The 236,786-nt window shown below is 40.2% G+C and overlaps 4 protein-coding genes and 3 long non-coding RNA genes across 16 annotated transcripts; 4 read left to right on the top strand and 3 right to left on the bottom strand.

Moving 5' to 3' along the window:
* Positions 1-24,569: 24,569 nt before the first annotated feature.
* ATF3 (activating transcription factor 3) lies at positions 24,570-29,737 on the bottom strand. The gene is made up of 3 exons (XM_052805430.1): positions 29,498-29,737; positions 28,443-28,550; positions 24,570-27,496 (listed from the first exon to the last, which is right to left on the bottom strand). Exons 1-3 carry the CDS (start codon positions 29,735-29,737, stop codon positions 27,299-27,301), a joined length of 546 nt encoding a protein of 181 aa, XP_052661390.1. The 3' UTR covers positions 24,570-27,298.
* On the top strand, positions 29,534-51,611 carry LOC128149887 (uncharacterized). The gene is made up of 4 exons (XR_008237886.1): positions 29,534-29,748; positions 32,952-33,065; positions 48,691-48,864; positions 51,064-51,611. It is a non-coding gene; the product is annotated as an uncharacterized LOC128149887 (long non-coding RNA).
* Positions 51,612-56,234: 4,623 nt separating this feature from the next.
* On the top strand, positions 56,235-121,144 carry LOC128149886 (uncharacterized). Of its 2 annotated transcripts, none has more exons than XR_008237884.1 (6): positions 56,235-58,405; positions 101,448-101,579; positions 110,838-111,042; positions 113,147-113,901; positions 115,865-115,987; positions 120,890-121,144. It is a non-coding gene; the product is annotated as an uncharacterized LOC128149886 (long non-coding RNA). The 2 variants fall into 2 exon arrangements; XR_008237885.1 differs by lacking the exon at positions 120,890-121,144 and adding an exon at positions 118,769-118,989.
* On the bottom strand, positions 119,370-124,465 carry NENF (neudesin neurotrophic factor). 2 transcript variants are annotated; one of them, XM_052805433.1, is made up of 5 exons: positions 124,277-124,407; positions 123,862-124,052; positions 123,028-123,088; positions 121,743-121,846; positions 119,370-121,092 (listed from the first exon to the last, which is right to left on the bottom strand). In XM_052805433.1, exons 2-5 carry the CDS (start codon positions 123,943-123,945, stop codon positions 120,916-120,918), a joined length of 426 nt encoding a protein of 141 aa, XP_052661393.1. In that variant the 5' UTR covers positions 123,946-124,052; positions 124,277-124,407; the 3' UTR covers positions 119,370-120,915. The 2 variants fall into 2 exon arrangements, with proteins under 2 accessions (XP_052661393.1, XP_052661392.1); XM_052805432.1 differs by lacking the exon at positions 123,862-124,052 and having other exon boundaries at positions 124,277-124,465.
* A 2,539-nt stretch (positions 124,466-127,004) lies between these two features.
* Positions 127,005-149,332, top strand: PACC1 (proton activated chloride channel 1). 7 transcript variants are annotated; one of them, XM_052805423.1, is made up of 8 exons: positions 127,005-127,180; positions 131,152-131,248; positions 132,866-133,075; positions 135,144-135,298; positions 137,008-137,150; positions 143,468-143,612; positions 146,711-146,815; positions 148,616-149,332. In XM_052805423.1, the coding sequence occupies exons 1-8, from the start codon at positions 127,145-127,147 to the stop codon at positions 148,775-148,777; spliced, it is 1,053 nt and encodes a 350-aa protein (XP_052661383.1). In that variant the 5' UTR covers positions 127,005-127,144; the 3' UTR covers positions 148,778-149,332. The 7 variants fall into 7 exon arrangements, with proteins under 7 accessions (XP_052661383.1, XP_052661387.1, XP_052661386.1 ...); XM_052805427.1 differs by having other exon boundaries at positions 132,974-133,075; XM_052805428.1 differs by having other exon boundaries at positions 127,013-127,180; positions 131,089-131,248; positions 132,974-133,075.
* A 2,657-nt stretch (positions 149,333-151,989) lies between these two features.
* Positions 151,990-199,676, bottom strand: PPP2R5A (protein phosphatase 2 regulatory subunit B'alpha). Of its 2 annotated transcripts, XM_052805420.1 has the most exons (13): positions 198,619-199,676; positions 179,348-179,544; positions 174,049-174,150; positions 167,919-168,011; positions 165,811-165,941; positions 165,532-165,591; positions 164,199-164,307; positions 161,738-161,791; positions 157,567-157,617; positions 156,481-156,600; positions 156,268-156,395; positions 153,986-154,087; positions 151,990-153,223 (listed from the first exon to the last, which is right to left on the bottom strand). In XM_052805420.1, the coding sequence occupies exons 1-13, from the start codon at positions 198,767-198,769 to the stop codon at positions 153,091-153,093; spliced, it is 1,431 nt and encodes a 476-aa protein (XP_052661380.1). In that variant the 5' UTR covers positions 198,770-199,676; the 3' UTR covers positions 151,990-153,090. The 2 variants fall into 2 exon arrangements, with proteins under 2 accessions (XP_052661380.1, XP_052661382.1); XM_052805422.1 differs by lacking the exon at positions 161,738-161,791.
* Positions 158,170-161,333, top strand: LOC128149888 (uncharacterized). Its single transcript, XR_008237887.1, has 2 exons — positions 158,170-158,667; positions 161,045-161,333. It is a non-coding gene; the product is annotated as an uncharacterized LOC128149888 (long non-coding RNA).
* Positions 199,677-236,786: the final 37,110 nt, after the last annotated feature.

Genomic DNA, 236,786 nt, shown 5'->3' on the forward strand with positions numbered 1-236,786 from the left:
TGCAGTAGCCTTTGTATTCTCTCACCATTTTATTTCAAATGCCACTTTTTTTCCTTCTTCCTGTTTCCTTCTCTTTCTGTGTAGCTTGGTGACAACATCGCTTAATGTTATCGGTATTGGAGGAACAGGGCTAATCTGTAGGAGCATACAGAAATTGAACTTCACTAGTACACCCTGTATATGTACATGATTAAAGGCTTTTATGTGTGGCTAGTTTTGTCAGTTGAACATTAAGGAACATGTCTGTGCAGTCTTTTAAAAGGTACTTAAAAGTGACATAACCTTTACTCTAGCCTATAAAACCCATACTGTTTCCTGTCCATAGATGAACGCTTTGCTGCATGGCATTTGGGGTTTCCATCTGTGAATCAGTCTAGAATTTCTGCCTCAGTGAAAGTGATAGATAAAACAACCATTTAAAAAAAAATCCCTTTTCTCTTCTTCCCATCAGTGCAGTGATATAATTCCTGTCACAGGAAGGAAGCATGTCTGATAAGCAGGAGAAGTAGTGGGTTTATTTACTGTTACAAAGACTACTGTTATTCTCTTTGTAGGAGGGTAGGAGTTTTCTGTTTGTAAACCCTGGGTTACTGTCAAGTGGTCACTGGAGAAACATTTTACATGTACATAGAGCACGTGGTGTGGGCACACATCCATAAGGGAGTGAAAGAATTTGGATTAATCCTTTGCAGAAACGTGGGTTTTACACTGATTTCACTGGAAGCAGAAACAGTCTTAGAGCTGCCCCAGAGGACATGTGGCACTATGCTTACTAACTTGGGTAATATTTAACTCAAGAATAGCTACAGGCTAGCTTGAAGTGGGTAATTCTTAATAAGGAAACCATCCCTGGGATTGCGTGCTCCTTTTCTGGTACTCATTCAGGTTTTTTTCCTAGATAGTTCCTATGGAAAAAATCCATAAGAATAGAGTAGGAATTTTTTCTCCCACTGTAGAATTTTTAAACCATGACATCAAATGTAAGGGTTTGACTATTCTGGAAATAGCTGGCATAGCTTTTGCAAATACTCTGTTCTCTACTAGTTATGTGTTTGGTCTGCTGTAAGGGAATCATTATAGTTCTCTTTAGAAGTGGATAAGCTAAACCACAAAGGGCTGTCTTGGTATAGAATGAAAACATTCATTTGAGGAGTTAGTACCGCATGACTACTGTGCTTCAATTTCACAGCTTATCTCATCCTGAAGCAGCTTCTTCATGTAGCCAAATAGAAAATGATATCTCTAATAGGTGTGTTTGTTTTAAATCTGCATTAGAAGAGGTTTTATTGTATGTGTTTCGTAAGTTCTATAGACTGCCAGTATAGCTTGCTGCACTCATCCAGGTACTGTTCAATTAAGTCTACCACAGACTGTTCCCCTCAGAACTCAGTTCTGGATAGACGTCTCCAATTATCTGGAAGAACTTTCTCCTTTAGCTGTCTCATAATGAACTTGTTGTCATGTTTTCATTATTCTAAATTATTAAAATGTCAAAACTCTTGAGATTCCAAGCAAGGGTCATAAGTAATCTCTCTTTGTATAAGCAAACTATTAAGGTTTGTCTTCCCGTTGTAAAGTAAATGTTGAGAATACTAATTTGTTATCTGTCCTAGGTAAAATAATTGAGGATAAGGAATAAGCAACAAGACTCTGCTTAAATATTTGATGCAATGCTATACAAGATACAATTACTTCAGCTGGAGATGATGTGAAATAGTACAAGAATTGAAAAATAACCAGAGAACTAGTTGAGGGAAAATGGCAATAGTTTGTTTTGAAAAGGGAGCTATCAGGCTGAAGAATGGTTTATAAGTGGAGGTTCTCAAGGATTGACCACAGACCACTCTTGTTTGGTATCTTTGGTAAGGACTTTGGATACAAAAGAACCATTAGTACAGAAGAAGATTGAAATATTATGCAAAAGAAACTGCATGTCCTCGCAGAAGAGACTAGAAATGCCGTGATAATTCATCATAGAACAGCCCAGGTTGGAAGGGACCTCAAAAGATCATCTGGTCCAACCTTCTGTGGGAAAGGGAACCTAGATGAGATTATCTAGCTGCCCCATCATGATGCAAACTATACAGTCACAAACTTGAAGAACTATTAGCAAGAATTTCTGTCACAAGGTGGAGACTCATCAATTGGAAATGGCAATGGAATGAACAAGCAAAGGTGTATTAGTCAGTAACTGACGCTGAGGCACCAATGCAGTGGGGCAAAAAGTAAGTTAAATAGGAACTCAGATGTGTAGTAATGAGGTTATATCTTTATTCCTGTATTTGTGTTCTTAAAGAGAGAAATATCAATTTAATTATGCAAGGCTCTGGCAAAACCTCATCTGGAATTCTGCGTACATTTCTGCTCAACTGTGCTAAAGAAAGATGAACCAAAACTAGTACAGGTACATAGAAGGGCTGCTAGGAAGATTAAGAGAATGAGGAATCTGGGGTTTTGAGACTTTGTTTTAGACAAATAAAGTCTGAGAAATGGTAGGATCACTGTCTGTGTAATTACAGTAAAGACCATGTAAGGGAAAGAACTATCACAGATAAGAAGTAATGTTAGTAGAAGAATAAATAGGTATAATTTGTACATATTTTTGAGCTGTATATGTGAAGAAGTTTCTACCTGTCAGAAGAAAGATGTTCAGGAATAGCCTTCCAACAGAAATGGTGTATGTGAGCAATTTTGTGGGTAGGCACGTACGGATGCATCCTGCTTAGTTTTAGGATCAAGCTTAATTATTTGATGTGAGACCAACTGAGTACACTGGCGATCCAAAATATTTCCTCCTGTCCCATGTCCTTATTCTCTTTGGAGAAGGCCTGCAACTGATCTTAACAAAGCAAGAGGATCTTAAAATAAGACAAAACAAATAAAAACAACCCCCTGAGGTCCCTGAATCTCACATCATTATCCAGAAGCTTATTTTGACAGGAGAGCTAACACAGGTGTAAGGTTTTGTCAGAGGCAGAGTCTCTTATCAAACTGAAATCTTTGATAACATCCAGGTAAGGAAAGAGCAGAAAAGAAAGGGAATCTTCTTTTTCTAAATGCCTACCATTTAACCATGGTATGTTCCCAGAAAAATCAGAAAACTGTTCACAGAGAAACAGAAACAAGATGTAACAGGAATTTGGGGAATTTCCCAAACTGTTTAGTTGTTTACTTTAAAAGCTGAGTTACTCCAACTTTGCAAATATGCATTTGACAGAGGATTGCAGGCAATTTTTTTTTTCTCTTACATCCAGTTCATTGATTAAATATATAAACAGGATGTCTTTAAGATCTGAAGGTTTTAAAACAGGATTTGATACCAAGCAAGAGCTCTGCTAGTTCCCTTTTAGCTATTTGAGTTTCATCTTTGCTTATCAGAGCTGTTTTAGGGTACAGTAATTTCCAAGTGCACTATTGGGTTGCAAGGTAAATAATCTCTAGAGATGAATATTTTTTTCTTTCTTTTTTACTGTAAATGACAATAGTACATAGGCTAGAAATTTCCCTTGTAAATTCTGGTCATCCCATTTGTTTGCTAAGTTCCAGTATGGACTCAGGACCTATTCTGTCAGTGCACTGAGAGGTTATGCACCCTTGCTCATGCCTTTCTAGGCGTAGGTGATCCATCAGCTGTGTTTAAGGACTTGATTAATGGCCAAGAGCCATCAAATTTGAATGACACTTTTTGATCATACAGGTGAGGAAATTAATGACAACAACTTACGTGTTGTTTATATAAGAACGGAAGTCCCTTTTTCCATCTGAATAAAAATGCTGAGGGAGCCTGCCTGGGTTTGAACCTTTGTCCTGCTGGTAGTTCCACACTTCTCCTGTCTGGAGTTTCAGATAATTCAGGGAGTCTTGAACAGTCAGTGAGGTCAACCCATGCAGAACAACTTGCAGCAGGGACAGGATCTGATTGTGGATACAATCCAAGCAGAAGAGTATAAATGTGGATATGGGTGATTGAGAGCTGTAATATAAAGTTACATGACTACTCAGGCTTTTTATGATCAATTCTAAATGACACTCACATGTGAACACATCTCTATTTTTACCATCATGTTAAAAAACTATGTGATCAAAACATTTCCCCCCCAGATTATTAGATTATTAGCTTTTTATATAAATTTGATTGGTATTTTACAAAATTCAAAATATTCTACTTAACTTATATGAAAACCAATTTATACAATTCTTATTAATTGGTTTCCATCTCTATTTGTTTCCATTTATTTTCTTTACATTTCCAACTACAAATTCAGGAAACAAGGTACAATTGTAGATAATTAGTTTGAGTTCAAGTTATAGCTTTTATAATGGTTGGGGAAAATGAAATTATTTTACTTTTTAAATACCAGCTATATATATTCAAAAGAAAAAAAACGGATGATGCATTTTCAGTTTCACTTTTATCGCAATATGTGACATCAGATGCATATAGAGAGACTCTTAGCTGCTGTTTTCTTGGTTTGCTCTCACAAACTGGAAGAATATACTATTACAAATGATAACACGAGGATATTAAGCTGTTGCATGATTTTTTGATAAAAAATCCCATTATACAGTCTGCATATTTGTTTTATACCTAAACAGTAGTGTTTCAAGAGCAGTAATTCAGTTACTGAATGCATATTAAAAATAACAGCGAGAAAGCAATATCTATCTGAAGTCAATACACAGTCTCTACTTTGCCTAGAAACATTACAATTTCCCTAATAATAATGACTTCTTTTTTTTCTTTTTTTTTGCATTACGCTATACATTTTCAAAATGCGGTTTAAAGAACAACTGCTCTTCATTCAGGTCCATCATGCTTTGCAAGGTACACCGCTGTTGGTCATTTACCATGTAAAATGTTTCTCTTTCCAGCACTATCTGCCCATTTTACCTACTAAGGATATAAGTTCTTCAAGGCAGAGGATTTGTTGCAGCAAGTAGCCAATTCAGGGAAATGTTCCAGTACTTTCTTCATCTGTCCATGCACTGATACACTTGAAAAAAAGTCCTCTGCTGTTACTCATGGTTTGTCATGCAATAATGATGGCTGGGGAACATCAGGCTGTATCATGTGGCCTGAAATCGTCGATTCTGTGTTTCATGGGTTGAGGCTGCCTAATAATTCAGTGATGCTTTCCAAAGCCACTTATCTTTTTATCAGCCATATGCCCTGCCCTGTGACAGCTGATCCCCTGTACACTTTGCTTTTAGTTTTTCTTACCATCCCTTCAGAATACATAGTATCTGTTCATGCTTGGCTCAGGTTGGGATATTTCAACTGTAATAATTCAGTGTGATTTTGTTTTCACTTTACTGAAATATTTTCTTAACTACAACAGAGTTATGTAGCATTACGCACATGTATAGTGCATATTTCCTCAGTTTAACTCTGCTCTTACTTGGACCCCCTTCACCACTGAGTTCAGCAATACTGTCATCAAACACATGGCACCCAAAGGGCAGACCATGGAACTTCAGCATCTCACGTACAGTGATTACTACATGGTAAAAAAATGTGTCCAGACCTGCAGCACATTCAAGAAACTCGGCGCACCTGCATGGTGGTCTGTATTGGCAGAATCTACTGCTCTGTTAAAGCAGCGTAGCCTGAAAGGTTATGCCTTAATGTGAGAAATGAAAAACATAATTTTCTGCTTCAGGGTTCCTTTTTGTTGTTTAGCAGCTAGATTTCTACATCATATCTGTTCTCTCTAAAATGGTTTTATAGCATGCTATGTTTGCCAGCACAATATTAAAAGGTCCCCAGACACTGTTTTAACTCACTTGTCATGTTTTCTACACTATACCTCACTTTGTAATTACTGCCTCCCATTGCCAATAATTCATGCCCTCCAGAAGGCCCTGTTTAAGACTGTGTAATAAAATACTAAGAGATTAATATTCAGTTGATGACAGATCATTTAATGCAACTCTTACCAAAACTCTCCAGTGTCTAGGAAATTGGCAGAATACAGTTGGTGGCTGCTTTCTGATGTCATTCAATTAGCAACCAAGGGTTAGTTCTCTGAGGTTATTCTCTGGAGTTTAATGGAGCAGATTTCTTTTTAATCTTCAGTCCTCTTGGGGAATTGTATGAGGTGAGTTTAATTCATGTGTATTTGGCATGAAAGTGGATCTTCTTAGACTGCAAACCAAGGCTTGCATTACTGTTTCAGCACTGTAGTTTGTAAATGTAAATATTTTCATTTAATTGTGTGCTGATACTCCCAGTGAGAACACAAGAGCTTCACATGCATGGATCCATATTCAGGCTCTGAAGTTGCACATTGCAGTCTAGGTTTTCTCAAAATCTTATGGGAAATTGTAAACAGCTGCATATGTTGCCAAGCACTTGGATGATTTGCCTTACTGATTTCACAATTGTACTCCCAACAACTTAAATAATACAATAAAACATCACACCTGTTTCTTTCCCTATACCCTGCCTTTATGCCATCTCGGCAATACAAAGGAATTTTAAATAGGTTGTGGATGACATTTATCTAATTTACAAGCTGATTTCAGTAGGGGTGTTGATGTGGGTACATTCCAGCTGAGTAAAAGCATTGATAAATTGGCTCTGGTAAATTTAGCAGCCACAGTTTTTACTGCATGGATGTCAGTCTGCTCCTCTGCTATTGATTACCAGAACTGACAGAAGGGGACATACCCTGCTTAACCTATTTCAGTTCTCACTCAGATGCCTTGGTTCCTTTGAAATGGCACTGATGCTTTAAGGTAAGACATTGCAGTATGCTTATTTGTATTTTGTTACTGATGGAGTCAAAAAGCGAGAACTTTTGGTTTTAAACTTGTAAGAAGTGCTGGAGTGAAACCTGCTCCTCCCCACCCCCCAAGTCGGTGGGATTTGTCATCAGCGACTACCTTTCTGCCAGAGTTTCAACCAAGGTGTTTGGTTCCTAATCACCATGGGGAGAGAGAAAGGGAAAGGGCAGAGACTTCAGATATCTGGAGGAAAAAATGAGCTTGGTTGTCTCTGAAATCTACCTAGGCTAGAGTTTCATGCCATATTAGCATTGTTTGAGTATATTTTCAGGAGGTATGGTTGTAATGTATGAAAGCACTAATAGCAATCCTTTGTTTGAGAGAGTAGGTGCACATACAGTTTTCTGGGTGGCAATACTGTCTAAAGCAGGTTTTACCTGCTCACCTCCCACCCTTCTCCCATATCGCTGCCCTCCCTGTGGTGCCGGCACAATGCTTACAGGCTGCATAATAAACCTGGACAGTGAACTGTAGCTGGCTGAAAAGTCATCTTGCATGAAAAAAGCCCTTTTTTTTGAGGGTCAGTTGCCTGATCCTGTTCACAGAATGACTTGACAAGCAGCAGGAATGGCACAGCTGAAAGAGGGGAGCTTGTCATGAGAGATTAATACTCAGTTGATGACAGATCCTTTAGCGCAACTCTCACCAAAACCCTCTAGCATTTCTCTCTCTTTGGAGAGACAGCAGTAAAGGCAGGGAAATACCTTGAATTGGTAGGTCATGCTTGCTACTGAACACTTGTCATGAACCCTGTCACCCTCATTTGCTATCCAACATTTGTATATATAAACAAGACAGATTATCTGTCATTTGATAGCTGCATACATATCTCAGCTGGCTTGTTAACGTGCTTTAGTAGTAGATGAGCTCTTGGACATTAATAGGCAGTTGTGATGCTATCACTTGTTTCCTGAGTTGACCACTTTCATGCAGATGAAGACTACAAGTTGGTTACTCAGAACTATGTTCTTAATGGTCATCATTTCTCTGGAACTCTATTGATACAAATATAATAACCTGAAAAGATTCCTCTGCTTCTCCGCTTCCCTTTGGGAATAAACAAGGTAGAGAAATCATTGAAAGACTTCATGACTGATTTTGAAGTTTTTCTGTGATTGAAATGATGAGACTTTTTTATTTTGTATATGGAGATATTCTTTCTGGTAGTATTTTCTTTGGTATTTTGTGAACCTTTGAATGTCACACCTGTCTTTATTTTTAAAGAAATTCATGCCTTCAAGAGAAGGCAATAAGTGATAAATCATTTTCACCTCTATCTTGATACTTGCTCAAGAAGTACTGGTTTGACACTCAGTAAGAGATTACTCTTCATAATTGTTTTTAGAATTTCAAACCCCTAAACTAACCTTTGCAGCCTGAGCACAATATGCACAATGCATTTGAAACCCATGAATCAGGCAGGATAGGCAGTCCATCCATACATCAGTTGACTCTGTGGAAAGGTTTGCCATCACCAATAAAATGGAATAAGGTCATCTGGAACCGGGTGCTTCTTGTAGTTTCCTCATACAGCCTTTATTACAGAAGGAGTTGCATAATGTACAGTAGTGGAAAAATAATGTCTTGCACAGCATCTGATGTACAGACAGTGGTTCCCAAGCAATGAGGCAGATTTCCCAGGTGAGGAATATGCTCCATGGGACTCCCCTGGGAGCTGCAAAACATTAGCACTTTTCTCAGGTGAGGTTTAGCTCCCAAAAAGGCCACTCGGAATACTAGGTGTTCTTACTGAATCTCGTGTACTTTTCCCCTATGTACCCCATATTTCAGTTCTGATTTTTTTGAGTGATAATCATGTAAAAAAATCAAACCAACTGGCTAGTATCAATTCCTTTAAGACTTGCCATTCATAGTATTGGTTAAGGGTTTGGAACAATCACATGAAAAGCAATGCCCAGGGAATCCTTCCCGAGTTTACACCAAACTTACTGCCCTGAGGGAAAAGGCTTGGGGTGGTCAGCCCCTGAATGCATATTATTCTTGCTGAGTAGGTGTGATCAGTACAGTCCAAGATTTATGTACCTCTCTAAGAGGACTCCAAGCATTGACTGAAGGAGCAGTGAATGAAGTGTTGGCTACAGATTGGACAAGTAGCTGTAGAAGTAAAAGCCTTAAGATAGAGCTGTTTAAAAGAGAAATTGCACCTGATATAAAGTATGTTCTGCTTCCAGTTGAGAGAATGATTTGGGGTAATGTTTTTTCAAGAGTGCTTAACCATTGTGTTAGTGAGTTTACATGCCTGCTTTTTAAAAGATGTTACACATTCCTTTCCTCAGCGTTTCAAAGACAATGCGGCTTAAGTTGCGGGGGCCAATGCTCTCAAGATGACCTTGGAGATGTTTGTTACCACTTTCTTCCCAGAAGTTACCAGTTCTACTGCAGAGTCAGCAGAACAGATTATTCTTGTCTACAATCAATGACCAAGCTATTCCTTGAGCTGCCTCCAAATCTCTATACTGAAATGGCTACAGAGAGCTTACCTGATTTGTTATACATACTCTCTTCTGGGTTGCTTACTTTTTAAATCACCGTAACTGCTTGCTGAGTGCATATATAAACCTGAGAGCATATCTGTGTGGCACAATGCAGTGTGCAATAAATGAAATAACTTGGTATGGGAAGCAATGCAGATGAATTGGCAGGATGGGATAGTTAGCCTTGCTGAGCAGCAGAGCTGATTTTTCAGGTTCTTGCTATTCAGGACTAGAGCAGTGCTGATAGGGACACTGCACAAGTGTGCAGCATTCTCACCGTTATGTGACTTCAGCAAGATCCATGTGCCGCAATCCTCTTGTGCTATGAAAGTCAGTGCTTGCTAAAATGGCCATCCCGTCTGGGGACTTGAGTTAGTGCTTCTGCGTATGCTCCGAGGACACACGTTAAAAGTGTTGGCTCAGGGTTTTTTGACAGTTGCCTGTAACTCTGTGGTCCACTGCTTTCGTTCAGTGTTTGCATACAGCAATAGCCGTGCGGCTACGATTTGAAGTGCTAAGTGCAGCACAAGTGGCTACGGTATCTTATCCGTGCAGCGGAACGGGCTCAACGGACACAGACTTTTTCTCTGCCTGTCACCGCTGTCATCTTTGTGTTCCGCTCTCTTAAAGGCAGCTTGCCGGGCTACACCTGAAAGCCATCAGAAAAATCCCAATGCCCATATTTCGTTAGTCATGAAATACGGTCTATAAATTGCCTTCAGGGACTCTCCATCCAGATAACGAGCAGGGTCAGAATTTTCATTTACAGGATCTGGCCTTGCTGAGAGGAGGGGAAGTCCCTGCACGTACCATAATGCCGCGCGCCTTTGACATGCCTGGAAGTTACAGCCCGAGACGTGCAGCTCGTGTACGCGCCCCGTGTCCGCCCCGACACCAGCCCACTCACACCAGACCTACCCGGGCAGGACGAAGGGGGGGGGGGGGAGATACAAGCCTGACGCCCGGCCCCGGGAGGCCAGAGCCAAGCCCTGCCCCGAGGTACCGGGCTGCCCAGAGAAGCGGGCGAGCGGGCCGGCCGGCAGCACCGCGTCTCAAACGCGCTCTCTCCCCGCAGGGGCTTCTCGGCCCGGCCCGGCACCGCGCCTCTTCCAGGGGTCAGGGCGTGAGCTCCCTGAGGGCGGCGGAGGGGGACGCCGCCTCGCAGCCGCAGGGAGACGTCCGCGGCGCACGTACAGCCACGTACAACCCCCCCCCCACCCGTCTACGTGGAGGGCAGCGGCGAGGGAGAGCGCCCTTCCCGCCTGGCTGCACGGCCGCGGCCGGGCCGCGCCGCACCCCCGCCCCGTCTCCCCGCTCGCCCTTGCTCCGCCGCCGGAGGGGGCCCTCGGGAGGAGCCGCGCGGCCGAGGTAGCCGGGGCCACAGTGTCCTCTAGCGGCGACGAGCCCGTCGGGGCCCGGTGGCCAGCAGAAAGTGAAAGCCTTTCAATTAAAAGTGTAGAGTTTCGGGATTACGACGAAGAACCCGCTCCTTGCCCGGGCGCCTCTTTCTGGTGAGGCGCAGGAGGAGAGCGCAGGCAACGCCCCGGTCCTGCAGGCCGGCCCGGCCGGCCCTGTCAGCGGAGGGTCCCCTCACAGGCAGGGGCCTCGGCGCGTTCCTGAGCTGCTGCAAAGCAATCTGCTGCAGGATTTGGGCCAAAGTAACTAAGTTTTTATTGTTAGATAAAAATAGAAAAATGTATAAACCGCCTTCCAGCCCACCCGATTCAGTTTATGACTTTGGGGAGTGTGTTGAGCTTTAATGATCTGCTTCTGAAAATGTTGCCCAGCCTGCCGAAAGCAGCCAAAACCAGCACTGTTATAAGAGAATAATCATCATTCCGACAGAATTTCCAGCAGCCTTGGTGTGACTAGTCAGAGTATCTGCTTAGTGTTGGCATACCATTAAAGAGCCCAACTCCATACAGCGTATTACATGCAATGCTGTTTCAAATTAACTAAAATATAGGAATCGCATCAAGATGATGCAAGATAGACTCATAGTTTAATGCAAGAAATATGTAAAGGTCTTGCACAAGCCATGCATAATAGCTGCATCTTTTTGGCACCTGTACTTGTCGTTTGCTGACACAGTGCTGAGTTAATCTAAGAAGCGAAACACGTAATGTTTCAAAGAATTGTGCTTGTTGTTTGGAGGATGGGAGAGGAAACAGAAAGGCTAGTTATGCTTGGATATTAAGTGTTAATGCGCTGTCTTATCTTTAGTCAGTGGGGGAGAGGGAACGGAGCTGCTTTGAGTAAAGTGCATTTGAAAGCTTGTTTCACTTCTGCTTGGTGTTGCCTATCGTGGAGCCAGCAAGTATCTGGGTACTGCCTTTGAGCTGTTCACAGGAGCTGATCTGGGGACGGTTTGATTGAGAGACACGTACTGGAAATACCACATTTCATAGAAGGAGCCGGTGAATAGAAACCCTGCATTTGGGCTCTATCTGATTTCTCGCTATCTGTACTAGAAATGAAATACCCCACAGCTTTGTGATTCAGTGTTGCGCTACTCATAGCATGCTCACAGTTTGTGTTGAAGCAGTGGAAGTGCTATGCATATATGCGAGTTAAGAGGTCTCCATATGAGCGAGACATTTCTGGGTTTGAGCAATCAAATTACATACAAGAACCAAGCCGTTCATTAGAGGACTAGTAAAAGACTAGAGTGCAGGCATCGAATTTTGCCTTTTGTTGCATCTGTTGGAATCAGCCATCAGTTTCATTCGTGCTGAAGTCTGTGTTACTAGGAGCAGAAACCTTCATCATTGATGTAGCCTATGAAAAGAACTGATTCGAGGTTATGTTCTTCCCTTCTAATTGTCCACAGTCCCTAATATTTCCTTTTGTTATCTTCATTCCTGTGGATGGTGACTATTTTCCTTAGAGAAGTCAAGAGAGATATACAAGAAACTCTCTTCTTCCACAGGCTGCATATGCTGATCTATGATTTATCAGAAGTAAGGGTATTTCAGGGAAATCCTCTCTCAGAATCATCTTCTGGGAATGTTAACTTCTGAGGGGGCCCTGAAATAATTTTTCTCTTATATTTTTGTCTGTGGATTATGTTGCTGTTTATCTCTGTTCCTATTTAAAAAAACAGATGAATATATTTTCCTCTGCCTTAAATAGTCTCATAGCTTTTTGGCACAATCTGCTCATCTTTACCAACTCAGGATTGTAGGATATAAACCCCAGAGCCAAATTTCGGTTTCTTGTATCATTCCATGCAATAAGCATTTGCTGGCACGTCCCTGCAGGGGATATTTGCAATCATTTGCCTTGTTTTTTACTCTGGTAAAATAATGTTCTGTTTTACTCTACTAAGTAAATGGAGACTCATGACAGTAGAGCCGAAGAGAATCCTCTTACCTCTCTTTATGAAGAAATGTCTACCTCTGAGCTTTTTACGGAAAATGAATCCAGCTATCTGTGTAACCATCTAAAAACTTGCAGGCAGGAGAAAGTTTCTGATACATATTAGTGAGAAAATTATACCTACCGCTGGGAGATGAACGAAACCATGGACTCTCCAGATTAAAGTTCAGATTGGTCAGAATTTGTTTGAAAGGCTGAAGGGCATAACTTTGCCTTGGTTTGTTTCTTAGCAGATTGATGAAAGATGAGGTAATAGGAAGCTTTCTATCTGTTCCAAGGCTTAAGAAGCTGACCTCTATTTCCGTGTGCTGCTTGGTCCTTGTGAAGCCTTACATTACAGGGGTTTGTTTGCCCATGTCTGGTGGGAACAGTTATGTAGTGGTCAGAGTTTACTGAAAATTAAAACTGATATTGTAAAACAATAGCAATAGGGGGTTTTCGGTGCCAAAAGTCTGAAACAGACTCTTTTGCTTGTGACTTTTATTAAGGGATTTTTATTTTTTTCTATTTAAAAACAAAACAGTTTTCGCTCTTAGTAAGGCAATGTTCCACCTAAGGAGAATGCATGAAATACTATAGATCTCCCACTAAGTTTCATGGGCTGGGCTTCCCATCCGTTTAAAATAAGAAAACCACTTTGTGATCAAACCTCCCTAGTCCCCACTCATAAATTGGGAATTGAAACAACATTTTGTACCCTGCTTGTCTTTCTAGGCAGACTTTTAGCCCTTCAAAGAATTACTTTGTATTTGTCTGCTGTTTGGTGGCATAAGAAAGCCACAAATTCATGTGTGGTTTCTAAGCAGTGTTTATTAGGATGCATACTGAGACAAGTTTAACAATGACTTAAATCATGGTGTAAGTTTCTCATTGTATGTAAATTATTCCTAAAAGAGGAGTATGTGATAAAATGTGGTAACTTGAGCTAACTCAGCACTCGTCAAGCATGCAAAACAACTGTAATGGAGATGCTTAGGAGGAAGAAGTGCGGGAAGATAACCCATATATTTGGGGAGAACTGTTTAATTTTAAACCCTCCTGTTAGCTATTCATGTCACCACGGGCTGGGCATTAGGTGCTTTGGGAGTAATTGCCATTAACAATGCACTTGGCCTCTGCAGAAGCTATGGAGTGCACGCTGAGTGCAGCAGCACTGGGAAGTGTGGCTGAGTTTGAAGGAACTGGTTACATACTGGGTTGAGCTGCGAGTCTTGGGAGCTGCAGGAAAGAGAATCAGTTGATAGATGTGCCGGTGGCTTGTGTTTTGAGTAGGGAGGTGGGGGCCCAGAGTAGGAGGGGAGGCTAGGACTGAAAAAGAGCCAGAAAGGGAAAACTGTGGTTTTCTAACTTCTCTTATCCTTTACTGTAACATTTCCAAGTTGTGCTCATCCAGAAAGACAGAATGCAAGAGAAATGCTTTATTTCCCTCTTGACCTTCAGCTTTCTCTGCCAGACGGTTTTTGTGACACTCGTGGGATGAGAGAGTATTTGTTTTTCAGTTTAAAACTGTAGCTTACCAGCTGAGGAGGGTAGATACATATAATTGAGAGCTTGGAAGGAAAAACTTTAAAAACCACTGTCACAATGCTTGTTACCAAGGCTGCTACTGCCATCTATATTGTTGCTTTCTGCCTGTTGTGGTTTAACCTCAGCTGGCAACTAAGCCCCACACAGCTGCTTGCTCACTCCCCCCATGTTGGGATGGGGGAGAGAATTGGAAGAGTAAAAGTGAGAAAGCTTGTGTGTTGAGATAAAGACAGTTTAATAGGTAAAGCAAAAGCTGCATGCACAAGCAAAGCAAAACAAGGAATTCATTCACCACTTCCCATGGGCAGGGAGGTGTTCAGCCATCTCCAGGAAAGCAGGGCTCCAGCACATGTAACAGTGACTTGGGAAGACAAACACCATCACTCCGAACGTCCCCCCCTTCCTTCCCCCAGCTTTGTATGCTGAGCATGACATCCTATGGTCTGGAATATCCCTTGGGTCAGCTGGGGTCAGCTGTCCCAGCTGTATCTCCTCCCAACTCCTTGTGCCGCCCCAGCCTCCTCGCTGGTGGGGTGGGGTGAGAAGCAGAAAAGGCCTTGGCTCTGTGTAAGCACTGCTCAGCAGTAACAAAAACATCCCTGTGTTATCAACGCTGTTTTCAGCACAAATCCAAAACATAGCCCCATACCAGCTACTATGAAGAAAATTAACTTTATCCCAGCCAAAACCAGCACACTGCCATAAGGCAGATAATACTATATTCATTTTACAAGCCAGCACATGTTAAATTTGTGCAGGTCACTCTGCCCAGTACCTATCTGTGAACAGTTTATATTACCTGTAAGTTGATTCTCATCTTACCTACTCCGAAGCATAACCACTGAAGTCAATAATTTGCTTCCCTTAGACACCAGGATTATAGTTTTTACCACTATTTAGTTGCTGTTAAATTTGACCTATAAAGGTTTTTGGAGATGCATATGCCTATCCTGCTTCTGAATTTAGCTCGCTGCACTCTTACTAATTAAAAGTCTGGAAGGGACAAAAAGAGACCTCCCTCTGAAATTTAATCCATATCATATGCATGGTACAGTACAGAACAAGAACGACGGAGTCCTCTGCCAGTCCTAGATCTTATAAAATCTAAACATACCAGTAATTACTGAGGTTATTTTTAAATGTTTAACATGACTCTTGAAGGCACATACACATTTAACATCTGTATCTTTTTAAAGTGTTATTTATTCTAATATATCACAGCTCTGGCAGTAATTTTGTGCTAATTGCTCAGAACAGGCTGAACTTTGGGGGATTATAAATTTAAGTATGACACTTACTGTGGGGTTTTGGTCTTGGGGGGTTTTTTTTGGTTTTGTTTTTTTTTTCAAATTTACACATACTGAATAGTCAACTAACCTGACATCATTGGGAGCTCAGGATGGTTGGTGACAGTCCATTTCACTCCACAAGTGTGGATTTATTACCATGAGTCAGAGAAGTAGAATTACCTTTTCATGAGGTTGGAGTGATCTGTCTTTCCATATAAGCTGCTACCATGGTAATGTTGGTTGTGTTACTAGGGTGACCTAAAAACATTAACTGAGTGTTTTACACAGAATTTGTTTTAAAGGAAACTGGGCATTACCTTCTGTTCCCTTACTAATGCATATGCTTATCCATACTTAGAAATACTTTTTAGTGCTTGAATTTTAGTTCAAGAACTAAAGCACCTTAATGATTTAAGCATTAAGAACTAAACCACCTTAATGCATTAAGGTCACCATAATTCCAGCTCTCTGCTGCCTAACTCTAAATTTCTGTTCAGCTGGGCATGCACAAACATCAGGATTAATCATCTGCGTCTTCATTCTGTGTGGTTGCATAGACCCGTAACTCTAGCAATATGCTCTAAGTGGGAATTTGCCTGCCTGTCTGACCATCGGGATCTAATGTGGCATTTGTTCTGAGCACACACACATTTCATAGAATGGTTTGGGTTGGAAGGGACCTTAAAGACTATCTAGTTCCAACCCCCCTGCCATGGGCAGGGACACCTTCCACTAGACCAGGTTGCTCAAAGCCTCATCCAACCTGGCCTTGAACACTTCCAGGGAGGGGCATGGAGCTATGCTATGGGAGCTATGTGTGTATTTAGAAGGCTTGCTTAAGGAATTCACACTCAAATGTCTTTTTCCATGATGACTATGTAGATGGCACATGGCAGAGGCTGGGCTGTGGACATTGAAATCTCTCTTTAAAACCACAAGGTTCTTTATCAATGCTAGCAGGAATTTTTGGTAGGATGTCTTGTCCAGTCCTTGTGACATTCATATCCTTCTTTCATTCACATGGACAGGAGTAGTACGCTAATGCTTCACTACTCAAGGAGCGGTCTGAAATGCTAAACATAACTGGATAGCCTCTCAGCAGCTGATTATATGTCTGTGCGTAGCAGAACTGGAGACTTGGCAAAGAGAATGGGATCCCATAGTGCATTCAGTGTCCATGAATATTCAGAGTCAAGGGGTCCGTTATGAAAGAATTTAATTTTTTCTACTTTTGCTTGTGACAAATCAGCTTTTAGAAGGAATCCAGTTTCCAGGATATAATAATTGCATTGCTGTTTCTGAGCTAATAGTGTCCAGAATGAGCTTTTCTGTGCTTTAGAAAATTGTTGCTAAACAACTGTTCCAACAATCGTGAATGTTGGTAGGGTACTGTGCAAACAATTTGGATCATGAGAGAATTAAATGCATCTTAAAGTGCCTGGAAAAAAAAAAAAAAAGAAATACTCTGAATGTCTTTAAATGATGGCACTATATTTTTGGGAAGAGATAGAAAATGGCCCTCTGACCATGTTCTATGTCCTTCTTCTCTGACACACTTATTGCTGTCCATGGAAAGTATCGTCGTTAGTCTGGAATTTAAATATGTGTCATATGTGCCATAGTCATTAGGCTAGAGTCTCTAGGGAAGAGAAAGATGAGAAACCACAGAAGAGATTGATTAAAATCTATCCCCCTGCCTAGCCACTTACCATTTTCTTCACAATCATGCACACCTCTTACATGCTCTTTTCATTGCATAGGTGCTTCTGCTGCTTGGACATGCCCTTGGGTATACTGATGCCTTAGGCAAATGTAGGATTGTACCTACTTTCTCCTGTGTCCTTCTGTCCCAGAAAACACTTGTCCCTTGAGTCAGCTCTTCCTCCAAGTGGGCTCTGTGAGGCTTGATACCCATCTGTCTGAAATGAACACCTTTGGTTCCAAGGCACACCCCGGGAATTGTTGCCTGCAGCTCATACTGCCCCAGATTCACGGTCACAGTAAAAGGAATCTGCTGTTCCTGCCTCAGGGTGGAAGGGTGATGGGCTGATTGATTGACTGCATGTGAAGGTCTCCTGTATGGAGGTACTTGAAGTTAAGAGCTGACACTGCTCAGTAGTAGTTTTCTGTCTCATTTTAGTGATGGTCTTAGTAGTCATCATCTTAACTTTGGCTAGCTGCTTTTGCTGCTGTCGTCACAGTGTCCAGGAGGACCTGAGGAGCTAGAACTGCTTCTTTGGAAAGATGATGCCGTTCTTTGTTTAGTTTATTGTTACCTTTTTCTCATCTGTGGTTTCTGCCACAGTGACCTATTCTGGCCTAAGCAAGATTACTATATCCCCTCTCAAATGTTTTTATGGAATTCTTGCCTGTGCTGAAGAGGACTTGGACATGTCTTGCAAAAAAAGACATTAGCTCTCGCACTGATCAAAATAATTACCAGTCAAAGCATTCATTTTCCCAAAGGCAACCAAGACACCTTTTGTAATTTAGACATTTATTTACAATATAATTATCAATTATGTGATGCTTTTGTGCTGCACAGGCTTCTAGGTTTGTTGTAGTCCCTTGCAAATCTTTTGGAACTCTAGATGTGTGGATACCTGCTTATTTGAGTTTGTAACTGGTTTTCTTCAGTAAATAGCTCCTAAATGAGACTATCTGTGAACTTATGTGCATGAGAGTAAGAATCCTAAGTCTGTTGTGCATTATGTGTAGACATTTTCTTAAAATTCTGGGCGTGTTACATACAGAACTGTGCAAGTTACTGCACACACAGAGAAGGACAAATGTGATATCTTACTTGGAAATACTTAGTCACACAATTAGAAGATATTTCATCATTCATGTGAAAGATAGCAGAGTTGAACTTCTGCCTGCACTCTCAACAATGGCATTTCCTGCTTTTGAATACATATTTGTGCAATTTAATATTTGCTTTAGCTTCCTGTAGGATAGTTTCCCTTCTCTTTAAATGAACTATTATGCTGTGTGCTATAAACCAGCTTTGTAACATTCTGTTCATTTGAGTAATGACTTCTAGAAAGATGGGAAGGGAAGGGTCAGTGCACAGAGTAGGAGGGTCAAAAATGTTTTGAAGAAACTTAAATCTAAGTAACAATAGATAAATGTAAAACAGTGCTTCTTGCTGCTTTTTTCTAGATGCAGAGGGGCATGATATTACTTGAAAGACAGGTAACTTTTTTTAATTTGATCTCTCCTTTCTCTTGCTATTAATTTTGAGGATTTTTTTTTTTCTCTTTGAAACTAGTATTGGTAGCCTTTCAGAACTAGCACTGATAATTGGTTTCTCTAGTCTCCCTTTCCTCTGTCCATGGATGGTTTTGCTGTCAGCAGCGGAATGTGGTATGGCCAAATGCAGACATTCAAAAATCCTGTTTAAAAAAGACCCCCCATGCACAAACAAACAAACCAGAACACTTGTATCTAAACATGGAATGTTAACAGTCTAATGCATTAAATTTAATTTATTTTCTCTTGGTATCTGATCTTAGTATACAAAAGTAATATTTCTAAGGCTTTCCCTACAGTCATGAGGATCTCAGCCCATTGCAAGTATTTCAGAACTGGAGTTTCAAGAATGTGTGATAAAAGCACAGGGATTAGCTACAAATGTAGGAGTTATGAGCCCTGTGTGATTCAGTTTCAATGGTTGTAGCAGATTAAAACAAGAGGGGAAGTTCTCACCGTGCCAGCATCAGAGGGCTAGGCTTATCCAGGCCAGGCAAGAAAGGATCCCTGTTTTAGCCCATGAAAGGTAGCTGCACTCCATTCAGTGGAGGGATTATTGCACACTTAGTTTTGCCCAACCAATTTCTCTTGTTCTGATCTCAACTTTTAACCAAGCAATTGTCAATGGATTGAGAACTTTGACTGCAGTAGCTGTTTGGATAAAGGCAGCCAAGGCACACGTGATTTTCTGTCACAGAAAAGTGTGTCTTCTGGGTGACCAGGAAAACTCTGACTGAGCGATTCTAGTTCTACATGTGGGTAATTCTGCATATAAAATAAATCCTTTGGAGTCAGGTAGATTTGCCAAATGCTCTCTTTTCTGCTTATGTTCCAAAATAACCTGTTAGTGTAACCCAGGTAACTTAAGGTGTATTTGTTTTCTTCAGAGGATTTTTTATCTTTTAATGTATATTTGACTTGTGGATTATTTACACCCATGGTGTCACTATTGCTGTTAAAGGCAAAAAGTGTAAAACAAACAAACAAACTCCAACAAAACAAAAACACCCGAAAAACCAAACTCAAACAACAAAATGACCAAAAACCCAAAACTAAATGCATTCCTGGGTTTGAGTGGAGTCCCATTTATTACAGGTGTTTTGAATGATTTTACCTGAATGTAAGTGGTAATCACATGGCAATAAAATTTGCCTTTCTGTTCAGTAGCTTTCTGGTGACTCAGCACAGTTTTGAACAAGTCTTGCAAAGATCCACAAAGACTCAGTCTTCAAAAGTAAGGTATTTTACTTTGCTTGGGATGAAAGAATGGCACTGCTATAGCATTTTAATTGAGATGAAGTCTCCAAAGTAGGGTATTGTTAAATAACATAACACTGTACTACTTTATAATTGAGAAAAAAATGATGACACTTTTCCTTTCATGTCAAAACGCTTAGAAGGGAAGGTATCAGTTGTTATCCCTGTCTTTCAGATGGAGAAACTGAGGCATTGGGTGGTTTGTGTCTTTAAGTCACACAGCATGGCAGGGATTAAAATCTGGCAATTAGATGTGTACATGTGTTATGACTCTTTAATGCCACCAAAAAGCCTGGAGCAGCTGACAGACTCTGAAAGTTCCAAATGTGATTGAGGATGATGAAGACCCTGTTTTATGGGACATTCAGGAGATGGCACTTAGGGCAGAAGAAGCCTGTCAGAGGCAAGCTGAGGGAATAGAGTGGCTAAAGGAACTGACACAACTACTAAATCATCTTTCAGATATATTATTACTAATGAGCCTGTTAGAGAGTCTAGTGCCAACTGCTGATCAGGGTAAAAAGTGAACATTCAGAGAGCTGAGAAGCTGAAGAAATAGAGGTCATTCCCTGGCCAGAACCCTCTTCAGGACAGGGCAAAGGGAAGTAAACCAGCAGAGGATCTGTCTGAAACTGAAGTGACTGTGGGTGGAGTTTTAGAGAAGAATCAGCACTAACCCAATTGTGTTTTCACCAAAAAGCTCAAAGAAAATGGAAAGAGAAAATTGCTGAAATACTAAAAATAATGTGTAAGTCTCTCACTGTCACTTTGACTCAATCTTCCTTGGTATCTGAGGACTGGAGTGTGGCAAATGTGTCACCAACCTTTATGAAAGATTCCAGGAGACTCCAAGGAACTATAGGCCTGTAATCTGACAGGCAAGTTAATGGAAATTAAGATAAAGGAACTATGAATCAGTAGGTACCTAGATAAATACAGTCTACTTGAAGAGAGTCAGCATGGCTCTTGTAAAATGCAGTTCAGGCTTACAGACACATCTGGAGTTCTTTGAAAGGGTTGACAGATGTGTGGATCAGGGAAATTCAGTAGATGTAGTTTATGGAGGCTTCTAAAGAGATTTCAGTAAATTCCCTCACCAAAGATTTTTTTGAAGAAACCAAATAGCTGTGAATAGAAAAAACACATATGCATGCATAAAGACTTGATTAAAAGGTAGAAAAGAGAGTAGGAGTAAATGATGAACTGTCTTAGTGGGGCCAGGTTATCCAGTGGAGTTCCACAGGAACCTGTACTGGGACCTGCACAGATCAACATAAATGATCTGGTAAGAGGGTGAGTAGTGTAGGGAGAAAGTTGATGGTAAAAAATTACTCGGGATAGGAAGGAGAAGGGCAGCTTAAGAATATTTGCAGGAAGACTTTATATTTACAGTTTGGAAATTAAAATGGCAGATAAAATTCAATGCAAGTAAATACAAGGTTATGCATACAGGGAAAATCGATCCTGGCATCATATATAAAATGTTGGGCTTGAGTTTACTGCTACTACTTAGGAGGGAGATTTTGGGGTTATGACAGGTAGTTGCATTGCATCAGACTTCATGCTTGGCAGTCATCAAAAATGCAAAACTAATTTCTGGAGTTATTAGGAAAGGGATGGTGAACATCAAGATCCCGCTGTATTAACCTAGGGCTTGACCACACCTCGAATGCTGTGTGTAGTTATGGTCACTTTATCTTAAACTACTGGAAAAGCCACAGTTTTCCCAGAAAAACTGGGTAACAGGAATGATCAAGGATGTAAAATGGCTACCAAAAAAAAAGTCATTGGATAGGTTGGGACTTTTTATCCCGAAAAAGAAACAACACAGCAAAGTATAAAATCATGTGGCATGGAGAGGATGGATAGGTGTTCACTCTTCCAATTCAAGAATGAGGGGCTGTCAAGTAGAGTTACGGGGAACAGGGTCAAAAGAAAACGAACTGTTTTCTTCTTTTAAGTGGTGATAGGCCTATGGGAATTGCCACCAAAAGTTACTGTGGGTGAGAGACTGGTCAAATACTTGAGAGAAAGATCTATGGAAGGCCAAAAGGAATCATGTCAAGCTTGTGTGACTCTCGAGCTGAAAATAGTTGGAGTGTGGGAAAGTACCCAGAGGAAGCATACTTGCCCTGTTCTTATTCTTCCTTGGACAGATGCTTTTGATCACTGCTGTAGAAAGAAAACTGGGCTGAGTGGACCTTTGGTCTGAACTGGTGGAGCCGTTTAGTTGGGAATGCAGGCAGCTGCTCAACAGGCAGATACATGACATGTGCTAACCTGAGGAGCTGAACGATACCCGAGCTGGCTTTAAATGAGCTACCTCAGATGCCAGTAGGAGCCTGTCCTCTGGCTGCACAGAAAGCTCATCCTCTTGGTGGCATCAATTAGCCTGTGCTGAGTTTCTTGCTGTCGTCACTGGGATGTTCCCGGTACGAAGCTAGCTCATATAAAAATATTGCTATGCTACACTACTATTTGCTGTGTGGGCATACCCACTGTCTAAGCAGGCGTGGTGGTGCACCAGTTGTTTTGGTGGAGTCTACAAATATGAACTTGCTAAATTCTCAAAAGCAGAAAAAAAGGATTCTAGCTTCAACTCTCAGTTTCCATTTTCTATTTATTCATTTCACAGGTCTAATAATTTTCCTGAGTGTCAGCTTTAGTACACTTAGCTTGGGGTGAAGATCTAATAGCACTGAAAATTAGTAAATAACTACTTTTATCACTAAAGTCAGCATTTCTGACTCAGTGTGTCCACTAAGGAAATGAACTTTAAATAACAGGATTTTAAAAAATATTGTCACTCTTTATCTTAACTACACTTTAAAAAGAAATTATGTCTATTATAGAAATGAAAGTATTATATCGGTGTCATTTGCAAACTAATGAGGAATGTTACCAAGTACTTAACGTAAATTAGTATTATTGCACATTTTAATCATGTGATTCTCAGGGTCTCCAGTTGGGGGCACTGGGCAAACATAGAAATATGGCAATGGCCAGCACGAATGAGATTTATACCTAATCCAGTATTCTGCTGAAGGGGGGGGGGGAACCCCAAGAAAAATAGATGTGAGATAGAGTTGTCATTCTGGATTTAGAATTTTTTTAAGATTAAGTAGATCTCGTTTTCAAACTCTTTTGCTACTAACAAACAATTGTACTGTTTTGCTTTCATCACCCATAAATCTTCCAGTTTCTCTTGCAAAAAAGAATCAGTGATTTTAAAACCATCCCCTTAATCAATAACCTCAAATTCTAATGGGCCCAGGTAGAAAAGTTATTGTAAATTTAAATTTGTTACCATTCAGTTTCATTAAACGTGTACAGCCTAGCATAAATCATTGGCTCTACCTTCAATATTGCTATTTATTGATTTACATCAAGGGAAGAGCTAGAAAAAAGTAGAAGACGCTCCTTATTAATGTACAGTGTAAAGCCCAGCATGCTTTAAAGTCTGCATGGGCCTGTACTCACACAGATTTAGCATCTAAAACAAGACCTAAGGAGAATATACAGCCTATTGTTTTGGTCAAGGAATATCAGTTATGCTATTAGGAATACGTCATAGAGACCAATGGTGGTTTCATGGTTTCAACTCATACCATTTAAAGAAAATATAAAATATCTGTTCAGGAATTCATAGCCCTAATTTTGTTAAGGTTTTCTAAAACGGGTCAGGCAGATGATTTATAAATTTACCAAATTAGAAATGAACTGGGTATTCAAAAGTAAAATTTGATAGCAGCTATAGGAGAATGCATGAAAGGGTGAATACATGTATTGGGACTGCACATCTGTAAATGGATGTACCAATAAGGAAAGTAAGCATTCAACATTGCCAAGCTCATAGTAGCCTTAGGTCTTCCTTGCAGCTGATAAAATTTTTAACTAGATTTTGCAATAGTGCAATGGATTTCCTGGTCCCTGGAGCTCCTAGCCTTCTATCTGACCTCTGTATTGCAAGTTATGACTGCTTGTAAAGGATTGAAGCCGAAGGATTTCATCCACATCACCGGCTGTCAAAACACAGGGACTTCTGTCTGAGTGTAGATACTTACTTTAGGAAAGGCAGGATAGAACATCTTGTTCATCTTTCCTCATGCTTCTCCACACACACACCCGCACACACACCCACCCCCCAACGCACAGAGGAAAAAAACCAAAGCCCTAATCATGCTATGCTTCTTTAGTACCTTCCATATAACCATAGAAAGCAATCTATGAATATTAAAGCTTCACAGCAGCAAAAGCATTAAACCCATTTGGTAATCAGATAGCTGAAATAACTATCAGCTGGTTGGTTGCAAGGTTAGGAAAAGTTCAGGAGTTCTAATTTCCAGTCCTTTAATCTAAGCCCTAGGCCACAAATAAGAAATTAGCCTGGAATTCATCATCAACCTTGTAATAACAAAACTTTGTTTATACCTTGACAAGCAGTGAACAGTACCAATTTCACTTTATAAGACGCTTACTGTTGCAAACCTATAAATTTTTTGCTTTTTAATATCTCAGTGTTGTTTTAAGAAAATTAAGTTGCTTCTGGGCCTTGAAACTTAGAATGAATTAAATGACACATGAATAAATATATATTAATTCTTTTTTATTAAAGTATCAAAACAAACTTGAATAGAAAACAAACTGCTTTTAATGCATTTTAAGGGTTCTCCTGAATAAAGTATACTTTTTAGAAAACTCATGCAACATACTGTTCCTTTCTAGGTGTTTAAACACTCTTTTCCTGGGCGCAGTCAAATGAACTTGAGTACCATCATTTCTAGCGTAGCGTGCAGGAGCACGCATGCACACACACATACAAAAGCAGTAGAAAGCAGCTATATAAAGAAATAAAAATAGATTTTCTTCTGACAATAGTAGTGGTACCATATTAACATTTGGCATGCTAAGTAAATAACATCAAGCAAGAAAAGCATGACGCCTGCGTCACCAGTGATATGGTTAAAAGCAACCATACAAATTCCCTAAGGGAGACACATGTATTCTGTCATTATATTCTAATCTCTGTGGTAACACTTTATAACAGTATAGGAGGCAAACAGTTTTGTCTGCTGGTATTTGATGTGCAAAAGGCAGAGCCAAGGTGTACGATACCCAGATGATGCCTTAGTTTTGTATTTCCACATTACAGAAGTCAAATACCAATGAACATTGTTTGACAAGTTTGTTGTAATATACTTCATGTGTATCTGTTGTCTGATAAACAGCTGGTCCAATTCCCTGCAGAACTTGCCCTCTAAGCCAGAGAAGTTGGAGCAGAGGCTCCAAACTCTGCATACAGGACATGAATAAAACTCACGGAAGTGAATGGAACTCCTTCCAACATACAGAAAGAGTGGATTCTCAGGACAGAATTGGACCTAGTATGTCATCTTTGTAATACATTCACTTTTCAGATACATGAAGCACATATCTTTAAAATGTGATATAGGACATTACAATATATCCAGATCTCAGGAAAATGTACTAAGAAGTTCTGTTGCAGAATATAATGATCGTATAAAGATCAGGTATGATATCTGATAGACTCATCTTGGACTTGCAGGGTAAGAAGCTTATGGCTGAGGTATCTTTAAGTTTAGCCTTTAGAACAAATCCACAATTTCAACACTGTGTAACTGGTGTAAAATATTATGTACTGTAAGCTTCATTCTTATTGTCTGCTTTGTTTAAATTGTGACATTGAACAGCTAGACACCACTGATGGAGGTACAGAATTTTGGAAGGTATAATGTCTGCACTCAGTTGTTGAAGATACTCAGTGCCTCATCTGTGGAAAAGATGAAGGATAAGTGTTTTCAACAGTAGTGTCTCAAATACAACTGGTGAAGTTTAGGAATATATAATATTAAACACCAAGAGATAAAAGTAAAAAGACAGCACAACACTTGTGTTTTCAGTTTTAACTTGCTCACAGTATTTATTAACTCTACTCATGATGATATTAGTGATAAATAAGGATATTTTCTTTTACAAAAAATTGTAAGGATATATTTTATAGGATTAAACAATCTGAGAATTTCACAGAAACATCAGAATTTAAACACTCATAGCTCCAACTGTTTTGTCCAGCAGCTCTTCTACCAGTTCAAAAACATCTAAGGTTAGTATTTAATAAAAACAACTATTCACTACATCAAAACTCTTGCCTCCTTTAGATTCTAAGTAACTGTAGTTGTCACTCAAATGTAAAATAAAAGTAGCTGCAATCATAATTTTTCCCTCTGAATCACCTGGCAAAAGGAAGTAATCCTGGCCAGGATGGAAAAAGGTTTGTCAAGCTCTTAATGCCTATAAGAGCTATCTGCATAAGCAGACCTGCTGAAGTCCGTGGAACCTCTTATGTGAGTAAGGGTTAATAGCATGAATTAAGGCTTGTAGGATTAGATCTTAGATGGTTTTGTTTTGTTGGTTTTTTTTTTAAAAACTTCTCATGATTTATGAGCCTGGGATTCAGTCCTGTGGTTCTTTACTCAGGCAAAACCTGTATCAATATCCCTCCATAATTAGTTTCCTCCTTCCAGTGGGTCCAATTCACCGAGTCACCAAGTGGTGGAACAAGCTGCTCTTCAGCAATTCAAGGAAAAATTGTAGTCCCCAAAGGATAGTAGGTGGGGTTCCAGCTCATAAAATACAAACTTAGCTACATGGACATTTTGCAAGAAACATTTCTTTGTCACACCTACTAGGCTCTTCAAATTCAGTCTCTTGAGATGAGTCATAGAAAAAACCCACACAAGTGTTGTGAAAAAAATGACAAAGCTTGGTTGGAACTAAAGGCTTTTTGTGTGTGTGTGTTAGGTTAGAATGCAACATTACGTATCAGTACATTCTGCCAGAAACCATGCTCCTGGAAACTTCAAAACTTTAAAAATACTCTCAGTCTGCTTTCCCTACCAGCAACAAGGAAAAGTAGTGTCCATCCAGCACAGCTGTCTGTACCATGTGCATCATTGGAAGTCATAGTGTTCTAGCACAAACATCGTGAGTGCAGGTACTGTATACTAGCAGAGAGCTAAAACTTCTGAAGCTGTTGTCTGTAGCTCCTAGGAACAGCAAGTATGACAGGTGCAAAACCTATGTTTGAGGCAGAAGACTCTTCAATTTGATTGAGACCAGATCTTCCAAGGGGAAGAATCGCTGTCAAGCCAAAATGATTCTTTCTGCTTAAGAAAGCAATCTGCCCTTCCTAAAGGCTCTTGACTAATAGAATCCTACACATTATGTCAGATCCTCCGTGGATTCTGGTAGCTGTTAAAAACACTATAAATATTTCCACGTTTGCTATGTCACTTAACCTTGTAATGTGCCTTCTTTGATCTGTTGAATAAAAAGATTCCTTTCATCTTCAGGTGTCCTTCCGTTTTGTGCCCTAACTATACACGTGGGCCTGTGAAGGTTTAGCATGTATATCAAATGCTGCTTCTCGTTCTTTAGCTCTTCGATCTGGGCTTTTAATTCTGCATTGATAGTTTCCAGCTTTTCTGATTCCTAGTCACAAAGGACAGACACAACTATTAGACTGAGTAGTTCAAATAGTTAATGGCAATGTTCATCTAACAGTTGCAGTCTTTTTTATTGCTGGGAAAGCATATGGCTAGCAGGGAAAGAAATTGCATGTTCTTAGTGTCCCGTAATGATGAAACTATACATCCCCCAGTTGATAATAGCCTAAAAACCAGATTGACAGTTACCTTCTTTGGCCTGTAGAGAAGTATAATGGAAGTTGAAAAGCCAAATTCAGACTTGTATTCACTTACAATGATAGGTGTCCAAAGCATTATTACTATCTTCTGCAAGATTATTCTGAACTTTTGGGGTCAAAAATTGACCCAAAATTATCTAAACTTATTAACTCCCTGGAACATCATGTCACATATCTGTAAACCTATGTTCACCTAACAAAGTAAGGACATAGCTTTTTTTTTTTCCCCTACCCCTAGATATAGGAATAAAGACAGGCCTGATGCTGCTGTAATATAGTTGTATATCATGGCAGAGCAGGTGAAGACAAAATTGGGGTCTTAGGACAGAGAATTTTGGGGTAAGCTACTATGCCACTCATTTCATAAAGAAGTCAGAAAGTACTTGTTGGTGTTTTTGGGCTCTTGGTCTCCACAATGAATGTTACATGAAATGAGTTTTTACTTCTTTTTGTGTTCAGTGTACACATTCAAATTAATATTATCCCCATAGACAAGATCAGTCACTGAAACAGTATCTCTTTTTGCTCCTACTATGCTTTCACTTTAGTCCAGTTTTAACCAGGTTTGGCTTTAATATATAGCATGTTAATTATTTTATAACTAATGTTTTGAAGGGTTTACAGAGTTTTGGGTGACATCTTTCTGTATTTCCTACTGTGACAGTACCCCATGCTATCTGTTTGGATCCTGGCAGGATGACAGATTAAGAACAATTCAAGCCAGTCACTTACTTTCTGCAAACATTCTGTTTTTTCCTTCTTTTTGTTTCGGCACTTTGCAGCAGCAATTTTGTTCCTTTCCCTTCTTCGCTTTTTTCTTTCATCCTCTTCAGGAGAAAACTATCCCATAAAAACAGATACACACAATCCGTAAGATGTTGTAAATACATGACCTGTATTTTAATAACTTCTGCATTTTTAAAAGCAATATGGATAGTGTTGTCAGTGCTTATCATGAGTTACATAAGAATGTGATTCTGACCTTGCTTGCCATGCCAGTAAAATGGTAGTAACTCCATTAGAATCGCCAATAAAACCTGACTGGAGTTTGGGTGGTTGTAATCCATGTGATGGCTCATTTTAAATCAATGGTACTCAAAAAAACTTGCCGAGTGTCCCCCCAGGCTGACTCCCACCCCTCCATCTTGCCTCTATTTCCCAAGGAGGAAAAGGAGCGAGGGGCACAGGGAGCAGAGCAGAGGTGTCATGAACGAGGCAGTGAGAGTGCAGCAAACTAAAGGCAGCACTGAAAAGGGGATAGTAACGCATTCCTTCAAGCTTTGGCTTGTTTCCTGGGGAGGCTCAGACCAAGGTGTAGCTGTTTCCCTAACTTAAGCTATTTTTCCACTTCATGAGAGAAATGTCTTTCACAGAGACTATTATCTTCAAGTAAAAACCTAGTGTGGACATAGCATGGCCATGTCTATCTTAGTCTAGCCCATGTGGGTCCTACTGGACTCTCCTCAGTGAAATACAACTTCAGCAGTGACTTATCTCAAGTTCAGCCACAAGTAGGCAGGGAAACCAGATTAGCACTTGCTCTAATCACTGTAAAACACTGTCCTTAGTCCATAATAAAAAATAAAATATCCAACTATAGACCTCAATGGAAATGAGAAATACCAGAGGGTTTCTCAGAAGCACTTAACAGAAAGCCAAGCAGCAGGCTTAAAAGGATCAAGTATGGTGGAGAGGGTTGTCTGTAGCTGATATAATTACTGGTCTTGTGGTGAAACTTTATTAGAGTATTAATCATTCATGCTGAAATGCTATTTAAAGAGCCATACCTCTGTTTTCATGATTGATGTTTCAATTGGCCTTTCAGAAACTGTCATCGTGTCCAGTGTAGAAGACATCCTGTGGGACTGACGCTTATTCTGAATGGCAAACCTCAGTTCCTCTTTCACCAGTGGGGTTAAATTTGTGAAATCATCGAACCCCAGTGACCCTGCAGGGGACAAAGTGGGAACAATTGCGGAGGCGCTGACTTCTAATGCAGATACCTGGCCTGAGTGTTGGACCATCATTTTGCTGAAAGGTAAAAAGAGATAATAATAATAGTCTTTCAACAACTTTAGAAAGGCAAATAATATTTCCTAGAGGTATGTTTCATACTGCGAATAATACTGTATTTCTTGCATTGCTTCAGTCCCCATTCCGCGTCTACCCCAATCTCTCACTAGAGACAAGCAGTTAAGAATTTGGTCGCTAGTAAAAACTTCTACTTTATGTTAACTTAAAATTAGTATTTAAAAAAAATAACAGTATTAGCACATCACACAATTTCTAGGTCTTTCTGAAACTTAATATTAAAAAAAATTGTGTGTATGTATACTGTGAAGTTTTAAACTGGTAATGTGTGGCAAATGAGAATCGAGTGAACAGGAAGAGAAAGAGGATAAGGAAGAAAAATCAGAAAGCAAAAAAATATTATTATTTAAAGCACAGAAAGAGCTTAAAAGTATCTCCATCCTCAGAGCTATACTACCACAGATTCCAGCTTCAAATGGCCAGAGCACACCTTGATCTCAGCTACATTTAGGCAAAGCTCAATGAGTTCTACTAGAAGCTGAAGTTTGCTAACCAAGACAGGATCCGTCACAAAATTATCATGCTCAATTTTACGCAGAGTTGTAGATCTGGTTATAAATGCCTGAAAAATGGTTAACAATAAGAGCTGGCACAAAGGTAAAAGTCTATACATGCTCTGGGGCTTTAAAGCACAGGCTGAGTTGGAGGAATTGAGTGATGAAAAACGTGAAGCTGTTTCTTTCATTCCTTTGCTCTTGTAAAATCTGAAACTGTCCTCATGTGCCCTCAACAAGAGGTCTGAAATTTTTAAATATTTATGGTCAGATCTCCTGCTGATATAAAACAGTGTGACTGAAGAGACTTTAGGGGAATTATGCAAATGGACACCCATGGAAGAACCTCATTTCTAGTAGTTTTCCTAAGAAAATGAACCTACCCAACAGTGGGCTCTACTTTCCTCTTTTTAATCATTCTTATTACTTTTTTAGCCAATTTTGGAGGGCCCCCTGTGTGCTTTGTGAAAACTGGTGACCCCACTGAGGGAGAAAGAGGCAAAACTCAGCAGTCAGCCATCCAAACATCGTGGGCAACCTAGCTAGCTGATGCACACAGTTCTGCATGACACAAACCACCTCTCACCCAGAAGAGGCGAGATACAAGGTCTGGAAGAAAGCTGAGCACTTTTTGTGTGGGGCCCAAGGGACGAAAGGTGCAAATCCATAGAAAACCAGATTGTATTACTTCCCTTATTTATAAAGCAACTTGTGTTACATAGGATTTTACCACGTTGCTTTTCTAGTTTTCTTTGGTGTGTAGGTTGGGGGGGGGGCGGTTATAGCTGTACGGGTAATTACAGTATGTGTTATCTACTCTTGATTAGAACTGTAATAATTACAGCAAAGTCAATTGTAATTAACGTAGTGCAGGTAAGCAAATAGTTGCCTCGGGATAGCAGTGTGGGTGAGTTAAATTTCCACATGGTCAACACAGAACTGCACAGTTCCCCATACGCTACGTCTGTAACCCAGCAATAAATGTTTGGGGTCACGTGCTTTGACAAGAAGATAGATTTTGCTCAGAGATATCTAAAAATACACTGTAAGTCCACACTGGTGCAAATGAGAATAGAATCTGGTTCATCGCTAAGTGAGGTAAATATAAAAATCTGAGGACAGTGAATTGCCAGTTGGTAGAAAATACCATGACCAGCTGCAGAGTCTTCCTCACTTCTTCCTCACCCGGTCACCACAGAAGAGCTGAACATTTCCCAGAGTCTGGGGGTGAAATCCTGAACCCACTGAAATCAAGAGGACTTTTTCTGTTGACCTCAATGGGGTGAGGATTTCACCCATAGTTACTAAAGATGAGGAAATTATTTGGAACAATTTGTTATTCAGAAAGACCTTGGGAAATTTATGTAATTCTCTTCAGAAAGCCCCTGCTCATGAGTCACATTTAAAGTACTGATACGGTTTAATCCTATAATCTCAGAAAGCTAGCAGTTACTCTTTTTCAACAAGTCAGAAACAGCCCTACAATTTCCAGCTGAAGTCTTCCCAGCATTATTTACCATTTAGCAACATTCAACCATTCAACTCATTTAAACAGGCTAATTCCAGATGACACTGAACCCCTCATTGCTAGCAGAAATTTCAGCTATTTTCACTGAATCAGTCTCCTTGGCTGCTGGTGATGGCTTCATTCAACAAAGTTAATTCTGTATAATTCAATAAAACCAGGAGTCTTAAATTAACAGTAAAACTGTTTCTCCAGCCTAGAAAATAATTAATTGGGCTAATAATTTTTGAGCTCTGGTGGTTTATTCAATTATTTGTCAGTTTAGGTGAACTTTTAATTAAGGTCAGCAGCAGCACCAGAAGAAACCAAGAATGTTTGTGCCCAAGAGACTGTGTTAATTGTGGATTTCTACCTGTTAGTGCTAAGTGTACCATAAGCACCACCAAAACCCTACTATAATGTCTCCAGGTACTATCATCCATCTGTCATTAGTGTGGGGAAAAAAAAAAAAAAGAGCGGTAGGGTGCCCACGGGGAGGGGAAGCACAGAGCAGGAAGTGTCCTTGACCATAGAAACTTGCTGCTCTCCTGCCTGAACAGCTCACTGACCTTCCAGACATCCTCAAAGGCATCTCTATTTACTCAGACTTTAGGGAAGGGAGGGCCTACCGGGGGGCTGAGGCTTGTGTAAGGATTTCCGCCGTGAGCAGAGTCCCATTTTGCAGAGCTGTTTGCCACTGGTTTGCTTTCCTGGGGCTCTTTCTTGGGGCAGGGCTTCTGGACAGTGCCTGATAGGGTAGGCTTCCAATCTACCACTGGGATTGTTAGGAGCCACCGTGATACAAATAACAAAAATAATCAGCCTTATGTCAAAGCTACTCGGTAAGCTGAATAGATTCCCTTTTCATAACAACAAGGTAGATGTTTTCCAACTTCTGAGGAACAAATCTTCTTTCAGAAATGTTTTGCAAGAAGGAAAATTAGGTTTTGCTATTTTAAAAAACGCAACAAGTTGCCCTTCCTTTTTCTCAATTTTTGTACAGATTGTACCTCTGTCTATAAGCCATCAAGAGCACAACCTCATTTTCTCTGGGTTTGTAAAGGCTGGGGAAACAGTAGGAATAAGAATATCAAGCCTTAAAGTGTGATTACATCCGGGCCTTTCTGATACAATCTTTGTTTACTTTGTTAGACCATGCACATGGACCTGGGCTCCAGGCTGCTTTGAGTACTTCTGGAGTTAGTGACATTGAAGGTGCTGAACATTTCACAGACCTGCACCGTAAAGGCCCAGCTTATTCCCAGTGTGAGTTAATGCTTCGTTACTTTATCCTTAGTTTTGGAATTCTCCAAAGAGAACAGCTTTTCTATTAATGGTACCCTCCCAATTCAGGTAGATTCAACCAACTTCGTTCATTTGTTTGTCCCCTACTTTTTGTTTGTTCTTTTGCTGATGATTCTTTCCATCTACAGTGAACTTTTACATCCCCTCTGCCAGTATTTTAATTTCAGGACATACTTCCTAGCTGTGCATTTCTATTATTTAAGGGTATTCTTGTTTAGTGTTAGTATTAAAAGTGAGTAATTTCAGTCTTGTCTATTTTTGCTTAACTACAGATGGCTGACTGTGCCTTTTGGTTTTATTTCTTCATATGAATTCCTTTTCCTCTGGTGCTGATGCAATAAACCCCGATAACCATTGAGGTTAATCTTAAACAGCATTAAGAGCAATTACGGTTCACAACCTCTGTGCACGCTGGTTGACCTTAAGCTTTCTGACATCCCACATCATTCCCAAAACATTTTCTGTTGCCTTCCAGCTTCTCAGATGCTGTTACTAGGAGGAAAATCGACTTCCAACAGGAAACTCGTTCTCTGAAACACGTTTGCTGTTGGGTCACGCCTGACTCGATTAGGCAACAGTTTAGCAAACCTTCTTCGTGTCAAGACACGGGGACAGAAAGAAAAGCGAACGGCCCTGGCTCACGCCGAGAGCTCCCGCTCATTTTAAGTACATACAGTCGAGCCACCTCTACGCGGCCGAGCGGGGTTGCCCTTCGCCTGGCCGGTCCCGCTACAACTCCTCTGTCCCTGCCCCTGAGGACCCGCCGGGCTCGCGGTGCCGCCGCCGGCTGCCGCCCCCGCCGCCGGCTGCCGCCGCCGCCCGGCCGCTCTCCGGCATCCCCGCCGGTCCCGGGGCCGGCGCCGTCCCTCCGCCGCGGCCGCCACCGCGCGGTGCCGAGCGGCTCTGCCGGTCCCGGGGAGAGCCGGGGCTCGGCGGGTTCCCTCTGTCCCTCCGTCCCGGCGCTCACATCTGGCGGCGGCACGGGCAGGGGCTTCCCCCAGATGGGAGCGCCGGGAGGGAGCCTCAAGCCGCCGCCGGCGGAGGACGGCCGGGGCGGGGGGGGGGGCCTCCGGCGGCAGGGCCGGGGGCTTTCCCGGGGCTCACGGGAGGCGGCGGCACCGCCGCCCCCGACTTCGCTCCGGCGGCGAAACTTTTCCCCGCCGCGGACCCCCCTCCCCGCCCCCGCGGCGGGCATCTCTCCGTGGCGGGACAACCTCCCACGGAGCTCAACCCCGCGACCCGCCGGCACGGAGAACCTCGGCGTCTCCCCCCTCCCGCTTCCACCTACCTTCCTCCCGTTGCTGCTGCTGCTGTTTTCCCGGCCGGAGGGAAGGGGGTCCGTACCCAGCCCGCAACGCTGCCGTCCCCGCTCCGCCGGGAGAGCAGCTCTCGCCGCTCCCCGCTCCTCTGCTTCTCGCTTGGGTTGCATCACCCCCCTTATATAGCCGAGCGGGCAGCTCTGGTATTTACTCTGGCGGCGAGTCCCGGGCTGATGTCATGCTATTAATAGCCTCTCCGAAAGAGAGGGAGGAGGGAAGCAGAGACCGCGGCGGTGATGCAAGGCTTCCCCGCCCGGCACGGCTCGGCACGGCCGCGGCACGGCGCGATCCGCGCCGTGCCGCGGCCGTGCCGAGCCGTGCCGGGCGGCATCGCAGGTTCCCCGGCACCGAGGAGCATCCATCGGCACCCGGAGAGACCCCGTCCTCTTGCCCCCCCCGCCTTGTTTCTTTCTTTCTTTCTTTTTTTTTTTTTTTAATTGAAGCTCCGGGGGTTTCTTTCTCCGGGCCGTTTTGCTGAGAAGAAATCAATGTCCCTCTCACGACCAAAAAAAAAAAAAAAAAAAAAAGTGGAGATTGTGATTGTGTAGGTTTCGAAAGGACTGAAAAATGTGGTCTTGTTCTACAGGAAAAAAAATTGTTTAACGCCCCCCCCCCCCCCGCTGCTTTAGATGATAGCTAAAAGTCCATTTTACATGAAGAGGAAGGCTTCAGTTTTTACTCTGAGGAGGAAAGACCCGTTTAATGAAATGATAGAAAGCTAAAAATAATGCCAGTTGGTTTGGGGGCTTTTTTTGTTGTTGTTTTTTTTTTTAAATCTTTTCTTAAAACACAACAGCACATGATTTCCTTATGATTTCAGGGAAAACCAGGGAGTCCCTATAGAAGAGAGGGAAATACAGCAGTGGCTGTGGTGAAGGGGGTTTTGTTTTGTTCTTTTTTTGTTTCCGTAGCTTCCTGGTTTGTTAAACAACAGACATTGCCTTCTAACAGCCCCCAAAAGTGTTAGAGAATAAGATGTGTCAAAAAAGCATTTACCCAGGAGAGACACAAAAGCCTTACAAAGAGAGATGCACAGTGTTATCCAGTATGATAATATTCCATATATGATACATACAAACTTGTCATTAAGACAGTCTTCAAGTCTCTGTACTAGGTATGGAAAGATCAGGATAGTTCATGGTTGAGGGTATTCTAACTAAACCAATACAAAATGTATACCTTCATATATAAAATGTATACCCTGATCAAGTGTTCTGACTGGTTAATTAATTTCATAATGTTCAATGTGGCTGTATTTTGATAAAAGGTAATATGTCTCAAGTGATATATTCTGGGATATATTAATTGCTCGGAGCATTTTATCAAGGATATCGATTTCTAATACTACTTTGAAAGTCCCTCTGTATCGCCGCTCTATGTGCGTGTGGCTGCCTGGGTATGTACGTGTATATACATAAATGTACACATTGGCCACACAGACAGGAGTAGTAACCTTAGCTTTTTAAATGTCCCACTGCTAGCATGCTCAACTTTGCAAACTTAAAGCTCCTATTTTACATTGAATTTTCTGCTTTCGGAAAAAAAAAAAAAAAAGCTGGGGAAGGGAAGGAGTCTGGAGTAGTGACGTTGGCTTTCCTCCTGTGGAAGGTGCAGTTGCTCCCTGTTCTCCTCAAACAATGAAGTGCACTTCGCAGAGGGCAGGAGTGAGCTCCTCTGACCTACCTGGCAGCTCTCAGTTTACAGCTCGTGCAAGGTGCAAGCTTTTCTCTTTCACTCACCTATAGATAAATCATCCTCAGCTCTTTCAAAACATGTTTATTGCCTTATCTTTATTAATCTAGGTAAATCAACGTCAAGAATAATGCCAGGCAAAAACTTTGCTCTTCAGAAGGGTCTAGAGTAAGCTTTACATTTCAGCTCAGTGCAGCCTGTGAAGTTCTTTTCACTTCAGAGGCATAATTTTATAATTCATGCTGTGTTCAGGAACAGCTGGCATCGTTTTTCTCAAGCCTAGAAGAAAAAAAAACAAATCCCTCTCAAGCAGAGGCCAAATGTGGAAAATTTCTTCCCAACAGATAATTGGTTGGAAAGTTCTCAGCATGAAGTTATTGTGGAAACGTGTTAGCAACATCGGTTTTAGTGGCCATGAACAGGTGCCTGCTGTAATTTTGACAGAGATTTAGCAACTGTCCATTCTTATTTAGCTAGCTGTACCAGAAGCGGGAATTTATTTAGAGTATTTTCAGCTAAGCAGAGCAATGTCACAGAATAATGAAGGGGGGAAAAAAAGCAGCTCCCTCCTTCAATGTGGGTAGAAGTACCTTGGAAATCCAAGTGTTGTTATCCTGTTGTTAAGGGTCACTGACATCTACTCAACAATTGCAATGCTTTACCAAGCAGGCAGATGATTATTTTGTTTTGAAATCATACTATATTATACAAAAGTAAAGCCAAGAGATTTGTTTGCTATACAATGCTGTGTCACCACTGCTGGTACCATTATTGCCTAGGAGCTACAGCCTGTACTAAAAACTGACAGCAAACCAGTTGTGTTCATTCTTGAACTACTCCTGAAGTGAGCCAGCTCCACCCTGCAAAGCAAACAAAAAGACCGTTCCTCTGCGCATTTAAGATTAGGCCTCTGAAACATGTCCTGGCTTGAAATTCTTCAGTGAAAAAAGAAAATGAAACCACAGTGAAAAATAAACCCAGTTCCACTGTGTCACATAGGTTTTATCCTGCTACCCTTTAAAACCAAAGCTAACCTGATTGCAGTGAAGATGTAGGATCACACTCCAGTTAAAAAAAAAAAAAATTAATAATTAAGACTCTCAAGAAGTTAAAGTAAAACCCACTCCAGCCACCAGATGCTCTGATGTTCTTTGCCAGTTTCATTTTCCATCTCATAAAATATCTTCCATTTGCCTCCCTCTGAACATTTACTGGTCCTTTTCCATTTCGGTTCTCTTTCATCACAAGCTTCAGGGGACAGTGGCCCTGAAACAGCACTCATTTCACAGAGGTGACATTCATGTACATTATTTCTACTTTCCTGTAGGCCAGGTACAGCAGCTCATGACCAGAAGACCAACACATATTGGGTCCTTCTCCCTCTGCAGAGACATTAGGCTGACTACCACCCCATGGTGTGGTCCTTGCAGCCCTCCAGGAGTCTCCAGTGTAGAGGAAAGAATTCTTTCCTTTACCTTTTCCTGACCAAATCCTGTCTCCACATCCCTTGAGACTACTTCATACACTGTGGGTATTTGCTTAAAACTAAAATATGGCTGTCTCCTTGCTAAACAGAGCTATAGACATCATTATACAGAGGAACAGACTCCCATCCTTTCAGCAAAAGCTTTCTGCTGTCTTCTGTCTTAACGCAACTATAGGATGTCAGTAAGAGTAACACAATTAAAATCCCTGCATCCCATCCAGATCCCATGTTGGCTTATGGTCATGTAGTTCCATTAAACCTATTTGGTCTGGTGAAAATATAATGAGATGTAAATAAATAAGATGTGTAGTGATATCTTGAGTAAAACCTGTCTCTCTGTGTGCTTTGTGGTTTTAATTGTATTAACTTTTGAAATTACTGTAACAGTCCTGTAACTGACAGGTCCAATTTTTCCCTGCATGGCACATACACGAGAAAGAGGTTTCCAGAACTCAGAATTATCATGTGGTAAAATCAGGACCGAATCAGGTTTTTTGACTATGCCTAAAAAGTATTCCCTATTTCTGTGATGGAATTAACCTTCACCATGATTTTTGCTATGATGTGGTACATTCAGGTCTCAGTCTCTGTGGTAAGACTCCCTTCTTCCCCCAAACATGTACTAATTTGAGACAATTTTCCCATCTGACTGGACTAACACCAGAGTTGAAACTTGGGACTATTTTTGCCAAGGTTTAGATTGCTACTGCTTGGACTGTGGGAGTAATCTGCAGTAGAAGTAGCATCAGCCATCCCCACCCAGCCCAGGGCTTTTCAGCTGCCGTCTGGGGACCCCTTGGGCATCTGTGGGCTACTTCCAAGAGTTTCTCCAAAAAGTGACTAAAAAAACCCCCAAGCCTACAGTAGTGAGGGTCAAATTCACTCTGGGAGCTTTGGATCTCTACAAGGCTAAGAGATCAAAAAATTGAAGGGAGTTAAAAACCAGAGTTAGAGGACAGACTCTCACAGAGGCTGTATGGCAGACCCTGCTACCATCTTACATTTAATACCACTCAAGCGGATGAGTATATGTCTTGTGGAGGGAAATAAGTGCACTACTTTAATTTCTTTTATTCTTTAACACTGAAGACGAAATTCATTTGCTCCTTGCTTTTCTTTCCTCAGCTGACCTTTCTTTCCTTACTGCCTGTTTCCATCACTATCCCTCTAAATCCATTTATTCTCCATTTATTACCTCCTTTTGGACATCCCATTTCCTACTCTTTTGCTTTGTTTCAGTAATAGCCACCTTTCCCATTTCCTTAAAACAGCAGCTTCTCCTTTTCTTTTGCCATTTCCCTGTTTCTCCTCTTCTCACTTCTCTCTTTTCCCTCCCTGTATCCCTGGATACCATCATCCCTCTTTCTGTTCCCTTTTTCCAGCAATTTTTCTCCCATTGGTCCTTCTGCTCCTGCCCAGCAGCTTCCCAAGCTTAAATGAGTCGTTTTAATTTTCTCTTTCGCTTTCTGTCATTTTACTTTTTGTTTCTCCCCTAATAAGATGGAGGCACTGATAACAAAATTACCAGTGGGTGCAACAGGACGTACATCTCAGGCCCAGATTCCAGTGCCCAAAATTACCACGAATTTTAGTGGAACTTTACTAAATTAAACATTTTGCAAGCTTGTCAGTCATTATTATATGCAGTGCTTTGGGAGTGTGGGGTGGAGGGGCAAGTTATACAAACATCCCTCTTCTCTAGCTGAGAGACAGCCCTGACACTGGTCCAGTCAAGTATATCTTTAGTTCCCTTTTGTTGAAGCCTTTCAAGGTGTTTTTTTTATCAGATGGACTTTGTGCTCCAGCATAGAAGCTGGCTAAGCACAATAACCTGTAATTACAATTTCAGATCTCTTTAGATGCATCCAGATAGTAACCAACAAGGAAAAGAGATCCCACATATGAAAGAATCGCATCTTAAACTAGACTGAATAAAGCAAACTCACTGATTCCACTGAACAAGAATAATGATAGGCCAGATATATTAATTGCCCTCAGGCATGTGTAAATTATATCTCCTTTACGGTGCCTTTATAGTCCCATCTATTTAATGGCAAGAAAAGCTCCATCTTCACAGATCCTCCCTTTCACCTCCCCCTCCCCATCCTTTCCACCTTGTAAAAAGCATGCCAGATTTTGAGAGCATTTAGAGATTCATACTGAACTTCATCAATGGCTTTATGTGTAAAAAAATGATCACCGATTAATGTACTAAGACCTGATCCAACTATTACTGAAGTCAATGGAAAGATTCCCATCGACTTCAATGAGAGATAAATTTAGCCCCCAGGGGCTATGAAAAACCAGCGTTTACTCACACTAGTTCTCAGCATACAAAACTCTCCTCTTGAAATTACTTGAAAGAAATGCTAGAAATTATTTGTTGAAGGTGTATGTTTCCCTTAGGTGGACTAATGTAGTTATGGTTTGTATGCCAGGTAAACACAGAGGGTGAGAGGAAGAGAGTGAAAGAGTATGTCTATTTTTACTGTGATAAGTTACAAATATTTTGGATACATTATAAAATCATCATGCTGCTACACACAGATACACACACACATACACGCGCACACAAATGGATACCCCCTTTAAAATTACCTGTTCCCATTGATTGCACTTGGAACTGTGAGTGTATAAAGAATACTCTAGGACTTGATACCATTAATGATACTTTAAACAGCTCTTCCCATCTGCCTGGTAAATATGTAAATTACAATTTGCCATAATAATTACAAATTAACATTTCTAATTATTAAACATTGATTTCTACATAAATACCATTTCAAATACCAACAATGTATGACACAGATTTGCAATCTACAGAAGATTCAAAACCAAGGCTGCCATTGCAGCTTTCACTCTGCTTATCATTTGTCCTCTCACCTACTTCACATGTGCCTTGCCATGAAAGGAGCGCATGAATGATTTTAACTTGCAACCTCTTATCTTCCCTGGTTTATTTTTTTGGCTTTAACTGTACAGTAACTTGCCCAGATAATAAGAACAAAGTGTAAGTAAAATGAAACCAATAGAGCTGCACGCAGATTTAAAATAGACTGCCTTAATTGCAGTCACAGAAGCATTCCCTGAGCCCAAATCCTGACTGCTCTGTGGGCACGGGAGGCTGCCAATGAGGCCACCTCAGCAACGGGGGAAGATGCAGGGTGTCACTGCACCCACCTGGGGCTCCCAAGTGATGTCAGTCCGGTGGGGAACGCCACCCGCTGTGGGGTAGGGTCCATCTTCTGTCCGGTGACTCTTCGAAGCTGAACGGTTACAGAGAGAGAAAAGTGGACTGCAGGATGCCCCTTGTCCAGGGCATATCCTCACCACAAGGCTGTAAAGTCAGGCACCATCTGGTTTACTGTCTAACTGGCTTGTAACTTCATGATAGGACAGGTTGAGCAGGAGAAGTCTATCTAGAGTAAGATTCCCCAAAGAGCACAGCCGATCAGTTTGTGGTTAGATCACTTCTCCTCAGACAGAGGGGCCATGAGTTTCATCCTTCTCAGCCAGAGGTGAGAACCCAACTCGGGTCTTTCCCCCCAGACCAAGTGCTCTCGCTGATGGTGTTTTATTAAGAGACCAGCTCAATCCCTAGTCCAAGTTTAGAAGGGACATCTGGGGCCATGAATGCCCCAATCACAGTGATGCTTAACTCTAACCTGCATTGCAGGTTAGATGGTAAGTGGGAGAGATGGGGACATTCATTTTCACCATGCCCAGCCTCCTTCTGTGGAGCTGGGCTTTAGTCCTTCTACACTGAAATAATTATTAACAAGGCAGATGAGGACAGTGCTGCTCACTGGACTGGGAATCAGAAAATCGGAGGGCTCCTTATTCAACGTCTTTGTGATTTTGGATAACCTGATGGTCTTCCTTTGGTTCTGTTTCTCAGTCTGTTGAAAAGGCTAACAGTATTTTACATTCTAGGGTGAAGTAGCTGAGATTCCCAAATGGAAATCATGGATAAGGCTGGTGTACTTTATTTTCATGTCTAATTTTAATTAGCACACTAATGGGCCATCAGACCTGAGCCTTTTGTTGCTGGATGCTCTCTAGATGCATTATTATCTGTTCTTACTATTCAATGTCTGTGTCATAGTAGTATTTAGCAGCCCCAGTAGGGATTCTGGGTGTTACATGCAAGAGTTTTATATTGAGCTCTAAAAGGGATGACAATCTGTCAACTGTCAAATAGAAGCTCAGATTCAGCACAGCTATTAAATACATGGCTGAACAGGCCCTGCCCAAAAGCCTTGTCTGACCTAAGACTTGCTGTTAATGAAGACCTAAAATAGCCTTTATAAATATTGTAACTTATTCCTGTGGAATTATATTTCTTCTAACACATTTGGGATGAAAGCACCTGACAAGGTATGATATTGTGGTCTTTTGTCAAGGTCCCCATTTTGGCAGTTTTCTTATATGTATGGGCTGATCAATTAATTTATTAGAGACCTTTGAAGTACAGTAATTACTGTTATTTTTCTAAAATGACAAAGGTTTAGAATTCAAGTAGATGCTGAATTATTAAAATAAACCAAAACCTAAGAACTTTAAAGAGACCTAGAGCACAAAAGCAAAGTCTCCATTAATAGTGGATGTTAGAGGAGTGTCTAGTTAGTAAAAAATAAGTTACACTATATCTTATAACCATCTCTAAGGTAAATTGTCTCTTTATTATTTTTCACTCTAATTCTAATGTTTGTGACTTATCAAATCATTCAAGCCTACTTTTTCAGAAGGTTGTTCAGAGGTAAACATTTCCTGCACTGAACTAGGAATGCACAGGATTAATATCTGGCCATTTGCACACACCATCCCACATGCCCAGATGAACTCCCGTGCATTTGAGGCCATAGGCTTTGCTGGCTGAAGCGTTCTTGGAAGCCTTCCACTCTGAAGTGAGTGTCCTTGCAGTAGCAGGAATAGCTAATGTGTGTTGTGTATAAGCAACGATGACTGGTCAGAAAAGCATTTTCTGGGAGTTTAACAATCAGTTGGAAGTGTTTTCATCCCCGTATCTGTGCTCAGCTTGTCATTTACTGACAGGAAAAGCCTTTTCCATCAGGGATTTTTACTGTTATACTTTGTGAAAATGTAAAACATAAAGAAGAAAAAAAGATCAGCTCTGCTTTACTAGTAAAAATTAAACTCCAAATGTTGCAAATAAGAAATAGTAGTAAAAGTAGAAATAGGACTGGACCCAAGGCCCTGGGGACTGCAGCAACCAGAACTGGGAGGTAGGAGAGCTGTTGTATATAAAGAGATTTTGCAAGCTAAAGAAAAAGAGGAGAGAAGCAAGAAACTTCATCAGGGCAGCTGCAGGACAAAAAGACTTTTTCGTTGGTTGATTCTGATCAGTTTTGTATGCATTGCTATTTGTTATTAATGGGTTATTTTGTCCCATGTTCTACAGAACCATCTCAGGCTCTTCACAGCGTACGAGCAAATGTAAGAGTAAAGCAGACTTAGAAATATGATGGAGTTATTAAACTACTCTAAAGAAACAAGATGAAATGGATGGTTTTCTAAGTTAGGTATCCTTCTAAACTAGCAAGTCTATACCTTATAACTTCCCTATATTTTTTGGCACTGCTTCCTGGGACTAATAAAATCATAATTTGTACAAGCATCTGTAAGATCTTGCTTATGCTACAGCTTTAAGGACCAGGAAAACCAGAGGAAATCCTGCCAACCAGAGGGAATCAGTGAGGGGAAGCAGAATATTGGTTAGTGCAGAAGAGGGCACTTTGGTGGTTGTTTCTAGAGACAGAAAGCTGTCCTGTGAAAGCAATCTCCAACAGGTACAGATGGAGCTAGTTAGAGTAGGCACTCTCTTATTGTCAGGACTTATCAAGACATTTAAGAACCGATGTGGGAGTTTCTCCTCAGATACCACTCCTGTCAAGTTCAGTGCAAGGTCAGCCCCAATTAATTTCCCAGGGCTGTACACATAATGAGAGAGGACTGCTGCTCCAGAATTGCTGATTATCATTTCAAGAGTCTGCTTGCTTTTGCAGATAAATATTGAAGGATTTTTAGCGGTACTTCACACATAAACATACACTCTACTTTAAAACTGCAAGGACCTTGTTAACTGAAGACACTATTCTCCCCTTATATACAGAAAAGAGACTGTGACACACAATCAGCCATCAGTCAGCATGAGAGAGAAAGTAAAGATATAAAAATAAAATACTCCTGTAAAGGGCTGTTAGGAGTATTCAGCAGATTTCACTGTGACTTCATGGTGCTCTGTACAGGAATTCAATACTGTATTGCTCCACATTAAGGGAGGGATTTACCATTTTTAAGGGCTCAGTTTCCCATAAAGGGAAAGTGTAGTTCAAGTCTATTTAAAGTTATCATTTTTTCCTATAAATGAAAGCAGATCAAAGTAAAATGTACTTTACCATTCCATTTTAAAGAGACAGATGCCTGTCATTTTCTGGAGGGGAAGGTAGTTTCCTTGCTAATGCAGAAGTATTTCTTGCCTTTGCATAAGCCAAGATGTTCCCCATTGTTATCAGAAAAATTGTGAAATGTTTAGTTAAGTCTGCTTCCAAATGACATCTGTGTTGTGGCACACCTAGGTATCAGGCAGCCCCCAGCCCAGCCTGGCACTCCATTTTGAATTTATAGCCGTGCCCAGTGCTTCAGAAGGAGTTTTGCTCAAGTTGGGATTGCAGGATCAGTCCTACAACTTGTTTGGAAACCATAAATTAGGCTCAATGTTATGCTTCCTGGCTTTAGTGAGGCTGTATCTGTTAGTACCATTTATACATTACTTCACTTTTTAACCAGTCAGATAAATGCTCAGCTTTGTGGCTGGAGCAGAAACTACAGATATGACAAAGTACCCAAAATAAGCCATGAACTCCCCACAGATATAAATTGGCATAAGTGCTTTCATTTCATCACCCAAGGATTTGGCTTGGGATGGTTTAGCTTGACATTTTTTGTTGATTTATTTTGTGTTCAAAGCACCTGTATAAAGCAGAGAGAATATGCAACCTAGCAGGCAACATTTAAACTCAGCAGGTCTTTTTTTTTTACAGGTGATTTGTGCTTTGTGCAAAAGTGGGTGTTTAGGCTCCAAAGTTTTCTCAACAATTTCCATACCGGTCAGTACAATCTCTTGAACTCAGGCTGTAAATCAGCCATGTGTTAGGCTGAGAGTGCTTGCAGCGAAAAAAGGCTCTCACAGCAAGTGTGATGTGCACACTGTTTTCTTTGCAGAGTGTGGGGATTAAACATGTACTCAAGTTGTTGGGGTCTGGTTTACAATTATTAAAGGTCACTATAATTTTTATAAAAAATAATAAAATATAATATAATATAAAATTCCTTTTTCCACAAATGCTCTGTATCCTTAAAATATCCATGCAGATGTCTAAGCATTTGTAGGTTTCATCACCAAGTTGAAAATATGTTTAAACACTACCCTTTTCCCTTTTTAAAATGCCCATTGTACATATTTTTACAAGAGGTGTTGTAAAAGCAGCATTCCTGGCCGCAGCCTGGCTCCTCAGGAGGTCACCAGCACACTCATGCAGCTTCTCCCCCATCATGGGTGTTCCTACCACAGTGTATTGCTAGGACAGAGCCATGGGCCTCCTCTCTAAACTCATTCCTGTAAACTGTGTAACAAGGGAGCTTCAGCATCCATTGGCTTCCTGACATAATCTGTTCATTGAATCTTACTTACCTGTGAATGTGCCTGCCCTAAATGGACTGCTTACAAAACCTGGGGGGGGGGGGTGGGGGGGTGGTTATAATCACCCTTCTATTACCCTAGTCCAAGACCTGTCCTGGTCTCTCACGGCACCTGCTGCATATCTCCCAGAGCTCAACAGAAGGGTTATTGGGTGAAATTTAGTGGCCACAAGAGATGAGATGAATGCACTAACAGTCATCAACTATTATCATCATGGTGACTGTTAGCACCATGATCACCTACCAGCATAGTCATCACCTGTTTTCCAAATCCCCTCTTTGCTTGATACAAGAACCTTTGCCCTCAACTCTTGATCTCGGTTCATTTTGGTCACAATTCTCCTTTCACTTCCCCGTGTGACTTCACAGACCCAAGTTCAGCTGCACGTCATTTGCGCTAATGAAAAGAGAGTTGAGCTTTGAGTCCAAGTTCTCAAAGACCTTTGGCCTAACATCCATTTACACTTATGTGATAAGACACCTAAATATCTTGCAAGGTAGGAGGGGTAAGCGTTCTCTCTTGGCTATCCTTCCTTCTAATATGGCATCGATTATTTTAGACTTTACATGTATACCTTATTCTCACTGCAGTCTGCGAGGCCACATTTCCATTGATGTAAGCATTAAACCAGTGGCAGGGTTAGAGCAGGCCCTAATTATATTACAGTTTAATAGGGAAACAGATTATGTCAAGTGGGAGGTCAGCAACATATTTTTGGAGCACATCTCAAAGTTCACCCGGTATGCATCCCTTCCTTTTACTGGAATATTTATAGTTTGTTTGTTTTAAACTGGTAATATCCTTTCTGTGAGCTTCTTCTGAGAGCCGTTCGGGACAAAGACAGCGTGCAGAACCTCAACCACAGCCGTCGGCTGCAGGAGATCTGGATCCTCCTCCTTTTCAAACTCTCCTGTGATGGATTAGGATGGCAGCTTTAGAGTGAACAAGCTGTAGTAACCTAAAGCAAGCAAATCCCAAGCTCCTTTAGAGAAAACCCTTGCCCAGTGTTTAGAGAAAACCCTGGCACCCATATGTGCTGCAGTCAGCACCCTTCATGTTCCCATGCACCTCAAAGTTTCATTTCTGCATGGGTGCTCAAATACATCTGCTACCCAGCTAGGGGCCTTCCTCAGGACTATGTCCAGTGGGTTCCTGATACTAAATCTTCCCCTAGATCCTCCAAGGTATGTGTTTTCTGATCATGCCTATCCTATGCAGTGGGAGTGAGTGCCTGCACAGGGTCGTTGTGCCTTTCTTTCAGGTGCCTTTTAGGGCACTTGCTTCAAAGAAGTGAGAAGAGGGCTCCATTTCTGCTCTAAAAAAAATGCTTGTGTAAAATCTTCGAGCAGCCCTCGGAGCGAGGACCAGAAACAGGCTCTCCTCCTGGGCCAGCTGTCCTCTCTTTATATTCTGCATAGCCTCAGCAAGGAGCCTGGAGGGTGCTCCTCTCCCCATCTTTAGCCTGATAGCTCAGGCAACCTCCCAGATCAAAAGAAATACAAGATTAAACCTCTTTAGGCAGTCAGTGGAACTGAACCCAGCTCTTACATATGCCTACTGAATGCTTAAAGGAAGCACCATTACCTCATCCTTCCACCAGCATTTGCAAGAAAGGAGTGATGCCTTGCTAAATGAAAAATAAGGGACCAAAGCACAAGCAGAGATCTCAGGTTTGTGGCTCTCGAGAGGACAGAGGTGCCTCCCTACAGCCTGGGGGGCAAGCAGTCCCCCATCTCCCACTGGGGAGGCTGAGCTGCTCCCTGCACAGCTTGGTGGCTGATGTGGGAGCCACTTCCAGGGGCTGAAGTCTTCCAGCTGAGGATCAAAACATGTAAGACAGGGGACCTAGAAGTCAGGTATTGCTGTGCCTAGATTTTGGGTGGCTGAGGTTTTATGGGAACTCCGTTGGCTCCTGAGCCTCTTCAGTAAGTTTACAATACATGGTAAGGACAGCAATTATTAACAAGGCCTGAGAAACCACTTTGTTTCTCCTGTGATGATCCAAGTGCACCACCACCAGGGACAACTCCCTTTTAGAAAGCAGTGGGAAAATGTTTAGATGGGAGAAAGTCTCAACGCCTCCATAACCATCTAATTTGAACTTGGAATGTGACAGAACTATCGTGTGAACATTTTTATGAATGATTTAGCAAAGTTCAGTACACCTTGTAAACAAAAAGCATATTTCCATCCCAAAGTAAAATACTGCTTAGTTTTCAATTTTTCTGGAAACATCAAACTTGTGTTAGTAGAAAAATGAAATGAACACATTAAAAAAAGTTCATCTCTTCTTTGAAACATGCCACCTTATTCTAAAACAACCATATTCATCCCAGCTGATACTGAAGATGTTAAAGTAAGAATTTCTCTTTCCTACTAGAAAATACAGCCACTCGGGCAGGTAATCACGGCATTGGAGTGTTTCATTTTGTTAAGTTTGATATAAACTTGTTTTATAAGATACTTTGCCTATCGAAAGACAGTAAGTTCCTTAACATAAACACCACTGCCATTTTATTACATGAATGAGCGGTTACTAGTTTTTTTTTTTTTACTCTAAACAAGCGAAAGAATTTGGAAATCCTAACTCTGAAACACTTTCACACATGCTTAATTTTAATCGTGCACGTAATCCCAATGAGTCCAGTACTACTCATACATTTAAATTTAAGCACATGCATAGGTGTTAGCAGGACCAGGCTTTAATATAGCACAAAATCTAATGTCTAGTTTTTCAGCGTTAATACCTTGCCAAATTCAGTTTTCTAAGAGAAGTCATTCTACGAAACAAATTATAAAAATGAATCTGTATCTAACAAATATTGTAACTGATGTGTATATATATTACAATATATAATATTTCTAAATATATCTATTACAACATATAATATTTCTAAAAAGTACTGAGTCATCTGGGGGACCTGACACACAATCTTCTGGAAGAAACCCTTAGAGAGAGGTCTACTGAGCGAGGAAAAATTTGGAAAACTCTGTTTTCTGGCAACATCTCCTCTGGTGCAGGAGCTTCCCCTCACTTAGCAGAACAAAGTCCCAGCTTCAGTATTTGTTGTTTTCGGTGAGTTCCCTGCAGAGCACATCTCTCCACGGAGGCATTTAACCTCCCCATGCTGCCCCGTGGGGAAAAGCCAGAAGCCCTCCCCGACCAGCTCTTCTCTTTCTAGCCCACAGACATGAAAAGTCTGGGTCGCCCCATGCTGAAGCTGCCCGTCTGTCTTCACGCTAACTCAGCCCTTCTCAGGCCATAAGCATGTGCTGGGGAGCCATTGCCACCCCAAACAGCAACATTTGCCGTTCATCTGAGGGTTTCCCTGAGTATTTCCCTAACAGAGCTCATGTTCCTGGCAGGTGTGCTTGCCTTTACGGTGGTGGTGGTCTGACATTAACTTCCACGCTCCCAAATCCCTTGGCAGCCATGGAGGTTGCTTGTGGTCTCCTGCCTGTCCTGCGGTGGGATACGGCAGCAGCCCCTGCTGCTCCATCCAGACCGACGGAAGACAACGTCATTTTGGCCTCATCCAGGTAAGGAATGGGATTAAATTATTTTCATTGCTGTTGGCATGGGCATGCACTCCCAATTCTGTTTTCTGCTGCTAATTCAGAGTAACATGTTATCAGTTATCACCAAGATAGCTATTTTTATTATAGAAACATGGGGTCTTGTTACAAGATATATATACTCTGAAAACTCAAAAAATTAGTATCAGCCAACTTTTCTCTAATTCAGAAAATAAGCTAAATCTTGATGGATCTGTTTATTTTTATTTGGTTTCTAAAATCATAATGATTTTCTACACTGAATAATTGTATGTGAACATTTTGTTTTGGGAGCTCAGCTTGAAAAACAAGCTAACAACAACAAAACCCAACCAACCAGTAAGGGCAAGCAGTACTCTGCAAGATTTTATCAGTTACTTCCAGCAAACACCCCTCGGTGCCTATTTCACTCTGCTATTTTAAGTTAATTTGCAAAGCTTCGGCAAGGAACAAAGGTTAAATACTTGGAATTTGCACAGGTTGTATGTCACCGCAGAATGCTAAATAAAAGTTACAAATAAATGGTAGTTCCTCCAAGAAGGAAAGAGGGGGTCGGGGCATGGTGTGCAGCTGCCCTGAAAATCACTATAAGAAGAAAATTCCTTGCGAGCCAAGTGGGTAAGCAGGAGGTGAAAATGCAGAGCATTGCAGAGGTACTGCTTTCAAGACCGTTTCATTAGCAGACTCCAGGTAGGTATGGAGATGAGCAGAACTATTTTACAAACATCCCCTGTTATGTATTGCTATAAGGAATAACACAATATACAGCTGTAGTACAAGAACCTGCTCTGGTAATAGAGTACATTTTAGCAACCTGAGCCGAGAGTTGAGCTTTGGTAGTTAGAGATATTGGCGATTAAAAGCAGTGAAAATAGATGTAAACCCAGCAGCACAGCATGCTACAGAAGTGGATATTTGTAGTTATAAAACTGCAGTCTTGGATGAGCTTATAGCAAATCAGATTAAATTTAAGACTGCTAAGTTGTGCTATGGAAGTTCATTTCTGTTGATGGGGCTTGGATTGTTCTGTTTATGTTTGGTTTGGGTTCTGCTGGGTGATTTTATCAACACATGTTATACACTTTCATGCTGACTGTTGTAGTAGCAGTTGCCATCCAAAGCCATCTCCGCACAGCAGGTACATTACATCTCCTACTAAGTAAGAGATGGGCAAACTGAAGGAAACAGGTCTAGAGTTTGCCCGTGGTCATGCAGCATGAAAACCATAGCAGAGAAAATAGAAAACCTCCAAGCCTTGACTCTCCTGTCAAATGGGGACTGTTGTCAATGCAAGGTACCATGGCAAACATTTCCTCCTCCAGCCTTCCTCAGCCACAAACAACTTTTTTACCAGTTCTGGTCCTCATCCAGCTCTGAGAGCCAGTGATGATAATTCGAGCATGCCAAGTGTCTGGCCTCAGCAGATTTTCTTGTGAAATAAAGAATGGGGTGTGACGTGGAATTTTTTTCTGAATTCTTTGAATATGTCTCCTGGAAAACATGCTTTCTGCTAACAGTTCTGCTATCAGCACATATTTTCTGCATTTGACCCTCTTTCCCACTTGTATTACTGTTGTACTTTATAGGAAAGACGTTAACTGGTTATTTTCAGTTATAGTACTCTAGCAAATTGTAGTTAGTTTGTGTTGGTATTTCAAAATTAGATTTCTACCTTCACGGGCTAATCCTAGGAGAAACTAAGTGTCCTCAGCTCTTATGAAACCAGTGATGTTCTGGGTGCCCAGCGCATTACTGAATAAGGCCTCATCGGAAGGATATCCAGCCAAAGTTGACAAACTTCTAAATAGAAAGTGCCCCATTCAAAAGCCACTTGTAAAAAACAACAAAAAAAAAGTCAGAAAAAATTAACTTATTTCTCAAACTACTTAAAAAAATCCTGAGAAGTCAGTAATTTCTAAAAATTTCAGGGAACACTTGAAACAAGTCATCACCACTAAGATTTTGTTTTATTTTTATAGGTTTTTCTTATGGCTTATACGTTTTGTAGTTACCTTTTCTGCTATTTATTCAGAACATATTAATTGTAACTCTTCTTTGTACCATTATCACTAGCCTGCAGATAGATATTTTTATTACAGAGAAAAGATATTTCATTGTGGTAACAGCACTCAATTTTGCCTTATCCTTATCGGTTTTCTTCTTTTGTGTTATTCACATACACAGGGTTCAAAATATTTGCGAGATGACCTCATATTTTTTTTGTTGTTGTTTCATTTTGATCTTGTGTTCCTGGCTGAGAGGATGTGTGTCACTTGCATTTTGAAATGAACTCTGGTAAATACAGCCGCTTCTTGAAAAGATCACTGCTCTCATTTGAGCACAACTTTGCCATAAATATGCAAGTGGGAAGAAAACTATGAAGACTTCTTGTGCGAACTACCCACGGGCTCAGTCTTCTCCCCGTTACAGCACAGTGCTGCTTCTGGATCCTTCCTCGCAGAGCACACGACCTACCTCACAGCCATACATGACACCGAGTGCCAAAGAAGGATAATTGTATTATAAGACTTTTTTAATTCCCCAACTTACTTCAGCTGTTATCAGCAGCTGGTTACTTCAGCTAGCTGATATGCCTCGGTGTCTTGTAAACATTTGCTCTAGTATTGTGCATTACTCATAGTTGGAAAATCACTTTGACTCCTGTAACATAATTATGTTAATGTCAAATGAGTCACAGGGAAACAGAAAACTTGTATCAGAGCTGCACCTTAGTGCCAGTTTCTGAATGCTCCTGCTGGCATGATAGAAGTAGGTTAGGGGATTTAGGGTGAAAAACAACTTTCATTTAATGAGTGATGTGAAATTATGATAATGACTCATAAGGAAGCTTACGTGACAATCAAATTCAGATTCACCGAAACATAAAATTGGTAAGAGAATAGCCTGCCTGATTATTTATAAGAGCGAGAATGAAAACGGCTGAATTTTTAAAGAATGACTTTCACAGGAAAACTTGACAGATATCTTTTGCACATAAACAGCTTTTGACATTCATTATTTAGTTCCAACAGCAGTAAGTGATTTATTTAAATTGACATCTTAATTAGATTACATTTCAGAGTCAATCATCTCCAATGTTTTATTAATTCTACCTCTTTCTTGGTTTAGTTAATGCAAGTGATCATTTAGGAAGAACAGCCAACACCCTTTCAGCTTACTTTTGGACCATAATGCAAAAAGGCAGAAGCTCTTCAGCAAGCTAAAAGTTCTTGTAACATATCTTGTCCTAACTTAAAGCAGTCGAAGGGACAGTAAGAGCAGAATTCGTTCCAGAGTTAAAAGATATGGCAACATACATCTGTGACACACTGGCTATCTCAAGGCTAAGCTGCAGCATTTTTTTTCGATAATATACAGAGGCAAGTTACTCTGGTATTTGCCTACCAGGATTTTACATGCTCAAACATATATCAATATTCCCACATGCCAGCCTGATGAATAAGATAATACCATCCAAATGTAAACGGAGGCTTTTTTTTTTTTCAGATGGCTGAAACATCATTCTCGGAACACAAGAGTTTTAGTATTCCGACAGATCCCACTGTGCTATTCAATAAAAAGGCTCAAAACTGAACAAAAGGCAAGAGCTGAAATGAGAATCATAACCAGATATTTTAAAAATCAGGAAAAAAAAATCACTCGGGGCAACGTATCAAAAATATTTGTTGATAAGTAACTGCATTTACATTAATGTCCCATTTGAGCAGCTTAGGAGACAAGACTTACGTTTCTCTGGGAGCTCCATCTCTCTGAGCATTTCCCTTTCATCTGCTGACTTCTCATCTCATGCCTTTTCTGACTTTCCTCTCCACTTATCCTAGAAACTCAGTTAATAAATTAAATCTCACATGCCCCATAAGAAACCAACTGTTGTTACTAAATTGAGTGGGAATATAAGGTCATGCCATAGGTGACTAAGTACACCCCAGATTTCCCTACGAGCCATGATCTAAATATGATGCCACAGCATCATCTCGACCTTATACTGAGTGAGGGGCTTTATTTTGGAGCACATCCCCGATCCAGGGATAACCTACTATGGACAAGCCCTCAGCTCTCGGCCAAGTTAAAGCTGCGTTTTGTTACGTCAAACACGCTCACGCTTAACGTATCGTCAGAAAACCTTTACTGTAGCGTCCGATGCTTCTGTGTTTCAGCTAGAAACATACAGAAAACGCATTCAGGACTTCCTCCTTTGTAAATTAGCGTCGTTTTATTAACGATGTGTATCTGTGGTTTGCCCTACAGACGCAGACAGGCGCTGTGCATGCCACGCTGCTGCTGCTGCTCTGGGGCAGGACCGGGCGTTTCTCTCCTGCGGGTCCCCGCCAGGCCGGGCGGCAGGGGACCCCGGCCGCAGAGCTAGCCCGCCCGTCCGCCCTCGGGGAGCCGCTCCGCCGCACCAGCCGCTAACCGGCGCAAGCGGCGATGAAGAGAACCGCTCCATACAAAACCCCACCACGCGGCAGGCCCGGCCGGTCGCGGCCGCCTCCGCCGAACTGCCCGGGAGGGCCGGGGGGGGGGAAGACCCCACGCGGTGCCCACGGCAGCCCCGCCGCTTCGGGCCCGACCCCCGACCCGGCACACACACTGGGGACACCCCCCCGCCCCCCCGGAGGGGTCACGTTCACCGCCAGGCCGAGCTGCCCTCGGCGGGGCGACACCCGGGCCGGGCCTCGGCACCTGCCACCCGCCCGCGACCCGCTCCCCTCGGGGCCGGCTCCGCTCCCGCCGCCCGAGCCCGGCCCCTCGGGAGAGCTCCGGGCAGGGGCTGTGGGCAGGGGCCGGGCCGCGCCAGGCGGCCCCTCGCCTGAGCGGCGACTGCGGCACCGGGGACTGGAGCCGGGCTGAGCGCGGTGGCTCCGCACCCCCCCCCCGCGTCCCCCGCCCCCGCCAGCTGCGCCCGTCCGTCAGGGCCGCCCCCCGCCCGGGGGCGGGGCCGGGGGACGCTGCCCCTTTAAGGCAGCGAAGCCCCGCGCGCATTCCAACGGCTTCCCCCCCTCCCCCCCCGCCCCGCTCGTCATCGTTCCGGGAAGCGGATGGCGTCATCCCGTCCTCCTGCGGCGGCTGCCGGCGGAGAGGCGGGGACCTGAAACAAAGGAATAAAAATAGAAGGTGAGGGTGGGGAGTACGGTGGCCGGCGGGCGTGGCCGCGGCCGCGGTGACTGCCTCGCTGGGCTCCGTCCCGCGTACCGCTCCCCCCGACCCCGCGCCGGCAGTGCGCGTGCGCAGGCCCTGGCGTTATTTATAGGCGCCCCGCCGTCCCCGCCGGGGGAGGTGACGTAATGCGGGGGCCGCCGCGTCGTCGGGGTTGTGCGCGCTGCGTCACGTCACGTGCGTGGCGGTGTTTACAGCAGCAGGGACCGCGGCCGGCAGTTGCCTGGCGACCGGGCCGGGCTCCTTGAGGCGGCGGGCGGGGCCGGGCCGGGGCTCCCGCCGTGGCGGAGGAGGCTTCGCCCTCCCCGGCCGGGGCTCTCCTCATCCCCCGGCCGCAGGGCTCGGGCCGGTGGGCGGAGGTGAGGAGCCCGCGCCCCGGGAGGAGCCCGGCCGGGTGGGAGCGGGGCCGTTCACCGCCCCGGCTGAGGGGAGGCAGGGCGGGCGGGCGGAGAGCCCGGGCCCGGTACGGTCCGGCCCGGCCCTGCCCTGCCCTGCCCGCCCCGCGGGGCGTGGAGCCGAGCCGAGCCCTGGCTTGGGCGCTGATTTCTGCGGGTAGTCACGCCTCTGAGTCACGGGGGTCAACAGCTCCGGTTGAATTTATAGCTCTTGAAACAGAGAGAGACTTCTTTGTGCGATGCCGTCGGTTTTCCGTTATTTGGCATCAGCAAGGGAGCCTGCGACGTTGCTTAACCTCGCTTTGCGGGGAACCCTGTGAAAGAATTACTCTCTCGCACTGAGAGCAAGAGCAGACAGCAAACCATGGTGCTCTTGTTCCAGTACTGTGCTCCCCCAGTAAACAAAAGCAACATCTTACCCGGGGGGATAGTTTCTATGCCTACTGGAACATGACGTTCCCCACAATTAATTATTACATAAATATCATGTTGGGGATGCCATTTATGTCACAGCCTTTCTCTGAACTACAGCAATGACAGCAGTAGCTTATATCTAGAATCTTATAAGGATGCTGTTTCATTTCTATTCCAGTTGCCAAGTCCAACTTTGTCAAGAACAGCCTGAGGATGTTCTGTAGCTTTTGTGGCCGTGTACTCTTTCTGTGAAAGACCAGAGCCTGGGAGCATTTACACTCCCCTGTAGGAGCTGGCCTTGGCTCTTTTGCCTTGTTTCTAAGAATCAGATCATCCTATGTTTTTAAAAAAAAAAAAAAGTGCTATAATGACTGTATGTTTGAAAGGAGATTGGGCTGTGTGTACAGGCTTTTAGTAGTAGTATTTGGTAGACAAGGCTTACCCGCTTGTTATTGTAACTCTTTGTATTTCAAAATCGGGTATTATAAAGCTGCTGGATCCTTTTGATTTTTTGAGAAGTTGTGCATAAAGTCAGTAACTGTATGTCTGTCTCCTAAAGCTGTTGCTTTCTGTAGACAGACGAGGCAGGAAATAGATCTTTAGCTTGGGATGGCATCTTCTCAGGTTGAGCTTAAGGAAAATGTGGTGGGCCATGTGAAAAAAGGAGCTTGAACTACATCATCAGCAAGTAGCTTCTGGTTCGCTAGTAACTGTGAGCAGGTAAAAGAAGTAGAAAAATTCACCAAGAGTTATGCAATAAGCACCAAATAAAAGTCTCTATAAAAGAGCTGGGAAGTAGGTTAAGACTGCCTGAAGGCAAAATGAGTGTGCCAACTTCTGTCCCCATATGGCTGATGCATCCACATCAGCATGCACAAGCTCTTAAACTCATCTGGTTTTGTATTTGAAAGATCAAGGGGTTGAACTAAATCTAGACTAATCTAGACTGGAACATGGGAATATTTTCATTCCACAGTTTAACCAAGTAGTTTATTTGAGATTATTTTAAAGTGTTTTTGGATAGGCTTAGTCAAAGTCTTGACTTGAAGGAAGTAGAGATTTAACCCTTCATGTGTGGCAGTGTAGTAGAAAAGGTAGTTGAATAGTTGTTGGCAGTCCTTTTTCAGTCTTCTGTTGTGGTAAAGCGGCATATGTTCGCAGAGGTTGCATATCCAGTTTGAAGGGCTTTGCTGTGCAGTGTAATGATGGCGTGGTGCAGTGCAAACTTAAGCTAAATACTGCTGTCACAGAGGATTCCAAGGGAAGCTGGTATGGTTGTAAAGAGTGGCTGTGCCTTTTATTAGATAAATCTTACAGACGAGGAGAGAAGCGGACAAGCTTTCAGGAATACAAGCTTTTCTCCTATGAAAAACCTGGATTACTTAATCAGTTTCTGGAAATTTAATAGCTGCTATTTTTCCATTAAGCTGTTTCTGGTTATGTGCTACTATGAACACCCCTGTCAAACAGAATGGTGTTTGGACCAATATACATGTAGTTGCACAATTAATTGCTCCAAGTGCAACAAAACAGCCCCAGGATATATTGTCAGTTCTGAAGATAACACTGTATCTCCTCTGAAGGGGGAATTTACAACGCGTACCTCACCGTTATAAGGATGATTGTATGCCGATAAAGAAACAGTCTTTTGAATGAGCTACCAGAATACCATTGCAAAGCTTGTTGTAACTCTAAAAAAAATCTGTACTGATTGTACATCTCTGCCTGTGATGTACTATCCTATACTAGAACCTCTCTGGAAAATAGTTAAATAATCCCCTTATCCTGGAAAAAGTCCTATGCTTTGAAATGAAGCTTTCCCAGAATTTTCCTTTTGCCCTTCGTAGCTTTCAGACGGTGCCCCATCAGAAACAACCTTACTGGAAGTTGGTGAGTACTGAGCAGAATCAGACTCTGTGTGAGTCCTGCATAATAATTGCCCTCTACAGCAGAACTACCACGATCTATGGATCCTACTCATTCTCATCCCAGAATGTGACCTACTTGCTCAAGATACCGAGTGTCCTCATGGAAGTTACTGGGATGAACCCGAACAGCTACAAGGCATTAGAGAGGCTCTCACAAGCTGAAGGACAGAAATAGCCAGTCAGCAGCTAGAGAATATTGTCACAAAGCAATCCAAGTGGACTGATAGAGTGCTTCCAAAACACAAGCCCAGAGCTTAATTTTTTTAACTGAAATGGACACTTAAAAACTGTGGTTTCAACAGAAACAGAAATTTGGTACTTAATTTTGTCATTATTCTTCCTGTCAGCCCTTTGGTTTCCCACAGGCAATAATTAACAGCTGTTCTTTAAGTTCCATGATGATTAAAGCCCTTCCTCACTTCTAAGTGCTAATTACCCTTTTCTCTAAAAACATCTAGCATTTTAATGTAATCGGGGTATTTTAATTCTTATGAGACTTACAAAGGTCCACATACTTTTAACAACTTAGATCTATTGATCTGATTAAAAAAAAAAATAGATATATTTTCTATTGCTTTCTATGTCCTTGCCTTCTATGTCTGGAATCCATTTTCAGGGCAGAGTAGAAGGAGTTTCTGGTGGAAGTTAAGAAAAAGATATGTATTCTCTGACTCAACAGGGCTCTTTGTTTTCAAGCAATAGAAATAAAGAGGATCTCTTTTGAGTTTCCTTTAATTATAAGCCTGAGGGTAGAGGGAAAGGAGGAGTGATTTTTGTTTCTCAATATGATGTTTGTGATTTAGTTCTGCCTGGAGGAGTTGCTGTTTTGTTGCTAAATTATAATTGCACCTTTCCTGTGGCTATGGAGGAGATTTGGCTATGTTACACTTCTGATTTGTGGTTGTCCTCCTTTTTCTGTGGGAGCGCTCTAAAAAGGTAAATGGAAGTTATATCTGTGACTTAAATGTGCTACTTTCTCTCCTTCACAATCGTAAGGATTTCCTTTTGGTATGAACCAGAGCTGAATGTCAAGTCAGTTCTTGCAGTCTGGCTTTTTCATTCTAGAGAAAACATGATACATTTGAAATGTATTTGAAATATCATTTTCTCATTAGATCGTTAGGTTATGCAAGGTGGAGGATGGCAGTTACCCTTAAAGCTATTTATTACTGTGGTTGTGAATCTAATGAGGGAAGATGGGATTCAAGAAGGGACATGATAAAAGTTTTTGTAGAAGTGGGTATAGTCTGGATGATGAAGGTATATGAGAAAATTAATGTTTAAAAAAAAGTTCACAAATCCCTCAGTGTGTACAGTTCTGCTATTACTTACGAACAGCCCTTGATCAAGTGTAGGCACTAAGTATCCTGTAGTTTTCTTCTTCATGGGAGTCTCCTGTTTTTCTAGCAGCACCAAAGTCAAGAATTCATAGCTTTTTGAGATATGAAGAAATTATTTTATCTTATTCCTTAGGTGATAACGTCCTTTCTCTGAGCAAGTGTAAGCAGAATTATCAGTGATCCTGAGCATTTTTCTTTTCAGGTAGAAAAGAGTAGTTAAGATGTGAGCAAGAAACTTAGAAAATGTACAGTCTACTACAGGGTGTTTTAGGTAAGTCATTTAATGCTTTCTGACAAATAGAGATAGTATGTTTTGTACCTCAGAGCAATGTGGTAGGCATAATATTAAGACTGTTTATCATGCAAATACCTAAGATAAATAGAAATTGCACATTAAAGGCTTTACCTGTTTCTTTTGACCTTTTACTACTTTCTGCAGAACAGATACTGCAGCATCTGTATGAACTGAAACAATACAATTCTATTCATAGAATCTGCTGTAGTCTAGTAGTATCACAAATCAATTTATTCCATTTGTGACATTTATTATATTATTGAAAATTTGAATAACTTACAAAAAAAATTCCCGGTTTTATTTCTGTCTTCAAATCTTGGTAAGAGTTCAGAGCATTCATCTGTAACAAATTTTGTGATAGTTACCTGTGAATTAATCAAACTTTTAATTCGTATCATAAGGTTATCATAGCTTTTCATTTAACATTAAACTATTTCATAAGTCTGTTCATTTCTAATTGACATTTTGTCAACTAGTGCATTCACAAGGTCAGTGCAGGATTGTTACCTGGTAGTGTTTATCATGACAGAATGAATTACAGAATTTATGAACTTTTTGTTGTTACTACCGCTGTTTACCAACAGCGTGACTTGAAACTTTACATTAAATGTGACTCACAAAGTTCAGAAATAGATTAAGCCCTATCGCTGCATTCTCCATTCTAATCCTTCCTGCCCCTCGCCTCCTTGCCCACCGCCAAATCAAAGTTTCTAAGATGGTAAAGTCAAAATGTTTCCCATAAATCTTCTTGATGCAGCTCAGGCTCTTTGAAACTTTTGTTCTGTTCTGTTTGTTTCTTCCAAAACTTCCTGTCACTTCCTCTATATCCACTGGGTCTCTTTTTGTTTGCTCTGGCATGATATTTGCCTTTATCTAGGACTGCCAGTGGTCTGGAACTCTGGTTTTCAACTGTTATTAAAAAAATGTGGATAACTTAATAAAGTACACAAAGAAACTGCTGTAGTATACTGTAAATCACAATGGGAAATATATTTTGCAAAGCAGCTGTGTAAAGAAGTTTAAAACAAGTTAAAAACCCATTGTTTTCCCCACAGGCTCCTGTTTTTATAACTGTTCAGGTTCATACATTCTTTTGAACTTGTCTTTTGCTTCGGAACACCTTACTAAATGTGAGAAGTTGAAAATGGACTCAGTAGATCGTGACTACCATTTTGAAACTTCCATAAACAACGGGGCACTGTGTACTGTGGAACATTGATCTTAAGTGAGCACAATGCTTAGAAGAAATCCCTGATTTATTACTCATTCAGTTGAATGCACAGCAGAAGCAAAACCATGCATGAGCACGTGTCAAGGCAATATATTTAAACATTATCAGCAGAAATGCACCATACACCTTACACTGTAGGAGAGAATTGTTGCTTTGTGAGAATTTAATCTTTCATTTCTTTGACTTTTCTGCGTGTTCAAATCTCAAAATAATAAGTACTGCAAATAAGATAAAGCTGTTTTCCAAGTGGGGCGTGATCCTGTCCCTATTGAGCTCAGTGACAGTTCTCGCTAACTGAAGTGATGCAGGACTGGGTGTGTAGGTTCTTGGATGGGAGAGTTTGCTCGTTCTTAAGTTTCCTTTCTTCCTACGGATTGATGTGTGACCAAAAACCACAAGTTTGGCTGCTAAAACACACAACCTACACAATGTTAAAAGTGAAGATTTTTTTAAAATTTGATTCCCTTTCAGTAACTATTTTTAAGATAATTTCAAGATACTAATTTTGTTTGTAGTCTACTGCTTTTGTCCCTAGTACCAGGTATGTAAATTATATTTCTGGTCATTGATTTGTGTTTGAACTCAGGTAACTTCTTATATCTATGTTGTTGTAAGCAGGGTCTTCTAAGGCTTTCTAATTAGCTTTTGTCTAATTTTGCATACTTTCTGGAACTGTGAGATTTCCCACAAAAGCTTGGTTCCTCCCTCCTCCCGGTAAAATCACTAACTTTTGAAAATGCATTTCAGTGATACAACATGCCTAATTATAAGTTGATTTTTTCAAAGCTTTTAAATTTGACTTATGTTATAAACAATGAAATGTTTTTTAGAGATTGAGTTGCATACTGCTTGAATATTATTCAAGACTCTACTGAAAACTTATATTTATTTCACTTCCACATAATCTATCATTGTGTTATTCACATTTTAGAAAAAGGAATTGCAATAATTTGTCATGGTAGTTTATGTTCTAAAAGCCCTTTGTAATCCCGAAAGATAATGATTTTTAGTCTTTGTGCAATACTAAACACAGTACTTTAAAATAGGTCTAGTTTTGCTTTAACTTCTGTAATTCAGATTGCTTTTAGTAACTGTGATTACAGTGTAGTATCCTGCCCGCCTCCTGGGCAGTTATGCCATCTGTAGTGCAATCTTGTAAGGGCTTGAAAATGCAGATAAAGAAATCCAGGTTTTATTCTTTTGCCACTTCATAACTGCTGTAGAGTTTTGTTGTTTCATGTTTGCTGTTCTGCTTAAATGCTAAGTTATTTAGCACTGAAAAGAAACAGTCTCCAGCTGTTGAAAATATGAGTGCATCTGTAATAAAGGTTATTGTGATTAGTTTTTATGCTGTTGTCAGTTCACTGAAAAAATATAATTTCAAATCTAAAAAGGCATATGCTTGTTTATTTAATGATCCCTTAGACTGTGTTCCTGTGTCACTGAGATCAGTGATAATAGGTTGAGGTAAGAATTTATTATTAAAGGTAAGATTTTTAAGTTCATTGAGAGTTTTATCACTAGTGGATAATATTCTGCACCCAATGAAGCAGAAATTATCACTTATTTCAGAAGGAATTAGGGTGAGGCTGAATTTGCTGAAAGGTCTGTTTTCACTCAGACTTGGAATATGAGGATTATCTGTTGACATATGTATTTAAACCAAACTAGTGTGAATACCAACCAGATCTTTCTTAGCAACATTTTTAATAGTACATTTGAATCATAAAACAAGGTGACACGTTTTTTTAATCGGTATTTCTGATTTCACATTGAGGAAAAGTGTATTCTAAGGTACGGTATTCTAAGTGTTACTTTGCAGATTCTTGTCCAGTTACAAATAGCAATCTCGTACAATATTAAGTGCTGCAATGAAAATCTAGATACAAAATAGAATGGCCGTCTGTATAAAAGAAAATAAATCATGTTGACATGAAACAAATAAGTACTCTTTTTAAATAATTTTCAGCATTTAAAAGATTAAATCTTGTTTTCCATGTCCATTCTCACTGAGCACATGAGAGGCTATACACAAGTAGCTGATGATGTCTAACGAGGAATCTAGTACTGAAAAACACTCGGGTATTGTTTAACTGTATTTACCACACCTAGTTGCATTGATTTGAGGATACCTTATTGTTATAAAACTTCCACTGTGGTGTTAATTCTCTTCCTGTAAACCCTCCAAGAGTGACAGTGGAGATAATGTATGTCCCCAATCTTACAGTCTCTTCTCCCCTCGTGACTGGGCTTCACAAGGCCAAGGAAGAGGTGGGACAGTGCTGTTTTGAAGCTAATCCCTTCTGTATAAGAGTAGGTTAGCTGCACACATAGACTATGGTATTGGAATGCATTAGTGCTGTAGGTGTTGATTTATATTATTTCTAGTAACAGGAGTAAGGGATGTTACTTGGAGTTGTTTTTATTTTTTTTTTTCCCCCTCTTAACATTTTTCAAAGATGAGCTTGACAGTTCCTGCTTTATTATAGTGCTCTGGCATTTATAACAAACATTTTATTGTGGTGATACTCTTATTTTTAATAAGACCTATAATTTGGACAATTAATTACTATAAACTGCCCCTTTAATGTGTTGTAGTGTTAACTCTTGATTCATTCAATCACAGGAGTTTTGCTGTTAGTATGATGGGGCAGATGACTCTCTCATGGTCTTTGCCTGGTTTTGCTAAATACTTAGATCCATAACAGAGCATTTATTTCTCACATAATTGGATTATCAGTTTATAACAATGCAGTAAATTAAAGGAGAGCAGTCACACAGAGGCAGAAATATTTTCTGCCCTTTCTTCACAGTCTCCTTTTGTTTTCATTGTATGATACAATATGCAGAGGACACGCTGAAAGCCACTTGTGTCCCTTTTTTGGGTATCTTCAGGTACCTTTTCTCCAAACCTTTTTCTCCAAAGCTTAATGGTTTATGAAGGAGTCTTATAACATCTGACACTGGAGATGACCTGAGGATTTGCAAGTTATGCTGACAATTGTGTTAGTGAAGTATAACATTCAAATTTGACAGTGTGTCCTTCCTGCTTGTATCTGCTTTCTGAGAACTTCCATTTTAGGATGTTGAATATTAGTTCACTTTCTGATAATTGGCATTCTGATAATACAGAGTATGAGTTGTACATAATGTTTCGCTGTGTACAGATGGGTGCAGATTGGAACCAACTTTACAGAGATCAGATGGGTCCTTTTCTGAAATACACTATGCATGTCTATACCATCTAGTCATGCACATGCAGACATACCCAAGTTCTGAATAAGCTCATGGTAGCCATATGTCACGGCATAGTGTCTAGTTTGGGTCTTTGATGTGGCACAGTGCTGTTGTGATTGAGTTCATGTTGGAACTATGGCTGAGAAAATATACAAGCTCATATTGCTTATTATAAACTTACCTTTAACATTTTTGAAACAGGGAAGTTCTGGTTTACAAGAGGATAGAGGCAAAGAACACTTTGTACAATATGCTTACGCTATTCCATTAAGATAAATTCACTAAGAATATAAACTGGCCATAAAAATGTAATAATAACTTGACCTTATACACTGAACTATGGGTACGTAAAATGTAGTACAAAAATGTAGTTAGGCATTTACGTGCTTGTATAGCTTTGTCAATATAGTTCAGCTGCACAAAGGATATGTTCATGTAGCAAATGGTTGAGGCTGCTTTTTGTTTAGGTTTGCTCATACATTTTTTTTTTTTTTTTACTCTAACTGCTCGCTGATGTTAACCCCTTGCAGAAAGGTAAGAGCGTCTTGAATAGTATCAGTTTCTTGGGTGAACAAGCCATAGGTATTAGCAGATGCACTAACATGTCTCCAACAGTGACAAGGGTTTCTACCATTGTTTGTGAAGCCTGGGTTTATAAACTTTAACCAACATGAAGCTGAAACAGCTGCCAGATTTACTGGCAATTAACTTTATTTGTGAGTGCTCAGAAGTCTGGGAATCTGACTATTCACAGGCAACATGTCAGTTTGGGAACTTCAGTCATCTTTATTTAGCGTGTACCCAAGGGTTTGATATCAGCTGGTTTGGGGTTGGGTTGTTTTTGCATCATGGCTTGTTTGATCCAAATGCTATTGAAAGCAGCACAAGTCTCTCCATTGACTTTGATTAGTTGATCACCGTAGGACATAATAAGGGTATGCTGATTAATTCTCTGCAGTTCCTAATATGCACCCACACATAATGGAGGACCATTAGTGGCCATTGTCACTGTTAGTCAGTTTCCAGTAATACCTCATTTTTATTTTCAGGCTGAAACCCCCGATCCTACACAGTATTACAAATAAACCATGTAAACAAAAAGTTCTTGCCACATAATTGGAATAGTAGGAGCAACATTTTCTAAACTTGGACCTTTCCCAAAATCATGCTCACAGATCCATGTGACGTGTTACAAAAGCTGCTGATTTCATTGTTTGGTTTTTGAACATGACTTTCAACTTGTAGACAGCCGAAGGTTGCGGCAGCCTGTAAGCAGAAGGGCACAAAGGGCAGGGTGTTGCGTAGCGAAATTTAACTGTGACTCAGCTTTTGCTGAAAGTAACACTCATTTCATTTCTCCTACTTCTTCCTGATTATCAAGAAATGCCCTACAGCACTGGAGTAAAGGAACACTGCCCATTTAAAGAATACTTTCAAAACTTACTAGAAATGGTGAATTGCAGAAAAGTAAAGCAGTAACTAGCAGTGTTCCTTTCTTAGTTGTGAAATTTGTGGGAAGTACTCATGCTACAGTGCTATTTCTAATTTTAGGAGCAAAATATCTATCACTTCTTGTACATAGATGTCGTAAAAAATGGACGAAGGTAAAAACTTTTTGTTAAGATATCCCCTAATATAACTCAGCTTTGCTATAAAGATATTGGACTGTGATAGTAGGGAAGTATTTTTGGAAGACCTAGGCAAAGTTCTTCCACTGAGAGCACCTGTGTTCTCCATGCTTGGTATGTGTGTATCTCAGACATCAGAGATGGAGAAATTGGTAGCATCAGGACAGGATGGCACTCATGCAGAGCTTTCTGACCTTTCTTTGACGTGGATGAGAACTGGTGCTCTTACATTCCTTGAACAGCTCTCTGTAATGTAAGTAGCGTAGTGTTAAATAGGTAGGTTTGCAGGAGTACTCTTCTTCATTAAGTTTGCCTCTAATTTCTTTATGTTACTGTGGACCATGGTTTCTACACAGCCCTTTATACCACAAGAATTCCAGAGCTTCCATGGCAGTAGCCCCTAGACCTCTTTTCCACATTTGCCACAAGACAACAGAGTGGAGGTAAACATAGCACGTTTGCTTAAAAGAAGGCTTCAGAAGCTACCAGAGATACACTAACAGGATTATTTTCTTGAATCTTTGTCCCATCTTCTGTTTCTGACAAGAGGAATGCCTGGTCAAGAATGACAGGATTATTTAGATTGGAAGGGATCCCTGGAGATTATCTATTTCAAACCACTGCTGAAAGCATGGCCTACTTAGATTAGTTTGCTCAAGGCCTTGTCCAGTCAGGTTTTGAGCATTTCCAAGGATAGAAATTCTACATCTTCCCTCAGTAACTTGTTCCAAGGTTTGACTGCCTTCATGGTGAATAAATTTGTAATACCTAATCAAAATTTCCCTTATTGCAACTTGTGTCCATTGCCTCATGTAATGTGGTCCTTTCACTGCGCATTTCTGAGAAGAGTTTGACTTTATCTTCTCTACGCTCTTCTATTACGTCATGGAAGACAGCAGTAGGACTCCTCATGACCTTTTTTTCTTAAAGCTGTGCAAGCCTGTCTCAAGAGTGCTGCTTTAGTGCTATTTAACTCTCCTCTGTAAGGTTGAAGGTACATGTCTTATCTTTGGACAAGAGAAGGTTTGTTCTGTCTTCAGGGCATTTTTGTAAGATTCCCAGAGCAGTAGCTGAAGGATCACTGAAAAGCCTCAAGACAGGAAAATATATTGGAACATCTCAGGTAAAATTGTCTGACCTTTACAATGGGCAATAAGAAAAAGAGCCAAGGCTTGGTACTTTCCACAAACAAGACGCCCTATTGTCTGTTATTACAGCCAGACACAATGACATAACAAAATTGGTTGAAACTCTACATATCTACCCATCCACCTCCCCTTTTGTTAATCTCTAGGACCTTTCTGGTGCTACCCCTGCTAGAGATCTATGTGACAGCATTTGTTCTATGGAGGAAAATTTTTTTCTTACTTCCCTTGTCTCTTTTGTTATGTGTCGAAGTATTCTTCCCACTACTGAGAGCTTTAGCATGTTTAGTAGTTCTTACCTGGGTATTCCTTTCCCTCCTTTGACTCCAGTGCCACTAGAGATTTAAGTGTAGGCTAGAAACCTCTAATGTAATTTTTCTTTGAGGTAGGTGCCTGCATTGGCATTGCAGTCTCTACTGATGTTAGAAGCAACATCAGACTGGCAACAGCATGCTATTTTTACTCCTCTTGATAAAGTCTCACCTGTGCCAATAAACTGCTTACACTCACAGCTAAATACCAGATCTGCTGGAAACTCTGCATGAGGTAGATCCAGGAGCAGTTCTCACATGTTTTCTCTGCCATTCTGTACCCTTCTTCTCAGCTGGATGCCTGTTTTCTTGAGGTAGGGGAAACAGAACAGGATAAGATAAAAGGCTGGAGGTTACTCTAGGTTGTGCTCTGGAGAATTGCCATTACAGGTACCTCTTGCTGCTACAGGACAAGGGTGGCTGCTGGGGGCTGCAGTTCTGCCACTCCAGCCCCACAATGCACGCTGTATTCAGACAGTATCTCCAGGGAAAGGAAGATGTCAAAATGGTGGCTTTGGCCATTATTCCTTACTCTGCGTCAATGAGAAAGATCACATCCTTCACTGCTACTTCACAGGGAAGCTTCATGCTCTTCTCCTCTCCCCAGGAACACTTACTTTCAGCAGCTCTCCCCAGTAGCTGTTAACTGCTTCACAGAAGCTCAGTGTTGCAGTCAACTTGCTGAGATGAGCCCAAAGCAACTTAAAAAGCAGAAGAGCTGCTGCTTTGAGAAGCTTCTGCAGGAGACTGATACTTGCTACCCCTTTTTTTTTTCTCCCAGATGCCTGATTCCCGGTTTGTGGACTGCTAATCTAGACTGCTGGTCCAGATTATGTCTAAGAAATTTATTTCCATGGCAGAGAATAAAATAGGCCATAGAGCCAAAGACAGGTCCTTGGAACTTGTAGCAGTAGTCTTCTTTGCCATGGCCTGGTCTGGGTTGTACCTGTTCCTTTTTATAGACGGTGCTGCTCTACTAATTTTCTAAACTATGGGTCATCTCTTCCATCATCTCCAAGGACTGTAGTCATCTCTGTGTCTCATTTGTGCAGGGTTACCTTCCATATGTGAGCAGGTGTACAAGGTAGAGTTCAGAAAACTTGCCATCATGTAGTCTGCTCGTAGAATTTTCTCATCATCACAGGATGAAATCCTGAAATAGTCTTTTGCTACATCAGATGATGTTGATAGTTGCTAAAGGGTTGCAGATGTTTCAGTGCTTCAAGATGGCTCAATGGCTAGTCTTCAGCCCCTGGTGCTAGGTAAGGTCAAGTCTATTTGGCAGTGGTCTGATTACTATGGAAGACCTTGTTAACTCTTAATAGATCCAAACTAATGTACTTCTTGCTAGTACCAGGGCCTTTTTTTTTTTGTCTCTTTCTACAAGGGCAAAGACCTTTGAGGTTTTATCCATATTTTTGACAAAAAGAAGTATTGACTTCATTGATACTATTTATCCTCCATTTTCATGACTGAGCTTCATAGACATAGAGGAGAGGGAAGGTTTACAGCCTCAACTGTTTGTCTAACCCTCTGTGTTATTCTAAACTGAAGCCTTGGCATTATCCTGTTTATTCCACGTGTGGAAAAAATAAAACATATACCTGCTTATGCATGGATACTTTCTAACAAATACTTGCTGGATAGTATTCTCTTACTGAGGAGCTAAAGTGTCAGCTCGTTATAAGGTTTTTTTATTACCTTACTATTACGTTACGATTACCTAGGTTACATTACCTAGATTACGTTACGAGTTCTAAATAGCACACGCAATATAGTAGGGAAGGCAACCTTTTTTGTAATTCTGCAAACTAATTACTTGGTCACCTATTTGTATCATTGCAAAACACTGTTACTTTGAGGGCTGATGCATCAACATGTCTTCTAAATAGACTGTGATCTCGGGATCTATGAAGTACATTTTGAAAGTCATATAAAGAAGAATTATAAACACAAGCAAAGTATCAGTTTTCCTTTTTTAGAATTGCCTGCTCTGTGAGGAGTGTTCTGCTTTTTCTTCCGTTTCACCACGTGTATCCGTTAATAATTTCACATGATGAAATGGAAAACAGGTTAGAGTGGTATCTGCTCTGGTCAAAATCGCACAAAAAGGGCTCATTCCACTCAGTGCCAAGAAAAATCTGGCTCTAGTGCCCAGGAGATGCTTCAACCAAGAGTAGAAGAGATGTATCTACTCTGAGAACAAGATATGAAAAGGTTAGTGTCCTGGTTTTGGATTGGATAGGTTAATTTTCTTTCTAGTAGCTGGTATAGTGTTATGTTTTGGGTTCAGTATGAGAAGAATGTTGATAACACACTGATGTTTTCAGTTGTTGCTAAGTAATGTTTAGACTAAGTCAAGGATTCTTCAGCTTGTCATGCCCAGCCAGCAAGAAGGCTGGAGGGGCACAAGAAGTTGGGAGGGGACACAGCCAGGACAGCTGACCCAAACTGGAGAAGAAGGTATTCCATTCTATGTGATGTCATGCCCAGTATACGAACTGGGGGGAGTTGGCCAGGGAAGGCGGGGAGGTCACTGCTCAGGAACTAACTGGGCATCGGTCAGCGAGTGGTGAGCAATTGCATTGTGCATCACTTGTTTTGTATATTCTAATTATTTTATTATTATTGTTGTAATTTTATTATTGTTACTATCATTATTATTTTCTTCCTTTCTGTCCTATTAAGCTGTTCTTATCTCAACCCACGAGTTTTACTTTTTTTTTTCTGATTCTCTCCCCCATCCCACTGGGTGGGGGGAAGTGAGTGAGCAGCTGTGTGGTGCTTAGTTGCCGGCTGGGGTTAAACCATGACAGTTAGTAACCGTTTTTCCCTTCTACATAGTACACATCCCTGGCCATATAATGTTCCTCACAATGGAAATTATTGCTGTCTGTGAGAATTGTATACAGATAAAAGTCAGTATAAAGAACCATTGCATTGCTTTTTAAATATAAATGTGCATCTGTTTGGGGGGATGGGCTACTTTTTCTGTATTAGCAATACTTACTATCTCTTTGATTAATGTTGCTGTTTTCAAGCCGAGGAAAAGAAATGTATTGAAGCAGATTGTAGAGTGTATTTTTGTTGTGTGCAGTAATGTTGCTTTATTTCTTTATAAGAGATAATTAGATAACAAAGCATGTCTTAGAATATTGTAGTGACATCTCTTTACTCAGATTAAGTTTTCAGAAGGAAATTTTTCTGATAGAACTTCTTTAATCTTCTTAGGTATTAGTGTTTTTCTTGATTAAAGTCTCATTTCCTACCTGAGAAAAAAGAAATGGGTAATAACTGTAACAGAGGAAAAAAATGTATTTTTTACTAGCATTTCAGCATGATTGTGTACTGATTCTACATTTAGGAGTGATTTTTTGGTCTTCCTTGCCCCATGTACAGATATCAGGACAAGAGAGCAAAAAGGTCTTGTCTTCCTCCCTGTATGCCAGTTCTCTGTCTCTTCTCCTCATAGCCGTTATAGCATCCTGCCTCCACGTTCCTGGCTCCTGTTCACAGTCTGAGCACAGAAGTCATTCAAAGGGAGGGAGCAGTCAGAATGCTTTTGTGTACATATAGGCAGCTCTCTTGTAATAATTTATAAGGACTGCGTCAGGAGCACAAATTGGGGTATCTGGAGAACAGCCCTAAGTTGTGCTGTTGGTTGTATATGACCCTGACTCTCACTGAGGAAGGTGCATGCCACCTCCCTTACATCCTTGTACCACTGCTGGCATAAGAAGAACAATGAATCTGAGTTGGACAATCTGTAGGTATTGAGAGAAACCACATGGTAAGGACAGCCACTGTGAACTTGTTGTCTCCAGACAATGGGCTTTTTTTTTCTGCTGCGTAACTCGTACTCAAGTTAGTGTAGACAGGGACCACAGTGCAAAGTGATGTGTGAGATGTGTCCGTACAAGAAATCCACTCATTTTTGTGTGCTAGCATGAATTCAGTTGCGTATTTCCTGGGTTCTTTTATTACAGTGCATTTTGCTACCCTCTGAATTATTAGTGGATTGTTTGTTCTGGAGTCATGGAAGTAATTGTGAACAACTGTGAAACGCTAGTAGCATATAAGGATTGTAAGCAAGTATCCACACTACAAAGTCATGGTGTGAGCAACTGATGAGTTGTGTAAATTGACCTTTACCTGTCCTTTAATTCTCAGTGCCATATCAAGCTAGGGTGGTTTGGTTTTTTTCATGTATAGATAGGACTTAAGGTCAATATTTAACTTGCAACTTGAGCTAAGATTACAGCAAAACTGAATCTAATATCAAATTTCAAAGAAGCCTGCAGGAGTGGCTCGTAGATCAAAAAGTAATAGTTCATCCGACAAGCCAGTCTCATTCATGTATGGGCCTTTTGAAGAATGAAAGTATTAATTCCTATAAACATAAAGGCAAAACCCAGGGAAGTGAGGGTGCATATCATCCAAGCACATACTCTGAATTAAAGACTACAAGGAAGCATAGTTATACATTTGATTTGCTGATCTTGTGTAAGGATTCAAATTGTATTGCTATTGTAAAGCTTTCAATTCCATGGAGCTTCTGACTGCCCAAAACAGACCATTTTGCTAGCCATTGCTGAGCTCTGTGCTGCCCCACCTAGATTGCTACAAGTATCCCAGCAAATTATTCTAAAGCTAGAACAGACATGTCTAGATTATACTGCAGCCAATGTTATGACTGCATTTTTAATTACTGTGAGTTAACATAATTTTTTCCTTTATGAGGGCAACCCTTGGAGACACTTCTCTTTCTCTTTGATTTTATTGTTTCTGTTGGTAGAAGATAAAAGTGACTCAGACTAAAGGAGTATAGAATTTCTTTTTCTTATGGAAAAAAATATATGCCAGTGTGAACACAATCTTACATGAAAAAAATAGTATGTCAGTTGCACTTCACACTTTTAAAATTCTAAGCAATGATGTACACAAGAGGTTTTAAAGTAACTTGAAACAGGACCTTATGATGCATACATCTTGGGTAATTCTGGACTTTCTAAAAGCAAATACTGTGTTACAGAATTATTTTTACACATATCCAGATTTAGTCATGTGTAGATTAACTATAGATAGCTATGTAGATGTTTTGTGGTTAGAGAAGTGGCATAGCAAGCAATATAGGAAACTGAAATGGGCCATATTGAATTAATTTTCAGTGTTTGACTTAAATTCATAAAGGATTTAGTTAAAACCTTAAATTCACTCATTCTCAACAGGTAATTATTAGAACATTGCTATTTATAGTAGGAAAAAATGGCTTGCTAGAATACTACATGACCTGAAGTTTTCTAGTCTAAATATCATTTAATCTAAATATACTTATTAGTGGCTCAAAAAAAGTTTTATGTTAAATAAAACTACATACTCAAAAGTCGCTTGACTGAGATACAATATGTTTAGAGAATAGCCAATTTAAGACCAATATGAACAACCACCAAAACAATTGTTTAATGAGGACAGCAGTTCTGCTTTGTAAGAATGCTCTTCTGGGAGGTAGCGGTATGCTGAATTTCCATTAGTTTCCCATGTGAAAGTGGTCTTTCTCTTCCCTTCATAGCTGCACATCTATATCCACTGTCGCCTTCATGAATCTTAGTTTACCTCTTGGCTGCATGCACTGGGAGATCCTGTTGGCATAAGTGGAATATGGCTATGCCCTGGAAAAACAGGATTTCTGAATTCTTGTTTGTTCCCTGTACTGGATGTGCAGTGCCTGTTCTTTCATTGCTCTGAATGCTGAGCAGACATTGTGCTCCAATATTAATCCTGCATAGATAACTCTTCCTCCTAGGTCAGCAGGAATGTTCATGGAAGGGCTCAATACAGTTCTGCATTTCCATTTTCAGTTACTGTTGAAATGGCCATCTCTTTTACCTGATAATGTGAATTTTTCAGACAAAATCAGGCAATTCTGTTCCATTTGATGTTATCAGTTTAGAATTTAAATACTTTTCTTAATGCAATTCATATACGTTATTCATAATTATAAAATATAGTTACTTAATTAATCAAGTACATTTCAAAATACATACAGAACTGTTCAGGATAACCATCCAGTAACATATCACGTATGCCTATACTAATCCATAAACTTACCTCACTTGCCAGATTTTTCACAAAGTAATGTCAAACTCATTATATTTTGCATAACAATGTATTTGTTTTTTTGAATGCATAAAATGTGGCTAGCATTGTTTTAATGTGTATATGGATGTGATTCTCCATATGACGGGGTATCAGTGGGAGTGCTGCTGTTAGAATAGGATCAGATGCTCTGTTCTGTATGGTAGGTACAATATCTGTATTTAAGATAGGTTGGGTACAAATTCAAGATTCTAATATCTGCATTTCAATATACATATGTATTAGTATACCTTGGTGTACAAACCACTGTATTCATATACATTCTTTACCAAGCTGGTGTTCTAGGTGAGCACCAACCATACAGTTTGGTAACAAGTAATTTATTTTATGTGTATGTACGAATACATATAAAAACACCATTTATATCTAACTATAACTTACTGCTATTCCAATGGATTTTATATTTTTAACTTTTTTATTGGTTGTAAATTAGATTAATTTCTCCAGTTTAACATTTTCTGTGTGACTTTCTAATCAAGAGTTCTATCATGCAGAAAAAGAAACCAAGGAAAGTTATTAAAACCTACTTGGCACAGATACTGTATTTAGATTTCCATGTAGTGGATGTTGCCCTATATTGTCATGTGTAAATGAAATCTTTTTACAACTGATTGTTTATTAGAATTGCAGAGCATATTACAAAAACAACAGTCATTTACAATAAATCTTTAGTTTTCAATCTCGTGTTCTAGTAAGACTGTTTGGAAAGAAACCAAGTATTGGGATTTTGTGTGAGTCACTGTGGTAGGTAATTCTTAATCTCTGAAGAACATACATTCTACAGTCCTTGGAAAGTACACTGTTGATAGTATAGGAGGTATTTGAATTGCTTAATGTATTACCAAACACTTGATTAGTAAATAATGCTTTACTTAAGTGAATTTTGCTTACAGAGAAATTCCATGCTAGATACAGTATACCACAGACTTAAAAGTAAATGAGAACGCGTTTTGTTTTTCTCAAATCTGTGATCTGGAATGACAGCATAAGGAGGGAGTTATGCTGTGCCAGAAGCTCTTGGTAAAATCCAAAACCCCCACAAAATACATCTAGTTTCATGTTTTGTTGTGTACTCTGTGTGTGAACAAGCTCATCCATGCTTGCAAATCTTTAAAAAGATGTTACTATTATTACTGATGTGGATGTCTAGAAAATGTGTGCTAACGTATACAAACATGCAGAGTACGTATTTCTGATGTTGAAATAGTAGAGAGTTAATGAAATAGCATGATTTTGTGGCAAGACCAGTAAAAATGTAATTATTCAGAGGCAGGGTTGTGAATGATTTTGGTTGGTTTTTGGCATTAAACTTTTTGAAGTTAATTTTGTTTCATGAAGAAGTCTGGTTTTGGAATGAGATATATGTTAGATTTTGTAAACTTGTTCAGAGTATTTCCTCTCGCTACCAATCGTTCTTATACCATGTGTTCTAAACTAAACGGTCCAGGTTCCAGATGAATGTTGGTGTCTACAATACAAACATCTGTTTCATCTTCCTTTAGTACTGGTGAGTTAGTTCCTCTGTAGGACTCTAAGTTGTCAATGGAAAAACTATCCATCTATGAATTAATCAGGTGCCACTATCCCCAGTTACTCCAGCTTCAGCACAGTACTTCACCACGTAAGAGTCAATGTGGATATTATTTTAAACCAGGCCTTGTTCTGTTAATAGCATTTAAAGTTGCTACTGCTCTGTACAGAAATGTTTTAGGTTTTTCATAGGTGAATGTACTAAACAGGTTCTTATAACCTACTTTACCTAACTTAACCTTTTTTTTCTATTTGCTATGTTTTTACTTTACCTGGGTTATTCCTTCTCCTCCTATAATCCTATATATCTGAAAGTTAGCTGTAGAAACCTTTGCTAAACTTCTCATAGTGTGACTTTCTTCATGGAAGTCACATGTCATATTTAGTTGCTTGCTTCATTGGGCTTACTTGCTTAAATGCTCTGCTGTATCAGGGTTTAAGGATTTAATCCTTTACAACACCTAAGTATTGCATCACAAATATAAGATTAAAAAAGCCAGTGACCAGGCTGGATAATGCTAGGAACCCAATTTCTGTATTAATCTGATGAGAACTGTGAGTTAATTGTAGTCCTCTCAAGACAAGTTAATTTTCCCTCCCTGTTTCATTTCTGGTTTGAGCCTTTGAGAATTTGGATTTTTCTGAAAGCAGCTGAAAACTGGGGTTGTTCTCTGAAGTACACTAGGAAGGCAGGATCAAAGTTTGTAAATAAAAGTTCTGCATAGAATCAAATACAAGATTTTTATTAGAATATTTGTTGGAGTTTTGTATTAGACTTGTGAGATTAAATTCACTCTATCAAATAAGAAACAAATTACAGTCTCCTTCGTGTGAGGATCTGTCATCCTTATATAAGCATAGATTCAGGTCTTTCTCTAAGTCCACATCCAGTGGTTTTTATCACACGTTTTGTTTTCTGCCCTGAGTATGTGTTGGGAAGGTAATTGTTACACAGGCTTTCCAAACAATTTCCTTGTTGCAGTGAGCTTGCTGCCAGGCCTCTGAAAAAAATCAGAAAATGTATTCAGCCATATTTATTAATTCAACAGAAGGATATCAGCGATACTGGCTGAGCAAAGTAAAGTCTAACATTAACATTTCTCTGACTGGAGCACCTTAATTTTTCATGAAGCCATACTGTTTATTCCAGAACTTCAAGGAATGTCCTCAGTATCGTTTTGAAATTTCTAACTGATTGTAATTATATATGAAAGATCTAGTTTCTGTTATTTGATTTTACTTAATATATCTTAGCCCCCTGGAGCATTTCTAGATGGTCAAGCAAAGAAAGTCAGAAGCCCTCACTTAGAACAGAAAAACAGGGGCTTGTAGTTTGGGGGAAGGGAATAATGAAAGGCAAGGGAAGCTATAGTTGGTGAAATGGATGGAATTAGGATTGGTGAAATGAGGATTCTGGTAGGATTTTTTTGTTGTCAGAAAAGACAATTTTTCAAATGCAAGATGTTTTCTTGGAATGAAAAGGATTCTCATTGTCTTGTTGAGAAGCATATGAGCTGCTCCATTTTATCTCTGTTTTCCAGCCAAGCTAGCAAGAGCCTGAGGGAAGCATGGAGATACACAGTTATTTCATTTACTAAAATGCGTCTATTATTTCTTTATTTTCAAGGCCTCCTTGTGCAGGAAGCTTCCAGATCTGAAGATCAATGTTCACTGCTTCACATGTCCCAAACTGAAAAATATTCCACACATGAAGTCTTGTAACATCTTGCAGTAAGACACTTGGAGCCAATTTACACATTGCTCCATATGCAGGGTTTCATTTTGCCACTGTACTGTGGAAAGAACTATTGCCATTAGATGAGCTCTGTTTGGATCAGGAAGGCGCTTAGAAATACATCTAGCTGCTTGCAGTTAGTCAAGAATTGTGGAGCTGTATACCTTGTGAAGCAGCGTTCTGCTTTTCCAGTCCTTTTTCTTTTATTTTTTTTCTTTTTTCCGCTAAGATAAATGGCTTTATTTGGACTGGTTTACTAGTAAGTCAGTTATGTTAGACATGTTTCATATGTCACATTATTGTTTACTATTGGAAATGATCCACTTCTGACTTCTCAGGTGAAATGAATAGCATTGTTGAAAAATGTAAACTGCCTCTGGCTTCATTATAATAGGCTTGTATGACCATGATAGTGATGACACCTACAGTTTATTATCAATCTCAAATTAGCAATTTGGGCAAGGAGTTCTGAGGCTTGGTAAGTTGGAAAATTAAATTATGCCTTTCTTGGTCCTTCTAGATGTAACCAGTTTGTCTTCCACACATCTACTACTACTTAAGGATGGCATATTAATTATATGGAGTTGAAATGCCAGAGCATTATATAATTCCTTCCTGTCTCAACATTTCACAGTATGGTAGTAATCTACAGACTATTGATGGAAAACTTACAGTAAGTTAACAGTACAATTATTCCTTAATGTATATGTTTCCATGAGTTACAAAGAACAAATAACAGTATCAGCCTCATGCTTAAAATAGGTGCATGGTACATATGATTAACTGATATTGCTCACACAGTTTTTATCACTGTGCTTTGATTTTTTTCACATTTTGTGAGTCAGGGTCCATTAGCTTCAATAAAAACTTGGATTAGAAACATCCACTGACCATGTCTGTGTTCTAGGAATTGGTATTAAAAATTCAGTATTGGGATTCACGCTTCAAGGAAGGTGTAGTGGAATGCTGTGATACAGAGGTGTCTTTTGGAAAGAAGCCATTTGTGGTCAGTAAAGATTCTTTTCAAAGTTGTTAAGTTCTGTATCCTTAAATCATATTTATATAGCTCCCTAAATTATTTCTGCAGTTTCAGTTGGAATATACTCCCCAACCAAAACAATTGTGTAACACAGCTGTTACCTTTTGCCCCATAGATGCCTACCTTTCAGTTATGGCTGAAGTAATCTCTGGGTAGCTTCTAAGATAGTTGCACTGGTTAAAATCTTTCATATGCACGTGTTTGAATGTTAATTAGGTTTTTAGGCTTATTAACATTATTATTACTGCATTTCATCAGGACATAGGACTGTCATCCAGAAAGTCTATCTGTTGGCTTACAATCTTGCCTAAGGCATATTAGCTCAAAACCGTTTTGTTAGAATTTGGAGTGTATTTATTGTATTCACCTATTGTTGCTAAAATATTTAATTCTGTAATGTAAATGCACTGGAAGGCTATGATAGATGCATGGTTTTCTATTAGAAATATTTAAATTTCAGTCTTTTTTTAAAATGAATGCACATTACTTGCAACTGAAGATATATATTCATACCTTGTTCTATTTCATTTTCTTTTGACAGTGCTCGTATATTATCTTTTTCTCTTATCAGTCTCAGTTTCTGCATCAGAATGGCACGTTCACATTTGAAAAGTTTTTCACTGGAGACTTTTTTCAGAATACTGGTATCTTACCCGAAACTTGTCTGGTAGCTCCAGAGAACAGTAGTGTGTGACCTAAGATGGCATGTTAGTTTAAATCTTTCCAAAGTCCATGTTCCTCACTGAGGAATCATGTCATGATGAAGTATTTTGAGGTTAATGTGAAACTTGAAGGCTGATTTTTTTCTGACAAATACCAGGTCCAGATTTGTACAGTGAATCTGCCTGTCATAGAAATCTGGGCCAGCTCATCTTGTCTGTCTTTTTGCTGTTATCACAACCCAGGTGTAAGAGACTAGGCACTGATTTTTATCATGCAAGATATGATGGAGTATATCATATGACTTAGGGTAGTATCATTTTGCTTCTCCAAATATGTGTGCTTTGGTGGAGGGACTTGAGAGAACAATGATAGAAGTTTCCTGTTTAACACAAGAGGAGATAAGTACTTAACTAAGTGCCCAAGCCAACAGCATAATAAAAAAGGAGGCACTTCAGTTTCCTAAAGCTCAAGTTATCTTTTTAAGAGCAAATTCCAAACTCTGAACCATTGGAGTTTGTGTAGTAAGTGTCACAGTGACGTTTGGTACTGCCCATAATGAGATGGACCCACAACTTACAGCATTAGCTACATCCACCTGTCCTATATTTTATCTAAATTTACCAATCTACCTGTCCCAGAAGTGTCTTTTTGTGGGTCTTTTTTCATGTGGGAAAGGAAGTCAGTCTTAATTTTGATATTCTAGGTAGGCTGCCTGTCCTTTCACAGTCATATTGGTAGCGGACAACTCTATCGGGTTTGCCATGAGTGTGGCCATGGATGATGTTTCTAGGAGGTGTAACATCTGTGGGACTGGAATGTGTTCACCACCTTGCCTGAGGCAATAGTGAGGTGGTTACCTTACGCCAGTGTGCACTGTGCATGTCATTTTTCCATATCCCTGATCAAAACTTGGCAATTTAGCCAGAATAATTTTTAAGCTGCATAAGTAAGAACATTTCTGCAGTGTGCATTTTTAAGTTCTCTTCTAATGGAGGGTTATTTTGTCCTTTGCTAGGCCTTTTTTTTTTTTAATGGTTGCAGAGGTTAATGTGATGTCTTGTGTTCAGATTTTAATGCTACCTTTATATGACTGCAGAAAATAGCTTAGTGATACAACCCTTATACTTGTAAGCCTGAGGATCCCTGGAAGTATTGGTCAGTTGCAGTATATTAAGACTCATCTTCACTCAAAGCCACTAAAATTTTAACCTTTTTCATGTTTGCTTGCAAATAATCATGTATTGTTAGTTGCACAGTTCCCAACTTTCCCCCCCAGTCCTTGTTATGATGTGCTATTGGGCTGAAAATAAGAACTTCTGTCCCCCTCTTGGGCTCTGTTCCAGCAGTACTTAGGTACTCAGGGATAGATGCTTCTTTCTCATACTGTCTGCTGTTTACTTGCATTTGTTAGCTGGTTCCTTTAAATCACAGCACTGAGATGCCAGCAATCCAGATACCAGAGATTCTGCTTCTTTTCTCCCATAAAGAAATCTGATTTGGCAGTTTTTTTCTATTCTTTGACTGGAACTTTTTAAGATACCTTAATTTTATGTATTTCGGCTTTCTGTAAAATACTTCATATGCTGTAAATGAAGATGTATCATCTCAGAATCAAGAGTCACATGTTTAATTGCAAATGACTTGAGCTTACTGCATTTTGGTGTAATTCCGTGATGTCCTCACCCAAGAAACAGCACATGATCATTTGTATGCTTGCCATATCTAGGAGGAAATTTGATAAGGCTTTCAGAATCTGCGTTGTAAGGCCAGTAATTGCTCTGATCCAATAAGGGAGCCCTCTGTGGTGGCATCACTCAAGAGAGTAAGCATGGTGTGACTGCTGCTGGCTTCTCGGATCATGCTGTCTAATGAAAGATTAATGAGGAGATGATGCTTTGTAACAAACATCTAATACTGTCACCAGGTCACAAGTTTGATTTGAACCAATCAATATAATTCATTCTCCTAAAGGTAGCTAATGATAGCATGCTTATGAGAAATGAAATGGCCTGCAATCTAAGACAGCCTGCTCGTTCTTACTGTGTCAGCTTTAAAGAAACAGTATTCATTTTATAATGTCATCTAAACCTTGGAAAGAAAGAAGAGTTTAAATTCTGAGGGCAAATGTTAAGAAAACTTTAAAAAAAAATGAAACTCAAGAAAACTGAACTAAGGGAATCCTTATATTAAAAATAAATTAGAATTAAAACTCAGTGAAACATAAGGGAGAAAAGAAAAAAGTCTCATATTCTCAGAATTAATAGTATCTGAAAGAGAAAAGAGAGTTTGATTTTACCTTGGGGTTTAAGGATCAGATGTACATTAATGTCTGTGTTCTTAATCCTAGGAGTGACTCACTTGCCTATGAAAGGCAGGGGGTCAAGTCCCTACATATGTCATTATGACCCGTCTGAGGATAGAGGGAAAGAAATTGGACCGTCATTCTTCTCTTCTTGTACTAACAGAGGGCCAGATAAGTTTCTGATATAACCTAGACAAGTCTCTCTTTTTTTTTTCTTTTTTTTTTAATTATACCCACTATATTAATTCCAGAAAGCAAGTATAGGACACAGAAGAGGGTATGTTTTCAAGTATTTCCCTCAGAAATAATCCTATGAGAGACTGAACAATCTGAGAATTAGAGGGCAGAATGAGGAAACGCAAAGGCAAGATTTTCTTCTGAACTTCTTGATAAAACCTTTGAGCTAGATTTTGCATTCTTGCTTCTATCTAAGTAATATTGTGCTTTGAAAGTGTTAGCAGTGAGTTATTGTAGCTACACATGGAATAAGATACTGTAAAATATGAATAATGGAGCTTGACTTTTGAGCTCTTGATTAGGAGACTAAAGTTTTCCAAGCTGCAGAGTGGGAACTCCCTGCTTTTTTTTTTTTTTTTTTTTTTTAAGAGAAAAGTTCAAATTCTCTAATGAAAGATTCTGATTTTCATAGCAATATAGTATTGCTGTCCTAGGTATACGTAAGACCATACTGACCTGGCTCCAGTTACTTCTTAGGTACAAATAATATTTTAAAAAATCATGACAATTTATTTCCTAAATGAAAATAGTATTTGCTTAATATTTAGGATACTTGCCTGTGTGGTACTTTCTTTCTGTCTAGATTGGTAACATCATAAACTTTGTAAATGTTAGCATTATTTTCATTAACAATGTTATGCTCCCAATACCTGGAACAAATTGAAATTGTCACCAAAAATACCGATTTGTCATCAAAATACCAATACCAGATCTAGAAAAGACATTAAGAGCCAGGAGAATTTTCATGCTCACATCATTTTGCAGGAGCACAGGTGCACCAAAACACTCCCTCTGCAGTGAGTAAGCAGTCTATTTGGTGAGTAAGCCACTTCTAAAGCACTGAATAGCAATTCTAATAGCAATTTCAGACTCATATTTTGCCACTTTTACACAGTTGTAAGAAAGATGTGTAGTCATTAGATAACATTTCTTAATGTTTAGCTTTCTAGTTTTATCATACAGTAGGGGTGAGAACAAATTAATCGCCCCTAGCTGCAATTTGAGGATCTCTGCTTCAGTTACTAAGCAATACCTTTTTTATTTGATTTCTCCCCCTCTGTATCGATTGCATTTTCCTTCCAAACTGCACTGTGATCAACTGGTATCGTGTTTCTTGGAGTAACTTGGATTTCTCATCTTTTCTATTTCCGTTTCCTTTTTTCTATTCCAGTAAGCGCTTTAAAGTTTTAAATGTTTAAATAGAACCACTTTCCCATAAAGCTTGGAATCTGCCAGGATCCCTTCCTAGAAGAGGAGCATGGTCTAATGGTCAACACACACCTGGGTGATGGGCGTCGCTGTGTTCTTATCCTAGTTGATTTACTTTTGTGGCCTTAGGTACATCTTTAAACTACCTACCAGGAGGAGCCATGAGGATTAACTGAACAGGCAAATGCTTAACATTATGTCTGGCTGTAAGAATACTGTACATTTACTGCCAGCCTTGAAAACAAAGTCTGTGATGTTAGTGGGGGAAATTGTGTTTTTTCAGTTATCTTGCCTGAAGAATGACAATAAGATTCCTGATTCCATCAATACGAATTCATAATTGCACAGGCTTCCTTTTCATTATGAAATCAAACTCTGCCATTTCTGTTTCTTCTTGGTAACTGATATTTCTGCTAAAATTTTCTGCAACTCTTAGAGAGTAATAGAAGTTTATCTACATTTGTGAGGATCCATGTTGAAATAAATTTCAGAGTTGTTGCTCTCCATAGTCCTGGAACAGGAGATGAAAAATAGAGATATCTGGAAGAAAAAATATGCTAAAACTGATGTCTAGAGAAACAAAGTAGTACATAATGCTGGTCATTTAAAATTGTAATTATTTACACATGAAGGATATTTGAATATTTCCTTTACAAGTAGTGAATTTTGTCAGCTTGTTTGATCTGACAATAGTTTGATTTGACTTTTCTTTCATAACAGACATTTTGTCTACATCTTTAGGATTTATCTAATTTTTATTACTGTGTTGCCTGGGAGCTCAAGTCAGACTTTTTTGTAGTTGCTCTGTTTTGATTTAATTTTTCTTGAATATGAGTGACAAGACCGTGCATGTAATATGTTTCACCCTGATTAGCACTTTGTATCCTCACATTAATACTTCTCTATCTTTCCTGGCAACATCTCTCCCAGAATAGCTTAGTGTTATCTGTGCCACATCACAGTGATTGCTCATAGTCATCCTCTGATGGACTAATACACCCTCTTCTTTCTCCTCATTTGTTATTTCCAACTTGTCACAGGAATTCTTATTCCTATGTGTATGACCATGCACTTCATCTAATTTCATTCTGTTTCTGTTACTGCAGAGTTACCTGTTCTCCTTTGGTGTGGAATACAGTCTTTCTTTGTACTAACAGCTTATTACAGACCTAATTTCTGTGCCAAGGTCACAAGGGAAAATACTAAGTATGTCCCAAGACAGATACTTGAGGAATTACCCTAACAGTTTGTCTCCAGCCTGATACTTTCAATTGTTTTCTCTTTAGCCAGTGCTATAGAAATACAAGGACATATATTCCAAATTTTCCTGTTAAGTTTATACATGGATCTTAATTGTATAAATCATACTGAAGAGTGAAAATGGATCCCCCAACAGTGATCAGAGAAGTTCTAAGAGGTTCCAGACATTCTTCAGGTATTTGCAAAGCAGCTCCACTCAGACCGCTGTGCCAGCACTAAAATTTCCCAGCGGAGCATCACATTTAAGAAGTCAGCCCTGCAACTGTTACTTGCTCTGACTCTGCCCCCCCTGTAACCAGGGCTGTGCTTTGGAGCTGCTAGTGGTGGCATGTGTTTTTGAGCACCTTTCAATAGCAGAACAAGCCAGTGTCTGTCAGTAACTGGAATTCAAGTTGTGGCACCAATATGCACATGCTCGGAGCTTTATTCAGGTCTTGAATACTGCTGAGGTTGGAGACTACACGTCTTTGGACAACCCACTCCAATGCTTGGCTGGTGAAAAAGTTTATCCTTATGTCAAGTTGGGGCCTTTCTTGTTTCAATTTGTCGTTTTTGTGTCTCATCCTTCTGCCATGCAGTGCTGAGAAGAGCCTGGCTCCATCTTCTTGGTAACCTCCTCACAGGTATTGAAAAGCTGCTGTTAGGTCCTCCCAAAGCCACCTCCTCTCCAGGCTGAACAAGCCTACCTCCCTCAGCATCTCCTCATCCAGCCTCTGCTCTAGCCCCCTGACCATCCATCCTGGTGGCCCTTCAGTGAACTCACTCTGCTTTATCAACACCTTTCTCATACTGGGAGGCCCAAAACTGGGTGCAGTATTCTCAACGCAGTATTCTCAATGCAGTCAAAACCATGCTGAGTGAAGGGGGATAATCGCTTCTAATGATCTACTGGCTATGTGCCTGGTGGTACAGCCCACAATGTTGCCCTTCTTTGCTGCCAGAGCACACTGCTGCTCATGTTGCTGCCAATGTCCCCAGCTGCCCAGCCAGTTGGTCTCCAGCCTGTACTGCTGCATGGGGTTTTTCCTTCCCAAGTGCAAGACTCATTTGTCCTTGTTGAATTTCATAATTTCCTATCAGCCCAACCCTCTAGCCTATCTAGGTCCCTTTGACTGGTGGCCCTGCTCTTGAGCATATTTGACTGGTCTGCCCAGCTTGGTGTCATATGGAAACTTGGTGAGAACATGCTTCATTGAGTCCTCCAGGTCATTGATATATGTAAAACAGAACAGGTCCCACTACAGACCTGTGCAGTACTCGTTACAAGCCTCCAGGCTGAGGACAACCCGTTAACGACTACCTTCTGAAACCAACTCTCAAACCAGTTTTTTACCCATTACGTCAATTCAGCAGTGTTACTTTTTGGTAATTCAGTTATTACATTAAGAAACATTTTATCACAGAAATGCATTTAAGCCATGATAGAGGGACCAGGATAGTCTGGAGAAAAAAAAGCTGTGGATACTACTACTGCTTTTAAATCTAAACTTTTAAACCTAAATTGATTTAATTTATTCTTAGCTGATCCTGAGCTAAGAAGTCTCTCAGACTGGCTACTCAGTGGAACACAGTGTAGAGGCACCCAGGCTGGTGCATTATAATGATTCATAATGATATCTTGAATCTAGTGAGGTTCATTAACTCAGATGAAGAGCTGTGTGAACCATGTTACTTCTGAACTCAGGCTTGCCTGAGAATCATTATAGTCATATTTGTGTGCTGTTGCTTAGGCATGGTGGACTTAAGCTGGCGTGCGTGTTACTGTTTTAAGTATCTCTGCACCTGTGTCCTGATTTATCTGCAAAGTAGGTAGCCCACCCAGAAATTTGAGGTATGGACTATGGGCTGACAGTGGGGTCTCTTAGTAACTAGGTAGTTGAGTCTGAGCATATGTCTTCAGTTCATATTTTCCAAGGCAACCTCCTGCTTGTATTTTGCATGTGATTTGGCAAATGGAGTCATTTGGTAAGCTTGTTATCTGATGTCATTCACAAATTAAGCAGATGTTTAAATGCTCCTGTTTATACTTATTTGCAATTGTAGAATAAATGGTGAAGCAAGAACCCCTTTAAAACTAGGCCGTGAACATTTTGGTCTTGATTTTGCTTCAGTTGAAACTTCTGGAAAACTTGCCACCAATGTCAATGGGAACGAGGTGGGGCATGTTTATAGAAAAAAGACACTGTCAGCTGGTAATGGTGCAAAATGTGTGAATAAAAATGGTTTATCTCACTAAAAGTTAAGAGGTTTGCCTGAAATCACTTTCAATATCCTTTCTTGTTCTCTGTACAGTGAAGTATGTAATTAGGGAACATATTATACAGCAAACTCAGTTTGAAAAATTGATTTTTAAAGCATAAAAGAGGCAGTGACTGAAGTCCTGCCAGGCTCTATCGAATACTCACATGTATTATATTGTAAACATAATATGATTATACTGTATGTTGTCATAATAATTGGCAATGGTATTGGAGTCAGTCACTGAGTGCTTTGTTTATGTGGTAATAGATGACAAGGGCTACAATGTTTGCTGGCAGCAAACTTGTTTTCCTTTCTGTTTTTCTTAGTAAATTGGTTTCAAAATAGTTTTGTGGTTTGTTTTTTTTAAACTGACTGTCTTAGGATCCAGATGGCTTTATCTCTTTTTAATGAGATTTGGGATGTTCTCCTTAAAAGTGGTGTTCACTCAGTGCTGCCACAAAGGCCACATTCTTCACTTTTCTTAAAGCATGGCACTGTGACAACAGAGATAGGGAAGACTTGGTAGTGATCAACAACACAGAGGGGTGGATTAAGTCAGATTCTTTAGGATCCAGGGCTGAAAGGTAGCATGAGTCAGAAGAGAACATAAAAACTGAATCTGGAGGCCAGCGAATAATTTTAGAGTACTGGGTAGGAGCAGCTTATCCATTAGTCTCTGTAGGCTTGATTCTGTAATTCTAACTCATGTAAGCTGTGTCACTGGGTTCCAGCAGGCTGCCATGTGACAGGAGCTATTCCTTGTGAGTAAGCATGGCAAAACCGCTCCATTTATTTGCAAAGGTCCTGAAGGGGCAGCCAGGATAGATAACAATTGGGAAAGGGGCATTTTTCCTGCTGAAACTTCAAGACATTTGTTACTGAGTTAGTTGTTGGAGTTTTACAGGACAAGACCCTCTCAAAATTATTTCTTTTAAGATCCAGACCATATGTGTGACAGGGCTCTGCAGGATCCTGGAAGACAGTTTGTGGTGGCTGGAGACATTCACAGTAGGCATGCATTTCAGTTACGATGGAGTGAATTTCACCTAATACAAGTTTAACAGCTGAAAAAAGGTTGCCTGTACCAGCTTTTCATCTTCCATCAAATTCAGACTATAAGGCTTGACTACTTAGCTTCAGATTCCTGTGAAATCAGCAGCAGCACACACCCTGTGCATCACCATTCTTCTACCTTTACGTATATCCTCCACTTTTTGCCGGTTTGAGTCAGCTCTCGCTGACTTCAGTTGCACGTGATATAGCCATATGCTTCCACCCTTTCCAGGTTTCCATGCCTTTTCTCGTACTGTTTATGTGCCTGTCCTGCCTGTCCCTGTGTCAATCATTTTCCATCTCATTTCATGTTGTGTACCACTCTCCATCTCAAAGTCCATTTGTGTCTCTCTTCATTCTCAGTGTTATTCTTTAGTGCCTGATTGTTTTTCAGTAGTCTCTTTTGGATTACCAGCTGCAGAATATGCCACCTGCATGTATCTCTAGTTCTGCCAGCAGAGCATGAGTAGCAATATAATCAGTTCTACAAGAATGTCTTGTTCCTACAAAGCAGACATAACTTTATTCTGTTTTGCACTGATGTATATGCCTTGGCTTTCTTTGTTGACCACACAGGTATTCTCAATCTGCCCAGGTAGTTATATAGAAGGGATGGTATTCAGCTGCCATGAGATGTCTCTGCCTGTAGTCAGCATTTAGAAACACTGTATATCTGTGAGTGAAGAACAGCACCTTTATGTGAATCTTCAGAAGGAGATGGAAACAGGTAGAATACTTGCCCAAAGTGATACTTATCATGGCCTCTATCACTTTTTTCCTCTTGAAAATGCTAGCAGATGTGTGACCTTCTGTGTTGTGGTGCTTCTCAAACAATATGGGGGTATTTAGCCCAGTACTGAGTCATAGGGAAAAGGGGTGTCCATTTGAACCACTAATACAATTTGGAGTAATATCTTAGTTCTTTAAGGGTCTCCTATCCAGGGGATGTCCTTCTATAACTATTTAGTTTGTGAACAGCTTTTAAAAATCACCACTCAAGATGGTTTAGTAGTTGAAGACTATGTTGAAAAACAAATTAAGTAGTTGTTAAATACAATATCTCAACAATTTCCACTTAGAAATCACAAAAATTAACATTGTAACATTTTTTCAACATTGTAAGGTTTTTATTTACCTGCTGGGACATCCTCTGCTATCTGATGAAATTGCAGTGGTTTTTCCTCACTAAGGTGTAGCAAGATGTGTGTGTGTATATTGTAATGCACAGTGGATTCTCAACTCGGGTATAATAATTGCAAACTGCAGATGTTCCAAGTGCTTTTCTCCTCAATATTCTGATTGTTAATTATGTGGCTAACCAGCATTTTAAAACAAAATTTGCACATACAGAGTCTATTCATCCAGTGGGGACATGCTAACAGGTTTTCTCCCTACACAAGTGCTCTGCACAGAAAGACACGCGTTAGCTGCCTGGGATCAAAACAGAATCAGAACAGGAGAGTTTTTGTAGCATACAAGGTAGCTGAAAAGTGTTTTTCAAAACAGCGATGAACTTTTCTTGGTGTACTTTAGATTTCCCCTCACAGGGTATATTCATGCAACAGTGCCCAGTACTGTAATTGGGACTGATTTAGCTTGTACTTTAACCATGTAAAAAAAATCCTGATGTCTCCACAGTCTTTTGTGACTTTTGTCCACTCTGCTGCTTTAGCAGTCAAGCTTTTTAGACCGTGAAAACTCTTGAAGGCATGGCTTTACTTAGCCATACCTCTTTCTCTGTAGGGAATGGCAGAATCTGATAGAAAGGTTTCCTGTACTAGAGCCAGTAACCAGAAGTTGGGCCTGTTTATATCCTGTACACTGGAAAATTCAGAAAAGGGTAGGTTTGACATTCCCGAGATTCTAAGGTAATATGCTTGAAGGTACACAATAACATAGCCTTAGGAAAATACCCTCTCCAAATGTTTACAGCTTTTTTGTACCTTGTACCAAAGAAGGAAAGGAACACAGAGACAGAGCTTTTCCTTGATGAGTCACCTTATTCCTTACAATTCTCCCTTTGATAAAATTATTTGTAAAGAGGCTTAAAGCTGTTTTCTTCAAAATGACATTGTTTATTAGAAAACAGAAAGATTGTGAGTTAGCTTCTGCTTCTTGCACATTGATAAATTTACACCTATCTTGCTTTGGAGGCGACTCAGAGGGCAGATGCAGTGTTTGTAAGCATGCATGCTGCACCACTTTGGAGTCATGCTAAACTCTTTGTGCTTTATAGTACCCTACCCTTTCAACAAGTACTGTGGAAAACGTTGGCTGTCATCCTTTAAACAGTGCAGTATTTGCATTTCTCTTGATCATCTGTCCCAGAGCAAAGTTCAGTAGGTTGAGGAAGTATTGTTTAAGTGCAATTGATCTAAAAATGTATCAAAAGGAAAACTACTGTATATGAACAAATTATGGAGAGGCTTTATATAGACTTGTTGATGTCTGTAAATACATAAAACAAGGAAGCAGCAGCTTATGACATGGTTATTTCTGGAAAAGCGGAAGGTCTGACTGTCGTTATTACACCATACAGAGTCAAGCAGTTGCTCCTGAAGAAAATTGAGAGTGGAATTAAGAACCCCAAAATTAGAAAATTAGAACTATTTCCATAGTGTTAAGAACTCTTTGCTCCAGATCTTGCCTCTGCACATCAGTAACAAATCACATATTAATGTCAATGGGATCAGACTTAGGCTTTTCAGTTTCCTCTCTCCCCACCTTTTCTTTAAACAAAACCCTTTTCTTATCCTTTCTAGGGAATACCTGTTCTGACACTAAGCCTAAGGATCTGACAATCTTTAGTTATTTCTGGCAGATCTCAACATAAAAGTATTCCAAAATTAGTGAAGTGGTGTCAGTTCACTTCTTTGGAAGAGAGAGTAAAATATATTTTACTGTATCCACAGGGGGAGGGAAAGCTAGAAGGACCTAAGTCAGTTAATTTGCTCTTTGTATCATAGGTCATTATTACCCAGTTACCTCTGTATAGAATATTTTGTGTTCAACTGCAGTAGTAAGCATGCAAATACATGCTGAGCTACAACACTGAAAAAGGTGTCCAGACTTGAAGACCTCAAGAACTAATGCCATTGAGAATTCCCATGGTAATTTAAGTTATAAATAACTTGTTTAATATGCCATGTTTCCTACCTGAACTTTGTGTTTATGCTAGAGAACCCTGTAGGAGCCAGTATTTTCTGTGATATATTAAGTCAAGCTCATTAATAATGTTAACAAGTGAACTTTAAGTCTTTCCTTCAAACACGTCACTGTAAGACGTTTTCCTCTTCAAATAATTTTGTCTGCTTTTTTGTATTCTGTTTTCAAAACGTTCTTTCTAAAATGTGAAACTTGGTGTGATGTTTCACTGCACATTTCACCAGTGTTGCATATAGCTGTATAAAGCTGTTTTGGTTTTGCATCTATAAATACAAGGATCATATTGGGGGGGGGGGGGGGTGCTACAATGTCAGCTGTTTGTCACCTGTAATCCATGGTACCTTTTGGACCATGTGTTTTCCAGGGAGGAGACTTGGATGCTGGTGGAGCTTTTAGTTCTAATCCCTTTGCATTTGGCTGTATTAAGACATGTTTAATTAGAACTGGCTTAGTTTATTAAGTGATTCAAATTGTTCTACGTGACTATCTTCAGCTTTCATCCTCACAGTTTTATTAATCTCACAAATCTTATTATCGTGGATGTATACATTTATTTCCAAATCACTGATGATTTATATTTATTTCCAGATCATGAAACCCCTAAAGTTTGTTATAAGTCTCCATTCATTATTACTTTGTTAGGTCTTTCAGTTTTCAGTCCATTTAACACATTTTATTGATAGTGTGTTGTGCTAATTTTCATAATAACAATGTCATACACTGTTAAGTCAACTGCTTTCCACAAATATATTGCAGATATACAATTACTTTCATCAGCCAAATGTCTGTCTCATCAAACAATACAATAACTTTATTTTACAAGATCCATTTGTCTCAAAACTGGGTTGACTGATATTAATTATATTCCAGTACTTTAATTCTTTATTAATTTTATAACAGCTTTATTACCTGGAAGTAACGTCAGATTAACTATCCATTAGCTCTCTGAGTCATCCTGCTGGCCTTTGTTATTATTGGCACAACAGTAGCACTTTTCCAGTCAAATGGAATTTCCCTGGAATGCCTTAATTTATTAAAATAAACATGATTAGTTCTCAGGTCTTCTCAGTCTTAGTTCTTAGGTGTGAGTTAGATGGATTGACTGGTATTAAAATGTTCATTCCTAGTACCTGTTGTATAACATTCTGCTTGGTTACTAAGGGACTGGAAAATTGTTTGACGTCATCATGTGACATAAGAACATCTGTCCAAATATGGAATAGAAATATTTCTAAAAATTTCTGTCTCTCCTGCATCACTATTAAAAGTTTTACCATTTCCATTTGGCAAAGGATTTATATAACTGCTAGGACTATTGTAGTCTTGATACTTTTTTTTTTTTTTTTAAATTCTTCATGTTACATTAGTCCTGTCAGCTGTGGACTTTCCACTGACGTTTCTAGTTTGCCTTATTGATTTTTTTTTTCCCCCCCTTTGTAACTCCCAATTCATATGGATTATTACTGTTTCTCTTTAATTTATTATGTAGTACTTTTTATTATGAACTACTGCTTATACTTGAGTAGTGAAAGAAGACACCATTTTTAGCCAAAATTATCCTTTCCTTGACTGTGGAATTACAAATTCTCAACCATCCTAAGATTTCTTCTTAAAGAAACTTCTCACTTTTGACTTTCCCACATCAATTTCAATCAACATTTTAATTACTCTGCTAGGATACTGAAGTTGCAGGTTACTGACAACTGTAACACATGTACCATGCTCAGGGCTTTATGGAGCAGTGTCTCCCTCATCTCACCTACTCATTCTGCCCTCTTAGTGTGGGGCTTTTTTTAGCATTTAAATCAGGTGAATCATTGCACAATGTTCACCAATAATAATGGCATTATTCTTTTGCATTGGTGATAATGTCATGTTCTCTGGCTTAATAATCTCTTAATAACCTCTTCCAATCTCAATACATAAAGCCCCCAAAATGTCATCTTTTACTACTCTTTGCCACGCTAATTCAGTTTCTTTAGGGACTGTTTGAGCATGTACTGTATTGGCCTTCGTACTGCTATTTTACAAACATACATATGTATATATGTTTCTTTTCCGAGTTAAGTAAAGGTGGCCCGTTCACCTATGTCAAATCTGGTAATTTATGTCCCATCTAGACTGCATGGCCTGCACTCTCCACCTGGATGGTCCTCTTAGAGCTGAGGGAGCCATCCCTCACATCAAGGTCTGGTATGGTGGTGTGTCCCCACTGCTCAGTGCCTATTGGGTTGCAGCCAACAGCAGAACTAGAAGTTCTTCATGGTGGCAAACACAGAGGCCAACCCAGTCTTGCCCTTGACTATAGTCAGAGGTGCTTGGCCAGCCCAGTTTCCCAATCCAATTATGAGGGTATGTATAAGACGGACAGCACTACCCTCAAGGGCCGTCAGCCTGGGCCCAACTTTACCAATGGGCACAGGTTTTGGCCAACCATAGGATATCAGTGTCAGGAATTTGTTTCATCTTTAGGAATACTATTGAATGGTCCGTGAAGCCAGTCGATATAGGGAGGAAGTAGCCATAATTCCCACTCACGGGCAGAGGTCATCTTGGTTACCCCGAAGGGCATCCAGCGGGACCATGAGGAGGTGTAACCTCTGCAGCTCTACCCAGTTCGTAACTATGATACCGTCTTAAAGGAGTCATACTTACTCCCGCCTCCTGCCTACTCTAGCTTTTCTCCAGATCAGAAAGAGGTAACGCTTGCACCATCTTCTTTTTGAGTTTTTCTAAGAGGTAGAATTACCATGGGGAGTGGATTTTCATAAAAGCCCTGTTAATGAAGTCTTCCCAAGTCATGCACTCCTTTGTCTGTTATCCACCTGACCATACTTACTCTGAGGATAATGCCATCTGTTCCAGAAGTGATGCTGCAAAAAGGAGATCTCAGATATATTTCATCACAACATTATGTTCTCTATGCAAAATTTTCACCAGCGTGCCTTCCACAGCGGTATACCAGCAGAAACCGAAAGTAAATATCTTTTTTTTTTTTTATGGTCTTATACAGCAGTCCCTCCTTTTAATTTTTTGCCTTTTGCCTCTGTGACTCAGACTCCTGCATATCTGGAGGATGTGTCAGCTTATTATTCCAAACTAGTGTGTGTTTTTCTTTCTTGTTTTCCAATCGTGTGTAGTAAATTCAATGGGATGATATAAAGGGTGTTGAGGTAACTGTAGCATCCAGCTGATTTGTTAGTGATGTTAAAGGCTGCTCTCCAGGAGTAGAGCACCCTGCAAATTTTGCAGTGAGTGTTCCAATTTGGTCAGCATTCAGAAACAATAGCCATTCAGAGGTGATAAACAAAGAATGTGGCTTGGACATACCTCTTTGCTTTAGTATTTTAAATCAAATGCCTTCCAAGGGCAGGGCCCTTAGCGCAATTCTCCCCTCTGACTTCCTTTTTCCTTCCTGAAGTAAAATATTCATCACTGCAGAGTCTCCTGTCTGCAGCAGGTACTCGCAGCAAAAACTGTCTCCTTAATACACGTGTGTTGCAATAAAGCCTTTTAAAAATTTATTTTAGTAATATTCCTTCTTAAACCTGCCAGCTAGCACAGATGAGAGAGGAACCCGGAAGTAAAGAATTACTTGTTTCCATAGGTTTTCCTATCTGAGAACAGAAATATTGATGGATGATGAGCAGAGAGGAAAACACAGCTGACAAAATTCAACTGCACCTCTTCCTTCATGGGCTTGCAGTCTGGTTTATAACTGAGGAAGGAGAGGAACAATAAGCAAGTGGAATTAGAATGTACAAAGAATTTTAAATGCAGGCTTTTCTTTTCCTAATTCCTAGCTATTTCGTACTCTTGTTAAAATGGTCATCATCTTATACAGATTTCATCTGATATTTTCTAGTGACAAAGACTCAAAACCTAATGATGCTTAAGTGTCACACAAGTAACCTGTCCAGATCACGTTGCTAGAGAAATCTTTAGATCTTGTGAGTACATAAGAACATTTATTTCCTTCCTGAATGAAGATCACAGAAGTACTTTCTGTAAAAGCCAGTACAGCCCTACTGTAGTAGCGGTTATATTTGCCATGATAAATGCAGAAAAAGTACTAAGAAAGAGTCACAGTGGCTGACCCACACAGTGTTTCTGAATCCAGACTTGTTTGGATGTTTTGAAAGAGAAAATGAAATTGTCACATGGTTGCTGATTACATAGTGACCGAATTGTTTCAAACTAGGTTTGCTTTGGGAGATAGTCTGCAGCTGGGACATCCCCAGCGTGTGACTAGTACAGCTGTGTTTGATAGTGTGATTAAGCTTTACTGCAGACCTGAGTATTTCACCTCGTTGTGTCTATACCTGCGGGTGTCTGCCTCTTGCAGCATTCGAGTAACTGCCAAACATTCCCAGTCTTTCAGAATTTGCATCAGCATTTGAACATATGAGCTGTTTGAACTGTGCTAATCTTTTGCTCATAAAGCAATGAGGAAACAGAGTCCCAAGTACAGCGAAGAATAAAATTTTTCTTTAAGGGTGAATACAGTAGCTTTAAGTCATCTGCATTTGTGCCACACTGGCAAAGGACAGAAATAAGTGGTTAGGAAAAGGGGAAGCTTGGACTTCTGCTTTTCTTCAAGCTATTTTTGTGCTTATCCATCCCCATCTTGTTCCTATGTTTCCTTCTGTGGCATCTTGTCAGCAATCGAGATGGTGTGTTGTTTGGGATAGGAGCTCTTTGTTATTTATTGGTACAGTGCCGAGGGTAATAAGACCCAATTCCTTATGCATTTTATAAGATTTTTTTGGTAATACAAATCTGTGATTTCAACTAATGATTTGTTGGTTGACTCATTTTGACCCACTGCATTGTCCAATATGTAGAAGGGTTAGGCACTTGGTCGTGCAAACTGTCACCACATTCACATGGGAAAAGGGAGGTGCTGTACCCTGGCTTTGAAGAGACCCCCCAGGGGGTTGCAAAACAGGCCTCTAGCTACATGGTTGGAAATTCGGATCATTAACAATGCAAAGCATCACTGTGGTGGCTTCACCTGGTTAGTAGTCAACCTTTTTCACAATTCTGCCACTCCCTGGAGATTTTCTAACAGGCTGTGGGCTCTGCTGTCTCTCCTAGATGCAAACTCATAGCGCAACCTAGTAGCGAGCAGCAAGCTCCGTGACATTCCAAGAAAACATCTCTTCTGGGTTTTAGGGTACCAATTACATGGTCCCTAGAATACTATGATCCCTGATCAGAGCAAGCTACTAAGAAATAAGTGATCTGATTTAGAAGGAAAAAAAAATGCAGTGAAGCACCAGTTTACAATGTCTCACATATTATGAGAAAAATGCACTGTTTTTCACTGTTTGCAAAATATTTGCAGGATGGCGTCCCTTGAAAATATATTTAGGCTTTGCTTCTCAGATTTATCATATGTTTCTTTTATATGTATGGTGTCCTGGTAGAATCCAGTGGGGCTCTGATCTTTCTCCTCTATTTCAACTCTGCTGGTTTTGGGTTTGGATTATAATGGTGCTGCTTCAATCTTCCTGCCAAAGCTTTCATAACATTTAAAATACATTTTCCTCTTGATGTGTATCACCTTATGTTTCTAGACACCAAATAGGGCTTTTTCTCTGATATTTAATTAATTGTTTCAAAATGCCTAATAGGGCAAGATATTGCTAATAGGTGCTTGAGAGGATTTTGGTCTAGTGTTTAATTTTATGCCTGCGATTTTTCAAACGCTGTGGTGAAAAGATCTGTGCTGCAATGCTGTAGCATGTTAATCTTACCTTCCCTAATTCTAAGTGTAAGCTGTGTTTGTTGACAAAATTTAATGTTTGTGCTCAGGGTTGCTTATTATCAGCTTTACATTGTAAGTGGCAGAAAGGAAAGTTAGTTGTACAAATAAATGTCACTTTAAAAATACAGAACTAGATTCTCTATCTGCAGATTGGTATATTATTTATTCATATAACATTGTTTCTTTTTATAATTTAAAAAAAAAATTATTACTTTGTGAATCCTCTAGGGCCTGATACTTCAAAAGTCTAGGTATTCTCTGCCTTCACTCATTTAGTAACAAAGAGCAACCTATGCCTTAGTTCATCTGGTTAATTAGTCAAAGGATAGCAAGAGATGACAAAAATGGTTGATAGAGCATGTAGTAAGGATTAGCACAACAGCAAAAAGTCATGAGATGAGCTATTATTATTCTCCCAATTTGTTGGTCCCTGATTTCCGTATGATATATATATTTCTCTGTATTGTGTTTGAGGAAGTAGTCAGATGAAAGGTCACAACTGTTTTATGAAAGTGGGTGAATCATATACTGATTCACTGTGTGCAGGCAGTGTATGCTCAACGTATTTGGACTGTGCATTCCTTTATTAGTTTCCTATCTGTCCTACTGTGGGAACCTAACTTACAAGAGATGAATTAGGCTGCAAATTGGTTAAATAGAAACAATGTTGCAATATAGCTTTATGGACATGAATGGGAAATTAGATAGTTTATTTGAATTGCATGCTCAGTACAAATTTAGGCCACATCCCCAAAATCTTTGAGGTGTAATTTAGATGAGCAAGTATTTGCTTGACAAAAGTAGGATGTGAGAGCACGCCTATTGCTTTGGTCGTGAGATGGAGAATGTGCTCCCTTCACTGACTTTTGTGATTGTATGCAAGTGTCTGTCATAGCTTAAGGACATGTTGTCACCTCAGATTCACGTTAAGATACATACAGTGAAGTTGGGGTTGGTGACAGGGTGTCTGTGACAGCTCATGTGACCCAGAACAACAGTTTCGCTCTTGTTTTCCCATCATTGGCACTGGAGATGGGAAAACTCCCACAGCTGGGGTTTGAGGAGGACAGAGAGGGAAAGTCAAGTGTCCCAGACAAAAATCTGGAGTAAAATAATCACCAAAGATGGTAATCTGGATGATGGAAGAGTCTGGGTTAGTTTCATTTGGTCTTCCTTTGAGGTTGTCCAGGGCAAAGTTGACACATTTTTAAATGTTGCATCTGCTGGGTCATTTGGGTAACATGCCTAGTTCTCTGTTACCACCGAATTATATAACATGGCAAGATTTATCCAGCCTCACATGCTTCACCACTGTGTGGTAGGTCACTTGACAGTATGAGGAACATAATATGGTAAGTAGGGAATCTTGTCTGTCTTCTTTTTTTCTCCTCCAAGATAGACATTTTCTTGCTTGTGGGAAGGTATCGTGCTAGCAGTTCTGGGAAGTGACACTTTATCACCTGAACAAATACCATACGTATGGTTATACTGCAGGTTTTCCTCATGCTGGCATGACAGCATCTCCGTTCTCACGTAGAAATGCAACCTTTAGGGCTGAAAAAGCAGATCAGGCCAGCTCAGGTGTTTAGCCTGTTCTTACTACACCTTCTTGCTAAAACTAGCAAAACTTTAAAACCGGAGAATTCTCTGTAACTTCAGCCAGAGCAGAGAATAGTCCAGGTTATGAATACTGATGCAGACGTGAAGCCCCATCTGCTAGAGGTATTATCTCTTACTTATTTTACAAATATCATTCTCATAAATCATATAGTACAAAACTTTAAAACTGGCTAATACAGCCCCAGGCACAGCTGTGATATAGGAAGGGGACTGCATGTGCATTAAGCAGTTACATGACTGGGCATTACTATATGAAGTAAAGAGGGAAACAGTCCAATTAACAGTACTGGTAAATCTACTGTAAAGTACTTGGAAACCCAATCCATATTTAGGATCCTATCTAGGAAAGTACCACTGAACTTCTGTATAGTACTAAGCAACTGAAAACTAAGCAGTTTCATTGATACTTTCTGGACTGAGGCCTCGGTTTTCTTCTAATGACAAGTATAATGGCAGCTCCTCTGCTCTGACCTTTAGTTGGCTTAATGTAGGCATCCAAGCTTGAAAGTTGTACATTGTATGAAAGGAGTTCGAGTTTGGTTTTCTCTTACTATACACCTACTAGTGGAATGCCAGTCTGATGTGCTCAGAAATTAAAATAAACACTGAGCAGAACAAGTAGAAGCACTGTTGGACACAAGGGTTCAGTATAACTTGGATGCCATAACTTCATTCTTACAATGCCATCCCGAAGATTTATTTTTTTAAAGCAGAAATAAATCTAAATAAATCTGGTTTTCCACCTTTCCTCTTCAGGTGACGTAGGATTAATGTATATGGAATGGAACAAATTTTGTAAGTTTTACAGTGCATGTCTTTGGAATTACCCTGCAATGTATTTATTGACTATTGCTTCATTCTAGCAGCCACTGTGTTTTCTGCAGCTAACAGAAGGTTTTAAAAGCTGGTTTGGAATATGAACTGACAAAAGTGGGAAGAGAGAGAATGTCTCTGTAAAATGTCTGTAATTACTTACCTTCAAATATGTAGGCATTATGCAATATAGGATCTTAAAAGTTATTTTATCCCCTCTTAAGAGGCATAGAGCTTATCTCTTTTTGAGATCAAAATTTACAATATTCAAGAGGAAAAATTAGGACTACCGATTACCCTTAAATTTGTTTTTACAATTATTTGTATAAATTCTCTTCTCCTATTACCAATTTAAGCTGTTTGTTTCATATGTAATTGTATGCAAGGGGAAGATGCAGCTGGGTTAAAGATGTGTGTGTGTTTGAATATTCCATTATTAACTAGTGATGTGAACCTTCCTGAAATCAGGAGGTTTTACCGATGCCCTTTATCTTATGTAATTTTGTGTTAAAGAAGTTATATTGTATTTTAAAAGATACTCAAGCATGCCAGCAATTCTGGAAAAAAAAAATAAGTGCAGGCTTCTTGAATATTTGAACAATTTGGACTAATGGGCAATATCAAGTAGTCTTGAGAGGGGGAAAGCACGTATGCAGAAGAGCTGAGTTTGGGAACTAAAACAGAAAAACCACAGAGTGAGTAGGAAGCATGTCTTGGGTAAGAGTAAAGAAAAGCTGAGCAAGGGCTCTTGGGGCAGCATCCGGCTTTACCAGCTGGGGGCACTTCTGGCTGTCTCATTTGATTCTTGCACAGCTGGAAAAGATCTGACCCTGTAAAAGGGCTTGTTAGTTTTATCTTGAAAGTATAGCTGATAAATAAATTGGGGGGGGGGGGGGAGAGAAAAACAAACAAAGAGGAAAGTCAGTTCTTGTTTCTGCCTTCTCTCTGTGGGCGGTTTCTACCCCTTCAGCTAGAGTGCAAGTACTCAAATAGGTTGAGTACCTGTATTTGGCACAGCTGAGAGGCTGAAACTGCGGTGAGGAGCACAGCCTGGAAACAGTGTCAGATGTCTCCTAAAAACGATCTGGCATCGATGAAGGTTTCTGTGCTCTCAGCAGCAGAGGTGCTGTGGAAGAGTCCTACTCCTCCCCTGGCTGTTCCCTCCTGTCCCCCAGCTGTGGCAAAGGCTGATCCAGCAACCTCTGCAGCTGTGCTGTGACTGATGGGGGGGAAAGTCCAGTGAGCAAGGTGAAAGTGGGTAACAGGCATGAGAGGATGGGGGAATGCCTTAAAATTATAAATTAATACTGGTTATTAAAACTAACAGTTAAAACTAATTATTGTTTGTGAACTTCATAATAATTAAACCAGTTACTATTTTAGCATTAAATTCTATACCAGTATCTTCTAACTGGAAAGACCACCTGAGTTTTGCATAGGTGCTCAGGTTAAAATGTTAAGAGCTGAATAGTTCAGCTGGTGTCAAAGTTAAACATGCTTCAGCAGCAATTAATGATCAGGTTCAGCCTCCAGCGAGGCTGTGGTTTAACAAACACTTCTTCCTCACAGTAGTGCCATCTACTCACTGTTCATTTTTGCTTGCTGCCCACCTTTACCCACATATTCACTTATGCTAGTGTAAGTTTGTGTGACTGCATAGTGAATTAGATTGGGAAACTAATTCACTTTTTAAAAAATCTTTTTTGGGGGGTAGGAGAGGGTTATTTTCCTCAATACAGTTCATTGTGTGCCCATACCAGTAGTTGTCCTGGCACAAATAAGGTTGTGGTATAAGGTGGGAATAAGCTGGAGGGAACAAGGTGTTAAAGCCAGCACTGTTGCTGAAAGAGATGTTTGTGAAAATACACCTTGTTTTGGTGCAGAGCAGCAGGAAAGAGGGTGTAACTAACTCTTCCGGGAATTGCTGGGTTATATGTGGTCATTTTGCTCAGAACAGAGACCTAGCTCTGAGTGCCTGCAGACCCCCATTCAGATCCCTCTTTTCTTGTAGCAGGCTCAACAGAAATCTCATTGCTTCTAAACTCTGGAAGAGCATGCTGTGCTAGACTGGAATGGATGTAAATTTATTCACTGACAGAAAGAAAAAAAAGAACCAACCTGAAATTTTCTGTACGATACTGTTGTTCTTTGGTGCAGTCATCTCATTGTCCTTTTCTCCATTGTGCCCTAGGCATTGCTGTCACAGGAGATGCTGCAAATGGCCTGTAGTGCTGTGCAGATGTATGTCTCTTCCAGGTATTCACCTCAAATCTGCTGTTCCTTGTGCTGTAAATCAGCCCTCCTGGACTGCAGTGGCTGCATAGACAGACTGTTCACTCCTTTCCTGTGAATCTCACAACTTTCCCTGAACTGTAGTTCCCTCAGGTACAGAGGTTCCTTGTCTTCCTTTTTCCAGGTGTAATACAGTAAGATTTTGCTCTTTATCCAGTGCTTTCTACTTACAGTTCTCACAGCTAGGTAAGCACCTTTTCATTTCTTACACAGAAAAATAGACACAGGTGATTATAGCAACTTCACACAGCCTGGTCTCTGTCAGAGTGTGGAGTAGTTAAATAGCTCACCTCGCTTCAGGCCACTGCCCAAGTCATCTGCATCTTAACAAGGGACCATTTCTTCTGGCAACTTGATTTGCTTATTTTTATATGTGCATATTATGTTTCTGTGGTACGTATTTTTCATTAATATGGGCTCATTGGGTCATTAAATAAAGTTAAATGAGAGCCAACCAAATTTTGCTGTATGTCTGCATGCAGCTCTCATTGCATACCTGAGACCACGCTCACCTGTATCACTTCTCTTATTCCAGTCCTAAGTTTTTCCTGTGCTGTTATTGCCACAGTGCACAGTGCTGTTCTTGTGCAATGTAGATAGATATCTGCTAACCCCTTTGATATCATGAAGCTCACTTCACCTGGGCCCTAAGGAAGGAGGCTCATCTCAGAGTCAGAAGTCGAGAGGAGCCTGCACATTGAAGTCAGTGACTTGATTCAGAAACCTAAATGGGATCAGAGTTCTGTCATGTGACACAATGCCAAGATAGTGATATTAAAGAATAAAGAACAATAATAATCCCCTGACATTTTCTTCATTAATTTTATTATAAAAACTCACTCATCGCTTCAGTTCTGTGCATAGTCTGTTAACAGGTCAACTGCTTGAAGCCTTTCTCCAGTTTTTACTCAGTTCTCAGTTGGGCAACTTTCCCATCAAAGTTGATGCCATTTCGCCTGAGTAAGAGGACCAGTAAAAAGGAGAGAGCATTTTAGAATTTGTGCCACGTAGCGGTGTTAAGAGTGTTTAAGGCTTCTCCTTAACTCCCAGCCCAACAGAGAAGCAGACACCGCATCAGCTCTGCCCAGCACTCGCAGGCATGCTTACACCCAAAGTTATCTCTGCTGTCGCTGTATGTTGATGCTCCTGTCTATGACCCAGTAAATCAGTAATGGGCTGGTTTTTAATCCTCCTCACTTCACTAGACAAAGTGCCGTTTTCTTCTGCTCCTCACTTCACTAGACAAAGTCCTCTATCTTCAGGTTGTCAGATCTCTAACAGGGTTGAAGCCATGAGTCTTTGCCAAATGCAGTATGTCCGGGAGGTCCTCTAGTGGTAAAATACTCTGCTTGCAGCCTTACCTCAAAACCAGGGTGCTTTCAGGCACTTCCTTCTCTATGTTATTCACACGTTAATACTGTTTTTGAAGAACCATCTTGCTTTGAAAAGGTTGCCTAAAAATAACAAAAACATTTAGGAAGAAGTTCTTAACAGAGGAACTTTGTAATAAACTTGACGGGAACTGTGATAGCGGGACTTTGTTAACGTAATTCAGTTTCAGGTTTAGTTTTAAGTTTTAGTTGGCTGCCTCAGCTGTTCTTCTGTGTTGTTCCTTGAACTCAAATGGAAGAATATTTGTTGGAAAAGTACAAAACATCAAGTCAAGGGATTGGAGTTATTGCTCCATTTCAACTGTAAAGCATTGGTGAAACTTTGGATGTCATTTTTGCCTACCATTTTCTGTGTGGAGAGAGGAGTGACAATAATAGCCACTTCATCATCCTTGTTTGAGGGTTGTTGATGGAAACAAGGTCCTCAGTGCAAAGAATATGCAGTGTAAAAAACAGTAATACATTGCCTGTTACAATAGGATCCAAGCTCTTTGAGAGAATTATGTCTCAGGAGTGGTATTTTTTATATGCTTGCATAAAATCAGGGTGAGCTTTTGCCATATATAGATCACCGTTTTTAAATTCTTTGGTTTTCAGTGAATTCATACCTAGTATCACAGACTCCAAAGCAGATAGAGGCTGAGGAAAAAAAAAACAATCAAAACAAAACCAGATTTCAAATGTTCTCTTTTCTTTTCTTTACTTTTCATATAGGCATATTAGAATATGTTTTGTTAATATGTTTAGACCTAAATGATTAAATCATTGATTAGTTAGTGTTAATCAGTTGTTGATTTAACCTTTAAATTAAAAATAATATTATTAATTCTTTTGAGGTAACTAGAAAGTAAGAATAATTTCAAGTTACTGTCTGGTGTCCATCTAACTGCAATGATATACAGGTGAAAATTCCACCAATTACCCTGCTGATAATTAGTAACTCTTCTAACAGAAGAAAATTCATATGCATTTTTCTGCACTTTTCCACAGGCGTAAGTATGGAAAGAAAGAAAGAACGAAGTTCATAAGAACCCAAGTATCGCCTCCAGCCAGTGTCACTTTTTTTTCCCCTAACAGACCAGTAATCTGAGGGACTTCAGATCTCCAGAGTACAGCAATTAGGTAAAACTTAATGATTTTCATGAGTCCAGACGGATGAAAAGGTGTGTCTCTGGTTTTGTCTCTCTGTTTTCAGAGGCTACTGTTCAGGCCTCGGCAGATGGACAAATCTTCAACTTAGGTCATTTGAGTAAGGCAGCTGGACAGTTAATTTAACACTGATCAAAGCTAATTTGAGGGGTGGGAGGTGTATGCTAGATGGGCTGTAGCTCAGTGTGTTACAAAGTATTGCTGTAAAGGCATCCATGAAGGATTTCCTGTGGAGGAAATAGCAGTAATGTAAGTTCTGTGATTTGTCAGACAAACCACATTCTTCTGTGCCTGTGCCATGTACTAAACTGCTGTTTGCTTTTGTGGCTTGCTTTGTGTGTAATAGCTTTTTGACATACAGGTTTTTAAGACGCTGAAGTGTTGCTTAACATGTATGGTTCACCACCTGTATGGTCCACCACCACATGAGGCTCGGGCGTTACCTAACGACATTAGTTCAACTCAACACCCCTCCCCAGACTGGTCAAGGACTGAGGCTTGCTGACAACTGACTTGCTACTGCTAATGAGGCTTGAGATGAAGCTGTACATGACAGATCAGTGCCGTGGACCTCCACCTGCATAAATGAATTGTGGATAATGTTCACCAACAGCTGTTATTGTTTGATCACTTACAAACACAGGACACTATATTGGAACCAGATAGCCCTCACGTACATAGTCAGCAGGGAGAATATTAGCTCCTCAATTAGGTGTTCTCAATTGCCTGGGGGAGAGGGAGTTTGCTGATTTGGAGTGTGCCACATGGGTACCAAGACAGATCCCTAAGGTGAGACAACATGCCTTAGAGCAAGTCCAAGACACATACTCTTTTAAAAAAAAATTTCAAACTGCAAAATAGGTCTACTGCATGTCTTGTAATTCTCCAAATGTCATCTGCTCTGCGTTGCTTAGATACCTCCTTTAAAAACACAAGAAGAGCAAAGTTTTGATAAAATATTTAAAGAACTAGATCCTTGTCCAAAGTTTATTGGTAAAGAGGCTGCACTTGATTTTCAGAATCTGAGATCCTGATTTCAGCTTTCCATTTGTATTGATACAGCTCTGTTGCTTCAATGGAGCCTGTCTGGCTTTCCAATGACAGCAAATACGGTCTGAAATCATAAGGGAAACCTATTTGCTCTCATTTTTCAGTCACAGTAGGCTATATCCAGAAGTCTATGAATATACTGATTTACAGTCTTTCTGAAAGTAGATTCTAATGATGTTAGCAATTGAAATCAACCCCTGTGGACATTTGGTAGTAAAGAAATGTTTTATTTAATTCAAGCACGGAATTAATGTTGATATGAAAGCTATACCTTTAGAATAGAATAAGAATAAGTATATTCTTACTATGCAGCAGTAAGAAGTGCCTTGTGGACATTTCTTTCTTTACTTTCTCTCTTTTTTTTTTCTTTTTTTCATTTTTTGTTTGGGGCAAGTGTTTTTGTAGCAGCACAGTTAAAAACTTGCAAGGAAGTGCACAGTAGAGTGAAATATTTTAGCAGAGGGTACAATACAAAACTTGAGCCTTCTGTTGTTTGGGTTTTATATTAGGAACAACTATTGCAGCTTGATATGTTGCTTGGCTTACGTATGATGGATTTTCCATACGTGTATGTGGTAAGAAGGGAAGCAAATTTTTTCTCATAGCGGGTATGTCAGTTTTTTCATAAGTAGCATATCCTGCCAACTTTGGGTCATCACATCTTGCTATCTGTTTTTACCCCGTTGGCTGCATAAAGTTTTCTCTTTAGAAGCTGGGAAAGTTGCTCATAGCCCTTAACTGTATCCCTAACACTGCATCCTACATTGTTGTAAGTGAAGTCAGTAATTGCCTGCCTTCAATTCTTCACCAAATATGGAAGAATTAACCCATTCCTTATTCTCTTACCAGAACTTTTCATACAAATCTTTCAAGTTTGTAAGGGTCAAGCCCTTTAAAAAATGAATTATTTAGCATGTAGCAGTGACAAAGTTGATTTTTGCAAATAAATTACTTCTAAATTAATATTGCTAATACTTTGTCAAAAAGTTTATCCCTAAGTTTCCCTTATATTTATTCATCCTGTCTTCAGATTTTTGAGTTTATAAGCCCTTTTGTGCTGATTTATGTTTCCAAATAAGCTGTCTTTTTATATACATGTAATAGTTTAAGATGTGACAGTGAGGATACAGAATTTTTTTATAACAAATACTGTAGATACTACTAATTTATATTAGTAAATTTAATAATCTTTTTCTCGCTGCTCTTACATGAAGATCAAACTACTTAATACCAGGATTTAGCACCAATTCTCTGGCATTTTATATCACCAATGACTGGAAAGTCTATTTACTATGCAGATAAAAATAAGTAGTACAAATAGAGTTAAGGTTAGATAAAATATTTGAATAGAAGATAGTAGATGTGAAAAGTACATGTCTGAATGGCAAACAATTAGAATGAGATTCTGGGTTGACACAAACCATTATAGCTCCATGGAAGTTAATAGACCTATACCGATTCACGTGAGTTGAGAATCAAAATAATGAAGTTAAGCTTAAGAGAAAAAGGGAGAACTATGGATGGGACTTGGAGTATGCAGTGAGGAAGTCTGTAGGTTGCAGGAAAAATACACAGCAGAGATGACAGTAGTGCTTCAGCCACTGGAATAATTTTTTCTCTGGTTCTGTATGTCTGGTAGTTGGCTTATAAATGGTTTCTTATACACACAAGAACATGGACTAGGTAAGGACATAGTTGAGTTTGTCTCTAGTTAGGTTAAAAAAATACACTTAAATGGTCCAGCCACTGGATGTCTCTCTTGTTTGCCTTACATGTATGAGGACTGGCCTTTCAGAGTGAAAACCTACTTCTCAGAAACACAAATGGGTCTGCATGGAAAGCCAGCTATCCAGTGCTGCCCAACTGACTGAAATGGTATGACACCAGCCCAACTCTCAATGTGACAGACCATAAGTACAAGAGACAAGCAAGATTAACAGTTGAGAAATGCATTTTTCCTCCATTAAAAGAGCACTTCTTAACAGCCCCATTCTTCTCAGTTGTGCTCTACACAACTGTATTAAATAACCTGATGCCAATAACTGAATATTATTTGAGACAATAAGTTAAAATCAGTAGTGCTTTTCTCGATAGTTACAGTATGTAAGCAAATACTACGTTAGGCTGGATAGTGGAAATGCACCAGGTAAATTTTTTTTTTTCCTGCCAGGGGTTTCTGGCTCAGGCCAGTTGAAGTTGGTAGTAACTTCAGCTAGACAAGAACTAGATTTCCCTTTTCTGGAAGAGTCTGCACCTTCTATTTATTTCTCTATCCTGAAATAGAATTGAGAGAGAGACACATTCAAACTTCCCATGAAATCCTGTTCTGGAAAAGTAAACATTAGGAGAGACTATTTTCGTTACCTGTGTGAGTTGAGGGTACAAGACCAGGTCTTTGTTTTGCTCAGCTGTATTGCTTAATCAATGGAAATCTTTCTGCATGTGGATTATTGGCTCTTGTTTGCTCGAGGCGTCAAAAATAAATGAATGCAGGAAAATGCTTAAGAAATCCTTTTGAGGTTAAGAACTTCAAGGTCCCTCCCTCGTGTAGAATCAAAGTTTCGTACTGCTTCGTAGCACATAGCTTTCAGCAATGTGAAATACAGGGAGGAACAGAGTGAAACCTCAGGCAGTGATTTCAGAAGGACCTATGAAGGTGAATGCTGAGAATTTAGGGTTTCAGTGATTTAGCTAGGATAATACAGGAATTTGGGGTTAGGGAGGAATGTAATAGAGATGTTTAAGTTTCAAGGTAATGTGATGACTAGATGATTTTTTCCATTCTTCAATTCTCCACACTATTTTCAGAGTGAGTTTCATCTGTATATTGTGAGATAGTATGTTTCCTTATATTCATAAAATTTGTTTAATTCTTTAGGTTAAACACCAGCTTAGATTACAAATTCTGAATGCTAAAAGTCTGGTATCTTTCAGAACTTTGCTAGATTTTTTTTTCTGTATCTCTCAGTATACATGGAAGAAGTTACTTTTTACTTCAATGGTTGGCCAATATTTGAGCTCCTCTAGTTTATGTCTGTCGAAAATGTTGAGATGAAGTGATATATCTTTGTGTACATTCTTTGTAATCAAAGTGGGATTAAACTGAGGTCCTGTTTCCCTGAATGTAGCAAGAAAAAAGACAATAGGAAACAGCTCCTTTGGCAGTAACCCAAGCCTCTCTTCAATCAGTGCTGCACTCGGGAAAACTCTTGCTCCTTTTTCTCTCTTTGTGGGAATTCAGGATCATTCTACAGAGTGTTTCACTATTTGGGTGGGGGGAGGGGGGTTGCCTGCATATGTAACATTTCTGGCTGGGTCACACCATTTTGCTAAAATTATATACACACCTTTGTGTTCGCATCCATGTGGCTCAGATTTTTTTTATTTGCCTGTCTTGGGGCTGGTGCTTGGGAGGTGATATGTATTTGTCTGGATCTTCTGTTTGCCCACAGTTACATTTCAAAACCATTTTCCTCTCTAGGACTACAAACCAGTTTCGTTCCACTGTTTCCTGTCGGTTTTCTCTGTAGCCATTAAGGAAAACAGGCAGGGAAAGTGTGCCTCCCACTTCTTTGTAAAAGGTGGGTTTTGTTACTGTATTTCAAAATGTGCTGTTATCAATTCTTTTGAGCTTCACTTCTTTTTTAAAGGACCTAAACAGCATTTGGTCATCCAAGAAGTTTTGCTCTCTCTTATCTCGGATGGTGAAATTTTAAGAATATCAGAAGTGGTGTTTAACAGTCTAAACGAAGCCTTAAATAGGGGATGTGCTCATTGCCATATTCTTAAAGTCTAGGGCAGACAAACCTGCATTTTGCTATACTGAATATTTTAAGGCCTCTACTCTTTCTGGAATTTAGCTTGTCCAGGTTAGTATTGGGAAAGATCTTTGCCTAATCCTGATTATGTATAAAAACAGTAATCAGAAGTGGTGATTTAGTGCAAGAGCCAGATTGTATGGTTGTTATCTTAGACTGGCAGTGAAACCCCTGGAGAGTTATTTAATTTTGTAAATTAGCATGCAATTAGAAAAGGAGTTTTGCTTTGAGTTTGTGGGGGATGTTTGGGGATTTTTCCCCAGCAAAATCAAGAATAATCATCACCATAATGTATGGTTTCTTTCTGTAGCTTTCAGCTAGATTTAGCGAATGCTTCAGAGTTCATCATTAATTATCCTATACTGTATCTTGCAACAATATTTGGCCTAGTGTTGTCAGAACTCCCTGTAGTGTGGATCTATTAAAACTCCGCAAAAGGAGACACGAAGGGAAAGGGATAGTAATGTACACAGATGAGTGCAGTACAGAGCTCTGAAGTTCCAGTGTATTTTTAGTCAAAAGTAAATGTCTGTCTAATTCAAGAATTATGGAAGAAAAGAAATTATGTTCATAATTAGAGAGGTCCTTTTTTGGTGCTTAATCTAAATAATGTAAAATACGTAGGTTTCTGAGCACCATAGAAAACATCAAAGCTGATAATGTACAAGGTTATTGCAGTCCAGGGAAAGGAAGGGGGACTGGATTCTAAAATAGTACAAATCAGCATAGCTCAGTTGTAGCCCTTTATTTCTATTGATGTACACTAGTTGAAAATTGGTTTATGACTTCAAGTTGCATAGAAACAAAGCAAACCAAAGAAACTGTTACAAAAGCATCCATCTAGGAAAACATTGGGGGAAGAAAAATACAGTGAAAACAGAACTCTTTCTAAATTAAATTTACTGTTAAATTTAATAAAGTTTCCTAGTGGGGAGTTCCTGGAAAATGTGGACTGAAATGTGAAGCAAACCTTGATTGCTCTTTTAGCTGCCTTGATAGTATATTTACAAGGACTAAATTCCTTTTTTTTTTTTTTTTTATTACTTCTAAAAAAGGTTTCTAGAGAAAAATAACCATGCTTCATAACCACCTTAAGAAGCATTTGCTATGGTTGTTTCCAAAGGAACAGCTTAATAGTTTCATAAATATCTAAGTTAACAGGCTGCTAAAAACAAGGAAAATTGCCTGTAGGTGATTTCTGCTTATACAGAAATAGCTACTCTCTGAACTGAAACTTTCTCTAAACTTTCTCTCTAGGCCTGTTACCTATTACTGCATACTTTGCTGTCCTGTTCCTACTTCCTTTGGCTGTTTTGAATCAGCTGTGGGTAGAGCAATACTTAAATGTACTTGAGGGTAAAACATGATCTAACAAATTATAGAAAATAAACAATATTGAGCATAGCTTGTGACTATAAGGAGATCAGAAACAGTCTAACGGGCACAGACTTTTTTTTGAAAATGCAACAGCTATGCCACATCGTCATAAAGCCATGCTTATGGCTGGCTTTGAAGATAATATAGAATCTTTCAAAAAATGGCTTCCAGAAAGGAGTCTGAGAATACTTTTTTCTTTTATTGAATTGCTATTTGGTATGCAGTAGGAGCTGCTTCTTCTTTATTTTTGTTGCCTTTTTTTCCTTTATTTTAATTTTAATGTTGTTAAGGCACTTAACAGTCTTGATAGCCAGCTTTTACTAAAGATATAAAATAATTATTTTCTGCATAGACTTGGTAATGTGTGTAAGCGTTGTAACGGTCACACTTGGAGAAAACAAGTGCTCTTTCCTCCCCTTTGAGGTACAGGAAAACCCAGCTGCTGGCAAATTAACTTACATTATGCTTTACTCTTCTTCCATTTAATATTTGTGTCGTACTTGGGGGGCTTATCATTATTAAACAGCTCATAGTATCAGGCTTACGAAAGGACATGCGAAGTATGAAAAGAGATGCTAGAAAATTTGGTCTTCCTGTTAGGATTTCATAACAGGCTTTGAGTCCTGGTGGACTTTCTGTTGCTAGAGTCTTAAACCAGCCTAAGTGCAGTAGAGTTGATTTTACAGAAGGCAGGAGGCTAAAACCAGACTGAGCAGTGCTGGTTTATGGCATGGGAACAGTCTGGTGAAAGCTGCTAATACTTTCCCCATCACAACTGAGCTGTTTCCACCCAGGAAGTGCAGGTGAACTGTGATTTAGTTCAGGATATCTGCATCCCCATTTGGGGTGCCCGTTAGGTAGAAACTAAGAAGCCCTTGTCCTACTCTTCTTTACTGTTCCTGTTTTTGTAATTTCATTTTATGTATAGGCAGCTGTTCGTCATGTTAGATATTTGTATTTCACATTCCTCAAGTCTCCTAAATCTTTTGTCAGTAGGGAAGAAACATTCGTAAAGTTGTTTATCCACTGGCAAGTTTTAGAAATCTGTTATCTAAAGTTTTACATAGGACCTTTTATCAAACTCTCTATTTTTGAAAGGTAATTCTAGAAGTACATTGTTACTATTATCACCCCTGGGAGACTGGTTCCCTCTGGAAAATGTATCCCTTGTTAGAAAAGATGATGAGATGTCATGTCTTGACTTAAGAGTGAGCTCTTAATTCCCTCAACTGCTGGTTTTTGACAAATCCATCCCTGATGCTCCATCGCAGGGTGTAGTATACAGTAAAGAAAAACATTTTTTCTCCTTCACGCAACAAGTAAGCCTCTCCCCTTTTCCCTCTGTTCAACTGCAGTTGAACAAAAACCATCATAGAAACTTAGAGGGAGAAATGGTTGGACTCAATGATCTTGAAGGTCTTTTCCAACCGAAATGATTCTATGATTCTAAATAGAATTCACCATATATTTCTTCTAATCACTAGGTACGATATAAAATAAAACTTAATCCTCAACCGTTCTCTCTTTAAAATGTGTGTATCTATCTTCTTTCCCCACTACGCTAGTCTAAAATAATGGCAGGAACCAACCATGCAGTTAGGCAGGCTCTGGTCTTCTCTTACTCTGCTGTGGCTGTCAGCATCAAAATCTCTATTACCTCTTTCTTGATTAATTGTAGGGGTCCTTCTCTACTCTTATTTTCCTTCTTCCACTGATCACTCCATCCTTCTCATGTCACTCTTTCCTTTTCTTGATTCTCCGACAGCTTTTCACTTTGCTCCACATGGACAGGACTGGACCTACTGTATATTTTGTTCTGTTTGATACGGGAGGCTGAAACTCAGCATCCCATGGATTTCTCTGGGTGTTGTGTAATTGAATTGTCTAGAGCGTTAATCATCATTTGATTATTCTGACATCCTTGATGAAAAAATATGTACATTAAAATCATAATGTAATTACAGAATTTGCTTTTAGCATGAATATATTTCTTCTCAGTGACATTGAAATTATTTAGTACTCCTAATATTTATATATTATTTTGACAGATATGCAGTGGGCTATGAGTAATTTTAAGGTGGCACAGTTTACTCCATGCAGCTTAAAAGCAAGGATTTTCCCCCTCCCCTTTTGCCCCATCACATTTTATTATTAATGGCCACATTTGAATTGTCAGCTTTCCCAAAGCCTTGGTTTATGGGCTGGAATGATCAGATTAATTTAGTTGCTTAACCATGTCATTGCTAACTAGAAGTACTGAACATCCTCTTGTTCTTGCTTTACCCTTTCCTTAGCAGTTCTTCTGGATTTTTTTTGTTTCATCCTGTTAGTTTAAACATAAGATTTTCAAGCCAAAATAGCCTGTCATGTGGAGATGTAGGCTTCCAGGAGCTGTGTGGGCTAGGAATAAACTTTTGACTTTGTCTGGAGGCAGGATGCTAAGATGGCTCAGTTGGCAGGTTAATGAAGATTGTCATGAATATTAAATGATAGAACCAAAACAAAACTCCCAGAGAGACACTTATGCACAAATCTTACATGACCAGCTCAGACAGCTGGCTCTCTGTAGACTTTTCTTGAAAGAAAGCAGAGTGCTGAGGCATATTAGGATGATTTTTATAAACCGGAAGGCAAATTTGTGATGCACTGTTTGAAAGTTAGAGGTCTTAAAGATTTATAGCTTGAAGCAGAAATCTGTTTTCTGAAATAGATAAATAACAGCTAAATTATATCTGTGCTGTTCTCACTTGTATTAAGCATTTCAGAATATTTTTGAGCTTTGTGCTCACAAAAACGTGTACAAGGGGTAAGCGTTACTGTTAAAAGTTCATACCAGCTCTCTGGTGTGCAGCTATAGTCCCACTTTTTCCCCTGAAGTTCCTCTATCCCTTCTTTGCTTTTTTTTCCCTCTCTAAAAAGACCACATTGCAGGGCATAGGATAATAAACTACAGTTGGTTTTGTTTCTTTCTTGTGATTTGTCCCAGACGGGGTAAGAGCTTGCTGTTCACGGCGTTCCTCCTTCAGCTCTAGTGGTGTAAAGCTAGCTCCTGCTACATGGAAAAATTGCTCCAACACATGCAAAAAATAAAAATTCAAGAAGCTTGGATTTATTTGAAGTAACACCAACATAGATCTGGGATGATGTCATTAACAGCACTGCAGTCAAGCTGTCTAAAAGGCTATCTAAAGGTGAGACATTCTCTATGGCCTAGAGAGTAATCTTTGTTACACTTTGTAAGTTGGGGTCAGATTCTTACACGTAACTTCCTTGACTTTTATGGTTTTGTAAATTTATACCAAGTTAATATGTGGTTCAGTGATTTTCAGACACCAAAAGGAATGAACTGAATTAACAGAGTAGGTTTTCTCAGATAACTGCATGTAGACACAATCCATTTTGTGGTGTTATTCTGAGTCTAAAAAGATAAAGTAAATCTAAACTATTTTTAGGTGTGATGAGTCATTCTAAATGAGTTGATGGAAAAAGATACAAATGAAAGGACAGTCCAGTTAGAGGAAGTTATGGAGAGTAATGCTTTTATGTAAACATTCTGCAGAATTCATTTGGCTTTCCAAACCCTGTCTGTAAATCAAGTGCTTTCCAGTGGCTCATGGAGACCTCTCCAGTCATATGGTGCTAGCTGTCTTTGTTTTCAGTTCAATTGCATTAAAAACAGAATATATTTTTTAAAGTAGAATTTTTAAACTATTTATGTAAATAATTGATGCAGTTATTCCAGTGGTATTACATGACTATGAACAGTGTGTGCAATCAGAAATAGAAGTGGCCAGCAGGTTCCCAGCTGTGAAGAAAACACGTTCAGTGAGGTAATTCGTCGGCTAGTATCAGGACAACCCCTGATTTATTTATGTTGTTGTTAAATCAAACAGCCTAGTGGGAGTGATTTTTTTTTAAGGGTAACTGTGAGAGACTGAAAGAGTTAATGTCTCAAACATTGTGGTGGGGCAAGTTCTGCTTAAAGACAAATCCTGCACAGCAAGGAACCAAGGTGAAAAGCCCATCAGCTCAGACATCAGCAACAGGAGGGGGAGGGCGTGCTGGAGGGTGCGCAGCTCCCTGTTCTGATAAGCTGTTCTGATACAAAGATCAAACAATGGCCATGTCTGCAGGGAAGGAGAAGTTACTCCACAAACGACCCCCAAGCCCAAAGGCTCACAAACTGCTCATTAACCTGACGAGTTTGGGTGCCCACCCGAAGGAGGGGCAAGGATGATAAAAGGACACAAACTGAAGCCCCCGGTGCCCAAGCCCACCGGGACTGGTCCCCTCAGCTGACTGGACCCCTCGGCTGACTGAACCAACGCTGGACCCAGGACCGGTGAAATCTTTCTCTCTTCCTTTTTCTCTCTGTGTCTTCTTCTCTCTTTCCTTTTCCTTTTCCACAATCCCTACACCTCATCCATTTCAAGATATAAACCGTTGACCAAGTCTGAGACTAAGAGTGGATCCAGCTGCCCCTGGGTCCTTCTCTGAGGAGGAGTCTGGAAAGCAAGGGGATCTGCTCTGAACCTCATGACTCAACAGGAGGGATCTCCTTATTCCCTGAATCGATGTATATGGTTACACAGTTTACAGAAGTAGTCTTATGCCAATTCCTGTTGTGAGAAACCCTGCCACCCACTACCACGCCTCCCCAGTTCAGTTTGCTTCTGTCATGAATAAAATCTTTAACTGATCGTTTGGTTTCCTTTCACCTTAATTTAGCCCGAGGGAATTTCGAATTAAACACAACTCCCTGGTCTGTCCAGTCTGGGTCGTGACAGTAACATAAACCAGATACATTTAAAAGACTGACTTAGACTAGCATGTATTTGTGTTTTCACAGTACCATAAGGAATTTGCACGCATACTCTCTGACAGGGCTTGCAGTAAGGTGAGCTGCAGTATTGTGGAATAATAGTTTGTAACTATTTCCCTGTGTATTAAAGTTTTCCATAAATATATATTACTTTGTGAAGCAGATACAGCTAACAATTATTCAGATAAAATCTTGCTTAAGATTTTACTTTTTTTCAAGCTGAAAAGCTCCTTTAGGTACTTAGGGAAGTACAGGTTAATGTATCTTAGTCTGCAAAGGCTACAAACAGTTGTTTTGGGATTAGAGGCTCATTTCTTTCTTACTTACTTGAAATATCTGGTCTAGTTTATCATAAACTAGCTAAGCTTAGTGGATGAAAAGTTTACCTTTAGCTTCCAGCTGCACCTTCATTTTGCACATTTTGAATGTATCATTAAAACTCTTGACAATGTTGTGAAACACCTTTTATAGAGTGTCTTTAAGTGGCTGAGCCAGAAATACTGTTGGGGTCATCATGGTTTCTACCAGTATTTCAGCAAGCAAATGACCAATGAACATACAGGCAAATTCCAAGTGATGACAGACAGATGAACATGGGTAAAATACACTCACTTCAGCTGAAAGATGAAGCACCACAAAGCGATACCTCTTTGGAGTGAGGAAATTAAAGCTAGAGCGTCAGAAAGTAGCATTCTTGATATTATAGCCATCTTAGGGTCCTACCAGCCCAAGTGTCCAACCAACACTACCTTCTTCAAATGGCTTGAAGTCCCAAGAGGGATGAAAGACAAAGGGAATTCAAGGGAAGCATCAGCTCTTTTAACAGCCAGGAAAGCTAGCATTAAGGATTGCTAAGTTGTAGTGAAGATGAGAATTGCACCTTCATCTCTGTGTCCCTGGTCACCTCTTCAGCAGCAAAACTCCAGCCTTTTTTCTTAAACTAGAATGGGCATCATTTAAAGACAAAATGAGAAAAATTGCTAAGTTATGGACTGAATAGCAGCAGTGTGATTTTTCTATGAATCCGGGCACCTGCAAGGTATCAAAGCCAAAGGCATTAGTATTTTTGGAAAATGGGACCAAGGATGTCAAGCAAGGAGCCAGCAGTCACAAACTGTTTAATTCATGCTGATTTTCCCAGAACTGTATCCAAGGAGAATGTCACACTTTTCCGTTCTCAAGTACAACCTTACCTCTGAGTGCATCAGCAAGTTTCACCTCTTCTCCTGTGAGTTATTTATAATCTCCTGCTGCTTCTCCTAAGTAGAATTTCACTTGCCTTCCTTCTCTCTTCCTCGGATTGTTGTGTTCCACTGATATGCTGCTGCTTCATGTATAAACCTTTCAGCAGCCTGTTTTCTTCTAGATCCAAGACATGCTAGATTCACAGGAGACCATTCAGAGAAATGGGAAGGAACTATTTACCCTTGGCAGCAGCAATATGTAATATTTAATGTGTAGAATCAGAGAGGCTCAGCACATACTCAAACATCCCTACTAAGCATGTATTCTTAAAATCCTTTCAAGTTCTCTAAAATTGATAGGTTGGTCTTCTGCATGCTAATACTGAGAGCTTTTCAGAAATCCCTACAAGCTGCCATCATAATTTCATTTCTGTCTACCATTTTTTATTGTGTCAGAGATCAAAACTGCAGGGCATTATTTCTGACCTGTTCAGTTTAAGACATACATAGACTAGAACATGTTTTAGAAAGACTGTAAGAATGCTGCCTTTGTCTAAATTGCTAGATCTCTGTTGTGTATCATCTCAGACATACATGTATGTTTGTCTTTCTGTAACATGAAAATACATCACAAATACCTTGAAAGTCCTACTGTCCTATTCTTAAAAAGTATTGCATAACTATTTTAAAGTACAGAGCATGGTTAAATAATAAATAAGGAAAAATCAGTGATATTCTTGAGACACTTCCAAGCATAATGTAGGACACACACATGTTACGTAAGAAAATAATCTCAATTTAAACATGTAATCCCTTCAATTAACACTCTGCTGTAAGTATACTTAGGTCTGATGCATGGCTGCACAGTTCTGCAGTTCAGAATGAACACTTTGCTTTTTGTGGAGCAATATTTATTCTTTTTTAATGAGACTATGTTTTTAAGAGCTTTGCTCAAACATAAAATTTAATAAAGGGTTAAATGTAATCAGTAAGTTTGAGTTACTTGGACTTTATCTGTGATCATTACCAAAAGAGCACTGCAATGTAAAATAAAGGGCATGTAGCCACAGCCTCCAATGAGAAGAGTAGCCTCCTAGAATACTCTTGATCTGTGACAGCTATTTTGAACCAGTTATCAATTTAATCTATAAAATTATGCTCCAGGCAGTTAATTGCTTGGTAAATATGCTCTGCATATCCAACACAACTGATTTTACTATCCCTGCAAAGGAGCACAGAATGAGGCACTGGGAATTTTTCACTTCAATCGTCATCTAATTCTGTCTGTCCAAACTGGCTGAAACAAATGCTACCCATAAGGGTTTTTTTCATTCAAAGATTCTGTTGTCTACAAAAGAAGGGTGCAAGGCTTTAAGTTCAGCTCTACGTTAAAACACTCCTACAAGTTTAGGCCTGTTTGGATTCAGTTCATGTGTTTGACTCGACTCTTTGTAATCAGTCTACTATCTATGTTGTCATTATCTCTAAAGCCCAAGTAGATATGCCAAGAAGTGGACTCAGATTTTCACAATGCAAGGGTTAGATCCAAGTCTCTGCTTTTAACTGCTGCCTTTGCACAATATCAGAAAAATTTCAGCAAAATCTGGAAGGTAAAAATGGACATTGGGACATTGATTTCTTTTTCAAAGAGGTTTCTTTAAGTTGAGGGAAAATTATGTCATATTTTGATTTTTCTTGGGCGGTTTATCTCCAAGATGGCTTGCACCCAGATTCTTCTAAACTTTTCACTTCTCAGAAGGATAATGTCTCATGTCAGAAGGATAAAGGCTTATGTCAAGAAGTACTGCAGAACACAATAATCTGAACATTCATTAACAGTGCAAAATTTCTGATGGCAACAGCTACAAATAACCTGTGGGAAACAAGAATAGGAATTGTTTATTCAAGAATACTTCCTGTGGCTCTGCAGTTTATCCAGGTGCACAAGCTCTATTTTTCACAGAAAGTTAATCTCTGTTTCTGTTATTTTGGATTTCTTGTCAACAGATAACCCAAGCCAAGAAGAGCTAAGCATAGGTTTTGTAAACACGTAAATTAGGACTCACACCTTCTACTGAACAGGAGGAAAAAAGCCAAAACAGAAGGCATTATGTAAAGACCAACGGATGGGTAAGGGTACAAGTTTACATTGTTATCATTGACCATATTTGACAGAAGGAAAAATAGGAAGCACTGTCTGTTATCAGTCCTGCATGTACTGCTCTGCCGTATCTACCTTACCACTATAAATTGCCCCAATAACACACTAAGATACATTCTCATTTCCCACCTACTCTGTTTTCTGGGTTAGGGGCTTTTTTGGTCATGCCAAGATCAAAATCATGCCTATGCTCTTAGAGTACTTCTAGCAGTGATGCCCACCTATCATACACTTAGTTCTTTGAGAGTCTGATTGAACAGTGGAAAAAAAAATATCACCTTTTGATATAGCACTGATTTTTCTGTCAAAGCAGATACATTCTATAACTATCTGAATCAACATTTGCAGATAGGGCTCTGAGTGAAGTAATTATTACAAATCTAAGTTAAGGGGGTTTTTTGGTTTGTTTTAATCAAAGCATTCACAGACAAGGACTGGTTTTCTTTGAAAACAGCCATTCTGTATACCACATAAATAGCTTTCAGGTTATAGGTTCATGCACGTTTTACTTTATCTGAATATTATTACTCATGGTGCATGGATTTGTCATAGAAGTTGCATGGCTTGTATATTGTTTCCTGTATGGACAGAAAAACATTAAGCAAAAGCATAAATGGATGATGGATAACAAAGTATATGATTGTCATCACTGACGTCAGTTCTGGGACTTCAAGATATCCCTGAGAATATCCAGTGTTCATCTGAAAATATGCAAATATTAATCAGAGCTACTTCGCACATCTTACTGATGTGCAGCTGAATCCTACTGAACAGCAGCCTTTCACTCACAGAAGTAGTCAGAAGTTTTTTTGATTTTTTTTTTTCTTCTCAGTTTAACCAGATCAGCTGAAAAATTAGCATTGGACTTCCTACATGAAATTTTTCACATCTCTTCCATTTTTCTCTTGAGCAGATGCAAATTACATTGAGTATGTTTCAGATAAATATATTTATCTATAAAAGAGACAGAATACACTTGTAAAAGTCAGCTAAGCCATTTTTTTCCTGTTTTCTCTCCTGCACTATCAAGTGAGTTCTACATGTTCTTGGGAGTCTTGCAAGGGAAAAACTGCAGCAATTAAATGCCTTTCCAAACTGTCATTTGTTCAATGTGTAGCCCAATGGTGGTTTTGAAACAAAAGTTAAAGGAGGTGATTTATAAACTGTGTTGAGGCTTCTCCCATTCCAAAGCACTGTACTTAAAAAGATAAGCGTCCTCTTTCAATTTTTACTGAAATGTGAAAGTCTGGCAGGTCTGACAAGTGCAGTCTGAAACATGATCCTACACTGATTCCTATGTTGTTATGAATTTACAGCTGATATTATCAGACCACAAAGAATATTAGCCTAGGCTGCAGTTTTCAAAGAAACACAAGGCCTTTTCTGTGTAAGAAAACTAATACCAAAAGTAATTCACTTAAATCAATGAAACAGTCATATTTTCGCAAAGGGCCCCCAAAAGAATGGTGTCCATATACACATTACAGTTAGGAAAGAAATAACTTTGTTTTATGTCTAATCCCAAATTGTTGGAAAAATCTCAGCCACTCAGTCTGCAAGATTCAGAGTCCCTGCATTCTGGCAGGTGCTCTTGTTTGGATTAGGATGCAATAACTAATAACTGTGACTAACAGCTGCTAACACACCTTACACCTTCTTAGTAGGATTTCACTTAACTGCAGTCTCTACAACTGCAAAAATAAAGATAATACTTTGATTTGCATTTCATTGCATGCCCTTTATTGAATTTTTGTTGCTTATATTATTAGTCCTGTTGCTCCCGTTGTTAATCAGAGAAGTCCTTCTTTAAAGTACAGATGATAGAATCTATCCTGTCACAGCAGTTAGTCAAATGTATTAGGATCAAAGTGAGGGACTATTGAAAAGAGTGCCAGGTGGGAAACAGCAACTCAGGTTATGCATCCTCTAAGCGATGAACCCATCTGATAATTCTTAACATTCTGAAGAGTAAATTCTTGGTGCAGCAATTCATTAAAATCTCACACCATTCAAACACCCAAGTTAAGTTAGCAAGATGCAGATTTACAAACAGCAGAGCAAAAATAATGACATTTGCAATGTTATCTGGAAGCATCAAGTAAATTGAAAAGAAATTCTTCACTCTCCAAAGGAGGTGTGGAGTAATAGGAGGATACAACAGGGCTTTACGCAACTTGCTTGTTTTGAGTGCCATTTACAGATAGTGAGGGTACCTGTTTTACTGCAATAATACAGAGGTCAGGGAAATGCAGCCGACTGAAAAAACAAGGATAGCATACAATTTGCTTGTTTTAAGTACAATGTATAGATAGTGAGGGCACCTCTCATACTGGAGTAACACAGAGGTCTGGGAAATGCAACTTACTGAACAAAACAACCATAGCAGATGGTTTGCTTTTAAGCAAAGTAAGTTTCAGGCTGTTGGCAAGTAACAACCTTAGACATAAAATAGTGTCATTAAATTAACACCAAAAGAAATACTGTGTTACTCTGAATTCATTTTTGAAAAGTAGTCAGTGAAAACATGTTAAGGATATATGCCCACTTAAAGCCTTATTATCATAACACTGTTCTGTTGAGTGGGAACCTCAAGTGAAATAGCCTAGGAAGGCTATCACATGATTACATGTGAGTCCTTCAGTTCGCAAACTGAAATAAAAAGGAAACATTCTGCATTCTAAAATGCCCTCAGTTGTGATAATCTTGTCTCTAATAACAGGAAGGACTAGAGCATCTCCCTCTGTTCACAGATACATGAGTGAGGGCGAGTTGGATTTGCAAGGATCTCACAATACAAGAGTGGGGTTTATATCACCCGTTTCCTGTTGCAACAGGATGGTTTCTTCACTGAAATGAACCTGAAACAAATAGAAGCTGAGTTACCCACTTCAAGATCAGCAAAGGTGACCTTCATAGCATGAACAGGAAAAGCAGGGAGAGAATAGTAACACTAAGCCACTCAGTGGTGATGAGTTTACCACCTAGCTACAACACTTTTGACACGCAGCTGGATATGCTGATCGCGGATGAAGCCAAGACTATTAGAGTAATCACCGTAGCACAGCTACTGAAGCTGCCCCATAAGGAAGCGTGCAACAAAGGGAAGAGAAGGGGAGAAAACAGTAGGCATTGGAAAACTATTTGTGAAATGCTGGCAAAAGAACAACCACCATTACCACTAAACCCACAGGCATTCCTATAAAGATGGCAGGTATACACCTGTACCTGTAGACAGGCATCATCAAGGGGCCAACTCCTAGCTGGTGTTGGTATCTAATCAAAAGGTCAGCAGTAATAATAATAATAATAATAATAATAATAATAATAATAGTAAAAAAAAAACAGAAATAGTTCTCTGAAGCAATAGTATATTCTTAGATGCTAAATTATTTATTACACCACAGAGCACCATCCAACAGCAGGGGCGGGGGAGCGCCATGGAGTCCCTCCTGCAAATTAAGTGGTCTAATGGTAAGACACAAAACAAGCTTAGAGTAAAATCTGTAACATTGGGAAAGAAATGAGAAATAAATAGAAACAGCTTTTCTAGTTATTCAACTGATAGGCAGCTGTCTCCTGCACACCATAAAGTGGAGAGTCATCTAATAAAATCTTTCATTCAAAGAAAATGCCCAAAATGCTAAAGAAAGAGAACGAAATATAGAATTGTATTTTTATTACATCTATATTATTAATATAGAATTGGGAGGAGCTGCTCAGTTTTTCCATGTCAGTTCAACCTGTCACACTGGCAGATAAATTCACATACATGACAATTTACATTCTACTCAAGTTAGTGAAAGTCAGTGGTTAGCAGCAATTTATATAGCATATGCTTTTACAGTCCTCTTGTTGCTGAAAGACTGCCAGAGAAACCTGATAAAGGCGGTCTGCTTTCACTGTACAGGATCTGCAGTTTTGTATTAGGTTAAAAGGAAGAGGAACATATGAATGCACGCTTCATTGCAGCAGCAGTGATGAAGCCAGAGTAAGAACAAAGAAAAACTGAGAGAAATTAAAAATGAGAGCTGAAATTGTCAATATAAAGATGCTAACAATATCCACAGGATACTAAACAACTATAATAAACTTGTGCTGTAAGAGTTTGTGGTAAACAGTGGGCTATCATTTCCTTTTTTTATCAGAGAAAGAGTGGAGGAAGCTAGAAGGAAATCATCATAATCTAATATAGATTAAATCTTTGATAATTATTTAAAAAAAATTAAAGTGTCATTTATTCAAAACTAACATAATAATAGTCTTACTTAAAATGCCACAGTAGTTCTCATGGGGGAAAAAATAATTCTTTTTCTTGGTTTACAGCTGTAGGCTTTGCATAAATATTCCACAGTAACTGCATTTGAAGAGACTGAGTGGTTTTATATCCAGTATTCTCAAACCTATCAAATATTAAATCCTATAATGTTTTTTAAAATGTAAGCCTCTATTACACCTGTTTGTACATGTGATACCAACACTCATGTAAAGCACAGAGAACTGATGTTAGCTCATCCAGATAATGCATTCACACTTTTCCAAGGAGTAGGAAACAACTTGCGATTTACAAAAAGACCAGTCATGTTTCAACTATTAAAAACTGCCTTATCTTTTCTAAGAAATGTAATTTTACGTTACACACTTGTACACAGAGAAACCCAGGCAGAAAGAACTTTCATGTGAAATAATTCCCGTAATTCAGAACAAACAGCCCAAGTGTATGATACTAATATAGATCCATTTGTTTCCTCTCAACTGTATGTGTACACACATACATATTTTCTAAACAGAAAACTGACTCATGATAGCTAATTGTTGTAATGAACTCCAGAAAACAGGGAATCAATATAATATTCTATTATGCCTCTCCCCAGGCATTCTCTAGGTACAAAAATGTTCTTCAAAACTCATCTTTAATGTTGAAATGTGGCTGATCTTCAGGTTTAAAGTCTAGATTGGGGCTGCCATCCTCATTCAGAATTCGGCGAGAAGTATAGCCAACAATTGGATATTTGGCCTTATAAACATTATTGAAGATATCATCCAGAGACTTCAGTTCCTCTTCTGTGAGTCCTGTCTAAACGAAATATGGAAATGAAAGTCCTGTCTCAAAGAAATAAAAATATAGGTATTTATATGCATTTTTCTTTTTTATTGATTACTATAAACCTTAGGGTCAGCTTTTGGGTATACATTGCAAAGGACAATTAACAAAATTCATAGTATAACCTGTAATTTTATTCTTCTCATTCAAGTTCAGCCTTGACAAAAATTTAATATATTCAGGTCAAACAACCATTAATCTCCCTTCATTTTCCCTTCGTAAGTAAATCACACCTCAAACAAGCAACACTGCCAGAGTTAGCATCCACCGCCATGTCAGTGACACAAGATACGCCAAATCAATTGACAAAGAAAGTGATTTACTCTCTTTGGAAGCATCTTTTTAAACAGCAGGTAATTTCCTCTTTACATGCTTACATAAATTGTACTGATTCCACAGATTAAAAACCTTCCTCTTTAAGGCTGTTAGCACTGCACCTTCCATGAGCAGTAGATAAATACCCATTTAATGTATTTCAAGAATATTAATGCAGTTTTTAAAGTTTTTAAAGATGTGAATCAACTTAAATAAAATAATACAAATAATTTAATATTATCATTCATCATCTTGCAAAAGAATAAAACTTTGCAAAACAGAATTAAACTAATAGTCCATTTTCTTACTATGTCATGTGTAAGATCTGCTGGATCCAGAGACATCTTTGCAACTCCTCTTGTTGAGTCTTTTCCAACCAAAGCATTGTATGGGGCTCCTTTTCCATAAAATTCTGTCAGATTAGGAAAAAAAAAATATCCAGTGATGACCTGACAATGTACAGGGTATGTTCAGCCTCTACTTTTCACCAGCCTGTTACACTTGTCAGTGAACTGAAAGCAGCAACTCAAGTCTCAGACCCTTCTCTCCAAAACTGACTTTTGATTTGCTATTTTTTGATAATATATCCCAGTCCTTAAAAAAAACACAAAACAGGGGGTGGGGTTATACAATACAACTGTTGAACTCCTATACTGCAGTCTTAAAATTTACCTATTATTTAGGGAGCTGTGCTTTACATACTCATGAGAAGTTTGTAGACTCCAGAATTTGCAGGGGCAAGCCTTGTCTAACTTAGGATTTGAAGATCAGCCAACGTGGATGTCCAGACAAGCTGTGCTAACAAGCTTAGTACAAAGAAAGCAACAAGCCATTAGTTTGCTTATGATGACATTAAGGCAAGTGTCCAGGACCCCCATGGTCCCTTCAAACATTTTACAGCAAATCTGGATTAAGTAGCAAGAGTTCAAATTAAAACATCTGTAGTTCCGAGGGAAGGCACAAACAGCAAATACAGCAATAAATGGTTTAGGTGTAAATGATGAGACAAGAAGCCTCATGAAATATGAAAATTTTAAAGGAGAAAAAAATTTACTTAGCCCTCCGCTCTCCTTTCAAAATCACAGTCAACTCTTCCAAGAGTTTTGACCAGATCACTGGACAGCACAGGTAAGCAAACACCAGCACAAAAGGAAAAGATGAAGCTGCAGCAATGCTGATATTGTGTAGTGCAGTATGGGTACATCCCAGTTAGCTTTGGTCTGGTCAGTTCATGCACCCAGTGCAATAAAACACTGTAGCACCAGCTTCCGTGTGGCATGACCCCACGCCTAGTGAGGATTCAGGGGTCTGGGCAGGTGTCTTCAGCACTTCTGTCGTCAGCACCCAAGCTAACTGGACTATGCTGGCTTGTCTGTCTATGTGTACTGTAACCTCAAACCACTGTAAATTTTAGACAAAACCTTAGTGGGGGAGGTGTCAGAAGAGGAAAACTGAGTTTTTCAAAAAAGGAAAAAGTACATTCTTTTTGTTGCAATTGAACTGCAGGCTTCTAATACATTGAGAATATTTAAAAATTAATGACTGGATAATAGCATGGAAACAAAGCAGACAGCAGAGGAGAAGCAAACTCACCTTTTCCAGAAGTGACATCAAATACTACTCCCTTCACCGCCAGGTAAATGGGCTGTCCTTCCTGGAAAAAAAGCCATCAGTAGATCCTCAACACTTAAGTGTAGGCAAAAGGCAATTAGTTTTAGCTATGAAATCCATAAGCACTCAGGACACAAAGAAGATAATTAAATTCTTATGTATGTTTTCTCTCGTTTGTATGTGTATACAAGCATACATGTTATCTCTCTCAAAACTTCTTGCTTGTGCTTTAAACTGTCTGCAAGATTTTTTTTTTTTGAGGATGTAAGCATATGGAATGAGAGAATCTTTTTAATCTAAACATCACAATCATATAAGACATGTCCCTCTTGCAGGTCTTGCACTTGCACACTTGTCTGCTCGAAGATGATCAACTGCATCTTTCTTTTCCTAATGCAGATGGGTATTGCCCAAGATAAAAGGGTGTATGGCCAACAGCATTCTTTATTTGATTAAGAGAACAACAGATAAATACATAAACACACACAAATCTGATCTGCTGACATCCGTTTTACTTAATAAGCCAGTGCTTCTGCTTTGTCTTTTATGCATAAGATATATTTTAAGTCAGATGCTGGTTAGCTGCTTGAAAGTATTTAGAGAAGACCCTGAGAAGGTCAGCCAGCAAGTTTTTTGAAAGAGAAAACAGATGTGTATCAATATAGGACTTTATTATTTTGAATGTGAAGTTCTGCTGAGACTTCTGCGTCACAGAAAGCTAAACTCTTAAGATGAAATTGCTTTCTTATTTCTATAATCTCATAGAAAAAAAAGGGTCTAAATACATGGTTTAATGAATTATTGAGAGAAAATTACTTTGGCTCCAACTTGTGGTAATACGAAATTCACTGGCATGAGTACATCGTCAAGCAGGCAATGAGTAAAAGAGGATCGTGCCATCTAATTGTCTGTACCCAACTTCAACGGACCAAACTCCGCAGCTGCCAGCAGGACAAATGAATAGCAGGTCAGCAACGCACGAATGCCAGCAAACTTCTCACGAACGCCTAAAAAGCAAGTTATCCCATAATTACTGGGAGGGAGGGAGGGAGGGAATAGCACAGCAGCAGAGCACGAGAAAACCGAGTTTTAAGGTGGTTTCAGGGCACCGAGCCGCAGGGACGGAGGCGACGCCAGGACGCCCCACCGGCCCCGGCCCCGGCCCAGCGTCTTCAAAGAACCGGCCGGGGAGGCCCCGCCGCGGCTCTGCCTCCCTCCCGCCCGCCCCTACCTGCTGCCCGTCGTATCTGGCCAGCTCGGGCTCGGTGAAGAGCCGCACCGGGGCCTCAGCCGGCGGCCTGAAGCGCAGCTCCCGGTCGGCCGCGGCCGGCAGGGCGCCGAGCAGGGCGGCCAGCAACACCCGCGCCGCGCCGCCCGCCATACCGCCAAGGGCGGGCGGCGGCCCCGGCCCCGCCCCGCCTCCAGCCCCCGCCGGAGGCAGCCGCGGGCCCCGCTCGTCCTCGTGATAGTCGGAGGTCTGCTGATGAGAGTCCTCAATTTCCATCCTTTTTTCCCTCTGAAGTTTCTCTGCTTGCTGCTTTAAATGTTTAGTCACAAAATCGGCACACGCAGGGCAGGCTTCGTCTTTGTGATTTAAAAAAGATAATAAACTGGCATTTTTAGCCTAAGGAAGGGGAGAATAAATAGGAGATTTTCGAATGACATGATTTCACCATGCTGTAAGTATAGCACAGGGAAACATTCTGGGCTGGCAGAAGAATAAGCAGATTGCTGTGTGTAATTCTATAGAGAATTAAGAAAATCAGAAACTTTTTACAATTTAGATATATATATATCACATCCCTCGCTGTAGTGCTGGCAAGTGAGGACTTGAAGGATTTCAAGCCTGGATGTTCGGTGCTGCAGCACCCCTGCAGTCTTCCTGACTGCTGTGCCATAATTCAAATGCCTGTTTGGTATCTCTGCTCCTTGTACAGTGTTTTGCAAAAGCTGAACAGTTCAAAGAAGGATCTGGACAGTAAATAGGAGATAGAAATGGGTTTGATCTTTGTTTTAAGGACTGTTTATAAACTCTTCTTGTATAAAATCCCTACATCCACTTTGGAGGACGCTTGTTCCGTGTTGCCTGAGGTAACACCCTTTTCCACAGGCTGTCCAGAGGCAATTCTGTGCATTGGTGTAAGCAGAGCTGAAGTAGCTAATACAAAGCAACATCGCCATAGTTCTCTTCCGGATGACAAAAGCAGCACAAGATGAGAAGCACAGGGGAGTGAGGGCACGTCACCACAGTATGGGGGTGATGACCAGTAGGCCACGTCCCTGTGTGAGGAGCCGGGCAAAGCCTGCAGAGCCAGGGCATGGGGAAGGTGAGTTGCTGTGGCCATCTGGGAGCTGGCTGCCGCAAGCTGCTACCTGGTGTGGCAAGCTGAGTGTTGGTCCTGTTAGGGTGAAGGTTTACAAGGTTGTTACTGTGATTGTCCTTAAGCTGTGAAGTTTGCCTACACTGCCTAAACAATAGCTGAGCTTCAGAGCAGGCTTCCCATCCTGGCTGTCCGTCACGTCCATTTGCTGACTCCACACGCCACAAGACAGATATGAAATGTCAAGCAGAAAAGAGACCTTTAGTAAGGCTTTGGACAAAATAGCTCCAGAACGCTCCCGTTACGTGTGAGAAGGAGGTCTGGCATTTGCCTGGTTGCTCTGCCTGCAAATACCCGGCATGGCTTGCCGCAGAGACCCATGCTGCTGGGAAATATGCAAAAGTCCAGTTTGTCAGTTTGGTTCAATCACATTATAGATTTACCTTTTATTCTGAAATAATTATTTATTAGTGTCTCCCCAGAGGAGGGCTGCAAGTGCTGAATGCTAGCCAACATCTGTCTGAAGTGTTATTGATTTGGGGGTGAGTTAGAGCTCGCCTTTGAACCACAGACATCTGAAAAATGAGTAACAAGAACTGAAATATTTTCTTTCTGAAAGGAGAAGCTGTATATTAGGACTGTTGTTGTCACAGGACTTCAAACCTTGGTTATTAACTTACTAGGCGTGGGTCTCAGGCACAGGGAAATGATCTACTGAGCAGGGACTCCACTACAGCGTTGCATCTCAATGCAAGAAACGTTGTGCATGCTTTTTCTTGATGATGAAACGCGAACAATTACTTCCACGCTGGGGAAGAAAAATAGCTGTGTTGGTATTTGTGGACGGATGGTTCATGAGTCAGCTCTTACGTGGTTTTGGCTTTTATCTTCCCGGAGCACGCCAGTGCAGCGTGGGTGGGTGTTTGTAGGAGCCCTGCTGAAGTTTTGTCTCGTTGCCGAGGGAGTCTGTTGTTTTGGTGTTCCGCTAGCAGCCTTGAGCAGCAAAAAAATAAAAACAATTGAAAAAAAAAAAAGTGACGTTGTGTTCATCTTGGGGACAGCTGGCAAAATTGTTTTAAATCGCTTTTCCCATCTAGTTCGGTCTTGCGTAGGAGAGTTTGTGTGGTGAAGCGCGTGGTGTAGAAAAGACTCATTTCCCCGTCACTACACAGTACGCCTTCGTGTTCTCAGTAGAGAAACGTTCCTATACGCCTTACAAAAAAACCGCTTGCGCGTGCGACGAGCAACCGCGCTGCGCTGCACGGCTTTATGCCGCCTAGAGCAAGAGAGCTCGGCAGAAATGGCTAAGCTGCAATAAGACCCGGTGGCGCTGCAAGCCGTGTAGCGTCTGGCGCGTTTTAACGCTCCGTCCCCTACAGCCCGGACGTGGAAAACGAGGGTGATTACCGCCGGGGCGGCTGCCAGCCGCCCCCGGCGCGCCCAGGGCCCCCTCGCTGCCTGCCGCTGAGGTGAGGTCCGGCCTCAGCAGCGGGTAGCTGCCCGCTGCCCGGCACCAACGGTCGCGCCGCGGCCGTTAACAGCGGCTCGCGCCGGACTACGCCTCCCAGCAGCCCCCGCGCCGCTGTGGCGAGACCACGGCGCCGGGGCGGGAAGCAGCCGGCGGGTGGGTGGGGGGCTCCCGGCGCCTGCGTGGCCCTGCCCGGGCAGGGCGGCTCGGCCGCGGCGTCCCCGTCCCCTCCAGTCCTGTCTAGTCCAGTCCCGTGCGGCGCGGCTGGGCTGCCTCCCGGCCCCCGCGGCTGCCGCTCCCCGCCGATGCCATGCTAAGACCAGAGGTCTCCGCATCCTACCAGGAGGTACGGGGGGGCCGGGGCAGGGCTAGTGGGCGGCGGGCCCCAGCTCGCCGAGAGGGGCCGGGGCAGCACCCCCCCCCCCCGGGCGGTGATGCCCGACCCGGGGCTTGCCGCTTGCCGAGCGGTTACACTCGGCGCCGTCGCCCTGATCTCAGTTCGGCTCCGGTCTCCGGCTCTGCGGCTCGGCAGGGCTGGCCGCGTCGCTGCCGGGGGCGAAGAGCCCTGGCGAAGCGGGTCGCCCGCCGCAGGGAGCCCGCCGCAGCCGGCCTTGCGCCTTGTGGCCCGTCTGCATCCGCTCAAGCGCGGCCGAGCCGGGTGGGTGCCGCCGCGAGGCCGTGTGCCTTCACCAGCCCGGAGCTGCCCCTAGCCCTCCTTCGTACTGCTGGGCAGCCGGGAGGTCGGGTCGCATCTGCACTCGCCAGAAAGAAACGGGGGTTTGGGGCGCGCTTTATTGCATGTTTTACCTTTCAACGTGGTTAAAATAATCGGCAGCAGCTCTTTTAAGTGTATGAGTTAGGGACAGCTGGCCGGTGAGCTCTGTAACTGGGGCTCTCGTAACAAGGAGGTGGAGATGGTCTGTCGGGCGTGAGAAGAGACTTGGTACCAGAGCTGAAACTGAAGGCCGCGTTATCATCCTGCCGAGAGGCCGAGACAGCCCCTAGTTTGCCTATCAATGTACAGGCTCGAGCAGCCGGAATTCCTTGCTCGTTCCTATCTCTTGTACTAGAGATACAAGCTATTTGTGCCGAGTTCAGCAGCGGTGGAGACTTGCAGCAGGGCACTTTTGTTTGCGTCTTGCAGGCAAAAGGACTGCAGATGTTTGCTTTCTTCTGTGTGTGATGGGTAGTTTGGGGCTCTGTTTTAATACGTTCTAATTTAGTTTAGTACTGTCTGCTTAGTTTCAGCTTCTGGTTTTTGTGCCAGGCTAGAAGGCATTGGAAGGTGATGAATCAGTGGACCAGCAAAAGACCTGTATGGACAAGTTCTCCTTTTATTTAAGAAGGTTTTATTCCATGATTATCAGGATGAAATTAACTCGTGTAAGAGCTTGTATGTAGGTGAGGTACTTGAGAGAGTTAATGAAATCACATTGATGCTTGAAGTATGGACTGGACTATGCATGTTACATTTCCGACTTGGGTATCAGCCACCACTGACACTGCTCCATATGTTTGGGATTGTCCCAAACTCTGTGGCACAAGTCTAGATGGTGTGTAAGTGCAGTGGCTCTGTTTGCATCCCTTCTCCGGTACCTGGGGCAGTCTGTGTGCTCCTGCCACTAGCAGGGATGCTCAAATATCTAGAATTGCCTTTTCTGAGCTTCCGTTTGTCCAGTGCTTTTCTGTGTGCAGGGCTGAAAAGGAACTCCCAGGTCATGGGCAGGCTCCTGCAGCTTCTTACTCAGCTGTACGTGCAGAGCCCAGGGGAATGCTGAACAAAAGTCTGTTTCATGCCCTTCCTGCTCTTGACATCCTATCCTATCTCTGCATCCTATTGTAAGCTTAACTGCCCTACAAGTTTGTGTTCCTTCTCCATTAGCACCATGCTTCACCTCTTTATCAAAAATAACACGTAGGAAGAGCTGGCCTGTGAGGCCACGCCATTGCCATACGCTAGGTTCACTGTTGTAATTTGTCTTGAATTGGGGATTCTGTCAAGTGTGAAGAAATTAGAATCGGCTGTCATGCAGTAATGCTGTGCTGGCTTCCCAGTCAGTAGGAGACTGTAGTTCAGTATGTCTATAAGTTGTTGGGTTTGTAGGTCTGTGCTGCCGTGCCTTGTAGAGTCAGTGTGCTGTACGCTCAGAATGTGGTGACTGAGCCACGAACAGCCCTAGGTTCTTGGTGGCCTCAGTGGGTTTATGCAACTTCACCTCTTGTCAAGTCAGGTGTTCAGGATTTGCAGTGAAATTAGTTGGTTTTAGGGGGCCTTACACATCAGCTCAACCTACTCACTGCACCTGAGGCAATGTTAGCACACCTGCTTTTGACTACCTGTCCTTCACTGGTTTTATGTGTGAAAAGCTTATGAAACTGTATCTGCCTTTTGAGCAGAGATAAGAAAACATAGTTGCATATTGTTTGGGTTTTTTTGTTTTGTTTCTAAGGAATGCTGAAAGGTTACATTTTCTGAGTTTTTCTTCTATGTGTTGAAGAGTTGCTGTAGGTCCTCTTGAGAGGATAAGAAATGTTGCATATTGTGTTCTTGTTTAAACCTGTGTTGGGATCTCCTTGCTACGAGGAATAGAAATCGCTTACTCTCTACATAACCTCAGTCGATGAGGTGCTTGTACCTGGGGAACCATGGCTGAACCAGAGAGGTGAGGGAGTCAGCTGAGAAACTGCAGTGACTTTGTAACTTACATTAAACTTTTTGGATCAGCTTTGGTATAAGTAATTTGCATAAGTATAATTACTTCTTAGCTGATTTGGCTTAACCAGTACAAGAGGTTCAGTGAATACTCTTCTTGTGTCAGAATAGCTTATTTTGGGTCAGGTAAACAAATAGAACTGGTGTGTTTCTACAAAAAGGAGCAGAGTGTTAATTTTCCCTTATTTTATGAAGATAATTGAAAAAAGTATCTTTGGTTGGACCCTGGTAAGTCTCCTGCAAATAAACTGAGTTTAGCCTATTAGTTACCTGTTCACTCCATGCCTCACACCATGGGAAATCATGCTTTATTTATGTGCAAAGCATTTAAAAACAGCTGCGTAACTGCTTTCAACTTGCTTTGCATGGTCGAAATGAATACAGAAATACAGCAGGAGGTGACGGAGACTTTACGTCAGACTTCGAAGATGTACAATGAGTGGACTCTTTCCTAATAAGAGGTTAATGGTATAATGATGATTTCAATACTGAATTAAAGTTGGGTGAAATAAAAGCACTTCCTTATGGATACATGCACGTTACTGGTGAGTAAGTTGGGGGTTTAAAGTTTAATAGCATTCAGTATGGCTGCTGCATTAACTGTGCCCCCATTTTCCTTGAAATAGGAACAAAGCTAATCTTCCTTACCTATTTAGGTAGGTGATGCTGAGTGTTTAGATCGGACAGTTACTGTGCAACACATGATGTGCTGCAAGCTTATGCCCCGGTTTGCCTTGCTGTAATTTGCATGTCAGTCTCTGCCACGAAAGAAATTTGGAAAACGTACAGGAGGTACTTTATATATGTATAAAAAGTCTATTGCTTTACAATCTCATGTGATGCCTACCTGATGTGACAAGCTTCTGACTTTGATGGAAGTATCTTGGCAGTTTGGGCCCAGAACTCTGAATAGCAAAACAAGAAAACATCTGGTCTCTGTTCTGTTTTAGAAACACTGGAAGACTAATTAGTTGCATAACCACTAATATATAATAATATGTACAGTGAGCTCAAATAAGTACCAGAAATGTAGGGATGTTTGATTGTTGCCTTGTAATGACCCACCTACCTATGTGGCTGAGACTGCATTTGAGTTACTTGCCCTAATGCCTGTTAAAATGCAACTCACTCTTTTTGCACCTCTTTGTTAAGAAGTGCTAATGCTCTGTTTGCTGGTATGTGCTGTAGTTTGTTTATGCCTAAAAATATGCTCTTGAGTGACAGAGTGAAGTTCCTGCTTATTTCAGAGGGCATTGTCCTAATTGGGGGTTTAAAGTGAGCTGAAGCTGCCAGGGAAACAATTACTTTGATCTTGAAAGAAAAGGTGATGTTATTGTTGAAGGAGCAGGGTGGAAGTAGGTTAAATTTAATGTGCTGTCTTTCCTTTTTTGCAGTGTGCAAGTGACTTAATTTTTAGCTGTAGGTCTACATAACTGTGGCTCTTGTCTTGTGAACAGGTGGAACAGAAGTTGGGTGCTCTTGGACTGGTGGCATGTTTTTGTGTGTTTGGTTAGTTGGAGCCTCTTTTATTTGTACCATAGAAATTCCAGCAATTGCAAGGTGAGAGCATGTTTGGAAATTGAACCACTGTTTTAACTACACAGCTGAGTGAAGATGTGGAGCGAATATCTGAAAACCCAACAGATGAGAGAGAAGGAGAGATGGAAGTTCATGAAGATGCCAGCTCTGTTATTTTACCAGGTGAGTACTGTTGACCCAGAAATTACCAATTTTAAGTGCCTGATAAGCTGCTTCTGTGTGGGGGTTTGGTTGGGGTTTGTTTTTATTGCACTTCTGAAAGCAAACAAAACACTAAATTACTTATTTTGGGGAATAAGTAGTGGTGGAAAGCCAAGGAGTTTTTCCAAGGATTGAGGTGAGAACACTTCTTTGTCATGAACTGTGCTCAAAGAAGATTCAGCACATCTGGTTCTGAGATAGCTTAGTATGTCATCTTCCTTTATGTTGTATCTTACCTGAGTTGCAGTGTCTGTGATGGCAGTGGATTGCAAGCAAAGTCTGTGTCAGATTTACATGAGCAAGATGCAATATTGAACAGATGTGCTTTTAAATGGATTTTAGTTAGACTGTTCGGACCTGCTTTTGGAGAGTGCGGGGTAGTGTTAAATGGGCTTATTGCAGCTCAGATGAAGGCATTAAGGTAAGCCAACCTGAAATGAGTATTGCCTGAATGCTTTGCAGCTGTTCAAGACATACTTGTTTCAGTAGTGCAATTTTGTGCACATTAATGTCTGAATTTCCTTGGCTGCCATCTCCTGGCTTGTAACTTGGGAACACATGTGTGACCATGGACCTTTGTAAGTGGTTATGTGTTCAATAGGATTTACTAAAAGGCTGGTGTTTGCTGTGGTAAGGAGCAAACACCAAATGATGTTGTTATAGTTGAAGGGCAGAGTGTGGCATGGCCTGAGGGGGCCTGACTCATTAAATTACATCACACAGAAGAGTCAGTGTAAAATATGCCTACTTATCTCCTTTCATATGTTGGGTTTTAATGCTTCTTTTGTGTGTTCAGCTGTATATCGCTTATGATCAAAACATGACGTGTAACTCAAGAAGAGTACATGAACTTTTTTCCTTACAAGTATTGCCAAAAGAAATGACGAATGCAAGGAGTATGGGGAAAGCAGTGTCTGTGTACAAGTGAGACTAGTGTGAAGATCTTCAGAGAATAAGCTTTGAAGGCAAGGAGACTGTGGGAGAATTGGGTTGGTCTTTTTGTAGCTGTAATTGGAAGGATCCTTTTGTGAAACTTCATGTAGTGTGCACAAGGAGTTGTGAATTAGAGTCCAAAAATGAGATTGACTTCTACCATGGTGGCGATGCAATGCAGATAGCTGTGTAAGAGCATTAGAATATTAAATCTTTCTGCTGATGCATATGCTAAGTGTGTAAGAGTCACTTCAGACTGGGAAAGGGGAAAGGAGTTGTTTTTTCCAGGAAGAAAGATTGACCATCAACAGACTTCTTTTCTTATGAACTTTGAACTTTGTTTGTCTTGGAAGAGTTGTCCTTCTTGAAAATAAACCTTGTTTCCTGCCTGCCCTGTCCTTAATCAGAGTGCCAAATTCAACATGTGAAATAGAGGCACAATCTTTGGACGATTATGCCTCATGCTTGAGAAGGAAGCATCTGTCTGACTGATAATCAAAACCAGCAATAGTTGTGGTTTTTTAAATCAAGCTGAGTTTGAGGCTTATTTTCCTCTCAAGTGATTGATCTTTAAATGAACACTACATAAATTCAGCCCAAATATCTGTATTTTAAAGTCCTAATCCATATTTTGTTTGGTTCCAGATAGTGAACTGGGTACCACTGCCCCTTCTTTGCGTTTCAGCAAGACGTGCCTAAAGAATGTTTTTTCAGTAATTCTCCTGTTTATTTATCTGCTGCTCATGGCTGTAGCTGTGTTCCTCGTCTACCAAACCATCAGTGACTTCAGGGAGAAGCTCAAGCACCCAGTGATGTCTGTCTCTTACAAGGAAGTGTCCTTGTACGATGCACCTGGTAAGAGTGGTAAGAAACAAAATGGGTTAAGTTGTTGTTCACATTTATCTTAGATTGTTTTAAATTTTTGGTGTTGATTCTTCAGGGCCCAGAGTGCATATAATGCTTTGACCCAGGTCTTTTTCACTTCCTCTTTTTTTAATCTATGTTGTGTTGAGTTTGCACAGAAATGTTAATATTGTACGGGAGATTTGGGGACCTTTCATGCCAATAACATGAATGACAGTAGCTGTGGAGCATTATGCAACATTTGATAGATAAGAAGTGTTTTAAGACTCTAGAATGAGTCCTCTTTTAGGGAAAGAAGATAATTTCTTATGGAAATATTCCCAAAACTGTTATCGTTCCGCACTGGACAGCGAGATGCTGTTGACAGTGAAGAAGGTGAATTTCTCAAACCAACCACAAAATAACCACAATGCCACTTTCTGCTTCTGTTCTGCATTGTTTACAACTTGGTATTACATCAGTAGGCAATGAAAATGTGATGTGACTGCAGGGAACAATGTTGGCATAAAAATGCGGTGTGGCATCAGAAAACTGTGTTGCAGTTTGCAGGAGGGATTGCGCCACAGAAGCATTTTTGAACAGTGAGTCCTATCATTATTATTTTTTTTAATTATCCAGTAGCCGTTCATAAATAGAGTTGCGGTAGCAAATGCAGCTCCAACAGCGATAGGTCAGTTTCCAATTTAAAAATAATGCTTTTGTTTGAAGTGTTACCACATTTTACAAATAACCACTCCAGTAATTGTGGCTGAAAGGTGAGTGTTTCAAGTTGTTGCCATATGCCTGTAGTTGTTTTGCTGTAATGGTCAGTTAGGCTTGGCTCTGTAAGTAGGTCGTTGTGTCTGGATCATATGGATCTGACTGTAAGAGCAGGCTTTTCCTTTTTTTTTTTTTTTTTTTTTCCCCCTCCTCCCCTTCCCACCTCCCCTCCCCCGAGCTTTTCATACAGCGACAGGAAGAAAATGTCATTTAAAGAAGCAGAGCAACATACGTGTAAATCCAAAAGTATTGTCGGGGATCCCTGCCAGATCAGAGATCCTAAATCAATGTAGCCCTTTACTTCATTGCTCCATTAAAGTGATGAGATGGCAAGTTGCAAGCATGGAGCACTGAAGAGAGGGATAAAGCATTTTTAGACTGATACATGCTGACTGCTTTGACATCTTGCATTTTGGTGGACAGGCCATCTCAGTTGTGTGAGTTAATCATATGTAATAACTCAGATCATACTTTTTTTTTTTTTGGTAGTTGGTCTACATTATCTTCAAGAACGCTTGTTTCCAGTAATAAATCTGGCATATGTGATGTAACAGGATTGTTGGGTTTGGGCCTTGTATTTTGCCAGCTTTCTACAGCTGGGGAGACTGAGCTTCTTTTAATGCATGCTGTTGGTCTGGAATGGTAGGTTTATGGTATATATGAATTTCCATACAGGTAAAGTAGTAGCCTGCCTACCCAATGATACAGGTAATAAGGGATGGTAACAGTTTGTACTCATTTGATGGCTTTGATTTTTATCATGACATTGTATTCAGTGAACAGAAGATGCTAGATGTTCTGAAGAGCATCTTTTCACTTTTATTAGATCAGCCAGTGATCTTTGATCTGTCATGTATAGTACATACATTATTTCCAATTAAAATTTGACATGTTAAATGATAATATCCGAAAACGTACATGCTGAAGTGCTGTGTGTCCCATTTGACTTCAGTAGTCTCCTTATTTACTTTACACATTAATTTCATTTGGGGCGAAAGGGACTGATGTGTTAGCTGCTGGCTTGTGGGAAGACTAGGGAAACTTAGTAGCTTCTGTGAACCTTGAATTGTTGTAACAGAATGTGAACCCTGATTTTTTTCAACGCATCATGGGGGTTCTCTCCTGATGCAGCTGGCACTTTTGTCCTGCTCCAGAAAAATGCTGAAGTGTGTGGTTTAATTTGATTGTTTTGCTGGATCTTGAGGATAGCTCAGTATCCTGCGGGATTAAATCCCAGAATGAAATTCTATGTTCTTGGGAAAGAAATCAGCTCTCTTCAATGTTTTTTCTTCCAAAACAGGTATTGCCTTTTACCCAGGCAAGGCTCGGCTGCTTAGCTGCAAGCATCATTACTATGATCACATTCCACCTCTGATAAATCCAGGTCAGCCAGGAGACATTGAATGCACCACGCAGAGAATCAACTACACAGATCCTTTTACTAATCAAACTATGGTAATAATAATATAGTAGAACAGAACTTATTCAGTGGGGTGTTCTGCTCGTAATGGTATTTGAAAGTAAAAATATTTACTAAGTGCTGCAAAAGATCGTTGCTTCTAGGTTTTTTCAAGCCATCTGTCCTTTTGTTTTCAGAAATGTAAAAGACCCCAGTCAGTGTGTATATGTGTTATGGAAGATCAGCTGTCATGTGGGTGTGTGCAGCATGAAAACCTGAATGGGACAAAATAAGTAATTTTTCACAATGAAACTCTCGCTTCATTCCTCTCCTAAATGAACTGGCAAGCATACTCCTTGGTATAGTAAATCTAGCTTTGATTGAAAGCAGTAGCAGTTATTCCATTAAAGTAGGATAGCTTCTCTCTTTTTGTATGTTTGCTGGGAATTACATGCTATTTTTGTCACACTTGGAAAAATCTTAACTGGGCACCAAGCATTTCATTACACTGAAATGCTGTGAGCCAATAAGATGGCTACATTGAGTGATAGTCTGTCTTAAATTGCCCCTAAAAATACAGGGAATCTAGCTTCTGTATAAATAAATGTTCAAAAAATAAAGTATTAAATATGGTCATTTGTATCTAAAGTGATTGCTCAGATTGTTGCTCAGAGCTTCGAGCCCCCCAGGAGAAGAGCTTGTCCTACTAACCCCCAACAGGAAGTGCCCCACTAGCATCACACTCCACCCAGCATCACCTGGGCAAGGGTTTTATAAAGCACAATCACAGCAAAAGGGAACAGCTGGGAACTTCACTGTTCTCATGGTTTTCCACAGGTGGTCACTGAGTCAAGTGCTCCCACATGCTCCCACATCAGATTATTTTTAAGGAAACTAAATGTGAACAAACAAACAATCTAGGTACCTGTTTGGTCAACTTTTTTCCTCTTCATGTTTTGCCTTTTGTCTAGTCACCATTTCTTTCTGGGAAGCAGCTCCTTAGTATATTTGAAAGTAATATTCTAGGTGCAAGTCTAATTTCTGCCACTAATATGCTCTTTCTGCATGTTTTAACAAACTAAGAACCTGCATTTTATGCTGCATGGTAGATTCATTTAGAAGCCTGCTTATCCAATAGGCTCTAGACCTGTAGTGGAATAGAGAGGCACTGAGGCAGAGACTTCTGAAACACGCAGAGCCCTGTTCAGATTGGCTGAGTCCTTTTGCAAGCAGCAGCTTGCTGTTCAGTATAATGCCTGCACTACTTTAAGTTGTATTCTGCCTGCTAGCATTTTTTGTTGTGTTTTTTTCCTTTCAGCAGCTTACTTGAGGTGCTGGGGGATGTGAAACTGTTCCTCTTTCTCAAGGAGAAGCCTGATGTTCTCCACATCAGACTCCATATTAATTTGTTTCACGTAAAGTGCTGAAAGTTCCTAGACTTTAATGCTCAAAACAGTTTTGATTGTCCTTCTGCAGAATGCAGGTTACAGGGCCTTGACTGGTAATTCCACATGAATCCAAAGGACTATGATAGAACTAAAGCAGAAAAACACTAAATCTTGATATAAAGACCTCATTTTTAAACTAAAAGGAGGGATTCAGTTGGCATTCTTGTTAGATATTTTAATAGATGTATACTTAGTAGTGGCCAAGAAAATCTCGGTGTGTATTAGATTTCTATAGAGTATTAGTGACAGATGGCAAATTCATGAGTGGAAAATGAGGATTCCTTTGCTACTCTCGGCATCTCTCTGTTTGCTTACAGAAGTATGCTTTGGTTGTTCAAGGCCCTCGTGATGTGAAGAAAAAGGAACTGGTGTTTTTGCAGTTTCATTTAAATGGAACAGACCAAGATTTTAGTGCCATTGACTATCTTCTGTTTTCTTCTTTCCAAGAGTTCATCAACAGGTATGTAAAGGGATGAGCCTGTAACTGCATTGAACTTGCTACAACAATACTAGTGAAAGCAGGGCTTTTTTAGTAAAAATCACACAGGATTTTATTTTATTTTATTTTATTATTTTTTTTTTATGCTTGGGTTACATTGCTGCTCTTTCATGTCTTAAGTTACTAATATTACTTTTTAGAAAATGAATTGAGGACTTTTTCAGTGACAAAAACTACCTTTCAGCTATGCTTCAGCCATTTGTTGCTTCACTTTCTAAAAGTTTGAAGTTTGTGCTGGCTTACTGCTGTCTGCTGCTGTGGGTGATCAGGAAGTGCTGTCCTGGGCAGTGTGCTCAGGAAGTGCACTGAGAACACTAACATTTCTGTACCTTTGTTTGTTTGGTTTTTTTTTTTAAAGCAATTACTGTAAAGGTCAAGTCCCTAGATTGATTTGTTGTGATTTCATTGAAAGATTAACTATATTTCTCTGTATTACTAGCTTTATGTAAGATTTAACGGAATGATGTAATTTCATAGATGGGGTTTTCAAAATTGCTTCATATTGGTTTGACATTGGTGCTGTTGGAATAACCAATCAACCTTCCTCTAATTTTAACAGGAGTGGAATTAATCCTTGAACTTTCTTGAAAGTCCCACCCTTTTTCCCACCTTGTGAGAATAAATTCCATACTTAACAGTTAAATTTTTGCTTTAATTTAAATTCAGGTTCTATTCTTCTCCCTGTGATCCAGATTAAAAGTTAGATGAGATATTAGTCACAGTGAGACCTGATAGAAAGCCTTAACTTGGTAATGGTCAGATGCTCAGTGAAAAAGGGACAGGGGGTAAAGGCCATATGCAGAACAAAATTAGGTGAGGGAGGAGAAGAGAAATAACAGATTTTATCATAACAAAGCATTCTTGGAGGCTTGGACATGGTCATACCAGTGCTCTTCAGATGCAGCAAAGACTGGAAGCGTTCAGGCACAGTATCTCTGGGTAGCCAAACACCAATTACCTGAATTTGCTTTCTACAAAGCATTTCTACTTCAGTGAAGGAGAGCTCTTAAGTCATTAAGTACTTTCTGTAACTGTACTAAAAGGCCTCATAAAATGCTAATGTTCTGGATATTTTAGGCATTGATATTTTAGGGTGAGAAAATACCAGTTAAGAGTAGTGATGTAGAAGGTGCTACTTGTTCCTTCTGTGTTGTTTTTTCTTGGGTTTTGTGGCTCATGCTGCAGTTAGCGGTATGCACAGTGGGACCAATTCCAGCAAGGTGCACAACTGTTTGTATACCGCAAGCACTGTCTGAGACCACCCCCCTTGTGAAACACAGAGCAGAAGGCACGGTTGTGTTGCATCTGGTTCCTGGCTCTTTGCAGAATGAACCAACTTACCAAGATACAACTTGGTCTATGCATCTTCCAAATCTTGGAAGCCTCATTTCTGTGCTCATTGTATCAATTCGCAGGTAAGCCATTTTAAAGAGCTGTTTCGTCCCAAGTTAAAACATGTACATCCTGCTTAAGTTGGCAGTATTTCTGCAAGCAAGCTGTAAGTCTGCATGCTGCTGTCCCAAAAGCTTGTGCCCCATGTTGTGCAAAGACAGGTTAGGTGTGCAAAACAGCAATACGTAGTATTGCAAAGGTCCTAGCTTCAAGGCTGCGTTTGTACCAGCATAGGTGGATCAGTAAGCATCGTCTGCAAACTGCCTGGGAGAAACCTGGATCGCAACCTCCTGCTTCCAGGTTTGCCAGGTCAAACCGGTTAGATGGCAGAATCTATCTCCGAAGAGATGGGGATGTGTCACTTTGTTCCTAGAGAAGCTGCCTTGTCTCAGTGTTGCAAGGCACCAGAACTGAAGCTGGGAGAGTGAAGGCTGAGCCTGGGTTATGTTTGGAGCAAAGTGAAAAGGTAGGAAATGGTGGTGTCTGTTTGGGGATGCATCCTTTGTGCCCGTTTGCAGCAGGCAGTAGGAATGTGAGTTAAAAATGGTTTTGAACTAACCCAGATAATGGTAAAATTGGCAAAGGTATGTAGGCTTTTAAACTTAGTAGTAAATGATCTGCAAGTCTAGGTGAAATACAGTAAGAGCAGCAGTTGTGTGCAAGAGGCCAGTAGTATCTCTTTTATAGCATCCTCCAAAGCTTGGTACAAATTGTAGGGCTTGTCTTGCTCAGTATATTGCTGTCCTGGTGTCCTGGAGCATGAACTGGACAGGCTCAGGGCAGGTTGAAAGTTTTATGTTTTCTCCTGGCTATGAAGTACATGTGAAACTGTGTGCATATGTGGAATGTACTCATTCTGTCCACCTTTCAGCAGAAGAGAAAATAGAAATTATTTGTGGTTCATCAGCAGAGGCTAAATTTAGTTGATGGGAAGTCTGGACTAAAATATCTGTAGAAACTGTTGTGTGTCCTTCCATATGACCTCTAGAAACTTCAATTACTGGCCACTGTTAACTACTTTTCGTGACAAAGTGTCTCACTAGTTATGAGAGCATATTATTACTACTGTGTCCAGCAACTTGTGTAAAGTGTTACCAAAGATGCTGAGGTATGTGCTAGAATTCATGAGATATCATAATTACCTTTACATTTTTTTGCCACGGCTGCAAAGAGCTTAGGTTGGGTTGGGCAGGCAGACTGCTGTAAAATGTATGTGTAGGGTATTCCATCATCTTACATCACAATCCAAAACCCCTTGAAATTGGTAAGAAGAGTCCTGCTGTATCTACACCACAGTTTCTGAGTAGACAGTATTATTCGCAGCTCACTTTTGCTTTAAATAGCAATAATCATATCAGTGAAGGCTGCTGCAAGCATCAGCGATAAGAAAAATGGCATCTAGAGACTTGTATCTTTAAGGATTTTTTTGAGGCATAGCAAGTGGTGAGGACTCAAGTAAGGTCCGGTTGTTTCTGTCAAGGGTTTTATTGTCTGCAGCTCTTCTGTTAAAATTGGATTGACAGACTACATGAAACCGGCACTGCTTGCTAGTTTTGTTCTGGCCTTCGCAGAACACTGGTGAACTGTGTGCTATTGTTGGCCTGTGAGTTAGAGGGATACTGCCGCTGGGATTTTTTTTTTTTTTTTTTAAGACAGTGGCAGCTGCTGTCCGTACCATATTAATTGGAGGGAAGGAAATAGTGAAACCTTTGCAATTTACCAAAAAAGCATAGCTAAAAATACAAGTTCCTTTCCTGAGCTGTCATTAGTATAATATATGGGTTTAAGAAGAAAATCCTCTGAACATGTTACTGACAAAATTATTGTTAGCATAGCATGTAAAATAACTTAGTCATGTGAAATGATTAATACCAGTCTGAACAGATCAGAGATTATTTAAGGGTCTAAACAGAGCTCCATGTTCACGTCTCTGGTCTGGATTGCTGTGTGCTGAGAAATAAATTATAACAGAGAAGGATTGAGATTTTTGGTACCACACCATCTGACCCTTTATTAGATCCCATGGCTGTCTGAGAGTTTCCCAGTCTAGGGAAAAGCAAAAGCAATAAACACAAATTGGGTTTGACCCATCTGTGTTTTGGCTCTTGCTGTTGTGTTGGAATCTGCTGGTGGGATGCCCTAAGCTGCCTCTGGCTCTTGTGGGTTGGTCAATAGAGATTGGTGTTAGAAGGATCCATTGCAGTGCTACAGCCCAGTCCAGAGTTAGGTTAGCAACTCCCACAGTTGGGACAAATACAGTCTCTCATGGTCTGACGTTGATCAGTCTGTGCTGGGGCAATGGGTTCTCTGTTAGTAGTTTGAAATGTCAATGGTTACCAGGGAGCATTGGCTGAGAGGAGACCAGGGCTTTGTAGTTCACCTGAGACAGTGGCTTGTTGCACTTCTCTCTCTCTGCTGTGATTTAGGAATTTTTGCATGGTCTTCAGGTACCATTAATATCCTGGGAGAGCCTGGTGCAGGGTATTCCAGGAATCTTACCATACATCCAAAAGACAGTGTAATAGGTAGAACTTAAAAAAAAAAAAAAAAAAAAAAAAGAAAAAGTGCAGCCTTTGCAGGTTGTCTGTCTTTGGGGTGAAGAGGGGATTAAAAGAAACTGCCTGGAGAATTGTTCTTCATCTTAAAATCCCTTGCTTGTTTTGTGTTCACTTAGTTGTGTGTGGTTTTTAAGCTGCGTTATTAGCCCTCTGCTATCATTTGTGCAAAGCTTGTGCCTTTCTGCTCTGCTCTCCCCTCCTTTTTTTTTTTTTTTTTTTTTTTTTTTTCCCTCCTGACTCTGGCAGTAGTCTGGGTTATGGGCACATGCAAAGAGATGCCTTCTCAGACCACTTCTCCACAGCTTCTCCTAAGATATTATTAATCTTTCTCTTTCTAGCCTACAATTACTGTCGAAGGCAAAGTATACTGCTGCCTGCTTACCATGTAAGTTGTGGCTGTAACGTTCAGCTCTGTGTCATAACTTCCTGCCTCAATTATTTTCCATGTTGGCTTGGAAAGCTTTTCTGGGATGCTGTATTTAGTCAGGCATTAGGTATATGACTGGCTGGCAGAGTGCTAATTAGGTATGTTCCTCTGAGTGGCAAAGCACTGTGCTTTTCCATACTGTCCCACCAGCTGCTGCTGTACCCACATACTGAAGGGGGAAGACATCATTGTCAGGTCTCCCTATGTCATGGGTTTGTAGGGTGAGGAGCAGTCAGGTGATGGGCTTTGTTCTTATGCTTTGCCCACGTCTTCCTTGGGGAAGTTAGAGAGGTACACTGCCATCCTGTTGGGATCACTAAACAAGCACCTAATGTTACAAACAGATAAAGATATTCCTAACTTGCTAAAACGCTCTTGGAGTATCATCTGTCTTGATGGGTAGCAAAGCGTGTTAGTTTTTCTTTCCAGAAATGCTCCTCCTTTCTGTTTGTATGCACAATGGAGTTCTGTGTTTGAGCCTATCACCCGAAGCCCTGACTTGAGAGCAATGGCTTTGCTAGGTTTTGCCTTCCTACAAACATACATGTATTCATCTATTAAGCCTAAGCAGGCAGCATAGTACAGAGTAGCCATCAGTATGGTATTCTTTTTATCAGTGCTTGCTTTTGCTGCCTTGTAGACAAGGTATCTTGGTTTGTAGGAAGGAGCCCTGATTCTGAAGACTAAGGAAAAAGACAGGCGAAGTGCAAATCCAGTCAGTGCTGGTACAGGACAAATCTTCCTGATTTGTCTGTTCTCTGGGACAAGAGCTTGCTGCTTTAGCTCTGCTTTTCTTCTTTTACTTTGCATCTTTCTCCTGAAAGACCAAAATACCTTAATCTCCCAATCACCTAGTCATGCATACCCTCTGCCATACAAGCAAAGTATACTCTTTCCCTTCACCTAGGAAGGTGGATTTAATGTGAGTCAAAACCATTTCCCTTTCCCTTGTCTCAAGGACCAGCATACCCTGACGTATCTCTGCAACCTGAAATCTATCTTTAGTAAAAATCAGCAGTCCGTGCTTTAATGATTCATGACTCCTAACAGTGGTTTACCCCTTCATTTCAAATGAAACCTTGTTGAAAAAGCAGCTGCAAGGCCAGGCTTACTTCATAGAGATGACATGAAAGTGGCTAAAATCACAGTACTGAAGATCTCCAATAGCGTGTCCTGTGCGGTTGGTAGAGAAAGTACGGAGACCAGATATGCCTTGGAGCTACCTCTTTACCACTTGCAGCAGGAGGGGTATCAGAAACCTTAAAACGGCTTATAGTCACAGTATTAAAAAAAAGACACAAAGCAATCCTGCTGTTCTGGGCCTATAAATATCTGTGATTGCATATTGGGAAAACAGCCATGTTATTGCAGTTGGGAGCCTTACACCAAAGGTATAGTGTTTCCAAAATAATAGGAATAAACTGAATGTAAATTTCAAAGCATTTTAAGTATGTCTACATTGCAACCAGTTTCTTTGCATCCCAGAAATGGGGTGAAGCAGCCTGCCCTGCCTTTAGGCTGCTCCTTCCATCTCTTGCTTCCTAGCATTGTGGTGAATTGTTTCCTGGGGTCCTGGCTCTGCTCCTTTCTGTCGCAGAGATGACAGATGAACAGAATAAAGCTCCCCTATAAGGCAGAACAATCCTGAGGGGCAGGCAGAACTCTAGGGTGGTAGGGCACCAGGTAAGTCTTCTGTAGTGAAGAACACATGAGTGCAAGTGCTACCATTAATCAAAACATCGCTACTCGCAATGTTTTAGATATGCTGAATTTTAGCAGTTGAAACATAAAAGGAATTGTGAATACATTTTGAAGTGCCTGTAGGTCTGACAATCTCCTGCCTATAGTGCTCAGGTACCGCTCTGAGTTTGGTCAGTAAAGTAATGGTCTTTTTCCTTTAGTCCAGAAAAAGCAGAATTCATGAAGGACTGTGAAAGTTCATACTCCAGCTGGAAATTTTCTGGAGGCTTTCGAACTTGGGTCAAGATGTCCTTGGTGAAAACAAAAGAAGAAGATGGTAGTGAGACTGTTGAATTCAAACAAGAGGTAAAAATAGAAATAGGAAGAGTGTTTTGGGACCTCTTAGTTTATTAAGAACTAGTTACTGCCTCAGTTTTAATGATAACTGGCCAACAGAACCAGTTCTTAGGGCAAATAGCAATATGAGTTGGAAGAAGGGTGGGTAGGTGGGTTGGCTGGTTGGTTGAGTGAAAGATGAGGAGCTTGTGTTTTGTTTCATTGCATCCATTATGCCACTTGCCACTGAGCAGCTTTGGCTGTACAATTACTTGCATTCTTTCCTAACATAGAGAGGTTCTGTAAAAGTGTACATGTCTTGATGTGCTTGGCTGTTGGTATGGCCTAGTGACACATCTCAGGAAAAGATCTAATGGGGAGGCCAGAAAAGCCAGGCCTTGAATGTGTTGTAAGTGACACCTGTAGTCTGAGGTAAGGGTCCAAAGAGCTGACATAGAAATATTAACAAACACAGCTACCTTTAGTTCAAGGTGGGGAACAATTGCCAAAGGAATTGTCTAAATAATAGCTAGTATTGGAAAGAGGTATTGTTTAGGTTACCACAAGGGCTGATGTTAGGATGAAGAGGTAAACATAAGCCTTGTATCCTTCGTAGCATTCTCGTGCCTGCTTTTTGTTTGGGTTTGGGATTTTTAGCTGTTGAGTATCCTTAGAAACATGGAGTAGCTTAACTTCTTGCATCATTTAAAACTAGAAAATATGCAGGTGGAAGATGCAAACTTAGCTAGAGATGAAATGAGTTTGACTTTCATTCCTGTTCTGTTCACACTAATGGACAGGAAAATAATTGTGTTTTGAGTTTGTTATCTTGCTGCCAGTGTTGGTTGGAGAGGAAGTGTCTCATCAGTGGTGAGAAATTAGAATTTTAAGAGCAGTCCTTTCCAGAGTATATCTTTCAGAGACTACACTTTCTTTTAGTCCATGGTACACTTGGGAAGAGTAGAGCTGTGACTGTGAGGTGGGAACCCTCCTACTCCACTGGAGGAGGACAGGAGGCAAATCCCAGAGTCATGCAAGTCCCAAACTAATGCCTTAGTTTGGAGGAGAGGAAAGAATGCATGTCAGCTGCTGCCATGTAAGCACTAACAGCAGCTGTCTGTCTGTCCTTCATCACCTACAGCTCTGTATCACTTGCCTTTTGGTACGTACCAAGTGTAGGATTTTTGAAAGTCCTCCTTTGTGTGCCCAAGTCTAATGTCTCTAAGAGGAAACAAAAGGGTGACTCAAACTCAGAAAAAGCTGAGCTTTTTGTGATCATAAACATCCATTTAGTCCAGCAGTTACAGACTCTCTGATCATCTGGGTAGGTGAACACTGTTTTGGGGTTTTTTTTGTTGTTGTTGTTTTGTGGGTGGGTGAGTTGGTTTGTTTTAAATAAAACCTAGGAAGTAGGAATTGGTACAAATGTGAATTCCGGGTTTCAGATCCATATTAATAATACAGCAGAAGTTGAAACAGCTCAGACATAAATTGCACTTGCTTTGTTTGACAGTACGTCTGCTCAAATTGCATAAGGAAATCCATTAGCCTTTCAGATCTAAAACTGGGAGGTGGCATACCAGAAAGCTGGATACAAATATTAGGTCAAATAGCACAGTCAGTCTGCTAACTAGCCCAGTAGTCACTACTTTGTCTTTTCTTCCTTTCCCATTGCCTTCATTGAGCTTTGTATACTGTTTATTTCCTGGTGTGCAGTTTTTTTGAATGAGTGTAGTTGGGGTGATGGTACGCTGCAATAAGTGAGCTGTGGAAGTATAGGGCAAGTCTGTAGCAAAGGTGTCTGACCAGAAACCACGAGGTGGTGAAGCTCCCGTATGCTCTGAATGAACATACATAGTGTTCTAGCTCCTGCTTCTACATGTTCACAGCCTAAAATCTGGTCAGAGCAGGGTGTGTGGAGAAGACTGATAGAAATCTTCAAGTGTCTGTAAAGAAACTAAGCCATAGTAGATGGGAGGGTTTTGCAGTAGGCCACCCCTCATACAATGAAAAGGCTTGTAAGAAGGTGAAAATAGCACACTGTTTAGGGATTTCCAATTCAGTCTTCCTCTACCTAGAACAACAGGCTCCCAAAATATGGAAAGGGCAGCTTCCTCCATCTGTCTCATGTTCCTGTCAACCCTGAAATGAAGTTACAGTACTGCTGGATTCATTACTTCCAGTACAGTACTAAACTCATGTAGGAAGAGCAGCAGTACTCCCTTGTGCACATACCAAGATAAAAATACTCCTTTGAGGGCTGCAGAAGGGAGAAGTCCTTCCATCACTTGTTCAGCTGTAACTCCAGTGTGTGTTCCTGTTAGGCAACTGTCTGGCTCTTGAGCAGTTTATATTGGCTCCTAGCAGCAGGAGAGTTAGTGCAAGCTGTGTTGTTACTGCCTGTGTAGCTCCCCTCTGGGCTGGGGGTGTGTGTTACAAGACAAGATCAATGTTTTTCTGAGGCCTGATGTCTTAATACTTTTCCAGATTGTGGTTCATAAGACTATGGTTTCAGGTGGCTGCAACATCGATCTGGTATCCTAAACTGTACCCTGGTGGAACTGTGCTAGAACTCTCTGCCCGTCAGTGCTAGTTTGAAATGGTAATCTAGTAAATGGCAGTACTGGGAAGTATGGTTTTAATTGTTAATATCTAGGCTTCTTTCCCTTCCATTTTCACTCTGCATGTGCTGGCATCTTCCAGTCTATTCTACAACTGATTTAAGAGTCTTCCTGCCATCATCATGTAGTCTGGTAATTTAGCATTCATTCATAAGAACTTCCCACATGCTGTATTACTCTAAGTAAATGAGTTTTGTAAATGAAATTTCCCCCCTTAAAAGGGAAAAACTATGTAATAAAATAAAGGCCCTGGCTACCAGTATAAAAATGGTACTGCAGTGTTTTACTAAGTGAGAAATAGGAAAAGAATATGAGCATGACACAGATGGAAGGAACTGCCCTTTCCATATTTTGAGAGCCTATTGTTCCAGGTAGAGGAGGACTGAATTGGAAGTCCGTGAACAGTCTGCTAAGTTCACCGTCTTACAAGCCTTTTCTGTTGCACAGACTCATTTACACCACAGAAGAACATAACCTGTACATTTCTTTTTTTTCCCCTCTCCCCAGACTAGCGTGGTTAACTATATTGACCAGAGAACTAAACCAAGAAGTGATCAGCTGTTTTTTGTGGTATTTGAATGGAAAGATCCTTTTATACAGACTGTTCAAGATGTGAGTAACATGCTAGTCTCTTTTTGAATTGTTGCCCGACTGTACATGCTCATGGTTTGTGTGGGTGTGCACATGCCTCTTACCTCACTCCAAGCAGAAATTCAAAGGAGGAGGTAGGTTACTTCTGAAATTTCAGTCTAGGCTCTTCCTTATATCCAGTAATGCATATTCTGCAGAGGTCAAGACCATCTGCTGCCTTTCCTTGGCATGGTGACACTCAGCATTCTGTCTGCAGCTAGAGGTACACGTAGCTAAGAAAAAGCACACGTCCCCTGTGTTCTAGCAAAGTGTAGCTTCAGGTCAAGTCTGAACTTTTTGCTCAGGGAAGTGTGCTTGGATAAACAGATTTAATGACTTTTTTCATTAATTGACAAGCAAGAAACCTAGGCTTAAATCAGAATAATAAAAATAGCCTATTTTTTTATCCATTACTAGAATACAATTTGGTACTGCATTCAAGTGCACAAAAAGCACTTTAAAATTTAGCTCAGTATGCTGCAGCCAGAGGTGTATGATGTGCCAGACAAGACCACAGTTGGTCCCTGGAGTGCTTAAAAGGTGTGCAGGTGTGTACTGCAGGTACATGTGCCTTAAGGATGAGATAAGTCTTGTTTTCCTAGTGTTCTAGGGGAGAAAGTCAGATACATTTGCCCTCTCTGCAAAAATGTAGAATGCCAAAGTGTGCAGAGAAAATCTGTTTAAAATTTTGCATTTAAAGTGGCCTTACCTGACAACCAAAGTCCATCACCTGCCCAATCCACAGAGTTCTTGTTCTCTTGCCCAAAACCAGAGTGTGAATGCAGACTGTGTGGGGCAGGAGTTGGTGGTTGGTCCTTTGAACTCCTGTGGTCATGTCCATGCTGGGGCCAGGCACCTCCTTAGCCTTGAGAGCCTAGTCCTACCCCTGGCACCTCTTGTTCCACTCTGCCAGATGGGGTTCGCACCTCTGCCGCCTTCGAGCTGAAAGCTGCCCTTGATCCAGTGGATTGGGGGTGCTTGTTTCCTCTTGCTAAGAAGCCATAGTTCACAAGCACTCACAGCCAGCGCTGCTGCTGTTAGGAGGATTAACAAATATGGAAAGCCTGTTTAAGACCTTCTAGCTCAGGTGGTGACCTAGTGACACTGCACTTATGCTGACCATTGGAGTTGCAGACTCCATGGGAAGTCCCAAAGCTGTGTGCTACCTTATTGCTGCCTAAGCCTAGCTCTGCTTGCTTCATCTGAGATCCTAGAAGTCATCCTTGTGCCTAGAGGTGTGAGGAGAATTGCAAACTATAAATAAACTTAACTACTCTTGAACCAAATGTAGTTAAAAATAGAAATATAAAATACTTGCTGTAGGTCTGCAGAAACAGTTGCCACTGTCAAAAGCGGGTTTAGCATTACAATGCTGTCTTGTTAAAGCTTCCCAGTAGTCACTTCTTTTAGCTTTGTCTTCTGGAAGATCATCTTTAATGTGCTACTTATTTTTGTAAATCTTTAAATAATGTAGTAAATTTAATCTATAATCTTGAAATTAGTAATTTAACTGTATCTCTAGTGTTTTAAACAATTGAATATACTGAAATAGTCTAAAAGGGATTTAGCAGCTAATACAGTGTGTTTTCTTCCTGATGGAAGGAATTGCTAAACTGTGGTGTGAGGCAGATGTGTGGAAAAGGCACTACAAGCCACCTTTGCAGCATAAGGGAATATGCTGAAAAACACTTCAATTTGAAAAATGGAATTGTTTGTTATTGAATACATATAATAATATATGCTGAGTCAGATGAGGGGAATAATATTTTTAATCTCTTTCAGATTATCACAGCAAACCCCTGGAACATGATCGCTCTTCTTTGTGGTATCTTTTTGGCTCTGTTTAAAGCAGCAGACTTTGCTAAGTTAAGTGTTAAGTGGATGATCAAAATCCGAAAGAGACATCTGAAGAGGAGTCGTCAAGTAATGAACCACATAAACTGAGAGTAAGACTGCCTTTTAACTATTTGTAGCAGAAGGGATAGACAATAACTGGAATAAACTTTGATCAGCAATACAGCAATTAAAGATGCAAAACAGGTATGTTTTCTTCCAGAAAACGACAGCGGGAGGAACAGCCTAGTGAACGGGCCTTTGAACTTCAGAAAGGAGCTAACTCTAGGACAGGTCTAACAAACTCATGCCTTCCTATTTCAAATTTAACAAGCTTACCTCAATATATGGGGGGGGACTGGGGGAAAGGAGAGAATTCACTGATTTTCAAGAAGTTAACACTAGTGGTTAAGTTCTAAAAAAATGGACAGCGAATGCTTCTCAGAACAGGAGACCATTTAACTTCTGCATGAGCTATGACCTGCGTCTGCTGCCATAATGCAGTTACTGCCTTCACTGTGGTTAGTGGAAGGTAAAGCACTCAACAAAAGTCTAGCCTCCCCTCTCTAAAGTATGTGTTAAAACAAAATACACTGGAATTCTATGATGTGTCATTTTTTGATTTAAAGTATAGTGACTTTAATATTAAAAAAATACTTCAAATAAGATATTGTGTACATTCATTGAAACTACCTGCTCTCAGATTCAGCTGGAGCTTTACAGGAGGTAGTCTGGGCAAGAGCAGTACTGCAAGAGGGTAAGGTGAAAACAAAAATTTATTCCTGATCAGTCCAACTCAAAGTAAACTCCAGCAACTCTGTACCTGGGCATCTGAGCTGATGGTAAGAGTTCAAAGTGTCTCAGGCTGTTACTCTTCCCCCCAGTCTTTGCTAAGGAAGTGAAAAATACATCTTTCGTCAGCCTGGCATTTAAATGTGATTATTTTATAGAGAATGCATGCTAACTAACTGTGCTGTGGTGGTGGTGTTTTTTTCTTCCTTGTAAGTCAAGTCCCTTATTAGTCTAGATGCCTAGCTCAGACTTGTGGAGTCTGCAGGGCAGCAGTACACCACTGTGTGTTTGCTCTGAAGGCTTTGTTGCAAGGAAAGGAGGATGCCAAGTCATATTCTGCTTCTTCCATCCTCTACTAACAGAGTATTAATATAGTAGTAAGCATATAAAAAGTACACCCTCATTCTTTTTTTCTTTGCCTTCTAAGGAAGCATTTTGGAACACAATTTACTACTTTCAGCTGATCAGAGCAAATCAAGGCACTGTATTGACCAAACACAGCCTTGAACAAGGGAGCAACAACTCATTGTAATAAGAAAAACACAAAACAGCAGCACTGGCTGCAGGCATGGAGGCAGCATACAGGTTCTCCTGTGTCCAGACAGGTGAGGGCAGGAGGAGGTGACAGCCTACCAGTCACTTGCAGTTACCGCTCTTGCCTCTTTCCCAGGTCCTGTGTTGGTGCTTCAAACAGCTTGTAATTTGAATGGTATAGTCTAAGCTCACTTGATCACACTGTTCTGGGAAAAAAAAATATTTGAATGGAAGGTCAGGTGGTGGTCAGTCAACACTTTCTGTGCAGTATCTTGCAATGATGGTTCTGGTCCAGCAGGGCCAACATTGTACCTGCCTCAGGTGAGGTAGTTAGCATAGCACACAGCAAGTGAATGAAGTTAAATGAGCGGGGAGTAGCAAAGACCAAACACTGCACTGTTGAAGCAAACTGTTTGAGAGCTACTTCATCCCTAGGTGCTGGTGTGGTGGGGAATGGGACAAACTCGGGGGCAGGGGGAAGTAAAAAAACCACACTTAGACCATCCGTAATCAAGAAAAACCCTGTTCATTTTGCTATGTAACAGCCTACACTGGTAGGAAAGTATTCCACTGACTTCCCATGTCAGCTTATAGCCCTTTGCTTTCCCAACTACACTGCCAAGGGCCTGTTCTACAGGTAAGACAGAGACAACTGAGCTTTCGTGACTCCTCACTGTCAAAGAAACAGCCAACTGTTCCTTTAACAAATGATATTACAGCAGCTATTTCTTGGATTTTACAAAAATATTTAGAAACAACAATTTGATCAGGTACTGATGCATCCTACTGCATTTTTTGGTTTTTTGCTAATGATGTCAGAGAAGGTAAGTTGGAATATAACCTAGGCCCAGCTCTGGGCTAAGTAGGAGGTGTGGTTAAATAAAGGAGGCAGCTCCTTTCTGCAGCAGTTAGTGTATTCCCATAGTAGTCAGCTTCAGTCACTACATCAAGATCTTTTGTTTTATAAGGAAATGTTACTAGAGCAGGCCAGCTGATTCCAGCCAAGAAATCTTTCTTTTATGTACCTATTTATAGGAGTGATTCTAAGAGCAAGTGTTGCACAATTTGTTTGAAATAGCCTCTTACAGCTACTGTGTTGTTCTTCTAATACTTACTCTTGATGTCCACATCTGTAAATTTTTTAACAACTCATAACAATTACAAATGCCAGTAATTTGTTCTTTCTGCCACAGCAAGGTTAAGAGTTAGATTCTCCAACATCTGTATGATTTATTTCCTTTAGACTGTAGGACAGCTGAAAATTATTTTATTTTTTATCTATCTCAAATTGGGGCTTTTATTCTATGGAAAAAAGGCACTAAAGTACTAAACCAAGGTAAGTGTCTGCATGACAGTCATTTCCCTCCTGAGCTGGCAAAGTGCACCCTTGCAGGCCCCACAGTGTTTCACATCTGGCTTCAGGGCTTCCAGGAAGCACCAGGGAAAGGAAAGGATTTCCCCCCCCCCCCAGTTTTGGGCAGCCACCTACCATGGCAGAGGCTGCTTTGGTCAGGTAATTATGTAGTCATTTTATACAAAACTGACATGTAGAGAGTAGCAGCTAACTGGTTTTCATCAGATGGAGCTACTGGAAGCATAAACCCCTTCAGGCAGTGTTATTCCCATTTCCTCTGTGAAACACAACTACTTACAGACAAAAATGAAGTAACTAACAATAAAAGCATAATAAAGTCAACTCAGTGTAGTAGAGACTTCTCCCCTGGAAACTGCTTGAATAAAGTCAGTAAACCAGCCAAGCAATAGGTAAGAAAAGCCCAGGACACCTGCCTCAGCTATTCTGACCACCCCAGAGCAGAATAAAGCCTTCCACCCTATCCACCAAAAATGAAACCCTAGCGGCCTGCACCTCCAACACTTTTGCTGCTCAGTGAAAAGCCACAGGTTATTCAGACACATGCAGTTAAAAGGTTGTTCATAAAAGCCATCCTAATGCTCCTGGTCTTTATAAATACAAAGATGTGATATACAGCACTAAATACAAACATAAAGACTTTATTGAATGCTGCTCAATTCCCCAAAGATCTTTCATTACAAAAGTTTTCCACACGACTGCAATTTAAGAGATTGGAATGGTACTCTGATAAAAGATGTGAAAAAATACTTGATCAAGTAAACAGACAAGACTTCTATTGTCAACTTTCCACCTTTAAGAAACAGACTGCATTTTCTTTAAATAAAACAAGGAACTATTTATCAACATCCTTCCCTCCTTACTAAAAAAAAAAAAGAATAATCCCAATTTTGGTCTCATTCTTCAGTCCATGAGAGGCTAAAACTAATGCAGAAACATCCAAGATAGATAGATAGTCTCTCAGGAGACCTGTACTACTCTGCAGGGGGTCCTTAGGCTGATGAGAAGCATCATTGATGGGCTCTCCAGAGGAAGCTCCATCCTCAGCTGCAGCAGGAGGAAATCTCCAAGTAGCCCAGGACCAAGAGGCAGTGAGAATGGGGTAGAGGCACTCACCAAGTGGTAGGTCAGACACATGGACCACCCCAACCTGTTCAAGCTGACTTTCCCTACTTTGCCTCACTCTAATGTGAACATTACATAAATCTAAATCTGAATCCAATCAGGAATTCAAGGACAGCACCTTTCAATGCTGTAAGGGCACATACTGAGTATCTCAAGTTACTGGTAACGTACCTTGGTTTTATTTGAGAAAATACAGCACAACTAGAAGCCTTTTCTATCATCTTAACCAAAGTATGCAGCGATGTGAAAAGCACATATAAAACAAGGAAGAAATGTACATAGCAAACTATACCACCTATGTGCAACACAATCAAAAATTCAAGTCATAATTCTCACCACTCCCATAATTATTTCACTCATTAAGGATGATAATTCAGTTCTATGAAACACTGGAAGTGACAGTATATCAATAATTAAACAAATTTACAATATGCTGTGGTAATGTCATCACTTAACTGCTGTATTTAAATTCAAATCTTTACATTTGCCAGAGAAAAAATTGGCTGTTGCTATTATACTGATGAGGTTTCTTTTGCAAATCCTTACGTATTTCAAAAGGGTACAAAAAAGTATGTCTGCCGAGTAGAGGTGGTCATTTCTTTTATTTGGCACTTGTATTGTGTGCATTTAGCACATTGTGAGTGCTGTGCTGCTTTTCTGCCATAGCCTTCTTAAGCTTTAACTCCTCTAGCTTTCTCCACAACTCTTCACGTTCCAATTCTTTCTTCTTCTCTCTGTAGAAAAGAGTGAAGTATCAATTTCAGATGTGTTTTAAATGCAATGTGGAGATGCAGTTACTTAACAACTGTGATTTACATCTAGTAATTCCTCTTGTAAGTTTTCCTCCGAAGCTATTTTTAGAGGCAATTACAGTTTCCTCTATTAAAAAGTGAGCATACAAATTGGTAACAGTTAGTGGTAAAACTGTAACTTTGCTCCAACAAACTCGGACAATTGCTGTAGGGTGGCTTTGCACAGATGACTGCAATTCCAAGGAGGTTTTTTGTCACATGGAAACAAATTAAGGGACTAAGCATCTTTGGGGGAGAAAAGCACAACTACCTAAGGGAGACTTAGCATGTGGTTTCAGCTGGCCTAGGATAATCTATGCCCTGCTTCCCTTACTGCAACAGTACTGCTTAGTAGGCTAAGAGGTGTTTTAGCCAAGCTATGAAGTACTCTCCAGCTCAGCTTGCTTCAGGCAACACCCCCTGAAGCAGCAGAGCCCTGTTCTGCCTCAGAGGAGAGCGCGCACTCCCTGCCCAGGCAGGGTGGGGACCTGGGGCCTTCCTGCCGCCTCCCTGGGCTTCGGCTCCCACCACACCGCTGACACACACCTGCGTGGGTACTTCACTCCCATGACACCCAGCAGCCAGTCTCTGATGAGCAGTTCCACTACAGAACCCCATAGCCACAACAGTTAAGTTTTGTTTCTTTTCAGCTGGTACATTTTAGTTATGTATTCATCAACGTGCACTTGGAAGAAGAATTGGTACCTTTGCCTTTCTGCTTTATATGAGCTTGTAAGTTCATCAAAAAGCTTGCCATCCATTTCCATCAGGGTTTTCAGCACATTATATACCAGTGCCACAATAGTTCTAGAACAGAAGGAACACAACCATTAGAATTACTCAACACGAAATTAGCTTCAGTAAACGTGTTCAATTTCTTTTTTGGACTCTGAGCTTCTTATTTAAGATACTACTGTAAGGTCAGGGAGTTTCTGAAACAAAATCCTTTACTATAATTTCCCCTGTAAATTCATAAAATGCATATTTAAACATTTTTTGAAATGGCTACTTAACCTTAACTTCCTGACTCTTGTAATTGCACAGGATATAATTATTAGTACTGTGGCTGTACTATAAAGCCATTCAATTATGTTAACGTTTAATAAACCGAGTTTTAACATTACTCAAATACTACAGAATTGTTGAAACATGAGAGTCTAGAAAAATAAAACCTGTGGCTAATAGCTTCAAGACTGGGCAAAAGAATGCAGCAGAGGAACCACAGGCACATGGTTTAATACAGCTACTAAACACTCTACCAGAAGCATTTCCAGATAGCAGCTAGTTTTGCTGCATATGCCCCATTAGAGAACTGAATTGAGACCATCAGGTGATGGTTTCCAGTACCTTAGTTTCTTTAAAAAACTAAACAGCTTGGGCAATACTGGCTGTGTCTTACATGGCTGTCTGTATTTCCACATTAGGTATTACTCTTCTTTTTGTGAAAGCATTCATATTTCAATAAATTATCTTAAATATTATGTTGTTTATCTCCTTTAAACCCACTCTTAATTATAGAAAGAAATGCAAAAATAGCAATAAAATTAAACATTAAAAAGGTGCCTATCATTAAGCTTATCACTAATCAACAAAGCAGGTAAACTGTCTTTCCCATCTTTCCCCTCACTAGCAGTTCACCTTCACACAGCAGTATTGGTTGTAAGGTTGTAGAGCAGGGGTGCCGCAGTGTCTTGTGACCTTGAAAAATGAGTGAAAGAAAAATCTAAGAAGTAACCAAAGGACCAGGTTTGCCTGTTCAGGACAGTCTGTCTGTTGTGGCACCAGGAAATCTCCCAGCTATTCATTGGAGGCCTTATGCTCATTCAAAATGCACAGTACATGAAGCCTGTCTACATGCCTTTTTTTTTTTTTTTTTTTTTTTTTAAAACACTGGCTTTCACATGGTTTGAAGGCAAAAGCTTATTCGGAGTTTTGGTCTCCGGAGAGGAAAAGCTTGATTTTGAGCTAGTAGTTAAGTCCATATCGGACAGCTAGATGGATATACGGATGTTTCTCTGCCCTCCAAAACAGATTAAAACCAAAGGGTTAGACTTTCTTCTCCAAACTCCTTGGTCCTCAAGGTACACAATTATCCTGTGTCTTTCACTTCCTTCATAAAGAGCAACTTCTGTTCTGCAGCTAGGGAAAGGGGGACATCCTTCCAATTTGTTGAGGTCCCAAGTACTGCTAATGCTCCAAGAACCAGTTCTCCAAAATGTATATTCAGTCTCAGCTGATACATTTGAAACTAGACGCACTATCTAGATAAATTCAGAATAATTTCAGAGCCTCTTAAGGGCTTGTGGGAGGCTCCTGCCTACCCTGGCTTTTGCCTGTATGAGCTTCACATTCTGCAAATTGACTTGCAACTCAATTCAGGGTGCTGGACACAAGCAAAACTTTGCTTTTTAGTATTTCAATACAATTACTGCTTCTTTCAAACATAATATAAAAATACTAATATATAACTTGTGGCATTAATTGTAAAATGAAGTAGTCACTCATTTCTCATTCCTACCATCCTTTATAGGAGTAGGCATTGCTCTTAGCTCTGGTAGTATCTTTTCCCCTTCTTATCTCACTGGGGAGCAATAACTACTTAGGAAGAGACTGACAGATTTTTGTTCACCTAAAGTAGTAAAGGACAGCAAAGCATAAATACAGCAGAAGCATCCCTTGGAAATTGTTTTGGTCTAAGTAGTATTAATTTGCATTTTTAACTAACACATAAGATCAAATGTGATTACAATATGAAGACCATCATCCAATTTCCTCATACTTTCTCAATAAATTCCAGGTCTCCATCCTAACAATGCAGAACAGTGAAAGCATGATATAGCTGAAAAGGACATCCATTTTTGCACCCGTATCTCATGGATTTCATCTGATTTAAATAAAAATGAAGTCACATTTACAAGCTACTATCCAAAATTGAAACAGTGGACAATTTATTTATGGTACTATAGATAAAGTTAAACATTACATACGGATTCCAGTGTTCTTTGGAGATCTTGTATAAACTGCCAAACATAATTGGTAGAATTTTATCAATGTTCTCCTCAATCAGGCTAAGAATATATTCATTATTCCAGAAGTACAAAGCTCTTTCTGCAACCTGAAATACAAAGTTCAGGGGTCAACAGCCACAAAATAAATTACTACATATGGGTTTTTTTTTTTAAAAAACTTTTTTTTTTTACCTGAAAATGTGAACTTGACACACACTTGGATATTTGCTTAAATAAAGGCTCTTCTATTTTTTTGAATTGTGTCGGTTCTATTACATCTAAGATTTCTTCAATTTCACCTAAAAACATTACCTATTTGTATAAAAGAAATATATCAAAAAGCATGAGAATGTTTTATATCGCCACTGTGAAGAGAAACAAACAAAATACAGCATATACATTAGTCATGAACCCTGCACAGAACACTGCATGTAATCACAATGCATTAGACATCCACAGGTTTTTTGTAGCCTGAAAAAAGTCAATCATCAGTTTCAGCTACCAGGTTACAGCTCTCATCTTCTTTTGTGCAATTACCCTCAACACTTCACAGAACTGCTTCTGCAGAATATGGGTTTTTTTACAGTTAAAAAAACCACTAGAACATTTTATTTCTTCAAGAATGGCTGCAGAGATTACCATTATCTGAGGTCTCTAAAGTAGCTTTTGAAGTGATAAATATAGTTAATTCCCGTTTTAAATTACAACGAGCAGAACACTAGGTAGGTCGCACAGAAAAATTTACCACCACACACAAACAGGGACAACAGTGTTAAGGGACCCCACTTTTAAAGAGCTGTCAGAGGGTGGGATCTGGTGGCATAAATCAAACTCCTGATTTTTAAACTCATTTTAACTACATGGAAGAAATGAGGAAGAGAAATGAATTTCCCAAGACCATTTAAAGTTATTTTTATACTCCAGAAAAAGAATGTATGCATGCTTTACTAGACATTTGCTTGGTATTTCAAATGCTAAGTCTGTGTCACACTGCAGATGACTACCTCCAACCTGGTCTATATCTACTAAAATACTTCTCACCTCAGAAAATTGTTTATACAATATCTTAACTAGAATGCAACTTTTAATATAGTTTTAACATAGTAACACCACAGTAAGAACAGACATACAAAACAATTGCACTGAGTTGCATGACAAAGATGAGTGCCTCAAGGAGCTTCAAGAACTGCAAGATCTCTTGAAAAGCACAGCAGAGGTAAGGTAGCCACGCTACATTTTACATCACAGCAGACACCAGAAACGAGAGACAAAACCAACCTCTTTCTGACTGCAAGTTTTTGGCCAAAATTTGAGCAGTCCTCTGATTACCTAGATTAAAAATACAAACAAGTTAAAGCAGAACAAGTTTCTATTACATACTTGATAAGATTTTAAAAAGTACTAGTTTGCTTTTCCTTATCCAAAGGTTTAATGAAAACTGAATACAGCTAAATGTAGTTCCACTGAAAATAAATACTGTGCTGTCTCATTTAAATATTTATCTTGTTTAGGTTATCAGAATAATTTGGAACCTTATCACTTCACAAGTCTTTGATTATCCGTTCACACTCCACTCCCATCGCAGTACATATATTAATTGATAGGATGGTGATAACATCAAAGCATCACAAAATGAAGTTAACTCCCCTGTTGCTAGATTTCCCAGAATATTTTGTCTTCTACTCATCCATACTTTGGGGAGCACCTGTTTTGGTGTCAAGGTTTGAAGCCCGAGAGCAAGCAGTATAGGCTGACTGCACAAACAGGGCTATACAGAGGAGCCATGACCCCCACCACTTCTGTTTTTCTTCTAGAATCTGAAGTCTTAAAGACTGGAAACTAAAAAAAAAAAAAAAAAAAAAAAAAAAAAAGGATGTGAACTTAGAGAAAATATATCCCAGCATCTACATTGGAAACTATCTTACACAAGACTGGAAAAAAACATTGGGAAACTTAAAAAGTACAGCCCCCAAGAAAAAAAAAAGGGGGGGGGGGACCACACAACAAAAAGGCTGGAGGCCTGTTTCCTAGAAACAAACATCTGACATGGCATCTAAATTACAAAATTAATGCTGTCTGGGGGGAGGAAAAAAAAAAAAAAAAAGCAGCTGTAACTGTATGTTTCAGAAGCAGAAACATTCTCAGAGCCTTATAAACTTTAATTCTTATGAACTTTCATTGTGAAGAAAGGACCTCTATTTTTATGACAAAAGCACCTAATTGATCATATCCAGCTGTAAAACTTACTCAACTATTTGAACACCTTCCATATGTGGTTTTTGCCATGTTGATCTTAATTTTTTTTTTTTCCCCAGCTTCCCAGCTGGCTATTTTATACACAACTGTGGGCACTATCAAAAGTGATTTTCCAGAGAAAAAGTTAGTATGATTTTAAGTGCCTGCAAGCCTTTATCCTAGGATACTCACATATCCTGCTATTACAAAACTGAACGTCACTTTGAATGACACTGAGCAAATGCAGAAACCTCAGGCAGGTGGTAAAGTCCTATGCTTAAATCCACAAGACCAAAGCAAGTTACAAGGAAAGAACAGATTCCTTACAGAGCCTTGACCATACAGTCCTACCTAGCTGACTGAAAGATGCAGACAACTGAAATACTAATGTCAGCATCTGACACCTGATGAAGGAGCAGGAGGTCTGGGCCAGCCCACGCAAGTGACAAGTTTGCTGCAGGGCCCACAAAGGCAGAGCTCCCTCCCTGAACTGCTCAGCTGGCGCTGCCCTGGCCTCCCTGCTGCCTCCACGGACAGAGCAGAAGAGCTGGGGCAGACGGCACAGTGCGGGGGGAGGAAAAGTTTTGAGCTCCCCCATTTCACTGTAATTACCTGATCTGGCAGTCCTTCGCTCACTCGCTTCTCCTCCACTCTCAAGGATGAGAATGAATTACATTTGTTTCTCTAGATTCATTATTTAAAGTAGTCTGTGTAAATACACTTTAAATCTAGGGCCATTTTCTGTTAATTAGCCCATAACTGAATGACTCGGTTATGTACTATTAAGATTTTATATTTTTAAAGAACAAACCCGAACATCTACAGGTATAATAGGTCATTCTGCCAACACCTTCCCTTCCCCTAGAACAATGCAAGTAAGCCAAAAAACTTCAGACAAGCACATTTGCCAAAGAAAAGCTGTGAGAACCTACCATACACCCCTAATTGGAGCATGAATTTACTAGTCTCAAAAGCATAAAATTGAGTTAGCTCTAAGAGTCCAGTTTCCAGCACTTGTTATTGTAAGAGAGTTGAATATACTTCACTACAGGCAATCACATTCTTAACTTGATAAAGAAATAACGTTCCTGAGTATAATGGTGCAGACCTCAACAAGATACCTATTCCTTGCTCCTCAGAGTTACCAGTTTCCAGCTTGACTACGCTTTCATATTAAAAAGCTGATACATGCATATTTATGTTCAAAGATTTTATTCAAAGAGATATTCACCATGCATGCAGATCTGAAATCTTGCTGCTCTTAGTACACCAAACTCTTAAGATTAATGTTCTTCCCCGAGCTACAAAATTCCCATAAAGTGACTTACAACAGTAGGCACCTGCTAGAAAACTTATCTTATGTACAAGGACTGTATGTTTAGCCTGGTTTCTTCAATGTAAAGGCCATTGCACTTAGCAGGGTTAGGTAACAAACTCTTCTTGTCAGCTCTGCAAACATCAGGACTGACCTAAGGCAGACTACCATAGTTACAAGAGCTTGAATTGAACGTCCTCTAAGTTGACCCTGAGTGACAATTCCTGCCAGAAAAATAACAGTAAGGTACTCATGAAGACAGCCTTCTGATGGAGTTCTTAAAATACTACTTGACCTAAAGCCAAAAAAAAATTTCAAATGCTATCTCATCAGTTGCCCCAAATTTTAACATTTACTTTTCAAGCATTTCAGAAAGTTTCTTAAAGATTCACTTCTTATCATCTTAGTAACCTTCACTCCTTTATAAAGCCAATTTTACTATACCTTCAGACTGACGACCAAAGCAAGCACAGGCAGTGACTCTGCAGGGAGTTCTGATATCTTCTCCATTCTGAATTAATCTTTACCGATTAAGAGGCAAACAGAATTGTATATACCATAGTCCAGATGAAGTCTCAGAATTGCACTAGAGCACTACTACTTAAGAAGCCCTGCTGCCTTCACTTCAAAGTTTGGCCTTGCATCCTGCATCACAGTTCTGCAAACTCATGTCACAAAGTTCTGACTTTGTTACATTGTCATTTCATTCAACCTTGCAGGTTTTTATGTAATACTACACATTTTCTACTCACATGTCAACTTTAACTGTCAAAATGCCTGGGTTGTTTTATTGCTTGGCTTAAGGAATAAGGCTTACGCAATTCCTTTCTCCTCGCCCTATCCAACAAAATAAGCTCATTGACCAGTGTAGCTGGCAACACTACCGTACAGGGGGAAAGAAGATGCTTCAAGCAGACAAGGCAAATTTATAGTCAGTCAGGTTGACCACCTTCCACCACCTACAGAATAACCTGTCTTCTGATGAGGAATGTCAATACTTAAGTGGCTGTGCAGAAAACAAGCTTCCACTGAAAGACCGGTGATGATCTATGCTGTTTCCACAAAGCTGTTTATCTTTTTTCTTTATAGAAAAATTTAGATTTTGCATAAGCTCTTTATTTTTCTGTCACAAAAAGGGATAAAGTATCAACATACCCCTAATGGAAAGATTTCTGATTGTCCAACTAAAACCAGTTTCTGTTCTAGCTGGTCTGACATCAGTCTGTGTCCCCATGAGCTGCTACACTGCCCTGAGCCTGCATTCTTCTTTATGAGCATTGCCAAAGCCCTTGCATGAAGCACTGCAAACCCCTTTTTAGCTGAGCTGTCAATATGTATCATGGGAGATTGAGTCTGGCAAAAGTCACTGATGCCTGAAGCACATGCATTAAAACGGCCAAGAGGCACCCCAATAACTGAAGAGACAGAGCAGAAACATTGCATTTGAAATTTCAGAGTTCTTTCTGTCTAAATAAAGTGTTGTTATTCTTTTCAACTTTTATTTGGGGATTGTTTATTCCCTAAAATATTTCAACTTTATGCAATGGCTAGGCACAAGCCATCAGCACCAAAAATACTGAAAATTTTAGTTCTTACCAGGAGGGAATACCGTTGTTACATGCTTTCTCATGTGAGGTGATTTGCATGATATCAGTAGTTCAAACTTTTATGTAAATTTGTGCTCTATCTTGGTCACAGTTTAAGAGATAACTGCCCTTTCAAACCCAGAATTTTCTTAATAACTGTTCTAGATTTAAAAGTTCTGCCCCCCCCCCCCCCAAACTCACCTATGGATCATCAAGATAGCACAAATAACACTGCTATACAATTCTAACAAGTTACACTGAAATATTTAGTTGAAATTAAAAATAGAAAAACATTCAACTGAAAAACACTTACAGGCTCTGTTAAAGTTGTATCTTTTTCCAGGAACTGTACAACACAATAGGCGAGCTAGAATGTTAAGTCATACAATTATTTAGTTTAAACAGACACTGTTTAGACATTGCAGCATAACTAAATATCACAACTTATAATGGAAGCACTTCAAATCAGGAGGGGGAACCCAACCCAAAACACCCCTACACAGCCATTTCAATGTCTTCCAAACTAAACAAAACAGCAATTAAAGCAGCAATATATACAGGCCTGCTCTACCTTACAAAAACTTCCTGCATACCAAAAATCTTCATTTTTTTTTTTTATCCTAGAAAAGAATTACTTTTAAGCTTGACAGGTATTTCCCTAACTCAGTTCCAGTATCCGGACAGATTTTTCTCAACATCGATTTCTGTATTAACATTACAAAGCTATAATTTTCAAACATCTATAATGGGGTAAAAAAGGTGGTATTTTTGGTCCAAAAAAAAAAAAGTTTTAAAACAGATTTGACTGAGCACACATTGCTCAAGTACTAGAAATCTGCAGCATGCAACATTCAGTGATAAGATTAGAGGTGAAAGAATTTTAACATATTACATGGCCACAAGAGATCAGGCAGCACCTGTCCTGCCGAGTATCCTGTCCCCAGCAATGGCCAACAACAAATGCCTGTGGAAGACTGTATGAAGTGGGGGAAGCATAATGTGATTAAGTCACCAGCATGCTCTCCCAGCCTCTAGTGATTTCTGTCCAGGGTCTTCTCAGGCCAAAGTGTGATATTATATAATTACTTACTGTTTAGTTACTTAGCACATAATTAAGTAACTAAACAACCATACCTCTGCCCAGTACAGAAACCATACAGTAATCCTATTACCAAAGTAGTTACAATCCTAGATTCCAGTAACACTGATTTTAAGAGGTCACAGTATTTTTCATCTCACAATATTAAGCAAAGAAAAAAATTATTTACATGCAGTACATATACATTTCGGTATTTAGGATGCTTGAATTCAAGCATTACTTCTCCATTTATTTTTTTTAATCTGTTATCCCAAAGCAGATAATTACAATTCTGTGATTAAAACAGGTCTAATTTATTTCTTTTACCCTTAGGCTAAGGATGTATATGTATAGATTCAAAAATGCCACACATTAATCTCATAAAATCCGATTATATATATTGTACAGTAATGCTTTATTGTTCAAAGACACAAAGACTCAAACTTAATTCAGCTTTAAGGCTTTAACTTCTAAGGGTAGGCTAAACTCGTACTCTAGCAACAAAGCAACCAGGACACTCCTGATTGCAAAGCAGATTTAATGCTGGTTTACACCTTCAGGATAATACGAAACCAGAAATACACAGTCCCGAAACTGCACATGGCACTAGTGGTTTATGAAGGGAGAGATGAGTAGCCTGGTCAGCAAACCAAACGCTACTTTCAGGTACACAGTACTGCTGAATTAATAGGATCGTTTCAGGTACTGATGAACCAGATTAAACACATCATAGAAAAAAGGACAGCTTGCTGTACTGATCTACCAGTGAGAATACCTTTGGCAAGGGACTGGTCCCTTTCATATCACTGACTCATTGCATGGAGCAGCCTATTGCATAGCAATAAACCACAAAAACAAGTGATTTAATTAAATTAAAACTTTATATGAGAATTAGGAATTAACTGAGCTCTTGACTTGATCCTGTTTGTAGACTATGTAGTCATAATGATTTCACTTTAATTAGAAACTAATTTCTTTGTATCTTTAGTCTATAAGGAGCTGTATTAGTGAGCTAATTAACAAAGCAAGTTTTTAATTAGCCACAGCAGAATTACTTGCAAAGTTTGCATCAAATGTATTCAATACTCAAGTGCTGTATGTCTGGAAAGGATATACATTATCCCTCAAATGAAATGCTGAACGTCTGTGCAAAGTATAAGAATGGAAGTCAAATGAAGAACTACAGCATTCTGACAGTGTGTCATGGATCTACATAATTTCTAGCTGATCCAGAGAGCTACTATACATTTCTGCCATTTATATCCAACATTCTCCTCCCCTCTCCATCAGTGGTATGATTTTAGAAATAAAAAAAACACTTCTGAAATAAGTACCTGGCCATACTCAAGGTTCCTTTACACACAGCATTTAGGTTACATAAAAGGAAGTGGTAACAGCACAAGGTCCTGGGATTAAATGAAGCTTCAAGTGTGACAAGACTAGCAAGCAAAAAAGCTTCCCAGTTCAGTTGACATGACTTTGACTGTTATAGTCTTTCACTTTTAATATATGCTAAATATTATCACAAAATTAACATTTAGACATAAGATCTGTAAGATCTTTTAAAAAAAGAAGTGACTCAATTTGCAAATATTTTGAAATATTGGTATTATAAACACATACTGCTTTAAGTTTCATTAGTTTCAAATGCAAATACAAAAAACCCCACCACTCTTAAAAATAGGCAAAAGCTTACCTGTGCATGAAACAAAGCTAATCCCTTTGCAGTATGCATGGGAATCAGAACTTTCATAAGGAACTGTTTGTGTTCTGCTTTCAGTGGCAGTGCAAAACCATTGATAATACTGAAAACATGAATAAGCAGGATTTATTTTTATTAAAAAATAATTTTTTCCTAGCAAGTCAAGAATTTCTGTAAATTCAAGAGACACTCCATCTTCTGATACAATTTCTAAACCTGATTATTTTGAAGCCATAAAATAGCTCTACGTATGTACAACCTTTAAAGCATTGGTATCATGCAAGTTTAGACTCTTGGTAGGAATACCAGAGAACCATAGAAGTAGTCAAATAATTAGATGAGCTGAAGTATTTTTATCATGACCTCTATTAAGTAAAGTCATCTACAGTAAGTCTTGCTGTCTAATTGTAAAGCTTAGACAGATGTATCAGGAAGCTGATCCACTTCTTCCACAATCATTAGCAACTTGCAGAGGAAAAAAAAACGTAGAGGGCATACAATTTTGGACAGTTTTAACAGTGCTGTTTGAACTTTTGTTTTGAGATTGTTGAACAACCTTTCTGTCCAAAAATTAAGTTAAAAAGTTGTCTCATTGATTCAGTAATCTTATTTTTAAGAGTTGATGAGTCGTAGAACAGAAAAAAGTACTTCAGGAAGAGGTTGGGGTTTTTCCCCCCCTCACTACATTTTAGATAAATCTGAGAAAATAATGGTATCCCTTTCACTTGATTTTCATAAAAATTTGTTCCACAATAGTTTCACAATGTTTGTATTTTTAGTCAGACCAGTAATATTTATAGAATTTTCTACTGTGAAATGTATGTGAAAGTTTTGGAAAAACAATAAACTATTACCACAAAAAACATCAACGTTAAAAATTAAATTAGTGAAATAATGTCAAAAAAGATAACTAAAAAACCCTAGCACTTACAAGGCTTTCCTGAATAGAATTTAAAGAAAACCAGCCTGCTGAAGGTTGAAGCATCTCATTCATCATGAGGGCAAAAGTTAACATTCATTTTCTGAATGTCATCACAAACAAGATAAGCAAGAGTAGATATTCCTGACAAACAAGAACTCCTGAGAAATATTTTGCCAGTCATCTTTAAAACTTGCACCAAAAAAGAATAATTTATACTCTATATCCTAATTTGATATTCACATGGTAACCCAGACAGTATTAGATTATGTGAGTTACTGCACTTCATCACTTGTTACTGTAACAATACTGTAACAATTCTTTCCCCCCTCCATTCCCAAAGCAAGAAAGATGAAGCAAACACCCCCAGTATCATTTTGTATTTTTTCTGTGTCAGATCAAACTTACCTTCCTAATATCTCAAGAAGTTCAGCAACACCATTGAAGTGCTCCGTTTCATATATAAACCTGTCACGAAAACAGACAACCGTCAAAAATCAAAACACAGGATTAGAGATTCCAAAGAAATAACCCTTAATAAGCTTCAAACATTTGAAAGCCAGATCACAGACCAAACCCAGCTCTTTTATTTCAAGAATAAATCACTGCAGATCCAGACCATGAAGGCAAGATAAAATATTCCTCAACCTAGTCACACGCAGACACATACATACATGTACAGCATACCTGAGGAAAATGTTGTTAATCTGTTTCCTGATGAATGCTCTTAAACCGAGGAATTTTCCATAAATTCGATGAAGAACTGTCTTTAGGAAATCACGTTCTCGTGGGTCTTCACTATCAAAGAGCTCCAACAACTTTAAAAATTAAATTAAAATGTATTACATTGGAAAGGCTTAAATTTTGTTACGTTACTAACTGATTCGAGTTTTATCTTTAATTTACAAGTTTACGTTAGAAAAATTAGAATCAGTTTAACTGAAAATTTTGTTTGGATGTCAATATTATGTTTTCAAAATAAGATTTTTAATAAAGCTGATTATTTTTTTTAAAAATAAACCCAGAAGCTTCATTCCCTTCAAAAGTCAGTATACAACTGATATTAAAGCCACTCCTATAACTGTTATACTAGCAAAATAAAAATGAAATTGTAAGAATGAGATTATCAAACCTTAGGTAAGTGGTTTACACTTGGTCTTTAAGAAATCAGAATGAATCAAATCAGTGTCAGATATTTACAATTTCTTAATTAAAATCCTGTACTGCTCATCTCAAAAAGCTACTTGTGTCTTGAAGGTTAAGCAATAGCATTCCTACACAACAAATTTCACAGTTAATGATTTAATATGGAGAGGGTCATAAAATAAGCATAAGATATGTAATTATTAACTAATTCTCTGCTAATACAGACTAAATGCCGCAATAAGCTAGCAAGATTTTCCACACGTTTTTTTCTTGTAGAAAGATTTCCAAGGATACAGAAAAGACCACACTCAACTTGAAGACATCCAAAGATATTCCAATCCCATTACAGACCATTATTTTAGTTATTTTTTTTTCTGCATGTCCAAGTAAGAGCATATTCAGAAATGCTAACTGTGCCAAACAAGTTAGTAATTTGGCTCAAGCAGTCACTACACTCTCCTGCTCAGTCTAGGTCTGTGAGCTTAGGTATATCTACACCAAGCAGCATAAGGGACTGGAAACAGCTGTTCAGGAACTTTGTCCAAGCTCATTTCATTTTTATATTTAGAAGGAATTTCTCAGGGTCACTACCCACTTTTTTCTGTATATAGCTAGCTGTTCATTGCATTGTCTGTCTTGTACTCTAGAGGAAGATCAAGTGAAATGTCAGGAACTGAAACTCCGCAACATGGCTCTTAAGAACCACGGGTCAATCAGTAAATGGGATACCCACAGCCAATAGTTCAGCTGCAGCTTCAGGCCTAAATTTTGTGGGAAAGTCAAATAAAACAGAGAAGAAGGAAACACCTATAAACAAGAACAGTAAAACTAAACAAGTGGAAATGAAATGCAGTCACTGAAGGTGGGGAGGGAAAGCACCCATTTATGTTTTTACTTTTCATTGCTGTACTGTGATGGCCTGCCAGCACTCACTCTTCAGATACTGAGCTTTTCCTTGACAAACAAGTATTCTGACATGGTAAAAAAAAAAAAAACCACCAAGTTAACCTTGGACAAAAATTGTTATGATATTCTACATCCCAATTCCTTGAGAAGTTATATTTAATATGAAATCTCACATCACTTTCTTGGTTATAGTTACTTTGCATGGCTAAGTATGATTTTCCTATGTACTTCCTCACTTGATTTTCCTTCTGTGGTTAACATATGATAGTAAAGAGAATGACACTATCTAGTCACAAGTTAGCAGATGTTGGAACACATTTCGAGTACAGTAAGTACATGAATTTTTTTACAGGAAAAAAGTTGCTGTAAGTTTTCCCATGAGAAAGCTACGAAAAAAAACAAACATAAGAGCACTACAAAAATCTAAATGGCACATTGTTGATTTGACTGGAAGTTACAAATCATTAAAAACACAACTTGTATTTACAAATTACAAATATCTTGCATTGCAAAGCACTGAGGTTGATACCTGAAAACAAAGGGTTTCTGAAGTTACTAATTACATATAGCCTGTGTAGTATGATGTGCTGCTTATTTAGTGTTTGGCAGAAACCACTGTTGGAACAACTAAAATTTAACCCCCTGTCAACACAAAAGCTTTAATATTCTCCATAGCTGTACAGTCATCTGGTAAGCTTGAGAGGTGATCTTTAAATGTGGGGGTGGAAAAGCTCTCTACTTACCTGCTGTACAAATTTCTGGTCAATATATCGCTTTGCAATGCTAGGCTGAAAATCCGGGCTCTCCAAAAACCTCAGAAAAAATTCATACACCAACTACAAATATTGAAATGAAAATTTTGAAGTTAGTAAGTACACCTTTACACAGACCTCAGCCCCCCTCACCACCACAAAGTCAAGTGGTTCTATTCACATGTGTAAAAGGTACAAAAGGAAACCAAAGCTTAACACATCACTGCTTAATCACAGCCTCTACTGGAATCTACTGAAAAAATTACAGTAAGTATCAAGAACACTTTAATTCCCAGAAGAGTCAAAGATTAATAAATAATCTACTGAAAATATCACTGTTAGACAAAAATAAGTTCCAAGTATTACATAGATTCACACTTCCTACTATATTAAGAATTTATTATGTAGAAATAAGTTACCAAACACTTATCAACACTGAGGGTAAAATTACATGCTCTAACATCACATAATTCCTTAAAGAGATGAAGAAAAAATCTCCTAAGTGTTCCTGAAATTAAGTTTCAGCTTCAAGTCCAAAAACGAAAAGTCATATTAAAAAGCTGAATGAATACACAGAAACTTAAGAGTTTGGCTTAACATTAGGTTTCTATATCCTGGACACTCAATTCAAACAACAGGACCCTCTGCAGATTTATCTTCAACATCCTTTATATTTTGTAGTATATTATTTCTATTGAGTTCAAGTCCCCATTGGGTACGATCCCACAATGCCCACAGATGAAAAAACAGACAGGAGAGAGCGCTAGCAAGGTAGCCGAGAGAGGCATGAAGAAGCCAGAGCACAAGTCCCATATTTTGGGGTTTATCAAAAGTCCAAGACACAAAATACTGTACTTCCATAAAAATGGCAGATTTATAAAATACATGTAAGGCATCTCTTACCTAAGAATTGAGACGACAGATGTCTTAGGTTTAGATACATTCAGGGCTGCTTATGTTCTCAATGCCTATTTCTTAACTCCATGTTAGTTAAACAACTGATTAGTAATAATACTAAAATGCAATTTAGATACATAACAACATCACTGACTGAACTTCTAAATAAAACCCACACAGAGCTGTGGTCATACTCACAGGCATGTATTTCAATTATTACCACTATGAGTACTTATTAAACAGAGAGCCAACACCTGAGTAATTCATAATTATAATTATGAAGTTCACTTGGGAGAAGTGCTTTTTATCTACAACATTTGAGATGACAGTTACTTATGCATAGCCTCAAGGAGGGTATGCTGTATCTGCAAAGCAGAATCTCAGAAACACAAGTTCCCCTTCGCTCTTTTTTCCCCTCTGACAGACTGTAACAAGAGCTTTTCATATCAGCAGTTTGAATGTATACAAATTTCATGTAACAGAACTGTATCAAAACCCAAGCTTCCCCATACAGCCTTAATTAGTCTACTGGTGCATAAACACAATAGCACACAGTTGCACAGTAGACAACACAGGACAGAATTTTTAAAAGCTTGGAAATAGACAATCCAATAATATAATTTTAAATATTACCATACTCCATCCTCTGTCTTAGAAAGGTATCACCCATGGCTGTTTAGTAATTTCATCAGTGACACAGACAGTGGAATCGAGTGCACCCTCAGCAAGTTTGCGAATGACACCAAGCTGAGTGGTGCAACTGATGCCTGAGAGATGGGATGCCATCCAGGGGGACCTGGACAAGCTTGAGAAGTGGTCCCACGTGAACCTCAGGAGGTTCAGCAAGGCCAAGTGCAAGGTCCTGCACCCGGCAACCCCTAGTATCAATACAGGCTGGAGGACGAAGGGATTGAGAGCAGCCCTGCGGAGAAGGGCTTGGGGGTTCTGGTAGATGAAAAGCCAGACATGAATTGGCAACGTGCACTCGCAGCCCAGAAGGCCAACTGTATCCTGGGCTGTGTCAAAAGAAGCATGACCAGCAGGTTGAGGGAGGTGATTCTGCACCTTTACTCTGCTCTGGTGAGACCCCTCCTGGAGTTCTGTGTTCAGCTCTGGAGCCCTCAGCACAGGAAAGACATGGACCTGTTGGAGCAGGTCCAGAGGAGGGCCACAAAAATGATCAGAGGGATGGAACTCCTCTCCTGTGAAGAAAGGCTGAGAGAGTTGGGGTTGTTCAACCTGCAGAAGAGAAGGCTCCGGGGAGACTTTATTGCAGCCTTTCAGTATTTAAAGGGGGCTTATAAGAAAGATGGAGACAAACTTTTTAGGAGGGCCTGTTGCGATAGGACAAGGGGTAACGGTTTTAAACTAAAACAGCATAGATTTAGATTAGATATAAGGAAGAAGTTTTTCACAATGAGGGTGGTGAAACACTGGAACAGGTTGCCCAGAGAGGTGGTAGATGCCCCATCCCTGGAAATACTTAAGTTCAGGTTGGACGGAGCTCTGAGCCACCAGCTCTAGTTGAAGGTATCCCTGACCATGGCTGGGGGGTTGGACTACATGATCTTTAAAGGTCCCTTGCAACCCAAACCATTCTATGATTCTACTGATCTTTTTCAAGCTAGTACTAGCTAAATTCATTAGTGGCTTGTATTGAAATGGGAAACATATGGCTGGAGGGAGGCTATTGGCACAACTTCATAGGGATTAATTTTGGAATTAAATTTCATTAAATATTTCTGTAATAAATTCCTATATCAAATATTTCTGTCAGTGACCACAACAAAGAATAGTTATGTGTGATAACTGCTTAGACAATGACACAATGTTAGAAGCTACCACCAGTGGAGCGGGGGGGGGGGGGGGGGGGGGGAGAAAGAAAGAAAAAAAAGTATGTCAGGTTATCAATAGGAAAGGACCAGTTGACCCTGAAGGCCTGGAGTGATAAATACAGAATGAAACTCAAGGATTGCAAAGCCACAGTTAGAGATCCAAGAAAAAGCTCTGCTAAGCATTTGCAAGCCTTTAAGCTGAGAAAGGGTTAACCATAGGATGACTAAGATCCATCTACACAATGAAGCCATGGAAGCAACTGATGAAATCCTGGGATATTCCAGGAAGATACTGACAGTACAGATAGAGATGCACAGCCCTACACATGCTTGAGGAAATTTATTCAAACCTGAAATGATACAGAGAAGGAGCCACTAGAATTGTCCTGGGATAGAGCACCTTTTACAAGTGAAGACTAAACTGGCATATTTTGTTTTCCCTAAAGGACAAGGGGAGGAAGGACACGGCTTCTTTCCATAAATAGATACGGAAACTGTGATAGACATCAAGTAGTTAAAGCATAATGCTGTAACATCTTGGCACAACCTGTCCAAGACTAAGTTTAGGGTATCAATTGGGATCAAAACCAAGGTACATTTCTTCTATAAAATAGAACAAGTCAATATTAATGCAAGATTCACAATATATACAACAAATTAATCAGTTACATGTCTCATTTCTAATATAGGAGAGTATGCATTAGTAACCATTTGAATGCTTCATATAAACACATGCAATTCTGGAACCACAATTGTTGCTATTGTTCTTAAAGAGCTTTCAGAAAAACAAAATGTAGTGCTCAAAAATACAGTTTCTAAGATGTATCTCAGGGAAATTACGTGCACTTGAAGGAGCATTTATGCAGTTCTGATGCTTACAGAATCATGTAGCTTCCTGATAATTAGTACCACTGCTCCTAGAACATGTACAGCTGGTAAAAGGATCAAATAACTTCAGAAATCCTTGGGAACCTTGGGAACTCCATGAAGCTTCAGAGGCATTTCAGGAAGCAAGCTGCAATGGCTGTTTCTGGCTAGTCAGCCTCTCAGCCTCTCCCTTCTCCTGTATGTTAATGTTTGCAAACTTAGAAGCATAACAACAACTATCAAGTAGGGGGACAAGAATGGATTCTAGCCAACAGATACCAGATACTGGCTGCTCCTACCTTAAAAAAAAAAAAGTATGCTCAACTTTCTTGAGTTTAACTGAAGCATTACCATTGGAAATACTAAATCATGGGAGAACTGTTGGATTTAGGCGTTCTGGTTCTCAAAATCGGTCTGCTTAGGTCAAAGAGCTATGAAATATAACTCCTATTACTTTGGTGATTCAATCTTCTTTCTTGCAGAGACCACTAGAATATTACTGGTTTAAGCTATCAATTCCACCAAGTCTGAAACTTCCCAAGCTTCAAAATACACAGTAGCTTTAACACCAACCTGTTCAACCTAGTTGGGCTGTTACAAGCCATCTTAGATATTTGCTTTAAAGCAATGTCTTTCAAGTGGCACTCGATTTACTGAAGGTCTAGAGTCTTGTTGCGACTACACACACTGGTAATTTACTAAGCCATTTTCTATCATGCTATTTTATAGAGAAATGCCAACAGATTCAACCAGAGAAGAGTAGAGATTCAGATTTTTTTTCCTTTTCCCTCCCAGAAAACTGGCTACCTGATTGCCAGATTAGGATAAAATTCTGAATTTGTTTGTAACTGAGCAATCACAAAGCACAGCCAGCAAAACATCCACACCCCCTGCCCCCCAAGCAGTTCTTTAGACTACACCAAAAGTAATAATGGGTTTTCATGGGGGGGGGAATGGGTGTGCACACCCCCTTCCTTCATACACAAAATCTGACACTTCCAGCAGCTTTGTGCTCCTGGATGGCAATTAGCAAGTTATCAAACTCAAGTCTTCTACCATCTGGTAGCACATGAACTGTAAAAGAAAAGAGAGGAAAACACAAACCGTTTCCATTGTGCTGTAATGAGCAATCTATTCCAAGGACAGGATGAACAACTGATGCAGGAGAGGGAAATCCACAATGATCAGGCAGCCTGACCAAAACTCATTTAGAAAAAGGCAAAGGAAAAAGTTGAAAGTAAAATTTCAAATAATACCAGGGGCTATGAACCTCTTTCAATTTCTCTTAGACAAGCCTAAAGCACAAGTGAACTGGTTGCAGAAAGCACAAGTCTTTTTCTATAAAAAGAGCTATAGTTTACTTACAACCTAAAGTGAACCAAGCTAACATTTACAAATTTTACTCCTGAGAGACAGGGGCATTTTGAAGTCAGATGATGCCGCTACTGACTATAAGAGACATTTGCATAGCCCTTGCACCCTCTCACCCCTACAAAATCAAGCTTCTCATCTAGTTCAGTTATAGCCATTTCTCCTACAAAATCAGAATCAGCCATATATAAGATTATTATTATCACAGCCTTTAACCCGCAGAGTTGTTTTTTGTGATAACTTCTTACTTGGTGTAAGTCTCAAATACTATCCTGAACACATACTTTTTGTAGCCAATAGAAGTCCAGTTTTTAAAGAAGAGCATTTGTTGATACATTAGAACTGTAATATTATAGGGACAGAGTAGCATTTTAACTCTCGTAAGAGAGGGGAGAGAATGGTATGCAGATGGGCAGTAGCTATTAATCTTCTACCCACTACTAGGAGTTGCTACATAACTACTACTTATATAAATTTGGCAACAAACTACCTGAGATATGAACTTGGATGATTATAAGTGATTTAGGTTTGTTCAACTTTTAACAGTTAATTGAAAAAAAAAATTCAGCAGTATTGCAAGTCAATCACGTGACTGTGACTTGACTATACAGCAATGCTATAAAAATCACGAGATTGGCACAGGAGTGCAACAACAGAATAACTAACCAACTGTTACCAAACAACGACGCCTATATTGCAAAGTTTTTGCATGGAGGGAACAGGGTGGGAAGAATGAGGAGATATCTATTTCTTGCTCAAAAAACAAGTAAAGGCTACTACTCCATTTTTTGTTATTGTCACAAGAAACCAAACTGTTAACATCCACTTATATTTTATTGAAGTCACACAAAAAAGTTGCTGAAGTGCAGAAAACAAACCTCCTAAGTAAAGAACAAAAATATATGGATAATTCAGGTGCAACCACTCTGTTAAAAAAAAAAAATAAAAGGATTTAAGCAATTTGGAAGGCTTACATTCTGCCATATTTATACACATTAAGAAAAGCACCACTTTTTTTCCCTCCCAAGTATAGAAACTCAATTGTATTATATAAGCAATTTTGACATTCTTAGCAAAGGCACAAAATGACTCAAGTATCCATTCACAGTTCTTGCTTTACAAGAAGGCTTGAAAATAAAGGAATCGTATACCTGTATGTGGGGCCATGAGGCTTCAAGAGTTGGTTCATCTTCTTCTGGATCAAAATCTGGGTTATCACTAGGTGGAAGTGTTCTGAAAATATTAGAACTAATCTGCAAGAGGAAAAAAAATTGTTTAATTGTATCACTTTTTATGTTTCCACAGATCACTCTCAGCAACATACTGCTTTTATCCTAAAATTACAAGAAATAAAACCATCTTAAAAATAAAAAGTAATATAATCATCACTTTTATTTTTATTTTTTCAAAACTGCTACAGCCAAAAGTCTGAAAGAGACAAATGAAAATAATAAGAAAGTAACTTTTGCCTCAACTGTTTTACAAGTTTGTAGCTAGACATGGTCATATTTAAAATTTTTCTCTGAAACTATGAAAGTTGAAAGAAAATTTCAGTTTCCCCTTATAAAGACAATTTTAAAGTATGTGACACAGAGTTGAGGTTTTATATAAGACAACAAATACAGTATGACTAACCAATTATGATTTAAACAGTGCTCTCTTCATGCGCAAGGCAGACAACACCAAAAATATATCTAATTTTAGAGTTCTTTACTTAATTTCAACATATTTCTCACTTTCAGGTAAGAACTGAAGAACTGTTTATCATTTTTCACCTTTCATGATTTCAAAATGTTTCAAGGTTTTGGGAAGTCAGAAATACATAACAATCATAACTTTTTGATTTAACACAAAGTAACTTTAAAAAACCTAAGAAAAATAGCTACCAAGTTACTTTAAGTATGATATAGTCATATCAAATCAATTTGAAAAGAGCAAGTTTAAAAAGGTTTCTTCAGGGATTTTTGAATTATATGGAAGTCTGGATAGAAGACCAATCTTTCAGATGTCAAGAGAAAAATAAATGTCATATCTTCTGCCAGATGCAACATACTGGATTTTAAATCTCTAACACGAACAGAAAAGAACATGCAGTTAATTTCATTTCTGCATTTTCTACTGTTTTTTCAGGAACACGTTTAGCCCAACTTTTCCAATCATCTTTAAAACTCTTTAGTCTTTTCGATCAAATCTATTTCAAATAGCTGCTAACCACCCAAGCCTACTAAACACAAAAGAAAACGCTTGACAGTTGGCAGCAAATGCTACTGCTACCGTGGAGTCTCCAAGGTGTTTGAAGAATCTTGCAAAAGGACTTTAAAAAAATCCTGAAGTCACCCAGCTGGCTCTGCATAGAAGCATCAGCTGCCTCATTGAACAAGATATAAAGCTATTGCATAAACTGACTTTTCATTTCCTCCTATGCGCTTCATTCTATGTCCTGTCACTGTATCCTGTTGTTACGTGGTAAAGCTGTAGGCACTGCTGCTCTGGAGTAGAAGGGCAATGATGTTCTGTATGGACAGGCACTACAGCAGTCTCCTAGTTTACTGCACAGCATTAAAAAAAAAAAGAAAAAAAAAAAACCAAAACAGTACAGTTGTCCTTTAATATTGTAAACAAAAGGGACTTGGGATTCTGGACCACAGGAGAAACTGGCTGATGGGGGGGGGAATAGGAGTCAAAGAATGTGAATTTTAATGAAGCCCCAAACCAAAGACTATAATCCTGGTTCTGTTATTTGATATTGTCTACTCTTATTAGGTACTCAACAATAACAGCCAACATACAAATCAGTCCCCTACAGAGTCTTCCTTACCTCTGCTTACAAGTCTTCTGGTAACGTCTCTCGAAAATGCATCCTTTTATTTCTAGATGCATTTTGCTGAACTGAACCAGTCAACCCTTTAGCACAGAACCTCAGAGTACAGAATGCAAAAGTTTCAAGTCCAAAACAAAGGTACTAACTACTGAATGTAGTTCTGTAGCAGAAACAAATAGCAAGCCTCTCTGCCAGATCCTTACAAAACTGATTTTATGATTTTCAGAGTATTCAGTACTTCTACTAGCATTATTGGTCTCCTGATACCATATGAAACTTCGAATAAACTGTACTATTTTTATGTACTAGCCTGACTCCCTAAAGAACTCATTCATTCACCTCATTATGTTTGAAATACTTTTGGTTTCCGTCTCATTTGTTTCTAACATCTTGCTAATAGTATTGATCAAAAATGTGGTTAAAACCCCCACTGTTCTTCTATGGGCAAATTCTTCTCTATATCCGCTCATATTATTTAAAACATCCTTTTTCCTTTGTAAGTGGGGTCTTATCTCAAAACTGTGGTTTGAGAAATACAAATAATAAAAGGCTTTTACAGCTGGATAGGTTTCCAGAGAAACCCAGCATTAGCTTTCTAAACTAAATCTCAGAAAGTTTTGCAAAAGTGACATCTGAAAGTGTGCCAGTTAATGTACTAAAATGCAGCAATTGTATTTTATTAAAACAAAAAAAAGAAAAAAAAAGAAGTCCCTTATTGTCTGTACACTTCCCAAGGAGCTAAGCATTTGGAGAGATACTAGATTCAATTCCAATTTCTGAGCATACAGATAGGGATACCTGATGTTTTTTGAAATTCTGAATTCATAGCTTGTGCAAGCTGCTAGGACAATCTCATTTACATTGGATTTTTATATGCTGGTGGCGAATGAGGGGAGGTTGGCAGGCTCAAGGAGATGGAGGAGTAATGTGTAGTGGAGGGACACTTCTGTTGCACTCCCAAACCTGAAAGGCTAGAGCTTTCTAACTTCCCAGGAAGTGTTAAAACATTCACAGTGACGAACCCTAATTTGCTGTTAGCTTCAGAATACTTTGAACTGAGTATTTCCAAACAGAGAAGATGCTAGTTTTAGATGACCTAGAAAGGAGGTGCACAGATCACTGTGCTGCCCCTCCAAAACTATCTGTAAGCAGAACTCTTCCTCAGTTCTTAATTCAAAGGCTTTGGCAAAGAAACTATAGGAAAATCAGGTGCCTAGGGCACCAAAAAGATAACCTGCAGCATATGTCCTGCACATCTGCCTAAACAAAGATGATTTTTTTTTTTTTTTTTAATGATCTTGTTCCATCCTTGGTGGCTTGAAAAAACATCGATACCATTTCACCCAGTGCTCCCTACCTCAGGATCCAAGCAGGGACAACTACACAAGCCATTATTGTGTGGTACTGGCCCAGCAGTTACCATGGTAACAGAGACCATGTGAAGAGAAGGAATGCTAAGAGACCTCCTCACCTGCACAGACCTTGCCTATGCACTGGTCAGGAACAACATTTTTTTTCCTCTTGATATCTGTAAGGGATTGTTGACTTTGCCTCCCCAAGACTCAGGTCACTCCAAGGAACCCAAGCTGCTTCCTCTACAAGCTGGAGGAAAGGTCTCCTAGGCCTAGGGAAAGACAAGGGGCTTTGGAAAGAAATAGGCTCAGCTTCTGCCACTAATACCACTCTGGCTTTTTTCAGGGAATTTTTGTAGTTTGTTCATCCTTTACTACCAGTCAGATGATAGTTGGATTTCATTAAGGCTGGTTTCTACTTTTTTGTCCCCAAACCACTATCCTTCAAACTCTGCAAAAAACTCAAATGCTTTTTCTTTTAAGGTAGTAACACTGAACAGTCCAAAAACAAACAAAAAAATCTTTTAAATCTCATAGAGGTTTTGCTACAAAGAAAGGCCTCAAGCCTGACACACGTGTTGTTTGGAGGGAGAGACCCATCCAGAGTTCTTTCTGAAAGCTGGTACTTCGTCCTAATTCACAGCAAAGATCTTTTCTGCTGCCAGTTGCCAAGGAGACTAGAAATACTATTCAGGCTTGGAGGGATCTTTTGTCTCAAGCTCTGAAAACGCTCTCACTGAGCATTTAAGGCCTTCTTCATTTTCTGTCATTTTAGGGGAGAAAAGGAGATGGAAATTTGTTATGGAAGGAGAAACAAGCATCCACAGGGCCCAATCATTTGCACAACAACAATGACCTCAAAAGAACAGCTCAACACCACCTTATCTTCAAGAAAAGAAAACAACTCCAATATAAAAGAAAATCTCCCTACAACAAGTACGATAGGCTACTTGGTATACTCTTTCTTCTAACAAGAGGCTATAGAGGGCAGAGTAAGAAAACACTGCAAGGGTTCAGGCTTGCTGCCACCAGCAGCAAAAACAAAAAAGCCAAAGAAGAAGTGGACATACTCTGTCCTTTATTTTCTTATGTAAAAAACATTTAGAGCAGAAACACAGGTCCTTTAAAAAACAAAACTATACAAAAAAACCCCAGTGTCCTAGATCTTTTGTAAAACTTGATAAGCATCTGGTGAAACAGCCAAAATGATTAAAAGGGTTTCAATAATCCTAGCCCTTTGGTATAATGGCAAAATTTCTACACTTATTTATATTAAAGATCTGATCTTCCATATCAGCTGCTCACAGAAAAAGAAAAAAATAAAAACCACAGAACAAAAACCAAACAAAACCTTAAGAAAAAATAGCTTGCACTGTATAGAAAACTACAAAAGTCATAGGCCGTATGTTTGAACTGGTCTGCTTATGTTCCCAATAGCTACTTTTAAAGTCAGCATTGTGCCTATGTAAACTTAACCAAAGGTTAGAGAACCATTAGCTTAAGTACATGGGCACTAAACACATTCTTTTTACATCTCAAATTTCTAGAAAAAACAATTTTAAAATATTTCAGACTATTGTCAAATGTCCTTCAGTTGAGTTGCCTGTACATGGAGTATAGGCATATCTAAAACATCACCTACGTAGCATTTGAAAATGCATATAAAAAACCTGGGAAAGTCAGCAGATAACGACCACAAATATTTTGTTGCTTATTCAACACACTATTTGTAGAAATTGCACAGCACAAGTCACCCTGTGGTTTACAACTCAAGCAAACCACTTAAGACTACTCTAGCACAGCTCTCCAAGGCCAAAACAGTAACAAACAGCCATATAAAGTATTTACAAAGTTGCTTTCTTACACTGATAAATCTTTCTCTTGACACTAGTACCTGCAAGAATCTTTACCAGAAAACCTTAGCCTGTCATTCCACTGCCATTCTTAAAGACAGACAGCACTGAAATATTGCCATTTTCTGAATGAGAACAACTTCAAAGCTTACCCAGACTGCAAGCATCTGCAATATACCAGTTCTTTCATTTTAATTAACCTGAATGCATCATATTGCAGCTAATAATTAAAACTTACAAGTTGTTTGTTTTTACAAGCCTTTCTAGACAATCTTGTAAGCCAAGTTATCATTAACGAATTATATTATATTGTATAAGCAGAATAACCAACAGCAATTCTGAGTTAGATGCCATTAGAGTTGTAAACTGATTAATTTAAGATATTTTATCAAAATACAAAATATAACAAGAACATTGTACTTACCATTTTCACTATGTCAGCATAAGCTGATTCAACTATCACTCCACGATTTGTTGAAACATATTCAACCAGTTCATTCAGCGTTGCTCTCTTAATTTCTTTGCTTTTCAGGTCTGAAACAGAGTCCATGAAGTCAAAGAGTACACAACACTGCTGCAACTTCTGACAAAAAAGATCTTGCTGTTCATTGAAGGTGGCATCTATAGAAGAAAAAAAACAAAACAGAACCAACCAACACTTAAATCTGTAGAAGCAAACACAGGATTTCTAAATATTTTGCTGACTAAAATTTGCATAGCTATCAGGTTTTTTATTATGGGGAATAGTATGCTCTATAGTCAGCAAATTAATAAGCAATACTGTCAAAACTGAAAATACCTGTTCAAGTATATTAGAATGAAAGACCCGCCATTCACAAATGATGTTTTGTACAAGAAATAACGGATAAACATATGGCAGTAAATATACTTATGGAAAATGAGTGCCTGAATTAACTTTATTTGAAATACATAGACATTAATAAGTACCAACTCTCCCTCACCAAAAGTCATATACAGAAGCAGTGCATCATACTAACCTTTCATTCATCTGATTTGTCTCATTCTGTTCCCTAATCCTTTATTATGTAACCTGCTTAAAAGCTGTAAAATCTGCTTTGAAGGAACCTTGTCGCTTTACCCCAATGCAAAATACTTCCCATACTTTTGACATCATGTGATGAATGTTTCTCTTAAGAAACAACTCCAATATTTCAAAAGCATTAATCCTGAATTTTCATGCTTTGGTCTAAATAATTTATTACAATCTTAGTCATGTAAGGTCTTCCAGCTTTTTTGGCCTATTAAGGCAACATGTTCGGCTATGACTTGGCATTTTCATTTTAGAGTCCAGTTTCTCTATAAGCTGATAAGCAAAATTCCTCCATTAGTATTTCACATTAGCTCTAAAAAGAGATGGATTATTAAGTACGGTACACTTAAAAAATTTAATACATCCTTAAAACATTGTAACTGCTCAAAAGTTGCATGATCACAACAAAAGAAGCCATGGTTTTAACTGAAAAATTGGTTTAATGTGCCTTTCATTCTTGTTTTTAATTGTTGGGGTTCTATGCCACTCCAGCAACATAGCATCACATCATCCATCAGTCAGTTGGGGTTTTACTTGTTCTTGTGAAAAATTTTTGTTTCCAATCTTATCTGCAAATAAGGAATGCTCTCCCCCTGAAGAAACTTCAAGACCTGTCTATAGCCAGACTACTAATCCCTTTGCTTCATTCATTCACTGCAGTATTGATCTTAGCACTGCTGTTTCATCATAAGGAAATTATCAAGACAAGAAAAAGGCAACTGCCTTGTAACACTGAGTATTGAAAATCTCGAGTCTCACTTTAAAATCTGAACAAATCACAAAAATATCTCATGCTTCTCTTTATTGTTTAAGCGTTATTCTAATTAAACAAACTTCATTTTAAAGTTTAACAACTCAAACACTCTTTAATAATGCCAGCTCCTCAAGTTTCTTACCAAAACACTTTCTATTTAGTGGCTGGAACAACAGTCAACAGTGGTTTTAATGTTCAGTAATTATCTGATAGAATTCTTTCGTTTCCATAAGCAAAAAGTAATTGCTAAAATGGACTGAAACGCCTCCACTGTAATCCCAACCACTCACTCTGCCCTGAAAGTTCAGACACCAGAATATTGTATTGTATTCCCTTTCCCCATCTAACAGTTATGATCCTATTAAATGAGCATAACAACTTCAGTGAGCTTTTGAAAAAGCTAGCAATTACTACTCCCTCATAAAGAACAATTCATACTTTTGAATGTTAATTCTGCAATTTTAACCATTTTTCTTTTGACTAAAAATCTTGCAATATGCTTATTTCACTCAGATAACTACAAAGACATGAATTGTTACACTCTGCAAAATAATGAGCATCAGCTGTAAAAACATCAGTAAGTTACATAACATTTCAGTTCAGATCTTCTAATATTCTACAGGGGATTGCATGAGTAAGTATTGTATCATAGCAACAAAGCAATAACAGTGACATGCTGAGGCTAAAATCCAAAAAGCCTAATTTAAGGAACCGACACAGGGAGGACAGCTTTTTTTGACACTAGCCCCAAGCTGATAGCCAGGCTCAAACAGGAGTCAAACCTACTCTTATTTTTCCTCACTACAAACTTAACTATACTCCAAGGTACAAAAGCCCAGCAGTGAGGCACAACTAATACAGTGTATTTAGTTGATGTTCAATAAAATGAAGTAACATTAACTGGAATTTACCCAGAAGTTTCAAAAACTAGCAGACAGCATCTGAATACTCCTAACACTGGTTAAAACAGACTAAAGACCTAAGGTTAAAAGCAAGTAACAGGAATTCAGACAACATAATCAAATCACTTATTACCCTCCCTAGAGTATCAAAGAAATCCCTGCATTAGCCACTTTTAGTTAGACATTAGAGTAACAGAGATCGTATCTCTCCTGCCATGCATCACCAGTCCATTTCATTAGCAATCTGATCTACCTCAATTAGACATGTTTTCTCAAATGAAAAACCTGCCCATTAATCTGTTTTGTTACTCTTATTATTTAAAGCAAAACCGAAGGAAGTATTTTCTTCTACGCCTACATCCATTTTCCATACTTATAAGGGGAATCATAAAATAAAGACATCTGCACGGGATGAAAATTGTGTACAACCATGGTAATAAATAAGGTAACAAGAAAGCCAGTTCTGTTGTATCAGCACTACCTGTCTTCATGTACTCAATCACTGCTTGACACATAGCACATTTATCCCGGGAATGTTATGAGAGGTACCATGGGAACCACCAAGTAATTTGGGAAAATTTGTTTGTCGGATAGTGTTCTTAGCTTTTTAAAGCCTTGTCTTTAACTATCTTTAGCTATCCCAGCATAACAGAAGCTAGACAACTCTACACAACAATAATATCATATTGCAATAGTTTACTCCAGTTCTATGAATAAAATAAACTGTGTCACCGTAATTGCATAAATAGGGGAGCTTTTAGCTTTAGTAGTTTAACAACCTGTGGCATTATTTTTAAACCACTTTTAATTTAATATCTATCAATATTTCACCATACATCTAAAGTTCAAGATAATTGCTTTTCTTCAAATACCCTAAACACCATAAGGACCATAGAAGACAATGTAGATTCAAAGTAGAGAGTGGATGCCTCAATAAAATAACCCTGTTGACAGGCGATATTGGGGGGAAGAGTAGGATAAAAATTGAAGCCTGAATTCTGTTACCAGCCTGTCCCTGAATTGCTGCATGTTGTTGGAAAAGACACTTTAGGAAGAAAAAAAAAAAAAAGAAAAAAAGAAAAAAAAGGAGGGAAGGAAACAAAACATGAGGAAGCCTAAAGCAGAAAAAAAAGGGAACAAAAGCATTTAATCCTTTTTAGAAGAATGTCAAGATACATATATTAAACCACACCCCAGAAAATGGTCTACACACCATCTGATCCAGGTGAACAAAATGCAGTTGCCTCAACTTTATTTTCTAGAGGCTGCTCTACAGAAGCGCTATTTAGGAAATTCTTTAAATCCACTGTTACATTCTTTGAAAGGTTGGTTCTAAGTTGATCTGAGGTCCTTGGGAAAGTAGCAATGAGATTTTTAGGCAGCCACAGAAAGCCGATTCTTAATCAGGTATGATGATGGGAAATTCTAAAGCCAAGATTTCCATCCAACACCGAAAGAATTACTGTAAGTTATGATCCACTTTAACCATGACTCTTTCTAAGGATATTCATTGCCTCTGGTCATTTCCACAATAGATGGTAAAATGTTTGTAACTGATTAAAATAGTTCATTTGATTGTTGCACTTCATAGTACCGAAATTCTCAACAGGCTATTTCTACTGTTTACAAAAACCTGATCATTACAGGCAGTAGCCACAATATCACAATATCAGGATAAAAAGTTACAAACAAGTTGACCTGGAAGTTCCTCCTGAGCAGAAGTTTATTAAACATTAAAACTGCATGGTTGTACAGATTTGTCTCCAAATCAAATGCTTTCAAATTTATAAAGTCGTCAATCCAAGTCTAAGCATGGAATATTGAGTTAAAAGATTATTTTTTCCAGGGAGGGCCCAAATGAAATATAGATACGGAGAGTTCACAATCACAGAGCTACCTCACTAGTATGTAACTGGAGAGACAACCGCCACCATATCACTAGCCAGGGCACTACAATGACACCTTCCCACAGTATATTTATCACATATGTTTACAGGCCTTTCTCCTGGAAGGAAGAGATAGATTCTTCTCCCTTCTCAACAGAATTGTTTACGCGAGACCTTCCATACAAAGCCAGAGAACCTAACATAATCCTTGCTTCAATAGCAGCAACCAGAATCTAAGTCCACAAGAACTTCTCTCTAAACTACACAAATTGGAAATTCAAATAACATACTTTCCCTGCCAATACAAAGTAAACCCTCTCAAACATTTGCAACAAGTTTCCAAAATTTTTTTAAAATATCTCTAATCAGGTAACTTCTTCCTGAAAAAGCTGCCCCAGGAAGATGCAGAAGCCAGAGAAACAACCATGAAGTTTTCCTCTGACAGCCTCTTAAAGCAGTTCACATACAGCCATTTCAAACACTTAGAGGACAATGATATTATAGAATAAAGTACTGCATCTCTCCTTACAGTAAATTGAAGTTGGTGGGCAATCCTACACTTCTACATAATTCCCTGACAAACTGAAATACAGACAAGGATTGATACATGACAAGGATTGTGCCATAATTATGCCATATTCCACAGCATGAAGTTTAGCATTTAGTCTCTGTTGTCCGGTTACATTTACTGTGTTATATGTAGCTGTACTCAATGGTGGAAGGACCTGCCAGAGCAGAATAGAACCCTAACACTGACATGGAGAGAGAAGCACAGAAGCACATGTACTACAAGACATTAAGTGTTTGGTTTGCTTTGCTTTTTGATTTATTTCTTCACATCAGTAAATTACTAACACTGTTGTACAGCCTGCTCTTTTCAGAGATACCATTAGTCTGGAAAGAGGTTAGTCTGATAAACTTTGCCCTAGTCTACATAAATCAAGCATAAGGAGTCCTGTTTAACCTAAATTTAAGATTTATTTTTGTCCTGAGGAGTTCTTGCGTGCATTGTTGTTGTGATCTCTTGTAGCATCTGGGTCAGTGTTTATGTTATAGGCATGGTAAAGCATTATTAAGAAATGGAGTTTTGATGCAATTTTGTTACAACAGAGGACAGAGGGAGCATGTTTCCAGGTTCTCAGAAGTCTACATCTGCAGCTTGACAGGCAGCAAAATAGCTGGCTGACAATGAAAAGGAGAGAGGTCTCTCTCCTCGCTACCCCCTTGCCATTTATTCCTCCCTTCCCCTCCTCTGCTCCCAGTCACATCCATCCCTCAACACTGGCTCTGGAACTTGTCAGACTCTTCCATGAGCTGCTTTAACTCAATAACATGGCCATATTAGTGAGGTTAAATGGCTTCTGGAGGGGCCTGATGTGCCTCAGCTCTGGCACAAGATTAGTGATGGGAGCAGAAACTCCTTTCAGCTGCAGTAAGCTGTTAAGTTAGTTCACCATCACCTTTGGAAACATATCATCCAACTATAGAGGTACGAGATAACTGAAAAATCCTACCTATGCATTAAGTTAGCTACTTTTTTGAATGATACTTGGGGGGGGTGGGGTGGGGGGTTTAAATCGCTTTAAGCTCCTTTTTAAAGAAAATGTAGCCCCTGTATAAAATCTCACAGTATATTTGGCTATACTGGTAGTCTGTAACATTCTCCAGTAACTCTGTACACCTGTAACAGAATTTCCCACAATTCCAGCTTTTGGTAGCTCAACAGCCCAACTGGAACTAGCGGGGCTACTCAGATGAGTACTCATGCAGCACCTTAGGTATCCAAGGGATCTTGTCATCAGTATTTTCAGGTTTTCCACATAGAAAAACTTTGCCACCCTAAGTACCATTTCTTAATAGACTAGCATTGTAGATTTTCCCCCCTACCCCCTCCATTCAGAGTTCAACAGCACGTATTTTCAAATTACCTGTTACCCCAAAGTCTACAGCTGTTGCTGGAACTCCGGAAGGGGCTGAGTAAGTTCCTCTGCAAGTTTGCAGTAAACAGAGCTCTGACTTTCCAGGTCAGATAAGGAAATCAGACAGAACATTATATATCTTAAAAGCTAACCAGCTCCCTATACAGTAATATGTTTGTTCACTGGAGAAGGAGGTTTGGAAGACAACAAAGTAGAATGGTATTCTCAAACTTTATGCTACAAGGTAATTCATACTACATACATAGGAGATGACCAAAACAAAGACTTGGCACAGAAGGCACATTGGTCAATCCCATCTAGGACCTGTGTGCTCATACTAACACTTAAGCTCTTCATTTCAGAAATCAAAAGGACTGCAAAGAAGCAATCAAGATAATGAGCTGAGCTTCTGCTGTACTTCCACTTAGAGGCAAACTATTCTGCAGATGGTCATCAGACAGGACTTGCACTGAGATCCACATGAACAGTACTTCAAAAATACACTGTTAGACCCTACTTGCTCAACTGTCCCTATAACACATTTCATCCAAGTTAATATACATCTTTCCCCAGCCAGTTGTGCAAAGTCAAATTAAAATTGCCAAAACCAACCAACCTGCTAAAAATCATACCACCATCCAAGTAAATCCCCATTTTCTTTTGAAATAGCTAAGAAATCAGAAATTTTGCTCATTAGAATATTCTGGATTTAAGATTAATTCTATGACACATGCCAAGGAAGAAAAAGAAAGTGAAAAAAAAGGAAAAATAAAAAGAAAAAAAGAAATCACACATCAGAAGTAAAACTAAATGAGGATAACGATCAACAATGACTTTTATTCACACACAGAATTGTGGTTTACGGAGTTAATTGCAAAGTCTAGGCTATAGATGATTACCAAGTCATTTACTAAAAGTACTCCTGGAAAGCTATCTTCCATCCAATAACAGACATTGTTTGTCCAGATAGTCTCCTCCGCCACTCCACAGGGCCAGCAGTTGACCTTAAATCAGTCCAGAAAATCTGAAAAGCCTATGCTCACCTAACAACATCTGTCACAAATTGTGACATGACTCCTGGCAGTGATGGTAAACTGCAAGTGTCTGATCTGGATTGTTTCTACTGTCTTCCAAGCTTTCTTATAATCTCATATAGTTAAGAGTCCCCAACTACTACCACGTCAAATCCCTTGATTTTACTGAAGATTTGAGTCAACCAAGACACTTCAGACAGTAAGAAAGTATTCTGCTGAAGTGCTTTCATATTAATAGCCCTATTTCCTACTGTCTAATTACAGAATACAACATGCAGTCAAATGCAAAAAGTAATATAAATTATTCTCTTGGTCCCCAAAAAGTTAAATAGTAAGTAAGATTCTAGTAACCAGGTCTGCCACAATTCACCTCATTTCTACCATACTTTCTCAAAAAGGAGAATTAAAGCACCATTGATTCCTTAAACAAAAAAAACAACTCACCAAACATACCAACCACTGGAACAGGAACATAAAACACCCTGAAGTTATCCTTAACAAAATGTACAACTTGAACAATACAAAGGTTTCCTCAAGAGCACACCACCAGTTCAGAATCTAACCAAAATTCAGCTCCATGCAACAACAACAAAAAAAAGCCAAAAAAACCCCAAAAAACTGTCCGATGATCTGACACAGTTGAATCAATGCTGCTTTTGAAAGTACTGAGTGTGAGAGACTGAAAGAGTTAATGTCTCAAACATCGTGGTCAGGCAAGAGAAGCTGAGCCATTTGCATATGGTTAACCGTATGCAAGCTTTTTCAGGGTGATACTATATTTATTATAAAAGGCAAAGAAGTTTCACTTCTTACACAGCTGAATTGTATGTTTTCAAAAAACAATTACACTACTCCTCTTGTGTTTGAACCAAGCTGTCATGGTTTAACCCCAGCCAGCCACTAAGCACCACACGGCCACTCACTCACCTCCCTCACAGTGGGATGGGGGAGAGAATCAGAAGGGTAAAAGCGAGAAAACTCGTGGGCTGAGATAAAGGCAGTTTAATAGGTAAAGCAAAAGCAAAACAAGGAATTCATTCACCACTTCCCATCAGCAGGCAAGTGTTCAGCCATCTCCAGGAAAGCAGGGCTCCATCACGTATAGCAGTTACTTGGGAAGACAAACGCCATCACTCCAAGCATCCCCCCTTCCTTCTTCTTCCCCCAGCTTTGTATGCTGATCATGACATCATATGGTCTGGAATATCTGTTTGGTCAGTTGGGGTCAGCTGTCCCAGCTGTGTCCCCTCCCAACTCCTTGTGCCCCCCCAGCCTCCCCACTGGTGGGGTGGGGTGAGAAGCAGAAAAGGCCTTAGCTCTGTGTAAGCACTGCTCAGCAGTAATGAAAACATCTCTCAATTATCAGTGTTATCAACGCTGTTTTCAGCACAAATCCAAAACATAGCCCCATACCAGCTACTATGAAGAAAATCATCCCAGCCAAAACCAGCACACAAGCCTTCTTCCACCACTAAGCCAACTATTATGTTCCCCAATGCATTCATTTATGTTTTTGGCATACCCTGCTATTGTATTTGATGTCTTCATTTAAAAACCATCAAGCAGTTTTAATGACTGATCATATGCCAGGATAGGCCTATCCTGAATATAACCAGAGGCTCTAAGAGCTTAGCATTCTCTCCTGCATGCAAGACATTAGCCCAAATAATGGTTTCACTGGCTTGACAGAGGTGTCATAGCTCGTGATTATTAAGTAATAGTGATCTTAAAATAATTTAAAATAGGAACCCTGCCTCTTTAAGGAAGATAGTGCTAAATTTAAAGGTGATAAATCCTATCACAGAATTAACATGCACAGCCAGGTCATTAAATGGGGAAAGAGGGGAGAGTAATTGATTTCTGGAATAGGAAATTGTTTCTCAGAAGATGTGAATATGGGATAAATGGCAACCTTTAACTTAAAATTACAAAAGTTGATACAAAGGCCTGAGAATTAAAACTGCTTTCCCAAAACAGAAAATACAACTCCTAAATAGCTTTTGTTACATTGAAATGGAACAGAAGTTTTTGTTATGGTAAAACACACACGCTTTCAGGAAGTCCTCCTAACAAGAGGGCAAATAAACGTCAAGGTAAAGTCCTGGGTATATAAAAAGGTCCTCTCTCTAAAGTCTAACTCAGGTTATATTGTACTAGCCACAAGCTGAGAGCACCCACAGAGGCTGGCACACAACTTGTTACTCCTGGTAACTCACTCATGCCAGGAAAATGAACCACCAGCAAGACCAAAGAGACTCTACAGAAAGGGAAAGAGAGAACGGACCAAGTTTCTGAGATAGTCGAATCAAAAAAGATCAGAAGGGACAATCGGTATGATGCTGCTTGTTCCTGACACACAAACTGCTAATTATACTTTCCCCCAAACACAAATATTTGGCCTTAAAGAAATATTATTGAAGTGTAAAGGTCCAATACAATTTTGGATTTTCACAGGTAATTTTGAAGATGTAAAACAACCCTTAGGTTGTGACAAGGCAGACTCAAGGAACCGTTTCACATCTACCCTGTAAGTATTAAAAGAATAATCTGAACAGCTATTTTATTGCCCCAACAGCTGTAGTACTCTGCATATACATTACCAGGGGATAAAGACAGCTGAAAAGCAGGTGACAAAGTTGTGTGCCACACAGACTCAGTAAAAACTTAAGCTCAATACCCATTATACAGTACTGTATTAAAAACATACTCTATTCATAGGAACATAAACACTTTCCTTGACCAGAAGACCAAAACAAATAGATTTGCACTTTTTAAGCTTGAAAGGACAGAAACTGTATTTACAATTTGAAAGTTCCCTTTTTATTAAGTCGACTGCAAAACTCCTATATGACTGAAATCATGGTATTTTATAATTAGTAAGCATTGATAATGAAGTATGGCGTAAGTGAATCTGGTGTGGAATATTATTTTTTAAAATCTATTAACTTGTATGTTTCCCCAATCACTTCCTCACCTTATCCAAATATAAAATTAATTTTGAGTAAGACACTGAAGTTCTCCAGTTTGCCATCACACTAGAAAATGCAAGTCAACATTACAAATCAATTTTGTTTGCATTTTCCCAGAAACTGAAGACACACTCATGTCGTTTTCACATGGCAAAATTAGTGCTGAGTGTAATATAAAAATACCTTTTATTTGAAACCAAGGGGTAGCTGTTAAACATTACTTCACAGAAGTACAGAAACTCATTTTGCAGTGTGTGAAGGGGATGTATAGGGGAGCAATTCAATAGGAAATCTGTGCCAGGGGAAACATGCAATCTAGCTGTTCAAAAGCCAAGGAAAAACCTCCTCTTCCCTCAAATCCCTGTGTAAATCTGGGTGGAAGTTACAGGTATTGAATTAATTCCTCAGATAAATACATACTTTACGAATTGGCTAAACCAGTGTTTCTTAATTTTCAAAGTTTTCTCAGACTAATAAGATAATGAGATACTTTATAATGATAAAGTTACAGTAGGAAGAACTAAGATTAAATTAGACTGGAAACACAGGTGAAATCATGGTTCTGCTGCATTCAGTGACCTAACTCCCACTGACCTCAATGGGAATAGATCATCCCGAGCAGATGAATATTCAAAAGCACTTGCACAATCTCTTTACCCACTTCACTTAATTTAAGCATTTAGCCTCATAAATAAAAGGTTGAGCTACTTTTTTCATCAATTTTAACCATACTCTAACAGTTACATTCTTTCCATCAAAAACCGTAAACATCAAGTGTTCAGTCATGAGGGATCCTACACTTAAGTATATTCCCATTGGGCAAAATCTCTCGGCTATTTTTAAACTCAATTTACACCATTTTGATGTCCTGAGTTTATTTTGCTCCTGCTTCCTACTCTGAAGGGAAAATACACAGAAATATAAATTACTAAACCTTGTCCTTCCTGACTGTACTGTGGGACCCAGCCTATGCCTCTCTAGGGGATTCTGACATTTGCAATTTAATTTTCATCTCAAAATAATAATGACTGTTTTCCTACAGAATCCAACAATGCTGAAATGCACAAATTTATTTCACATATTTAATTCAAAGCCTAAGTTAAATTCTCATCATTTTTTGCCATTACATACGTGTGGAACCAAAATTTATGCTGCTTAACAAGACTTCAGTCTTACACATATGCCATATTACAAGCAAGCACAGAATTTTTAATGAAAAACATCATACACTTTTCAAAAGCTTTACCCAATTACACTAAATTGCAACCTTTTTTTGTTAAACCCATTTTATTCTGCTACACTTTCCCATAGAATTTTACTTTGGAAGAAATTAATAAAATAAAAGCTGTGCTTTTATTTTTTACAGGACCAACCATCTACAGAAACAAAGTAACCTATTAAATCACATCTAAAAGTTCACTTGTTTATGCAGTGATGCACCCTGCTAATTCTCAAATACAGCAATAGCAGAAATAAAGCTGTTTCACCCTTCATATTCAGACAAATTGCTGTGACTTTTTATTCCTGCTCTTCTTCACATCAGCATTCCTGGCCCATGCTCTATTGTCCTTCTCTAAACTCACTCACCTCACCTCTTCTTTCAGATCTTCTGAGAAAATCTACTGTGCTGCTTTTACCTCTGTTATCCACAGCTTGTCAACTCTCCAAGTGTGTGATGGTCCCAGATATAAACTTTTAATCAGTAATTTGAAAAAGTAAACTTGTATAACATATTGAAAGTTTTGCTGTTATGGTAGGGAATAGCTTTAATGCCTCTAATTCTCAAGGGTTTAAAAATCACTTACTACAATTAGAACATCTTCCTTTTGTAGCACTATTCTTGAATACACACGTGCAAATACAATTTTTGTTGTTACTTGCACCTTGACCTCCCAGTTCCACAGCAAAATTCATACTTCTCTTCTGAAACATATCAATTAAGCTGACAAAAACTATAAATTTCACCAAAGCTTTGCTTGGTAAGATAGTGAGAAACAATGGCCAAGAGAGGAAACTTGAGATGAGAACAAGATAGAAATCTTTTCCCAGTGGTAGCCAGGCAACACAATAGCACAATCTTTTTTTTAAAAAAAAGAAAAATCTATAGCCTTTTCCCTTCACCATATTCATAGCAGCAACACATGCTGCTACTAAATAGGCTACAGGTCACCTACAATTCTGATCAGACTGCTCTCTCTTCCCATAGCCTCCATATCCTTAACATACTAAGGCCTAGTATCCTGCATCTACATTTCACCAACCTTTCTCAGCTTCAGTTCCCATACACACCCCCCACCCATATGGTAGCCAGAGCAGTACTACTAAACACAATGACTGAAAGTGAATTTCATGCTCTAATCATGGTCACTGCTGTTAAGTTCTCCTCATTTTTAAATTCGCAAGACTCTCATTTGATGAACCAAGTCTGCAATCAGTTCCTGACGTACAGAACAAAAACCCTAAGCCCATGAAGTTTCAGGAAGATCATGGGAAGTTCAAAAACCATGGCTGCAATGAAAAACTATGAAGAAACTACAAGAGTATGATAAGAAACATTTCCAGAAAGTTTCACAGCCAACAGGAATGTTGAGACTCTAAATACTGAGCTTACCGCAGCTACTGGAAAGGAGCTAGCTCCTGCCCTCTCTTCCCACTTAAGCTTCTCTAATCAGCCCACCACTTCCATACTACCCCCTCACCTGTAATAGACTTCTGGGTTCTTGCTTGTAGAAAACTACAAGTTTTCCGTATGCTTAGTTGCTGTGCCTAGCAGTACTACAGACAAGAAAACCACAGAAAAGCCATGCATAGTAGCCCCACAGAGCATAGCAGATGAGAGTAGCATAGTAGATCCTGAAGTATCTGTACAGAATAGTGTAGTACATACTGAATCATCAGTCTTGCTACTGAGCTACAATAGCTACTGAGCATGTCTTAGAATTTGGACCAAATTAGATCCACTTTCATTAGTAACTGTGTCCTAAGCTCCCACGTACAGCAAACATTAAACCTCAAGACAGTAAGATTTTTTTTTTTTTTTATATTGACACTGTACAATTTATTTTTCCTCTGGTCTTAAGAGCAGTTTGAGCTGTTTTTGCTGAAACTAAGAAAATTAGCGTGAGGAACAGTTCCAAATAAAACTGTCCATACTTGGCATGGAAAACTTCAGTCCAAACAGTTTAGCAATGCTGTAAGCAGCTGAGAATAAGGTCTTGTGAAGGAAAATTGTAGGCAACCTTAACTATGACGAGCTCTGCCTTTAAGTCAAAAGTATACTATGAAATAGGCATCTTGTAGACAACATACTTCATTGGCCATGAACTCAGCAAAATTTAACAGAAACTAGTTCAGTGATAAAAATCAGTGATTCAGACATCAAAAAGAAGCTGTCGCTGCTGGTCCAGTTTCTAGTAGAGTATTTTGCCAAGGAAGTCTTATAAAACAGACATTACTTACTACCTATTCATCTAGTTTGGCTGTGGTTCCAACCTTCAAAATCCACACGCTGTTACAAAACTACAAATATTAATTTTAGCCTGCTAGATTAAAACAGGATTCAGGACTACAATGGCATAGAAGCTGAATTTTATACCCTTCCCAATGGAAGTGACTTTTTTGCATAAGAACACAACACATATCCCTTCTATGTTTAAACAGAATATTAATCTGTCCAGAACTGTTGGTATGACACCTTTTCAAAAGCACTGAATGATTTTAAGATAGATATTAAAAAAAAAAAATCTGTAGATTGAAATAATCTTCTTTTGATCAGATAGCCTCAAGCAATAAGTAATTCAATTTGTATTTCCTACAGCAACCAACATTAAATTCAGCACCTGCAAAAGTAATATCTGACTAAACTAGAAAGCAACGAATATGGAAAAAGAAATCTGATACTAAGCTGGCACACAGAAGATGTGAAAGATTTAAATAGAAAAGTTCATGTGAAGACTGTCAATAGGCTCTATATTTAGGAGTTGCTCTTGATGGAAGTATATTCTAAGACCAAAAATTCAAGTCTAAGGATAAAAAAGGTCAATTTGTTAAGAATTAAAGACTAAATGTTCCGCTCCATAAACTAGGAACAGTTCCTTAATATAGAAAAAAAAATTAAACAGCTCATTTTTCATGAAGCTACATTAGAATATTAAAAAAATTCTTAAAGCTAGGTTCTCTATTTCTCAAGATTGTTACTTCACTAAACAGAAGTTTTGACTACTTTATAGTACGCCCTGCTGAGATTATACAGAAGAGTTAAAACTAAATTCCTCACAGAACATCCTCATTCTTCATCTGAAATAAAGATTATCTCTCTTAATGAAAAACTCACCCAAGAAGATCGTAGTTCCAAGGGATGTTGAATACAAAAGGTAGAGAGAGGATGGGGGACTACAGAAGAGGAAATAATGATCAATCGTGAGGGATACCAAAAAAAAAAAGTGCAAATCTGAGACAGAAAACTGTCATTTCACTTACACATATTTATTAAGGCTGTAGTAAAAGTAAACCATTCTAAAATTTTGAAGGACATTTTCCTTTGGGGAGCAAAGGCAACTTAATATGAAAAGAGGATTCCTCTCACCTGTTTTTAACTCCACTTATTTTTGTCACTCTGAAGCACACACTATATGACTACATATATGACTATATGTCCCTGCCCATGGCAGGGGGGTTGAAACTAGATGATTTTTAAGGTCCCTTCCAACCCAAACCATTCTATGATTCTATGACTCAAAACATTCAAAATTTAAGGTTTGAACTGACCCTGATAGATTTAATAACGTTAAAATTTTACCCATAAGCAAGCTTATTAGGCCTTCCTGTAATGTTTCCACAAAAGCTTAGCTTGAACATGGTACCTTGTTTTCAGTCTAACCAAAGCGCTCTCTCAAGGATTTAAGTAAAGAAAATACAATGGTTAACACCTATTTTAGGCCCCGTAATTGATGTTGAAACGACATACTGGAAGGTCGTCTTAAAAATGTCTTATTCCAGTATACTTTACCACCATAACTCTCAGCCCCACAGAGATAGTTATAACCATCGCTAGCCTAGGGTTGAAAGATTTTTGGACCACCTTCCAGTTCTTCTGCTGTAAGCACCAGAGTTTTCTCTGTGGGGAGGCAGTTTAATTTGGAAGTAAATACTAAGAATTTCTTTTCATATATTTGTTCTCTGAGCACAATATAGGAAATAAGCCTGCAGTGACGTGTGTCTCCCCAAATGGATATTCACTATTGAGAAGATCACAGAAAGGCATCAGGAAATGTTTATTCATTCCAGCTGCACTTGACATGTTTGGTACACAAGAAAAAAGGTGTATTTGCTTTACAACCTGACAGACCACATTAACCGTGCTAAGTAAAAGCAATGAGTTGTGTTTTCTATTCACCATTTTCCACCTGTATTTTTACATGCTGCTTCAATGAAAAATTACAGCAACAAATATGCATACTTTTACTGTAATGAGTCAGATCAGGTTCCAAGGTCAAGTTGTATCTCTTTTTTCAAAAATGAAGGTAACTACATGTGCTATTGCAGTCTTTTAAAAGACTCGCTATTGAGACAGAATTGCCACTTCTTAAGACCTTAAATGTAACACTTCCTTTGCCAGTTTTCTTTAAACAACACCCTCAGAATTGTCCATGAAGTGATAAAGTCCTGCTGTTAACCAGCATGCTATTTTGGCTGCAGATTTTTCAAAGGATTTGTATTATCTAAACTATAAAGTAGCAAAATGAAAAGGAGATGGGGGGGGGAAGTAACTTCAACTTCTAACAGGTTTAGCAAGCTTTTTTTTTCTTTTAAATACAGTCACTGGTTCTTCAGTATTTCTTATTCAGCTTTTAAACAATACAGTAAAATGGACACTCTCCTGAATAACAAACACCTGCTAACTGAACTGAAGAACACACTACTAATTTATTTTATGTATACTGACATCAGTCACTTAACTGAAGAACACACTACTAATTTATTTTAGGTATCCTGACATCAGTCACATTTTGCTGAGCTTTTATCTAAAAATGCCAGATATCTATCACACACAACAATAAGCTGAATGCTAATGACAACACACAATCTTGCTGCCTGTCCTCTCAATCTAACCCCCCCCCCCAAAACCAAACACCAAAGGGAAAAGTACCCACTGTTTGGGACTGTTACCTACTACTTACAGATATATTTCTTCTCCTAGCAGCGATACAATACACAACCAAATTAAGGAATTTTGGTAAAACACAGCAGCAGCACAATTAACTCCAGAAATATGTATTTTTAAGATTATCTGTCTACAAGCTTTTGAACAACACAACTATGAAAGTGTGTTACACAATCTGATCTGGCCATTTCAGTGGCAAACAAACAGTCCCTCGATAAAAGGAAAAAAACCCACAACACTCTCTACCCAAGAAGGTACTTTTTGGAGTGGATAGGTAATTTTTATTTTTCTTCTGGAACATCTCTCCTTCCAGTAAAATAGATGCAAGTATTTTAGGCCAGTCTGACAAACCTACCGGGGAGTTTTAGAATACAGTTTATACTTATTTTAAAATATTTTTTCTTAAAAGTGATGAAACAAGACAGTAACTATAAACAAGATAAAATATTTTACAGCAGCATAATACCAAACTGCTTTTTTTCAGCTACAAACCACTACTTTTCTCCCAATAGAGGCTTCAAACACCTCAGATTTAACCATCTATTTGAAGATAACTGGAAAACCAAAAAGTGTTAATCTAATTTTGTAAGTGTACGCCAAGCACCCTTAGGCATCAGTATAATGACTGTACTTTCCTTTTTCAGCCCCTCCCTGGGAACACTGACTACTACTCTGTAAGTGACTGGCAGCATCACAACTATTACTGAATTCTATAATAACTTTAAAGAATAAAGCAAAGCTTCATCGTCCCAAGACATGTGTGATTAGAACAAAAAGTTTACAAAATGATATGTTTATAGAGAAAGAAAACACCTTCTTTCTAGAAGCCTTTTTAGTTTGGGGGGCAGGGGAGGTTCAAGACAGGAAGGAAGAGAGGGAGCCTCAAGCAGATGGAGAGAAATCATTCTATGTCCATAGCTACGTTCAGGACAAATCTAACATCACAAACCCAAGGGAGAAAACATGCAGAAGAGTGCTGCCCAACTTTCTGCTAACTGGCTAGTCGGGATACTATATTTCATAAAAGTATATTTTGCTCACAATTTATGTTCTGAAGCAGGTTTAGAGGGCAAGTCTTTAAATTGAAAATCATAAAGACAGATATGATTTTCCTTTAAGAATTTAATGCAATTCAAACTACTACAAAACTCTGCATAACTGAAGAAATTCCTCTGATAGTTTATGGCCTCAAATTTCCGAACATCTGAGCTGCTGATGCCATGCAAAATTTCTCTGTGTTATAAGTAAAAAGCTGTAAAACTGCACCGACAAAACTGTAATATTTAAACGTATAGAGTTAAAAATTTAATATTGAAGTCCAAGCTCAGCAAAGAATGTAAACTTGGACATTTTGCTGATTTAAGCTGGAATTACTCCCTGCATAAAGTATGTATGTTTAACTGTTTGCTGGGTCAGGAGTCAAACTTTCTGAAGTCTGCCACCTATGTGCGATATTTACCAAGTGCTTTTACAAGGTCTCAAGTGTGATTTTATAAAAATGATCTCTGAAGAAAATATACTGTCTAAACAGTGTGTAAATAGCAGAAACTAAATACTGATTTCAAACATAATATTCCGGTTATAAATCCCTCAAATCAAACTAGTGTACCAAGACAGGACACAACTTCACAGAAAAAAAGCAAGCTCAAGCCAAACAGCACAAACACCCCTACCGTTGTTAAAACTAACAGGCAAAGCTGCTGCAACAAACATGCTAAAAAAAACCCCAAACCCTCACCTTGTTACTCTCCTGCCCAAGCTTACTTGCATTTAATAACATTTCTGCCAGTTTTATTGTTCACGTACATGTGCCACTCAGGAGCAGGAAAAAAAAAAATTGTCTTGAAACACTACAAACATGACTGTAAAAACCATAAAAATAAAACAGGAAAAAAAAATTACTTAGTATGCAAGAATATTTTTAAGTTTGCTGTATTTCATTCAGATTTTGGATATCTGCTGGAAATGATCAGAGATTTTCTCTACCATCACATGATGCAGCTTCAAAAACCTGAAGACTTTAAGACTAGTGGAAGTAAAATTAATATGCTGGGTCACGTTAAGGTACTATCTCTCACTTCTTTTTCAGGTCCCTGTCAAATACTTTAATAACAACTTTATATTCTCTGCCTAGTAACTATTTCTGTAATTCTTAAAAGAAATAATATACAGAAATTTATTTTGATGCTCAAAGGTGTGGAAGGTTGCAATTAACTTTCGTTTCATTTTTCTAATCTAACAAACTGAATCTTTTCAGATTTTAGCTCCAGTACAAAGATAAAAGCTTCACTATCTATTTTAATGTCAGCAATGCCAGCATCTACAACTTTGATTCACTTGTGAGCGTTCACATACAGCACTATGCAGGAGAAGGTCTCTGAGGCAATTCCTGATCATTAAAGACAGGCAAAACATCATTCAAACACTGTCCAAAGGTGATGGGAAGGAACCAAGAAGCCAAACGCAAACTCTCTCCGGTAACTCAGGATGTTCTGCCACGGGCACAGAGTTCCTCTGCAAAATCCTCCCGTAGGAGGAGCCACCACTCGCTCCTAGGTTTTAGTGCTCAATTCCCTGCACTCCTGAACTCAACTTACCTACGTTTTCCTCAATAAGCCCTCAAAAAGCACACCTGCCCCCCTAACGCTCACTCCTAAATTACCCAGAAAAGGGGTGGCGAGTCAGTGGGGTTACTTCCCCGGGGCAGTAAGCGAGAACCGACGTGTACGACGCTCGTTCGTATGAGCAGAGGAAGCGAGCCCATCCGCACACAGAACTACTCCTGCCCGCTCCCTACCTGGAAAGCAGCGGGAGCGGAGGAGGACACGGCTAAAGGGCAGAGGGTGTGAGGGGGAAGGGGACGAGCCAGGACAGGCGGCGACAGGGCAGCGCGGGGCAGGCAAAGAGGTATCAGAAGAGGCAGCGCAGCCCCGGGCGGCCGACGGCACCGGCACCTGCGGCCGGAGGGCTGGGGTGTGCAGGAGAGGAGGAGGGGGGGGAAGACGACAGACGGGTACCTTTGAGCTGGGGCAGCGGCGAGAGCTCCACCTGGCTGCTCTGGCTGCGGAACTGCGAGGAGCCCTGCGAGCGCTTCTGCCTCTGAGCCTTGCGCACCGATTTCCGTGTGAAGCCATCCACTTTCTCCGCGGCAGAGATGGCCGCCGACATGGCTGGGCGATGAGGAGGCGCGGGGGGACGTCGCTCTCCAGAAGCATATATTAAAGCGGAGGGAGAAGCGGGCGGGCAAAAAAAGGGCTTAAAAAAAAAAAAACAAAACACCAAAACCAAGTCCTCCCTGCCCTCACGCCCGCCCGCGCACGCACACACCCCGACGGGGAGAGGGGAGGAGAGGGCTGGCGTCCTAGCGGCGAGCGGGGCGGTGGTGCCGGCGCGGTCTGCTGGCTGCCGGGCGCTGGGTAGGTTCCTGGGTCCGGGCTGCCGCCTCGCTCCTCTGTTCCTGCTTCCCTCGCCGTTTCCTCCCCGCGCGGAGCCGGCTGCCGGGGAGGCGGGGGAGAGCGGCGGGCGGCGGGGGAGCGGAAGGGGGGGGGAGGAGGAGGAAAGGGAAAAACAAACAAACAAACCCAACGACAACTTTGCCCGGCGAGGCGGGCGGGCGCCAAACTTTCCCGCGGGGGGGGGGGGAGAAGGGGGGGACGACGACACACCGAGCTCCCACTCTCCTCAGTGCAGGCGCGACGCGAGCCGCCGCGGGCCGGGCTCGGCGGCGCCGCTGCCCCGCTCCCGCCTGGTTCGCTCCGCGTCCCCCTCAGTCGGGCTCGCCTGCGCCAGCCCGCGCCGAGCCCGCTGTCATCGGCCGGACTCGTCCCTGGGCCGACTCGCCGGGGAGGCGCCTTCCACTCCCCGCTCCCCAGTCGCTCGCTTCTACACGCCCCTTCTCCGCCTTCAACCGCCGCCGGGTGCTCCCCGCGCCTCCGCCGTCATCCTGCCCCCTCCTGCTCCGCCGGGGGCCGCCACGAGTGTCTCCGCCCGCCGCAGCCGCGCCGCCAGAGCCCCGGAGCCGGCGGGCGAGCGGCCGCTCAACTTGGCGGAGCGAGTGGAGTTGAAGGGAGGAAGGGGGGGAAAGGGACGAGAGGAGCGGCCGTTGCTGGCGGCGCTGGATGATTGGCGGCGCAGGGCGGCCAATGACAAGAGAGAACCATGGAACACCCCCCCTCCTCCGCGCAGGGCTGTGCGGACGACGCGGGAGCTGGGACGCGCGCCGGGGACGGCGTGATTGACAACAGACTTTTCCAACCGAGAGGAGAGGAGGGGAGGGGAGGTGGGCGGGGTTTCATGGCGACATAAAACGCGAGGGAAGAGTGAATAGGGAAGGGACGGGCGGGGCGGGGCGGGGCGGGGCGGGCATGGGCCAATCCGCGCCGGGAAGGGGGGCAGTCGCGAGTAAGCGGCGGAGTGGGGACGTTGGGAGCGCGACGCCGCCGTTACGGCAGAGCCTCGTTGCCGCAGCGGCCGCTTTCTCCTCGTGGAGCCCCAGCCCGCCTCCGCCCTTCGGGCCGGGCCGTGGGCACGCTTGAGCGAGCTGGGGACGCCGGCTCCGGTGCCTTCTGCGGGGCGAGGGCTGCGAGGCTGGGCAGGGGCTTGCCTGGCAGTGCTCGAGCTGCTGGGACAGCAACGGCCGCGCCTGATGCCCTCAGCGAGCCGTTAGCAGCCGCGCGCGGTACCGGGAGAGGCTCCTCACGGGGGAAGGGGCTGAAAGGATGTGTAACCGTGAGCGGAGCGCACTGGGAGCCAGTGCGTTTTATGCCATCTTCTAAGTGCTTCTGACTTCTTTTTTCTCCCACCCTCCTGGCACTTTGACGTCTTTTGTCTTCTTCACATCTCCGGATGAGTTTGGCTCTTGGGAGTCCGCGTTACCATGGGGGTTACTTTTTCACACTGAGTCACGGGCTCATTTTCCAGGCTGAAGGTACAAAAGTGCCCGAAACAAGCACGTGCTTAACTTCCAGGGAGTGAATATTCGTGGAGTAACTAATTCTTCTGTTTTGTACAATTTGTATGGTTCAGGCTGAAGTTAGGCTATGAGAAATGAGAACCGAGACTGCCGCAGCATATGAAAATCATGATTGCGCGTGCAGTCGGTACGTGGCTGCATTAAAGTCTGACTTTTGCTCGGTCCCATTTCCATGTACAAACCGTCCCCCCCCTTTTTGGACTGCAAACGTGGGATGCCTTAGCTTGTAGTCATTCACGTAGAGATAAGTTTTATGCACATCAGCACATTTCTTCTTACTCTATAGTTTTAGGTACCAATTCAGCAAATAAGTATTTGTAGTATTTTAAATACACACTCAAGTTTCAGTAGCTGTGGTAGGACATAAGTACTGTAAGGTAACCATACTTGTTTGTTAAATGCCTTCATGAGTTAGAGTTTGATCTTTTTATGTATAAACCATAAACCAAAAGCCAAGTGTAGATTATAGCTTTATGTGAACATAAAAGACGACTGTGGAAGCCTGTTCAATAGAAACTGTTGCCTGTGTTTCCTTCTGTCATTCTTTCCTTTTTCCTTTCCTCTCTCTGAACAATCTCTACTAACTTTTTAATGTATGATTACTTGTGCATCTCCCGTCTTTTTTGCTTTTGGTGAAATAATCTTTAGTGTTTGGAAATAGAAAGATGGAGAGTACTCTAAGAGAATTCCTTTCTGTATACTTCAGATTCAATTCCGGATACAGCATATCTAGAAATGATAGGGGACAAGTGTAATATACTGTTATCTTTCTTGTAGGTGTGTAGGCTTTTTATTTTTTTTTTAATATATATTATAAAATCCATTTTACAGACAAAATGGCAGTCTTCAGGCACTTGTCCTTTAAACTGCCAGCTCATGTATTCATTGCAGTAAAGGAAATCCTTGCATTCCTTACCTGGTTAATTCGCATTTCACTTCACGGCCCACAGCTCCTATTGAGAGAGCGCTAAGGCCCAGACCCTGTATCGGTGTGTTTCTCTGTTCCTGCCTGCCCTCCAACAGCTGTCATTTTCTTCTGCACCCATTTTTAGACACTGACACTGCCCACTGTGTCCTGTATACTGTTTATTGGCAACTCAAGCCTTGCTGCCTGTTTGCAGTGTAAAAGAGTCTACCTTAAAGTTTCATCAATTAAATACTTTTGAATTTGTTAATGAAAAGGCTTATGTAAGTTCTAAGTAACGTAAAAATATTTTTTGAGATTTAAAATGTTTTCTTCAAGGTTACTAGGCTTTGGCATGGCTGCCGTGCTGTTTAAAACTATGTTGTAAAAATCTGTTGGCAGTTAAAATTCATGACGCAAAGACCTCAGTAAATAATAGGTGTAGTCTTGCAATGATGGGATTTTCATATCAAGTGGAAGGTATTTTCAGACCATATCTTTGTGTATCAGTCATAAAAGAAACATAGGTGAAATCTGAGTCAGCCAAACAAAAAGAAACTGGTTTATTCTCTCAAATAAATGAAAAGTATTTTTATCTGTTGAGTTTTCCTGTGTCTTTTTAATATAACTCTTCTGTTTTGGAGGAGAATCAACTGTAGACCAGCTACAGTTTCCAAACTGAAATGGTAATGTTTGAATTAATGTACACTTGAAGTCAGTGGAATTACATGGATGTTTGAATTACTATACCCTTGAAGTCAGTGGAATTACGTGGCTGTATGAAACCATTGGAACATACAAGCCTGTGGGACTGGGGTATTTAGAGAAAAAAATGAAAGCAAGAGCTCTGACTGGCAATCTGAAATAGCTACGTTTGAGAAGGCTGAAGATTGCCCTTCCCCACTTTCTGCACATACTGCTTCCTACACAGCTGTCGGAGCTGCTCTGAGTCAGCTTCTGAACCCCCTGGTTTTTAGACTGTATTTAAAAGCACACAGCGATGATGCCAGGTTACAAGCTGCTGGCTCCAAATCCAATTCATAAAAGTCTGAGGTGTCCACAGAGAATGTTGTGAATAGTAATTTTATGCCAAGCTATTCCCACTCTTAAATCAGAGCCCTCAATATGCGCTGAAGCATTGATTCTGCAAAACCTCACACATGTCTCTAATTTGACTTGGAAGAAAGCTCATTATCATTCATGATCATTATTCAAAACAGAGAAGCAACATTCTGGAACAGATTTAACTAAAAGTCACATTTGCAGTTCTTTTCATTCAATGACAGAGATTTATTTCCTGCACCTTCTTAGCATCTTTCACCCAGGAGTGAGACCTTTGGAAAGGTGAATGAGAACATGATGTATCATTAACTTACAGAATCCCGATCAACTTGGCTTGGAAGTGTGGTGCTTTGAGTAGCAGGTTGCTACCAAGGTTTTGCTACAGGGAGTTCTCTGGTTGCCAGCAGACGAGGAGTTAACTATAGCTCTGCTTTCCCATTCTTCTGTACAGACGCTTAGAGGCCAAGCTACAAGAAACCTAGCTCTTCTCAGAGACAGTGGGAGGAATATTTTACTGAAGAGAATGCCCTAAGTGGGTGAACCCTCAGCCAGGAAGGTTTATGGAGAAAGGTTATGAAAACTTACTTTTATTTCCTTCTCAAAGTGAAATCTTTTAAGGAAAAGCCCTGTTGGCTGCAGCCATGCTTACATTTACTGCTGCACCACCCCATCAGTTTTTTGGGGTATTTCAACTAACTTAAAACACATTCTGGGCTAAAGCTGTGCTCTTTGAAGCATGCATGGAATTAAGATTAAGCACTTGGACTGTCCCATTAAAACCAAGTGAGCTATTCATATACTTCAGGTTAAACTGTATGTTTACATGTTCTGTGGTCTGCGCTGGCCAGTCACTATCTAGCAGAAGTGTTCCGAAGTCTTCTGCTTGATAAATCCTTAAATAATACAGCATTGGTTATCTCAGAGACCATCTGCCACTTTCTTCCCAGAGCAGGATTTGAAATTCTGGGATTGGAACTCAGAGATTAGTTGGTGAGACCTTCTTTGTAAGGGCCCAGAGTTCGATTTCCTTTGGCATACCTATGAAGACATCATTACAGTCTTTCCAGGCAAAACTATGTGTATGGGTATGCGCAGGCAATGGATTGTTAAAACTAGCTCTGCTTCATGTTGTTATTTTAAAAACCTTTTAATTAAATCTTCTGTCAGACAATGCAACATGATTGTGTTGCAGATAAAAAAAGTATTTTAAGGAGTTTGTACACACAGGCACACACACGCACATGTACGCTGATTATCATAACTGATAGTCCAATGAAAATGTATCCCAATTTAACTCCTTAATTCTGCCTGTGTCTTGGACTGTCATTTTGGGTGGAAATGGTGCTGTTGGAGAACTCAACAGCAGTCCTTCTGGCTCAGTAAGATGCAAAGCATCCCTTAGGGATATAGGTTTACAACTAAGCTTTCAAAGTCAGTTAGCATCTTTGCCATAATGACATTTCCTTAGCAAAAAGCTACAGAACATGAGCATATGTGTATTTATTAATCTGTTCTCTGTGCTGAAGATTTGTTTGCATTTTATGTATAAAATGGGGAAAGATTGTCAGCAAGAGGAGTGGATTCTTAGTATTTTTAAATGTAACAAATGGCACTTGTATTCACTGAAATGCAAAAAACCCCCCAACCAACAACCAATCACTACTGCCAACAACAAAAAACACTGTAGCCTTTCCTCTACCGCTTTCTAAATGCTTTTGTCTGTGGCAAACCAGACCTTTGTAAATGCCAGCGAGCACTATCCTCAGCGTTACAGTGTTCTGTAAAGATTGTTCAACATGGCATTTAGAAAATAAAAGGGAACTATTTCTGTTATGAAATGTTTGGAGGTAAAAGCGAACACCTGGAAGCTTGAGTTCTTTCAGAAATAATTCCTAATGCCCAGTGAAGGGAATTAAACAAACAGCAAGGTTTATTCTGTCAGCTTCTCAGCAGGCTAACAAGAATTACTGCATGCTAAGAATCAGCTGCTCTTGGAAACTTAATGAATGTGGCAGCCAGAAAAGTAAAAAATGTGGCCAAGAGATGTAAACCAGATATATAGGCTGTAACAAAGAGAAATGAAGAGGATTGGGAAATCTCTCTGTAAATCCAAGGTGGAAAGGGTTCGCTGTACCAGGGTTTCTGAGCACTTTGACAGTGTCGAATAGTTTCTGTAAGGAATTGGTTTTGCGTCTCAAATTGTAATTCTATTCCCTTGTAATTCTATTCTCCTTGGAGAATAGTAGCAGAAAAGTATTTTTATATTTTCATCTGTCTCTGCTGTGATTTAGCAACTGGAAACAAAGAGCCAAGCCTGCCGAACAGCCAGTTCTCTGCAGCCCGCTAGCAAGTGGGCTGGCACCCATCATCTGCAAATCTGCCCTCTCTAAGCAGGGTCAATTTCAAACTATACCTTTTCAGGGGCATTTTTTAAACCTTTTCTGAAAAAGCAGAATGAGTGCAATTAGTAAGGGTGAGTCTTAAATATTGATTAATTATAATCAATCCTTCCACTCCCCAGTTAATGAATGAAATCAAGTCACATGCACTTGTGGATACTACTAATTTGTCTTATAGGTTATGTGGCTTTTGTATGCAGTTGTTTCATGTTTTCAAGTTTTTCTCAACTGTTTTGAGAGCTGCAAAAGAGACTTATAGGAGACAGCTGTGGTTCTTATGTAATGACATGACTCCCAGAGCTGGATATTTAGGGGAGGGGCAGGGGGAGGGGAAGAAGTAAGACTTGAGATAAAGTGGTAAGCATGGGTAAGCACACGGAAGAGATTGACATGAGCGTTAGAGAGATGTAAATAATGTTTATAGTAATTTAGACATTTGTCTTTTTGTCTGTAACATCCCAAAAGATTTATTTTTGCCAGTAGATGGAATAAATGGTCTTACTGAGATTTCAGAAGTATGTACCTCCCTGTTAGGACTTGTCTACCTTGGGGAAATGTACTGCCTTCCTTATAGCAATAGAGCCATAGTGGTCAAATTAAAGCAGCACAGTAATGCCTGTGATTTTTCCTTATGTAGATGTGCTCTTAGTCACAATGGTAAAGGCAGCGGCGCTTGTTTCTGCCACAGTGAAATGTGACATTATAGCAAAAGCTGTCTCTCACAAGTCACTGTCTAGAGCAGGATCCCAGTTTCCCTGCTTTTGCTGAAAGATGGAGCACCTTTGGTGACCTGACTTGCTCTCCTTCCAGTGGATCTGACACCACAGTCACTAAAGCACAGACCGTGCAGCAAGCTCACTTAATCCTACCCGGTGAACACATGAGCCACAGTTTGCGTTTCAGTCTGTAAATTGTTCTTTTGTTTTGCAGGCTTTACTGAACACAGTTTTATTTCATGTGACTGTGCTATTTATGGAGGAGTAAATATTGCCGGGGGTCTATTTAAAAAGGCCGATGACCTGGATTTTTTTCCATTTGAATTGTCTCCAAGAGTCAGACATGTTTAACAACTGATTTTTTTTCCCTTGTTGCTGTAGATTGCAATCATTTCTAACATCTTAGATCAACACCAACTAAAAAGACAAAAATTCTGAGAGAAATAAAACTTCATGTAGTATGAATGTGATTAGACAGTATGTGACCTTGCCATTTTTGGAAGAGATGAATTCCATCCTGAACTACCAGTTATCAACATAGCATGTTTTTAACCTCTGAATATTTGCCTTTTCATACTGTTATGATAATTTCAGTTCATAACTCTGGTTTGTTTGTTGGTTTTTTTTACTTTTTTTTCCAAGTGTGTTTCCACATATTATAAATAAATAAATAAACCATGTTTTCAGAAAGGGAAGATTTAAACAGCGCAAATGGTTGTCTTGCTGTTCTTGCAATCTAAATAGCAGTATTGCTTTACTATTTAAGAAGTGGAAAGTTAAACATTGCCGAGAAAATAGTGCTATATTTTTACGTTCAAGAAAGAGCTTTGTGAATGCAAACAGGTAGCCAAATGTCAGGAATATTAAATATGTTTGAGTACTCTTAAAAGATGAGCCAACCATATTTTTTTAATACATAACATTTTTAACAGTATGAGTTGATCACTGTAAGTATAATGGGCTCCAACCTGAAATTTTGCTGTAAACATACTTATCTTTACCCAGTCATGTAAAAGCATAAAAAGGTACAATTTTTATACTCAATGCCATTCAATACGTGTTCTAAAGTTTGTGGGGTTTACCATGCCGTTACAAGGTACCCTGGCTTCAGTGCAAGTCCAGCGTCAGAAGTCACAACCCATTTCAGCCCTGGAGCAGTGGAGCAGGTTGGGGATGGGATTCTCTCAGGCCAAAGCCATCATCTCACCTGACTGCATTTCTTCCAAATCTCCTCTTTACTGGGGAAGAAGCATACTGGACAACACTTAGATAATTCAACACCCCTACGAAGTAAATGATGAGCACATTTTTAATATTATTCTGGCTGGAACCACACTACGCCATGGACTAGCCATGCTATATAATTTGGCTGCACGCAAGTCCTACCAGTCCTGCTTAGTCCTTCAGGAAAATGCCAAGAAGCAATGGCAGAACTTCTTGTCCTGTTGATGGCTTAGGAGACACAGTTAGTTCAAGGTGTTGGGAAAAATATTCCACATTGCTGATCAAACTAATAGAAATTTGCATTGACGTTTCTTCAAATGAAACAAAACTGAATCCTTGGAAAAGGTATTTTACAGAGAATAAAGCCTTTTTTGAAGGTTTTCCACTCAAGCCCACCACTGATTACTTTGACCTTCTCATTTTTAGTGTCCTTTTTCAAACATTGGTGTTTACCAGTAGGTTATTTCACACTTTAAAAAGACATCATCTTCCTTGAGTCAAAATTGTTACTGTGAAATGAACTGCTGTCAGTGACACCTACAGCCTCCATTAAGATGAGCCGTACAAGTGCTGTTTCATTCTCGGTTGTAACATATGTTTTCAGTTCTCGTTTGTATTACTAAACAAGAGTTTTCAGATTCTAACTCAAACCATGTTTCAAAATTAAATTAGCTAAACCCTAATTAGCCAGAACTGATCAGAACAGATTGCAATGACTACATATTCTACCCCAGTCTATCTCATCATTAAAAAGCTGCCAGCTTTTAAGGGAAGAAAAAAATTCAGACTACATTCTGTCTTAATAGGCCTCAGAACTATCTGAGGTGAAGCAGAATGATTATAGTATAACCAAGCACCTCTTGTAATTCCTTTCTAGATTATTTCTCACTGATTAATAAGTTAAAACATAAAACAGGCCTTAAAGGAAAAATGTGCTAAACTATTTGGTAATATATGCCCTCATACAGGGGTATGTCAGAATCTTCTTCCATTTTTCCCCTTCTGTAAAAACTGGTGGCCTGATTCTTCTCTACTGTAGTTTTTGGAGGCCATAAACCTACCAAAGTTGTCAAAGTTACATTGACATAAAATGTACTAACTTGTGTCATTAAGGACCAACTCCTCAAATGAGCCTGAAGGCCAGATTTTATAATAAAAAATGTAAATATGCAGGAATGCATTTTTCTGAAATTAAAATTTATTTTAAAATATCAATTTTTCTTTAAAGTTATCATTAAGGTGGGTGTCTGGAAAGCAAAGCTATCCATTTTCTTACAGAACATGTAGGCAGCCAAAGTACAAGCTGATCTGTAAGTAAGGCTTGATGCTGTTCTCAGAGCACTGGGTCTAAAGGCAACTCATGATCCTGATGTCCCTGCCACAGTTAAAAACATTAAATGTATACAGGGATAGGACTGGACTAAGACTATGCATATATACAATCTTAAATACATATATTGGGTATATATATTTATATATTCTGAAATATGTATACTTCAGACCAGGATACCTCTGCCTCTTTGAGTACACTATTAGCTTTAGTTAGACATCTTGCTAGGCTAGCATCCACCTCCATAGCCATTGCCTGAGATTGCTTCTAGTGTCCAACCACTGCCTTATGTTAAATGACAAATTTGTATTTAGTTTTATACTGTATGTCCTATTCTGGTTATTCTGTTAAGATTAAATTGAGTTCAAGACAGTCCCTCGTTTGACAGAATAGAAGGGTCTGCAACGTTCCTTTGCACTGTGCCACTTCAGCAGCTCTTCGCTGGGTTATCTGCCTAATAATTGCAGAGTTTGGTGTCAGGTCTCCCAGATCCATGCAATCCTTAACACCAAATATCTCCAACAAAACCAGAGGCATTTGCTGCACCCTTCTGCAAGTTAATGAAATGATCTATAATGATTCTGTCCCACCGTGAGCAGAGTATCACACAAAGCACTGGTTGCCAGCCTTTCTGTTGCTGGCGCCCATCGATGTTGACTCCTCACATTGTGCCCTGCTGGACCGCACACCCTGACTGCCTCCTTCCTCCCCTCCTTGCCTTCAGCATCTTTGTGCTGCTGCTTGTCTGGGGCGGGTGGTGTCTTGCTCTCCTGCCACTTCCACTGGCTGCAGCTGGGATGATTTCTGGCCCCAGCTGGAAAATTCATGTGAGTCCTAAGCTTTCTCTGCCCAGAGCTGGCATGAGTCCCGCAGGATTTATTGGCATGCTCCACACCTCACCTGTGTTACAGGCATTCATTAGTTGGGAACCAGTGCAACGAAGTGTAGCACTGTGCCTAGGTCTACTCTGCTTGTCCTAAAATAATAATGACTGAGAGGGCTTTCATAAGAAAAATAAATGCAATTACCTTTTCCATAGGATGCTGTCACTGTGTGCACTGCCTGCTCGTTACCCCACCGCTTGTAGAAGCTTCTTGTCTTCTGGGGAGCCACCACTGGGGGCACGTCTTTGAAACAGCTTAGAAACTTATGAAATAGGAGAGAATTTCATGGCTGATAAATTAAGACAATCAAGGAAAACCATAATTGGATTTGGAAATGGATTACTTTGTAGATTAAAGACATTTAATATGTGTTCATCACAAAATAGCATCAATGCACCTGAGCTGATACTTGATAAACAGTGTGTAAAAAATAAGGCAGAAAAATGTTAGGTGTTCTTTCAACACAATCCTTGGTAAAACAGGATCTTCACTGATCCCAAAATACTCAGTGCTGTTACAATTTCAACAGTATGAATTAAAAAAATAGACTTTGTTGCATAGACAAAATAGACTTTGTTGCTCCTCTCTAACGTAAGAATGATTACTCTGACTTTTGGATTTTTATGGCTTTTAAGAATCATCACTAGTAAGTTTGCTAAGTGAGAGGAGAGTTTTTTAAGTACTGTTGCTGTGCCCTGAATTTCTTGTGTAGTATGTTTTTATTCTGTCCATGTCAACAGCTGTACTGTGCCATGTGTCAGGCATTGTGCTATGAAACCTGCGCCTGCTTTTCCACTGTGCAAATTGAAGTGTTCTGAAAAAGACGGGGGTATAGTTAAAAGACGTATTCCAGTTTTATTCAATACAGGCATAGATGACTATTATTCTAGATTGGTCTAACGGATAGAAGATGGAATCACTTCTTATGACAACTTCTGTTAATATTCACTGTGTTTCCAAAATAACATAGACAAATTGCTATAATAACAGCATATATATAATTTCTGTGGTTGGAAATGACCCATTCGTACCTCCAAATATATGTTCTACATCAAAAATCGTTTTCTGTCTTCAGCAATTTTTACCACAGAGGTTTCAGAGGATGTATAAGTTCTTGGCTTTTTATTTTAAAAGTGTCTTCACTGTAGTCCAGTGTTGAATGTGCTGCTGTCTACACATAATTACTAAACACCACAAAACTGTATTGTCATTTAAATGTCTTTAGTGTTTGTTTGTCCAACAGAGCAGTGGGGATTTCAAACACTGATATTTGGTTCTGCAGTTTTATTATTACCATTGACCATGTTTTCTGTAGGAAAAAAAGGGTGACATTTCAAAATCATTGTCACCAAAGTCTAACTTAAATATTGGTGTTAATTGACTTGGCTGGTCAGCTGCTGTTTGTGGGACTAAAATAGGCTCAGAAATGAGTGCTGCAATCTGTTTTAGAAAAATCCCTAAACCATCCCTTTTAAACAACATTTAAGCTCTGTTTGATCCCAGGCATATGGGGTGGCCAGCATGTTCTAAACATCTTATGAATTTTGGACAATGTAATCATGAATGTCATATTTTTAATGTGGAACAGACCATCTGCTGACTGGGTCTATACCACATACTTGTCAGAGTGATGAAGAGCCATTAACTTTAATGGCTGTACCAGATAAAGTGGAAAGTTCTCAAACAGGAAGAAGGAACAGAAATTAAGAGAATGGTGGTCCCAGAGGGACTCACAGAGGGAACAAAGGGGAAGATTTATGAAGTCCTTCAAAGGTTTTGAATGGGAAAGAAAGGCGATTTTTTGAAGCAGGAGAAAAGAGCTGCGATTTAACTATGAGACCCTACAATGTCAAAGAAAGGAACCTTGATTTTGAGGAGAAGCAGTGAGATGCGAGAAGATTGTATGTATACTAGAGGATGTCTGACATATTGCCAAATAACACTGTGGAAACTGAGGCTTGGAAAATATCATTAAAGTTTATTATTCTGTGCATGATTGTATATTTCTTTTGGGAGCTAAGTGCAGAGTCACTTGCTTTAGAATTCAGTACAAAGTCTGCATGGCTATGAACCCTGCTTTGCACAGATACCCAGAGACTTACACACAGCCTGATCCTACCCACATGCAGGCACCTACCTGAAGCGCCTAAACGTTAAGCCTGCTAACCAAGGCTCTTTCTAGTCAGTGGAGTGAGCTAGGCACTCTGTAGTGGAAAGTCACATCTCGGGTGGGCTGAATTGCTCTTTGGAGACCACCTGTCTCTCTACACTGACTACAGAAGTAGCTTACCGTGACCATCATCCTGTGTCGGTGCTGGGTATGACCTGACCAGGCCTTTGGCTTCTAAAGGCCAATACATCGACAAAGCTGGAGCTATAGAAAAGGATTCATGAAGATCACTGGGAACATGAGACTATGACTATACAAGTAAATTAAACAGTGCAGGGACTGTTCCCAGGTACCAGAACTCTCCCTACTCTATTGCTATGTTACTGGAAGAGCGCCTGGCCCAGGGGGACCTTCCCAAGCCCCTGGTATGCCATGCACAAGTGCTGCCCTGGTTTTGAGGGTAAGAGTGTGTTGTTAATGCCAAAAGCTGGTTTCCAAAAAGTTTAATTTATCAGAATGGAAGTATACTTAATCTATGAAACACCGGGAAATCAGTTCATGCTCATTTGCATTATATATTTGCACAGCCTAGAGTTACTCCTTGGCCAAGTCACTGTGTTGTCGCGAACTGCAAAACCTGTATGCGCTTTGCTTCCCTTTGTCCAACTGTTCTCCTTTTAGGAAGGGACGCTTCCCAAGCACTGGCTTTTTGTTTCTCACGCCTTAGAAAGTGGGTGCCACAGCCCAATCACTTTATGCTTTCAGGGAGTAGTACTGTGTGTCTGAAGAAACTCGGAAGTCTGTGCAGATGACAAGAGTAGACTGTCAGCAGCACTTGGAGGAGTGTGGTTACTGGGTTTATAACTAGAATATGAGAATGTTCTGTTCATCCGAGTAATAATAAGCACGTTATTTAAGGTATTTTTCTTCTGCTAGATAATGCAAAGTGAAACTTGTTTTCATTCATTTATTTATTTCCCCCCCCTTGTTCTTTTATGACTGTTGTGGTTTAACCCCAGCCAGCAACTAAGCACCACGCAGCTGCTCGCTCACTTCCTCCCACCCAGTGGGATGGGGGAGAGAATCAGAAAAAAAAAAGTAAAACTCGTGGGTTGAGATAAGAACAGCTTAATAGGACAGAAATGAAGAAATTAATAATGATAGTAATAACAATAATAAAATGACAATAATAATAAAAGAATTAGAATATACAAAACAAGTGATGCACAATGCAATTGCTCACCACTTGCTGACTGATGCCCAGTTAGTTCCTGAGCAGCGACCTCCCCCCCTTCCCTGGCCAACTCCCCCCAGTTCGTATACTGGGCATGACATCACATGGTATGGAATACCTTCTTCTCCAGTTTGGGTCAGCTGTCCTGGCTGTGTCCCCTCCCAACTTCTTGTGCCCCTCCAGCCTTCTTGCTGGCTGGGCATGAGAAGCTGAAGAATCCTTGACTTAGTCTAAACATTACTTAGCAACAACTGAAAACATCAGTGTGTTATCAACATTCTTCTCATACTGAACCCAAAACATAACACTATATCAGCTACTAGAAAGAAAATTAACTCTATCCCAGCTGAAACCAGGACAATGACCATCCTAATTTCTAATAATTGTTTTAGGCCATTTTCTTAGTTCCATTACATTAAATAAGTTCATCACCTTCACTGAAGATATACTGATTTACATTAGTTGAAGATCTGGCATTTTCTTTAGTCTTTTCTTAATACGTTTCTTTTGTTCTGCCTTCCCCCGCTTTATTGTATTACATTTGCTGTTTTCACTGACCATTGATGTCTTTTAACTGCAAACAGTCTGTCACTGTAGGAATTGTAGCACTATGTGATTTAGTGTTGCTTTTAGCTCTGCGGACCAGAGTTTAAATTCTTTGTATTACTTTTGTAGGTCATATCATGCTGAGTGTCTTTAATCAGATTGCATGGTGCTATTATTTTGCTGTGTCTAAACATTAATTAGGCCTTCAGAGGAGTAAGTAGTTTTAATAAGTTTAGCTAAGTTTTAATAACTTGGTAGGAAAAGGGATCTTTTATGGACCAGATAACTGAAACAGTAGGAGCTATTTTCCAATGCACAAGCACATGTAGGTAAAGAGGTTTTATTGAGTATTGTTTGGTAAAGGTTTGTGGTTCTGTGAGGAAGGGCACAAAAAACAGAGAAACTGAGATAGGGCAGTAAGAAAGTGACGGCCACAGCCACAGAAGTACCAACAGACTGGCAATGTTAAAAATAATTTAAAAAAAAAAAAAAAAAAAAAGAGGACCTTTGTACCTTTGGGCACAGTGCTTGCTATAAAGGGGATTGGATTTGTGAGCAAAGCCTGTCTCTCCTGCTGCTTGATTCCTTTTGCATTCAAAGACGCAGGATTTTTTTCCTTCTTTAGAACAGAACTGAACAAAGTAATATTGGTCCCAATTTCTTCTTCTACAGAAAATAAACTGTACATTCCCAATTCTAGTTAGCAAATGGTTAAGAGAAGCAGCATGCTATTCTCATCATTGCCATCCAGATTCTGAAACTTTCCATTTCCCTTCCTCAACCAATCTGACAAGAACTGGTGATTCTGGGCTTTCCCAAGGGCACAGACCACATCCTGCTGTGGTTGGTACCATAAGGTGTGCTGCTTTCCCGGTGATTAGGGTAGTTCTCTGCAGAAGATGCTGGTGGGGATGGGGGAAGCAAGGAAATACACATTTTGTGATGCTTTCGAAGTTAGAGGATGGCATTGTCAACTGACTGCAAACTGGTGCTAGTATGCTCACCAGATTTCTCTTACTGCTCCCTTCAGCGCTAAGGATTAATGGCTTCCTAAGATGCTTGTTCATCTTCACAAGAGAAAACACTGGAAAACTACTTACACTCTTCTGTTTTTATGTATTGCTGCATGTGAGTTAGAGGCCTATAAAGGTCCAGTTCAACATAAAATTCCAAATAACAGTAAGGCAGTAGGATTATTTTTTTTTGACTGAAAGCTTCAGAATGGTAATCTACAGATTATGTGAGCATCAGGAGTTATTTTAGAATAGTATAATGTTGTCATGCTATAATGTCAGTGTGATGCACTTGAAACTATCAGACATTAATATATTGGCTTCTTGACAACACTTTCTTGCAAACTCCATCTCTGTTGCTGTGACCTTTAACAAGGATCTTTCTTCTGTAGATTAATTTAAAGAAAGGAACAAGCTGCGCAGCCTGGTTTCTATGATAGGTGTCCAATGTCCTACAGCACCTTACTAACCACAGATGTCCCCCGTGAGTCCTTATGACCTCCCCAGTGCCCAAGCGCTCCTGTGGGCAGGGTGTAGACGGTGCCATGGCTGGCTCTGAGGTCTGCTGCACGTTGACCAGCCCAAAACCCCATGGCTGTTGAGCTCTCATGGCGATCTCTTCTCATGCTGGAGTAACTGCTGTGGTCTCCCCGCCACAACCTACATGCTGATTTGCATGACATTCGGAAGAGCTTTTATCTTTCAGACCCCCGTCCTTCTATCAGATGTGGTTAAAACTAGCCATCAGACTCAGGATTTGTTGCAGGGGTACATCTAATGGACATACTGACAGATGGCATGATTGCTTAAGTCCCATTTTCTTGAGAAAGCAGGCAAAGACGTAGCTGCCTTCGGGTTTTTCTGGGAGTAGTAACACAGCCTCCATTTTACATAACTAGCACATCAGTCAACGTGAGGCTGGAGGTGGTAGGCAGGGAGACTTTGAAAAATGCAGTGCTGGGGCGCAGCCGGTCATCGCTGCCCTGGTCAGCCCCACAGGGCCCTGGACTTTTGGCCTGGCCCCCCTCTTTGTTCAACCCTGGCCTGAGCTACACACCACCTGTGCCCAGCCCTAGCCACCATGACTGCCCTTGAGCCAAGGAGCTCCATGGGGCCTGTCCCTCAGCTTGCACAAGATCTGCCCCCATGGCTCCCTTGCAACTCCAGGGTCACGTAAGAGGCAGGTCCCAGCTCTGTCGGCTTCTAACACTCCTTGTCCACCTCTCAAACTCTCCCATGGGGGCCAGGGGAGGTCATTAGTCATTAGTCTTTACTGGGTACCCAAGAAATATTAACTTCTCGGCAGTAATAAAATCATGACTCTCAGGGATGGTCCCAGACTGGGTCACCCCCTCTATGGAGCACAGTCGCCCTCTGCTCCAGGATGGGATAGGGTCATGGTTTTCAGAATGAAAAGAAATCACCAATGGTGGGTCATAATTTGGCTACTTTGCTGTAGTGCTGTTTCTGGTCTAAGGATAGAAGAAATTGAGCATGAGATATAAACAGTGCATATTGTATGAGGAAAAAAATATAGTGTTGTTTGCAAAATAAACTTACAAAGCTTGCTGCTTTGTTGACATAATTAATTTAAGCAGTTAGCAAATAGTTTTTTCAAATTTGCCATTACAGCTCTTTCACTTGTTATAAATTCCTATGATTGTTATTTATCAGTATCGTGGTTTAACCCCAGCCAGCAACTAAACACCACGCAGCCGCTCACTCACTCCCCCCCCACCCAGTGGGATGGGGGAGAAAATCGGGAAAAGAAGCAAACCCCGTGGGTTGAGATAAGAATGGTTTAATAGAACAGAAAAGAAGAAACTAATAATGATAATGATAACACTAATTAAATGACAACAGTAATAATGAAAGGATTGGAATGTACAAATGATGTGCAGTGCAATTGCTCACCACCCGCCAACCAACACCCAGCCAGTCCCCTGAGCGGCGATTCCCCCCCCACTTCCCAGTTCCTATACTAGATGGGACGTCACATGGTATGGAATACCCCGTTGGCCACTTTGGGTCAGCTGCCCTGGCTGTGTCCTGTGCCAACTTCTTGTGCCCCTCCAGCTTTCTTGCTGGCTGGGCTTGAGAAGCTGAAAAATCCTTGACTTTAGACTAAACACTACTGAGCAACAACTGAAAACGTCAGTGTTATCAACATTCTTCGCATACTGAACTCAAAACATAGCACTGTACCAGCTACTAGGAAGACAGTTAACTCTATCCCAGCTGAAACCAGGACAATCAGGTAAAGTGTTCAATTTGTAATGTACGTAATTTTATTACCACTGTGATTTTTGCAGAAGTCTTCTCTAGCATGATTTGGTTTTAATGAGCTAGTAGGGCTTTTTTGTTATCATGGTTGAAGAAGTGTAAAAATATAATCGTACATACTTCTTGTCAAGATGAAGTTGCCAGGTAAATGGGATTATACCTCTCACACAAGTAAAGAGGCAGCACTCCTCTGAAAAGAAGACTTGTTTCACTTCCAAGGAATATGTGCTATTAAGTCAGACCTGCCAGTTATTTTAAACAAATGCAGCTGATTTAGGAAGGTACATATGCTGGATACCCCACATAACCCTTGTTTATGGAGTTGCTTTATTTCCATTATACAGCATTGCCAAATGTGTTGTGAGACTAGCAGTATTTGGTGAAGTTTCTAAATTACGTAGTTACATGACTGTGTAGGAATCATCATTTTCCATTGACTTATGGAAAATGGATGCTTGAATTTGGCTTTATGCAGGACGGAAAACCTCACTTCCATATTGTAAGGGCTTGGTCTAGATGTCCCATAGAAACATTTTCAAGTCTAGTCAGCCTTGTCTACATAGTATATAAGCTACCTATGCAAAATTTGATGCCGCCATTTATTCATAATTATTGGTTTATCTTTGAATGATATTTTTGTTAAATCAGAGTGGACAGTGTGGAACTTTATATCTTTTAGAGAAGCTGTAATATATGTGGTAATTTTGATGTTAAAATCCACCCTTTTTTCCTTCTCTTGCTTTATCTCTATGGCTGGTAAGAAGATAGGTCTTTCACTGCTTGCTACTACCAGTGCCATTCAGCACCAAACACAGGAAGTAGTAGTGTTCCCACAGTCTTGTAGCAGGAGCCAGAAGTCAGTCTTAAAAAGTATTTTTAAGGAAGGAAAATTGCAAGGTAATTAACTTTTAGATTCCTGTCATCATGTCTGGGCAACACAGAAGTTACGAACTGATAACTCAGAGAAACTGTCTGCTTGAATACCTATCCACGCCAATCAGTAAGAGCTTGCATCACATCTCTGGTACCTTCACAGTGAAACATCACCAGCTATGAACTGCTAGGATGGGCAGAAATGGGATTTTAGAAATGGGAACTGGATTGTATTTTTAGCTGTTAAGTCAATTTGTTCAAAGTCCAGAAAATTTAAATACAGACAGAAACTCACTATGATTCATAGTGTGTGGCCAGCATTAGTTCCTCATGTTCTAACAAGGAGCTGCAGTGTTTAATATTAGATCTACTTTTATAAAAGAAGAATAAAGCAGCTGGATGATGGTGCTGTTGTATAGTTTCCACTGAATACTGCTCCCCTTACTTGAGTATTTTTGGGAATTGAAAGAGTGGTGTGAGCTCTTGTACATTTTTTTTGCTTGCTTACGTTACCACCTTGCACTATTTTTCTTTTTGCTTTTACAGTGGCCCATTTTTCTTTGTCATCTATTTTTTCTGGAGAGCAGTTGGCCTCACTTTTGTGGTATGTCATCCCAGAGTGTTGCTTCAGCAGTTGGAAAGAAGTGTGAATTTCAAAACCTCAAGGCTGCAAACAGGTTTTAAACAAACAAAACAAAATCCTTGGGCTGTGCTTGCTGGCTTAGTGTACAATAACTGTACAGGAAAAAACCAGATGTGATTCCAGGGCCCAGATGAAATACAGGTGAAGTAGTGCTCCTACCCATAGTGGTGAAAACACTCCATAATGTTGAATATTGACATCTTCTCACGATTGATAATGGTGTGTAGCGAGGACTCTTTATCGAGTGCTCACTTGTATATGTAGGATCCAAACCAGCCCCTTTTAAAGACCTGGCTTATTTTTTTTCATGAAGCCTGCATCTGATGGTGGGGTTCTGAGATGCAGATCTCACCTGAGGCTGCCAAGGACCCCTTGCTCAGGGCAGTTTTTCTACAAGGACTTGTCAGTCTGCACTTCTACACTAGCCATGCAACTTCCGCACGTGGCTATTTTTATCTGTATTGCAGAATAGCTCCAGGCCCATTCCTGTGGGTGCTGGATAAGTCCACAGAAATACAGTAACTATTCCAAATAAGATACATATCAATTAACTCATATGACTGCATGGATTCATACAAACTAATCTTGGACACACAAGTAAGGTGCCTGAATTAGGGATCTATGCTCCCTCTACAGTCTGCGGAGAGAGGCAGTTGATAGATGGGCTGAAGTTGCATTCTTGCAGCCTCTCAGTGAGCAGGGGATGATTAGGCATTGATGCTTAAGAGGCTCAATTAAATGTTTGGAGTCAAACAGAGTCAAAGTTTCCACCTCTGAAAGATGCAGTAAAAAGAGGGGGAGAAAGGTGACTGTGTCACCTTGGATGAAAGGCTATTTCGCTTGCATTGAGCAGGCTGTGTATGCACAGTCATGCTAATGGCAACCAGGAATTTCACTGGAAAACTAGGCAAGAAGCAATATAGGTAGGACAAATGGGGACATGACTGTATGAGAGGCCTCCTAGAGTCATGGTCAGATGAAGGCAAAGGAAAAGATGATACGCCAGGCAAAGATGTGGTCTGGGTTATTCAGTTGACCTCACATTTGAGCTACAAATTGTCTTTTTGTTGCTGCTGTTTCCTGAGTTTGACTGGTAATAACTGGAAAATGGGTGGAGAGCAGCTGAGTAATGGGGATGGGAAGACAGCCTGTGGCAGAAGAGAGGAAGGGCCAACAGCATGGCCAGTTTGGGACAATATAGAAGGATAAAAAGCAGGTCTCAGTTCTGAAGCCAGGGGGTGGGGATGTGAGGGTGGGAAGCCTTCCGTTGCTGCCAGTGCTGGGACTGCTGGGGCAGCTGGGGAGGCTAAAGCTTGTTGTACAGGCATCGCACCTCAGCCCACTTCTGAGGATGCTGGAGCAGGCGAACAGCTCTAAAGTACTAGCAGGGAGGCCAACAAGACCTTGACCCGTCTTTGTTTCTGCTGCAAATACGAGCAAATACATATCATGCCTGTTTTGAATTGCCAGAGCATCCAAAATGTTTGCAAAACCCTTGCTAAAGATTGTACCAACTCAAAATAGCACGCTTGATAATTGCCAAAATTGTAGGTAGACCATATGTTTTGGTTATGGTTTTGGTACAATTTGTTCTACTCAAATTTGAAAGGATGCTATTTTTAATAAACTCCTAAGAACAAATGAGTACTATATAAACATAAGAATGAAGCAACAGATTCGTAGATTTGGAAGTTACCTTCTGCTGCTCAGGATTGTTATTGATTTTTTGTGTTCTTAAATATTTCCTCTTTCTATCTGGGCTTCTCTGCTGTGGGTGTTGAGGCCCACTCTGGCTGGGTGATTTATGGCGTCCCATGGCTTTAGACAGAAGATCATCTCTGAGTGATTTTTCCGAAAGCTCAGGCTCTTTGGGTCGCTCACTGGGCCAGCTTTTATGAATAATGTAGGCTATCTCCATTTTTTATATTCCTTAATTTGAAACTCTGAGTAATGTTCCCTGAGTCTCATTTCTGAGCAGTCATTTATTTGGGTGACTTGGGACTACAATGACATTCTATTGGACATTCAAATTACATTCAGATGAAGTAGTTTTCATATCTGCCTCAGCATTTTACCTCTTAACCTCCTAAATCCAGACTGCAAGTTGTCAAAGTGAGTTGAATCATTTCTGTATCATGTATGTACTCTTGTAATGAGTTTCTTTGGGTGCATCCAAGGTAAGGCTTCCGTCTAGAATGCCACGTTATGTTAATATTCTAATAAAATTTCCCCTGCTCAGGGATGAGCACAAACCCTATATAGCACTTATGTGCTACTTAGACCCTCAAAATTAGGTTTCTTTGCAGCTTAAGGGATACATAGGATTTGCAGAGTGGTGGATTTAGTTCCTAAGTCCTTGAGGTCCATTTGTGAATCAACACATTCACAAAGAAAAGCAGGCTGGTGCCAGCAGTGGCTGGTAGAGACCAGCCACCTTCAGAGAGTAAGTTCACTCATGAACATAAGGATGATTCTCTTAGTTTGTGGTTTCTTCTAATTCACACTCTAGTTACTCTTTAAAGCTTCCTTGCAGCAAGGCAATTTTGCTTTAAAATCAATCCCAATCCATTCAACTGTTACAAATACCAACCCGAACCATTGTCAACCTGCAGCTGGAGAGTAAGAAGGACCCAGAAATAGAGAGCCCATGGTGCCAACAGCTCTTGAAGGTGCATTGCAGCCCCTCTGACCATGCACTGTGCTTTAAGGCATGGTATGTCTCTAAATATCACAAAGTAGAGGTTCCTCCTTAAATGGCCTTAGCAAGACACTGTTGCAAGGCCCATTCACTGCAGACTTTACTCTCTTCATGTACAATAAAAAGAAAAGGTGAAATTGCTGAAAGATGAAGCCTTTTGCAATGTGACTTGCTAATTTCAGTTTCCAGACATCTCTGAGTTAGGAAATGAGTCAGATGGTTATTATTTACTCATCTGTTCTGCAGTTTCTGCTGTCTTAATCATTTCAGTTGTAGCTGGGAGTGTTACCTTCTTCAGAATAAAGGCTTGAAAGATGAGCGACTAATTGCAGTCTTCACCCCTTTGATTACAAAACACAAGTAGGTACAAGGCTGGCAGCCATACTAATGCCTAGGATGATGTTCTTTCCTGCAGTGTTTGGAGGGATCCCCCAAGTGTTTAGTCTATAAGGAGAGTTAGAAGAGATGCAGCTAGTAATACAGGGGTACCCAAGGGCAAGGCCATAGCCCAAGGCCTCCTACAGCCCCTGTGCATGGATAGACCCTGAGCCCTGCCAGCTTCTGTGCTCACGGGGCTCAGGAGGAGTCAGAGCTGCTCCACAGAAGTGCTCCAAAACTGCCATCCTGTCTCCCAAGTGTTGGACAGCCCTGCTGTAACACATCATATTCCATGATCTGTCTCTTCCTAAACAAAAGTGAAAAAACCCAACATCCTCTTTTCTGGTCCTTTAATGTTCCCTAATTTTGACAAGCAGTCTCTCCCACTGCATGACATCCCTTGCAGTCTAGTCCCACTCACGTGAAAATGGAAAGCGAGTTTCACAGTGGCAACCATCTATGCAGTGTTTTCTAAGCATGTGTACCTCTGTGGCAGCCATGACTGTGGTGTCTGAATGCCTCACAAAACCATTGCCACAAGCTCTAGCTGCTTGTGCTCGCCTAGCAATAGGTTTAGGAAGTGTGGTATATTTTGGGGCTATCTGAAGTTTGAAGTGACTCGCAACAATGCCTGACTTGCTTGTATCATCATCCTTCTTTATGCAGCAGTTTAGTAGCTCAGTATCTTGTTTGCTTTTGTTATTAAAGTAGCATGGTAGAGGTACAGGCTTTTCTACAGAGATTTCACATTCACCCACAACTGCTAGTGCTGTAATTGTTCCTTTGATAACAAGTGCTGTTAGTGCCTTGTTTGCTATCTCTATTACTGTCACATAACTGTACTAGATGCCACTTATCATTGGACTACTGCCCTTTCTATATGTGGTTTTTTTCAGTAACCATTAGACTTTCTCACTGCACATCCCTGTATGATTTTTTATTTTACCTTTTTTTATAGCAGCAGCTAATGGTCCCAGGGAAATACAGGAACTGTGAATCCAGCTTGCAAATCCATAAAAATAAGTGGTCCCTGCCCTAGTTAAACAGCTTAAGAGTAAATAATAAAAAAGGGCAGCTGATGGGAGAAAGTTAAGCCATTTCTGTACTACTACATTTCTGACGCTACTAGCATTTAGTGTCCCTCTTAGAACTGTTGACAGGATCAAGACGCTACGAGAGTGTAAGTGCCGGTTCCAGACAGGCTGAGAAAAAGGGGGAAATAATATAAATTCATCAGTTAGCCAAAGATTTTCTCTTTATTGCAATATGTACACAAACTGTAACCCAAGTATCACACCGTCATTAAGTCCTAGCCCCTTACCTACTTCATTAGTGCAAGGATTGTGGTGCTTTTAATCTTTGTGATCTGGGTCATCGCAGGATTCAGGCTAATGCTGGAGTCAACACAGGGCTTCACTTTCCTACTCCTACCACTGTGTGTTTTGCATTCCATCTGTTCTCACTCAAGTTGAGTAAATATGAAGGAAGTCAGATTTTGAAGCATGGCTTCAAGGTTCTTTCCTTGGTTTGTCGCTAGGTTGTTTAAATGACCAACACGAAGTGATCAGGGATTAAAACCCCACCATACTCAGCATTGTGCAGCCCTTTGCATCCCCAGCTCCCAAAGATAAAAGCTTGAAGGTGTTTCAGGCAAAAGTGAGTTTTCTTGGCTGGGTTGCAGATTAGTTCCCTGAGTGATGTTTCACAGCATCCTGGTACCTACCCCATCTGCAAGGAGGGCATCAGTGAAGTGCAGGCAGCTCTCCGATGCCCTTGTCATGCTCCCCCGCTGAAAATTCAACTGCTCCTGCGGCTGACACAACCAGCAGAGGCATAATCCTCAAGTTTACCTGTCCAAAGAGTTGCAGGACATCTCCCTGGACAGTCAGACTGTAGTTAATATAAATAGACAGTTCTTCACACTCATTTTTAATAGACAAGCCTTGGCTCTCAAACCCCACTTCAAACTACTGGTGCCAACAGTGGCATGAAGACATGTACTCAGAGGTGGCTTCAGGTGGAAGATTCTCCCCCTTTTTGCCTCCAGCTTATGATTGCCTCAGAGAAGGACATGTTAATGTGTGCACAGGGGCTGAGGGGGTGCTGATTCCCTTCAGGTAGTGTGGAGTTATTCCAGTAGTGATCTCCTGTGGTCAGGAGTAATTATGTTGCTGCTACTAGAGAAGCAGTAGGGAAGATAGATGCACACATGTAGGTACCTTATGCAGTTTTGTGGGGTGGCTGTTAATTTCTAATTCAAATATCTGATAAATCTAAATGTGCAAGAGCCTCAGAGAGAACTTGCGTGGGGAAAAGTAAGGTCTGTACTTACAGAAACCTCTTTGCAATGGAAAAGAGGCTGGTGAGGCAGTCTGGTGGTAAGAAGAAAAAGTATACCTTTCTCAAATTGTATTCATTCCCTATCTTCCTATATGAAAATGCAGCAATAAGCAGGCAACAGTATTGCCTAACACCCACCTGTCCTGCTGGAATAACTGGGCTCACGCTGGCTGCCTTCTGCATCTTGTTTATTAACCCATCTGATTGGAAACAAGAAGAAGTGACTGTTGGAAGGAAAACTGGAATTTAGATGATCGTACTTGTAGGTTTGATCTGAAAGTGTTGCAAGAGGATTGGGAGGAGTCCAGCCTGGAATCAAACCTGGGAAGAGGTTTGGAAGCTGCAGAAGCAAACGCAGTAAAGGCAAAGAGGGGTCGTGATAAAGAGATCCCCAAAGAAAAATCCCCGAAGAAGTGATAGAGAAATAGGCAAGTTCAAGTAAAGGTGACTTTAGCTGGGACTTATACCTAGCTGACACTGAGGTTTTATTAACAAGAATATGATTTTACTGTTAAGAGATATATAAATATGTATATTCGGTAAAAACTGCACTCTGCATACAGAGCTATAAAAAAATGTATGCCAGTATACCCTGTTTTGCTGTGTGTAGCTGGACTAAACCATACCAGTATAATTGCTACTGTGCCAGAAGAGCATTATGCTGCTCTGTGTTAGCATAATTAAAGTAGCAGAACTGGAAAGCATAGATGAATCCTTGAAGAGCTTGGAATCTTGTTTGGAGTCAGGCAGAGCTGCTGGTCTCATTTGTATTGCATTGCTTTTTAAAAATATTTTTCTGGTTTGGTTTTTGCACAGAAATATTTCCTTATTGCCATATAATCCCTCTCAGATTACTGTATGCACTTAACAGCACATGCTGGTTTGTTTCTGAAGGGGTTTCTTTTTTAATGTGCAGGGCTGCTGAAGCTTTGAATAGAAATCCTGGATCACTTTTTTAATGAGGTGTGGAAAGCGAACTGTGGGAATAAGTGGACTTGGCTGGACTGTAACTTCCCTAGATCCCCTGGGAGTTTTGAGTGTCTGAGGGATGTGAGGGTTCAATGTTAAGAATATCCCAGAAACATGAAGTTCCTGAAGGAAATACTAATCATCATCACATGCATCCTAAACCCTAGCAGCTCCTGAGATTTCAACCATTTACACTTGTACCCCTTACTTCAAAGGAAGTATGCCTGAAGGCAGTAGTTAGATGATTCACAATAAAGTCCATAAATATTATAAGGCAGTAAAAATATGTTCTAAAACAATTAATAACATTAACATTAATAACCTGTCTGAAATACTGTAACTTCAGCAAAATGTATGGGGGAAGATTCTGACCTCCCTCATGCTTTGGGAAAGGCAGAAGCACCGTTCTAAATACCAGGGAAAAGAACAGTGAAGGATCATCATGCCTCAGCCCTTGGGAAAGATAAGCTAGATCCAGAAAGTATGAGAGGCATTTCTACACACGTCAGTGCAGAGAGGGGACATTTCTCTGAAGCACTTGAAATATTTTATCTGTTTAGGAGGAGTTATAGCAACAGTAATCAATGAGATATTGGCTAAGAAACTTGTGAAGTAATTGGGAGGATTTTAGTTGGAGAAAAAAAAATCCTTGGGAGCTTGCATGTATATGTGCAACCATCTTTCTTTGAAGAGAATGAGAAATGGCTTTGTTCTGAGGTCCAAACACTGCTAAAAGCAAACAGACCCTCTCTTTGCTCAAACTAAAAGGATCCTGCTTCTCTAAGCAAGAATATTTGGATTCTGCCTGGGAGGCACAGTATGGCTTTGCACGCTCAGTGTCTGCTGAGTGCGCAGCTGGATACCTGTGAAATGCTGGGTGACCACAGACTCATTTCCATGTATACTACAGCATTCCTTTGGGAGGAGAGGCTCTTAATATGTCTGTTCATAATGGACGTGTAAGCATGCAAGCTTTATTACCTGCCCCTGCCAACTCACCAGGAAAGTATGCTATTCCTGCACAGATGGATATGTAACCAGGGCTGTTTAATTATCATGTGGCTGCGCTGCCAGAAACACTGGCTTGCTCTGTCCTTGGGCTTGTAGTGATATACACAAAGCAGGAACCTCTTGCTCCTCTGAATCACTGCTGGTAATATTGCAGCCACTGGAGAAAGGGAAGGGCAGACCAGGAAAGAGTTAGGCTCTCTGCTTACAAAGAAAGTTGAGGAGGCACTGATTTTAGTGCAAATCTGTGACTTACGAAGTCCGTGCCTGAAATATGTATGACATTTGAGATATAATTCTAAAAAAAAACATTCAAAGGACTTTCTGCAAACATCATCCATTATAATAGTTTAAATGGTAAGATTTAGACACAGAAGGTTTTTCTCTGCCTCTTCCCATGCTTGCAGACTAATGCTCTGAGACAGACCCACAGTGTTGCCATTTAAGTGCTGTGCAGAAGTCTGATTATAGAAATGCTATTACAAGCTTGAGAGGCAAAAAAATACAGCAAAAGAAAGTTGAGGGATTAAGAAGGAAAAAAGAGCGCAAACCCCAGCCAAACCAAAGCCACAGGAAATGGAGTCTGAATGTAAGAGCAGGATCTAGACAGAAAGGGATTTGGCAGGAGAGAAATCATTGCAAGGACTTCAAGGAGAAATATAAGGCCCAATCCTATAAAACTCACGCTCATGATAAGTCTTTATCCCTGCAAATGAACCCATTTGCATGACCATAGTTTGTAGGATATTAGTAATATACAATCTGTTAAAAAAAGGGTAGCAGCACTGAAAAGGGAACAAAAGGTAGGAGCAGTGTAATGTATAGGGAGGAGGGATTGCTTGCTTTAAGCTCTCTTTGGCTGGGCAGCAAGGCTCATATCCACAGAAACAGGTAGCGACTGTTCTTTTCCAAATGGGTAGGGTGTTTGTTGGGAAAACAGTGCCTCTGCTTGTGACAAAAAGGGGTACGTTTTACATATGCTTATTTGCCAGTTCTTCTGTTTCCATCAGGATACTCCTTGTGATGCTGGATTCCTTCCCAGCCTCCTGTAGATTTTGGAAAGCATCCCATTCAGCTGCCATGTAGAAGGCTTTGAACTTAAAATGGGAACAGCCAAAAGGCACCCAGCGCTGGGGGGACCCTCACAACCCTCTCCCCATTTCTTTCTTCCCCGTCAGGACCACCAGGAAGCTGGCAGGCACCATCCTGGGACTAGCAGTGCTGGCAGTGAGGAAAAGTGGTGTTTGCAGCACAAGGTGAAAACTTTTGAAGATGGAGGCTTGAATGTTTAATTGGAAGCCAGTGCTTGGTTAGTTTTTAGGATGGAATTAAACTTCTTTGTGGAAAGGGAGGCATTTGCCCACAGGAGGGGTTTAGCTGTGCAGGGTCCGATGAAGAGACACCTGTCCCAGAGCCATAAAAGTGTGTGGAAAGGCTGCAGAGAGACGTACTCCATTACTGTGGAAAAACAGGTAACATTAGGATTTCTTTGTAAAAAAATCAACAAACTACTTTCTCTTCAAGGAAAAGAAACACTGATGAAGAAAATGCCATCTGTGCATCAGCTCCCCTCTGACTATAAATGTGTCTTGAGTCAGGAGAAACAGAACTGCAAACTACTTAGCTGATAAGCACGAGCAATTGATTTAGCTGTGGCATACAGTAGGTAAGTCTTATATCAGTGTGAGTTGTGTGCAGCTAAATCTGGCTCATGAAACAAACATAACTTTGGGCAGCTACTCAGCAAAGTCCTATCCTGCTTCATCCCGTTTGGAAGCATAGTCTCATGGCACTGATATGGAACGTATTTATTTGTCGATATGTCTGATGTTTGCATATAGGGTCTGAACCAGAAAGACAACGAGATACCCTGGGATATGGTTAATATTGCCCTCAATATCCTTGATACACCCAGTGCTGTGTTTACCTATCATAGCATATTTGAGATCCCCTTCTCACTGGCCTGAGGAGCTGCAGAAAGTTGTTGGCGTGAGAGAGCACGACAACCCACTTTCTTCACTTCCTTCCTTACACTCTTATGTAAAGTTGTGGTCACCAGTATAGAAGAAAAAATAATGCATACTTTTTTTGTCCTTCTCTTTAAAGGCTTTATCAGGCTTCTTCACTGACGCAACAGAATTAGGCTTCAGTTCTGCTGGAGAGACCCTCACAGTTGCACAGACACTGCAGAGCTGCAGAAGATGGTGCAAAGTGCTGCGCCTCACGAGGATAAGGTATAGCCAGTCCCATACATACCTCTCACAGTTTGCCTTGGGATGGAGGTTAGGACAGCAGATTTCAGTAGTGATGTAAAAAAGCATCCCATCAGCTTATGGGGATTTCTTGCAACTTCAAAAGTGGCTGGTCTGTAATAAAGGGTATCTCACTAACGAGGGGTTTGAGCCACACAGGAAATTTAGACATGACAGGGCTGAGCTCTGCATTGTTGGTGGGTTTGTGGGATTTAAAACATACAAGATAAGAGCTTTGTTCCTCTACAAAATATGTGAAGGAGAGAGAAACATCTGAGTGAACAAATGGGGCAATTTAAGAATAGTTATTTTTCCAGATTTTACACAAATATAGCTACCCACCTTTTTTTTTTCCTCTAGTGTATTTGGGAAATAAATTCTTACAGTCTTGTTTAAAAACCTGGTTGTCCTAGTCATAAAAATGCCTTGTTACCAAAATTCTAGACCTTGCACAGAGATGTGCTAATTTACAGATGGGAGGTACTGATCTTTAAAAACTCATCCTTAAGAATATATCAAGTTTACTGACCCAAGTCTAGCTTAGGGAAATATGCTCTAATCTGTCTTTTCTGTCAATAATGTGGAAAAAAAGAGTAGATTCTAGACTTTTGAAATGTTTGATTGTCTTCCTTGGTAACATCCAGTGGATCCTGTCCGAATATCTGAGTGAGGGAAGTGTATTGCATAACTTGGCCAAACCCAATGGGTTGTCCTGCTTGTATCCCCCATTGGTTCATACATGTTCCCAAAAGAGCGCACACGCTCCTGGCCACACGATGTACCACTGAGCTGACAAACACAAAGCTATCCAGGAGATTCGTGTACCCATCTCTTGCTGTGCATCTTGAGGATGCATCTTGCTCCATATCCTTTAGGGAATGTTTAGGTATTTGTTCTATCATCTCACCCACCCAGGGGAAGCAATTCTGGCATAGTGCAGATATGCTAAAGCAACTCGGGAAAGGAATATCAAATTCAATAAAGTAATCAAATTCAGCAGATTACCTGGGATTTTTTTCCTCTTGGATGTCCTTTGCTGGTTACTTGTATTTGTGTAGGTATACAGGAGAAGAGAAAACTCTCCAATGAAGAGGTTTCTGAAAGGGAACAGTGGACAAGATAATTCACTAGGAGCAGTCATCGATAGAAGTTGCAATGTAGTGCTCTACCTTACTGGTATTTAACTTTCAACAACGTGCATGGGCTGGGTCCTGATAACTGTAAGGATATCCTTCTGCTACACCAAACTGGGAATTGTTTGAGTCAGCAACGTTGATTATGCTTTATATAAATGCAGTAGTATCACCCAATACGTCATAAGGAAGAGGATGATTTACTGAAGTAAATGATGCAACAGGAATATTTTGGTGCTATTACCCAGAGAGGAGAGCCAAGCTGCTGCTGCCTCTGGACAGATGTGTCAGAAGTACCCTTTGCTCTTCCAGCACATCTGCCCAGGCGACAGCTATCATGCCGTAGGCTAGCTAACCTCACGCCCTCTCAAGGCTTTGTCTTAAAAACAAGTATTAGTCACGTGAGAGGTTTGAATACTTGTGTTGGGAAAAGTGCATAATTAAGGACTTTCTGAAGCATGCAGTATATCCCGTTTCAAACTACAAAGCATTTGAAAGATCAGTGGTCAGGGATTTATGAAATGATTCATTGTGTCAGTGACCACTTAGATACTTCATATCAATGGATTAATTTTCTCTGTCACAGGAAGAACATTTGTTTTTATCCAGGGCCAAAACCTGAAGTCATTATTCATTTTATTACTTAGGCAAAATTCTCATTAAAGAGTTAAGCATTTGGCTCAAGGCTCAATATTTCAAAGGAGAATGTATTCAGAATAGAAAACAGAAGGAAGATCTTTGTAAACATCCGAATGTCTCTTTAAACTCATTCTACAAACACATTAAGTCCGTAGTGATGCAGAGAAAGTTAATTCAGCCATAATTCCCACCCTTCTTCCGTGCCAAGAGATGGGTATGTCTACTCCTCTTGAGGACAACTTTGTTTATGCTCTCCCAAGCTAGCCTTAGCACCTCCCCTCTTACCACCTTCATCAGAGGTGAGCCCTGCCAGCCTGCTTTACAAGCTGCTGCGATGCTTACCGCCTTGGCATCTGAAAAGTTCTTGGATAGCCTGTAAATAAAAGCAACTAGAGCGATAGAGCCTTTCAAGTATGCTGTCAGTGAACAAATTATGTGGTCACTGAGGGAGCCTAAAATGAAAATAAATAGCGTACAGATTTCTAATTGGCCTGAGGGCCCACAGAGAAATATTGAAGCAACATAGTGCAAACCTATCAGTAAGCATCACTGATGTGTACTGGGCATACATATTCTCACCTAACTCAATTAGAGAAATCGTATCTGTATAAATACAAGGTACCAGATGATTCTGCAGGTATGTTTTCAAGTTTAATTGGATACTTTTAAAATATGGAAGTGGCTTACCTGTAATATACTTTCATCAGTCTTTAACTAGTTTTGACAATTCCTTAGGGCAGGAATTATCTTTGGTTGTGGTGCACATATGGATGACAATTAAAAATTCAGTGATGTATGTGAGGAGAACTGGAAATGACTGTAATTTGCTTTGTTTTTCTGAAGAGTCTTAAAACTTGCTTCTGTACACTGAGACTATGGTAGCTCTATGTTTGTACAGTGGAGAGCTATCGGATTTCAGAGATCAGTTTTCAGTGTTAAGAGTTTCCTCATGTAAATTATACCACCTTCCATCCCAAAACCACATTTTCCCTCTTCATCCATATATCAAAGCCTAAGAATGACATTATTCTCTGAATTCTCAAAATTAAAGTAATGAACAGGAACAGTTTAGGAAGGAGCGACCTAAGTTTCACTTAGTCCAGCTTCTTGATAACAAAGACAGAGAATGATTTTCTTGAGTATCCAAACCAGCATGAGGATGAAGCAGCCTAATTCACCTTCACTCGATATACCTTTAAGATTTTGAATTCACATCGTCCAATATGGTCTATTGCCTGATAGCGTAGAAAGCTGTTTTATTATTCCACGGTGTACTTCCCCTAGTCAAAACATCGTTACCTGAAATGACGCTCTTGGCTGTTCAAACAGAGATAAATGTGTATAAATACTAAAATAACTTCAACTGCAGAGCAAATTTGAGCAGATCTCAAACACTGGTGCACAGATGTGAGGCAGATTCATCATTCAAATAAAATGTGCATTTGTTAGGTAACCTCCTACCTAGGACTGTGTAAAGGCCATCAGCTATGGTCAGATGAGATTTTTTCTTCTCCCATGTTCACTGAACAGTTGTTATGCATACGGACAGTTGATTTGCCCATAATTTATTAACCTGGACAACACTTGCATATTTCAGGTATTCCAAAATAAGTCTTTTCTATGTGATCTGGGAAAAACGGGTGGCAGAGAGAGATTAATGGTCTTCAATATGCAATTTCTGTATTTAACATACATCACTCATGGAATATTTAATGTCCTTTCACTCCCTTTTTTAAGTCGCAAAGGCAAGTGCTCAGTGCTGTTGAAATGCCAGATTTTTTTAAAAAACTGCCTGTAATGCGTAATTCTGTCTCTTTGTGCATCTATTAGGAAAGTCTCCAACTGCTAGTTTTTGGCAAGCGATTGGACCTATTTGCAACGTCCAGATGCATGGAAAGGGATTTTCCCACTTGAGCCAAGACAAGCCTTTTGGGAACAGGGCATGTGCTGCTGGGGCTGCACAACTGCTGCGTGACGGTCCCGGGCTCTTGGCTTCGCTTGGCCTGGGAGAGCAGAGCTGGCGGCAAGCAGTAGACCTCTGGATGCAGAAAAGTCAGCTGAGTTCAGTGCCGTGCCGCGTCAGTTGGGTCCATACCACCGTGCACAGGCAGCTATCCTATAGCTCCTAAGCCTGCTGTGTCCGGCCTTCTGCTTTCTGTCCTCGTTGCTGCTTGAACGTGCATAGCCTGTGCAAGCACGGCCAGCCTGGCTGGGAGCAAACATGGCTGGCATGCTCGGGCACTGGCTGTACCCGAGGTGCTTTTGCAAGCTTGCAGGAGAGATAGTAAGTGAATTTGGTTTCCAGGGCAGCCTCTAGGTCACCGATAATAGGTCACCCTTAACGAAGAGTGCTGACATGGAGCTGGAACAGCGGCAAGTGAATGAAACTCAGCTCTCTCCTATTTGAGCAATGGAATTTATTCCCAGCTCTGACCTTGTGCAAACTCTGTTGTCATATTTATCACATGGAAAGAATGACCACGGCTGCTGCCAGCAGCGCGGGCAGGAGGCCTCCTCAGCAGGAGCGGCTCCCAGCCCAGTCCGGACACCAAGGAGCCAAGACACACCTGGTGGTGCTTGGGGAAGGAGGGAGAAGTGTCTTCTGCTCTCCCACCTGAATCTGGGGACATCGCAAAAGGCTGCCAAACCCAAACATCACACGGGGCACAGAGCTGCGCACGACGCTGGGCTCTGCTGCTCCCCAGTGTTTCTCTTCCCCTGTCCCCATGCTGCCTCTGGGTGCAGGAGGGCACTACCCAGAGCTTCACCTCCAGTAAGGGGTGAGGAGAGATGGCCCGAAGAGCCGGCCTGAAGAGCCGCTCTCGCCAGCAGTGCCCTTGCCGCTGAAGGTGGCAGGCCAAGGAGGCTGCAACCCTCCTTTCACCCTCCCACTTGAAATCAACAGCTGCATCTCTGAGACACACTGCTCACTCTGCCAGCTTCTCAGGAGGCCAGAAGGAAGGGGGATTTCTGCATGAAAAAAATCTTCCCTTTGAATCCATATCTCCTTTTGTGCTGGCAAGGACTACTTCGCTACTTGTACAGAAACTGCCCGTCCTGCGCTCCCTTCTCTCCTGCGTGCCCCTCGCCGCTGGGAACGTACTTTACCAGGAACAGCGACTGACCTCCCCAAGCATACAGGAAGCATCACGCTAAAAAAAGAAAGCAGATCATGTGAACAGAGCTAAACTTCCCACAAGGTGTAATTTTTCTTCCTTTGTTACTTTTAAATGCAAATACATCGGGACAAATAGATGCAGAGGAGGTATAAGAGAGCAGGGGAAAGAGCCCTTGGGACCCATCTGCTTTGCATTCGGATATCCTGAGCCTAGAGAGACATTTGTGCCAAAGGTTATTTCAAAGTAGCTCAAAGGGGAGGCTTATTCTTACTTAAGGATTTTTGTTAATCAGCTGTGACGCACCTCAAATCATTCACCTCTTTGGGCTTTATCTGAAATAAGTCCGTGCTTTTCCAAGCCGCCGCACTGGAAGAAGGAAACCTCCTGTTTCTGTCAAAGTATAGTTTCTGGTAATAGCAGTGAGAATAAAAGCAAAGCCCAAAGCGCAGGCACAGCAGTGCTCACAACGCTGCTTGGCAACCCGCAGGGACCCTGCCGGAGCCAGACGGCCTCCCAGGAACACCAGGATGGGATTTGCTCTGGATGAGGGCTACAGGGAGGGATTCCCTGGCCCAAGCCTGCTTTTCTGGGTGGCTTGCAGCAGCACCGCAAGAACATGCAAAGAGCAAGAGGGGGTTTTTAGTGATTAAGCACTTGTTCATTTGGACCCTACAACTTTTTCTGGGTAGCTTCAGCAAACCTGAATGAGTATAATAAAATGCCCACCATAAAGAAATCATACTGTGAAGCAAACTGCTTTTTATTGCCTTAAGGTGTTGATTGGATAAAATACTATTTAAAGGCCCTACTGTAGTGATCCTTCCCTGGGTTTCCCCGCCCCCACAGTGAGATGCCTGAATGAAGGAGAGTTCTCCATGAAACATTTTTTTGGCATCCCCAGCTCTGACACAGGAAGCCTGTTGTTACATTAATTCTTTGGATTTGGGGGGCAATATACTTTCTCCTCATTCCACCAGTTACCCCGGAGCTGTAAACTGCACCTCCTCAGATGTCCCTCTACGCAACGATTTTAAAGCGTTTTGCAAGTGGGAGATGCCACCAGCATTAGATGAAATAGAGGGGAATAACCTCATTACAAAGGAGGAGAAACAAGGACAAAAAAAATGTCAGATAACCTGCAGACAACTTGCTGCTGGCAAGAACAGGGTTCAACTCAAGCCTCTTGTCCTGCGGGTATCCGCAGGTGTATGTATGGCCACCCACTGTGCCTCGGGGTGTGCCTGGCATGCAGCAGTATATGGTGCTTGAGCTGGTGGAGCTAATGACTCATCCACAGGCTTGCTAAGCAAAAATCATTATTTGTGATAAGTCTGAACGCAGAGCATAGCTTCCTGCTATATGCGATAGATACAGAAATGTAAGAGGTTACCAACAAATTGCAACCATGGTAGAGGAAAATTTTGCTGCGTACTATGGCCCAGTGAGCAAACCTTTCCTTTTTCTGTGGGTGTTTCAGTCTTTCTGTTTCAAGGTGGAGCTGGGTGCCACTGCAAACTGCACTTCCTAGCCGGCTGCTTGCATCGTGATTGTGTCAAAGCTGCCCAGAGAAAGCAGAATTGCAGCTGAGACACAGCTGAGCAAGATTAAACTGCTCTTTTTGTTTGCACTGTTTATCTTTTCCCTTGGCAGTGCACTTCCCCTGCATTCCTCTGGTGCACTTTAGAACAAGTAAGCCTTTTGACATGATTCTTCTAGCACACAGAGAAACCACCTCAGGCAGTCATCAAAAAGCCAGGCTCAATTTAAGTGAGGCATACGGGCAAGAAAGAACAAAGGTGAAGCTTTTTGCCTTGAAAAAGTGTGAAGCTGACTGTTGCAGTCTGCTGCAGATGAGATTTCATTTAGAAACACACATACAAATACGGTCATGTCAAATACCATAGAAGACGTGCAAACTCTACTGGCAGCACTTTCTTGCTAATGATGTGGTACAAATGGTTTGAGGCTTAAATCAGACAAGAATAATATAAGAAAATTTATCTACTACTTTTCTGCCTTTCCGTTGGCTTCATCCAACACTCTCTTCATCACTCCTCTTGGCACGAGTTGCCCTCTCCATTACATGGGCCTTCTACTTGCCCTGTGCTCTGGCCCTTCAAAATGCTTTCATAAGAAGTGCTGTAGGTCTCTCATATTTAAAGATGAATATTGATTGTAGAGGTATAAAAAATACATTGGTACTTACAGTTGAGCTAGAAAAATATGCTTCTAAGGTATCATTATTTTACCATGATAGGATGCTGCAGAGACTTACATATTAATGTTTGATTTACCACAGCATGACTTCAGTGGTGGAAAATGAGCAATGTGCAAGTGCATCAACACAGGGCACTGAGAAAGTAGCAAATGTTTTCATGCATTGATCTGTCTGATGATTTGATAAATCAGTAAGTTCTGCCTTTAAAATAATATAGAAGAGTTTCAGAGGCTTCAATCTGAAGATGCTAGTCTTTCCTGAGGTGAGACTTTTGTTCTCATTAACTCAACCTTCATAGTTTCCTTTGGTGAAAAAAGTTTCCAGTTTGATGACGACAATGCCTGGACTGGACGCCCGGCCAGGAAGGCAGGTGACAGCAGTGGAAACCCAGCTACAGTTACGCTAGGAACTGCCATCAGTGGTACCTGGGCTTACAAAGACCCTATGAGGAAATGATCCCTCCGTGTGCTGAACCTGTTTGGAAATAAGTGTATGGAAAATAAACAGCTTTGGTCGTGCCAGGTTTGGTTGCGAGTGCTTCCCCTTTCAACAGCTATTCAAATGCCCATCTATTTTTAGCATTCCAAATATTTTTACAGCACAGTTTTGGCATGCATTTTCGTAATTTGGAAGGACTAAGTTAAGGTTTTGCTTTTACTTTTTAAAATGAAACCAGAGGCATAATGCAATGCCCTCTTCAGCTAAGAGCCTGCCAATGAGTGTGATTTGCCTTGTAGTGGGAGAAAGACTGAGCATAAATTAGAATCTAACACCTGAAATACAGTGGGCAACACCTTCCGTTAGTGTAAATGAGCAGAGCTGTGGTGTCAGTAAAGCCTGGCTGATTTGTATCTGTGGAAGTCTGGCCCTTTGTCTGTGCAACTCACATCAGCTGGCAGGTCCCAAAACAGCCTCATTTTCTGCTCATGGATAGACACTTTCCCCTGGCTGCCCCATGGGACTCAGTGGATACGTCTCGCAGACCCGGAGCTCGCCCATCAAGGGAGCGCTTTCCCCTTCTGCCTGACCCCGTTCCTAGCAGGTCACCTTGGCATGAAAAATTGCTTGTCTCTGCACGTCTGTGTGGGGCCAGATCCAGATTTTGGCTCCCCTACAGTTACCCCCGCTCTATTTAGTGAGTCAGGCCTTAATGTTGAAATGTTCGCTCATGCCAAAGGTCCTTGGAAGACAAGCTCCTGCTTTCAAACATCGCTGCAGAGCCTGCCTAGAAGCTCAGGGGATGAAGGCTCCTCAAGGATTCAGGCACTTCTGAAAATAAGTGGGAAGGTGGGAACCGAAAGCTCCAACTTCTGATCCCATTACGTCCTGCCCACGTTGCAGTGGCTGAAGCTCCCCTACTTTGTTCAATGGTAACACTATCATTTTGTTGTGTTTTTTTTTAATTCGCCGGGAAACAACGTGAAACAGAGGTGATTTGGATTGTGAGCTGTCAGTGGGCTGCCCGTCAGTCACGATGGATGTGTTGTGCCTTGGTTGCTGTCAGTTGATATCACAGGAGCAATTGTGATGGTTTATTTGTGCTGTATTGCAGCACCTCAACACAGAATGGGAGACTCTCTTCTGGTGTTGACGTGTTCGGCGAGCCACAGTGATTTGATGGCAACTCTTACACCTGGTCAATGTGAGACTGAATTAATCTTGCTATGCTAGTGGGGTTCACAGCACCTGAGTGTTGCTGAGCAATGGAAAAACTGGCAGATGTCAGAGCAGAAAGGGGCTTTTCTACAAAGGATAAATCCTTAGCAGGGTTATATCATATTTGGCAAATAGACCAAGAAGTTGAACCAAAGCTAAAATACCGCTATACAACCAGAGGTGTTCAGGAAACCACTGCGTGCTCTAGCTTCATATAATTAAATAGCTGCCCTGTTTTGACCCAGAGGTGGTTATTCTTCAGCAGCAGATGAGCCACTGTGTTTATAATAGGCAAAGGCAGCCTGCAAAGGGCTTCGGTTAGATGCAAAAATCATATTGTCAACAAGAATAATACTTGATTACTAAGAGCTGGAGTCCTGGCCAGGAACAACACCTCTTCAAGTTTACGCCCTTATGATCAGAAGGATAATCTATTGATAATCCAGTTTTTTAGGAAGAATAACTGGAAAAGCAGTCTGTGAGCAGCTGAGACTGCATTCTGCTGGGCGCCGGTGGTGAAAGGATGTATTATCACAGTCCTCGGCACTTAATCATTGAGTGGAATACACAAAAATAGCCAGG

The sequence above is a fragment of the Harpia harpyja genome, chromosome 13 (genome assembly GCF_026419915.1).
Source record: "Harpia harpyja isolate bHarHar1 chromosome 13, bHarHar1 primary haplotype, whole genome shotgun sequence".
Taxonomy (NCBI): Eukaryota; Metazoa; Chordata; class Aves; order Accipitriformes; family Accipitridae; genus Harpia; species Harpia harpyja.

Coding starts and splice junctions, on each gene's coding strand:
- ATF3 (XM_052805430.1), bottom strand. CDS start 29,737: ATGATGGTCCAACACTCAGGCCAGGTATCTGCATTAGAAGTCAGCGCC. Junction 28,551..29,497: donor CATCAATCATGAAAACAGAG/GTATGGCTCTTT, acceptor TTTATGGGATAG/TTTTCTCCTGAAGAGGATGA. Junction 27,497..28,442: donor AAACAGAATGTTTGCAGAAA/GTAAGTGACTGG, acceptor CTTTGTGACTAG/GAATCAGAAAAGCTGGAAAC.
- PACC1 (XM_052805423.1), top strand. CDS start 127,145: ATGCTAAGACCAGAGGTCTCCGCATCCTACCAGGAG. Junction 143,613..146,710: donor CTGTTGAATTCAAACAAGAG/GTAAAAATAGAA, acceptor CCCTCTCCCCAG/ACTAGCGTGGTTAACTATAT. Junction 146,816..148,615: donor TTATACAGACTGTTCAAGAT/GTGAGTAACATG, acceptor AATCTCTTTCAG/ATTATCACAGCAAACCCCTG.
- PPP2R5A (XM_052805420.1), bottom strand. CDS start 198,769: ATGTCGGCGGCCATCTCTGCCGCGGAGAAAGTGGATGGCTTCACACGG. Junction 164,308..165,531: donor CTTCTTGAGATATTAGGAAG/GTAAGTTTGATC, acceptor TCATGTTTTCAG/TATTATCAATGGTTTTGCAC. Junction 153,224..153,985: donor TATAAAGCAGAAAGGCAAAG/GTACCAATTCTT, acceptor TCTTTTCTACAG/AGAGAAGAAGAAAGAATTGG.
- NENF (XM_052805432.1), bottom strand. CDS start 124,426: ATGGCGGGCGGCGCGGCGCGGGTGTTGCTGGCCGCCCTGCTCGGCGCC. Junction 123,089..124,276: donor CCAGATACGACGGGCAGCAG/GTAGGGGCGGGC, acceptor CTTTTTTTCCAG/GAAGGACAGCCCATTTACCT. Junction 121,847..123,027: donor TGATGTCACTTCTGGAAAAG/GTGAGTTTGCTT, acceptor CTAATCTGACAG/AATTTTATGGAAAAGGAGCC.